The sequence below is a fragment of the Meleagris gallopavo genome, chromosome 4 (genome assembly GCF_905368555.1).
Source record: "Meleagris gallopavo chromosome 4, MGAL_WU_HG_1.1, whole genome shotgun sequence".
NCBI classification, from domain to species: Eukaryota; Metazoa; Chordata; class Aves; order Galliformes; family Phasianidae; genus Meleagris; species Meleagris gallopavo.
In genome coordinates, this window is record NC_139407.1 from 63,626,850 (window position 1) to 63,915,207 (window position 288,358).

Sequence of the window (288,358 nt, forward strand, 5' to 3'; positions counted from 1 at the left end):
CTACCTCTTCAAATCAAGGTTATGAAATACCATTAGGTATTTCATTAGGCTTTTACCATCAGGGCCCTTTGAAAAAAATGAAACTTGGCAATATAAAAGTTAATGCAGGATCAGCTCCTAAGTTGGAAAACCTTCAGATCCACTTTTAAGCTTGGGTTCTGTTCAGTGATCTGTGCTGGTTAAGAAATCCCTGTGATCCATCATCTTCAGGCCTTTTGCACAGCTGTCCCATGTGACAGCATTTTGCCTCTTCCCCTCCTCCAACACAAAACCTTTAGTCCCCTCTAGCCCCAAGTATATTTACAGAATCTGTTATTCTGCTTAGAATAAAACAGAACGAAAGCTTGCTGCTTCACAACCTGATTTTTATTATTAATCTTCATTCTACCAATTATAACAGTTCTTGCAGTTCTTAGCAATAATAACACGACTGATAAAACAATAAACTTGGTAACAATAACATCCTTGAGAATGAAATAAGATGCCTGCAATCCAAATGTAATTTTATTGATATAACAGTCTTAACTCAAAAATCACCAGATAACTGAATTCCTGACTTCTGTCCGTGTCAGTAACACTGCAACCTGCCAGCATAAGACTTCATATTGTGGGGGCTGCATTTCCTTTTTAGTTCCCTCCCAGTTGCACCAGTCCTTCTTTGCTGTGCTTCTCCTGTTGTGCAATTTCCCTTTTCTTTATAAGACAAGTTAGTGGTTGGTGACCCTGCCCATGGCAGGGATTTGAAACTAGATGATCTTTGAGATGCCTTTCCAACCCAAGCGATTCTATGATATGATTCTATGATGACGATTCTGATATTTCTGTCAGTAGGAACCAGAGATCATCCTTTGTGTTTTGGATATGCTCAGCCCCCTGTAGCCTCATGTATGTCCACAGCATTTCAGCTATTCTGATTCAACCATCTTCTGAATAAATAATAGTAATAATAAAAAACGATACAAAAAGCAGCCTCATAACCTGATTTTTATTATTGATCTTCATTCCACAAATTAAAATAGGTCAAATATCCTTAGGCCACAAAAAAAGAGGGGAGATTTTGACTGGATGTAAGGAAGAAGTTCTTTACAATAAGAGTGGTGAGGCACTGGCACAAGTTGCCCAGAGAGGTGGTGGATGCCCCATCCCTGCAGACACTCAAGGTCAGGCTGGTGGGGCTCTGAGCACCTGATGGAGCTGCAGGTGTCCCAGTTCATTGCAGGGGAGTTGGACTAAATGGCCTTTATGGGTACCTTCCAACTCAAACGATTCTAAGATTCTGTGAAACGTATCTTAAAATTTCTCTCCCTTTAATGACTCAAGTCCCTGATCATTCTCTAAAGAAATATTACATAATAAAGTACACCAAGAAACCCGAATAAAAATGTTGTTTTTACTTTAGAGCCTCAAGCAAAACACCACTGACCTACTTCAGAAGGATGTTATTTTCACACAGAACTCTTTGAAGCTCAGAACTCCAAGTAATTTCATTCGCCAGAGCCGCTAAGCACGAAGTTACGCCTTTCCGAAGCACCAGCAGGCAGGGAACGGCTCAACCCTGCGGCACTCGGCAGAAGCGGAAGCTCCCATTGCCGTTTAGCAAGACACCCGGCGCAGGGCCGAGTGAACTACCGCTCCCAGGGAGCCGCGCGGCGCCGCGCCGGGCCGTGCCCCCGTGGGCGAGTGGCTGGGCGGCGGGAGCGGGGTCCGCGGCGCAGGATGGAGAGTCCGGCGGTGACCTTCACCTTGGCTTACCTGGTGTTCGCCGTCTGCTTCGTCTTCCCGCCCGACGAGGTGCGCTCGGCCGGGCTGACGGTGCAGAGCCTGCTGGCCGCCTGGCTGGGCAGCGAGGACGCGGCCTTCGTGCAGTACCACCTGCGGCGCAGCACCGGCACGCTGCTGGCGCACTCCCTGCTGCCCCTCGGTGAGCGGCGGGCCGGGGGGTGGGCTGCCTTCCTGCCTCGGTGCGGGCAGCGGGCACGGTGCGCTGCTGTGCCCTCTCTGCCACGGTTCTTTGTGGTATACACGCGTATCTTTGTCGCCAGCACGTGGAGTTGCAAAGGAATCATGTTTTACTTAACTTGGAAGTTCAAATCAGATTCCTTCAGCAATGTATTTCAGGTAGAAAGCAGTGACAGGTATGGATATGAAGTACCGAATGTACTCTTGTCCTGACTAAGAATTGTCCAGGTGCACATCAGTGAGCACACTGGATAGGGTAACCAGGGGTCTGCATTAATTGGCGTACTTAAAATTAGAGAATCATAGAAGATTGCAAGTTGGACTCATAAGATTTCACACTCCTGGCTCCACGTGAAACCACTCCAAAATCATAGGATTATTTAGATTGGAAAGGCCACTAAGACCATCCAGTCCCACCATCCACTCAAATCAGAACATATGGCTGAGAGCAGTGTCCAAACACTCCTTGATCTCCAGCAGCTCGGGGCTGTGCCCACTGCCCTGGGCAGCCCGTTCCATGCCCACCGCTCTCTGGTACAGACCCTTTCCCTATCCCCCAACTGCCCCTACCGTGACACAGCTCTATGCCATTCCCTCAGGCCCTGTCGCTGTCACACAGAGCAGAGCTCAGCGCTGCCCCTGTGCTCCCTGTGAGGAGCTGTAGCTGTCATGAGGCCTCCCCTCAGCTCCTCTGCTCTGAGCTGAACAAACTGAGGGACTATGGCTGCTCCTCACACTTCTTATCCTCTAATGGTTAAAGCCATTGCACTTAATTGCTTCCTTTTCCCTGCAGGTTATTACCTTGGTATGTGCTTCGCTGCACCTGAGAAACACCTTTGTTTTTTCTACCTGGCCTCAAAAGAATGGAAAACTTTCTTCTTCTTTGCCGTTCTCCTTCCAGCAGTCAGCAGCACCCTGGCGTATTACTGGTCACGGAAAGGTTGGAATAACCACCCGTTGGCCCGGACACTCGCTGTTTATGCTCTGCCACAGTCAGGTTGGAGGGCAGTGGCTTCTTCCATCAATACAGAATTTAGGAGAATTGACAAATTTGCCACCGGAGCCCCAGGAGCGAGGGTGATTGTTACAGACACATGGGTGATCAAGGTAACCACCTATTGCCTACACGTCGCCCAGCAGCAGGACATTCATTTGACTGTGACAGACTCCAGACAGCACGAACTCACACCGGACTCAAACATGCCCGTGCAGTTCCTCACCATCCGTGTTGCCAGTGTTAATCCCTATGTGAAGGCATTTGATATCCGGTAAAACAAAATAACACTTTACAATTATGACACATATATGATATATGATGGCGTTCGTGAAATGTTTTTGGAGCAAATCTGAAAGCTCCATGACTCTTGCTTCTCTATCCCTGCCCGCTGCTCAGAGATGCTGTATGCACAGTTCTACCACGCAGTGCAGTGAAAAAAGGTTTAGAAAGATTCATATGCCCACAATAATAAATGCGCAGTGGTTAAACAGAAACAGAGGGACTGCCCTGTTTGGTCCTCTCTTAGGAAAAGGGTTGTGCTGGATGCAGAAAGTAGTACTGGAAAAACTTCAGTGAGAAGTAGATATTGAAAGAGAGCAATAGGAAGCAATAGAGAATAAAAAAAGAGAGAATCTTGAAGTCTTTGGTCTCAAAATTTGGTGGTGAAGAAATAGTGATATTTCTAAACTTGGCTGTTGTTCACTCATATTTTTACCCCTCCCTCTGCACAAGGCTCCTGATTTTGTCATTGCTCAAAAGAATTCTCACTGAGCTACTGCAAGTCAGCTGCCCTTAAAGCTAGGAAGTAATTCCAACCCATTTCTGATTGATGAGTTGTAATAGCAGTAATTCATAGTAAATGTGCTGTGAACAATTAGGCCTTGTTTCCAAAGAGCTTCAGCTATTTTTTTAGCAGTCTTCCTATGTAGCTGAGCAAAAATACAAGTTTTGCAGAAACCCTCAACGCTGATCAGAATGGTGCTAAAATCTGCCTTGTTCTTGTGTCATGAAAGGGAGTTTGTGCTCCTGCAGTTATACATTTGAAAAGGTATTTGAGTGTCTGTTGTTGTAAATGTCAGCAGCTTTTATTTACCAGGTAATGAAAAGCAGGCAGGCTTGTAGGTGAACAGAGGGCTCCTGGCAGGCATGAGGAAGGCATAGAGATGAGGTGTCAGAAATTGGGTGATATGCTCAGACTGAGGGGTTAAGATAAGCATTACAGGATCCTAAGTAGAGACTTCTATAGACTATGAGAGTGGTGATCAAATAAATGTTAAACAACTAATTATCTTCTTCTATAAGTGATAAAATTGCAACCCATCATACTGGGAAAAGCATGAGATCCTTGACAGTTTCTTTTAGGGAAAAGAAAACCAAACCCCAAAATTTTATGGTTAACCAGAACGGTTAACCATCAAAAAGAATTTTTAGAAGTCCTTATAAGATACTTCAAAAGAAGCAAGTATTCTGGAATGCAGTTGTACAGTGTTTAAGAAAAGTGCCATAGGACAAAATTCACTTTTTAAGAATGTAGGACCATTGTGTATTTCCAGAATCAGAAGTAGGGATGTTTCTGAAAGAAATGCTTCTGTGTTGGCAGGTCACATTTCCCTATGTGCTCAATGAGAGGTCTTTGTCTGGGTACAAAGGTCTGTTTTTACAGTCAGCAAGCTCTATTATCCTTCAGCAGTTAAAACAATGGAGACCACCAGGAATTAAAGATGTGCATTGGGTTGTGCTGTGCTGCAGGAACTCAGCTGGGGCAGAAAGACTGAGGTATTTCAGGGCGATGTTCCCAGGGCTCCTCCATAAAAGCTGCTTAATGAGGGAAACACAGAGTTGGGGAGTTCAGAGTGTTGTGTTTTGAAGGGTAACAACAGTAGTGTGTCACTGCAGGATCTGTACAAGGTCTCATGTGCCATGTGAGGTCTGTGGAACTCAGGGAGACTTCTTTTACTAGAAGCAAGCTAGTGTTGATACCTGAAATGAGAGCATAAGTCACATTTAGCAGCCATTTGCAGTCTTTGTGAAATTTCAGTTTTAATCTATAAATGTATCAGAGAATCAGAAATTAATATTGACTTTCTTCTGATTCTTACATGTATCAGAATACATATCAGAATACATATCAATACATGATACATGTCTCATCACAATAACTCTAATTTCTGTCCTTAGGGTTAATATGCTATGGTTAACTATATATATTACTATAATTAACTTATGGTATAAGGAAACAGGCATTGAAAAGGTAGACAGAAACTGTGCATGCAGATAATTCATGATATATGTATTTTTGTTCGTGCTATTGAATTGACTGACTAGACATGAAGCCTGAACTTGCTTATATGTGCAGTCTGGGATCCAGGCAGGAGGACTGCATGTTCCAAGAGATATCAGGGAAAAAATACAAACAAACAAAAAAGAAACCAGACAAAACAAGCCCAGCAGAACAGTTGTTTTTTCTGTGTACTCACTTTTCTGTGTTTAACCTCTGCGAAGTACTATCAAGGTATTTGGATAATTGAGATAACATTTTATTCCATCTTTTTCAAGGCTGAACTCCACAGAGTATGGGGAGCTCCGAGAGAAGCTACGTGCTCCCATCAGCAATGCAGCTAATGTTGTGATCCATCAAAGCCTTAGTGATTTATTTCTAGAAACTTTTACGTCTCTGGTGGAAATGAACCAGACATACTCTGTTCCAAGCACTCAGGTGAGACTTTCTATCCATGTGAAACTGTAATCATTTATTTTACAATATAGCTGAGCCTGCAATTATTGTAATTGGTAACTTCGTTTACTTTGAGTTCACCTCCCATTTCAGTAAACATGTAATAAACGTAGATCGAGCTGCTGCTTCTGTTTCTTCTCTAGAAAATGAACTGTATTGTGAACATCATATTCTTGAGACATGAGAAATAGCAGAGCAGAAGTTGTTTCTATAAAACTTTAAAACATTTGGACATAGTAATGTTGCATTTTCAGAGAGTTTATGGAGTAACAGCTGCTGTTCCTCGGCTTTAAACAGCTTGCTTTTCTAGACAGCCCTGTTTTGCTGGATCCTCTCCTGTAATAAATTAATAATTCTTAACTGGGACTCGCTTTAATTGTTAGTAAGGCCGTGGAATCCTTCCTTCAGTAATATTTTTGGGGACCTGATTAGTATTGCAGTTCTTACAAGGATCAGCTGAGGGAACTGGAATTTTTCCTTCTGGAGGAGGCTCAGGGGAGACCTTGTTGCTCTCTATAACTCCCTGAAAGGAGGTTGTAATGAGATGCGGGTCAGTCTCTTCTCCCAGGTGACAGCAATAGGATGAGAGGTAGTGGCTTCACATTGCACCAGAGGAGGTTCAGGTTGGATATGAGGAACAGTTTTTTTCTCAGGAGTAGTCAGGTGCTGGAACAGACTGCCCAGGGAGGTGGTGGAGTCACCATCCCTGGAGATGTTCAAGAAAAATTTGTATGTGGCACTGAGGACACGATTAGGGGGCATGTGGGGACGGACTGATAGTTGGACTAGATGATCTTAGAGGACTTTTCCAATCTTCATGGTTCTGTGATTCTAAGCTCATTGTCTTTGGTGAACCTGACTGGAGGAAATGAGGCAGTTCTGCCTTGAGGTTCTGTCCAACTCAGATTCCTGTTATGCTTCTGTGCAGATTGTTTTCCAAAAGCCTTTTAGAGAGCAATAACAGAAGCCATTCTTTACAGTTCATTGTTGTGGCATTTTTCTCTTTTAGGAGCTAGAACCATGCATAGGATGCATGCAGACTATTGCAAACATCAAGCTCATCAAGAACTGCCAAGAGCCAAATGAAGGGGAATGTCAGCAATGCTACTGTCGTCCAATGTGGTGCCTCACCTGCATGGGCAAATGGTTTGCCAGCCGACAGGACCAGCAGCACCCAGAGACATGGCTGTCAAGCCACGTGCCTTGTCCAACTTGCAGAGCCAAATTTTGCATTTTAGATGTTTGCATAATACGATGAATAACACTTGGGTATGTTCTAACTTTTTAAATTTGTATTTCATAGTGGTTTTGGTTAAAAGGCCCATTAGCATTGTTTCTTAGACTTTGCATTACACAGGAGTGCAAGCTCCAGAGCTCTATTTTACAGCATTGAAAACGGATGTACATCTTCTCAGTTCTTCTCAATTTTTACCTTTTGTCTTTGGTTTTTATTCATCAGACGTCAGTTTCTGAAAAATGTTGCTTGAAACTTTTAGTAAAATTTTGCTTTCTATGTCTTGGATGGTATAAAATCATCCTATCAATGTTCTCTTTTTAACCTAGGTATTTCTGACTCTTTCGTAAAGGGCTAACTGAGAAAATTACTTTGGTTAGACTTCACTGATACTTGTGTTTATTCTTTAATCCATCTGCAAAGTTCTTATTCATCTTTGCAAGTACACCAAACAAGAATACCGGTTGTTCTCCTACTGCTGATCCCCTCCATTTATAAAGGAGATTGGTTTCTGTAGACAAAGGCATTGAATTCCTGAAGATGCATAATTTCCATAGGAACCTTTTATTCCATTAATCTGCCTTCAGTTTATTTTCTGATGGACATATTTCAAACAGAAAGATTTAGAACTATACCCTGCTTACTTGCACTGCTATTGCTGTGCAGTATTAAATCTATAGAGCTGTATTGCTTAGGGTTTTAGTGTTTTCTAGGTGATGGCTTTTTTCCTATATTTCAAATATCTGAATTATCTAAATTACTTGAAAGAATGCTCAACTACTTCAAAGCCTTTACTTTTTTGTTGTTGTTGTTGTTTTATTTTTTTTTCTCCCGAAGGATTGCCTTTTCTCTGAAATAGATGTCAGGATCACAGAGATAGAAGTTGCTGTGCTAGGCACCCCAAGAATCGCCAATCATCATTTCCCTAATGAAAATTTTTCAGGCTTGCACTTTAAAGCCTGACTGTAAGCAAGAGACATTGTTTTAGGATTTGTAGGGTACCAGTGCATACTTCCAGATGCAGTGTGCATCCAAATAATTTGTAAATTCAAATCAAAGCATTTTCTATAAATTTAAGGAGCCATTCTCCTGGACCCAAATGCAGTGCTTACCATTTCATCTGTCCATCAGACACCTCAATAAACAGTTACTTGGCACACTTCTCAGTGAAAAGCTTCAAACTGCTGGAGAATGTGTGAGTTCTTACATTGCTTTGTGCACTGCAGTGGCTGAGATGCAAATGTTTGCTTACCCAGGTGGTTTTCTTTACGGGGCAGTAACTTCCAGAAACAAGTGGGCCAGTTGATGAGAAAGGTGTATTTTAATGCTTTGGTCTAGGAGAATGAAAGCCCTGATACTTCTCATAATCAGAAGGATCTTAATTGTAAATCAGAAGCACAAGTGACGTGGCAGCGCTTAACTGGCACGTCTAGATTGCCTTGAGAAGACAGATTGCTTTGAGCAGGAATTGCTGGCAACATTTTTTAACCTTTAGAAGAATCTTATAGGGCCAGGTGGTGTTTTCTGCTATGCACCTTCTCACTATACACCAGACTTTACAAAAAGTGTTTACTTATGGTAAGTTTGCATAATATGGCACAGATATAAGGGATGTGGTAATTCAAATAGTTGTAGAAGGAAATGCATAATTTTGGACTTTGTCACTGACAGTCATTCAATTTGTACATCTTTTTTTCAGTTTGGAATAAAAACATTTTAAAGATCTACTTAGACCATAAAAACCTTGAGACTTTTGGATTATAGCACATGTAATTGAAAATATTCTTATTTAAAAAAAAAAAGAGTTGATTGCCCATAATATTGCATGGAGTGAAAGCTTTAGATTCCCAATTGCTTGTGCAGTACAATTTTTCTTTAGAGAAATCTATCATCTTTGAATTGAAGTTTCTATTTCAGTGGAACTTTGCTTTTACCCATCTTATTTCTTTTGCCAACATGACAGTGAAACAAGGTAATAGTCATAAATGTATAGTACTCTTGAATCTTTTGATGATTGTGCTCTTTCCACAGAAGTGCCTCAACTTTATTAATAATTACCAAAATAAAATGATGAATTATGTTAATAATAGTGCCTGGCTTATATTCCTTAAAATAAGCATTTTTTCTAAGTTTAAATTCTCACAGTATTCTGGCATGCCCCTGAAGTTTTTAAGCTTTTAAAAGGCAGTATTACAGAATGAACTTGTTAAAAATCTCCATGATGTACTCCTCGTAGAGACAGTAGAAGGCAAAACCATGACACATTTCTGAGCACAGGTCATCTGTTATCTTATAATTCACCAAACGTTAAATTTATTCCTTCTATAAGTTTTCCTACTGTAACCTGAATGTAGAAGGCTACATAAAAGAAGGCATGAAAAAAATTAATGTCTCTGTCTCAGAGGAAAACAAAAGGAAAGAGAGTAGCACAGGATATCATGAAATCAGGGGGAGATTTGCAGAAAGGCAGCGTGTTCAGTTAATGGTATGAATTCGGGGATGTTTCTCTAGCGCAAGGGTTTCCATCCTTTTGGCTCACTCAGGCCACACTGAATGAACAGAAATTGTCTTGTGTCGTATATAAAATATATAGTCAATGAATATAAATAACAAGAGTTTTTATTTTTATATGTTTTTTATTAAAACATAATTTTAAAAGAGTAACAAAAACACAGAACTAGTGGAACATTTGACCTTGCTTTTGTGTAACACATCTATGTCTGGTTCAATGGAAGCATTTGCAATTCTTAGTTCTCAAGACACATTTCAGAGATTTCTGAACTACTTTTACTCTTCCTGTATTATAACAATGTAATGAGCAAAAAAAGGCATTTCATACTGTAGTTTTGTACTACAGCTGTTAACACCCTATTTTTAAATATTGACTGGAGACACTGCAGATGATGTGGGTCATTTTTACCTTTCCCAAAATTACACAAAAAAATTCCCATACTACACACCTACATTTCATTGGTTATTAGTAGATGATACTCTACTAGTCTGCATTGAGAAGGCCTATCGATCTGTCATTTTTTATCAATTTTATATTTACTACCCCTTCTGAAGCTATAACGCCTGGCTTATATGAGAATGTTTTACAATTATTTCTAGTTGTGAAATATATACTATTCCTAATTTTATTAATTTTATTAAATATATATTAATTCCATGATTTTGAAGTATATATAGTTTTATTTTTGTATTTTGTTTTAGATTTTATCATCAAACATTTAACTTCTTTTCACACGCAAAAAAGCAGCCACTAAATGCAAATCGACAAATTAACAAATTCTGAGAAAAGTGTATGAATGTAGGTATAATGCACATCCTCTGTAAATCCAGCTTTAGCGTGCTTGGATTATGAAATGTAAGTGATTATTACTTGTATATTCTCCCCTCAAGATCAGAACAATGGTGAAGCGCTGGCACAGGCTGTGGGTGCTCCCGTCCATGGAGGTGTTCAAGGCCAGGTTGGATGGAGCCCTGGGCAGCCTGGTCTGGTGCCACATCTGGAGGTTGGTGGCCCTGCCAGAGGCAGGGAGTTGGAGCTTGATATCCTTGGGTTCGCTTCCAACCCACGCCTTCTATGATTCTATGAAATGGACAAAACCATGATGGCTGCTCTGAAAGTAATGCCTCCTGTTTTATGATGTTGGCCCACATCCCCAGAGAGAGATGTTGGTGGCACGGCAGGAGAGGCTGAACCTTTCCCATGACGTTCCTTACACCGTAGTGCTGTGTGACAGACAGCAGCAGAGGGGTACTCTAAGAAACAGCTTTTGAAACAAAGGTGTGGAACAGAGCTTCTCATCGCTAATGGAAACTAGCTAACGGTGGTGACTGTTGAAAGACAGCGTTTTGTAACTCAGAAATGGGTTACCAACCAGCGTTCCAACCTCACCCCTTGCTTAATAACAACCCCGCGTCCCCATAGGCACCAACGCGCCCTTCCCCAGCCTGAGGGAAACACCGCCCTGGAGCGTGCTGTGCACACCGCGCATGCGCGCTGCTTCGGAGGGTGGAGCCGCGCTTGCGCACCGCGCCGAGCCTGCAGCCATGTTCCGCGGCGGCGGTGGGGGTGCTCGGCTCTGCCATGTTCGGCGCTCGACAGGGCCGTGCCGCCGGCGGGGAGCCGGGAGGCCTGCGCAGGTGGGCGCTGCTGTGGGCGGCCGGGTGTGCTGAGGTGCGAGCTTCGCTCCCTCAGGGCGTGCGTGGGTCCTGCGTCGAGTCCGTAGGGTTTCGCCCGCTCCGGGCCGGGGATGTGTGGGGAGTGCCGGGGGAAAAGGGCGCGTGGGCTGGGGGGAGCAGCGCGGCTGGGGGATCGAGAGGTTAACTGTTGTGGGTGAGCTGGGGAGGGTTTTGTCCTTTAATTGCCTTCACAAAATGCGAGCGTGTCGGAAAGTGTCCTTTTGCCTGGATTAGGAGTAAATTGCGTGGTGTAGGCAGAGCAGCAAGCTGCTGGAGTGAGCCAGGAGAGGAAACACCCAGAGTGCTGATCCAGGATTAAAGTAACGAAATCCTTTCCTCCTCTCGCTTGTTGGCTCCAGGAAGTGCAGAGACCCGGCAGGGCACGGCGTGCATAGAGCAGCATGGAAATGGCTGCGTTTTCTGATTTAGAAGGGACCTATAAGAGCCATCGAGTCCAGCTCCTGGCTCCACATCACTGCACCAAAATCCAAACTCCGTGTCTTGAGAGCTGTGTCCAAATGTTCCTTGATCTCTTGTCGGCTTGGGGCTGTCTGCACTGCCTGGGGAGCCGGTTCCACATCCCCGGTTCCATGTCCCCTGATATCCAACCCAACTTCTCCTGAGTTGACAGCACAGACTCCCCTCTCAGGCTCATTCACCATTGCAGTTCTTGCCCTGTGAGCCAGGTCTGGTGTCAGTAGATGCTGCAAAGCTAGTGTGTGTAGTCAGTAATCTTTTAAAACAGAGCTGCCAGAACTGAGTAGGAAGGCAGGTAGAACTCAGCGAACTTAATCCTTAAGCAATCCTTGGCTGTCCTTTCAGTGTATTTCAAGCACCCCATACTAGCTCTAGTGCTTACTTGTGAGGGCTCCATGTAGCATCTGATGAAGAATTTCCAATATCAAAGTGTTTTTCTGTTACTGTTTGACCTATTTCTCTTAATCACGCCATTTCCCATGTCAAAACTGACAATTCTTTAAGTTTGCCTCTTCCAAGAGTTTAGTGATGTATGCAGTATTGTGTAAATGAAGTGGTGACATAGGCCTGTCTGAATATTGGCACGTCAGCAGTTCCATAAATACTGTTGACCCTTATTGCAAAGAGAAAAGGTAGTTCTGCTTTTCCAGAAATTAAGTTTATTTTAGAATTTGGATGTCTTAACTGCAGCAGTGAAAGACACTTTTGCAGTAACTGCATTGTCTAATACATTTTTTAAGTTCCTGTTACCTGAATGAGTAGCTTGGCACAAAGTCACACATCTCTTTGCCAAATTAATCAGCATTTTGTAACTGTGAATGATGATGCTTATGTTTGGTTTTCAAAATCAGCACTGAATGTCTCCTTATGACTTGATTCCTGATGAAAATGCTTATTTTCCAGTTCTGTGCATCATCCACGGTGTTGGCATCAAGAGCAGAAATGTAGAAGCTGGAATGATTCACATTCTTTGGCATTTGACAAGTATCAATATGGCCATTTAGACCACTGGCTGGAGAGGTAAGGAATACATGAAAGGTTTGTTTAAATCAAGTAGTTCCATTTATTGTTGTCTTTGATGGAGTTGCAGTACAAGGAAACATTTGTGGTGGCTAAGCTAGTATATGTAAGAGATTGTCAGGTCTGTGTTCTGATGTAAAGTTCTCCTTGTGACTGTTTTCTTATTCCACAAAATGAAGTTAATTGTCACTGCAGAAGGTGATTTAAGCTAAAATGATTTGCTTGAATTTGAACTGAAATAAGGTAGAAGTACACTCAGGGCATTACACTTGTGGCAGAAACTATGTTTGCCCTCTGCTGAAGTTTGTTACGAGCAACAGAAGCTCATACAAATTTCTTATTTTCCAGCTCTATAACACCAGGAGATTCTAGGCCTCTTTCTAGTTGCCCCAACTGGGAAGGTGGAATTGAAGAAGGAAAAGCAATGAGGACATCTACTAAAAAAATGACAAAGTAGGTATTGAATAATTAAGTTACTGTTTTGTGATCTTCAACTACTTCACATGCATTAATGGAGATTTGAAATGCAACCAGGCTGTCTCACGTCAAGCCTGAGGAAACCTAAAGGAGAGAATAGCAATGAGAAGTTTCATCTACAAAGCTGTTCATGTAATGATTTCAAACTCTTTCTTTTTGGTTTTTTAATTGCATATTCATTACAGCTTTCCATAACAAAATAGTGAAAGGAAAAACAAAAAACAACCTTCTTGGCTTAGAAAGAGAAACAGCCATTCAAGTCTTTATATTATCATTTTTGTGGAGTTGAAATTTTTTTTTTAAATATATAATATCTGTAGGAAACTGCTGTGTGCCAATAATCATGCTTTATTTCCCTGTTGTGGCACTATCTGTAAGCTCCTTATAAGGCAGCACAAATATATATTTACTTATTACAAGTGTGAACAATTGCATAAACTTAGAAACCTCATTGGTTTTAATGGTTGGGTTGGTTAGCACAATTTTCAGCTCTGTAAACTACTGAAGTAAACATTGCTTGTACTGTCAGAGTACCTGCAGTTATGTTTTTATGTGACTTGTAAAGCTATTAAAGTGCTTCTCAACTTCATTCTAACTTTTGTTTTTAAGTTGTGTTTCAAATGATTCTGCTACCCCATCTGAAAGAGAAACAGATGAAGTGGTTCTGAGGAGAAGACAGAAACAGATCAATTTTGGAAAGAACACACTTGCTTATGACAGATATATTAAAGAAGTTCCAAAGTAAGTTGCACATTTCCAGATGAACTTCCTTTTTCCTTTCCTTGATGTGTCTGCAGGCCAGCACACAGCTGTAGTTTGCTTTCCTCAAAAAGAAGCTGGGCTTTTTTTGCATAGGAGTTATTTACTTAGGGAAACTTTATAGCTAAATGCTGCACTTGTGTATTGCTGTTCCAATAATAGCAAACATGCTTTAAATTTGGTATTCATCTGCTCCCTTTGACCTTTCTGGTGCCTGCTGCTAGGCCAATACAAAGCTAATGGATTATAAGAAAAGATACTTCAGTAAGGAATAAATTAAGCCTTGCATTTAAATATTGGTGACCAATTAGTGGTTAGTCAGTAACTAACTGAAATCAGAATTTGGATTTCATGCTTTCAGTCATTCTTGCTCAGGAGTTAACATCTGTGAATTCTGGAACTTAAAATGAAGACTTTGCAGTCAGCCCCCTCTGCTAACTGCAGATCTATTAGAATTCAGAAGCTACTCAGCAGTAACATGTGAACATTCTTGTTGTTGTTTGTTTTGGGGATTGTTTTATAGAGGTGTTGTTTTTACTTTTTGTAATGACTTGCTATTTAGAGCTGCCCAACTTTCTCTATGTTCAGCCTCTAAGAGTCTGTTGTGAATATTGCCAAGCAATGCAGGGAGCTCTGTAAGCTTCCTGTTGATCAAAAGTTGAAAGATGAAACTAGATGACTGTAATGCTATAACAGATGGAAGGTACCACGATAATAGTGGGATGGCAAAGTCTTTGGCTACAACAAATGAGAATGTGCCCAAATGCAGCAGCTGCAGACACAAAAATGAAGAAAAAGAGCTACTTACCTTTAGAGGCCTCTAGTAGATGAGGATCTCCAGCAAGAGATGCCCTCATCTCCACTGCCTACCCTTAAATGAGGTCTGGGGAGGGATGGATCCTGGCTCTGTTCCTTCTGGTCACTCAGGTACATTGCATGCACCTGAGCTCCCCTGGGTTGGCTATGCCTTCCCACCAGGTGCTCAGTCATTGATTCAAGCTGTGACTTAGCATTTGCACTACAATGAGTAAAAATCAACAGCAGGTATTGTAAATATCACAATATTTTGCAATACCATGATTGTATCTTCCATGAAGTTAAATTATAGGTGAAGAATAGGAAAGGTGAGACAGCCTTCAGGAAAATAAACGTGAATACACTATTTAAATGGTATCCAAATTTATTTTTTTTTAAATAGTTAATAAGACTATTTCTTAGCAGGGACCTGTTTATCTGACAGAATGATATGGCTAAGTGTATCAGTCTGTGAAACTGTTATGAAAATCCACTTATAGTGCTTTGTTTGATTTAAAGCATGATTCTAATATGTTCCCCCCCCCCCCACCACCCAAAGCATAAAGACAACTCCAGTATGGTGGGACTAGAAATGGTATTATTTTGTGCTGGGTGTACTTGGAGGTTGACCCCTGCCAGCAGCCAGGTACCCACACAACTCTGTGCTCACTTCTTTTCCAGTGGGATGGAGAGTGGATTGAGAAGAGTGAAATTTAATAGGTGAAGGGAATAGGGGAGACGGTGGATACAAAGGCAGTCATTTACTGCCTCTCACAAGTAGACTGATACCCTGCCATGCTCTGAACAGTGCTCACTTTGTAAGATGCCTCCCCTTCTTAAACTGTCACTATTTTTTTTTTAATAGCCAAGCATCATGTTATATAATATGGAATACTGCTTTTGTCACAATTATTTTTTCATCCCAGCTTCTTACCTGCCTTCACCTTAATGGCTGCAAGAGGGAGCTCAGCAAAGTGAGGTTAGATCAGAAAGCCTTGCAGCAACCTTCAACAGCAGTCAAAATATTAGTGTCTTACCAACAATGTTTAAACATAAATCTAAAACACAATGCTTTGACATCTTGCTAGACTGGATGACCATCCAGTCTGTATCATATTTTTGTCTGTTGTAAACAATGTTTTACAGTGTGCCTATTGCAGTTCAGGTGTTAAAAAATAGGAGAGCTATTTATTAAATTACTGAGGCTTGCTTTATCTGATGAACAGGATTTTTTTGAAGAACAAAAGTCATGTCTTGAAATATAAATGTTACTGTGTATTTACAGGAATCAGCGAATACCAGGAGTTCATCCTAGAACACCAAACAAATTTAAGAAATACAGCCGTAGATCTTGGGACCAGCAAATCAGGCTGTGGAAGATAGCACTGCATGCATGGGATCCTCCTACTGAGGAAACCTGGGATCTGCAGCCAGTGTATGTACTAGTGAATCAGTCAGCACACCTCTTATGGCACAGAACTGTTAGAGTAATACTAACTGGGAGCAAGGAGGGCAGGGGAGAAAAAAATGTCAGGCTCAGAAATGGGAAGAATCACTTGAAAATCTTCTTTCCCATTTGAATTCTATTGATCTTCAAGATGGTATTTTATTTAGTCTAAATTTATTTCCAGTAAGACGCTTTGAAGAAGTTCAATCTGTCTGCAGTAATACATTGTCTTCCCCTGCGTGTTTACACTAGTTAGTGCAATGTAAAATCATTTCTCTAGAAGGAGAGAGACTTAGGCAGAAATTTGCCTGATGTTCCTTTGATTTGCCTGATGACTTTGATAACCTTTCCATCTTTTTCTGTTGTCACTAAAGCCATTCTTCCGTAATAGTGGTAAATAAGAGAATTCAAGAATTCTAAGATTAAAGAGATTTCTGTGCTCTCTGCCTGAGTGGTAGTTGTATTCAGAATCACAGAATGGCCGGGGTTGTAAAGGACCTCAAGGATCATGAATCTCCAACCCCCCTGCCACATGCAGGGCCACCAACCTCCCCATTTAATACCAGACCAGGCTGCCCGGGGCCCCATCCAACCTGGCCTTGAACACCTCCAGGGACAAGGCATCCATAACCTCTCTGGGCAGCCTGTTCCAGCACCTCACCACTCTCTCTGTAAAGAACTTCCCCCTGACATCCAACCTAAATCTTCCTTCCCTCAAAACCATTTCCCCTTGTCCTGCTATTCAAGGTGGAATTTCTTCTTAAGCTTCTCATACTTTTGAATTTGTGTAACAAAGCTGGCTTCACTCACAACACCTGAAAGTTTTGGACTAGTAAATAAGGAAGAGATAAGCAAATATACTTTTATTAGCACTGCTCATAACTGCAGTGTAGTTTTTAGCTATGCTGTGATTGAACTGCAGTGAAAGCTGCAGGTGTTTGCACCATTTAGATGTTATTTGAGATTAACTATTAACCAGTGCGGCTTAACTGTTTTCTTTTTAGAGAGTAAGCTAGTTGAGTAGTATTTTAAATCCAGGTTTTTTCCTGTTTCTAGGAGTACAGAACCCTCAGGTAGTTCCCAAGAATGGTTCTACAGAGATCGTGATGATTCTGGCTCCACTGTATTTGATGAAAAGCAGTATAGAATTAAGTGTGAAGATCAATGCAGCCAGACAGACTATACGTCGGAGAGGTACGAGATATAACTTCTGTCATTAACTTACTGCAATAAGTAAATAACACTGCTGCTGTCAGGTTGTATTTCTTCCTTTTTTTTTTTTTGTAGGAGAAGTCTGAGGGGAACAGTTAATGCTGAGTCTGTTTGGTGTTTACATTGTAGAATGTAGTCTATTGCAGACAATTGAATGCAGGAAAAATTAGGCCTGTTACAGAACTTCATAGTTAATAGCTAAAGAAAGCAGTGTTCTTTCTGCTTCACTGTTTATTAACAGTATTGTGTTTGTCTACACGAGAGCAGGGAGAGTAGAAGTAAAGCACCTTGTGCATTTATTTGCCTACTGAGATACTTTGGGGGTTATATGAGATACTTTGGGGGTTATATGTGCTGAAAATAGTTATGCAGTTCCTTGTGTGATTGTGACTCAGTTCTGTTTTCAAAATACAGTGGAATGGTTACCAAATTTCAGCCATTTTTTTTCAGTATTCCTCTATTATGACTGAAGAATCATACCCCAAAGAAACAATCTTCCCATATGCCATTAATTTACAAAACTCTGGTAAGCATTTAAATGCAGATGAAAAACACTGTGTGTGTAAAATCCACATCTTATTTTTGTAGTCCCTGTTCTCCTGATTCTTCACCAGTATGGAAACGCAGAAAACGAAACAATTCTGACTCCTCCATGGTTTCAAAGGGCAAAAACCATTATGTGCATATGTACAATGCTCTGGAAAGGTATGAAGTGATTCTGCATGTGGTATAAAGTGATGCTGTAATTCGTATTACAAACTGACTCTGGAATATAACTGGAATTTCTCTCCACTTGCTAGTAGCTTTAATTTTCTTTAAAAATGTGTACAATTTAATAAGGACAGGAAGTAATGCCAGAAGCAATAAGTTGTGTAATTGCATATGTCACTGCAAAGCTGACAAAGCTTTATTGTCAGAGGATACAACATTGGCTACTTGGGGGCAAATCACAAAGTCATAGAATGGCTTGGGTTAGAAGAGATCAAGTTGCCCAATGCCTCTGCTGTAGGCTGGGCTGCTGGTCGGTCAAGTACGGGATCAGAGCCCCATCCAACCTGCCTTAAACACCTCCAGGAATGGAGCATCCTTAGCCTCTACTTGTTCCAGCTCCTCATCACTTGCTCAGTAAAAAACTTCTCCCTGATATCTAATAAATCTATTTTATTTTAGTTTTAAAACCATTCCCCCCTTGTCCTATCACTATCAACTGTGAAAACAGTCGCACCCCCTCCTATGCATGTGCTTCTGTCAAGTACTGGAAGACCTCAATGAGGTCTCCCCAGAGCTTTCTCTTCTTCAAGCTAAACAATCCCCAGTTCCCTCAGCCTTTCTTGCTAAGAGAAGTGCTCCAGCCCTCTGAAAGTAAAGGAAAGTGTGGCATAGCTCTAGACAAAGTTATGTCACAACCATAAGTAAAGTGAAACGATTTAACTTCTGGGGAGATTATAGACTCTTCTCCCTAGCCTCAGTAAGAATATGAATACAGGTGTTTTTTCTTTACTTAGCTCCCTTATCTTCTGAAGAATTAAGAGAAATGATATAAAGCTCCATGGTTTCCAACCTTTTCATTTTCTTTCTAGTCTTACAGAGTCAGGACATCAGCAAGCTTTTACTAAGTGCTCAGATTGGGAAAAAATTGGTGAAAATGATGAAGTAATGACAGTACAGCACAACATAGAAATGAAAAGGTAAATACCATAATGATGATCTTTGTTAAATTGCTTGCACAGTGATGATGTTGTCCTTGTTTGTTTTTTTTTAAACCTTGTTTTCCCTTCACAGTTTAGTACTGTTTTGTTTGTTTCTCTTTTCTGCAGCATGTAGCATGTTTGGTTATTTTTCTTCTTAGAATTTACCTGGCTTTTCCCAGTGTGATTCCCCATCTGCTGCTTCTACCATGAAGCTGCAAAATGCTAAGCCCTTTTCCCGTGCTCCCTTATGGAAAACAATGGCACTTTGCAGCACTGGGCCCTGTGGTTGTTACTTTCTTCTCACTTGCTGTGGCCAGGAACTGAAAACTCTCCCCTCAGAAGTGAAGCAGTTTTGCAGCTGACAGTTAAAATAACAGTTACTTCTTTTTATGCAGTGACCCCATTCCCACCAGTTGTTCTTCAGGATGGAACAGTCAGAACAACACCAGCATCTTTCTGCCTGATAGCAATACTTGCAGAGAGTCAGACTGCCAGCTGGAGAGGTATAAAACACAGCCTGCCAATCAGGCTTTTTCATGTATTAAGTTAGAAGCATGCTTGTGTTACTGCCATACTCCAAACCAAACTTCTATAGTAATGAATTTGTTATTTTTAGGGATGTCTTAGTCACTAATTCGTGTGGTGTATGGTAAAATTCTATCCTTAATGTTCTCTTATTATAGATTATTACTGTAAAACACATGTTGTATTTGCTATTAGAGTATTATTGTAATTAAGTTACTTAGTCGTTTTGAACTGAAATAGAGATTCAGAAGGAAAATGTGTGGATTTTTATTTGTAGGCTTAAACTTTGTAGCAGTTTATTCAAAGGACATCGGTCAGAGCATCCTGAAAGGGGATGGGGAAGTACTGAAGATAGAGTATTGAGGAAAAAAATTTAAATACCATGGTGAGTTGATGGTGATGACTTTTACCCATTCAGTATCCCATACAGTTCAAGAGAATCCAGTGGTTCTGTTCAAGTAGATCAGTTTGTTTTTCTGTTTGTTACTATGATCAGTATTCCATCCCATCCTCTTATATTTAATTCAATGCCATAAAAGATTTAATACACTGGGCTTGGTGAACTGAAATATTTATCTGTTCAGCCAAAAAACATAATGCATTTTATCCTGCACCTGCCTCTTAATATTTTGTGATGCAGTCACAGCTGTGCGTTTGCAACAACAGATTTCACTGAAAGTTTTCTTTTGAACTATAGATTTTTAATGCATTAATAAGATGGATTCTGTCTTGAGTTTTTTATGAGCATTGCATTTTATGTAATTTGATTGTCCTTGATCTACATGACATGGAATAGGATGTAAATGTCTTCAACAGTCACTGGCTGGAATATTCTGCATAATAAAACTACTAGGAATGTGGCGCCCAACTGGTTTTACACAACTTAAATTTTGTATTCCTTTAATAGTGTGAGGAAAAGGCAGGTGGAGCTCTAACAAAAAGATGTCTCTAATAACATTTCTTCTATTGGCTCAAGTGATTTTAAGTTCTTTAAATATAATTAAGTCTTAACATGTTATTTTTCTAAAGTGCTAATTTAATATTTGTAAATATTTAGTCTGTCTTTGTATATAGAAGTATCAAAGAAGGACTTTCTCCTGCGACAGAAAATGATTTGAAGAATATGATATAGTCTGAAATCAGCAGATCAAACCTTGGATGACTGGTGCAGTCTCCTAAGTTCTGCACTGAAAGAGGAAGAGATTTACAGTCAGCATTTGTGCAGTCAACACAAGGTGAAACATGCAGGTGAAAAAAAAAAAAAAACCATACATCCATAATGGAATTTGAGAGCCTTTCTGGTCTTCTGGGATAGTCAGTTATACTTATCAGCTTTGCAATTACATGTTTATCCTGTTGAAAGTATGCTTAGTTTTCAAAGGAAAAAAAAAATACAACACATCAGGATTGTGCTAATTAGAATTAAAAGGAATGTATTTTGTGAATTAACAAGTGTTTAGGTGAAGATGATATAAGGGGTTGGAAAAGAGGCTCAACTTCTTCATTTTGTCATTTGCAAATAATTTAGTTCAGTATGTAATACTGTTTTTACTGTAAGTTACATTCTCAAAGTGTTAATGCTGTCTTTAACTCTTTCTGGACATTATGAGTTAATCTTTTACACCAGGCTTTAAGTTCAGCCTGCAATACTCTTCTGTAACATCACAGCTTAAGAGAGTAAATATTTTGCCATTAATGACTAGATACATTGTATTTATAAAATACTGTTGTTTCTTTGTTTAGGCTTCTCCAGTTCTTTAAGGATAGACTGTCTTCTGCAAGCTCTGCCTCGACTGTAAGACCTCTGATTTTATTCAGATTTTCCTAAGATGATGATGGTTGTTCCTTAAAGCTTTTGTGAGGACGTTTCTATTACCTGTGTTGACAAATGACGTGCATCATGTTGTAAAGGCTACTTCTAGGGATGGGTATTGTATTGCTGTTGCCATTTGGAGATCATGCTGCTTAAAATGAACTAACATTTTGCTGGTAAATTGGTCCAATATTGAGTCAGAGTGAAGAATGCCACCTGCTGAATCAAGGAGTTAAACCTTGTTTTCTCTACTGGACCAGAATTGTGTATCCAGCCTGGTGAACTGCTTCAAAACAATGTAGATAATTCCAGTTTTCTCTTCAGCTTTTCATGATCATCTTTTTGACTTATTTTCCGTTCTCTGAGGTAATACATATTAAGCTAGCATCTGCCTAAGGGAGAAAGAGAGATTATCAGAATCAGCACCTTCTCTTTGAGGGGATGAAACTGTATAAACAGCCATGTGGTCTGAATACCTGGATTTCACTTTGATGTAAGTTCCAATACTGCTGAAGGGATAAGATGATGAGGTCAGTGGCTACTCTTGTTACAGGAAATGAATGAGAATCATCAGTATTTGCAGGTTTGGAGCTGCTTGGGCATGGGGTGTCCTGGCTAAACTGTGATAATGTTGACTCTCCCTTATTTTACTTTTCTATGTGCGCCAAACATTAAAGTAAGGGCTGTGACTCCAATGGAGTTTAGATTAGAACTATGTGTCAGGTAAAATATATTTTCCTTACAGACTTTGTGACTTAAGCAGTGGGATACGTACATTTGTTAGAGCTATTAATTGTCTTTCTACAGTGGTTCAGCTCTGCCATTGTTAGTTGGCTCTTCATAATGCCACTGCAGGAACTGTGGCCTTGAGATGATGCACAGTGACCTTGTGGGACTGGCAGTGTACTCCCATGGCCAGACATCCACTGTTCTGCTGAAGCAGTAAGCTGCTGCTTGGAAACTACTTCCAGTTCCTTCCAAACCATTACTTCAAGCTGTTGCTTAGCTTTCTTTCAAGTGAGTTTTGTAGAACTTCTGTGCTAGTTTGAGATTTTCAGATACAATTCTCATTTGTCCAAGGCATCAAGAAAACTTGACTGTATACAGCATTACTGCAGTGAGCTAGAGCTTGTCTTCACCAAAGCCTATCAAGTGTATAGAAATTGCTACAGTGGTTATGTATAGCAAGTTTGCTAGTTCCAAATGAAGAAAAGACTCAATATATAGGGGAATGTGTGCTGCTGCTCAGTAGTATATTAGGACTGGTGGCAGCTGCTGCTCAGTAGTAAGAATGTCCTTCTGGCTGTGTGCTTGCCCAGACATAGGAAGAATGTGAGGCCTCTGGTACCTAGAAGTCAAATTAGTCAACTTCTCACCACTGGGGGGTGAAAGGAGGCTGCCTGCAGGTTGGTGAGGCTTGTCCTCTACATTTCCTACAGCATCTGGGACTCACCCATCTGTGCTTATGCTTAAGGGTCAGTGGAGTCCAAATACAAGATAGCTCAGTCACATACCACAGCATGGCGTGTGTATACAGGGAACAAATCTGTACAGTACTGAAGTACTATTTAAGAGTGATGATGTTCCAGCATGCATGTTTCCATGTGTTTTATGATGATTGTAAACATGAGTGATTTTTTGTTTTTGGCATATTGTCTTTATGCAGAGGAATTAAAGTCTTTAACCTTTGAAATGCCTCTTAGTCTGCTTTCAGCGTTGTCATTAGTGCTTCATTATAAAAGGAATATGTGGGTTCAGTTGTCTTTCTGTTAGCTTCAGGGCTGTTTTTGAGGAGTGGGGGTTAGTTCCTGCTGGAAGGGGGAGGAAAAATGCTCTTCAGAAGGGGTTTACAGTACAATATAGGTTGTGTCCAACCCCTCAGTTCTGACATCTTGTCATGAGCTTGCATGTAGCCTAGTGGAAGGTGGGGAGCAGCTGGGGCCCCAGGTCTCACTGCCATAAGAAAGGTGTCCTTGTGGAGTGGATGAGCTGTCAGCTGGGAGTAATAGGCTGTCATGAAATGCTTTAGCTCAGCCGTCAGAGCCCTTAAGCTTTTTTCTGGGATGGATGGGATCTGCAGCAGATATACATATGCAAATCCATAGGATTTGTAATTTGTCAGCTCTTAAAAGATTCTTAAATTAGAAGCAGAATAACCAGTCTGCCTGTAGTGGTTATATTTTGGGCAGAAGTATTCCCTAATCCAGGTTCCATGCATCTGGACAAACTGCTAGCACGACAAGTGCTAGGAAGGATGCTGAGCAGGTAAGGTTTGAGGTCTACTGATATTGTCCCATGCAGTGCTGCCACTGGATGTAGAGCTGTTTTAATGCCTCTTAATTAATAAATTTTATCCATCTAAATAGAGCAGTTAAATCTATCTGTTGTTTATCTACCCAGAGCTATCTGATTCAAGGATTTATAATTCAGGTAAGCAAAGCCTGAATCTAGCATTCCATCTCCAGATTATTTGATAGCTTTTCATTAATGTTATCAGTTTTAATTAAATCCAGTTTGTACGCAAAAATAAACTTCAAGCTTTACCACTTAAGATTTCTTCTGAGAAGTGACACACATCTCCTACTGGCATGCATCCACTGGAAGGGTCAGTTTACAGATGTGTTATCTGTGCTTGTAGAAGCAGTCCTTCAGTAGTGTTCTGAAATGCCACAGGTTGTGTGCTTTGCTTCTGTTTTTTATTTTTGAACTGTTGCTTTGAGGTCACAGTGACGAGGATACCTCCTTCCCTTGAAATTCCCACTGAGCTGAGAAACTGTTTTTGTGACAGATTTTCTTTGCTGTCAAGGATAGGAATGATGCAAGGCAGGTGTAATCCTAACGCTGTGTTAAAGCAGGTAGTTCTGCTTGGTAAGCTGAATTTAACATGTCTGTAGTGCTATACTAGCTGCTGTAGGGCTTCTAGATTTATAGCTGGGCAGTTTGGATGAATTCAGGTAAATGTGCCATTAACTCAGAGCAAGGATGGGGAATATGGGTTTGATTTCTATGTGTTTTGAACCTCTACTGAAATTCAAGCATGTCCTTCTTCCAGTTCATTGTTATCTGTGGCAGTGTGTGGGAGAGTGGTAGCATAGCAGAAACATTCTTAAGCAAGCACAGCTTTTTGTTTGTTTTGTTTCTTTTACAAATACTGTATCTCTTGTGCATTAATGCTCAAGGTGAGGAAAGGGGAAAGGAATTTCCAAGATAGATCACTTCAGTTGCACTGCTTTCAAATCTTAGTGTTCTGCTGAACACAAAGTCAGCCTGTTAGTGCACAGAGGGAGGCAGACTGGAGACATTCTACAACAGAGATCTTGCAGAGAAGAAAAGTGCAGGACCTGTGTATAAAATGCGAGGGAGAAAAAAGCAGGAGGTGAGGGAAAGAGAACTCGCTGCTCCTTCACATCTTCCCTAAACATTACTGGGTTCAGTCAGGAGTGCTGGCTATACCAATGCTCCACCTGGACAGCATAATTAAACAGATACAGACACTTATAAATACATTCTTACCAGGAATGGGGTATAAAAACCTCAAAGCAATCCAGCTACCTGCTGAGATGTCAAACTACTTTATACTGCAATTGGCTGAAGATGCATGGTCTGTCCTGGTGCATCTCCCAAAAAAGCAGGCTGGCAGTGAGCGGGCTTTCATTTCCAAAGCTCTGAGTTCTGCTGGGATTTCATGCAGGTGTATGTGCCCGTTGTCTGGCCCAGCTTTGCAAAAAATCCCAAACAAACGTAATTAAGAGCTTAAACAACGTTTGCTGGGAAATAGTGTGAGTTTTTCCTGCTGTAATTTGCAACCTTGGACGGCTGAGCTGGGTGTTGGATCATCTTTAAAGTCCCTTCCAACCCAAGGATTCTGCGATGACCCGAACTACCTGCCCGTCCCCTTCTCATAAGCAGGCAGTAAATACCGTCGCCGTGCAGCTCAGATCCCCGCGCTGCTGCCATTGGTGGCCGCGGGCGCAGGGAGCGCGCGCCAAAACGGCGCTGAGCCGCGCTCCGATCTCCCGCCACGGCGGGGCGGGGCTGGGCCGAACCATGGCGCTGGGCCGCGGGGGGAGGAGAGGGGAGGAATTGCCGTCCTGGCGCCGCGCGTGTCACGGTTCCAAGCGCATCCCGAGGCGGGTTGGCCGGCCGTTTGTCCGCGCTCACGGAGCGGTTCGGGAGAAGAGGCGCCTCAGTGGCCGCGCTCTGCTCCCCTGGCTCTCCACCCCCCGTACCTGGCGTAGTGGAGCGGCCGACGGGAGGCGGGGCCGGGCGGGCTGGCGGGAGATGCGAAGAGCCGGGTGGTAAAGCGGTAGTTCCGCACAGCCTCTTGTGTGTGTCCGTCCTTCCATCCGTCTTTCCATCCGTCTTTCCATTCTCAGGACCCCGCGCTATGTCCTTCCGCCAGAGGAGCCCGCACGGCACGGCCAGGAGCAGGTAGGGCGGGCGGGGGGCTCGGGGCGCTGCCCCCGGTCCCGGCGGGGCCGCGATCCCCTCAGCCAGGGGACGCCATGTTGTGCCGCGGGGGCGGCGGGTCTCTGAGGGAGCGCGTCTCTGCCGGCAGCCCGCAGCCGCCCCCTCGCTGGTCCCAGGGAAGGAAGCGCGGCGCCGACGGGAAGCGGAGGAAGCGGAGCGACGGCGGCGCGGCGGCGTGCGGGGACACGGAGCACCGGGCCTCGGACAGCAGGGCCGACAGGTGAGGGCGTGGGGATGAGAGGAAACGGCCTCCGGTTGTGCCGGGGGAGGCTCGGGTTGGATATCGACAAACATTTTCTCTTGGGAAGAGTGGCGATGCGTTGGCACGGAGGTGGTGGAGGCGCCGTCCGTGGAGGTGTTAAAGAACGGCGGAGATGTGGCACTGAGGGCGAGGAGGGCTGGTTGGTCTGCGTGGCCTTAGGGATGTTTTCGTGAGCCATCGGGTTGCTCGTGGTTCTCTTCCGTTGGGAGAGCAGTAAGCAAATGTGGCCTGAAAAACAGGAAACAAGTATCTTTCCAGAGGTTTTCCAGATCTAATGAAAAGTCTCTGGTCTGCGGGGCACAGCTCTGAGCTCGTGCTTAAGAATAATTAGGGACAGAAACTGCTCTGGAAAACTTGATTTACAGTTTGAACGTAGGCAGCAGCTGATGATTAGGAAGGGAGGTAAGAATCATAGAATGACCTGGGTTGAAAAGGACCACAATGATCACCTAGTTTCAACCCCCCTGCTATGTGCAGGGTCGCCAGTCACTAAACCAGGCTGCCCAGAGCCACGTCCAGCCTGGCCTTTAATATCCCTTCCCAGTTTTGAATCATCTTGTGATGTTAACAGGCTACAATGAAGTTATTACATCCTCTTTGCAAATGTTAGTTAACCAGCTAAAAATGAAGTGACTTTGTTTTAGATTATGTGAACAATATTGTTATGTGTTCCAATTTTTTTCTTATACCTACTGAGTCTATAAACAGGAAATAATAAATACTGGTTAAGTCCTTTAGTGGAGAGAAATTATGTGAGTAAATGAGTAAAGATGATATTTCCCATGCTGTTCTTTGAGGGAAACCATCAAAGTTCTTGAAGTGTAGTGTAGGTTACCTGCTACAGTGATATGTTTCCACAGGATATCTTCAACAACTTCTACTAAAACAACAACAAAAAATACCAATAAATAAAAAATCAGAGAATTGTAGGGGTTGGAAGGGACCTCTAGAGATCATCAACTCCAACCCCCAGATCGGTCAACTTCAAAGTGGAATCATCAACTGCTTAGTTTTCCAGTGCTGAAATTTCAATAGAATCATACAAGATCTTCACAACCATTGTGAGTGCTATACCTGACAACATCAAACATCTACTAAGTTGCAAACAGGAAAGATGGTGGGGAAGGGGTAAAAAACAATAGAAGAGTTTTGGGTTTTTTTTCCTTTCAGTTTTACAACACCAGAAGGCCCTGGCCCCCTTTCCCGGTGTTTAGACTGGGCAACTGCAGTGGAAGAAGATGAAATGAGAACCAGCGTTAACAAAGAAATTGCAAGGTACCCATGGGTGTTTAAGATGAAGTGGGAAAAGGAGGGAAGTGGAAGTTTTCTTGTAGAATCTGTATTGACTTGTATTTTTAACTTCACTGTTCAGTCAGACTCAGATTGTGGTTCAGTCCTAGTCTACAAAGATTGGAGTTCAATCTTAGCCTCGGAGTCACAGTTCTGCTTTTCAGTCCAGCTTAACTCCATAGCGCACTGGGGGAATGTATGTCTCTAAATCTCTTCCTTTTGGAAGAAATGTATCCACGTTCCTTTCAATGCCCCTTCTCATTGTTTACGGTTTTTCAATATCTTTTTCTGTTTAATGATCCTTTTGTAGTGGACTTAGGATGAGTCCTTGGTTGGGTTTCTTTAGTTTTTAGGGGAAAACTGAATCATCTGCTCCATAGTGGAAAGTATTTACAGGGTGTAGTGCATTTCTTTAAGGCCTTGAGGTAAAACTTGCTGAGCTGTCACAGTGCAGCCATGTATGTTCTCTCAGTGTATGTTCTTATTATTGACTTGAACTCTTGCAGGTACAGAAGAAAACTCCTGGTAAATGAGTTTTCAAGAGAAAGGAAGTCTTCTTCAGGAAGGTAGGTTTCTAGCTTAGCTGAAGAAAATCTTTGCAGTAGATTTGACTTCTCAAATGTAGTGTTGCTTTTGAAAACCCTCGAGTTGAAGTAGTACATCTTAGCTCTCCACCAACATTTAAATTCATTCCCATCTCGAGCATCCATTTGAAAGCACTTCACATGTTTCTTCTAAGTCTTCTGTGTACCACTTTGTTTTTTGAGTATCACTTGTTTTCTAGTGCTCCCAAATTTATAACATTCTGTTCTCATAGTTCTGATTCAAAGGAGTCCACTGTAACAGTAGAACTGGAGACGGATGAGGTGGTTTTGATGAGAAGACAAAAACAGATAAACTATGGAAAAAACACAATTGCATATGACAGATACATTAAAGAAGTTCCTAGGTAAGGTGCTTGAGCTTCTGGAAAACTAAATGTTCAAACGTAGGTCCAGCTTGTTCTTTCTAAGCATATGAACATACTAAACTTGGTATATGAAGCACTTTGAAATAAAAGGCATTTACAAATTAATATATATATATATATTTAAATCAGTTAAGTAAAACAAGCTATCAAGTGGGTCTTGGATTTTTTTAATTTATTTTACAACTCTACATGAGCAATTCCCCTTCAAACTTTCTCATGCTGCAGAAATGAAAGTGTAAGCTCTTTTGGTTGTGCTTGTCAGCTTGAAGAAATGAAACTGCTTCTTTGCAGTCAGTTTTCTCAATGGTAAAATAAAAAGCAAAATGGATTCTGGTTGTTCTTAAGTTTGGAATATGTTTTATGTGCAGAAACTGCACAATTAAGTTTTTAGATCTAAGATTGTCTTTTTTTCCCACTTGACCCAAAGACAGAAAAACTAAAATGTTCATATGTAGATGCCAGCCTTTCAACAGAGTGCTGGAATTGGGCAGTAGTTCTTTTTATGAAATAACTTTCCTAGGTTAAAAGGTTGTAATGAGCCTGTCTACCAGGCAGTCTGTCTTAACTTTCTCAGCAGTATGATAAGTCTGTGTGGAAAGCATTAATTTTTTTTTCATGTCTAATATCTGAACAGATGCCATCGTATACCAGGAGTTCATCCCAGAACTCCAAATAAATTTAAGAAGTACAGCCGTAGGTCATGGGACCAACAAATAAAGCTGTGGAAAGTTGCATTGCATTCCTGGGATCCACCGACTGAAGAAGGATGTGATCTGCAAGAAATGTGCGTATGGAATATTCTAGATAAATAGATATTTTTTAAAGTTCTGAAAAATAAAACAGCATGGCCATTTATGAGACAAGTCAGTGATTACTGAATATTTTCATTAGTTACTTGTCCATGGATAGTGCTCTTGAGAGCTACTCAGTTCCTTCTCAGTAATATGTAATAGCTTTTAGGACGTACTTGGTGGGAATGGACTTACCCTTTGTCTTTGCAAGGGCACGTAGCCTTTGCTTCTAGAATATATTTCCACTGGATGAAATCAGAGTCAGTAGCACAGTGCTCTATAAAGGGAAAAATCACACCAGTAAGACAGGCTGGTTTTTGCAGAGCAATCTAGATTAATTATTCTGTGCTAGAAGCAGTACTGGAGAGTTCTGATTGACTGGCTGGTCTCATGAATATTGAGCTCAGACCAATACAGTGTGACAGAACATGCCTTGCAACCTGCTCACTTGCTAGATCAAGAACAGTGGTGTACAGAATCATAGAACATAGTATGTAGGCTGTTAAACCTTAACAAATCAATGGAGACCTTGTCCAGAGAAGAAATAACTTAGGAAAAGAGCGAAGAATTGTCTTCTGCATTGAGGCATTGCCTGAGTGTCAGTTATCTTTGATCATTCAATTTCAAGGCTTTTATTTATTCTTCGGCCATTTTGGCTGTATGAAGTTAACCTGCAATTCTCTTCTGTCCCAGCAGTTTGCCCCTGCTGTCCCTATACCTCCTGTAGGTCTCTTTGCTCTTACGGCATCACATTCACAAGTGCACCCGTGAACTCCTACTGAAAAATATGATTTGCTCTAAGATGTATGCTTTTTAATTATTTCACAGTAGTCCTGTTGACCTCGGTGAGATGGAGACAGAATCCATAGGAAGCAATTCTACAGAATCTCAAACGAGCTGTCAAGATAATTATGTAAGAATACCTCTCATTTGCATAAATATTTATTAATAATCTGTCCAATCCTTAGAATTATAACCCAAATGGCCTGAGCACATAAGAGATTCCATCATCTGCTATATTTATGGACTAATGCTTTCCCAGCTGTAACCAATTTGTGTCGATAGTCTGAGTCTAGAGTGACAGAGACATTTTCTTCTGCAGTTATGGAACGTTAGATATCTGTCAAAAGCATGTCACCTGTGAGTTATGATTTAGAGGCTAATGTAACTAATGTTAAAACAGAATGTAATATTCTTGGCACTAGTGGGCTTTTTGAAGGCTTTTTTTACACCCAGAAAGCACTTAGCACAGCTGAGCAGGTGCCTTTTCTAAAGATTCACTAATCTTTTTTTGTTTGTTTTGTTAAAGTTTCTCTCACAATGAATATAAATCAGTATAATGCCTTGGTGTATGCGTATGCTGATCCTTAAAACTACATTCAAGAAATCATAGAATGGGTAGAAGCCTTCCATTTAATTCTTGTCAGTCTTAAGACTAGCCTTAGGTTTTAATATGGTCTTTAAAAAAATGTTTGTAAGCTTCTGTTATAGAATGGCCTAAATGAACTGCAGAAGTTATGTGAGTTATTGCATTAATAAACCTGCGCTTAACTGCTGTTTTTTAACTGACTTTGTATTCCAGGATACCTGTTCTGGCACTCCCACCAAAGTTAGACACATCGACTATCAAGCAGAAGGTGAATTTGACTTGGACGCATGTTTGAGTGAGCCTCTTAACGATTTAAATACTGTGAGTTAAATTGTTTTGTGCAAATTGTTTTAGAAGAAGTTTGTTTTAAATTTGAGACGTTAGATTGATTCATCAGTTGAGTGTTTTCTACCTGTCAATAGTGAGAAATCTTAAGCAAAGTTAAAAACAAAGTTCTTTAAGCTGTGGTTGGTCTACCTATTGTCTGGTCCAAACTTATGTTTAAATTCAACAGTGTGACTTCTTTTTAACTTTTAATTTATGTATATGAGATTTTTTTAATTTTTTAATTTTTATTTTTTTTTTACAAAACTTTAAAATAATAGCTGAAGGCAATGCTATCCTCAAGTAATTCTAAGAGTCGGGCAAGATCTTGCTATTTTATTTTTCCCTTGTTATCCTGAATTCCAGTGTTTCACCTGCAGATCGAGAGCGGAATAGAGAAATATTTTCCATCTTATGTCATTTTGCTTTTCCTTCTGTCTCTGCTGCAAAGATCTGCCTGGATGTAATGCAGATGTTAGCAGAAGCACACTGCTGATCAGTATAAGGACACTTGTCTGTTGCAGTTACTGCAGTTTTAGCTGCCTTAGCTTTTAAAAGCAAAGAAACAAACAAAAAAAAACCAACAAACCACAGATTCTTTTCGTTCACAAAGACGTTTTTGAAACATCTGGAAAGAAAGTACTTAATGTTGGATGTCAGTATGGAAAAACACAGGTAGCAGTAATACTACTTTGAAAAACTATAACCTGAATTTGAAACTTGTAAATAGTAATGAGTTACTTGTTAATACAGACAAGAGCATAAAATGTCTAGGGAAAATAACTGATTCTTTCTAATTTGCTGTTTTTAAATGTAAAACTTGTAAATGATAACACTGTACAGACTTTCTGCTGAATGCAGTTGATGTTTCTACTGCTTTTGTATGGGGTGTTGCTGGAAAATAAATTGATATACATTTATTTATGACTCCCGAGCTTCTTTTCCCACTACGAGTGTTCTGTGGATAACACAATGCAAATACTGAAGGTCATATATCTGAGGAACAATAATAATAGGCTGTGGTATTGCAGGGCTTTTTTGCATCTTCTTTTGACTTTGAGGGAGACTTAGGAGCTATCTGCATGCAGACTGCCATGGTTCATTTGTACTGGGTAAGCCTTTTGCAGTCTCCTTCAAATCACTTGGGATTGATGGGTGTCCGTTCACTGCCTGCCAAGGTCTGTTGTTTAGAACTTCTGCTAGAATCACAGAATCATAGAATCACAAGGTTGGAAAGGACCTGCAAGATCATCTAGTCCAACTGCTCTACCATTACCACTGCTTCCATAAGCACTAAACCATATCTGGTAGCTCCTCATCCAGACGCCTCTTGAACACTGCCAGGGATGGCGACTCCACCACTTCCCTGTGCAGCCATTCCAGAGCCTGACCACTCTCTGAGAGAAAAAGTTCTCCTTATGTCTAACCTAAACCTCCTCAGGTACAACTTGCGGCCATTTCCTTGGGTCCTGGTTGTTGCCTGGGAAAAGAGGCCAAACCCCTCCTCATCCCAACCTCCCTTCAGGAAGTTGTAGAGTGCAATGAGGTCTTCCCTGAGCCTCCTTTTCTCCAGACTAAATAATCCCAGCTCCCTCAGCCGCTCCTCATAAGATTTGTGCTCCAGACCTCTCACCAGTTTCGTTGCCCTTCTCAATGTCTTTCTTGTAGTGAGGGGTCCAAAACTGAACACAATACTCGAGGTGAGGCGTCACCAGAGCTGAGTACAGTACAGGGGGATGATCACCTCCCTGCTCCTGCTGGTCATACTATTTCTAATGCAGGCCAGGGTCGCCGTTTGCCCTCTTGGCCACCTGTTGGCTCATGTTCAGCCGAGCATCAACCAACACCCCCAGGTCCCTTTCCTCTTAGTCATCCAACCACTCATCCCCAAGTCTGTAGCGCAGCATGGGGTTGTTGTGGCCGAAGTGCAGGATCCAGCACTTGGCCTTGTTGAACCTCATCCCATTTACCTCAGCCCAGCGAGCCAGCTTATCTAGATCTGTCTGAAGGGTCTCCCTTTCCTCAGGCAGATCAACACTCCCTCCCAACTTGGTGTCATCTGCAAACTTACTGAGGGTGCACTCTATCCCTTCATCTAGGTCATCAATAAAGATATTAAACAAGATGGGCCCCAGTACCAACCTCTGGGGGACACCGCTGGTAACGAGTTGCCAGCTAGAAAAGCTAGGTGAGCACTTCCAACTCCATTATCTAAGGCTTTGCCTGATTTGATCTCTAAACTGGGATTTCTGGTTGTTGGTGATACAGCACTGTCAGGTTTAATGGAGACAAATGTCTCAGCTCTCAAGTGAGTATCCCAGCTGTAAGGAGTACTACTAGCTATCTTAATTTTTCAGGCACACTTAAAGTAAACGTAGCTTTTGTCTTTTTCTGATGGGGAAACATACAAGAGGAAGCAGCGTGGGGATAAGATGGTCACTTGTCCATGTCTATCTGGAATCATTCAGTGCTGTTCCTTAAGGATTCTTTGTGCTAGCTGAAAGGCAAAGGCCTCTCAACTGGACTATGCGTATCTCAGTAACTGTTCTGTGTGTCAGATTTTTTAACTTGCATGGTAGGTCTGAAAATTTCATGTGAAGCTGCATGGGAGCACAATTTCAAATCATGACTACTAATTATTCAATATTGTTTGTTTGTTTTTTTAAATAGTTAATGCATATGATTTGCATCAGCCCCTGAAGACTTCATGTAGTTCTGCCTCTGTGCCACTTAGCAACTGGTGACACCAAAGTATTTTCACATGCATTTTTGGAGAATGTGCTACTTTTGTATGTGTTGAAGAGCAACAATGAGTAATGTGAAGCCAGTGAGAACACTTTTCATGTCTTAAATAAGCATCCAATAGTTTACACGTTTCAACGTGAAGAATAAAGGATTAATGTTAAACAAGGTGGAGTTTTTAAATAGTAAGGCAAGATTTTTGTAGAGAACCATTTCCAGCACAGCTGGAAATTAATGCTTTTTCCTGTATTCATAATCCTGAAGTGCCCAACTCTGCAAACCACAGGGTTGTGGTCGACACTTAAACGTTGTCTGTAAGCAGGAGAAACCAGGTGCTTGTGCTGCTTATTTACCTGCCACAGTGAGCTGTGATACCCAAACTGTCTAGTTTGATGTTGCCTTACTGTGTAGGCTATGGATGGAATTAAGTGATCAGTGAATTGGCTTTTCTTCATGTTACTCATAACATTGTGCTGTATCTAAACTTCCCACAGATATCGTGGCAAGACTTGACATTATTCTCAGGTTGTTCAGGTTAGTCCAGAGATGCTAACAGATACATGCAAACTGATCTCCTGGTTAATGTGGGTCATAAAGAATTACCTTAATTCTATAGCAAATAATTTTAAGCCGTGTGTGGGGAACCAGGATGAAACAGTATTGGAGTCAAGAGAAGCAATTAGACTTCTTAATGAGTACTCACTCCCCACAGTGGGATGGAGGAGAAATCAGAAAGGTGAAAGAGGGAAAATATGTGGGCTCAGATGAACTGTTTATCAAGTGACACAAAAGGTGTGTGCTAAAAGATACAGGCATGGGGAAATGTGGACAAAAGATCAGGAAGAACTGTGGTACCTATTCAGAGTAGGGAGTTATTAGGCAAGCACCTGAGACAATGGATCTTCTGTGATAATGAAATGCCTAACAAATACTTGTCCTTTGGCAAACATCTTGGGACAGTGAAGTATCTGCAAAATAACTTCTCAGTGGTTTGTCCAGAAGCTTGGATGGTTTATTTCTTCTGACTTCCTTAAAAACCAGCCTTAGGTGCAGGTATGTGCTGCTCAGCAGGCATCCTCACCCAGGCCAGGCATTTCTTGGTAAACCAGTTCAGCCTGGAGGGTTCATTTAGCAGGGCTGTGTTCTGCAGCTGGTGGTGAAACAGGCACAGATTTTGAGTATGTTGTGAAACAGCTGGGCATCCGTAGTAGTGTCTCGAACCCTGTGAACTGCTCTGCTTTGTTTTAAGCACTTAGATGGGATCCATAAATACTGCATCCTCTAGGGTAGTGCTTAGCTCCCATGTTTTCTGATTTAGGATGTTTTCTCAAAAGTACTGGTCGGGAAAATTTTTTGCAGTTGAATGAGGCCCTCTGGTGGTTAAATGTAGGAAATTTGCTCGCATGAATGTCTGCTCGATAGGATAACGTTAGAGAAGGATAACATTCATATGTTTATTTGTGCATATTGCATGCAGTGGAGTCTGCTTCATATGGAGAATGCTCTTGTGCCAAACACCAGACTTAATAAGTCAAATTCCTTAAAGAATAAAAATGGGCAGGTTGTTAGGAGGGCAGCAAAACCTGTCAGCTCTGCTTTTTATAGGTCTGTGCCTTCTGCTTTATGCTCCTCTTGCTCCCTGGCCAATAAGAGTCTTGTGTCCTCTTTCAGCATCCTTCATACCATGCCTGGCTAGCTGACAGTTGACTTAGCTCTGGCAAATGGAGAGTTCCATCTGTTTAAGACTGGGTAGTTGGTAATGAGTGCTGATCAGGCAGCAAGCAGGACACGTAAGAGCTAAGCTGTCCAGCTCTTCCTTCATTTGCACGTTAATGGGGCCTTCCTTCATTATTTTGCTATTGTCACATAAAGCTTAAAGGAAAGCATGTACCCTTTTGTTAAGTACAGATGGAAATGGAAAGCTAGTTCAAAAATTGGCGATGTTGGGACAGATGTTCTGAAAACAACTCGACAATGCAGCGATTTAAGCCTCTTTAAGGAAGCCAAGCTAAAACCAGCTTTGTTCCGTGAATCAATTTTTGAGTCAAAATACTCTTTCAAGCAACATTTTGTTCACATGTATATTTACTGAAGTTATTTTCAGGATTATCTGCTCTGTTGTGTTGCTAAGACACATAAGATCCGTGGCATAAAGGCAAGGTTATTTGTAACTTTGTTTGAAGGTAGATCCATGTGGAAGCCTGCTGGGAAATCAAGCTATTTTTTCTTTAATCAAAATTGGATTGGTAAAAGAGACTTTTTGAGAGAAATTAGAACTTAGTGGAACTTCTTCTTCTGTATGTTTTCTCAAAGTGTGAGAAGACTAGTTCATATGCTATTTGGGAATTCCTTTCCGAGTGCTTCCTGACAAATGCAGATAGTTTTGTCAAAACTTTGCATGAGCGGCAAAGAGATTGAAGTTTCTTTGGGAAGGATCAAAAGCTATCTTTGTTTCAAAGAACCCACTGTAATTAGGAAGTAGTGTATGTGGTAAGTCAGTTAGGAGAGGAAGTATTACTGCAAGGGAAAATTTATTCAGTACAGTTAAATCACAGAACACAGAATGGCCAGGGTTGGAAGGGACCTCAAGGATCATGAATCCAACCCCCCTGCCACATGCAGGTCCACCAACCTCCACATTCAATACTAGACGAGGAAAAAAGGAAATTCAATACTAGACCAGGAAAAAAGGAAATGCTAGGACCAGGAAAATCTGCAGCATCCAGGCAGTACCACAATAGAAAACATGCAAGGGATCGAGATCCAGCATCTGTCACTTCTGCCCCACACTGTATGTCTGGACTACCAATGCTGGTTTCCTCTTTGAGCTTGCCACTTACCTCCCTTGCATTGTGTTTAGACGATAGGAGAATTTCTCCAAAAAGGGCTGATTTGTACCCATACTGGAAAAATGACTTAAAGTGGAATGTTAGAACTTCCTTCGTGGGTTAAAGTGGTGTTCAGCTGTCTGCGCTGGGAGCTTTCTTTCTATTCAAGTTTCTTTGAGAAAGTTCCTGGGAGGTACTGGGAAGGCTGTAATTATTAGTAAAAACAACGTTCCCTTTTGTGTTCCATGAGAAAGGGGCTATTCCATTTCTTCTGAAAAATGCTTTGTTTTCAGAAATATGAGTGCAATATAGAGATGAAGATTTGTGTCTGCTCTTTCAAACAGCTTTCATGTGCTAGAATCAAAGTAACTTTGCGGTACTGCAGAGGGCAGTAAAAGTGCATGTTTAATTACATGCACACAAAAGAAATCTCAGAGTTACTTTACATTTGTTGTAAATGCCAGGAATCTAATTATACTTACTGATTCTGACCTTAGGAGCAACCCATAGTTCCAATAAAATCCCTTCAAGTCTGTCATCTTTCACTGTTCTTTCCATTTCCAGTTTCACTTGATCTTAAGCCCATTATTAGAGGGAATGGAGGATAATAATAACTTAACAGCAGCCAGAGGAAAAATGGACTGGGGGGAGTCCACCTGACAGATAGTACTGGCCTGCTTGTATTTAAAATCCCTAGTGCTACACAGTGGAGAGGTATCTGAAAATGCTTATTTAAATTGCTTTATAAAGACTTTTTTTTTTTCTTATAAAAAGAATAAAGGATTTTATTTTATTTTTTTTATTTCCAAAAGGTCTGAGATTTTGTAAAGGAAAACTCACTTAGGGATTTTGTCCACAGTTAATTGTTTCTGGGACCTTCCTAAGCATTCAATCTATTTTCTTCAACATATTTGTTTAGAGCATGTTTGTCTTATACTGACCAAATTGCTGGTGCTCTAAAAGCACTGCCATGTGAATTAAAAATGATACACTGTAGTAGGAGAGCTGGATGTAAAATCAAAGTAAGGAATTAGCAGCAACTGAAAAGAATATGTTGTTAAGGCTATCACATACAGTGCATAAAGGAAAAAACACTGGAAAATAGTCAAAAAGTGTCAGTCTAATCTAGAGGCTGCTCATAGCCTGAGTAGTTGAACATTTTATGCAAGGACATGGCAGATCTAAAATTAATTAATGTACAAGGAATAAAATGATGTCCTGGTAGTCACCTGCCCCTTATCTGGAAAGAAAAAGGAGGAATTTTAGCAAACCAGATTTCTCTGGAAGCAGATTGAATCCTCAGGATGCAACCAGAATTTCTGGAACTTGAAAGAAAAGGTAAGAAAATACACACTACTGACTGATCAGCAGTGGCAGAGTGATAGTTTGGTTGAGTTAATACCAACTTACCAGATTAACTAACAATTTTTCTCTGACATTTGACTGTAAAATTCCTTCCCTTCATTTTCTCTTTTTAGAGAGTACCATTCAAGCAAGCCAAACGAGCAGTAACAAGCTTTGTGCAAGACCCATATGGCATGAAGTGCACAGTGTGGTGGTAAGGCTTTACATGACTTGTAATCTATTTTTGTGACATTCTGGCCATTCTTCAGAATAAATCTGAAGAAACATTCTAACTTCTTCAGATTTTCATCCGAATAACAAACATATTTCATATATATCTATCGTTTGGGGATGAATATGTATAAATGAGTATATAAAAATGTGAATATACGCGCATACGTAAACTGAAATATTAACATTGTGCTCCCAGTATTAGTGAATTATATTCTTCTGACTAATAATCATATGTATATTAAGCAAGGCCTCTTGAGGAGAAGGCAGCTACAGCGAGGACCGTCATGTCCATGCAGATTCTGAAGTATTCTTCAGTTAGGGACCAGGCTCTTCTCGTGGTCAGAAAATACACCTGAAGAAACTACCTGTGAAAAGTTTCCTGTTGGCAAAGTCCATGTTTTTATCTCATTTAATAAATTAACTTGGGATAATGCCAAGATATTCCCTCCAAAATCTCTCAGACGAATCTTAGTTGGATTTTTGCTCTGTAGTTCTTAGAGGTGAAATGGATTTGAACAGTGTGGACTGAGGTACATTATCTCCTCCCAGCACCAATCTGTTTCACTAGATCCATAAGTGCCATTTGGGTACTTAGCTGGAATTAAGCATAAAGTTATATTTTTTTTTCACAATAGTGCAGTATTTTAAAATTTGTTTATAAAAAGTTACTAAAACTCAGTGTGCATTCCCAAGATCACAGAGACCTGAAAATGTGACAACTTTCATCAAAGAATGCAGTTCTCTTGCCTTTGTAGCCTCTCTCGGTTTGGCTGAGATGCATTCATAAGGAAAAACAAATGGATTTTGTAAAGATGCATTTTACAAAGTAAGGTGGGTATTGAAGGGGAAAAAAACACATTCTTGCTGGTAGAGCATGTCTGGCTCTTAACAGCAAAATAGAGACTCCACTTGACTGTTGTAAACCAACTAATATTGTATTAAAGCTGAGATTGGTGTTTTGCATTCAGACTTTTTGCTGAGAGCTCTGCTTTTCACAGGGTGAAGATGAAAAAGGGATGATCCCTTTAAGAGCCTGATAGGTTCAGTCAGGAAATTCATATCTCGCACACCAGGCAAAAATATGCTAGCAACTGCTGGGAAAATGACAACTGCAGTGTCTGATCGCTTGTCAAATCAATGAGGCTTTTCTCTCCTTTTGGTGAGAATTTATTTGCAGGGGTTGGTGAGCTGAGAAAATAAGATTCCTGACCTAATGGTCACCCCCATTGGTATCTCATTGTGGAAAATACTCTCTGCTGCAGTCCATTCAAGTGATTGGCAATGACAGCTTGGATGGATATTGTCAGTTGACAGGGCTTTGCACTCTTTCTGTTTTAAAAATGATGCGAAAGATCCCTTCCCCAGTGTGCAGCGCCGCAAGTTGAGTTTATGAATGAATGGCTGAATGCACGCTTCTCCCCTGTCATCTGCAACAAAAAAATATCCCAATCCCATCCCTGAAATGATATGCTAAGTAAATTCACACACATGCGTTTAACACTCTAATGGGGCCTGAAGGCAAGCTGAGCGAGTCCTTCCGAACACCGCGGCTGTATTTTTTTTTGTAGTCATTAGGAATTTCATGGAAAATGTAAAACTGCCCATTTGATATGGAAAATCTCCATGAAAAATGTGAAATTCCAGCATTTCCAGCAAGGTTTTGCTGACAGCTCATGCATGGAGAATAGCCTGAAAGACATGCATGCAATTAAGGGATCCATATAGCTGAGCTGGAGAGAACAACACAGGCAGTGGGGGATGTGGCCTTTGCTAGGGCCAGCTGGTGTCTGCTCCTGGACTCTCTGAGGGCACCAGACCATTGAGAGATGTGGGACGAAAGGAGAAAAAAGAAAACACAGAAGCTTCAGAGAAAATGAACCAAGTCTATTGGAGAAAATCCTAAAGCTCCTAGGTAACTCTTTCCCTCCCCACGCCTCCCCCTTTCTGGGTGCTGTTTGAGGCAGTACAGAGTGTGACAGGAATCACTTGGTTTTGCAGGCCTGATAGTAATGGTGCGAATATCGGGGATGCAGAGATACTGGGAAATTCAGCCAGGGAGCCAGGTGCTGGGCTGGGGAGATGAGGATGGCTTGGGAGTGAGGTGGTGCCTGAGGAGATTCTTTTGCTCTGTATCTAGGTTTGATTGTGACATTTCTGAATGGTTTTACCCTATCAGGAAAGGCCCAATTCTTGTGTTTATTTTTGAAGAGTGGTTTCTGCACATGAGCTCGAAAAACCCTCAGGTGTGTTACTGAATACGGACGATAAAACCAAAAAGAAGACCACAAAACCTCTCCTGCCCTGCTGCCCCCCCAGCATTTCCATTGCAGTAAGACACTAAGCACCACCGTGTAGCTGATTTCTTGCTTTATGCATGGAAATGTCCGCATTTATCTGAGAAACTGCAGTCCATTAACACCAGCCTGGCCCTGTAGCACTCCTGTATTTAACTAATGTCAGCAAGAAGGGGTTGAACAGCTGGAGCAAGGGGTTGCAGGTTTGCAGAAGGAGAATGAAACACTGAAGAAAAGGGAACTGCCCTGCAGTGTGCTTGTTCTGAAGGCATCCCCCTAAAGTCACATACTGCCATCATTCCTATTTGACAGTGAGCCTGAGACAGGGCGGGTAGGGAGGTGCAGAGGTGGGTGCAGGATGTTAGAGCCAGCAGGGATCTGGGCACAACGCTGCACACAGGATCGCCTGAACCCGAAGTGGTGTGGCTGCATCATCACACCGTGTGACTCCAAGTTCTGCTGCTGCTGGACCGCCTTCAGCTGGAACAGCTCTCCTCTGGCACTCCTTGCAGCCTATGGAGACTGGGATTAAGCGGTGCACCCATCGTGCAAAGCATAAAGGAATGCACAGGCATGTGAAGGAACTGGGAAAGGATAATGCCCTGACACACATTTGAGGACTATTGTACGGTTTTCTCCCGTGGCAGATAGAGCTCATACTTTTTCATGCAGTGTTTAGGAAATACCTGTTGTATGCGAGCAGTGCTTAGGAGAGAAGCTGGATGTAGATGAGGGCACAAGAAAGGGAGGACATGAAGCATCAGTTGTTGTTGTATGTGAGTCCACTGTGGGATGGGAGATGACTTCAGCAGAGGCTGGCCGTGGAAACGTGATTTCTGTGCTGCTTCTGGAACACATTTAATAAAGGTTGGTATAGCCATGCAGCCTCATAGCAAAACAGCCTCAGATAGTTGCCCTCTCACAGCTGCACCATCAAAGCAATTACATGTAGATGTTTTGTTTGGACTTTTCACCCTTCCCCCCTTTCCCAAATCCACGAGCACTCCCACGCACAGGGAATATATGAACCATGCAGCAGGAGTGTGAGGGTCCTGTCGCGTGAGCTTTGCAACGCAAAGAAAGAGGGTAAGAAGCTTTGCTTTCGCTGTACTCCGAGTCACTTTCATTGCAACCCGAACAAAACTGTTTACTCATTGACTTAACCAACTTTTTCCAGAAATGCCTGGGCATCCTGTGAGGCGGCGGCGCTTTGTTTGTAAGGTCTGTTTGCTTTACAAGGCTGCCTGCAGCACAGGGAAAATGGAAGCAAAGGGGACCCTTTGTAAGACTCTGTTAGCTAAGGCTGCAGTTCAGCCTTTATCCCTGTTCTACTTTTTTTCAGAGCCATTTACTTCCACCCCGTCTGCGTTTTAGCTGTGTTTGTGTTCTCTTTAAAAGGGTATCTTGTGTGGCCTGGGAATGACAACCAGTGACATGAGAATGTGGAGTGTGGAAGAGGAGAGCACTTTGAACATTAGGACAGAAATTACAGGACGTATCAGGTATGACAGGTAAAGATCTGTGCACGATACATGACAGCAATTTAAGGAGAAGATGCTTGCTGCTGGAGAGGGAAGTCCTTGGGGAAGAAAGCATATCCGGACTTACAGCCCCTTCACTGGTTTCCCAGTGAGTGTGTTTGCCATATGCTGCAGCTAGGAGTATAACAAGGAGTATAATGTGGCATGCCTGCTAAGTTTGTATATTGCCCAGCAAGGTGTGGCATGCACACCTTTCTTAACGTCACACTCCTCACATTTTAGAAGGTGATCGTTTTTCTGATCGTTGTGGACATGTAGGGCTGCGGTTAACCATTGGCTCCAATGGTCGGTATTGTCCAGGATTTGACTGTATTGACACATAAAGCCCTTTAGTGAGAGTAAGGTGGTGGTTTATATGAGTCAGCTGGCTGTTACCAAGGTTTGGCTGTGGATTAGTGCTTTTTTATCAGCGGAGTGTTTCATGGTGATAAACAACTCGCTCATAGTTTGTATTTTCCTCACTTTGCCTGCGGAAGATCAGCCAGCCTCAAAAGCAAAGTTCATTATTCCTAAGGAAAAATACAGCTCTGCAGTTCTATAATATTGATATCGCTTGAATACCTGATTTCTCTTCTTATGGAAAAGGCAGGATTTCAGCAGGCAGGGCCAACTAATGAGAACAGACATGCCTTCCCTCATTGTTTACACATGCCTGCCTGGAAAAGCTCCACACAGGGCTACTCTGCAGTAAAGGTTCTTTCACTCTGTAGACAAAAATAATTGTTCTCAGATAAAGTCTCTTGTATCCTGGGACAGAGCCTAGATTCTTCTGTAAAAAAAGAGGTTTTGCTGTGGCTCCAATGGCAACAGCCACAAACAGACCCGTCCAGAACCAGTTGCACCAGCCAAGCCCTCTTGCCTTGATTAGTGGGCAGAATGTGGGTGAAACGATAAGGAGTGCGTGGCAAATTGAAAATAAAAGTGATGCATTGTTCTCAAATTCAGAGACTTCACTTTCTGCTTATGTGCCGTTCGCGCTGTCGTCTTTTCAGGGGAAAAATATTCTCATTCCCTTAAAATGCTGGAGGTCACTCGACCATGGTGAATGTACTTGAATCTTAAGATTTATGATTGCAATCCTGTTATCTGCAGTGTCAGGATGATTATCCCAGCAGTCCTGTGGGATCAACATAAAAATTGTTGGACAAGAAAATTATTTGTCAGGAATTACAGCAAGGAGATGATTTGTTCTGAATTTGAAACAGACATAGTTATTTGCAGCTGCTCTGGCTGTCCCCTCCCTTTTTCCCATGCTGTCCGAACAAGATGAGATGCAGGTTCTTGTTTCTTTGCTCAGCATTTGTTGGCTGTTTATATTCTCACTTGTTGTCTTTACTTCACAGCTGTGAATGTGCAAAAACTACACCATGTGTTAAATATGACTGAAAGATATTTTATCTTCTGTGGCCAAGGATTTACTTTCTTCACCTTCAAAAGCTTACTATTGCCACAGCCCTAATCTCTTTAACAAAACAAAAGATGAGCCCAGTAACAACTATGCTACCACTTTCAGTACAATTTCTTAAAGCTCCTGTCAACTTTCTGCAGCACTTTAAATCAAATAGAAACTGGCCTTCAGTGCAGCAAAGTATGATAAACTGTGAAGCTTCTATGGCAATAGAAAGATTATTTTTATACTTCTAGAAATAATTTTATTGAAGGATTTCTTCTCTAAGCACCCTCTCCCCTCAGCTATGTCTGGACATCTTATTTAGAAAACAATTTCAGCACGTGCATAAATTTGAGCTGGTAGGTAGTTCAGTGGGCTTCAGTGCCTGAAAAAATGTATAAACACTTGAGATAACTTGTTTGATATGAGATCTGTTGCAGTAAATCCTCTGTCTGACTGTAGATGACCCAGATTGGATGTTTGGGAAGGCCACAGAACACAGCCTGTGATAGATAAGAAGCTCCAATTCTATTACATCAGGTTTTCTGCCTTCATCTGATTTCTCAGTTCTCACCTACAACCAAGTGTTCATCTTGCTGGGCTTCTGTTGTGGACTTACTGAATACGGTTTTTGAAAACAGAGCCTTAACCAGACACCCAGCTGGGTTGTCTGGGTGGTGAGATGTGAGTCGTTTCATCTACAGTTGTGCTCTGATTGTCCATATCATCTTCCATGAACAGCTAGAGGTAAGGTGTCCATGAGGTTTCTCCCAGCAGTTATCCAAAGACTTTTAGTAGGCTTTGTGACATCAATGGGAACTCATTCCTTCATCTTTTTCTGTATTGTCACAGAAATGCAGCAGAGCAGACATTGCACAACCACTTAGGACTGCGTTGTGATTAAGGTCACAGCAACTTGAAAATTGTTGTCATAAGTCATAATTCAACAATTTAAATTCTGTTATCTGCTCATGCATTCTTACTCTTTGTTGATACTTACACTCTCTCCGATTTATAACCATGTCTGTTTTACAGAGTGGGGAGGAAGAAATGAGTCAAATTTAACAGCAGAAAAAAGTTCTAGTTAATGTCAAGCATCAGTACAGGAGAAGTCCTTAAGAATGTGCCCTTACCTCTAGTAGCATCAGCTTCACCCCTCACATTCCTGGCAGGTATTGCCAGACCCCTTCCTAATCCCAAATGCATCACGGGTGCACTGGAGACCAGACACAAGTGTTCCCCAGGGGTCGGTACTGGAACCTGTCCCGTTCAATATCTTTATTGATGACCTGGATGAGGGGATTGAGTTTACCCTCAGTAAGTTTACTGATGACATCAAGCTGGGAGGAAGTGTTGATCTGCCTGGGTGTAGGAAAGCCCTACAGAGGGATCTGGACAGGATGGAGGGCTGGGCTGAGGCCGATGAGATGAAACGAGAATCTTTTTCTACTGACAAACCTCTTGCATTGAGTTTCTAAGCTTAGAGCAGACTGATTTCTGTTGCTCTCAATGAGTAGCATGTTAGTCCATGATATTTGGAGGTTTAATACAGACCAGAGTCTGTCCATCTTTGGTCCTCATGCTGGTAGACTTGGGGTAGGTCAGTTTCCACTATCCTGAACAAATGAGGAAGTGTTAAATGGTACCCGTGCCAACCATGTGTCTGAAGGAATTGCATCTGGTCTCTTAATGCAGCTTGTGTGAGTAGTTTTCAAGCCAATTTCTGCTGGAAGATAAGTGCTGCTTGTTAATGGCAAGTGCTTTGGGGGTGCTACAGTCCTGACCCCTATAAGGGAGGATGAATTTATGTACCAGAGTTTGAGCTGTTCAACTGCTGCCAAAAATGAGGACCCTGCTTTCTCCTACTCTTTCTGCTCTGCTTTTATCTCCAGCCAGCCACATGGTCCTTCCACTTACTTTGTGCTACCTCCTGTAGTTGTCAGACCCCTCTGTAAGCCAAACCAACTGCTAGTTCAGTCCACTGATTTAGCACTGTGAAAATCAATAAGAGAGCCAGAGCAAGTGTAAGAATGTAAGGGGACCAAGAAACTAAGAGGGATGCTCCGAAGATCTTCAGATAGGTGGAACTGTGCCTGAAGGCAGAAGTTCTTATGGCAAGAACGAATTTAACAGCTTGTTTATGGGGAGGGAAAAGCTTGCTTTTCTTCCTTCTGCTTCCAGCTGTGCTTTCCCTTCCTCTCCCTTTGGCCAGCTCTGGCACATGTTGAATCAATTCCTAAGAAGGCAGAAAACCACAAAAGGAACAAAAGAGAGTTTGCATCTCAAAGGGATCTACATTAGCACAGGGTCAGTGAGGGAGGGGTGCTGAGAACAGCGGAGGTAACTTCCTATTGCCTATTGGCTCTGGGTGTGCATTAGGCCACTGCACACACAGCCTGTCCCTCTGTCCCCACTCCTTATCGTGGTATCAGATGGGACTATGCTTGCTGTCTGTGCCCATCTCTGGGATGTGCCCAGCTGTGAGATGATGGGCTGCCAAGTCTTGTTTTATGGGAGAAAGGATTTAGGGATAACTGTGAATATAAGAGGATGAGTCAAACCATTGGGAGATGCAATATCACATTCCTTTGACCAAAGATGTAAGGAACTAGTTAGGAACATGAAAACAGCACGCAGCGAGTAACGTCTGTTGGATGCTAGAAAAGAAGGTAATAACAGGCACACAATCTAAGATTTCTCTGGTGTTCTGCTAGCTTCCAGCTATCTGTGGCTTCGGGGCTTCCTGAATTAGAGATCATACTTCTGTTTTTCACAGCACCTGGCATATTTTCCTCTTGCAAATTTATTTAATTGTGTCTTTGAATACATTAAAACTTTGGAGTGATAATTTGAAATCCTTGGATGAAAAGACCCACAGGAATACAAACATATCTAGCAGAAAACACCAGGATTCTCCAGTATGATGAAAATTTCCTGTAAAGAGAAGTTTCAAATCTTCTTAAGTATAGAATCATAGAATCATAGAATGGCCTGGATTGAAAAGGACTTCGAAGATTATCTAATTTCAACCTTCCCTTCCATTGGCAGGGTTGCCTACATACATTTTGAAACATAACCAAAAGTAAAAATATTCAATTAATATTGTAAATACAGTAAAAACTATGTATCTTTTGAAAAGCAATCCCTCATTTTTTCTCCTCTTCCCCTTAAATACTGAGAGCCTTATACTTACACTCCCCCTATGCATGCTAATGGCTTTTGCCCACATGAACACTAATTTTGTTTCTCTTCCTGCCTTGAATACTCACAATGATGGAAATGTAGTGCTGATGACTTAGAGTCCCTGCAGCATGTTGTAGTGCTGCTCAGAACATGTCTCACTGATGTAGCTCGAAGTGCTAGGACCAGCCAGCAGCCACCTACACTCAGACTCCCAGTACTTACCAATGCAGGAGAAAGCCAACTGATATTATCAACATCAGGAAACATTTTCACATGCTTCCCTAGCCTAGATGGGTCCCCTGGAGTAAAAACATCTCAGTGGGGCCCGCTCAGCAGGTAGGTGGCTGCCAAGGAATATTCGCGGTAGGCTTCCACTTTCCCACTTGCATTTTCCTGATGGGAAACCTTTGGTGTTTATGGAATTATACACCAGTGACTGGCACTCCCTGCAGATATTCAAGTCTCCCAGTTTTCTACTTACCTTCTCTTCTGGATGACTGACCACCTAGGTAATACCTCCCCACTCAAACAACAGATAACCTCAACACTGGACAAGCATCCAGAGCTGAAGGAGCATTTGGATACCGCTCTCAGACACAGAGTTTGGATTTCGGATGGTCGTGTGTGGAGCCAGAAGGTGGTCTGGAACAGAGTTCTTGGGGTTGGGTAAGACATATAAGACCTCAACATTATCATTGCAAGAGACGTGCTTATGGCAGTCATGAATGTTGAAGGCTCCTGGCCATATTTTCATGCTTCCAGAACTCAGCTAGCTTCAGGCCAGGATCCAAGAACTGATAGATCAGCCCTGGAGAACCTCGCTGGTGGTAAAAGAAGCTTCTACTCCCTGTTAGTTTCCTGTAGCGCAGAAGATTATTACACATCCAGCAGCGCTGTGCTGACTTTCCAACCCACCTCCTGCAAAACCCAAATTATGGAATTATAGAATCATTGAAGTTGGAAAAGATATCTAAGATCATCTAGTCCAACAATCAACCCAACGCCACCATGCCCACTAATCCATGTCCCTCAGTGCCACATCTATACGGTTCTTGAAAACCTCAAATGCCCTGAAGAATCTTCTGTAAAGACTTAAAACAGTGACAGATTGCTGCTCTTCTGCAAGAAAGGAAAGCAAAGAACTGCACCAGAGACAGCTGGGTTGGAGGGGAATGCATTCGTTTCAAGTCATAACATGGTCCCCGCAGGCCAAAGAGAAGCAGAGCTCAGCTGAGTGAGAACTCCGTGGAGTGATTTGCATTGCTCTTTTCCATATGTTCATTAAAACCAGAGCAAACCTGTCCATGGGTGCTCCTTGCTTTGGTTTAGTTTCTCACCAGATTAAAGTAAACCGATAGGAGTCTGGTTTTAATACGCTGCAGGAACGTCCATTCCTCTGCTTTGCTCCAGGGTTTGTGTTAGTTTAATGAATTGGTTTAAATTAACATCGAGTTGAATTAGTGCAACTCTTTCATGTAGATGAGGCCTGAGGCTACCAGATAAACCAGAGATGAGGTGAGAGGACCTCTGAGTTCTACACAGCCCATCAGAAACCTGTAGGAATGAATTTGTGATCTATTTTTGTCTTACCTTTTAAAAGAAACCATAAAATGGCTGGAACGGCTCTAAGCAGGAAGATGGGGCCAGGGAGCGGTGGGGAGAAATGCCAGGAGGTTGTGAGAGCAATTTCTGGAGCTCATACCTGGGAGTGCCTCACCCCGCAGCCAGCGAGCCGCACATGTGCAGCACATGAATGGGAGAAGGGAGGAAGTACAGGGGAGGCTGCAGGGCTAAATCCCCAGCCCATTTAAAGTCAGTGGCAGAGCTCCACTAAGATTGGCCCTTGGCCCTGAATTCATTTGTTCCAAGGGTTGGCTTGTGCAATTGTTAATCTGTGCTGATGAGCAATAATTGCTACAGGAAGGGAAAACTGAAGCGGAGGCAGAGGCAGCAACACAAAAGCTGTGGAATCCACCCTGACCCTGCCTGGGCTCAGCACTTCACTTAGTGGCTTCGCTGGGTGCATTGCTGGAGGGGAACATCCTTGTGCCAATGCCACATCAAAGTGCAACTTGTGGTGCAAGATCCCAGCAGACAGCAGCAGCCAGAGCTGCCTGCAAAATGAGCAGGAATAGTGCAGCTGGACAAAGGCTCAAGGCTCACCTTCTTTTTGGAGATCTTTGTAAAAACACAGAACCTGGTTGACCATACAGACAGACTTAAGAAACTTTTACAATACAGAGAAAATTGATGTGATGGTCATTTGTGGATTTTACATAGCGGTGCTTCCCCAAGAAGGTGATAATCATCAGGCCCAAATACAGATAGGGAAACTGCAGCACAGAAGAGAAATGGGTTTGCCCGATGTTGCATTGGAGTTCGGAGGCATAGTGGGGCCTATTTTCCATGCTTCAGTTCTGCCCTGTAACTTATAGGACAAATCCAGCCCTCTACTTTGGGCAATAACTAAATACTCAACTAATTCAGAAGCTTTATTTAATACCGCAATATAAATAAAAAAGTATTTTAATTTGTACCACAGATATCTTTTCCTGCTAGATGTGAATAGCATGGCTCTGGAGTGGCTAGAACATTGTTTTTTCTCTTCACCGTTAATGCCTCAATGGGACATTTGCTGTGACTCTTCCTAAGACATCTGTTTTCGGGAACCCAATCATTTGGGAAGCATTTCAGATAACATTTAAAGATAGCTGAAGGAACTGAAGACAAAGCATCCGATGTCCTGGTCCTGTTAAACAGTATCAGGATATAAGGGTTTTAAAATTCTTTTGAGCTCTCGCCAGTATTGCAATTGAAACTCTTAAAAAAAAGAAAATTAAGCAAGGCTTGTTATGAACACTCCAGGGAGGTCAATTGTCTCATTTTGCTGCTCTCAGTGGCCTATATTCTTCATTTAAAGGAGATAGAAATCTCATGTTTGTAAATGAACCAACGTCTCCTGTTGAGTTATGCCGATCATCCTCGGTGCCACATCTGTTGTTCTGGACTACGTGATGCATGCAGCTGTTAGGCAGTGATCCATGGGACAAGTTCAGTGTGGCTCTCTGGACTGCAATTCTGTGTCTGTGCCAAGGCACAGCAGTGCCTGTAGTGCTGCACTGGCTGTGAGTCCACAGACAGGTGATTCTATCTCCTTCCAACCTCTTGGACAAACTCTGTGTTCATAATTCCCATCAAATAATGCATCATTCAGCATTAAGACGTGGCTTCAAAGACAGGCATTTTGTTCATCATTTCAATGGTTTTACTGGCAAATAATGGTAGTTCACTGCCATGAGAGTCAAAGCACTGAAAACCTCTCAAAGTCTAGATTGTTTGATATAAGGCTGTGCTTCCTTTCCTGTAACATCTCCTGAGCTTGTTGTCAGCCATCCAAGAAACTGCTGTATCCACTGGTCTTCTGGCTGACCTATCCAATCTACACATTTTTCCTCTTTCTTGTGTAACACGAATTAAAACTGAAATAGAATGCAATTAAGGTATTTAAAAAAATTATGCCAAAGTCCAGAGGTTGCAGAAATGTTCTTTCCTCTGTTCCATGCTGGGTTAGGACATTTATTTTGATCATGGCATAACATATATAGTTAAATATTGGTCCCTATAGCCAAGGCATATGAAGCCTGAATTAAATAATTACAAGTAAGCATATATTATATGTTATATAGCATTTATATTACATAAATATCGTGGCGAAAATAGAGGGAGCTGTGCACAACGACCCAAGAATTCACTGTTAGTTCAGGTTATTCCTTTGCATTGCAGCACTGAATTCAATAGTCCAGTCTAGAAGAAGTGAGCCTCCTCACACTCTAACTTTACCAGTCGTCTGAGTTTCCTTGCTGATGACCCCATTCCTTCCTCCCTCTGCTCCAGCCAGACTTCACATCTGGGGCTGGGAAGATTACCAGAACCAAAGGCTCCAGAAGAGTAAGCAGTCTGTCCCTTAAAAGCTTCCCATTTTCTTCGAAAGATATCCCGTCTTCCTTTTGCAGCAAATAGTCCATTACTTTCAGTCTCTAATGGGACTTGTCATCCAGTGTTTATTTCCAAACTGGAATGAAAACATCAGCATTACTCTAATTTGCACCAATAATCTTAGAAAGCAACAAAAGTACTGGGCAGAATGCCTGCAGTTGCTTTTTCAAAATGTTTTGAGAATTCAGTTTCCTCAGATTAACTACTCTTGCTCTTTCTCATTCTCATCTCATACATTGAGACATAACTATTATATAACTAATAAAATAAACAATATATAATTAAACACTAACTCCTCGTTAAATCTACAACCTTCTGGTTTGCTCAGATCTGCTGACTAAAGCAAATGTTCTTTCGTAGTATGTACCACACAGCCAGGCAATTAATACTATACAACTCTATAGAAGCTTATATGAGTTTTGAAAGGTAACTTTTCACTTATGAATTACTTTAAATCTTTAAATATATATATGTATATACATATATATATATTTATTGAAGATAACTGCCCTGTAACCCTTCAGTCACCAGGCCTGGAATTTCTTTGCTTTCAAAGTGAGGCCAAGAAGTTTCATGGGCTCTGATTTCATAAATAGTTCTTGCCATCCCCAGCTCCATTCATTCTTTGGAATGCTGTCCTAAAGGAGGTGGAAGTCTTGACAGCCCATGTTGAGCTTAGCACTGAGGTTCCTCAGCTTCTCAGTGATGCAGATGTGCTTAGAGCTGTGCTTTCAGGAAAAGCTGAATGTTCCTATCCCAAAGCAAGCTCACAGTGGGGCTGAGGTTGTTTTGGGATCTCTGTTGCAGGCACAATATTGAGGAGCAGGGTAGGCTGGGGAGGAGTAGATAGGGTTGTGGCTTGGGTGAGTTCCCTGGACCACAGTATTACTTCTCTTCCTGCATGAATCTAGCAATGTTAAGAATTAAGCCAGAGGCGTGCTTAGCTTCCATATGTTCTGCATCATCTCATTTCCTGCTTTGTGCACCACTTTCTCACCTTAGCTAATTCACCAAAGGGTCATCTGTCTCTCTTTGTGGTCAAATATTTGAGTGGACAGCGTTGCCTTCAGTCAAATGACAGCTCTGTAATTGTTGGAAAATGCAAAGCAAAATGTCTGGAGCTATAGCTCCAGTGGTATATTGCTTTGCATTGAAGTCTGAGTGTTCATGCAGATTTTATTCCTCTATAAAATTTATGTTTTCTTACTCAGTTACAGCTGAAGGGCAAAATCAATGCCATGTCCAAACCCAAGCAGAGGAGTAGAGAGAGATCAAGGTTACAATCTGTTTTTGGACAGATACATCTCTGGATGGATGAGTATCCTCCTTGACACAGTAAATATATGATCCATTAGGGTACTAAAGAATCTCTGTTATTTAGTAATGGAATTATAAACTATTTTGCTTTACATTTCCATTCATCTTAGACCTTTTTTCTGGCATTAATAATTTCCTGTCATCTTCAACTTCTTAGGAAGTTCCCACTTCCTAAATGCACAGAAGAGACCAAGTCTTCCATTATATTTTTCAGTGTTTCGGGGTTAATTAAACTAATGGAAGAACCCAAGAATTTGCCCCTGGTAAGTCTTAGGAGGTGAAAATGTTTGCTTCCTTAGCAATATCTATGTTGCTAAATAAAACAGGAGCAGGTATTTTTTTCTGGCATGAAGGAAGGTGATACAACCTGTCTCCATGTAGACTGTATGGCAGCGTGGTCCTTTCTGGGAGCATCTGCTTGCCTTGTAGGCCTAAGACATTCTACTTTGAGGTATCCAAAGCAGTACAACAGCTGGGTTGGTGATGCCTTAGAAATTCCTGCTATCTCCTAAGTCCTGCCATCATCCTGTGGGAGGGTACTTCTGGGCACATACCACAGCCATTGTAGAGTCATAGAATCATAGAATCACAGAATGGTTTGGGTTGGAAGGAACCATTAAAGCCCATCCAGTCCCAACCTGCTGCCATGGGCTGGCTGCCCCCCAAAAGTTCAGGCTTCATGGCCCCATGCAACCTGGCCTTGAGAGCTTCCAGGGATGGGGCGCCCACAGCTCTCTGGGCAGCCTGTTCTTGAGATCAGTGGTTTTTGCATTCAGAGGTCCCTGGCAGAGCAGCACATCAGCAGCAGAGGCCCCAGTAGTTCCCCTTTGAGGACTTGAAAGGTCCTTTCCAAAAAGTCTTCTGAATTCCCCTCTTAACTGGCATCAGAGAACACTGAATCTAGGCTCTAAATTAAACAGACTCAATATATCTTCATTAAATATATCTTTATATCCTTCCACATGTTGATGTGGGCTGATGCATCAGTAATTTTCTATGCCGTGACTTTAGGTTTGGGGGTTTTTTCTATCTTTTTTTAATCACAAGTTATCACAAGTTTTTGTTAGCTCCACAGAATGACCCAGCACATGGAAACTGCTCATGTCAAGTACTGTGGCATGTCTGTGGTCAACTGGTGTTGAGAGGAATGTTTGAGGGGGGAAATTTTCTCAGGGCTGCTCCAGAAATTGCTGGAGAATGGCAGCTCTGAGGACTGGGTCTCAAGAAATCATGGTAAAGCATTCTGCTGTGTAAGGGAAGAAAAAGGGAGGGGATGGGAAAAGTCAGATAAGGTTTGTCATTTAAACCTAAACACAGAATAGCCTCACCTTATATCTTGAAATCTGCATCAATTATAATGCCTTGTTCACTTGCAAATTTCACTTTAAGATAAAAGATCGTGCCTGGTTTGTTTGCCATTCCTACCGCCAAAGACAAGCTTCACTTACTCCCCTTTTATTCTCAATGACTAAGACTGAAAGAGCTAAATTACATTTCCTCCCCCCTATGGAAACCTGATGAACCAGTGTGAACCTGCACCTGAGAACCCCCGGGAACGCTGAGGATTTGGCCACACAGATCGGACAGTTGGATGCTTAATTGCGTTCTGGGCACAAAGCCTGCCTGGATGTGCATCTTTCATTAAATGTGTGGGAGTCCAGAGCAAAAATTAGACCCCGTTTAGGTGCCAGAAGGAAGAAAGTGGTGCAAAGGCTTTGCAGTGCCCGTGTTGTGCTGCAGAGCATTGAGCTCCTCCTGCTCTGAAAAGCACCCCCTGCATGTCAGCGTGGAGCTCCTAAGCCAGATTTGCTCTGGGTGCTGGGTATTTAATTATTGGATATTAATTATTGGGTACTGCATGTAGATGCACTGTGGTGCTGGTGCATATTGTGGAGCAGGCATGAGAAAGCACGGCGTGCCTTAAATGTGGCGCTTCTGTACTTTGAGTCTCAAGACCTCTCCAGAGCTGTTTTGTAGCTGCATTTTGCAGTTGCAGAGCAGCTGGAGCACAATGAGCGGGTACAGCCAGCGTCCAATACCTCTCATGGTGTTCACTTGGGATTTGTAACTCAGGTCTGTCCTCCGGCTCTAAATCAAAACGTGAGTGAAATGCATTGAATGATCCCATTAATATAAATAGGGCTGAAGTTTAAAGCGGGGCTGTGTGAAAGGACTTTTGATACACTGGCTACTGTCGCCCACGAGTCAGCAGGTGGCACCGCCGGAACAATCGGAAACCACCAAACCTTCCCTGCGTCCCGCTTACAGCCCCAGACCTGAGCCTGGAGGGGAATGAGCATGAAACCCGCCTGTTCACAACACACAAGAATGCACAATGAGCACTTGCCAATTAGGGCCGTGGCTATTGTCTGCTAAAGGTCAAGTGTTGGCCTTGCTGAAATCTTTCAACACTGGCTCCGGCGATGGGAATTTAATATATTTTATACTGCTGAAAAGGTGCTTGTCCCTGCACAGGGCACCGCCAGCCTTTCCCCTTCCATGTGCTCTGGGAGGCTTTGAGGAGGGAGGAACTCAGAGTTCTGGGATCTGAATCTGCTACCACCTCCCTGTGGGTACTGGGGAAGAATGGAGCTGTTGGCAGGGAGGGAGGGGAGGAGGTGGTTTGGCACCGTGGGGAAGGGGAGGGTGTTTGGGACTCGGTTTGTTTCACTGTCTCCCAAGAGATTTTCTTTGTAACCCCGGTGGTACATGTTTTTACAGATTACTACTTTTAGTATCTGTCACTTGAAAAGAATAGATGGTGGAGATACAGGGGGAAAAAAAAAAAGAAAACACGTGCAAGCAGCAACACGTAACCAACAAAAAGAACTTTCCCATGAAATACCCTGGTGATACAGATGTTTCAGGGTGCCTCACAAATCTCAGATTAGGGAAAAACTGGAGACTTTCTGCCGAACTCCTGAAACCAGAGGCTGTGGATAAGAGTGTCCAAGCTTCCTCGGCTCCGAAGCCAGATGATCTATCAGCTCCAAAACCATGCCAAGTTGCTGTACCTTCCAGCAGCTGCAGCTGGCAAGGATCCCTTCCCAGACTCGGAACCAACAACAAGTAGTCCATGTTTGTCTGTACCTCTGATGCTGTAGTTGCTGCTGCACAGTGGGGCTCAGCGGTGATGCAAAGGTGTTGGCTTGCACAGACTCCTGGTCTGAGGTGAATCCCCTCCTGCAGAACTCAGGATAGGAGTCACTGATGTTGCTTCTTTTGCTCCCCACTTGGTGCCAACCTTTATTAAAGAGGTTGGGGAACTTGCTTCTGCTGCTGACTGCAGTGTCTTTAGGGACAGTGGGTTAGTGTGTCCTCATGGGGTGCACATTCAATTATCAATCTCTTGCATAAGGGCTGACCTTTGTTTCCACCAGTGGCACAGTTAGGATGAGATCAGGGTCGTCCTTCCAATATTCCTTCCATTGCTTTCATAGCCACTGACTGGGAGTAGAATTCCCTGAGAACAGCCCCATAGAGGACCTGGGGGTCCTAACGGAAGAAGGGTTGGACATTAACTAGCAGTGTGCTCTTGCATCTCAGGCCAATTGTATTCAGGGCTGAATCAAAAGAAAGGTGACAGTGAGACAGGGAGGAGGTTGTCCCCCTCTACTCTAAAGTACTGCATCCAAGCTTGAGGCCCTCAGTACAGGAGGGATGTGGAGCTGCTGGAGTGAGTACGGGGAGGGGGAATGAAGATATCAAAGGGATGGAGAACTTCTCCTATGCAGAAAGGCTGAGGGGGTTGGGCTTGTTCAGTATGGAGAAGAGAAGGCTCCAGGGAGACATCATTGTGGCCTTCCACTACCTAAAGGGAACTTATAAGCAGAAGGGGACCAACTTTTTACATGATCTAAGGAAAATGAAGAATGGCTTTAAACTAAAAGAGAGGAGATTCAGGTTAGATGTTAGGAAGAAATTTCTTACCCTCTGTAATGAGGCCCTGGCACAGGCTGTCCAGAGAGGCTGCAGGTGCCTAATCCCTCGAGGTGCTCAAGGCCATGTTGTAGGGGACCCTGGGCAGCCTGATATGGTGGGAGACGACCAGTCCATGGCAGGGCGTTGGAACTGGGTGGGCTTTCAGGTCCCTTCCAAGCTAAGCCATTCCATAGTTCTATGTTTGGGCTCACTCACTTTCTCGGGCAGCCCCAGATGTGATTCTATGAGATATTTTCCAATGGGCATTGGATGGAGTTGGGCCATGGTCGAGGTTACAGATTAATCCCAGAGTTTTAATGTGCTCAACCTGCAGCTTGAACTGTCTGCATTCTGTGTGTGTGTGTGGTCTTGAAAACTTGAAAAAAAAAAAAATAATAATATTTGCCCGTTTGTTGCTGTGGTGATGAAGGAGCATGGAACAAAAGAGAGGTATTCCGGTTGCCCCGGGCCTGTGAACAAACAGAATCAGAGAGAGTTGGTGAGAATGTGCTGTTAGCTGTAACCAGAGAAGGCGGCAGTCAGCCACTGCTGCCTGCCTGCAAAGTCTTCACAACCCCCTCTTTCGTGCTTGCCCTAGCAAAATGGCATCGTCTAAAGCTGGATGACAAAGAACACCAACAGCTGGACTTGCATTGTGCTAGACCAGACCTGGCCCATAAATTAAGCAAACTGAAATTTAGCCTCACTCTCTTCAAGGTATTCGTTTTCCTAACTTCATCGATAACCTGGTGTGAGCAGATCTGAAGCAGAATGTTATCTTGGCGCTGCCAGGACTCACGGGCAGGCTGGAGGGGGAAGACAGCGTGCTGACTCCCAGAGATAACAGGTGGAATGTAGCAGTGGCTGCTTCTGTTTGCGCTGACTTCTGGGTACAGCTCTCCAGTGCTGCTGACCCTATGCCGTCCCCCTGCACCTTCATGCTGGCCTGGACAAATGCATGCAAATGAAATCTGAGGCATTACACAACACCCAGGATCTGACATCACTGAAAAAATGTACAGAGAACCGTATCTCTATGCATGTGTGTTGATAAGGAGGCATGGCGCTGCTTCACTGGTGCAGTGCAGGCTCAGAAAGTAATTGTAACTGTTGATTCTCAATGGGTGTATGCACAATTGGCATGAAAAGTGCATTTTCTATAAATCCCCCTTCAAATATGTGGAAGTGATGGGTTTAATTTAAACCCCGGCTGGGATAAAAGAAAAGAAAAGGAAAATAGAAGAACACACATCAGTCATTGTACCTCAACCCTGTTTATATTAGATACACATTTTTTAATTCACTGCCATATAGTCAGAAATATGAGCTCAGTGCTAAGCCTATCTAGTCTGTAAGGATTCAAGAAGCTGTTAGATCCCTATGAGAAATTATTTCCCCTGCTTCAACCTGTATTTGTTTGTCTGCAGGAACCCAGAAGACAATGCAACCTTCAGCTCAAGTCCAAGCTCACAGCTGAAGGATGCCTAAGCACAGTGTTTTGGAGGCAGTGTTACAGCCCTCACCAGGTAGAATGGCGTTTTGATGAACTGAAAGGGTGGTGGGTTAAAAATATGCCCCAATTTAATGTAGTTGATATACTTTTAAATACAAAGCTTGCTGATATAAAGATCAGAGTATCTGGCTTATAGAAGTCAGAGATGGAAAAATACTTAACAAACAAAGCTCTGCAAGGACTGAATATAGACCCTCCTACCAGAGGACTGGCTCTCATCTTGCATTGTTCTTTCTTCCATTAACTTGATCTTTGATCTCAGTTCCTGTTAGAAATAACTGTAAACAGTGATGATGTTCTAGGCCATTAACCAGATGTACAAGCAAGGGAGATCCCTGCTACTAATAGACCATCTGAAAAAAAGACAAAAGAGTAATGCTTAAGAATAACAACAATATTTCCCAGAAAAGAAGGCACAGCACTTTCATTTCCTGCAGGATCCATCTGCCATGTCTGAAGCAAATCAGACTGCTGGAAATGTGGTTCACATCACCTTTCAGAATCACGGTCCAGGCATCCACAGCCACGCTAGCTTTTTATTTTAACAAGTGTTCAGCTCATCTAAATTGCTAATTTGGTACCCATCAAGTTCTTGATTGAAAAGAAAATTGAATTACAGATATTTCAGAAGTAAATTCTGTAACAGGGTGTTGTCACGGCTTTCATGCAGCCTCAATTTTGGATGGTCTTATGTGGAACCAGGAGTTAGACTCAGTGATCCTCGTTGGTCCCTTCCAACTCAGAATATTATATGATTCTATTCTGTGATCCTACGATTTATGATCCAGTCACTGTGGAGTTTGAATTCCGAAGCTTCCAGCCCCGTGCAGGAGATATGCTGAGTAATTCCTGGAGCATTGCTCGTGCTGTGGAAAAACTCCCTTCTCAGATGGAAGTAATCTGGAAATCTTTCCAAAAAAAGATCAGGTGGAGCCCAGGCTGATGGTGCTCAGATACAGCAGATGCACTGTAAAAGTGCATATCTTAGTTCATAACATCTTCCACTCATCTGACCTCTAAATAAATGAATACAGGAAATATTCTTTGGAAGTGGTGGAGTCACTGTCCCTGGAGGTGTTCAAGAACTGTGGAGATGTGGCACTGAGGGACGTGGTCAGTGGGCATGGTGGGGATGGGCTGGGGCTGGACTAGGTGATCTTATTGGCCCTTGCCACCCTTAATGATTCTGTGATTCTGGGTGAGGAAGGAACATCAGAAAAAAAAGCTCAGTTTTACTTTTAGCTATCATTGTTGAGTAATTTTGTGGAGCACGAGAGGCAATATAAATACAGGTACTATGTGTAGAACAAACAGATCAGAGATTTGTATTGTATGTATTTTGTATTGGTTATTTATAGGCTTTTGTTAAAGCATTATTTAGCCCTATTCACAATCTTGTGTATTTAAAAGATGAATGTAAAGCCTAGCACTGGAAAAATCATGCAGAGAATGCAGAGAAGTAGATCTGTTTCAAATGTACTCTCAAGTACTGCTGGAGAACTGTTATGAATAACAGACTGTGGCACTTCCTATTGTTTTATTTTGGTCCTGTTTTGGAGACTTAAGAACGATGTCATAACAGGGTAAAACTTGTCATGGACACACATTAAAGCCTGAACACAAAGAGAAGACCTTTGATAACAAATATTTGGATATTTAGAGGGGTAATTCAATAAGGAGAGAAAACGCTGAATTAAAGACATTTTTAGAGTTACATGCATGTCTCAGAAATCCTACCTCTCTTCAGACAGGCAACACTGAACTGCAATTGAATTACTACGTCCAGCTCTGCAATTTCAATCATTCATCCAATTTATAGGGGTCTTTTTGTCTTGAATTAAGCAAAATATGAGCCCAACAGGAAATTAAGCAACCAAGCAAAATCAGGAAATTCACTCAAGTGGCTTAGGCAGTGAAATGCCACTGCTATCTTCAAACTAAAACTCCAAAGAGAAAAGGTTGAACTGCAGTCAGATTTATTTTCAGAGTGGCTAATGTGCTTTTAATTTGTACAGGGTTGGTAACCAGGAGAAAAACAGACAGAGCCTTACACTGATGTTGTGAGGTTTGCTTCGCATTTCTTTTTTCACATGAGGCCTTAACATACATACATATATATATATATAAAATTAGTTTTAAAATGCACCACTTGTAAAAAATAATTAGAGCAGCTATCCTAATTACAAAGTTTGCAATACTAGTTTTAAATGAAGTACCTGCTGCCTTCAGAACATTAAAAATGATCTGAAACAGGAAACAGATTCTAAAACTGCACTTCTTCTTCCTCAGAGAACATACTTGATGATTGCTCTCTTGGGGAGAGGGAAATTCTTTCAGCTGTTTACAGTGACCTCTCTGCATTTTGGATCTGCAGATCTGTATGTGGAATATTTTAACTGATTTTTTTTGGCAAGAAAAATCTTTAGTTTACAGAAAATACATCCCCGTCTCCCTCCCTCCATCTCCAAGCTCCTAAAGCAATTTCTTGCAGTCTAATCACAGTATCTAGGAACTACAGGGATAGTCACGCTAGGCACTGTACAGCATAGGTTAAACATACAGTCCTTGCCTGAAGAAGTGCCAAAATAAAGATGAGGCAGGCAGCCAGCAGAGGACTGGGAAGATTGTGCATGATGGTCAGCTTGGTTAGCAGTGCCTTCAGCACTTCTTCGCAGGCTTCACCGAGATTCTGTCAGAGCAAAGTTGGAGGGTTTACGGGAGGAGATAAATCCCTAACCTCAGGGTTAGAGGAGTTGTTCTGAAGCCCTAAGACTGCCACAGGAAAAAGCCAAGAGATGTGCAATCGTAGCTTAATAAGGAGAGGTTCAGTGGCTGATCCTTGTTACGGGTTCTGGTGGCCCTCATTGTGTTAGATAAATTACGATTTGAAATCACACACATTTTTTTCAGTTGTGATTGTAAACATGCATTGGTGCTGATTTAGCAATGCATCGTGCTCGCTATCAATTTAAGCTAAGTCATGAGAAGCTTCAATAGCTTCAAGAAGAAACCAGGGAGCTTCTGTGATTTCCATGTTTGGGACTGGAAGGTCTCAGTTTGCTCTTCCTGAATCTAGTATCTACATAGGAATCTTCCTGCTCAGTTCCTGCTCTGTTCTTTCTGCAAGTAAGGCTCTGTGCACAGCCTTCAACACATCTGCAATAATCTCGGGTCAGCATTAGAATAATGCCTACAATCAAATCTCCTGTCCTTAGCCAATAGTATCAGAGAAGAGGGAGAAATAATAGCTCCTCAATTTCCTTTTCCCAATGTACAGACACCAATGCATGCCATCTGTGTCTGTCCATGCGTATCTGTATTCACAGTAATACATTTAAAACCAGTTGGACAACTTCATCTGAATTTGGTAAAGACATAGAGGCCTCAAACAGGATTAAGGTTGTAGAAAATTTATGGAAGTAGCCAACTGAACAGAAGACACCCTACAAGTGTTCCCACTGAAGATAAACCTACATAATCAGCTCCCACAGTATTAGACACAGAGAACACAGAAAAAAAGCTTGTGAGGCTTTACACCAATCCCAGCTGCAGAAGAAAATTCAGTCAGGACTTGCATCTTCGTCAGTCAGCCTTGAAACACATCCAAAGACACCAGGTTTCATTAAAACAGGCCTATTTATTAGCTCAAATATTATCTCCTCCCTTCTTCAGAGGCATCCTAGATGGCTCACAGCTTGAAATGAAGAACAGCTTAAGTGGGTGCTTTGAAGTGATGGGGAAACCCCTCTTTCAACAGGACTGATGGATGCATGTTGCTCCCCTGCACAGGGTTTATTGTGGGTCAGGATGAGATTTCCCTCCCAGCTGGAGGAACAGGGACATGAAGGTTCATTTGTCTTTTTTTTTCTGCCCTTTCTCTACAGCCATCGGCCTGGCTGACCTTCTGAATCATTCAGACCATCGTAAAAGCCTCAGGCAAAAGCGATCACTCTTGTATTCAGTTTGTGAAACACAGGTTAGTCTCCTGAGAATTACAATACTTCAGTTTAATTGAAACCTTTAGGTTTAATAGATGGGCCTATTTGCTAAAATATAAAGATCTGAGGTGAGCAGAGGTCACACGAGGTGATCGCATGGTGCAGTGTTTGGGGGGCCTGAGGGGCAAAAGCTGCCTTCACTTTAGTAAAAGATAGACGGAGGTGGAACAGGCTACAAAGGGCTTTGAATGGAAGACAGACAGCATGCATTTGACACAAGAAAAACAAAGACAACAGGCAGTTGGAAGGAGAAAGTTGGTGTGGCCAAAGGACATGGTCAGACAACCACTGCAGAACCATTTTGAATGGATATGAATGATAAGATTATATTAGTCAAGTAAAAACGAAGAGAAAATGAAGAGTTCTGTTTGAGTCACAATGAGCTCAATCTGTCAGTTATGTACTGGGGATGGGATTCCTGAGAGACAGGCTACAATTTCAGTTTGAGTAGAGGAGGCAGGTCTGAGAGTATGAGTAGAAACGTCCCATTTGAATTGTCATCTGCAAGGGAAATTATCTAGAAATACATGATGTAGAAGAAAACCCATATACCTGATGATTAGCATGCACAAATTCATGTGAAGAATCCAGGTTTAAAATCTTAGGTATATATCACTTTGCTCTATGCTAAATGCATATGAAAATGTATCCCTAAATCCCTAGTTGATTTGGTGCTTAAAACAGCTGCTTCTTTATTTAACCATGATAGATCTAAGAATGAAATAAAGTGAAATACTGTTTTTGCGACCACTTTGTCTTCCAGTAAGGTTTCATGTTTGGAAGGTCTCCGGTCAAAGGCATTAAGGCCTGTCACAATGCTACCTACCTCTGTACATCTTCTACCGCTCCTTGGCAGATTTTGAGATAGAAAATAAGAAAACCATATATATATATATGCAAGTATAAACAATTCTTACACTAAGCAATGGTCATCCAGCATGTTTCTGAAGAACCATGACTTTGTTACTTGCTGCCTTAGATTTCTGGATAAGTTATAACAAAAAAAGTTAAGTACCAGAACTGTGCTTACTACTGTCTTCTTCAAAATAAAACAAAACAGCAATAAAAACACCAAAAACAAATGCACTCAATAAAAATGTGGAAAAGGCTCCTACAGAAATTCTGTATGTCGAAATATGTTGCATGATATGTTGCACAGAGTGTGCTTTAACTAACAATGCTCATTAATCACATTTATGTGCTGGCAATTGGCATTCTTTATGCATCATATTGGAAATCACTAGAGTATGCAACAGATTTGTAAACCCTGCCCTGACAGAACATACTCTAATTGTATTAGAGAACACTAGCAGCTCTCAGAGATGCACCAGGATGTAACTTTTGCATTTTAGCTGTCCCTGGCTTTGCTCAAGGAGAGATGAGCTGGGGGAAAGTTTTGGGCTGAGAAAAGGTTCGATCAAGAGGTGAATAAGACATTTTGTAAAGCAAGCAAGTGTATGGTCTTGGAAGGTCTATGAAGGAAGTGTCATATATTGGTTTTGCAAAAAAGAACAAGGCATTTGGAAATTCATGTAGGAGGTACTAGAAACTTGAGTAGGCAGAAGATGCTTTGGCTGAACTCTTAGCAATTTAGAGTTCTCATGAGTTGGACAATTCCTAGGAGACTTCAGTGAAAAGCAAAACAGTGCCTATATTGGCTCAGTACTTGGAGCTTGATTTGCCCTTTCTGAAATCCTATGGCTAATTCAGACCCTGGAAAATGGAGTATATCCTGGCCAGATGGCTTAGTTTAAGAAAAGGAAGGCAACTGTGTAGCTGCAATAGCAGGTAATAGAGCTGAAAGGCTGGGTATAGGAAAAGTCAGCTGTATACAGGGGGCATAGGATGGAGTCACCCTTCCATGAAATCCAATAAAACCTGATCTGGTCATGATTAACTCAGCATTTTAAAAATCCTTTTAAGAGTTCACAAAGAACATAATGTCTAGCCAACTTGTAGTGGTATATGAGACCCCTGATTCCAATGTCCCAAGATGTCAGCTCTCTGCTTGTTTCCGATTTTGATGCTGAACACTCCTTTGCTTGTTCCAGCTTATTTATTTAGCATCCTTACTGCTTTATCTCATTTATAATGAACCCACGAACATAAGTAAGGAAAAGTTTCTTACACAGAAAACTGATCTGTTAGAGCAGTCTGAGCAAGGTTAACATGAAAACCACCAACTGATACATGCAATTAGTGGCTGAACTTCCTCTTGTGCCCAGAATCTGTACGCTCAGTTGTGAAACTGATAAACAGAGAGAATGGAGAAGTGTATTATTCATCTTTGATGAAAATCAGCCATGCTCAAACACCCCCTTTAAACATACAAGACACCTCAGAACCTCATGCTCTGACTCCTGTAACTGTTCCACATCGGATTTTGGAGTCAGACCAGTTTTTTCTTCTTCACTCCCTTGTGTGGGAATGTCATGGGCTGAGAAATGGAATCCACATTGCCTGCTTGCTCCTGAGGTCAACGGGAAAGTGACCCTGATAGAAACAGGATCAGCTAAGGATTTTATTAGATCTGGAATGTTTCTGAGAGGCCTTCATAAATTTGTATTCTGAGACAGAGGCCCCTTTTCCGTTTTACACAGTTTATGTGGAAACAGATGAATAACTAAGAGTGATTACTAAAGGAAGACAAATATCACGACTTGAGGTAAATTTACCTGAGACTTGATATCAGTATCCCAACTTTCTTCTTTGCGTTGCTTTTAAAACTCTTTGTAAGATCACTATACATAGTAAAGAAACCAACTTTTGGCTTAGTAATGCTGTGCGAAGTAAAAATTGGTTTACAAAGCACCTTTCAACCAACTTGAACCAGAGCATTGGAAGTGTTTATCTTAACTTTATGAGCAGCTCCGCACTGTAGGGTATTAGATACTTTTCATACTTCAATTCTTTAAAGCAGTATCTAGACCAAACAGTTGCTTGGCTCTTTATCTACAACTAGTTACAAAACAAAAATAAATTTTAAAAAAGAACTGAGCTGCATAGTCTCCTCCATTTCCATTCTTGATCTCAAGTGGTAATTTGCCTAGATTGGCATGAGCTTACCACCACATACATATAGCATTAAGGTCTAGTTGTTTTTGCCTGAGAGGCAAAGTCAACGGGCCACACATGCCTACCCGTTGTATTATGAGTAAGAAAGGAAAAACATTCCCCTTTGTTCCTGAATAACAGGTCCTACAAGCTAGATGGATCTAGGAGATGGGGTTTAAGAGGAACTGCTATTCCTATTTGTATACAGAAGTCTCAAAGGACCAAACTCAACCTATTATCTGTATATATGCTGAAGACTTGTATATGCTTACTTTAGCACTTAGGTGCAAAAAGTAACCACCAGACTGATATCTTGAGCAATCACACCACACATCTGTTTCCCCAGGTGAAAACTTTCTCCCAAGGGTCATTCTGATTGTCTTGTTGCACTTATTTTGGCCCATACTTTATGGTAAAGTTATTTTGTGTCACTACCGCTTTAGGTGTTTTGTTTTCTTAAATTTAGAAACGTGTCTACATTCGTGTGTCCCACTGTTGTGTTAGAAACAGATGGCGCTTCCTGGAGACACACAGTTGATTGAACAGACACTGACCACTTTAACATGTAGTAACATGTTTGTAATTAGATACTCTAAAGTGCTAAAGTGCTAAAGACAATCACTATCAGAACTTCTCGAGAGGGAAACTTAGGTATGTATTTACTAAGACCTGAACGATAACTTCGATCCTCGACAGAGCTTTACTCTTGAGTATAAAAGACTATGGTTTCATATTGAATAATGTTGATTAAAGCTCCCACCGCCCTGTTTCAGATCATCCACTCCTGTCTTCCATGCTAGCCCACTAGTTTTGTTGACCCTTGTAGCTGTATGTAAATAGCCCATGAAGTAAGTTTTGGGATGCAACCAACTGATCAGAGTAATTAGCACTCCTGTAATATCACCAGTTTAGCGCTCAACTTCCCACCTGCTTCACAATTAGAGTTGAAAGCAGCTCCACCACAAAAGGACAGAGTATCAGCCCTTGTCACAATGGAAAAACAGTTGATAAAGCTGGAGACAAGAATGGAAGGTGATTAAAAAAAATAAAAATGAGGGGACAAATTACAGTACAGCATTATAGAAGATGGGATAGAATACTGAAGAGTCTGTAAGGTAATTTAATTACTGTGTGGTTTTATCTAAGTTGAAAGTCTCCAGCTGACTGCTGGGGGAAAGCAGCTGTAGCCCCTTTCACATGCCTCCCCCATGGCCACATGATTGGCTGTAAGTAAACTGTTGCAAGCAAGCAGAGTTCAGTTTCAGAAGCAAAAGATCTGTCTGGTTTTACCTTACTTACAGCAGAAATACCACAGGAGGCTGTGGGAAAGCACAGTGCCTTAAGTAAGGGTAACTATGAAAATGGTTAAATTTGTACGTAAGGGAGAACCAATTTTACATCAAAATCTTTCACCTCAGCTGTTAAACTACAGTGGAATACTTAGATATAATAGTTGTGAAAGATGAAACTGTTATGACTTATTATTTTTTTTAAAGAAAAAATTAAATTGTTAATTCTAAGTTTGGATAAGGATTTAGCAACGAACTACTTGGAGGATAATTTGTTTTCCATGGTGAATTCTGTGTACAAAACTGATTACAGAATGGAGCCAAATCTCTGCCAAAGATACGGATAGGATCGCAAAAGCAGATGAGCTACAATTTCCCATGCACTAGAATTCACAACAAGGCCAGAAGCAAAATGAGCACAAGCAGAAAGTATTTCAAGGGCCAGGACTGAACTATGGGAGAAAGCTGTGCCTTTCTCTGCGAACCTTTAATCTCTTGAAAGATCTTTCTAAAGAGAGGTAGGTGTTGATATTCCAGAGAACTAGTACGTTAATTTAAATATTCACTTTATAATTTGTGAAAGGTATCTTGGAAAACTATCTGAAAAGATTTCAGACTAAGGTTCGCCGAAATAAAATTGCAAACACTTTCAAGAAAAGAGGATATTGAAGGAGGCAGTGAAAAAAGAAAAATAATGGACAATAAGGAGCACAACCTGGCAACGCTGTTTGAAGTGGAATTGGTTTTAATGTATTGGTCTCCTAGAGTTAAAATTCTGCAACGATGGTAAGGCTCTGGCACAGGCTGCCCAGAGAAGTGGTGAATGCCCTATATCTGGAGACACTTGAGGTCAGGCTGGAGGGGATCTGAGCACCTGATGGAGCTGCAGGTGTCCCAGTTCATTGCAGGGAAGTTGGATTAGATGGCCTTTATAGGTCCCTTCCAACTCAAACGATTCTATGACTGTGAAATAAGAATGTCACAAGCACAGTTTTGATTTGGATTCTGCAATCCTAGCTTTAGATACCTACTGCAGCATGTTCTACTTTATAAAAATCTTACAGGATAATGGGGTAAAGTCAACTGGAAAAAAAAAACACCTTTTGTGTCATAGGAAAGGTGTTGAAATGACGTGGAAAATCTGAAGGACAGGTTGCAGAAGGCTGAAATAACAGATGCTTGTTGTAGGGATGCCAAGAGCTTGTTAGTAGTCACTGTTTAATAAAAAATACCCGTAAGCCAGCAATGTTAGGCCTGTAGGCAAGAGTAAATCAGGGTTTGGTTTCTCAGAATGGTAGGGATTATGCACCCACATAAAGCAGCCTCTGCCCTGACAAGCGTACAGTGTAATTGCTGTCCAAACACATCCCACTTCCTCGCTGTGATTGACTCATAACTGCTTTTGAAAAACTCCCATAGGAATATTTCTTGCAGGATAACAAGCGGCTTGATTTTTTTATTTTATTTTATTTTTCTGGCTTCCATCTTGAGAGACAGTAGAAGATGGCCCCAGCCAGGCGGGACCCCCGGGGAGCCGCACCTGAGGCGCTCCCTGCGCGAGGCGGGGAGCAGACAGAGGGCAGTGCAGCCCTAGCAGTGCGCTGCCTGAGCGGGCGGAAAGAGCCGGCTGTGGGGAAGGCAAGAAACAAGCTGGACCCGGCGAGGGGAAACCGCGGCGGTGGGCTAGAGGAACTTTAAGCGGCACGTTCGGGCCCTACTCCGGCCCCCGGCAGCTCTCAATTTAGCTGAGAGCCGTGCCGCCGCCGCAGCAGCCTAGGCAGAAGCAGCGTCTTCCACCCATCCTGAGGTAATCCTCTCATTGCCGCCACCGCGCACGCTCAGAAAGGACGGGCCGAAGCCGCACGGCCCCGCGTCCTCCTCGTAGCCCCATCCGGGAACGCGATGACGTCATCGCCCCCGGGCGAGGAGCGCGGCCCTCTCTCTGCACAAGCGCGCCTCCGTACGCTCCCCGGGCTCGCCAATGAAAGCGGGCGGGCGCTACGCCTCCTGGGGGCTGTAGTTTGCCGCATCCCCCGACCCCACAGCTGTACGGTCCTTCGGGGCACAGGTCCGCCTTCAGCCTCTTGTGGGCGGGGCCAGCGCGCATCGCGGCCCAATAGCGGGGCGGGTGAAAGGTCGGTGGGCGGGTGCTGCAACCAATGGGAGCGTGCGGGAGCCGGGCGGGGGCGGAGCCAGCTGTGTTTTGTTCAATTGCCGTTGAGAAGCCCGGTCCATACGCGGAGGGGAGGCGGCCCGTGCGGGCTCAGGTAGCGGCCGCGGGTTCGGCGGCGGCGGCGGGGAGGCCGCGGGCCCGGGTGAGAGGGCAGCGGGTAAACGGTGGCCCTCAGTGATAGCGGTTGGGAGCTGCCGTGCGGTGGGAGCGGGGCGGGCGGTGAGGCCGAGGCCCCTTCACGGAGCTGCGGTAGCGGCTGTGTGTGTGCGGGGAGGGCACCCGGGGCTGCCCTTCCCTGCGGCGGCCTCCTGTGTGAGGACGCGTGTGCGGTGGGGCTGCGGCTGGAGCTGAGCCTGGCTCCATTTTCCGCCGCTGTTACAGGGAGAGTTGGGATGGCAGCAGCCCTGCTAAGAGGAGAAAAAAAAAAAAAACCGTACGTAATAACAATAATTTTTTTTAAAAAAAGCATCCCGAAATCTTCACGAAAATACTTCGGTGGCGTTCGGAATCTGAACAGGGATTTGGCAGGCGCTTAAAATCATCAGGTCGCAGGCCGGGTGGTTATTTAGGAGCAATCCAGGCCTTTGTGCAGGCGTGGGGCTGCTCCCCGGGGTTGCTTCCATCCCTCAGCAGCCTCGGGCAGCTCGGTTCCGAATGACGGCCTCAGCGTAACGGGCTGAAGCGTCAGACCCGCTCCTAAACGGGCTCTTTGTGCTGTGCCAGCTTTTCTTTGGGCTTTGTTCTGCTTGTTTGGCTTGCCAAACGCTCCTGCAGCCTGCACGCAGGATTCCATAAGAGCGGTTCCTGGGGATTTGAGGTGGCCCTCTGGGTTGGCATTGCGTCACTTCTCTCTTAGCAGACAGAGTCACAGAATGGCCAGGGTTGGAAGGGATCTCAAGGATCATGAATCTCCAACCCCCCCGTTACAGGCAGGGCCACCAACCTCCACATTTAATACCAGACCAGGCTGCCCAGGGCCCCATCCAATCTGGCCTTGAACGCCTCTAGGGATGGGACATTCCAGACAGCTGGAAGTTGAGTGGCTTTCTCTTTAGGTAAGGCCCACGTCCCCCATAAGTGCTCAGAAAGTTCCTGTGCTTTGTAGCAGTGCTGTTACTTAGGGGTAAGAGGCTGCTTTCAGCGCTGAGCTCCAGGCCTGAGTCAGAGCTGAGCTCTGTTCTGCTTCTCTGTGCTTACATTAAATTTAGCTCCTGAGAACACTGGTTACAGCCCTTATGGTTATGTTGCCTCCGATTCATATCCTAACTGCTAGGAAACGTTTCCATCCAGGCCATTTTTGGCAAGAAGCAGAAGGTTTCTGCATGCTGTGGTGAGCTGAAATATTTCTGGATAGGTTTTAATTGTGAATAGGCTGATTGCTTCGGGTCAGGCTTAGGGAATCTGGAGCACAATGTCTGCTAAATGGCAGAAACTTTCCAAGCAGAGCATGTGACTTGAGATTTGGTTTTATTGTAAGTGCAATGAACATGATACAAGAGCTTGTATCTTTACAATTATTGTGCTTCTGAATTGCCTGTGAGATGCACGTTCTGAGGCAGAAAATCAGTTTTTTTGGGGAGCTAAAGCATACATCCTGATCAGCTTTACATAAGGTGGTTTCCATGTGGTTAACGTGGAACTGCGAACTGAAAAATGTTTGCTACTCATTTATTTTGAATTTCTGGGAAATGCTATTAAAATGTCAGTATTTTCAATCATCCCTCATTTTAGTCAGTAACAAGGCTCTTTGGCACGTGAAGGTGCTTGCTGGCTATTAGATATAATGTGAAACTGATTTATAAGATCCTTCCCTAATGATACTCTTCCAGGCCACCTTGTGCTGTGGCCATCTGCCTGTCCTCTAGCAGCCTGTATCTACCAATGTGTAACTCACTGTTATTGTCTCTTAACTTGAAAATTAAAGTTAGTTGAGTGACTGTAAAGAAGTGTCTTAGATTGGGCGTAGTAATTTTCTGTATTTCCTCTTGAAAGCTGTTTAGTGCAGGGTACTGTGATTGGGAAGAATGAGGAGGCTGAAAGAAGAAATATCTTTATTTGCAACGTTTGTGTTTAAAATCTTTAGAAGCGCATGGCAAAAAGCTGAATTTATGAAATTACACTGGGCTGAGAGTTGGAAAGTTGAACTTTCATATTACTTCAATTTATTGCATTGATTGTTTTATTTTAAAATGGTACGTGGGGCTGATTCTTTCCTATAAGAATTCCTTGAGAGTCTGGTAACCATTATTGTGGCTCCCTTGTTTTAGTCCCAACCTCTTTTCCCTTCTCTCTCCTTTCTCCCCCTTCCTCTATTGCCTCCCCCAATCTGCATTCCTTTGTGCTAGCAGTGATGATGGCAGTTCTAGTCACCTCCTGTGGTTTGATAGATTATTCCCTTTAGAAACATGTGTACTTAAAACTTTCCAAACATGATTCCTTTTTTTCTGCTCCCACACTTTTTTGATGATGGTTTTGAGTTTTGTTTGTAGAATTTGTCCTTTCCGTTTTTGCTTTGAATTTTCTCAAACAGCAGTGAGAAATCTTGTTAAACCTTTAATGGAAAGTATTAGTACTTATATTGTTGTTTACATTTCTTTTTGCATAGTTGGGAGGTGATAATATACACAGCAATTTTGCCTTTTGGCAGCACTGAGTTTCCTTCTTCCTTGCAAGTATACAAGTTATGTTATTTTAGCAGGAAACTTTGCTTGAAATTTTTTATTTCTCTAAAGTAAATTTGGGCTATTTTTAAATTACTACATTTGTCATCTTGTTGTTCATGGGCTATGCAAGTGTAAAACCTAAAATCAAGAGAATTGTCAGCGCTCTAATATTAATCTTCTCTACTGTTTCTTTTTTTTCTCGAGTCAATCAGTTCATGCAAGTAATGTCATCAACAAGCTGGCAAGGAAGTCACAACTGTCAGTGTTTTGTAGTGGGCAGAAATAACTTGTGAAGGCCGTGTTTCTGTGAATTGCTTGCTCGGGGTGAGGCAGCAGGCAGGGCTGTTGCTAAATACGTTATCTGGGTTATGGCTCTTGGTTTCCTGACAGCAGTATTCTTTCATGCAGGCAGCTGAAGATCTCGCTTTAGAATATATAAAAAGTTTCTTTACTGCGTATGAAGAAAACTTACTGAGTTGCAAAACCAGAATAATACAGCTAGTTTTGCACTGCTTGTATTTGTGTTATGTTATTGAAACCCTGTCCATCACCTGTGTAATGCTTACTGATGTTAGTGGTAAGAGCAAGCGTTCTGATTACCTAATGTTAGCATCATTGCTCTGAATTTGACATGGCAACGTTGGCTGAGGACCTGTGAAAATGAACCTCCAGCTTAAATAGTGCAGGGAAGACTGCTTGCCATGGTATGTCACATTGCAGGCCCAGAGCTTTGGGGCACACAAAGACCCTCACCCAATGCCAGAGATGGTGATTGCTCTTCTATGTGTGTGGGTACAGATAGGGCTAAGGGTGTGAAACCGAACTGCGTTTTGCCTAGAGCTGTCATTAGAAGTGTTTGCAGAACTGTCTCAGTACAGTCAGAAACGCATGTTGTTGCAGGAAGGGCATCTGAGATGGAAGAAAGCAGCCTTTGCTGAGCTTTAAAATTGGAACCCAGCTGGTACAGGAAAGAGTTGGTGTCTGCAGCAGCAGCAGTGTCTGCACCTTTACTTTTGTGCTGATGTCTGTGATTTGGGAAGACAGGACATGAGTTCCTCTTTCCTGAAGAAAACTTGTTTCTCCTTGTCAGCCCAGGCAGTTGGCTTGCTGCTGCTACTTAGTGCATTTAAAACTTACGGGTTTATGGAACATCACAACTATAATTCAGAGATTTCTATATTAATGCCACAGTGAGTTAACTTCTTAAAACCAAACAAGAACCTTTACTGTCCTAATGGGACCTCATAGGACAGGGCTGTGGCTCCTCTTCTACTGTCACCTTCCCTTGAGCCAAGAACAGGAATAATAGGAGCTTCTGTTGGTGCTATATTAACTTTAGGTCTCTAATTTGCATCTCAAATAACATTGTGAAGAGCTTTAATGCCTTTGAGGGGTTTGGGAGGTTTTTAAAATTTGTATGTTAAGTGTGCTTTTCAGCCTAATTGGGCAACTCGTATTATTATGGCATGTTTAATTCTTTTCTGTGCAGTTTGTGTTGAGGTAAATGGTACTATGTTCTTCCTTCACCTACTCTGCACCTATACTATGTCTTGCTATCTTGTTTGTGGCTTTACATTTTGCAGTATTCCTGTTCTGCACTTCATGCAGTTACTAGTGGATACTTGGGTTCTTTATTCTACTTGTCAAAGCTTGCTCACAGGGTAAATTCTTGTCTGCTTCCTTTAACTCCCCCTACTTTCCCACTGACAGATGTATTCCTTTGAGGGTTTTGATTTGACCTCTTCTGATTTTAGAGGGGTGAAAACTTGAAGGAAGAAAAAAGTTGCATGTCATTTGGATCTGTCGAACCCTGTTGCTTTTATCAACTTCCAGACTCCAGAAATCACATGCAGAATGTGAAAAAGCCTGGTGTGTTTGGAGTCTGCTGTGGTGTAGGGTGTGAATCAAACATGGAATAGTGGAAATGTGGTTGGTCAAATGGCTCTGGAACAGAACTTTTTTTGCTAATTTTTCGCAGTCTTAATAGCAGTGGCAAATAATTACTTTTTATGTCCTGCTTGGAATGGAGCACAGTGCTGTGTAAGCATGCCCTAAGACTACTGCTGTGCTTCACAGCATCATTTGTTTCACGATATTTAGTGAGGAGGAGGAGAGAGGAGTAATGAAAACAGCATTTGGTAAGTAGCTAATCAGTGAACTGGCTAAATGTGGTATATATTTCTTCTAGTGGGAAAGAAGAGTGAGTACCTAGAACCTCATCTTTGCTTTTTTAAAATGCAGTTAGAAATAAAACCAAGTTGATGAATTTGAGGAGTGTGGGTGACTTGGGCTGAACTGAAGTGCTGTGGCTTGCTGTAAGGGCTTGGAGAGGTGAGAAAACAACAGCAGAGCTCCTGGTTAGAAGAGAATATTTCTGTCAGTGAAACCTGGGCATGAAGCTGAAGCTCGGGGCTGCTCACCTCTGTAGATGTTGTTTTCCACTTGAACCTAGCTAGATGTATGCTTGTTTGCCATGTCTTCTTTCATCAACACTGCATCCTGACCAGGCTTGTTCACTTCAGTGTTTGAATAAGAAATCACTGTGCTTTGGAGATGAGGCAGGATGCTTGTTGCACTTACTCCAGTTTTTCTTTTGCAAATCTGTTCAGAATGAGGACCTATAGGTCAGATTTGTATCTGGTGAGCCATTTATATTACCAGAACTATTACAGTGGAGGAAAAATACATAGTATTTTGTCTATTGTATGTTTCTTAGGTGTCTCATTTGTGCTTAAGCTCTTTGTTCATTTTTCCCCAGTTTAATGACTTCAAAGTTTGCACTTTCAGTGTGAACATATAACTTATTTTGGGCACAGACTTCCTTGACTGGCTGTAGCTAATGCTGTCTGCTTTGGCTCCATATCTTCAAGGTTCTGTATCTGTCAGTTTTTATTTAGGAGTATTTGGTTTGCATGCAGTGTTTTCCTATAGCCAAGCCTAAGGCTACAACTGCAGTAAAAGGTGTGTGCACGTGCTCTTGTGAGGATGCTCTGTGGCACCACAGTGAAAGCCATTATATCACTGGAATGGTGCTTCTTGGTTGTCAGAAGGCATCTGATTCTGGAATTTGTTGGTCAGGGCAGAAGGATACCAATAGCATACAACAATGCTGCTGAAATTCTTGTATTGCTGTGAGATGTAATTGGACTTGATTTATGTCTGCGTGAGCAAAGTATGAGGCAGGTATGAGTTTTCTGTTGTCATACACCAAAGGCATCTGGACAAGCAAACATTAATCTAGAAATTGTGAAGGTGTTTTCTGAAAAATGAAAAGACTGATTCTAGCTCATTCAGAATAAAAATATCTGATTGGATGATGGACAAAGACACTACAGTAACTTCAAATTGAGATAGCCTCCAGAAAGGGCTGAAAAAGATGTGGGCTGGTTGTAAGCCTCATGGCCAGCTGTGTTGTGCATCTAATGTGATTCATAAAAAGTTTGACCAGCTCTACTTTTTCTCCAATTCAGCATTTTGCTTGTCCTTGGCATTAAAACTAATTTTGAATACAGAGCTAGACATGTTCCTTTCTGCAGTGCATGCTTACTGTCCAATCCCATGGGCATGAGGGACATCCATTCTTATCCCTGTAGTAATCTTTCAAAAAAAAATTTGAACTGTTTTTTTTTTTTGTCATCTTCATGTTTTCTCATGTTTTGTCTCTCCACATCTTCCCTGTCCCTCCCCCCCAGCCCTGTGACAATTTTGGACTATATAAAGCCAGTGTATTTGTATCTTCATGGGAAGTGATGTCTTCAGCTCTAATTGTTCTTTTTATTTTTTTATAACCCCAAAGTTAGCTTGCATGGATCTTCAAGTGTGGTGCTTGAAGCCCAACTTTGTATTCTAGCTGAGACTTTCCTGTGCTGATCGGGTTGAGGCTGTTTTCCTGTGTTCTTGTTTGTGCATCTCCAAACATTTGACTTGCCTACGAGGGTTCAACCCTTGTTTCAAGGTCAGCTTGTTGCTCCAGTGCAGCCAGCAGCTTTCTGTTGAGGCCCTCACCTTGCTGTTTGCTTGGTTAATGCTGCCCAAGCACACCTTTCACGGTTGAATTGTATCTGATATCATTCAGAACAGTTTTGCAGTGTGTCAAAGTTGTGCAGTTTTGTTTTGCATTTTTCTACTTCTCTGCTATTTGTCCCATCGTTTGTTTCTGACAATTTAATCAGTGAATTGAACTGGATTCCTGCTTGGTGTATTCTCCTGTGTGCCACTGATAGCTGCTCTCTGGGTATGGTTAGCCAACAAGAACTGCTCTTGCTGTAGAGCCTTTACTTGCTTGCCAGCATCAGAAGTCATTGAATTGTGTGACCTCGATGGCTTCTCTCCTGTCCCTAAGCCCTGTGTTGGGATGCCAAAGTGAACACAACTGGGTGCTGCTCACCTCCTCATTACTTTTCAGTGTTTAAAACAGATTTGGGGCATCAATAACATGAATCTGATTCTTTTTGATGTTGAAGGGAAACTTCTGAAACTCATGTCCAGAACTTTAAGTGGTGTGTTGCTGCCTGGGCTCAAACCTGTCGCGTAACAGCCTGGTGAAATCCTAACCAAACTGACATCAGAAATCTTGAACTTTCTAGTGAAGAGTTTCTGCAAGCCCCATCTCTGTTAGAATTGTTTGACAAAGTTCTGGAAATGCTTCTCGTTGTTCTTACGGCCTCCATCCCTGTTAATTTTGATTTCCACTTTCCAGCAATTTCCTCAGTTTTGCTCTAATCATTGCACAGTGCATGATCCACACATCTAGGAGTTGATCCTCATCACCCAGATGCAGTCAAGTACAGTTTTAATGCTGTTGGCTACAATGTGTAATTTCTTGTAACCGTTTCTTTCCATTGTCTGCTCCAAGGAGACAGGCATCTATCCTTGGCAATCGTGCTGCAGTCTTAAATTCAGAAGAAGCTTAAAAAATGTGGTAATCTTTTTCTAAAAACATTTAATGCTGGTCTGTAAAATCCTAACTGAGAGCACTTCAGTGGTTACTTCTGACCTCCAGCGTGTTGCCAAATGTAAGGCAGCATCTCTTGGAATTGAGGTGTTAAACAGTGTGGGTGATGAAAAGTATATTGAAGAATCACGGGGGCTGGAAGGGACCTCAGAAGATCAAGTCCCACCCCCTGCTAAAGCAGGTTCCCTACAATAGGTTGCACAGATAGGTGTCCAGACCTAGAAATAGATCAAATGGCACTTTTCTGTCACAGTAAGACGTACATAATACTTCAGTTGCTCTTGGATTGAAAATGAGATTGAATTTTATGTACCTTGTTTGTCAAAGTCTTTATTAAATAAGACTGTATTAAATAAATTGGATTAATTGAGAAGCTTCAAAGCAGCATTTCAAATAAACTTAATTGGAAATAATATATGACTAATGATCTTGACTGCCTTAAGAACAATGTTTCCAGCAGGACTGCAGAACTAGTGAGAGAAGGCTGGGATCTTCCTTTCCCTGCTCCCCATTTCTTGCTTGAGCAGGATCAAATAATACAATCAGTTTCTAAGTTTTGAACTTGGTGAACTGTTAAACAGAACCCAACTGAAGCAAATGCTTTTTGCACCTGCAGTTGTCAGAAGCTTGTTTATCACTGAAGTTCTCTTTGGGTTCAGGTGCTGAGCCATTGACTTCCCTTGAACGCAGTGGTTTGGCGTTTCAGAACTTAAGCAGGAAACATATTATTGCTCTTTACAGACTATTGCATGTTTAACCTTTGCTAGAGTGAAGATGCCAGAATCTCAGATGTAATCTCAGAGGCTTATTTCGGAGCGTTTAGATAAAGCACGCTATTATCGGTATTGAAAGATTTCATTTGAAATCTTTCTCTTGGAGAGCTGAGAGTTTTCAAGTGAAGAGCTGAAAGGACAAGCTTGCATGTCTCTTGCTGTTGACTGATTAAAATCTTTACTGTTTTGTCCTTCAACTTGGTTACCAGGAGCTGATCTTGTCAGAGCGCAGTCATCTGTAAGCATAATTGCCCAAGTGGAGAGGACACAGGTTTCTTGTCTAAACATTCATGGTCCTGTGCTCTCTTGCACTATTTCTGTCTGCAGGTGTATGTGCTTGACCTCCTAGTCAAGAAATTTACCTGCCACCATTTGAAGCCCCAGCCTTATGTCCTGATCAGTAAAGATTTAAAACAAAAAAACTTTCTCCGTCCCAACTTTCACTTCTTGTCAGGCATTCTTGGGGCACAGGTAAAACTGCACTGTGCTGACACACAGTCAGTGATACGTGTGTGCTGGTTGGCACTTTGTGTCCATTTGCTTCCCATCCAGCAGCATGGTTTTGCATTAAGGCTATGTACCCTATACTGGGTGAGAGTAAATACGGCTTGGAGTCCTGGTGACTTCAATAATCCACTTTGGCAAATGAATCCCTCCACAGACCTTTCTTGTAGAATTAGTGACTCATTCATTAAACATCTGATGGGGTTGTGGTAGTGCACACTGAAAATGCTGAGATTTTCTTTCAAGCCAAAGATCCTTTTTCAGCATTCAAAAGCAAGGAACATCAATGGAATTTGGGGGAGTTCATTTTATACTGTTTTTTTCCTTCTCTTTTGTGGTGTAACTTCTGCTGCCATGAGATTTCCATTAGTTGTAACTGTTACGAAAACTTTTCCTAAATACCTGCTGCAGTTGTGTTCCCACCTTACTTTGTGTCTTGAGTTATTTAACAGAGCATTTCCTGATTAAGCTGTTTAGTGTGCAATTGAAGGCTGAATGCTCAGGCAAGCAAAGCAGTTGTCTTGCTACTGGAATGATTTAGTGAACTAGGAGAACCTAAGCTGCGTAACTCAAAGGAATTTATTGAAGTAGCTGAATAAGCCTGGCGAGAGGGATGCTCCTGATGACACATGGAGCAACATCTGAATTGAACCTTGAAAGTCCACACAATATCAGTGTATGTACTGCTGTCCTCTTTCTTTCCATTGCTATAGGGAACTCTAGTTATGGTCCACTCGTACTTTGAGTACTGGCGGATTGTTTCTGTGGGTTCCTGTGTGGTAGAACAGTATGCGTAGTGTAGACCTGTTCAGCAGTTTTTGACATTTGGAAACCTACAGGGCTGTGCAAAACGGAAGCTGGAAGCCATCAAACAGCAGTTTAGAAGGGTAAGGAGCACCAGCAACAACTTCAAGCTAGTATTTGGTTTTGGTATTTGTAATGCAATGTATGAGACCTCTGTTATTAAAAAATAAAAATAAAAATTGTGCTACTTGACAGCTGTGTGGCCTGTAGACTTCCTGAATTCTAATGGGAGAGGTAGCTGGATTGGTGTTAGAAAACTTGGTGTTTGAATGCTGCCTCCTGAAGTCCTGGAGGTGGTGTTTCCTGCCAGAAAAGTTGAAGTTTCTTGGGTAGGAAATTGCAGATGGTCAGCCATGATTGAGAGCAAGCTTGGGGCTGTGAAAGGGTACTTGTTCTGTCTGTTACATATGGTATCTTGTATCTGCTAAAAGCCATTCTGTGCTCCTTCAAGATAGGTGATAGAGCAGAAAGCTTGGACTACTGCATGCCAGCCTGAAGAGGACTTTATTGCGTAGTTCTACCTTTAACTTACTTTCTTTTCTGAAGCTTTTGGGTTTTATATGGAAATATCCAAGCAGTGAAGTGCTAAAATAAGGGTATGCTCACTTGTTGATTTGGTGCAATTACAAAATGATCTTCTGGAGAGTTACAATTTTTAGATAGAGATTGAAACTTTCCTAAATTGGGTGCAGCTCTGTGTGTCCTGAGGGAAATGCTGCTCTTAATATGCAGAATTAGGGCAGTAAGGCTGGGGGAGTGTACTTGGGGTTATTACAAGCACCACGATGCATGGTTATTTACAGAACACTGCTAAGCTCTCGAGTTCTAAATTTAGCAGTGTCTTTAATTCACCAGCTGTACTATTTATTGAAAAAAAATATTTGGTCTGCCGTAGGTTCCTTGTTTTTAACATCCATGCCTATACGCAGCCTAATGTTTGGGAGACTTCCCTGTGTGCAGATTATACAGCTCGTTAGATCTCTGAAATGCCACGAAGTAGCATCTGAACACAAATGCTTTTCACCTGGCTTGAAGCCTACAGCTTGAACACTTCACACTAGGGATCATAAAAACAAACATACTAGTTGGGCTTTTTGTTCTAAATGAGTCAGTCAGATGTCTGAAACTCTTCAGAATGAACCTGAAGGCAAATAGGAGGAGGCTTAATAGCTGTATTTGGGGAACGAGGTGTATGGGGGGGATTTGTATAATCCCTTAACACCAAGCCCATAGGTTTGGCAACACAACAGCACTGCTACTGGTTTCAGCCTTTCACAAGGGTAAGGGTGTGTGTTAGTGACAGTGTTCACTGCACATGTAAGTTAGGGGTCAGTGCTATGTGTTTTTCAGGCCTGACTATTTTTAAAGCTCATGTCTGTGTGACTTCTTATTTTAAGTGCAGTCACTAAGGGAAAGTGTTATTGCTTATCTTCAGTTTTTTCCCTGCCTTTTCTTTAATTGGAGTGAGGCAAATATCCCAGTAATAGAGCCAGTTTATCTTTGTACATTTTACAGCCTTAAAGTAGTATCTTGTGAGTGTTGTATAAAGTGAATCATTTGCTTTAGTTTTAGGTTGGTGGCACACATGTTTCTCCATAAGCAAATATTCCCTGTATAAATTACTTTGCAGTGAATGTGAATTTTATATTTCACTAGATATAAAAATGATAACAATCCATTGGTTTTTAAATAGAATATTTTCTAAACAGTATGTGGAGAGGGAAATTAAGTCTTCAATCTGTCAGTGATGTCACAGACTACAAGTAGAAGTAATACTCTCAAGTGACGATTGCCTGTTAGGTTTTGGTCTGAACTATTTAAATGGCCAGAGTACCTGGTCTGAGCTAGCACAGTCTTGAAATAATGAGTGTTAGCACACTTTGTTTATGACTATAGCTAAAGCATGAGGTTTGTGTGTAAAGCCTCAGTAGAACAGACTTTGTTCCTCAACTCTGTACAAGAGCATTTCTGCACTTTCTGCAATCAGGCTGAGGAGGAGGAAAAAATCAGGTTCCCACGTTGTGGGGAGGTGACTGATCATAGACCAGTGCTGATAGCTAACTCTGAACATAGTAGATATTTCTATCCTTTGGGAAAATTAATGAAATCCTTGCCTGTGATTGAAGTAGTGGTGGATTATTTTAGGAAGGAACACTAATAACAGAAGTATCTTGATAAAGGACACAGATTGTCTGTTCTCCTGTCTGACACAGATACTTCAGAAGATGCAGGATCACTTGTCTGTGATGTGAATGTTAACTTTTCCTCAAGTCTGAAAGATGGGTTGAGACTTCATACTGATGCAAGCTGGCAATAATAAAAGCTTTAACCTTTGGCATTGGGTTGAGCTCTTCACTTCAAACTTCTGTGGTGATACATTACCTATTTGGGTATGACCTAGAAAAAGTCTCATGAGCTTATTCCACCACTGCTTCCATTGTTTCAAGAAATGTATTTCATAATACCTCTTATGTTCACTCTTCCTTCTGCTTTTTGGAAGGAGATTTTCTTCCTGATTTAAAAATGAACCCAAACCACCTGGGAGATTAAGGGTAGTATTTCTTACGACAGTTAATTCCATGAAAGATTAAAATCTTCCATTTTTCTAAATTCAGATTTTATGAAAACAGGTTTAGGTTTTTGCTCTGTATGTTTTTTTTCAGCCAACCTGGGCGGATTCTGCATGTGAAGGAGAACCTCTGTGCTGAAGTATCACCTTTAAGCTCTTTCCAAGCACATCATCTGGCTGTGAATTTTGCAAACTGGAAGCCGCCAACTTCAGCCAGGATATTCTTTTTAGTTTAATTCTGGTTCTTCTGCTTGCAGCTTCCATCTCACATGGGAGGCTTTGAACAAGGTCTGTTTCTTCAATCAGAAAACGGAGTACTTCTTGTTCCCTTTGAGTTCAGAGGATTTGCCAAAACATGTTGCATTTTAAGGAATGGTCCAAAGGCTGTGTTTGACGGTTCAGTCTTAGCTCCTTTTTTGCAGGAGCTTCTGCATCTGAAGTGTAGGGGTTAGAATATAAAGGAATGTATAGGATGCTGTCTTTGTTAACAGTTTATATTTTGTCGGAGCTGTCTCAGTGACCAGATGGTGCTGGAATGGTGATGCTTTAGGGTCAAAATGTAGGGAAATTCAGGGCTCCATTGCCATTTCTCTGCATTTGAGGCATGTGGACCTTCTATTTGTTCTCTTCTATTGCTGGAGGAGATAGCAACCCAAATCCTTTTTTTTTTTTTTTTTTCTTTTCCCACTTAGAGTGGTGAAATGTAGTCCTGTTTGCATGGTAGGTGAGGTATGTTCTTCTTTGGACTTTTTTGAGCTCTTTATATTGCTTATGCTTCCTGAATCAGTGGAATATCTGAGAAACTTGATTCTAGTGTCCATCAGTTAATATAAAAGATGCCTTCCAGCATTTTTCTCGTCTCTTTTTCTTGCAGTTTTCTGCTGAAGTTGTGGCAATCATAATCCAGGCTAGAACACCTCATAATGTTGAGGCTTTCTTCTAATAAAAACTGGCTTATGAAAGAATTGTATGGAGAAAGCTGAGAGAGTCTGTAGCTCAAGAAATACCTCTCTAGTCTTTAAAACTCTCTCAAGTGCAGATGTTGGAGCTAGTTTCTCTGGCTTCATTTTAAGTTTCAGCAAGTAGGGAGGGTTTTGTTGAGCCTTGCCTTTTGTGTTGCATCTCTTCAGGGAGAAGAACTACTGTTTAAAGAGGGTTTGGTAGCTGTGAAACTGGTTATTAACCGTACTTTCTTAACCCTGTTTGGATTAGCAACTTTGTCATTCTAATACAGTATATTTTTCTACATGCAGAGAACCTTTGAAAACAGCACAACGAATTACTAGCTAAGTGAAAGGAGAGGGCTCTCACAGTGTGACACATGGGACTGTCTACTTCTGATACCTGTCTTGTGAATAGTTCTGTAGTGGCAGAAAACTTCATAATTAAAGTTTCAACTTAGGCTTGATGTGGAATTTTGGAATGTTTCAAAATAACTGCTCTGCAGATTAGTGCTAAAAAGCACTGAAAGTTCAAATAGTTCTCTTAAAATGCATGCTGTTGATAACCTTTCTGGGCTAAAAGTTGGTAATAATAGTCTTATGTTGCAAGGAATGCTTAGCCTCCCTGTGAACTTCTTAGCACTGTGGTAAATAGTGTGTTTTATAAGCAGAATGCTCTCTTTCCACTTGGAAGCTGGACTTGTGCATTGTGAGAAACTAGATATTAGATACTTTTTTTCAGATGTCATAAAGTATTAGTTTAGAAGTTAAAAAACAAAACCAACCTAAAAATACACCCCTGGTCTTCTAGTTGTGCTTGAAGCGAGGCAAAGTTGGGATGGAATGGACAAAAAAAACTTTATTGGTTTTGCATGGTGTTTCAATTTTGAAATGCTTCCTGGTTGCTGCGGGAAGTGCCAGGAGGCAAAAATCACAGCCTCTTTCATCTGAAGTCTAGTAGCAAAATCACCTAGATCTGCAGTTAGTACTGCTGGGGTGATTAGCTGCTTTGGCTTGCTGAAGCAGAGATAATATTTTAAAGGACCTACTTATCCGAATTGGAATTTTGACTCTAGCTAATCCTTTTCTTCTGCTGGAAGCTGGCTAAGTATGTCTTTGTGGGATTGTTGGTAATAAGGGCTCCGTGTAGTGAGCTGAGCAAAGAGTAGGAAATAGTATGAAGAAAGAAAGAGAACAACTTTGAATCTTCTCAGTGGGTAGTGTTAGTTCCATAGGTAGAACGAGGGAATTGCAATCTTCAGAAACATCTACATTAGTGTTATGGGCAAATAGTCTAAAATCTTGTGATCTCTTCTTTATCCGAGATGGAACTTCAGGGACAGAGGAGAAATTGTTAGAAGTGTTTCAAACAAATGTAAATTTTCCCAGCAAGAGAACTGTTGCTGGAACATTGTGTCCTGCAGGATGCAGAATAGTAGGAGTGTGTTGGAAATGAATTTGGCTGCCTTACTCTCTAGGAGCCAAGAAGAGATTTTTGAATTGGCTTTATATTCTTCATCAAGACTTTTCATCACTTTGAAAGCAGGTTGTCAAATCAGATGAGCCTCTGGCATCCTCTGCCTGGGGAGGAGGATCCATATTTTTAGTAGTCTTCCCAAAAAAGACCCCAATGACATCACTGAGAAGATGCAGAATTTGTGACATGAGCACTTCTCTCTCCACTCTTAGTTTTGGCAGAGATGTTAACAGGCATTACTATTTGTGGCTAAAATTTTTAAGAAATAAGAATTTGTATTAGTCTTAATATACAAATACTGTAGTAAAACCTCTTTCTTTAGTACTGTAGAAGTAGAACTACAAACCTATACTCAAATTTCAGGATATTTGTTGTACAACAGAAATTTAAATTTGGAAATGATGGCGAAACTGATATCCATCACAGGCATTCTCCATCAGTGAGGAATGTTAGCTCTGGCTTGCTATTGCATTTGGAGTTCCTTGGAGGTTTTTTTGTATCCCACTTATGTTATTCCTTTTCATTAGTCTGTCTTTCAGCAATAAAAATAGCTTCTTTACCCTCCACCTCCTAGTTTAAGGAGATCCTAGCAAGATTAAGCCTCTCCCAGCACAAAGACTCTAACGTCTTTTGTTATGCATGTTTATCTTGGATGCCTCAGATTTCTCACTTCGACCTAATGAGGCTTCGTAAAGGATGGTGTGCTAAGGGAAAGATGGCCTTAATCTTTTTAGGACCTCACCAAACTTGGATCTCCAAGAGCTATTGTTTTCTTCAGGTTTGGAGATCTCAGCAGCTGAGCAAGGCAAGTTCAGACAGACTGTGGAGCCTTTGTGGCAACAGAGGTGTGTATCTTTGGGATATGCTTGTGGCTTGCATAAGGCATGTGGTTGCAGCAGTAGGCAGAACTTAGTGGCACGAAGAGCCCTACTGTGAGGCTACTGGAATCATGCAAATGCAGCAGGATCCATCCTAACAAGGATGGCCAAAGGGTTCCTATGACTGAAAATCCAATTAGTTTGAAGCACCAAGCAGTGTGGGGCATTCAGCTTGATGAGAGTGAAGGGTGATTGGAAAAGAAAGTCACTTGCCTTGAAACAACTCTAAAAGGAAGGTATTAGGAAGAAGTACATAAAGAGATTAACATTTATATGGGTACCTTAAGCACATACTGCAGCAGAGGATCTTGAAGCAAATGAAGACTACCAGAAAAAGTGAAAATACCATGAGGAGTTTTCGTAGCCCATGGAACTTCCTTATAGGTGGCATTGAGAGCCAAGATCTTGTAGGACTTGAAAATTTTGTAGTATGGACATACTGGTGAAGTCTTAAAATGACAACTGCACAGAGAAGCCGGAGTGACCCTTAAAAACCTTCCATTTTCTAATGGCCAGTGTGAACTAGGAAAGATGAGAGAAGTAATTCCTTGTAGAGCATGAGTAGCTCAGCTCCTGGCAGCTAGGACTTCTGTCACTGAGTGAAGGTGCTGAGACTGCAGGGCTGATTTCAGCTGGCTGTGTGCTGCTGGATTTTAGTGCATAGGAGTATGGATTGGAAAGGAGGAGCTAGGCATGTTCAGACCTTGCTTTGGAATGGGGGGGGAAAATCTAATTCCTAATTACAGGAGAATCTGCTTGGCAGATTGTCAGAGTGGATTACTTCTGAGTGAGGCTGGTCCATGATGTGAGCTAAAGTTTGCTGAAAGAGGATGAGGGAATTCCCTTCCAAAGCATCCTTCTGGTCTGAACTAAAACCCGTTCTTCATGCTTGGTTCTGAGAAATGGAATTTGCTGATGTGGGGAACAGCAGAGCTGTTTTGATGCCTCATCTAAAATAAATAAATACTGCTGATAGCTGTGTTGGCAACGTGAGAAACACTCTTGGAATTTCCAATTTGCTTGTGGTACCAGATAGATTTGGGTGGCACGTGATTAGAGACTGCTTAAATGGTTGTAACTCAAGTATTACTTTCAACATCAGGTAAGGTTTAAATGGATGGTCGTTGTGTGGTTCCGTTTGATTCTGAAAGTGCTGTGCCTTCCCATTATCCTCTCGTATAACTGAATGTGTTGGGCAATTAACTAAAAGTTAATGCCTTTCTATTTTCTTCTTTGTGCTATGTGCACTTAATTTTCCAGTGAAGCATTTGAAGATTAGAAGACTAAGCAAAATACAAATACATCATATAGCTAAATGATTACAGATTAGAACCTTGCTTTTCCTCTTTTTTTCCCCATAATTTTATTGGATTTGTTTTCTTCTATTTCTGGGGGAAAAAAAACTCAAAAGCCTTAAGCTTAGTAGTTAAGCACTTGCTGAACTTTTCAGCTGTTTCTTAATAGTAGCCTCTTAGCTGCAGAAATCTTAATCCTCAAAATAATCTGAAAGTCTTTGTGCTGGTTAGTAGGTCCTTTGTTTTCATAATATTTCTAGGCAGTGTATGGTTGACTTATGCCATCCAATGAGTTTTTTTACTTGTGTTCTGGTTTTCTAGATCTAGTTCCAACTTTGCCAGGGCCAGAAGGGACGTAGATGTCCCTTTACATTACAATACACTTGAGCATGCTACTTCAAATAATACTTAGTTCACATTTGCCCTTAAACTTGCTCACTATTTCATGAATCACTCTTTCCGTGGCAGCTGCTTACTTTGGAAAGGGTTTCTGTAACTTTTACCAGTGAGCACATGAACTTGAACACTATTGATAGTTGACTCGGTGTGATTTCAGAATAAGAAATGGTAAATATTTCAAATCTTTGGGTGCTTTCCTGGAAGATAGGGCACACTCAGTAAAATGTCTCCATGTATTCAGATATCTGGGAGCATTATATATTGATCACAGAATCACAGAATTGTAGGGGTTGGAAGGGACCTCTAGAGATCATCGAGACCAACCCCCCTGCCAAAGCAGGTTCCCTACACCAGGTAATATTGATGTAAGCATTGCCTTGTTGCAAATAAAACTAGATAGGAGGATGGGGATGAAGGGATGGTCAGAAGTTAGGATTTTTGGCACCTCTCAGCCTAATTAGGAAACTGGCAAAATGGGTGTCTGTGAAGTGCATAGTGCATGGCCAGCATATGAAATCACAGTTGAGCTAACAAATAGATAACAGGTTTCAAAGGTAATTGTACAATTAATACCTTAAAGTTTTAAGTGGGTTTAACTTTGGTCACGGACTGAAGCGACTTTTCTGTTGCTACTACTGATTACTTAAACAGCTGATAAGGAACACTGTGGAAAGGATGGAGTATTTTACACAAACAAATTTTCGGAGGTTTTTCTGCCACTTGTTTTTACCATGAATTTTAAACTCTAGCAAATGAAAACAAAATTCTGATTTAAAAGTTGTCTGTATTCTTTCCTCAAGCCTTTTTTTTTTTTTTTTTTTAATTTGCTTGAATTTGGTAGTGCTTGTGTATTGATTTTTATTTTTAATTCTGTGAAGGGTAAATACAGTCATGGAATATATACTCAGCAATTCTCAGTTACAAAAGCAAGAGTGTGGTTAGTGCATGCAGTAGTGGATCATCAGCAGCAGTTTATAAGGATGTTTTGGTTAAGCCAGTGAGGCAGAGTGACTGAAAGAAGTTCTTGGGAGTAGTATGGAGAAAGTGTGATTGCTATGGATGCAAACTTGCTTTTGGAAACTGGAAGGCGATTTGAGAACCATGTTGAACCTAAATGACTTTGTGATAGAAGAAGGAAAATAATTACATTTTTCTCTGCAAACTGATGAGGAGTTAGGTGTAATTGAGGAAGAAGAAAATGACTTGCTGTGATATAAGCAACAAGCCAATATGGAGTGTTGGAAAGATAGTGAGGAATGAACTGTGTAGCAGTTAAAAGTTACTGATGCTAAGGGAAGAAAGCTAGAGATCCTATGATTCTATGTTTAGGAGAGGAGGCAGAGAGCAGATCTGCTCTTGATCCAAACGATTGCTCACAGAATATAAACATCTAAGCTTTTGTCAGTGATGTTTTTACATGTATGGTTATCTCCTGCTTACCAGGTTAAGATCTGATGTTTGCTGACAGACAGCAATTACATTGCCTTCAAAAAAAAAAACAAAAACAACAAAAACCACAGGAATGCATTAAAAGTAGCTGAGGGTTTGGAAAGTGGTTAGTGCACTCGAGCTACCCACTGTTCCACTCTTGTTTTAAAAAGGGTTTAGTGATGGAACAAAATGGTGTAACTGAACATACAGCAGTATAGCATGTAGCTGCATGTTTCATGGGCTGTTTTAGTACCTGGCTACATTTTCAGTGTAGCTGTTTAAATGCAGGACCTGCTCACATCTTCCTGGTCCAAACAAGTCATGTTATGACAATACTAATTATGATGTATGCAATAATGTTTCTGACTTCTTCCTTTTTCTGTCTCAGTTTTACAGAAAAGCAGACATGAAACACTGACAGCATTTGGAAATAAACTTTGGCAGTAAGATGGAAGCATAAATCTCAAGACTTTAAACCAAAACAGAAATGGCTTGTGATTGTTGAAACAAGACACCTAAGAGCCTCCAACACTTCTGTGTGAGCAGTAGAAAAGGAACAACTACAATGGTAACACTAATAACAGAAAAGCTGCAGAACCAGAGCTTGGATGATCTGACGTGTAAAACGTACAATATTAATCTGGTAAGGATATATCAAAATTGTGCAAATATGAAATACCGTGTAATCAAAGGCAACTCAAAACTACATTCAAGAGTACAGATCAGCCGGACTGCCCTGTCATGTGGATTGAGGTTCTAAGGGGGAAAGCAATGCGAATTTTGTGTGGTTGATTTAAGGAGATAATTTCTTACTGCAATTATCTTTTAACCTTCTGTTTTCACTTAAATAGTTGAAAGCCTATATACTAAACAGAAAAAGAACTATCAAGGCTTCCTAATATTCTTTTTTCTCCAACAAAACCTCAAACCTGCAACTTTCTTTGCTTTGTATGTGCTAAATATCTGACAATGCTATTTAGTTATAAATATCAGTAACCACTTGTTGGTAGCTGTCAGCATGAGGAAAAGAAGATAACCATTTAGTGAACACAGGTGAACTGAAAGTAAGATACCTGACCATTGGCTTATTGATCTATGTCAGTAGGTCCTTGCTTTATCAATGTGTCAGGTGTCTGGTGAGCTTGGAAAAGCTCTGTAATATTTAGTGTTTATTTCTGTTTATTGCCTGTGGGCAATTCGGATGTGATATTCAGACTAAGGACTCTGTAACTTCACATCTGATTTGTGAGATTAGATTCACTTTACTCCAGAGAGAGTTTAAGAAAAGGTGTCTCATGTTAGTCTCCTGTTGATCTTGGGTGCCCACCTGATACCATACTGTGCTTTATAATGCAATGCAATATAGCACTGCAGCAGTTTTGTTTCATTGACTTTAATTGCAATTCTACAGATGAAACTGAAGGGTACTAATGGAACGGGGTGGGAGGGGAAATCAATGACTAAATGTCAAAGTACTGTTAAACTCTGCTTCTGTTATTTAATTATTAAATAATGCAAGCATTGAACCTGAGACATGTTCAGTTACTTTTAGCAGTAAGACTTCTTCCTGTGTTGTAACCTGTACTTCAGGAACTGAACAGCTTCCTTATATATTTCACAAGTACAAACCTGGTCAGTCACAGACAGTGGAGCTTGTGCATAAATACCTCTAATTCTTATATATGAAGTGCTTTACTCTTCCACATTGCAAAGAAATCTCAGGTGTTTTATACACGCATGCAACCAGATAAAAAAGATATCTAGTAGTATGCACTATTCTTAATATTTTTAAAACTTGAACAGCTCCCTTCAGAGTTCTTCTAATAATTTGCATGGTTTTGAATCCCCACCTAAAATATGTGCAATTCTTGAAAGGCGTATGTAAAATGTGGGAAACTTGATATCTTAAAATAGAAATCCTTAGCTTGCATTTATTTCAGCTTACGTGTTGAAGCACTTGGGATAGGCATTTCATAGGGGAATTTGCTTTCATCATGAAGTGGCAGTCTTGTGTCACTTCTAGTTAAACTGTAGGCTTAGATATGGGTAAATGATGATCTGTAGTTAGTAGTAGTGCTGCTAAAATGTAGTGGGCAGCTTGTAATTCATAGTTTGAGCCACTTAAATGTGCAGAACTTTAGGAATTGAGACCTCCTTTTACTGGTGGTCACTGTAGTTTTTGAACCAGGGACTTATTAGAGCAGAGGAGGGTGTACTGCTATTTTTTACACTGTGTGGACTTTATGCAAGAATACTTTCACAATGTGATTCCACCACTCTCCTGTTGTTTTCTTATTCTTTTACTTATTTGTCTTTAAAGTAAAACAAGGAGAAGAATTACTGGTGTGAAAATAAAAATGACAAATGATGTCCTGTCAGTGCATAGATCTCCTTTTTTCCTCCCCTTTTGAGCCATCAAGTAATTGGTTACGTAAATGCTCTAGTCCTTGAAGGAAGATGGTTCTGAGGTCAGGGATAGGTTCTGTCTATGGACAGTGACAGCTTGAAGTGTGGAAATGATGGGGTGATGTGTAGAAATGAAGAATGAGCAAATGGGAAGAAAGGTATACAACTAGCTTGCTCCCTACCTTAAAAGGATTCAGAGAATCAGTAATGGCTTCCTGAATAAAATTTGAATCTAATAATGATCAGAGTACACTTTCACTTTCAAGGGTTATAAAATTTTAGTAAGGGAGAAGACTGATTCAGCTCCCCCCACCGTAACTCAACTGTAGCATATTTTGTAGACTTTTTGGTAAGAAGTTCATCTTAACGTTCTGTTTTCAAATTGCTGTTGTTAATAGTAGAAAAAGTTCTTAAATAGTCTTGCCTGCACTTTCCTTCACATGTGCTGGCACAAGTCTGTGGGACCATGCAGTGAATCATCTCATGAGCTGAGAGGACCACAATTAACCTCTCTTGCCCGGATTAATGTTGTCTTATCGGTTTCATGATCCTGCTCACAGTGCATCTGCATAACTTCATGTCTTGGCACAAGTAGATAAACCAACATTTCCTCTTTTCCCTGGCTGTTTTATGCTGACCCTGAAGCTAAGTCTAGACTTGAGCTTTGGGAGCCTGCTAGGATTTCTTCAAGCACTTAGCTTCTAGTGGTTTCAGAGACCTTTAAATACCCCTAGAAGACTTCAGGCTTTTTCAATCATGAACACAGGAGTGGAGAAGCTGTTCTGGAAGCTTGTCCTGTTTAAGTTCTCCTAAGCAAAGCAATGTTTGCTGGCCTGTGAGCTGGATTACAATTCCATAAAAGTACAAGTTTGAGTTGGTCAGTGTAGTCAACAGGAAAACATATTTTATAAAATACCTGCTTAATTGTGGAACCCATGTAGCAGTGTGGAATATGCTTTTTAAAAAGCTCTCTTAATTTCCTTTATTCAAGCTTTTCAATTACTTTTTTTTTCCTATGGATATTCTCTTAAGAGTCATTTTCTTAGAGTTTTGCTTTTTCTTTGTTGTTTCTGGAGGAATTACTTCATTCGTGGGTATTTTTTTTGAGCAGTTTCTAGATTTTGTGGGTAGCTGATCAGAAGTTGTTACAGTTTGAGCAGTTAGAACTCAGTGTATTTATTGTATTTTTTTTCTCCGCAATATGAAGAACATGAAAATGATTCTGTAGAGAGCTAATATCAAGAAAGAGCCATTAAGACTACTTTGACATGGGTGGAAGTGGGAGTGTGTTTTGGAGGAAGGGGGTTGTTTCATTTGAACATGTTCTTATTCTCCCTCATCCGAGTGACTTCTCAGGCTCTGGCATGGCTCTGTTCCTGTATATTTTTGTTGGAAGAAAAAGGTACTGTTACAGGTGAATTTTCATTATGAGTTAAGACTTAATGAGAGAAGAATTCTCTTCTAGTTGTATAAGATATTTTACTAGCTCATACAGAGAATAAGAACTTGCCTTTCCCAAGTATCTACCTATTTGAAATACAAAACCACATGTATCCAGCCAGCAGGGAAAAAAGAAAAGCCATACATAGGGCTATAAAAGAAAAAGGAATTGCTCTTTGAAAGCCATTTACAGAGTCACAGAATGGCCAGGGTTGGAAGGGACCTCAAGGATCATGAATCTCCAACTCCCCTGCTGCAGGCAGGGCCATCAACCTCCACATTTAATATTAGACCAGGCTGCCCAGGGCCCCATCCAAACTGGTCTTGAACACCTCCAGAGACAGGATATCCACAGCCTCTCTGGGCAGCCTGTTCCAGCACCTCACCACTCTCATAGTAAAGAACTTAACATTTACCTTATGGCTACCATTCTGTATGAAGATAACATATGTAGGATATAACACACTTCTTCATTTGTGTAACCTGTACAATGACAAATTATATTTCTTTGCTTTTGTCTAAGTATGTTGTAGTATATCATCTGCAGCTTCTCTTGCTGCTCTGTTAACCAACATAGTAATTTTCCAAGCTACTGTAACACATTTGATCAGTCTGTGCTCAATTATGTCTCACAGTCTTGTGCTGCACTTGCCTTTATGGGAGTTGAAAGAAAAATGATTGTTTTTCCTTCTGTAGAAGCAGGAAGGGATTCTTGATTAGGGTGTTAGGTTATCCCAAACTTTTATCTCAGGTGATCGTTGTAGCTCCAAGTAGAATACAAGCTCAAAATAGAATAGTTTTTTGGCTGTCTCAGCAGTGAGATGTTCTGCAAGCAGTGTTCTGAGGTCTCCCCAGATCAGAGTAGAGAGGCTGAATCTCCTCCCTGGACCTGTTGACCACTATTCTTTTGATGCAACCCAAGATGGAGTTGGCTTTCTGAGCTTCGTGGGCACATTGCAGTCTCATGTCCAGCTTCCCATCCACTAGTACCCCCCATGCCCTTTTTGGCAGAGCTGTGGTCGAGTCTTACATTCTTCCAGCTTAGTGGGGGTTGTGGTGATCCAGGTGCGAGACAACTGGGCCTGCTGCTTGAGCCTGTTTAAGTGTCTCTGAATATCATCTCATTCCTTGGGCATGTCAGTTGGTGTCATCTGCAAACTTGCCAAGGGTGTGCTTGATTCTGCTGTTGATGTCACTGATGAGGATGTTAAAGAGCACCAGAGTCAGTACTGACTCCTGATGGACACCACTTATCACTGGTCTTCATCCTGATATTCAGCCATTGACCACCCCTCACTAAGTATGGTCTCATAACCAGCTCTTTGTCCATCAAACAATCCACCCTTCAAATCCATATTTGTACACTTTGGAGTGAGGGATGTTACAGGGAACTGTGTTGAAGGCTGTACTGAAGTCCAAGTAGATGATATCAGCAGCTCTTTTCTTGTTCACTGATGTAGTTACACCAGCATAAAACTACAAGGTTGGTCATGCAGGATTTGCCCTTGGTGAAGCTGTGCTAGTTATCCTGTAACATACCCCTTTCTTCCATATGCCTTAGCATATCTGCCAGGAGGATCCGCTTCATGTTCTTCCCTGGCACTGTGGTGAGGCTAGCTTGGTCAGTAGTTCCTTGGGTTACCTTTTCTACCCTTCTTAAAAATGTGTACTATATTGCCTTTTTTCAGTCACCAGGGACTTGAGCTTTCTCCCATGACTTTTCAAATATCATTGAGAATGTCTTGGCATTGGATGAAAAGCCACTGGTAGAAAGACTTGAGGGCCAAATCTAAAATGTGACTTGATCACTTCATGTGCTGATAACAGATGAAACGCTTTTCCATGCTGTTTTCTAGCTAGTCATAATTAGAAGGTGTTTGGTAGAAATGAAAGTCTGATTTGGGGACTTATTCAAACTATGGGCGTCACACTTACATGGTGGTAGTTAAATTAGGACTTGAATAGTAAACTCTGGCTTTCCTGTGGTTTGGGAAAAGAGCCAACTAATTGGAGGAGTTCCAAATGTACTTGGGAACTGGAGAAAATGCATTGACAAGTTAATTTTAAGATTGTGAGAATTGAGAAATATGCTTTTTAGGGTAAAATACATGTTTTCTTGTTGTTTTTCTTTAAGCATTTGTTCAAAAAGCAATAGTTGGACATGCTTGAGATCTGGAGTCTATCAGGAAAAAGACCTGATTGAATAACTTGGCCTTGTTTAAAGAAAGTGTCCTTCACACAGAACTTAGCAGACTTCCCCATTGCTTTGTAAACTCTGCTTATCTTTTTCCAGTAAAATCATAAAAAATAATAAAAAGACTCTTTGTTCAGAAAGCTTCAGGTAGTTCTTCCTATGAAAGGGCTGACTGGAGGAAAGCAGTGTATGTAGGCAGTACAGGTGAGCTGATAAACTGGTTCAGGGCTTTTCTACAGTAAACCTAGTGGGACATCTGCCGTGTTCTCTATAGATAAAAAGGATCCTAACGGCAGTAAACAATTTACAGCTTTACAGGTTCTACTCAAGTTTGGACTTACAAACATCATTATAATACACTAACGGGTAAATCTTCCACATACTTTTAGTTTCAATTACAGAAATCCCAATTACATATAAGAGAGGTTCTTCACTCCCTTATTTCACTGCATCAAACTTTTACTGATAATGATGCACTTTTTCCTTTCTCTTGCATTCAGTATCAGATGTCACACTTAATGGGACTCTTTGGCTTCAATCTCCAAAGAATTGATGCTTTTTTGTGATTTTACAGGATTCTGTATAAATGATCACTTCAGAGAATGAATTGTAGCTGTAATGTGCTTATCTCACAGAACTGAGCACTGACTTCCCTAGAAGCTGCTCAGAAACAGCTCTAAGGATGGAACTGTTGGCTGTTAAGAACACTGCAGCCATTCCCTGTAGTGCAGATGATCTATGTATGTGTAGTCCAATTTTTTCAAGTCCCTTTCAAAAATGCTTTTTTTTCAACTGTTAAAGATGCAGTAGAATGGTTTCTATTTTATGGACAAGGCTTCCTAAGGTGGTTAGACTGTAACAAATGAAACAGACGTGTGCAGAGCACCCTGTGAAAGATGCATTTGGCCAAATGTTTGCAAAAACTAAATAGCAACCTAGTGATGCTCCCATGAGATTGTCCTTGAGGTTCTGATCCTTTTACATATCCAAGATCTTAACCTGTGTGTATAATCTCTTAAACAACTGTAATAATAATTATCCTTTTGCATGTGGCTTGAGATGAATTAGCTTTAAGACTTCAGTGTGGCACTTGACTCCAAATATATATTTTCCTTAGTTATAAATTGATAGTTAATAGATTGATGCTGTTATCGATTTGGGGAAAACTAGAGAGGAAGAAGTTTGGGTAACCTTATGTTTAAGATTTTTTGTCCTTCAGAGATGGATAAAACACAGCCATTGCTGTTATCTGTGTACTCTTGTGTTCTGTATGTTATCTTAGTATTATTTAGTAAATTACTGATACTAGCTTTATTAGTGTGTTGGACATAACTGACAACTGCAATTATAAAAGGCAAGCTAGTGAGAGTGGTAGCTCTTGCTCTTAAGTTTGGCTTAAATTTCTGAGAAGGACTCATCATTTGCAAAATGGATGGAGCTTCGAACTTCTGCTGCTTAAAGTATTTTCCTTTAAATAGGAAGCTATAAATGCATCTATAGATGCAAGGAAAAGGTGATGCAAATAGCTTCTCTCATATGCTGACTTTGATATGAAATAAGGTTAATAATCTGATTGCACTCTGTCCTTTCCAGCAGTTCTTCCATTCCCTACCTCCAAAACAAAGTCACCAAGGGAATACTACCATAGCTTAGTATCTATGTCACCTGAGGAATTCAAGGATTGAAGTGGATCAGCAATATTCAGTTGTGTTGCTATAAAGCAAGAAACAAAAGCTTTGTAGGCCAATGGTGTTTGTTTAAAAAATGTCTGGTAAGGAAGCCTGTACAGTACAGATGTCTTTTGCCTATATACTAAAATGAGTTTAAAAGAGCAACACTTCTTATATAAAGTAAGCTTCCTCTCCATGCTGAGATGTTGATGTAGAGGAATAAAGAATGGTCCTTGGGATCTGCTGGGCCTGAAGCCACTTTATTTGCAAGTACCTTCTTTGCAGCTTGCTGTTCAGCATCCTGTATGCCTGAGAAACCTGTACTCTAACAATGCCATGTAGTGATATTTCTTCCAGGTGAAATTCACTAAAGAAATGGAAACTGCCTTACATATAGGTATGCCTGTATTACTGTGCAGGTGCTGCAGATAAAGCTTAATCTTAAATTCTGAAGGCCTTTACACACAAACTTTAAGTAGGGGTTTTACATTGTTTCAGACTAATAAGCTATTGACAATGAACTGTATTAATTCAAAAACTATGCAAAAGATGAGTTTTAGACATGATTTACTTTTTAATGACTCTTATGCCTTAAGAAATAAGGAAACATTTTGCTGTGCTGGTATTTAAGAACATGTGAAATAATAAAGCCTGTCTTGGACATGAAGTTTCTAGTGGAGACCTTGAAGATTTGTATGCTTAATTTATCTAAAGCTATTCCTCATTCATTTAAGGTGAAGTATTTTGCTATTTAGCCTTAAGATTGAGCATGGAAATGTGGTTGTCACACTGTAAATCAGTTGCCACTGAAATGAGAATTGAACCAAAGCTTTTTCAGTGAATGATCGTTCTTAATTCTGTAGTTTACTCATATGGGCTAACGTTGCAACAGTTTGATACTTAACAATGTATCAGAAAATATTGCCAATAGTTAAACTTCAGAGTTTTCATTCTGAAAGATTTGCTGTTCAGGAATTTCTTCAAGATACCCAGCAAAACCCATTCCTTTTAAGGAGGTTGTTAGGGGCGCATAGAGGGAAACTGAAAACTGCATGTGTTTTCCTTGGGGTGTATGCTGGTCCTTTCACACAGTTAAAACTGTTTTTCTGATTGATTTCAGTACTCATCTGAGAAGTTGAACAAAAGTGGCAGCTTGTTCTCTTTCGAAATCAACGGTAAGTTCTTCAGAAGCCTTAGCTGTGTTTTTTACTGAGGTAATTGGTATAGCAAGCAGCCTTTCTTTTGTAAATAAGGTGAGGGGGATGGAGCATGCAGTTGCAGAGCCTGCTGGTTTAAGCTGGTCTATGAACAATACTGGGAATAGCTGGTTGTTAGTTTTGTACGTGTGATCTGCTTTGCATAGTAAAAGCCCTGGTAACACTTCTTATGTTATCTGCTACGGTGTACAGAAGCTCAGCAATGCTGGTTTTCATACTGCCCATCTCCTCTGCTACAGGAAATCTCTAACCTCTTTACACACCTTCTTGCAGGCTTTGCCACACAGAATGTACAGTGCGATGCAAACCATAAGTCATGTCCAGAGCTTTGAGTGCATTAGCTCCCCCTCCCTAATCAATATTTCCTTAATCCTGTTAAGAGTAAACTTTATCACCAAAACTCAAAAGCACGCTAACTGATACAGAAGTGTCATGCTGCTTTATTAAGGGATGGATTTGTGTGTTCTGTTGTTTTAAAGCATGGGCAGTTCTTGCTCAGTGCGACTCCCTTTAAAGCATGGTGCATGGTTTGTATGAGGTTCCAAAGGGAAAGAATACTTTATCTCAGTATTTTTTGATAGCATGTGAAAAGCACATGTGCAACTTCTGACTTTTTTTTTCCTACAGTGAACTTTAAACCATCTTCCATCCTAGGAGTAGGCTTCCTAAGGATTTTTTTTTTTTTTAAATCAAGCGAGACGAAGCTGAAAATTTGTCCTACAATAGATGCAAGGAGTTTCGAACAGTATCTGGATCCCATTGTGCTGGCTATTTTACTTGCATTGAATTATGGATGGTCTCTGCCTTGAAGAGCTTACGTGCTTAAGGCAAAGCACAGTATGTGGTTGTACCCATTTGAAAGAATGGAGGAGGAAGGACAGAGGAATTCTAATAAAACATGTTGTCTGAATAGGCCAGCTGTCTGCACAGTTAAATGATTTTGAGACAATAGGGTGTTCTTTAAATAAGATCCAAATAAGCAGGATAATCCATGACATAGTTTGGGCATGGAACATGTACAAGTATTTGGATTTGTAATTTTTAAAGCTACTCTGCAAAACTTTTATCTGTTGATTTAAAAAAAAAAAAAAAAAAAAAAAAAAACACTTTTTGGACAATTAACTGTAAGAAAACAGGTATTCAATACTTAGGCTATATTCTAGACTCTTTAAAGAGGTCTATATGAAAAAAAACAAAACCCTTGATAGTTTAAATAATTCTTTAAGTCCAGGATAAGTGAAGCTTCCTTGGCTAATTGGTTTAAATTAGCAAATTTTCTAACCAAGCATGAAGCACTGCTAACTGGCCAACAGTTTTACTGCTTTTCAATTTGCAAATCCAAAGTCTGCTGTAGTTCTTCTTACACTTCATTGTATAATGTGGAGGAACAGCTGTAAAATGTGCAGAATGTTCTCAAAGAAATGCTTTACAAAAGAGTGAGAGGCTTCACTGGCAGACTTCTTTTAACCCAGCATTGCCACTTCAGATGAGAAGTTGTGCACTATGCGTTATATCTGTATTCACAGTAAAACTTGCAGGAGGTTCTGAAGGCATCCTCACTATTTTAATGCACTGAATTAAGATTTTTTTTTTCTGACACTTTGAATATGAGCAAAAAAAAAAAGGAAACACAGTACAGTCTAAAATAACTTTATACTGTTTCCAATTTAAATTAAAGCTATTCACAGCATGGAATGTGAACACCCATCTCTTGGAAACGTTCCTATAGTAAGGTTTCTTAATGGAGAAATATTACAGCCAAATGAGAGGCAGCTGTCTATGAACAGATTATCCTGCTCTTTTTAAATAAAAATAACATAGAAATCCTTGGTAGGGTTTCACAAGGGTTGTTAATCCACTTTTGTACTTTTGATTCACTATTGCAGGTTTTAGTTTCTGTTGTATGGTGTCTGCACTAGAAAAGCAGATAACGGATCTGTTACTGTTGCTCACAGAGAAGAAATAGAGCTCTTATCCTTGAATACACAGCAAAAAGACTTAAGTAGGTACTCACATGTGTACTGGAATGCCTGGAGTTGTCCCTGAAATACTTGGTCTTCATGGTTTTGGAGCTGTATAACTTGTAATTATATTTTTAAATGTTGATGAGGAGCTGGGTATTTGTGGCTCTCTTCTAAGCCTGAGTTGAGTAGTGGCTTTACATTAAACCAGAAATAAAGCAAGTAACCTTTTCCTTCCCATCTATCACCTCTTTCCTTTTTTTTTTTTTTTCTAGAAGACAGTCCTTGGAAAGCTCTAAATGGGGGTTGTCCAATCCAGACTGATGCCAGGAATTCTGCCTACCCTTTCCCAGTGTGCCCCTTCAGCACCGGCCCTGCCACCAATGGCACTTTGCAGTGGCAGCAGGAACCCTCCAGCACGTCCATGGTGTCAGGATGGATCAGTGAGTTAAACCTCAACGAAAACTCAGGTCAGCCCTTGGCACCACCCACAAAACGCCACTGCAGGTCCCTTTCGGAGCCAGACGAGCTGGCTCGCTGTCGCTCACCCTGGAAACCTGGCAACTCAAAGGTTTGGACTCCCGTGTCAAAGAGACGATGCAACAGCGGTGGCAGCGCAACCTTGCAACGCTGCAACAGTCATGGAAGTGCGACCTTGCAGAGAAGCACAAGCATCAGCCTGCCACAAAACATACTGTCCCTCAATAACGTCTTCACCGTCACCAGCTTCAACACATCACCAGTACCCAGACCTTCCTCTGCCAGCAGCGGGTTTGTGGACAGCAGCGAGGGAAGCACGAGCTCCAGTACACGCTGGAATTCCGGAGGGCCCTGTGACTTTAACCCAAGGCGTCGCCTCTCCCTCTCCCAGGAGCACATCACTGAGACCGGGAATCTTTTGCCTTCAGCCAACAGCACTCCCACCTCCACACCCGAGCTCAGCCGACGTCAGGGCTTGTTGAGGTGCCGCTCTCAGCCTTGTGTTCTGAATGAAAAGAAAAGCCGGCTAAAGCGCAGACGGGAGGAGGATGTACGATGGAACAGGCCGTCTTTAGACTTTTTTAAAATGACACGGGTGAGATCTTACTTTCCTCAGTTAGTGTGTGTGAAGGGAACAGTTGCAGACGGGTTATTTCTTGATAAATCAAACTAATTTGTAGCTGTCTTTAATACTGATCTGTACTAACTTCCCCAGTTCAGTGGAGTTCTTATTACGGGAAAAATACCAGTAAAATATTGAACTACATGCTGTGGAATATTCACTGAGCTAGCAGGTTTGCCTCCACTTCACTTAGCTGAAAGTCTGTACGACAGCATTGGTCCTTCTACCCTTGTGAGACAGTTTACTTATTAGCTTAGAGGATGTTCTCTTTTAGAAATATGACTTGATAAAGCTGTAGGGCAGGTAGTCAGGTGGCAAGCCACAGAGAATGACTTACTCATTGGCAAGTTTGGTAATGAGCTGTGTTCTTTGTACGACTAGACAATGTTCCAGGTTTTGTTTAAGATGCACATTTCTTACTTAAAGAAACAAATAAGACCCAATTAGCTGTGTTAATCACTGCTGAGATTGGGTTGCTGTATTCCGGAAATACTAGTGAATTTACTTTTCAATTGCATGTGTGGCCTAAAACAGATTTCTTCACTTAAGCTGAGTATAAAATTTAGAAGTTGCTCTTCTCAAGGCTAGATTAGTTGCTTGCATTCTTCAAGCTCTAGAGATCCTTTCATTTGTCCATATGTTATACTTAAGGAAGAATCAGCTGGAAAGGACCTGATAGAGCTCATGTCTATAGGAAGGGCTTTTTAAATATTTAGGTTTGCTACTGAATTGAAGAGTGTATATAAGACTAATGTTCAGGCATTCCTGATCGCTTTTTACTTTGCCTTATTTTGAAAGCTGTCTCATCTTAAGCTTGAGTAGTTTAAGCAGTTTCATTCTACGGTGTCATAGTTTGCTGGAGTAATTTTTTACTGTTTCAGTATAATCTTTCCACACTGTGTATTAAATGAAGGGAAGAAAGAATAGTTGGGAAATGTGTAGTCTTTTAAATGAGCTGAACTTCAATGAAGACATCTGTTTTAAAACTAGGAAAGGGCTGAAAATGCTTGAAGTAAACTTTGAATCAAGTTTTCAATCAATGATATGTTCTAGAATGGTGGTTTATTAGCCTATTACATTGATAAGTGTAACATTTCTTCATAACCTGTGTTCTCCTTGTGCCCCAAGTCCTAGCAAATGTATATACTTTGGAACTTACATTGTGGTCCTAAACATGTATCTCTAAGCTTAAAAAAAAAAAAAAAAAAAAAAAAAAAAAAAAAAAACCAGAAAGCTTTGAGGTGACCAAATAGCAGCTTTTTCAGGGGAGCTACAGGAAAGAAGGGGATAGGCTTTTTATCAGGGTCTGTGGTGATAGGACGAGGGAAATGGTTTCAAGCTTAAAAGGGGGTAGATTTAGGTTGGATATAAGGAAAATGTCTTTTACATTGAGGGTGGTGAGGCACTGGCACAATTGCCCAGAGATGTGGATGCCCCATCCTCAGAGACAGTTGTGGTGAAGCTGTATGGGGCCCTGGGCAACCTGACCTTGCTGTGCATGTCCCTGTTCACTGCAGAGGAGTTGGACTAGGTGGCCTTTAAAGGCCCCTTCCAACTCTGAGGATTATGTGATTCTACGAAATATCCTTCGTAAATCAAAAATTTTCAAATAGTGCTTTAAAAACAGATCAGTGAATATTTTTCCCATGCTATGATAGAGTTGATGTTGCAGGGAAAAAGACTCCTGCTTAATGTAGCAGTGCTATTCTGAAGTCGCATCGGTGTGAAGAGTGGAGTTTTGGTCCACAGCTGTTTCTCCCAGTGCACTCTGAGTTCCGAGAGGTTGGCATTGAAGCACCTGCCAAAATTACTAAGGTTTTAGTTCTCTCAAATAGTATTTATCAAAACAAAAGGATTTATTTGCTTTAACTGGCAGAGACTGTTAATGATGTTTCAGTCCCTACTGACTTGCAAAACGTAAGTGATAGAAAATCAGTCCAAATACAGTTCATAGATTATTGATGCATGTTTGTTCACCCATCAGAAGTTTCTAGACCTGTTTGTGCTTTTCTTTCTACTGTTGCCTCTTTAACATTCAGTTCTCTGCTTTTAAATAAAAGAAGAAAAATATCAGGCAACTCTTACATTAGAAACAGCTTCTCTTTGTGTTCCTGGATAATTTCTTTCAAACACCTCTGCACTTCACTATCTCCTCTGTTTTTGTTTCTTAGAAAAGACTGTGCTATCTTAATTTCTCCTAGGGGAAAAAACCCTTGGTAAAATGAGTAATTCATGTGCGCAGAAGTAGATTAAAATATGAGCAGACAGGCTCCTGAATGGTGTTGTGCAGGTCTTGGTGCCAACTTCTGGAATAATCTTCTGGATTTAAAGCTGAAAATAAAAACTTGTGCAATTTCAGGCTTGCTAGAACATGAAGACAGCTGTAAAAACAAGTGGAAAGGACTGTAGTAAATGATAACAAAATGTGATAGCTGTTTTCAGTCCCTGAGGACTCTAAATGACTTCGCATTCATTCAGTCTCTTGCCATAGCAGTCATATGATTGTAGAAGTTCTACATTGAATCTATTCCTGTTAAGCATTTGTTCACAATAGTCTACATGAGGAACTGGCTCCTTTTGGTCCTTTGTCTCTCCAGCAGGAATCCTGGTATTCCCAGATGTCTGGAAAAGGTAAAGAGGAGCTACTTTGGAATCTCACTTTTGTGCTGCTAATAGCTTCTTGCATGCAGAATAAGTTAGGATGGTACTTGGATTGGTTTCCAGCTGCAGCTGGAAAGTAGAAACGTTTCTTTACTGAGAAGGAGATCTTCCATTCCCAGGAAACTGTTAAGCTCTTAAATGTTCAGCTTCATGTAGATGTGCATCAGTTGATCCTTTTAGCAATAACAGAAAGAGGTGTGACAAATAAAGAACAGTCAAGATTTTTTTTCTGTGTATAAACAAGTTTTCTTGTGATAGTGATGTTTTATTCTGTTTTAGATCAAACAACACACTGTAATTTGAAGCCTTTCTGGTGTTCAGCATTCCTGTAAACCTTTTTTCCCAATTCATAGGCATGAAGTTGCCAAAAAAAAAAAAAGTTTGTATACTGCTTAAAACCTTTCTAATGTGTTGTCTGAAGTGGTCTTCAGTTTGTGTTAATTGTTACTTGGATAGAAACAGCTGCTTTGCATTAAGGACTAGTTTCAGCAATTCAGTTAGGTGGCATTTGATTCATTAACACTGGATACTAATTAAATAGTAAAGGTTTAAGTTGCAATGTGTTTATGTATGATAAAATGTTGCTGTTTTGATTTTGTTAGTTTTCTGGTAATATCTTCAGGCTCAAATTGGAGCTACTTCTTTTAAGTAACTGTGTTGAAATAACAGCTACTGGCAAACGTGAGTGAATATGGTTTTAAAATTCACTAAGGTCTAAAGTTATTTTGAAGCAAGCTTCATTCTTAAAAGATTTCAGACACTTAGGCCACTCCTTATATGCATGAGTTAATCCAGGCCCTGCGAGCTAGGAGTACAAAGATGCTTATACTCTTGCTGTTAAGAAATTGTATGTGCTTTTATTTTTTTTTTTAGTAGCAGTTGGGAATGTTTGTTCTGCTTGAAGACTGTTTTTAGATAAATTGCTTCTATACCCTTTCACTGCCCTTCTACAGCTCCTTGTACAGGGAGCAGTATTGCTTTGGAAGGGCTTGGGGAAGATTAGAATAGATGGAACTTAATGTTTTTCTTGGAGTATATGATTTTGAATCTGCAAAATTCTTGGATAATTTTTTTATTCTTGAAGGTTGAATTGTATCTATTTTATGTTTATTCACGTCTGTGTTCGCACTATAGTGATGTAGTGGCCTTGTGTACCTACAAGGAGGACTCATAGAAGGTAGAGAAGTCATAAAGATGTGTTCACTTTAGCAACAAAGCGCCAAGACTAGTATCACTTGAAGGCCAGAATTATGAGGCTGAGCAGAAAGACTGGTTCATAGTGATTTCTGTACCAACTTAAAACTGTATAGATAGTATGGGCAAATGGTTGGGATGGATAACTTTCCTTGAAGAGGAGTAATGAGGAGATAATATTTATTTTAAAAAAGGACAAAATGTATCAGTAGTGCTGTGACTGAATGTAGACCATAGGAGGTAACCACTACTTTTTCTGCAGCATGTTTCTTAATTCATAATATTTCTTGTGGAACAATTTCATCTACCTACTTGAGTTGAACTTTTTTGGGGCTGTTTTAAAGAAGTCATTGTGAATAAGCACAAGAGTGAAGTGTGGTACTAAATATTTTACTTGTAATTCTGGTTTAGATACTTCTGGAAGTTACTGAGTATTTCCTGTTAGTTTTGTTTTCCGTTGCTCTTTAAGGCCATCCTAATGATCAGTAAATGAACAGGTAGATAAATTATCCATGTTCTGACCCTTCGCTGAATTAAAAAAAGCAAAAGTAAAATCTGAAGCTTTCACTTTAATTCTTTTAATTTTTGTTGTCTAGAAAGTTTTCAGGTATGCACTGTTGCCATGTTTACGATGGACTTGTTCAATTCACTTTGTCATAGGATAACCTGTGTTCTCAAGGTGCACAAGTGGCTACAAGTAGAATTCGAGTGTACACATGGAAAATACAGTATCTTATTCATGAATAGTCTGTTGTAGTAACAGCTGGTAGGTCATCCACTAAATCAAGCCTGTATCAGCTCAAGTAGGTTAAGTATTGGCTTAACCTAAGTTCATTCAGATTGTGTTTGTAAAATAGCAAGCATGCTGCTTTAAATAGTTTGAATTGCTTACAGAAAGCTCATCTCTTTTAGCCTCCTGTCAAAATGGGAACAAAAATCATCTGGGGTGGGTGTAGTTTCTACTTGTAGATACAGTTAAGTCAGCAGAGGCTATTCTCTGCTGCATCCATGCAGCATGATTTAGGAAGATGTGTCATACGTGTGCAACCCTTGTCGAAGCTCTTGCAGTATTCTTGTAAGAACGCGTAATGCAGCACTCATGCTCAGAATATAGGTCTCATTCTTCCTGCTGGCAGCACTCTGCAGTTTGGTGATAGGATGGTATACACCACTGCTGGTCATACGAAATGGGTGCACTGTATGGAATGCATCTTTTGACTTAGACAACTTTACTTTTGCAAAATGTTTTATGGAAAATATCATACAGATGAGCTTTGCGTTGTAATGGGTTGGACTGGGGCTGATTGGGGTCAATAGAATGGTATTGACTGTAAAGTATGTGGTGTTAGTCAATTTGTTAGTGGTTTCCATTTGTGTAAAATTAAAGACCTGAAAACAGCTGTGGATGTTCATTGTGGATGAAACAATTGAGCTAGGGATGCAATTGTTTGTCACTTGAAAACTTAGTACTTTAACTTCACATTTGAGAGAAGAAAACAGCTATCGTTTTCCAAAAGGCATGAAGGAATCTAAGCTCAGAGGTCAGTAGTCCTATTTAGAGGAAAGAAATGAGGTGTTAAAATTGTCCAGCTAAGTAAATTAGGTTAAATCCACATTGTGTAATTCTATGCATAAGCTTAATTTATAACTGAAAAGAAATGTTCAGCAGTGGACCTATAGGAAAATGTGATTTTATTGTTTGAATGTACAGTATTCTTTTAAGTGCAAGGTACCAAATTTGCTTTTGAAATGCTGAAGTGTTTGTCTTTAAGGGCAACCTGATGTCTTGGAGGACTAATGTCTGAATGGGAATAGATGCAATAAAGTACTTGTGGGTTTTCTAAGTTTCAGTAGAATAGAAATAAGACTACTGCTATGCCTGCAGGGTTTTGAATAATGAAATGCAAGCCAACCTCAATCTATTAGAGATTGGTGAGCTATTTTATTTATTGCTTGGAAGCTAGAGAATTACTAAAATGGAGAAGACCTCTTTGGAGAGGAACAGGGATGTGAAAGGTTGGAACTGTTCTTCCAGGCTGCTACTCTCCTGTGTTAATTAAAACAAACAAACAAAAAAAGCCTTCTTGAAGCAATATCAGTGATGGTCACAGCCCAATCTCACTGGGAAAACAGTAGAGATTCTTGAAATCTTTGCATCTGTCTCTGGATAACAGATGTCTGGTAAACTTCAAATATTTTGAGTTGGATTCTAGGTTGCTTTGGCTCCTTTGAAGTTGAGCAATATGCATCTATTTTGATTATCCCTTCCTTGCTCTCAAATGGAAAGTAACTCACAGTAGTTAAGTTGAAGTCTGTGTGGGTGCGTATTTATGTTTGGCTTACTATCAATCTGTAGAAACCAGATGTGGGAATTATGGGTGAGGAAAGATGTCTTAAATCATCATGTATAATCTCCTGTTGATGCATAGTAACTTCTTGCTGTATCTTTTCCTGGTATTCTGTCCACTCTAGCATTTTAAATGCCTCCAGGGATGTGATTTCCATAGCAAATAAAGACTATTTTGTGGGAAGCAAATGCAGTTTTACTTAAGCTCTGAAATATATCTGGTGCATTTTAAATAATGGCATGTATTTTTGGATCTCTTGCCTATGTCATGATAACAAATAATCTTTTATGAAAGTAATATTAAGTTGCCTGGGCCTCTGGCTAACAAAAACATGAGAACTCCTTTTGTGTCTATTTGAAAGCAACTTCTGCAGGAGGCGGGAGAGCAGACACTAAATATGGCATCTAGGGAGTAGGAGTCAATGTCCATTTATTCTTTTCTGTTCTGTGATAATGTCAGGTATGAATATGCTCTAATGTGAGCCATAGATTTTGCAATAAGAAATAATGGTCAAAGACTCAGAGTCCTTGGAGTCTTCTGAGGACATGGGTAATATTCAGGTAGACTTTGTTTCCAGTCAAAAACTGAGACTATTTATTTCACTAGTAGCTGCTTCTTAATAATTTAAAGCTGTTCAAAGTACTCGAGGAAAATAGGTTGATCATCACTTTACACAAAATATTTATTTTGAACATTTTCAGTCTTTTTAAGTTTTGTTTACTCTTCTTTGTGAAGTGTTATACAGATGGTGCTTTGTGTTGAAGTTATGTAAAAAGCACAAAAAAAAAAATACAAAACACCAAACGTAAGAAAACACAACAAACCAACCACCCAAATCTGCTGTCTTCAAACCTTAAAGCTAAAAAATTATTCCTTAACCTGCATTGCATCAGGAAAATAAAGCCTGTGTTTCTGTTATTTGCACTGAGGATGTGTGTAGCTAAGAAGTGGGCTTAAACTCCACAAAGGCTTTTTAAAAATAAAAGTAATTTTGTTCTGTCAAATTAGTGGAGGGGTAGGGTTGGGGCTGGAGGACCAGGCGTGTGTGATTCGGGCAGTGGATTTTCTTGAACAAAATTCTCTACGAGTGGAACTAGCTGTAACTTGACACAGAAAAGCCAGTGTTTGTTTCTGACCTGGGAAAAGCAGTTCATTACTTCTTGCAAGTGTGGTGCTGCTTCTCTGGGTGTGATATGCTGGATCTGTGAGCCATGGAATTCATTCCTGAGCTTGAATTTACGTAGCTTGAATATACTTGTTAACATTCTTCTAAACTTCTTTAGTAGTGATGTGTGACATCTAGGGCATGTCTCTTGCTGTGTTTATTGCTTGAGCAGGAACTATGGTTTAAGCAATGGTACTTAAGGGAGGTACTGAACTGCTCTTAAAAGCCACAAATACATACTCTCTAGCTGAGGAGCTCACTTAAATTTAAAGAGTGCTTATTTATATTGTTAGAAAACTGTTCCACTGGGCTTTGTTACTATCTGACAATCCTTGCTGAGGGGTAACTTTGGATTTTGTCATTTTGGGCATAGTTGTATGGCTTTCTTTCATCCTTCTAAACCAAAATAAATGAACTACATATTGTGTGTAAGTACTGTAGGAAAAGTCTCTAAGTGTTTTCCATTTCAAGAGTAACTTTGTTAACACATTAATGAAACAGCCTATCTGTAATTATATGTAGTTCTTATGACTTGGGTATTTAAGTTCTCTGTAAGCAAGTTATTTTATAAGCAAGCTATTAGGAATAACACAAGATTTCCCAGTCCCCTTCCAGATGGCTTTTAAATGAAGTGCTTAAAAACAATGGAGTTTCTTTTATTTGGATATATGCATAGTAACTAACATGACAATCTAATTGATTTAACTTCGTGTTACATCTAAGCACTGTACCAGGTGAAATCCAAATTAGTCATGTACCAAAAGCACCAAAACTTATGTAGCAGCACTGTGTCTTTAATCCTTTGTGCTGTGACCCACTGGGAGCTTTTCTGCAGCTGTAGAACAGTAGGCTTCAGTGTGATTTTTAGTTCTTCACTGTGCTGCGATGAATTGTTGTGGAAGTGAGAAAGGAGTCTAGGTTCCTGAAATGAGGCAAGCTATATTGCATCATTCCTTTCAGAGGGAAGGAAAACACTGTATAAACCATTCTAAAACATGGCCATAAGAATAAGTGAAGTTATGAAATTCATTGTCAAGATGAGCTATAAGGCTTAATAAGAACACCTTTTAGCATCTTACAGAGCTACCAAACTGACTTGCCTAGTGAACTCCTCATGTCAAACTTGAGGACTTCATCCAAGTGCACGTGGGTAATGCAGCTCAGCTCAAAATGGGGGAAGGATGCTGTGGAAGTGACTGCAAGGCTTTGTCCAATAGAAATAACTTTCCTTTTGAACAGTTTTTGTGAACCCTTCTTTATGCTTGCAATAAATGTAGCAGACTATGTAAGATGGAAGGGTTTCTTGTCAGAGCAGTGCTAGTGGAAGCATGCAGTTATTACAAAAGCATGATAGAGGGGACCTTTTTAAGGGGTAGACTGAGATGTTGAGATTGGATCCTCACTGCTTGACAGTGTGTCAAGTCCAGCAAATTGCACTAGGAAGCACACCTGGATTTTGAGATTTTCGGCATTTCTTCTTTACCCTCAAAGTGACTACTTCCACAAAGTAAAAACTTCCCAGTATGTCTTCATAAATTTCTGTAACTTTCTGATAGTTACATGAAAGCACATCCTTTTTCAAGAACAAAAGGTAGTGAAACTGTAGTTCTTGTCAGCTTTCCTTTCCAGTGCTCTTTGAGCTTGAGCTGTAGTTAAGATTGAGTAATTTTCTACCCCTGCAATTCATATTGTGAACTTTTTTGGAAAAAGTCAAGTTCTGTAGAGTAAAGTTGTTTTTCCATTTTCTGAAACACAGCTCCTCCCTTATCATTAGCATTAGTTGTGTTGATCAGTGTTGTTGCTTAAATGAAGGTGCCAATTGTAAAACACTTCGTTCTTTTCACATCCACTGTTGTGTAATGCTTAGTTTAGGTTCTCCAAACCTTCCAGTTCTTATGTTGGTATTTCAGTGGTATTCTTAAGCAAATGCCATTGTGAAAGTTGATTTGCTCACAGCTGAAAAGCAGCTTCCATGTGAAACCTTTTGCTGCATGTTCAGCTTCATTCTGCTGGTGGATGACCAGCCATGGAGGTTTTGGATGCTATATAAAATGCTTACTAGTGCTTCACTGAATTCATAAAAACTCTTCTGGATGCTTTTTTGTGCATCTTAGTTGCTGTATTTCTAATAGCAATGGTCTTAGTGGAACAGCAATTTCTTTTTCAGAGTCTTTCTTAAGCAGGCATTGGTGATGATACATCATCTTCTCTGAAGGTGTGCTTCCTTCTGATCGCTTTATATGTTGGTGTTAGCCATTCATCCAGTCTGCACTGAAATGAGGTGTTTGGTTTTGTTTTGTTTTTTTTAGTTATAGAAAGCAATTTATTTGTTTTTCTCCTTCCTCACTCCCTTCCCTTTGCTACCCCTGTGGTTTGAGTTTTGTTTGATGACAACTCAAAGGAAGGGAAGCTGAATTCCTTTTCCTTGTTTTCCTTTTGAAAATACAATAGTGATTACAATGTCTGCATAAAACAGACGCTATATTTTTCTAATTACATTTTGTCTCAAAACAAGTGAATCATCTTTGGACAGCCAGCTCTCAGAAGAAGATAGTCCTGAAGACCTGTCCTTATGAGGAGGCAATAATGGGTTTGTGACATTGATAAAGAGTAAAAAGTAAGTAGTGTCTCACTCCTGCTAAGCTTCACAAAGTGATAGGGATCTTGTCTTTTTACAGAATGGCTTAGGGCAGCTTCTTACCACTTGATATACAATCTGATCTAACATGAAGTCTTAAATGCCGCCTTTTATATATTGATACAAAAGCAATGGGAATTGTTTTTTTCACCTTGAAAGAATAACTTGCAGTTATTCTCAACAGTGGAGATAAAAGTTTAATAATGGCAAAAAATTGCCATTATTATAGGTTAGGAAATGATAAACTTGTCTAACTGACTTTCGTGCATATAGCACAAGTTTCATATTTCATTTAGAAGAGCAGGAAGAATGTCTTTTATATTAAGGATCATCTTAAAGCTAAAGTAGAGTTAGGGTCACCTAATTATTTTTGAAATAATTAGCTTTTGCTTAATTTAAAAGCATTGCAAAGAATTGCATCAGCAAGCTGGAGGTCTTCAGTTGGCAGCATTGGCCTTATTTTGTGTAGTCTGCAGCACACAATTGGTGCCTGTGCTCTCTGTTTAAATAGGAGAGTCTTGCTCTCAGCACTTAGACATAAATGGTCTGTACTGTTCTGAGGCATCTCATGCTGTTCATGTAGAGCTGTATAAAATGAGAAAAACTCCTTGGTGTTCTTGTTTTTTGCTACTGATGATATTTTGGCATTGAAGCTATTGATTTCAGTATTTTTCCAAGGAATAGACCTCCTTAGAAGGATGGCCATTCAGAATGCACAGTATTAATTTCTGTGTTTTAGAGCAGGAAGCATCTCCAAAGAGAACCCATAGGGTGCATCCAAGTCTTGCTGTGTAGTTGCAGACTTGTGGGAGGAAGCGTTGGTATCAATGGCAACCTCTGGGCAGAACCAGAAGATGCTGTCCTGATACCTTCAGAGATAATGCAGGTGTTAAATTGGCTGCTTTTCCCTGCCATGAACTAGAACAAAATATGTAAGTGTGGGGATGCAGCCCTTCCAAGGCTTCATTTTGGAAGCATCGTAGCTTGGATAATCCGGATTGTTTCTTATTCTCTTTCATTATGAGAACTTAAAGCTGTAATTGCTGACTAACCAAGTCCTTAATTTAGTTAAAAATACTTTTTTAGGTTGAGAAAGATTAGATTTTCACGTTTTTCAGTCTTGCACTTTAAATGAGTAGTTTTAAGTTCCCTGCACTGAAGCAGAACTGATAACTGTTCTCCAGATCAGAGTTGTACAGGTCATAAAGTTTGTTACAAGTGCTGGTATAGTTTTCTGACCATAGCAGAGCATTTTGTTCATTTTCTTTCCAGTTCTTCTGCCTAGTCATTTTTAAATAGTGGATGTACTTGAACTTTTTTGAACACTTTTGGGCAAGGGGCTTTGAGCAAACACAGCCTGGGACACATGAGGGTTTTTTTTTTATGATGTAGAATGAATGTGTTGAGTTAAATAGTTCAGACAGCATACCACTCCTCAGGTTCTGTTTCTCAAACATTACTGTTGGGGAAGTCCCTCTTTGCCTTGTGCTTTGTGTTACATAGAGCTTTGCTGCTCTGCCTTGCTTTGCTGCTTTCTCTGAGGATTTTAAGGCACTGTGGTTTACTGTCAAAATGCTTAGATTCTCACAACATAAAACTGTGCCTCCGAGTTTTGAGTATGGCTAAATGCCCCTCCATCATATTTCCATCCAGAAGGATCTTCTTTAGGTGGAACTGTTATGTGCTATGTCATCTGCCTTGGAAGTTCCTTGCACACCTGTGAAATAACTTCACTTCAGACTCTTGTTATCTTAAGCAGTGATGAAGCAGTTGTCAGTCATGCTAAGCGAAATCAACAGACTGTCTAATCTATTCCAACTAATAGTGGCAATTTGAGGTACTCCTTTGACGTCACAGCACCACACTGTAACTTGAGAGAGTAGCAGGAATTGTGACTTATGCAGGGAATGGATTCAATCTAGTGTTACAGTGCATTGTCTGTAGAACATAATGAGTGACAGGTTGGATGCATAGAATTTCAATCCTGTGTTTATTAAAAAGAAACCTTTTTTGCTTTGATATCTTATGGAAAGTATTGTGAATACTACTACTTGCCTTCTTCAGCTTTTTTGCTCACTTCTTTTTTTTTCTGTTGCAAAGTCTTTCCCTTATTACAGAACAGATCCCATATCATGCATTCCATGGGGATCATTTGATGTGTATTCATTCAGAGTAAGGCTCCAGTGCAATTCAGTGATGAAAATAGTTTGTAACACGTCTTAATAGTGTTATCTTTTGTGCAGCAGGAATAACCATCCTTGAAGTTCGTGCTTGGAAACTAAAACTGAGAACAGAGAAGGAAATAAAGAGGAATGGTGGGGTGTTGAAATGCTCTTTTGACAAAGTCATATTTGTAGTCTCCAATCTGTCAGAACAAACCCTGTTGGAACTGTTTGCAAGCTATGAGTGCTATTAATTCCTTCTGTGTTAAAGTGGGAGTTGATGTATAAAAGGAGCTAATGTTGTTTTGTGACTTGTACCTGCCCTGTTTTTTGTTGTTTTTGCTCCTTCTGAGCAGTGTGTATGTAGGTTGCTCTGAAAGTAATTCCTTCTATTTATTTCTATGGAAGTTACAACAGACACAGAGTGCAATGACATTATTTGATAGAGCATGTTCTCAGCTACGTTACACTGTTTTTCAGCATAGTCATCACAATTATCTGATCAGCATGTATGAGCTGGTCAAGATGCTCTTCATTTCATGCTGTGACAGCTGTGCGTGGTCATCTGCAATGTAGCTTGTCTTTCACTGCTGTCTTACTGCTGAAACACACCATCCATTGCCTCACTGTGCTCATGTCTGCTGTTTTGGTCTCAGTAAATGTTCTGCAAGCGTGGATAAATGTCAATGGTGCAATTTTTTCCTCAATGAAGGAATTCTGTTACATACCTTTGCTTCATTCTCGCTTCCATGTTTTTTCTAGTTTTAGTGTGCACTTGTTGTTCTTTAGGAAGCTAATTTGTCAGCAGAACATACAAGTTCCTTGCTATTTAAGTTATTCTTCTCTTGTTCTTTTCCAGGCACTTGAAGGTTAGCTTCTGAGAACTTTTGGACAGGTTCCTTTTTAAGTTTCCACTTACTTTTTTTCCTCAACAGAAGACTTGCCTAGGGGTGCTAGTCTGCAACGAAGGCCATTCAAATATTGGTTCCTTTTTATTTTACTGTATTTAAAATGCAGCTCTCAGAATATTTTATTCTGTAATAGACCACTTTCAGCCTTCACTGGCTAATTTGTGTTCAAAACGTTTTTGTGATCAATTTAAATGTATTTTGAAATTTGTGATAAGGTTGTTCTTGTGTAACTCTCTCTCCCCCCACCACAGTTTCTGTTCTGCAACTTCCTGGGTTAGACTTGCATACTGTAGCAACTCCAAAAAACGTAAGAGCTGCTGTATAGCCAAACTTACTCAAATTATGCTGAAAATAATTTCAGTTTTTTAGGCTTCAGTGCACTGCAGCAGGCACATATAAAGCGGAAGCTGATGCCTTCTATTTTTCTTTAAGAGCAGCATGAGTGCCAGCTAATGGTGGGCTTTAACTGATGTTGGATTTCATTGTTTGTTCCCAGTGTGGTTGGCTCTTAAAAAACAGATGAGAGAAATCCCTTAAACTTATTCATGTTGTTATAGCACTTCCATTCCACTTGCTCTTACGTGAACATGTTCTCTAGAGTTCCAATTGATCCCTTAACTGTTGCATATTTAGAAGAAGAGTTATGTTGCCCCTTTGTCCCCTAGAGTAAGTAAATGGGCTCTTCTGAAGCAGTCTTCCCATGAGCCTCTTCTACTTCAAATTCTGAACTCGAAACACTGCTGTTTTCTTCTGCCTTGGTCTGCTTTTGCTTTGTTCTGTCTCCTTTTAAGGCTGGATTGTGTTGCAGACTGTAGTCACTTGTATTTTGTCCTGCTCTGACCCTTCCATCTGATGAATTCCTCATAATGCAGTTTGATAGCGTGACCTTGTGCTTTTCTATAAATGTGCCCATGAGATCATTTCAATCCAGTTCTTGAATATTCCAGCCTTCCCTAATGTGGCTGATGCCGCTCAGCTCAGGATCTGTGCTAACGTGATGTACTCTTTTGGGCAATCTCTTGCCTTTTAACCAGTCTTCAGATAGATCATATATGTGTTCACTCTCATTGTTGTGAGTTATTTATTATCAGGCCTCACTTCTTTATGAAGCTCTTAGTCTTGCTGCAGAGAGAGAGAGAGAAAAGAGTGTGTGTGTGTGTGTGTGTGTGTGTGTAAAAAAAGATCTGTTTTTAGAATGAGAGGGAATGGCCTCAAGTTGTTCCTGAGGAACTTCAGGTTGGATATTAGGAAAAATTTCTTCTCAGCAAGAGTGGGAAATGCATTGGAACAGGCTGCCCATGGAGGTGGTGGAGTCACCATCCTTGCAGGTGTTCAAGAATCGTGGAGAGGTGACACTGAGGGACATGGTTAGAGGATATGGTGAGAATAGGTTGATGATTGGACTAGATGATCACAGCAGCCTTTTCTGTAGGGGTTATTGAGGTAGATGGTTTAAGAGTTGAGCTGGTAAATATGCCAATGCTTCTGTCCATTGGAAAGATGCTAAGGAGAATGTTTAAACAATCACTAGGCTCTGAACTTTTCTGTCTTTTGTACAGTGAGCAATTAAGGTTCAATGGTCAGTTTATCTTCCGTAGACGAGTTATTAGTTGCTGTTTAATATTTTTATTACAGGTTTTATCTTGAGCTTTTCTGCCAAGCACTAAGTCAGTGTGGTTATGAAGAATTACCCATTTCCTTTTGGGGTAAGACATTTCCAAGACTAGTCACACATTTCTGTGCTTCCCGGACCGAAGTCTGGTTGTTTAGCTGCTTTGCATATCTAGTTCATGGAAAAGTGTATTAATATGCTTTAATTATGTCTATAAGGGTAAAAAGTATGCGCAGAGTTGCAGGTCATTGCTGTGCTAAGCATTGTATGCTATCATATGGGCTCAGAGGGGCTGAAGGTGTGCCAGGAAAGTGGCTTTTCTCAGGAACCTGTTTTCTGGTCTAGCTTTGGTGCTTTGGACAGCAGAAATAGGCATGTACAGAAAACTGAGCAAATGCTCATAATTCAGCTACTGTCTAGAGACATTTTAAAACTTTTTCACGTCCCCACCCAAGAAACTTCCTGTGAGATCAGTTCACACAGAGAGAAACTGAGGTGCTCCTATGTTTTAACTGTTCCTACCACTAAAGAGCACACCATAGATTCCGTTGTTGCTTTGTCACGTGAACACATTTGCTATGCTGTGTGTCTGACTTTCAGGAAAATACTTTGATCAGGCATCACCTATCTAGCTTAAATATGCAATTAAACAGCTCAAGTAAAAAATTTGCATTAACTAGCAAAAAAAAAGATGGTACTTTAGAGTTTAGGTCTGTTGTCATAGCGAAGTGATGGAGAACAAAATGGAGCTCCTGGAAAGCAGTTAACTCTGAAGTGTAGCAGAAGGTAATCTGCTATGATGAAATATATTTTCTAGGCAGAAAAAGTCAACAAGATGAGTAGTTGGTGGCATGTTTCCTTCTGTATTCAGCTTAGTTTTGCTAGGTCAAAAGATGCATCTTGCTGGCAGTGACTTTTGACAAATTTTAGCAACTAATGACTAGTACTTGGACTGAGTTTTTGAAAAGCTTATTTTTTAGCCCAAGCTTTTTGGAGTGTCATCTGCAGCACCTGTTAGGAAACATAAGCCTGAGGTTGCTTTGCATTAGGTTTTTCAGAGTTGCAGTACTGTATGACACTGCATCCACCTAAACTTGATAAAAATTGTAGCAGTTTCAAGATAATTAGAAAAAGCTGAGTTGATGTCTTCAAAATGGTCTTTTTGCTATTCTGTACATTAGTGAAGAAACAGAAGTATTAAGCTGCTTTGGGAAGACAGCAAAAACTGCTTCAGTTCTTCAGATGGAACAGTTCTGATTTCTGGAGCTCCATGCGAAGCAGCCAGCATTGGGGTTAATGTTGTAAGCTTGCAGACTTTAAGTGTCTGAATTGCGAAGTGCTCAAATTATGTGTAGAAACTGTTAAGTAGATCTGAACTAAGAACTGATTTCAGTGATATTTTGATTAAACGTAACTAAAACGTTTTGGAGCTGATGTTCTTGTCAGTTCACTTGAATCATTTTTAATTTAAAAAAAAAATTCTCACATCCTCTCTCTTTATAATGTTGAGAAGCAAAACTTGAGAAGCAGGGGAAGGATACTTTCTGCAACTTCTTGGACAGATGTTTTTCTCTGCCCTCACACCATAGCTTCTACGTGCTTGAATGCTGGTGAACTCAATTGCAGAGTATCCTGAGTTGGAAGAGACCCACAGGGATCATGGAGTTCAGTGTTTAAGCTTGTGTTAAGTTGTGTTATGATTAATTAGTGCAGGGTACACAGGACAACTTGATAAAGGATAACTCTAGACTGTTAAATGTCTCTCTTGTAAGAGGGCAACACCCTCTAGTTTTAGTTTAAAAACATCATTAACATTCTTTCACATGAATGATTTTGCAGTATTGCCAAAGGAAACTTGGTCTTTAAAATTGTTTTTCCGAAATTGTACTGTCAGTTTGACAGCCACTATTTTAAGTGGATAGGCTGCAGCAAGGCCATGTATGTGTACAAGTAAGTCAAGGCTTGCCTCTATAGCAGTTACCTTGTGAAAAAGGCTGTGGATTTTGAAGCATGACTACTGTAGAATAACTGTGAATGCAATACTCAGCTCCTGGTACCTTTTTTCAATTTGACCATTTTAATCAGCTCTTCTGAAAGTGCAAATTCTCAGTAATTTCCATTTTCCTGTAAAACTTATGAAGGGAAGGGGCATGTCTTAGAATCCTATGGGTTTCAAAAAAAAGGGGGTATTCCTGGTTACAGCTGCTAATGTCTGAATGTGAAGCACCCCTATCACAAAGATGAATCTATTCTTTATTTTCTTAATGCTGTGAGATAAAGTGTTGAGTAAATTCTTGAGACCTATTGAAAACATTTCTTTTTTGTTGTACACAAAAACTACTGTCTGTCTTGATTGGAAATAATAAGGTGTTGAGGGCTTTAAACACATTCTCTTGTGTTGGCTCTTTTGCGCAAGTATACATCATTTAGGATGACTTTAAGTCTTTATGATTAGAGTATAAAAGTCTAGAAAAACTTGGAATTGTTAATTGTCTCTGCAAGGTGTTGGTTTTGAATAACTTGGCTAATACCCTTTCACTTCTCAAAATACATTCTATAACTATTGACCTCTCAAATTTATTTATAATAAGACTTTGTAGGAACAAACTGTTCTTAACAGAGCAGTGTCATAATTGGATGTTAGTATTTCTAGACTTTTAAGCTTGGGAAGTCTAAATTGTCTAAGACATGGAAGGGAACAATGTTAGAAAATTTGGAAGGATGAGCTAAAGAAGCTATTCATCTTTATTTGACTCTGTCATGTGTAACTTGGAAGGTAGAGAAAGTGCCATCTCTGAAACCTGCCTGCCCCTAGCCATAAGGGAGAGGAAGCAGCGCCTTCAAGTTGACATCAGTTGCTTTATCAGCTGAGAGGATTTGTTTTTAGTTTATTTTTGTAAGGGCATGATGCTTCTTGCATGGGATTTGGGGTAGTAGAACAAGAACCAGCTGTATATGTTGGCATAAATGGCAGTAGGGAGAGGTAGGTCTCTTACAGTAGGTACTCAGGTTCCCAGTGATATTGGGGCACAGCTCACTGTTCTCTCAGCTGAATGCTGGAGTGCTTCTCTAGTGGGAGGACAATGTTAGCAAGCGTAGTGGTGATCACAGAATCACAGAATTGTAGGGGTTGGAAGGGACCTCTAGAGATCATCGAGACCAACCCCCTGCCAAAGCAGGTTCCCTACACCAGGTCGCACAGGTAGGCGTCCAGGCGAGACTTGAATATCTCCAGAGAAGGAGACTCCACAACCTCCCTGGGCAGCCTGTTCCAGTGCTCCGTCACCCTCACCGTGAAGAAGTTCTTACGCACATTCGTGCAAAACTTCCTGTGCTGCAGCTTATGTCCGTTTCCCCTCGTCCTGTCTCCACGTACCATTGAAAAGAGACTGGCCTCACCACTATGGCCGCCACACCTCAGATATTTATAAACCTGGATCAGGTCCCCTCTCAGTCGTCTTTTCTCAAGGCTAAACAGACCCAGTTCACTTAGCCTTTCTTCATAGGGGAGATGCTCCAGGCCCTTCACCATCTTTGTGGCCCTCCGCTGGACTCTTTCCAAGAGATCCCTGTCTTTTTTGTGCTGGGGAGCCCAGAATGGTGATGGCTTGGACTAGATGGTCTTCGTGATCTTCTCCAACCTTAATGATTCTATGAGGTGATACCTGCTCTGGGTTGTGCTTGGAATTCTCTTCTTTGCCTTCTTCAATCTTGTCCTTACCCAGAAGAGTGTAAGCAAGCAAGAGGTTCTGGTAATACACTCAATTGCTGTTGTAGCTTCCAGTTGTTTAAAGGAATTGTCTTGCCTTATGCTAAAGGGCCATAGCTCAAAAAATGCATATGTGATTGCTTAACCATGGAATACACTTATGTTCTATAAACACAATATGCCTTTAAGATAGAGTTTAAGCCTACAAATGTACTTTCCTTCTGGGAAATGCTTTTGCAGGTTGCAAGTATTCTTCATTTTTGATAATGTACAAAGCTGCCTTTTTGTTGGTTTTTAGTTATATTTGAACTATCTCATCTTTCAGTTCTGTTTCACATTCATCAGTACGCACCAAGGCAGTTTGACAGTAAGTAACAGGAGGACTTTGCCATCTTTGCAGTAGTTGAACAAGAATATTGTGTTGTCAGCTGTGGTTTAGTTGGAGGAAAAATCTGAATTGGGTAATGCTGGACAAATAAATGTTTAGTTAGTGTTAAACTTGTCCTTTTTTAAATGATGTATGTTGTAAGGATGTTTAGATGTAATTAGTAAGTTAAAAATAAGTGGTAGGAAGTAGTGTTATGATTTATAAGTGGTATGAAAGATCTTAAGATCTTATAAAGCATATGACAGGTGCCTTGTGGCTTAACTGTCATGTCCTATTTTGTAGTGTTTCAAGGTTACTTGTAACTGCTGTGTTGTCTGCTTGGAGTGGCAGAGATCAGCTGTGCTTGAAGTGTAGTTGACACTGAGCCTCGCTGGTAGTTCTTCATTACTGCACAATGATAAAAATCAATCCAGAGACAGATTCCTGGTGTTATATGTGTTTCTAAAATCTTTTTCTTCCCTCTTCTTCCTTTCAGTTTTTAGTTAGAGTTGACTCTTGTAAGGAAGCTTGCCAAAGCAGGTTGTTTTTCTTTTCTTGAGAAGGTACTTAACTATACTCTTGTTATAGGTACTAACCTGAATCCAAAATATGGGCTCCAAGATCTTGAAGTGATTTGTGTACTGCTATAAATGTTCAGGGTATGGTGCTCATGCGTTAAACATTTAAAAAATAAATACTGCTTGAATAGGCTAGCTCCTCTAACTTGTGCATGCATTACTATAGAACCAGAAGTCTCTTAAAGTTTAAATTTTCAAGGCTTTTGAAAATTTCATGACACAGTGCAAAAACATTGTTGGCTTAAGCCTTGCAAAGCTCATGTAGTTGACATAGGAGGATACGTTTTCAGGCCATGCAAGCCAGCAGTTGGATTGGTAAATTGATCTTAAGCTTGTTAAATTTAATACTTAGTACGTGTGGGGTGTATTAGGTCAAGTGAGTAGGAATGGATTAGTGAGATTTAAAATGATACAGAAATAATCAACTTTGCAGTGGACTGTTTAACTTCCAGTTTCACCTCAAATAGATAACTGAAGAGCATATATGCTTTCTGTTGAAAAATATGAAAAGCAGAATATAGTATTAAAATAACTGAATTCCCTCTTCCTTATCTCCTAGAGAGAGGACGTACCTCCTGTCCTTCAATTCCTTCACTATATGAAGAAGTGAGGATTTTCCTTCCTGTCTGTTAGTAAGCCCAAACTATTTTTAACAGCAGAAAGCATAGACCCTAGATAATCAAGGATCAATTAATGATACTAAGTGGACTAAACTGGAAAACGTAGCCAATTCCCATTCTTTGAGGAGTTATTAAAGTCTTCTTTGAATTCCAAAGTGATTCATTTCTGCCTTCTCTCTGGAGGGATGAAATGGTGTTCTCAATCCACATTTGCTTATGTCTTTATTGTGATGTTCGAGCTCTACAGGAGGAGTCCTCACCCTAGAAATATGGCCAGCAGGAAGATTTCAGTTTTACAGACAGAACTGACCTCTTTCAGTGAAGAGGATACCTGGACAGGAAACAGTGATTTGGTTATGTCTGGTCCAGAAACAGTCTGATTCAACATCAAATTTAACTATAAGGTAGATTTAGATCTAGTAAGTGTTATACTCTCCTCTGTTCGGGGAGGGGGATATATCTCTATGTAAATACTTGCAATACCTGAAGTTTGCATCCACTTGTTAAATCTTTACAAAGACCTTGAATTCTGCATACAGCTTGTCTGAAGTATAATACAGACTTGTTCAAAGAGTCTGCAAATGCTTTTGGAATGGATGTAAACAAGCATATTCTTGAAAATCAATTGTAGGACAAGAGAAACTATTGGAAACTCTCAAGATGGTTTGCATGGATACTGTTTTCCTAGTACAAGCATTTTGTCAGGGTGAAAATTGCAAATTAGGAGCTAACACTGAACAAATTAATGTAACTGACCTTTTAGGCTAGATTTGAAACTAGCTAGGATGAACACATTGAGGGACAGTGGTTTGTGGCTGCTTAAATTCATATGTAATGCTCTCTAACACATACAGATGTGTTATGTGACTTCTGTACCTTTTCTCCGTGCTCTGCTATTGAAGCCTCGACATAGAAGCATGTTGCTGAATGGTGATCACTGTCAAGTCTAGAGTAATATTGTTCAAAAGATAAGTGAGATAACAAGCTCAATTTAGTTTTTTTAACCAACAGCCACAAAACAACAAAAACCACCAGAAAAACCTTCTTCTTTATGCAACTTAATCACATATTTGGATAAAGATAACAGAAGGAGAGAGACCGCTATGTGGATTAGGACATAAAATGGAACTTGTATAGGCTTTTCTGACTTGACACTGTTTATTTCTCTGCCCTTGGGCCGTGTCTCAAGTAAGTACGGACTTGAGAGCTAATCACAAAGTCCTTTCTTTCTGATAACTGGGTTTTAAGGGTGGATGATTTTTCTTTCCATTGGCCATCTGGCTTGTAAGGGTGGGGTGGACAGGCAGTTTTCAACAAGTTCTTTTGTTATCTTCTTAACCACTTGCTTTCTGCAACTCTGTAATTCATGAGTCCCTACAGTCATATCTTACTGAAGTGCTATCTAATAGAGTATAACCTCTGTAGGAGGAGTAAGGTAAATCCTGCCTTCCAAGTCTGTAAAAGTGCATGATTATATAAGAGGTGGATATCCAGTGCACACGAGTGTCCTTGCCCATGTGAAACTTGGATGCTCTGGTACAATGCTTGCAGCAAGCTGCATTTTGAAGACTTCCAGACCCTCTGATTACGTTCCTGGTACATCACCAGTGTTAATTTGTTCTTGTGTCGTAACATTTACAGGTTATGCAACTGCCTTAGGGAATTCAACTGCAAGTTGCGAGCTCAGTTTTTATTCTGAAACATACTTGGCAATGCCTCCTAAATTTACTGCGACAGTTACTGGATAAGTTGGCTTTTGTCCATGTGTTTTATATGGCCGCTGAAAGTACTGCTGACCTTGATTCTTTTCTTTGAACAAGTTTTATTGAACTTCTCTCAGTTGAAGCAGGCTGCCCTTTGAAATGTGTCCTGTCCAAACAGCTCATGTGGAGCTCTTCCCCTGGAGGGGGACAGATCCCGCTGGGAGAGGGTAGGCACTGAGCACTGCTGGGATGTGGTGGGTGCTGCTGTGGATTGCAGAGTTGCCTCTCGGACCTCACCACCCTGACACTGTCCTACATACCCACATAGCCCTCCCATCTGCCAGGCAGTTTGTGTGTGTTGGAAGTGCTGTGCTCCATTTCATCCATTGAAATAAAGTAGTAGAGTGGAAGGAGGCATCCCCAAGTGCAACTAGTTGGTACTGTTAGGTTATTCCTCCCTTCACACTTCGGAATTTTCCCATCGTAACAGTGCCAAATGAATGTTATTTTAATAATATTGACTGCTTCAAAGTCCTCAGAGCTCTTTGTTAAAGTACCTGTGTATTTGTCATTATGCATTTCTAGAACTTAATTTTGACCTATGTGCTACATGCTGGGGCTTAGTTTTGCTTTTTCTATATCTCTTCCACCTGCTAGGAGTGCCTGACTCATGATGCAAACCTAGTAAACCAGCTTTTGTAGCCTTTACTGCCCTTTGCAAAGGGTGAGAACTACATGAGCTTGCATTTCAGGTGAGTTTGCTGCCTTATTCCAGAGTAAAAAAAAAAAAATTCTTAACCTGGTATCATGGTATCATAGTAAAACTTTCAGATATTAGTTACTATTTTAGCTAAAAAGCAAACTTATGTGGGACAGGAAAATAAGATGAATGTATTGCTGTTATCAGATGTTTCTGAGAACTCAGTACGCAAGGATCCACAGCCTTGCTCAGCATTCAGGGAGCCAGCAATCCTTCTGCTCAGTCCCTTCAGTTGTGCTGCAGAAGCCATTGCTGTTGTGTGCTGTGCCTGAATGTAAATGTGGGTTTGAAGAGTTAATTTGAGGTCTGGGGCAGCCTTTGACTGGGTGGCAGCTGCAGCTCAAACACCTCATCTTGCAGAGGCAAGGTGCTGGCAGCAGCTGCTTGCACTTCATGTTTCCCTCTCTAACAGGGGCCTGGCTGAATGTTCCTGTGATAAAGTATCTGTGGGTTTAATGAGAGTGAAACTTGGCAACTACTGCCCAGAAAAGCAGTGCCAGGAGTAGGAGTGTTTTTCAGATGGTTTAATGTGGTTAATGATCAGTTTTTTTTTTTTCCTGGTAGTAACCTCCTTTGTGGGAGAAGCGATGCCCCTTGCATTATTAAAGAAAAAAAAATAAAAAATCTGCTGTTTTGTAACTTAGTATACACTGTTGCATCAGTTCAAGACTGTCTTTAGTCAGCAGCTTTCGCTTCCAAAAACGTGATGAGAAGGATCACTGCACAGTAAATGTTCAGCACAGTCATTCCTTGTGCTTTGGTGTAGGCTCTGTGGATTCTTTTAAATGGGTGAGGAGGAGGGAACTGGGTAAAAGCATGTTCCTGCCTAAACAAGGGAGAAAACTAGAAAAACAGATGGTGCTAAAAATAGTTTATTGCAGGGGTCTAAATATGGCTTCCCTTATAAATAATGCAGCTATAAATCCCACTAGATATCAATAAGTATTGAATTAACTCCAAACTGTGGAGTGTTACAGAGCCCTTTGGCAGCTTTCCAAGCGTGGTGTTGCCCTTCATTCATAGGATCAACATTTAATTTCTTAACAGGGGAAAACCTGAGAATTCATCCTCTTTGAATGGAAACACAGAAAACATAGATGCAGGGAGCTTGAATGAGTAGCTACAGCCAAAGGCATCCCATTGCAATGGAAGGGGAGCTGTGCTTGCTGAGTTCCTGCTAGGTCACAGCCAGGATGAATCTCCTCCTTTCTTTTCCGAAACGCATGAACAATCAAAGGCTCCTTTTTTATCTATTGTTGCCATGGAGGGCATCCATTTAAAGTTCAAATTCCAGCAGGCTTGGGAAGAAGGAAAGGAGATAGGAGTAGGCTGGGCTGAGAGACGATAGTCAAGCATCAAGTGAGCTGAAGACAAGCCAGCACTTTGTGCTGTGACAGGACAGCCTGGGCTGGGGGTACTTGTGTTGAATGGATGCTGGGAGGTTTGGGGAGCTGTGAATGAAATGCTGCAGAGGTAGCAGGCACGAGGAGCATCTGGCATTTTGCTTTCTTTGCATCAGCAGAGTGGGTCACAATGCAAAATTAGGCCTGAAATGGCCCTTAACGAAGTGAGCCCTTGTGCTGGAGGTTCCCTGTGCTAACAGTGAGCGAGTATAAGCCTTGGGGTTAGTGAAGGAAAGGAAATCTCATTAGGGATAAAGGTTTTCTCCCACTCTTTTGTAAGTGGCACCCTGTAACAAATGTCTTAAAAATAAGCTGGCTGTTCCCAGAGCTGTTCTATGCTGTTGCTGTTTATCGGACCTGCAGCTAGCTTTATGTGTTTACAGTGCTCCACTGTAAATCATGTGTGAATAAGAGGATGCAGGTCAATATCTGCTGCAGATTTACTTTTCCTTTCTGGCAAGTTCCCGTATGTGCAAGTAAGGGTTCATTGTTGAAAGAGCTAATGAGGACCAGACCAGCTGCATTTGACATCATGAGCAAAGGGGCCATCTTATTAACTCACAGGCGAGGTTTTGGCCAGCTGTAGATACTTTCTTTTTTAATTATTACTTAGCTTGTCATAAAATTGGATTATGCTAGAACTATTGGTAGTGGTGTTTGGAATACAATACAATATTGAGTTCAGTGTTGTATATAGGATATTCACAGTTAGAGTGCCTGAGCTGCATGAGAGGGTGTAAAGAGGTAAGAGCACTTTTCTCAGTTTTTGCCATCTGGGTTGTGGCAGGGGATTAGGTTTTTTTTTCTCCTGCTCTAAATTGCAAGAAAATGGTGGCAAGCAGAAGAGCTCAGTGGTGTTTCATCACTGATATGGAACATTTTTCCATCTTGGGGAGCTGGGGTGTTTAAAAAAAAAAAAAAAAAAAAAAAAAAAAAAGAAAAGGAAAGGAAAAAATCTCAATGTAACTTAATTTGAAAACTCTGAGTTTAACTCGAGATAATTCTAGGAGAGGGGATCGATCCTCTTAATATCCAGGGTTGGTTTTTTGTGATAACGTGATGCATCTCTGTAAAGCAGAGTGAAACAACAGCTTTCATTCTGAAACTGGGCTTTGGTGTTTCAAATACTGAATGCTGTCGGTTGTGAAACGTGATCGTAAGATGGATGTGCTTCCCTTGCTCTTGACAGTCACTTTCTGACATGGTGTACCATCTCCTGAAAGAGGTCTGAAACTCATTGTTGGACCTGAGGTTTTTCTCAGACGTTTCTTAAAAACACTTTGGAAAGTCTTAAGTTTAACTGTCACTTTGTCTTTTGTTACTCTCTCATTAAAAAGATCAGTTCCTGCTGTGGGTGTATAGTGGGATATAGGTGTGACCAACAGATGTCTCAAGCATGTGAAAACAAAGTGATTTATCTCCATTAATTAATGACGCCAATTTGTTCTTCTATTGGATTTTTAGGATAGGAAATCCTTACTTGTTAACATTCTCTTTTTCAAGTATATGCAACTGAAGAGATGGTTTAATGGTGGTTAAAAGCAACCTCTTGTGGACTACAGTTGGATGTTGTCTAAGTGACCAGAGAGATGACTGATTGGTGTTAGCTGCAGATAACCACATAGCTGATCTTTCCATATCCTTGGAGCTATACATTTCTTTATGTGCTGCTGATGATATATGCTTCTGCAGTCAAACAAGTAAGAGGTTGAGCTCAGTTTTAGTGTAACCACGATGCTTTAGGATTTTGAATGGTGATTCTCCTGCATTAGTTGCTTTCCTACTCTTGAATTTGTACTGTGTACTTTAAAACAAACTTTGTTGCTTACTTTTGTTGTACAGCTGAAGGATGAAGGAATGCAGTGTTTTCTGACTTAACATTTTTTTAAAAAACAAAAATATCAATTGCTGAGCATCCAGTGCTGAAGTGCTGTGGTTTCCAGTGTGGGATGTGATCCAGTGAATGTCCAAGTTGTATGTACTCTTTACCAAACTGAGGTTTTAACACAAGTAGACTCAGTATTAAAAATCTATAGCAGACTTGCCTCTTAATATCAAGAGCAGCTCTTGAGTCATGCAGTTTCAGAAATGTTCAAAGTGTTCAAAATCAGCTGCTACACAGGGAAATTACGGTATGTGTTAGGAATTGAAGATGAGCTGTGCTAATTGTGTAACCTCCAAACAAATGCATTGTGTTCAACTTAACTCATCTCTGGAAATAATTAGTGGCAAGAGTCTACCTACAATTTGAATCAATGTTCCTGTGAGAATTTAGTGTTAAATTGTGGATTTGCCTTGAGTAAAAGATTCCTAATAGCACTTGTAATAGTACTTATATTTTGTCTGCATGTGTCTGTATCCTTGTGTGCACTTGCATAACAAGATCTTAAAGCTTTGTTTAGGACAAGTACTTCTGTAGTGGAAAACTGATGGGAAGAAGGGGGGAACTGTTCCCAAGCTGAGATTGTGTTTCCCTTTCCCTCTCTCCCCTCCCTGGCAGAAGTGAGCTTTATGGCCCAATTATAGAATCCCTTAAAATGCTGGTTATGATGGAGTGCCAGCATAACCCAATAATATAGGTGAGGCTGACATCTGTCAGTAACTAATGAGGGCAGCCTTAAAATTAGGGCTTGAAGTTTACTTCTCTAATTTCTTAAAATTTGACCCATCGTATCAACTTAAATATTTGACTTGAGCATGAAAAATGAATGTACCAGAACTTGGAGAGGAGGTGCATGGGTGTACTCAGAATTAGTGCGTGTGATTCAATTGTGAGAGTAATTGTTTGCAGCTCACAGCAAAGTCTTGAAGGAATGAGAGCTTGGCTGGAGTGCTTAGGATGGAAGGTCTCTGTAAAAATAGATGACACATAAAGGGCAGGAAATGAAGCCAATATGGTCATGTTTTGAAGCTGGGAGGGTCAAATCCTGTTCTGTGTTACACTGTGGTATTATCAGTCAGCTTAAACCTGGTTACTTGAGAATACTTTGGCATGGTAAAAGTAACTTCACTGTGTGATTGAGTAGTTGTGCTTCCATAAAACAACTTCTGATCTTCTCATTGGAACGTATTTAGTTACAATTCCCGATGTTCAGTGAAACTCCTGGTTGTTATTGGTTGTTTTTTTTTTTTAGGCAATTTTCTGTTTCAGAGCTGATGCCATGAAGTCTTAATTCCTCTGTCAGAGGACTAATTTGGAAAGCTTTGGCTGCCAAGGGCAGCCTTTTATTTTTTGGATCCTGAATGAAAACATAATGCAAGCAGTCGTATTCTTTAAGCAGCATTCTTGTTCAAAACATTATCTCTAGTACAACAGTGAGATGTGTAGATGCATGTCTATATAAGCAGGCGTGTTTCCTTATACTGCAGAAAACTAAATGCATCTCTGTGAAATCTGTGTAAGAATTAGACATTACTGATGATAATATGAAAGAATCTCTTTGTAGAGACTTGGTTTTAATAACAAAGATGGTGATATGCACTATAAATTTTCTGTATTTCTTTTGTGAAAGGTAAAGGTTTGAATCAGAAAAGGTGAAAAAGCCTTGGCAAAACATGCATCACTTCTGATGGAGAGAGCACATGGTTGCACAGTTTCCCTCTGTGCCACTCTACCACAAAACCAGATGTTCATCCTCATATGAATACAAACACTGCAGCTGTTTGTTCCTCACCCCATCCCTCATTAAAGCATTTTGATGTGAATTGACCAAACTGAGGCCTGTGCAGCTTGAACACAGTTGAGGCCCAATCCCATAATGCCTGTCTCTTCTGTTCCACCCCTATTAGAAATGCACTTAGGGTCATGCAAGGAGCAGGAAAATAACTAGGTAAAGAAGCGTAAGGTGGGCCTTTCCCTTAATGCAGAGCTTTTGCTTTGATGCTGTGAGAGACCCCAGAGTGCAGCTCTGCTCTGCAAGAAGAGCTAGAACCCTGTTCTGGCCACTTCAATTGCCCTTTGACCTTATTCCTTTGAGGAAACGTCTGTTCTAAAGCACTGGTGTGTTTCAGATGAACACTGCTGCTGTATCTAGTAGCTGTCGTGTTTGGCTTGATCTTCTTTCTCCCCAGCCAAAGTCTTGTGCTGCTTTGTTCAATTGAACAAAGTAAACATCGTCATGTTCCACTTTGCTTGACACCAAATTGACTATCGGCCAGTTTAGAACAGTTAAACCTACTGTGTGAGCCTCTTCTATGCTAGTTAATGGAATAATTTGTAGCATCTGTAGGTATTTATTCTTGCTGGTCTGGTACTAAAAAAGTTTCAACCCTTCTTAATTACAAGCAGGTGAAATAGGTATGCCTGTTTGTAGAACATAATTCCACATTCCCATAATAAAAGACTGTATGATTTATACTTACTAAAAGAGTAGAGGTAAGAGGTTGCAGTTCACAAATCCACAGACTTGGAAAACATAAGATGCCAACATCTTAATCAAAATTCCATACAGTAAACTTTAAAAAATGCAGTTTAATGTTGCCCTAGGTTTTATATGAGAGGAACATTGCCATATATGTTCACCTCCTACATGTTAGTATTGCTATTGAATTATATTCTTGACGGTGTTTAAGTATTGCATTAACTCAGATTCTAATTTGCCTTTAAAAAAAAAGCTAAAAAATGTTGATCAATGATGACTGCTCTTGGACTTGTTGTAACTGCAAACCTCTTGTGCCTGAGTTCCCTGTAAGCGTCTGTTAGATCTCTGCTAAACTGTCCTTATCTGACCCAAAACTTAATATAAAAAACATGATGTAAAATGGCAGCAGTGCTTTGTATGCTTAAATCCAATACAGAGAAACACCTTTAGGCTGACATACTCAAACTATTCTTTAATCTGTTGAAAGTAAATTGAGCACTTTTCCTCCCTGACTCTTTGTCCATTTGGTAGACCTTTAACTATTCCAGTGGTTTGGGTGAGATATTTCATGTGATAAGTAGCCTTGTGTCCTTGTAGATGCAAGTGTAATTAGACAGACTTGGCATTTCAGAGAAGTATTTCTATTTCATTGGAACAGAATATTTTTCCAACTAATGGCGCTAAATAAAAAGGCCAAATTAAATCCCAAGTTCTTACAGCTCATAAACAAAATTTACAGGGATACCATGGCACAATTTAGAATAAGCATAAAAATCTAGGCCAATAAATAGATCAGCTTTCATGGTAGACTATACCAGAAAGCAGTGTGTAAATCTAGAACAGTCTGGCTAGTGGAAGATGAAAGCCTGTTACTTCACAATGCTGTTTAGCATCTGATGTGAAATGAGTTGATGTCAGTTTACTTCTCTTCCTGGGCACCTACATCTAAAAAATTAAAATTAGCTTTGAAGATACAGCAGAGACAAAGTACTGAATAACTTTCATTTTCAAATTGTAGCCACGTTGCTGTGTGTCAGCTTGTATTAATTCTTAACTAGGTCCCTTGCTTTTGAATACAGAAACCTGCAGCAATTTTTTTTTTTTATGTAAAGAATGGTTATTTTAGTTGTTGGATAGCATGGCAAAATAATAGAGGTGGTTTGCTCTCTTCCCTGTTCACATCCAGTATTGTTTTTCCTATTCCTATGTATAGACAGTGAAATAGGCATTGTGATCTTGAGTATTCCAAATATTCAAAATGGAATATACAAATACACATCAGATTTCAAGTCCTTAAGTCCACATCTTAACTTCCTGAATCTCTTGAATGCAATGAATTTGTAACGTACTTGGGTTTCGTTATTGCTGGGGCTGACCTGTCACCTTTTTGGGGATAGGCTGATGTCTGAGGTGCTAACACACAAAGCTATACATGGTGCTTCTGAGCTAAAACTGATTTGCCAGCAGTCAGGGCATTTGCTTTTGAGCCAATCTGATGCAGCTGTAAGAGCTGCAAGTTGAGGAAATTGAGCAAGGATGAGCGTAGCCCTCAAAGTGTGAAGCCAATCTAGCTTCATCTTCATCAGCTGGCAAGATGTGGAGAAGCAGCAGAAAAAGCTGTGTTGCTGTGCTTAGGCTGTCTCTGCTGTGCCCTACAGTTGGATCAGTTGCTGATATTCCAGGAAATTCCGGAATTGACTCAGCATGAGAACTTATGTCACTCAGATCTTTCTTCTCCCTATTGGAGACCTCAACAAGAAACCCCTCTGTGCCAGTATCTCTCAGAGCAGCATCTCTTGCATTATGCAGCCATGGGCAGAAGTCTCAGGATGGGGCAGAAAGCAAACCAGGTCACTAGTCTGATTAGTCTGACAAATTGCCTTTCTCCCTGGTCTGGGGCTTCAGGGGCCTGCCATTCCTGAGAAGCAGTGGCGTGGACTCAGGGCTTCTGGTGGCTCCAGGCCCAGCCTTGTGCCCACTGCTGCAGCTGTACCTCGGGAGCAGCTGCATCCTCCACTCCATGTAAACTGGGGGGAAATTGGTAGAATTGGGACATGGGAAGAAGCATGAGAACGGCTGCTCCAGTTATGCACTGGGTTTCAGTGCACATAAATGATGTGGTTTTCTTTTGACTACTGTAGCAAATGCTCTAGTTTTGTTACTAAAACAAAACCAACCTTTCTATTGCTCTTTATATATTTGGAAGGTGATATATTATCAGTTTCTGAACTTGAGGTTTAGTGAACTACAGGCATTAGCTTCCTTTCAAGCTACTCTGGGCTATCTGCTTGCTTTGTATGGCAAGGGTCTAGAGAGATTTCTTTTATTTCCTTCCCCACCATTGTTTTCAGTACAAAGTTTTTTTCCTTAATATTCAGACATTTTATCGCCTCACTTCTTTTAGAACTCCGAGTTTCTTTTTTTTCCTTTTTTCCCCATTACACAAAAGAGTACTTTTAGCTGATTGAGTTCTATCCATTGCCAACTGCAGACTCTTTTGTCTTGTTGTCCAGCATCCTTTATGGAATGAGGACCATTGAGCGAGTACTTGTTGGCTCCCTGCTGAGCACAATTGTGCGTGCAAGGTGTGGTACTGTACCCGTGGAACATGGAAAGCTGCAGTTTGGAGGGCCTGAATGCATTGCAATTTTTACCTTTTTGCTTTGTGAAAGAAGTGGGATTGTGCTGTGAGATAATAAATCCACCTATTTTTAGTTTGGTGCAGTTGCGACAAGTGGGCGAACAAAGAACCAGTTGAATGCACTTGCTGTTGTGTTGAAACCAGCTAAAAGTTCCTATTCAAGTAGTTTCAGCACAGCACAGCTAACAGGCAATTTTCCATTTATGTATACAAACCTTCTAGAAAGACAGCTGTGCGGTTGGATTAATTTCTAGCAGTAAATTGAATAAAAGAAAATTGAAGGGGGTCTCGGGAATTCCTTTCTAAACAGTGAAAGCAGATCTTTCAAAGCTTTCTCTTATTTAATCCCTTGCCTTCCCAATGTCTACTGTAAGATTTAAAGGGCTGCAAATAGTGTCCCCTATGTGGAGGTATACAACAGGAAATGTGCTCTTCTTTTTGAAGCAAAGGGATGCTATTAAAATATCCTCTAACACTTTCTACTTCAAAATATGCTGATTTGCTTTTAAGTAAATGAGAAATTCACACCTCTTAGTCATAAAAAGGAGCTCAAATGTTTGTGTTTGTGTAAGCTGCAAGTGAGCTATGTAAAAATGTGTTCTGAAAACAGGAATGTGTTTTATACCCAAACTGTTTTTACAGGGGAGAGGAACTTGGTAGTAGAAAGCTTTTTGATTATGCAAGGTTATCAATTTTGTTGAAGCTAGTTACGCGTGAAATAGGATGTGGGTTTTAACCAAGGCTAACAAAGATTTCAGTGAACTCCTTCTGATAAAATGGTGGTCACAGGCTTCTATTCTAAAGGTTAATCTTCAAATACTATTCTGGAATTATAAATTAGCTCCTAAACGAAGTCTTGATTCTGTCCAAGCAAACTGTGATAACAGATACAGTTTGGGCAGAGAATGGTTTGAGGACAGCTCTAAGGAGAAGGATTTGGGAGTGTCAGTTGGTGAAAGATTCAGCATGAGCCAGCAATGTGTGTTTGCAGCCCAGAAGGCCAACTGTATCTTGGATTGCATCAAGAGAAATGTGACCAGCGGGTTGAGGGAGGTTGATTCTGCCTCTTTCCTCTCATGAGACCCCACTTGGAGTATTGCACCAGTTCCGGGCCCCTAACACAAGGACATTGAGCTGTTGGAGTGGGTCCGGAGGAGGGCAGTGAAGATGATCAGAGGGCTGGAGCACCTCCCTTACAAGGACAGACTGAGGGAGTTGGGCTCTTGAGTCTGGAAAAGAGAAGGTTCTGGAGGGACCATATAGTTGCTTTCCAGTACCTGAAGGGGCCTACAGGAAAGCAGGGGAGAGACTTTTATAAGGGCATGTAGTGACAGGGCAAGGGGAAATGGCTTTTAAACTGCAAGTGGGTAGATTTATGCCTGATGTTAGGGAGAAATGCTTTACTGCGAGGGTGTTGAGACACCGGAACAGGTTGCCCAGAGAGGCTGTGGATGGGTCCTCCCTGGAGGCATTCAAGGCCAGGCTGGATGGGGCTGTGAGCAACCTGGTGTAGTGGGAGGTGTCCCTGCCTATAGCAGGGGCATTGGAGCTATTTGTACTTAAAGTTCCCTTGCAACCCAAACTGTTCTATGATTGTATCCTTGTGACCTTAAACTTATGACTTGCTAATTAATGATCTACTTTATATTATATGAAAGCAGTTTTGAGCAAAAGCACCATATAAGCATAAGAAATCTCTGGTAGGTAATGAAGGGTGTAGCACTGAAGTGTTATTTTCTTGGTTTTCCTTCAAATAATTTTTCTGTGTATACTAGATGTAAGAATATCCAAGTAGGAACTTAAAGAGTGGCAGTGGGCTTACTGCAAGATGTTCTATATAGCACTGACCTCATGGGTCAGCTTTACCACTGGGTGGCTTCACTCTCCCCACTTCATCCGGTTTTGTACAGACAAGATGAGCTCATGCTTAGATTTCCTCTGAACTTGTGAAGTTTTGCTTAAAAGCCACTAAACAGATATGGTAAACTGCTCGCGTGGCTGCTAGCATGCAGTGGTGGAGTAGGAAGACTTGTCCAGTGCTCTGGGAAAGCATCTGGAACATGATGTACTATGAATGCTGCAGTGTTTGTATTTCATGCGAATGTATCGACTAATATGAAATGCTTAAGAAATGACAAATCGAGGGGGAAAATTGAAAATGGGTGTGAAAGTTTTTTGTTCCTTGTGGATCTACTTGTAATAAGCTGTGGCCGTGTATATGTGAGGCTGCAGTCAGATTCAAGAGCAGCCACCACAGTGTTATTCTCTGGATTCTTGCCACTGTAAAGAGAAACCTTGACTGTTATACCCTTTTGGCTGACTGTGTGTTTATAAGAGACAGAGTTTAGAAGTTTCATGTTTATCAAAATCAAACTTCTGTTGTCTATATGGCCCTGTTGTTAGATGCTGCTTTTGGGTTTTAGTCAAGGATCCCTTACAGCTGCATGAGGAACTTAGGCATTTTTCCCTTTATTTAGGATACTGAGGATTTCTTTTTTGTTTAAATGAAGGTTAGTACCCCTCTCCTTTTAATATACTTCTCATTTAAATAGCTCTGAAGTTCCTGAGCTCTTGTTCAAATGGTACCAAAAGTAAGACAAACTAAACTGACTCTGGAGAAAGATACTTATAGCAGAAGCTTGGCTGCTTGCTGCTTTGAGGTTACCCAAATGTGCCAGTTGTCTTGCTGCAAACTCCTGTGGGACTGGAAGGCTTATTATCTACGAGCTTGGGAACTTGGAGAAATTAGTTGTTGACTAGGCTGCAGTGCAGCTGTCTAACCTAAATGCTGATTTACTAACTGCTGTGCTCTGGGTTTGCCAGAAGGTGAATATATCAGGCTAGATGCTTGTAGTTCCCTATTAAGTTAGATTTTTAGACCTTTCTGCATACAAAAGGAGTCTACTAGATTTTTGTCACTAGCTGGAATCTACATTGTGCACAGATTTTTTGCCTATCAGGTTGAGTAGTAAACAAATGCCCTTCTTCCTTTTTCCTCATGTCCCACATTGTTTCTAGCTGTACTTTAGATGTGTGCTTCTCTAAACTTGAGTACATATTCTCACCTCATTGAAATACTTACGAGAATCAATTCTGCTCCTCCTGTACATTCATCATTAATATATTCATGTATTTTTTTCAATTACAGACTTTAAAAAATTCCAAAAGTCTTTGCTCCCTTGATTATGAAGACGATGATGATGACACACAAATGAAGACAATTGTGTCATCCCCATGTGACTCAAATGATCTTATGAACATCATCACCCCTGGTTCCAGTCCAATGAAAGAACAGCTGGATGAAGTAAGGCATCACGGGTCATGCCAAGGTAGCTTCAAAACAAGGGATTATAAGAAAGCAGCTGCAGTGTGTGAAAGTGATGAGGACACAAGTGATTGTGAGAGCACTGAAGAGGGCATCTTTCCTCTAGACTGTGGGGACTTGGACCTAGAGCAGATTGAAAACAACTGAGTCTCAAAGTTGTGTGCTAGAATCAGAGTTGTTCTAAATTAAAATGATAGAGGATTACCTTTGCCATGCATAATCCATGTCCCTGAATCTCTGTATTGCCTATCTTGGGCCTGTGTTAGAAGAAATGTTTCAGGTGGGGGAAAAATGTGAACCATTGTTACCTGTTTAGTCTATTGATCAGTATGTGGATGACAATGACAACAACAACAAAAAAGTAGGAGGTTAAATGTTATTTTGAACATTAAGGAATAATTTTGATTAAAAAATTTCCTAACAGATATTTTGCATTTTTATGGCTTTTACAGTTCTGGAGAAAAAGCATCTCTATTTTGAAATGAATTTTCAGAAGGGCATTCTATAAAACTAAATCTGTCTACAGTGATTCTGGTGCGGGTATATGTTGCTTTTGTTAAAGAGCTTAATGTGAAAAGTGAATTGCATAATGAAATTGGTAATAAACCTTCAGATAGAACTCTTAAATACCTGGTTGACAACTGGTCCAAAATACTTAACTGCCATCTCTGACAGTGTCTGGATTAAAAAAAAAACAAACAAAAAACACAACTTCATAACATGTACAAATGTTCTTTTCATACATTCAGGACTTTTTGATCAAAATATGGTAGTGACCTTAAAGGTTAACATTTTCCATGATTTTACTACTTGAATTGTTTTCTAGCCTGAAGCAATGCTAATTTAGGTGGGATAAAACTGCAAGTAGCTGCCCACCTACTTGGTCATTATGTTTTCTGTGGTTCAAAAGAATGTACAACAAGAGCACTTGAACTTTTAGACAGGGACTTTGTAATGATCAGTTCCCCAGGAGGTGATCCCTTCAGCAATACTAGAAGGAAAATAGTCCTTGAATTAAATAAAATGACATTTTGCTTTGCACTTGTGTCTGTTTATGAATTTTGCTGGAGGAAAATACAGAGTCTGGGTCATGTTCTGTAATATGGTGTTTATGTGCAGAGTTGGGTGGAGGGCAGACTTCTGGTCATCCAAAAAGAAAGTCACATTAGTTTGAGGAGCTGGGGAATAATTCCTGCTAGATCCCAGAAGTGTCTCAGTGATTACATACACCATAATAATCTTAATATAATAGTCTATTCACTGCAGACTGTTGCAACACATTTTGTTAGTTCAGCTGGAATAGGGATTTGCCTGATCAAGAGGGAAAATAATCTCAAAATAGAGATTTTAAATTGGATAGAACTGGAGAGGCTTAAATATGGCATTTCATTGTATCGCATTAGTCTGCTTAAATGAGCCAACTCCTATGATAGCCTGTGCTAAAAAATCAAAATTCCAAGTCACCTAATGGAATGTGATTGAAGTGAGAAATTAATATCTTGAGGCATATGACAAAAACCAGAACAAGGTGTGACTCGGCTGCAGCCTTGTGGTCAGGGTCAGCCTTTGGGCATAAAAAGAACTGGCTTTTAATTACTGAAGTAGCTTACATGGCTTACTGTCTATACAAAACTTTAAGTTTGGGATAGCCAATAAAAAGCTGAAGTGTTCTTCATGCTTTTATGACTCTTCCTGCAGATGTAACTAATGGCAGCAGTGGTCTGCAATATACAATACCAATATACGTGCATATGGAGGTATGAGATCACTGAAAAGACTTGTTTGGCTCTTGATGTGTTTATATTGTGCTCATTGTAGCAGCAGAAAATCATCCTCCTTTTCCTAGATGAGTACATAAAGGAGCTGCTTGTGGAGCAGAGTTCTTTCAGAAGCTCTGTTAAATGTGCATCTCACTCTGCAGGTTATTTGGATCCAGAGGAGGGCCACGAAGATGATCAAAGGGCTGGAGCACTTTTCCTATGAAAATAGATTGAGGAAGTTGGGCTTATTCAGCCTGAAGAAGGGAAGGCTCTGGGGAGACTCGATTGCAGCCTTCCAGTTCTTGAGGGGAGCTTTAAAAACTGGAGAGGGGGTTTTTTACATTATCGTGTAGTGACAGGAGAAGGGGGAATGGATTTAAACAAAAAGAGCGGAGATTTAGGTTAGAAGTTAAGAAGTTTTTACTCAGAGGGTGGTGAGGCCCTGGCACAGGCTGCCCAAAGAGGCTGTAGATGTCCTGTCTCTGGAGGTGCTCAAGATCAAGTTGGATGGGGCCCTGGGCTGCATGTTTTAGTGGCTGGCAACCTTGCCCACGGTGGGGTGTTGGAACTGGATGATCTTAAAGGCCCTCCAACCCTGGTCATTCTATGATGTTTGCTCCTATGTAGCAGAGAGCTTGCAGGTAGTGTCACATACATGCATAAGCTATTGGAAATAATTTTCTGCGACTGAAAGTCACTGTTTTTGCACTGAAAAATAAGTTCCAAGAAATATCATGTGGATTCTAGTCATTTTTCCTTGACTAGTGGATAATAAATAGGAATTGCTCTGTAGCAGGCAATCAGTCATCATGGATAATGGGACAACAAAGCTGCCTCCTGGACTTTAATTACTAGTCGTAGAACCACGTTTCTCTCTGTGTATTTTTTTTAACTGAGCAACAGAGGTAAGTAAAATTGAATCAACTTTAATGCGGGATTGTAGCAAAGACCAGTATACTACTGGGATCACTTAAAGGCCAATTTGCCTATTTGAAAGCACTCTGATTAGAAGTGTAATGGCATAGAATGAGAAAGCTAATGTGGCAATCCATTTGGTTCTTCCTCTCCCAAGGAAAACAAGCTTCTGGAAGAAGTGAAAGAAGAAAATACCTCAGAGGACACAAATAAAAGGAGGTAAGATATGCTTTGTCAAGAAAAAAACACTTTAGAAGGAACTACAACTATTAATAAGCAATAGGCAAAAGACAAGAATAGAGCAGGTAATATTCCAGCTCTGAAGTATGGGCTGGCTGTGATTTTAAATTTACGTCTCAAGTCTCAAAGGGTTCTGCAGTTTCCTTCTGTAAGGGCATTGTTTTGACTCAACACAAAGTCACATTCCTTCCCACATATTTGGGGTAGGAAGAGGTTTCCCAAGTTATGGTACAGATGTTTGCTTATGGTAACTCAGGATTCCAGCCCCATGGCAGCTAGCTGTTAAAACTCTAAATAGCCCTTTCATAGACACAGACAGACAGGAGTGGTTTTAGATACTGAAGAGCAAGCTTCATGAAAGTAGGAAGTAGTAATTATCTAGTTCTGAGTCTTATTAGTTGGTGACAGGAAAATGAGTGGTTGAACAGCTGTGCAGTGACACAGTGAATGAAGAAATTGGCTGAAAGGAATCTGTGCACTCTGTCTACAGACCCTCATGTAATCCCACATGAGAACCAAGAGTAAAAGGAATTACTGGTGTGAGATTATTTCAGCTGGGGCAGGCTTTGGCCTTGCATCATGCACAAGATATTGAGATGCGCTTAAAAGAAATTCATAGGTGATGAATTTGACACTTCTGTTACACTCGATTATAAAATAAAATCTCTGCTGGCTGTTTTGGGCAAGTTTGCAAAAAGAGAAAACATACTTTCTGAGGGTGAATTGTATTTGGTAGAGGCTGTGCTGGGCTGGGAGTGGTTTCCTTCCGTCTTGCAGCCAATGTCAGAACAGAAGGTTGTGCTGCATGGCACTGTGGGAGTTGTTCTAGGTCACTTATCTCCCATTTTTATTAGCAACCAGGCTAACAAAGTAGTATGCATGTTAAATTTGCAGTCAACAGGATGTTGGACAGATGTGAACGATAAGATAGCATTAGAATTTAAAATAGTGTTGGCAACTTGTAGAAATGGTTGCAACAGGGAGGAGGTTGGGGGGAAGACAAGATCCTTTTCAGCAAGGCACTAAATTTAGACAGAGTTAAGCTCAGCGTTGGGCCACGTAGTTAACAGTGCTGCTGATAAGGAAGCTGGGAGTTGGTCCTGTTAGTAGAAGAAAAATGAGCTTCAGGCTAAGGTTCACAAACAATTTATTTCACAAGGCTCATGAGCTGCAGGTGCTCCTGGGAAGCACAGGATTAAGTACACAACTTGAGATACTGCACTGTGCAGAGTCCAGGAGAGAATGATGTGAGTGATGTATTGAGACATGGGAAAATGCACTTGAGGGAGCACAGAAAGAATGGAGTTTGAAATCTTTTGGTAGACTGGGCTTAAATGGCACCTAGTATAAAAAATGAAGGTAGGGAATTAAGGAGCAGATGTATGGAGAGAGATGTCTGCTCTTCCACAAATGCAGATCTGTAAAGAGCATCTGTCAGGAGTGATGGCTATGTTTTCCTTGCCTCAAAGTGAGATGATTGAGCTGGCTGGCTTCCCACAGCTTTTTGCTATCATTTCTTCCTTTGGAGCTGTACAACTTGTATTTCTAAGCACGGCTAAAAGCTGAAGGTAAATAACTACAGGAGGAAGAGGAGCTGAGAGTAATGTGGTGAGGAAAGTACTCTGGAGCAGAGATGGGAGCTTCCAGTGCATGGTCAAACTATAATACATAGATCCTATTCAGAGCTGCCCCTTGCCAGAAAATCTACCCCTATCTTGTCAGCTTGGCCTAAATGATCTTTATGAAACCACTGCCTATATCTGGACCTGACTGTGTCCATTCTGGCAGAGTGCTGCCACCACCTGCAATGAATCTAAAGATACTGATCAGCTGTTGGTGTAAAGGTAGCCCCAGTAGTACATCTGAAAAGGCACAGATTTGACAAGAAATCCTTGGTGCAGATTGGCAGATCTCCTAACTTTTACTCAGTCTTGATGATCCTTCCAATTCAGGACATTCTATGGTTTTCATTGTGCATTTTGTATATTATAAAACATTATGTTTTTTAAAGTACCTAAATACAGTTATATCTGCAGCTCAGATTGCCTGGGGCACTTCTCCCTCGTCCTTGGATGAGACAAAACTGACTGGGCAGGTGGCACATGTTGCATGTTTTCAGCCTGCAAAGGACCTGCTCTGGAAGCTGTGGGCGTTTACACCACCAATGCTCGTGCCTCATTTAATCATAATAAACAGATCTGCTTCAGAGAGCCAGACAGCCTGGGACCTGCAAGGATAACCAGGTGCTTATCCTTGCCCCTTTGGTAGAGCTTATACCTTGTTTAACACACACAAAATACGGTTTCAGAGGAGCCACCACCATATGCTTAGCAGTCCATTCTGGTGGTGCGTTTTCCAAGTGAGTTTTGCCATCAGTTGTTTTGCAGTTTGTGTGTAATTAACATCATCCAAACTGCTGCTCCCACCACCATCTGGTCAGCATAGCAATTACCAGTATGCTAAGAGCTGCTGTTTACTAGGGGAAATGAGGATCCTACTGAAAGTAACTTAGAGATCTGCACTGGGACTGATTTGAGCTGGAGGAATACCACGTGAACTCTGTGGAGATGAGTTGAAAGCCTCCTTAAAACAGCATTTTGCTTTTTAAGCTATTTAAACAAAGCCCAAGCTATATGATTAAATGTTTCACGACGTCTCCATTTGGACAAAGAAACTCAGCACCCTGATTCGGGTAAGTCCATCTGATGGGAGCAATGATGGGAATTTGAAGTCAGGGTTATTCTGTTGGGCCCTGAACACCTGTGTCCCATACGCTACAGCAGATGTGGCTGAGCTCTTCCTTGCAGTAGTGTGGAGGGAGAAAGTAATCCCAGAACAGCGATGGGCTGAGGCGTCATTTGTCTGTTCTATCTGCCTTCTTTTGTCTTTCCTCTTGACCTTGATTCAACTTGCTACTGCTGTATGTCAGGTGGGGTTTCTGAGACACAGTCTAAATGGATTTCCCAAAGTGTCAGAACTCTGACTCGTGGCTAACAGCTATGGCAAGGCCCATTTTTGCTTTTCTGCAGCTCTCGAGACTGCAGTCTCCACGACGACCCCATTTTGCTGCATGACCTTGCTTCATCCTCCCAGTGGTTCTTTCCATTCACTAAACAAGACGTGTTCCTGTGGAAGACAGAGTACATGGTTATGTAAATGGATAATCTTGAATAGTGCATGAGAGCGAGCTGTAATTCTGCAGGCAGCTTTACATCTGCTATTTGCTAATTCAGACTTCACAATTTTCATTTTCTTTTAGCATACATTTTTAAAAACATTGTGATACAACTCCTCCCTTGGAAAAAAATATGAAAACATACAAATTTGATCATCAGCACTGTTGGGATCTGGAGACGCACAACAGAGTCATTCCCTCTGTAAGCTAACAGCATTTGTACTTCATTTACTGTCTGGTAACATGGGCCCACCAGAGGGGAAATAGGATGCATGCTTTGCATATGTCTTTATAGGTTTTTTTACTTGCCAAGATAGCAATGGCCATGCCTCTGTAAATGGGTTTTACTCCGTTTTTTATTTATTTTTTTTTAATCTGGCTATTTCAAAATCTGCTTCCCCATACTTTTGTCAAGACCATTCTGTCCCCTGTGCACATATGCTGTTGAGTTATATCCACCAGCTCTTCTTATTTTGGACAATCCTATCCAGATCTGGTTCATCTGAAGAGTTGGGCAAATGTTCTTAGACCACTGTCATCTGGGGCAGGGCTCTTTTTGATTCCAAATGTTATATTAGAGTCTGTCTTGGACGAATGAGAAAATGGGGACAGAAACAAGAGGGGAAAACATAGAAATCAATGGAAATAAAGATAAATTTGAATAGGAAAAAGGAAATGCAATACATACCATCATTTAAACCAGAAATTTTATGGCACAGTGTCAGAACTGGAGCAAATGCAAGCTGTCCCACTCTGCATACGTTTTTGTTTGAAACATATACGTATCTGTGATTCTGTGATATTCCTTCTAAAGGAGAGCATTTCTATCAGTTTACCTTAGGGCTAGTGGGAACTGCTGTGAATCTTTGTATCCTATTTGCCAAGAAGAGTTTCCTAAAACTTGAGAAAATAATGTAATTTTGATCTATAAGCAGGAAAGGACTGGAGATGTAAGACTTATTTGTGTATGCATAAAGCTACTTAGGTCTTGAATTCCTTCAGGCTCCTGCCTTCCTTGCACAGTGAGAGCTATTAAAATGGTGGCGATGACCCTGGCACCCCTCAGACAGGAAAGGAGCTGCTCTTCACATTTTTTTTCTTGGCTAATTTATCTAATGCTGTGTTTTCACGAACTACAGCATCCAGACCTAAGCCTCTTCCAAAGTCAGTTGCCATCGTAGCATCAAACTCATTTTTACAGATTCAGATTAACTCCTCTCACTCGAAGAGTTCTTCCCTAGCACATCTGATATAATTTTTCCACCCAGTCTCTTGTAGAGTTGACATCACATAACTGGAGCCAGAAGTACAGCTCTCCAGCAAAGAAGGCACTAGGGCTAGGGAAAAACTTGAATATGCAAGTGGAGCAAGCCTGGGGACAAAAGGTTTCTTAATCCATTTTGTAACTGGCCAGCTGTTGAGCTGCCCTGCTCTCCCCATGGATGCTTATGCAAGCAGGGGGGCTGCAGCAGGGCAGCTGGGCCTCCAGCCAAGCAGTGAGTGAGCTGTGCTTTGTAACTGGGGCTGGCTCATTAGCTGGGATGCTTGATGAGCTGCTGCATATAGCCACGTCGTTGAGGCAGCATTTACCTTTGTCAGATGAAACTTTTGACCCAGTCTTCATCTCTTCACTGCAACAAGGATGGGTTTGTCCAAAACTGGGCAGAGCTGTATAACAGCACTGCTGGGGCAGGGGCAGGTGGCTGGGCTGAACTTAGGTCATGGGCTGTGAGCAGGATGAAGTGTCCCAGGTGAGTCCCTCAGGGCCATCAAGGCAGTGTGTTCAACTTGAAGGCTTTTCAGAGTCATGGAATCATTAAGGTTGGAAACAGCAATAGATCTCCTAGTCTAAATATCAACCCATGCCTCTGACTGCTCTAGACCATGTTGTTCAGTGTGACGTCCACTCTTTTCTTGAATGCCTTCAGGGATGGTGACTCCACCACCTCTTTGAGTAGCCTGTTCCAATACCTCACCACAAGTGAGTAAAATACCTTTTAGAGCTACCTGGAAGCCAGTCCCAGAGCAGGTGAGCTTAGAATACTTCCCCAGCTTCCTACATCCCATAAAATTTTTCAAGATGCCCCATAGACTATTCACGTAAGTGCATCTATTTTCTCCACACCTATTCCCAGAGCTTCCTCAACTGTGCAGAGAAAGAGGTAGAGCAGCAGCAGGAATGACCATGATAAAACGAGGGGCCAGGAGGGAGCATGATGTGGGAAGATGGGTAAGAGCAGCACCTGCAGCTTTCCGATAGCACTGCTCATCCCTTGGCTGTGCCTGTGTGCCCTGGAGCTGCTGCAGGCTCACTGGCTCCCTGCCAGACACTGCTGGGGCATCCGTTGAGTTTCTTATCCTCTCCAGACAGCTGCTGGTGTCCTTTGGCACTTTGGAGCCAATGGCAAAAACTGCCCTTCCTTGGGGTAGATGTGGGAGGAGTATGACTGGCAGCGCATCCAGTTGAAGACCGTTCCTGAAGCTGTTCCTGGGGCTGGGGTGTTGAAATCCTATAAACTTTGAACTGTAAGCACATGTATTAACTGTGAAGCTCAGGTCTTCATTTGTGCAGTTTGGAGAGATGGAAGGAAATGAGAAAAGATGCGTGGGTTCATGGTTGGTATGTTGTGGTGGTGAGATGTTTGTTGGGGAGGGAATGGTCTTGGATGGGCAGATTGGTGAATAGATCTTCAGTGGCAAAAGAAAACAGCAGATCATGGATAAAAATAAATGAAAGAGAACTGTCCTTCAAGATGTTGCACCAGATTTGAGCTGTGTACAACCTGTGAAGGAATTTACCACATTTGGCAGCAGCAGTACTGGTGGGATATGATGGCACTTGCAGGTGTGCAGTGTATTCCCCCATCTTCTTCCCATCTTAAACACTTGAGTTAACTGAATGCATCTTTCACATCTTAGTCCTCTCCCATCTACACTCTGGAGATACTGTTGGGGAGCGACTGCAGAGTGAGCTGCTCTTAACTTGTCATGTGTTTGGACACTCATCCTCCACTTGTCTCTCTGTCACTGGAAAGCTGGTGCTTCTGATAATAAGACTTGCAAAGAGCTGTCTAATTTTAATACCTTCTAAATGTTTAACTGATTCCTGTGGAGAAGGTCCAGGCTAGTAAGAAAATACCATATGCCTCCCTAGGATGTCTTCACCGTCTAGTAGAAGTTATTCACAGGTTTTGGTAAAAATATCTAGAATTACAGTTAGTTCTCTCTTTTTTTTTTTTTTTCCCCCTCACTTTTGATAGTAAAATGGGAGGTCTCATTAAAGAAGAAATCTAGTATTTTCCTAATGAAGTGACCAGATGAAGAAAATTAATGATGACCATAGTATGTCCCAGCCTTGACCCTCCATGCAGCAGTCTGTGCTTTCCAGTCTGGGAGTAATCCAGCCTCCTGGCCATCATTTTCTTACACAGGGGATAGAAATATCCATTTTTCCAATGACAGGACTGCCAGGATGCTCCTGGGCTGTGGATGGCAAGAGAAGACCTTCTCCAAGATGACGTGTTTCCTGTTGATTCCTGTCTGGGTACTATGCAATGCACACAGTTTACACAGCTTATGTTTTGCTCTGGGGCTCAATTTCCACCCCAGGGTCAGTATTGAGTCCCCTGCTCCATCTAACCATTAGAGCTGCACCTTGAAGTCACTAACCGAGCCTACAACAGAGCTGGCCATGGATTTCAGTTGAAGCCTTTTAACGGCCCCACTGTGCTGCATTGTTTTTGTGGGTGTCTGCACCTTTCAAGCAAGCTCCAATTAGAAGAGGGGGGAGAAGAGAGGAAGAGAGAGAGAAATAAACAGAGGCAAAACGATTCAGCTCTCAGCAAATCCACAGCCTGTTTATGGGACAGATGGAGTCACGCAGCAAATGGCTTTGCTGCAGCATGGCCCCTGAGCAGGTGGGTATTTTGGAAGTGATGAGCAGTTTACCCCCTTAGTTAGCAGCCATGCAGGCTCACAGCAGACATATGTCAATAACAGCTCTGGTTGGTTCCTGCTGTCACAGCAATCGGAACTTGCTTACTCCTGCCCACCTGCTCTCTAAAGAAATTGCTGGAATCAAAACAAACAAACAAGAAGTTACTGACACTTGTTGCGTTAGAAGGACAAATGAGGGCTCAGAGACACATGGGTATTATTTCACTTAAGTACTAATTGCTGAATGCCTTTCGTTAAGAGACCATCGTGGTCGTCCCAGCAGTGTTTTGAACTTATATGCAGATGGGCAGATGGCCTTTGCTGTAATACAGGCAGATGCATCTAACGTTACAGATGGATTATTATGTTGATTTGTCACTGAAAGAAAAACTTATTTCACAATAGGGCATTCGTTTGAGCATGGTTCTTTCTCAAGCTTCTATTTCACCTCTGTATTGCTGGTTTTCACTCCATGAAAAAAAGTTCTCAATCAGCAACTAGCATTTCCCCTTCTGTGCTACAAAAAGAGAAAGAAAAAAACTTAAAGAGCCTGCCTAAGAGTAAGGTGGTCCTTTTGGGAACCTGAAAGATGTATTTTAACTTCAGACCTGGAGGCAGGCCTGGAACAGGCTCCCAAGGGCAGTGGTCACAGCACCAAGCATATTGGAGTTCAAAAAGTGTTTGGACAGTGCTCTCTGCCATAAGGTTTGGATTTTGAATGGTCCTGTGTGGAGCCAGGATTTGGACTCAATTCATCCTTGTGGATCCCTTCCAACTCAGGATATTCTGATTCTTTGGAAAGTGATGTTTACTCTTTATCTCTCTGAGCCAATCTGGTTCCTGGAGCATCTCCCATGTGAGCAAAGGCTGAGTAACCTGGGTCTGTTCAGCCTGGGGAAAAGAAGACCAAGAGGGGATCTGATCTGATAAACGTTTATAAATATCTAAAGGGAGGTAGAACTTCTTTATGGTAAGAGTGACTGGAACAGGTTGCCCAGACAGGTTGTGGAGTCTCCATCTATGGAAACATTCAAGACCTGGCTGGAAGCCTACCTGTGCAACCTACTGTGGAGAACCTGCTTTAGAAGGGGGGTTGGACTTGATGATCTCTTGAGGTCCCTTCTAACCCCTGAGATTCTGTGATTCTGTGAAACTGAACTGTGGTTTTTCCTAGGTCAAGTCCTCAAGCATCACTGGGTTAGAAAGGAGATTCGAGACAGACACAGGAAAGGGAACCAGTTTGAAGCTAAAGGTAAGCTGCCCTAAAGATGTTGTTTGGGCAACAAGCAGCAGCGTGGCTGTGGGACTGATAGACAGGGGTCAAAATGCAGGTATTGCTATCATGAACGTGGTACTTTCACAACAAATACTAAGATGATAAGTTTTTAAAGATTGCTTGGTATCTTGTCTTGCTATTTGAAAGGCCAGCTCATGACTGTGCATTGTGGATGCATAGGCAATGTGAAGGCTGTCCTATATCCAAGAGGAACAAGACAAGGAAGCAGGTGGATGGTTGAATGGTGGCCAACCATTGTCTCCCTGTACTGATGCCAAAACTTGCTTCTGGCTACTGTTGTGGTGATCTTCCTGGGTCGTATGTTTTGCCTCTGTCTTGTCAAAGCTGCTTCCTTTCCCCAGGACATTCCTTCTTGGGACACTGGAGCAGAGTGAGGAGAGCCAAGGGACAGCCTGTAGCACCACTACTACATTGTAGCTGTGTCAAGAATAGCTCTGTTTCAAAAAAAAAAGAGAAGAAAAGGAAGGGAAAGAACTCGCTAAAAAAAATTTGCAACTTATGCTTGATGTTAATATCTTGGTATTTAATTTTTATCCATCAGAGAAATAGATCTCCTGCTGCTTATCTCCCCTGCCTTTTTAAGTCAGTGTTGTCATCCCGAGCACAGCTCTACCACAAGTTTGGCCAAAAAGAGAAAAGCAAACAGAAGATGAACATGGAGATAAGAAATCTGAAACTACATGCGGCAGCAGCAGAAAGTCCCAAAATTAAGAGCAGAAATTTTCCCTGAGATATGTGCCACAGCCACAGCTGAGATATGTGCCACAACCATTGTGTCACACTCCAGTAACAGTCTGTCCTGAGATCACACCTTTTCTCTCACGTTGTATGAGGTGTGATTTAACACACCCCCTGCTTCAGGACAATCTGACAAGTTAAAAATCAATGATGCTTCTCCAAACAGAGGAGGATGTTGTGTGTCAAATGCTGAAAATGGACCTCAAGTGATGGCTTAGGTTTGCCAGCTGTTACCTGAACAGTTATGCCATTCACCTGTGCTTGATGCAGGACTTCAGATGTGTCTGTTCAATCACTAGCAGTCTGAGTGTCTGGTTCACAGCTTGTTTGAGTGATGCAGTCTCGATGCTTGATGCCCACTAGTACCTACATATTAATGCTGTTTTGTAGGGATGGGAGCTTTTGGGAGCCTCAAAACATGAGCCTGCATGTAAGGGAGATCTCTGATAAAGAAGCGGAATACTTATCTATGGCTGCAGAACAAACAATCAGAGAAGCCAGCAGAATTTAAGATAGCAATACACTAAATACTGGGAAAAAATCGTTGCATAACATGAAGTAGCATTATGCAACACAGGGAATGGGATATAGCACTTAAAGCAGAAAATGACCTTTTGGTTTTAGTTTCTGTATGAAATCAACTTTCATTATGCAACAGTTGACCTGTCCATAAAATAGGGTAGTTGATATTTATCCATGTCTCTGGCATGTGAGTCATTAATTAATATTGACAAGGCAGTTGGAGGTCTTGGGATGAATGACTTTGCAGGTACAGAGATATCCATTGGAGTTTCCTCACTGCCAGACATAACGCAACAGCCAGTGCGGCCACATGTCTGCATACGACCACATGTGGTCATAATCAGCTTTCTCAAATGAACAGCATGGTTTTGAATAGGAAAGACACACAATCCATGGATAGTTAATTAACCTTACACTGAATTGCCTTATGCCTAGGAGATATGTTCATGCTATGGATGTGTTTGTCATATTCAAACAAGGAAATGATGTCTGTATTGGCCATGAGATATCATGGTAGATGACTACTGTGGATCTTCTTGGCCTCAGTTTCAGTGAATCTGTGCATCCTTTCACAGCTTAGAAATGTGTTTGCTTAAGTACACCAGCTATACCCAACAACACCATCGTCAGAGGGCCCTCCAGCTGTCTGATGCTGACAGTGTGATGTTGCCCAAGCTCTGTTGGACTCTTCACAAAGGAGTAATGCTGTAGGCAGGGGAAGCTGTTTGGAGCAAGGTTTGGTAGGAGAGCTCTGCCTTCAGCATCTGCCCTTGTGACTGTCATGACCTGATTTTTTCAAAGAGCTCAGCACTCTGCTTCTAAGTTCTGGGGGGAAAATGGGCCATTTATTTGCTGTGCCTAAATGAGATTTGAACTAATCCTTGAAAATCTGGCCCAAATATTTCTTCTGTCATTGAAAGGAAGGAAAAATCCCAACTCTTTGAGGAAGCTCTGGTGTCTTTGTTATCTGAGACACAGCCTTTGAGAATTCTCACATCTATATTTTGCTGAGAAGCAGTGAGAGCATCATTCCATATGGCTCAGGAAAACAAGGCAGTCAAAGCAAAGATGGAGGGAATTTTAAGACTGCAGTGATAAGATCTTCTGCAGAGTTTATAGTGACCTCGCTGCTTTGCATTGTGACTTAGCTGTCTGCTTTTTGAAAAACATAGAGTGATACAAATCAGGATTTGTGAGGGAAACAAACAGCCCACCCATTCAAGAGAAAAAAAAGGCATGAAACCTGGATCTTGCTGACAGCTTGTTGATGTTTCTGTGCTCTTTCTGTAGGAAGGAGACCCCCAGCTCTCTGTGAAGGACAGGCATGAGCTGGCATCGAGTCAGAACGTCCTTGTGAAGGTGGGAGAGAACTGGAGTGTGGGGGTTCTTCTGCCTTTGAAACCACCTTTGTGTGAGTAAGAATTGCAGCTGTCCTGAAGAGGTACGTTGGTGCTTAGCAGAGATGAGAGCATGCAGTTTGCAGCTAAACTAGGAGATGAGTAGGTGTCTGAATCGTTTTCTGCATATATCCAGGTCAGAATGGGAAAAGGAGATTTTCTCCTCTGATGCCTGTAAGGTCCAGAGGCAGCATCTACAAAGCACAGGTTATGTTCATATTCAGTAGGGTCCCATCTGGCCTGGCTGAGGTCTGCCTTTTTCACATCAACTATAGCCTCCATCCTACTTTTCTCCTTGCAGAATCCCAATTTCCAAGCTGTTGGGCTGACTGCACAAAGGGAGACGCTGGCTCAGCGTGTTAAGACCACACTGAACATTTATAGCATAGAATGAAAAAGTAAAGGTGAAATGTGCAGCCCAGGGCTCTGGGTTCTTTCTTGTGAGCTCCTGGGAATGGAATTTTTGCCCATTGGACTTGAGCTGCTCTAAAAAGCACAGAACAAAAGCTGATCTTAAAAGTGATCCGCAAAGGAATAAATGGCAGGCACCTCTTTGTTATTCATGTATGGCACTCAAAGAGCACTTGAAATGGTTGGGATTTTCAGCGGACATTTTCTTTATTTATTTATTTTTATTCTTCTTGGGTTTTGGGGGGGGTTGGTGTTTGTGACCCAGGAGCAGAAATATATTATGGCTGGCTGGGAAACCCATGCAATTGGTGACATCAGGAGACACATGTGAGTGAAACAGGCCTAAAAGGGAAAAGCCAGGCGTCTGGGACTGCGATATTCTCCAAGAGGCAGCCTGGCCTTTGTCTTTTACTTAATTTTATTCCTGCCTGCCCTGTGCTCCATGCCACATGATTTATGCACTGAATCATGCTCAGCAGCCGTATTCACAAGCTGGCACAAATTTATTTTTGTCTGCTGGCCAATTACACCAACTGCCTCAACTGTTGTTTATTTTCTTCTGTTGCATCCTCTTGAGTTACCATTAACAGTGTCGCTTTTGAGTAAAGATGGGCTTTTTGGCAACAGGGCCTGTCGGCCTGCCAAACTAATGGACCATGTATGTTATCTAACAAGTCAAAAGGGCTCCAATTTCAAGACAGCCTGCAGTTGTTGTGGCCACCTGCAGTGCACTGACAGGGGTGTAGGCCACTGACCGTGTGGGACGTGTCACCCTGGCTCAAGCATGTCCTTTGGTACAGATTGCCTTTAGGAGAGGATGTGTATGGGCTTTGCTATGGAGAACAACAGCCGTTCTGTGGCTGATAGCTTAACACTGGGATGAAGAGCACTCCACATGTGGCTGATCTGGATGGAGGCTGCTGCAGTCGCCAGAGCAGGACCCAAGCATGGATGATCCTGAGAAACCTACATAGCGACAGCCCCTGGACTCCCCTGGCTGAGAAGAGATTAATTTAAACAGCCTGAAAAGTAGCAAAGGGAAAAGTCGTCTTTCATGAGATGGAACTGTGACTGTCACTTTCTGAGGGACAACCCTGTACCAGGTGTGCAAGCTAGCATGTGGTCCTAGCCTTAGCAAGATCCTTTGAATATGCAGGCCCCGATTCCTTCTCCTCCAGTTCCTTATCTTAGCTTGTAAAACATCCTGCATATGGCCAACAAGGCTATTTGTGTCTCGCTTACATGCAAATGTGGAGCCATCTCTTTACAAATCACCACTGACTTGCAAAATCCTCCAGCCCTCTGCTGCCTTACTGTCTTTGTGGTCACATGCGCCCTATTTGCTGCAAATAGGATGGTGGTTTACTGCAAACCTTGGAGAAATGTCAGTCCATCAGCAGAGATAGCAGGGTACTGGAGGACTACAGCCTGCGTGGGTCACAGCTACAGCTGAAATGGCACCAGGCATAGATCAGGTGCCCACACTAGGGGTTTCAGACCACAGCCTGCATTTGTAGGGCAACTGGGAGGAAAATGTTGTCTTGTTGGTCAAATGAGCAACATTGATGCTCACAAATATTCTCCATATTGTTTCATGAGGAAGGCTTGTATGTTCACATTTACACCTTGGAAGATCATTTCCAGGGCATGGCAATGAGCACATTTTAGCTGGACATTTTGAACAGAAGGGTGCTGGGTTGGGGAGCATCCTTTAGAGCCAGATGGGGATCCTAGTGGCCAGGTGGGCTCAGAGGCTCTGTACTGAACTGTAGGGACAGTGCTGCCTAAAGGACTGCATTGTGCCGGGCCTGAAGGCTTGTAGGAGAAAATGGAGACACACCATGGCTGAATGTTTTGGTCAACATGTAGTCTCTCCCTCTTGCCAGACTCAGAATCTGTACCAGAGCTCCTAAAGAACAGAGCTCATGTGCTGATCCTCTCTGAGCTGCACTCTGCAATCAGAGCTCTTGGAGTAGATCCAGAGGAGTGCCACAAAGATGATCAGAGAGCTGAACTGCCTCTCCTATGAAGAAAGGATGAGGGAGCTGGGCTTGTTCAGTCCAGAGAAGAGAAGGCTCTGGGGAGACCTCACTGCAGTCTTCTAGAACTTAAAAGACGCTTACAAGTAGGAGGACAAGCAGGAAGTGAGGCTACTCACTGTAGCAGCAGAAAATCGTCCTCCTTTTCCCAGATGAGTAAATAAAGGAGCTGCTCATGGAGCAGAGTTCTTTCAGAAGCTCTGCTAAATCTGCATCTTGCTCTGCAGGTTATTTGGATCCAGAGGAGGGCCACAGAGATGATCAAAGGGCTGGAGTACTTCTCTTATGAAGATAGATTGAGGAAGTTGGTCTTATTTAGCCTGGAGAACAAAAGGTTCCAGGGAGACATCACTGTGGCCTTCCAGTTCTTGAGGGGAGCTTTAAAAGCGGGAAGGAAACTGACTTTTTACTGATAGTCTGATAGTGACAGAAGAAGGGGGGATGGCTTTAAACTAAAAGAGGGGAAATTTAGGTCAGAAGTTAGGAAGAAATTCTTTACTCAGAGGGTGATGAGGCCCTGTCACAGGCTGCTTAGAGAACTGAAGGTGCTCCATCCCTGGAGATGCACAAGGCCAGGTCGGATGGGGCTTTGGGCAGCCTGAGCTGGTGGGGGCATCCAGACCACGGAAGGGGTGTTGGGACTGAATGGGCTTGAAGGTCCCTTCCAACCTAAGCTGTTCTAGGATTGTGTCTAAAGCTGATCCTACTTCTAGAGATCCAAACCCAGCACCCTACACACTTGCTTATATTGCAGGAACAAGGGCTCTACCAGCACCTCAGCAAGTGGAAAGGGGAGAGTCTTCCTATGACTCTTCAGCAGCATGTTTGATGTTTGCAGGCCAAAAGTGTTCACATGTGAACATGGCGAGCGGCTCAGCAGCTGAGAGGTGTCAGCGTCTCGCTCTCTTTGAACCACTTATGCAAGAAACCCCTCACATGGTTACTGCCTGGCTGTCAGCTTGTCACCACACCGTGCTAGGCCACTGTGCTGCAGAACAGCAGTACCGTGCTTCTAGACGTGCTGCTGATACCACAACATCCTTGACCAGGCTGGTGCATGCCCTGCATCCTCTGAGGTGGTTTCAGGGTGTGTTTGTCTTCAGACAAAAACCAATGCTCTGCATGCCTCCAGAGAGGGTCTGCTGTCTGCTAAGTGAGAGGCAGGATGTGCAAGCAAAGTCAGGCCTGGTGTCACCAAACCCAGACTCATTTCCTCCTCCTGGTGCTCAAGGCTGTCTGGAACAGAGGTTGGACCTGAGAGTCATTTGTAGCCCTCAGCAAGCTTCTCATAAACAGGAAAGAGCGCTGTGGGGAGGATGACAAGACAGCAATCAGTTCTGCTTTGTCTTTTGTTCTTCCCCTCCTCTTTTGTCTTAAGATTAACAATGCCTTGTTTGATTTGTTGCACGGACAGCTGCCAGATGGAAGTAAAACTGTCCTTCAAGAGGGTGGCAGTCCTTAATGGAACAGTCATGGCTTCATCCTGCCTGCAGCTGTGGAAATGCCACCTATTGGGCCTGCTCCTGGCCTGCAGCCGCTGTGCTTGAGGAAGTCTGCATGCTGGAGGGGAGGTCCTAGAAATGCTAGTAAGTGACAAGGACCTTGGGCTCTTCGCCTGGGTCGTGTTCTCTTCCTCAGACTTTACAGCTCACAAGAGGGAGGGAGCCTTCCTTACTAGGGCATCAGACAGTGTGCAGGGTGTTATCTCAGCCCTGTGACAGCTCATTGTTTGGTCTCCTTCTGTAATGTCGCTGCAATCAAGGGGAGAGAAAACTTTTGCTTTCTGATTGTTCTCTCTATTTTTTTGTTTGGTTGGTTGGTTGGTTTTGGTGTTTTTGGTGTTTTGTTTTTTTTTTTTTTGCTGCAGCCCCCTGTGCCTGCTGGTATCTTCCCCAAGTGCCTGAAGATGATTGGGAAATAGTCCCTTCTTGAGTCCCATTATTGAGGCTTGTCCTGCTGTGGAGGGTGATTGGTCTCCATGGCAGGAAGCTGCTCTCTCAAAGCAGATCTCTTCAAAATTAAAGAGAAGAGTTAGTTCTCTTCTGCGTAGTCCATTCCTTACGCTTTGCAAATTTTCCATTGAAAATAGGGATGGCTGAGCTGGTGTGATGCACTTCATCCTGTGTAAGGGAGGCATGGCCTAGTGATAAGGACACCCAGCTGGACCAAGAAGTAGGAGCCAGGTCTCTGTTGTATTCCCAGATTACTAAGACTCATTTTTCTCCACTTCTTTCTAGCTCCATGAGTCTGCCTTTTGTGACTGCCTGTTGGGTCAACCTCAGCAAGACAAGCCTGGACCCAATAACAACAGTGTCCCCCTGGTTAAGTCACCTTCCTGCAACATGGGGAGTTAAATCCTTTCCAGATGGCGGAGGAACTTCTATTTCTCATATCATGGGTGAGCTGCTGCTAGTGAGCAGTACTGTGCAATGCAGCTTCTAGTGGCTATTTTCAGGTACTTTAATGCCTCAGCTGACTTTTTGTAACTTATCTTTGACATGGGGATGCACCAGCAGAGTTTCCTGATTCCTCCTTGGCAGCTAAAATAGCAACAAAAACAGCATGGAAGTCTCCATCCTTCCACACCTCCCCCTGACCCCAACAGAGGTGTGTGAGGATTTAGATTTGTTACATGCCTACAAGGCACTCAGCTCAGCTCAACAGGCTCATCACAAAGTTATTATAGCCTGTGTGCTCCTCAGTGGATATGAAGTGGTTAATGACTGACTTGTAAAACTGCTCTGTGCATGGGTGAACTGTGTAGGTGTTTTCAGAAACAGCTGTGCCAGTTTCCCCTGTCAGGATGGGCTTGGGGGCTGGCCAACTTTCCTGTCACTCTCTCTTTGTGTGATTGAGTTTTGGTTTTTGAAATCCGTCAGGTAGAACTGAAAGTCAAAAATTGAAAACTTGAAAAGCTGAGAGTTTTTAGTATTATTTCAGAGCTTGATTTGTTTTGCAGGATTCATCATTGTGAATACCATTGTTCTAGAACTCTGTCAGATGATGAAATCAACCTACTACTGCTAAGAAGCACCAATTTGTAACATAAACACTGATTATGTCAGGAGTAGAAGCCCAAATCCATTTAGATGATGCTCATCAAAGATCTCTGTGGTCAAGATCTATGGTCTATATACAGTGTCTGGAAAGCTGGGCTTGAGTATGTGTAGGAACTACTAAATAGGCCATTTTGACACCCTAGTTTTCGATGTCCTACATCATAACTCCTACAATGCATTTAGTAGCTTGTGTGAAAGTCTCTCTAGAAAGTACTGTCTTCATTCTGCTGAAAATGCATTTGTACATTGAAGCCTCTGGCAGGTGCCCAGGAGATTTGCAAGAAACATGTAAATGTGGCACTGAGGGACGTGGTTAGTGGGCATGGTGGGGATGGATTGATGGTTGGACTAGATTACCTTAGTGGTCTTCTCCAACCTAAATGATTCAGTTATTCTTTACAGCCACGTATGGTCAAGACCTGGAGAAATCTCTTCTAGGTCAGAGAAGTGGACTGCTATTACCTCAGTGGACTCATTTCCTGAGGACAGTAACAGGTGAGATAGATTTTGTGCACCACATCCAACACAGCACATGCAATACGGTTTGCTGTCTGCTGTTCTCAATACCCAGACTTTGTTTTACAAGCTATTGAATCTGTCACGTCCCCCTGATGCTGATATTTTAGGAGAAACTAGAGGCTTCTAGAATCATTTGTTCCCATACAAAACTGGAAATGAGTTTCCACCCACTGTTACTATTTATAAGCAAGTAGTAACAGCATTAAACTAGAATCCCTGCTGTTCCTGATGCTACTCAAAGAATACATGATTGTTACTGTCCCATTACAGGTTCAGTGGGTGTGAATGGTGCAGCTCATTTTGAACCATTTCTTGTTTATTCTTATCACACTTGAATACCTGTGAGTCAGAGGTCTCTGGCTTTTTTCCTCCTCTCAGTCTACATTTACAGTCCAAAATGGTGGGGTTTCTGGTAGATCTTGTCACTTCTATGTAATTTGGCATTTCAGAATGAAATACCTAAATGAACTTAGGCTGCTAATTGCCCTGTCCTCTGTGCTTGTTACGGGTGACATCTGGGCACATTGGTATGAGTTGTGAACAGTCATGCTTTTGGCAAAGAACCTAAGCCAGAACTAGAGGAAATGAAATCTACAGATAGAAGAGTGTATTTCTGATGCCACTGCAACCAGGGACCCATCCATCCCTTAGCTTTTTTTTTAAGATGAATTGTTGATTCAACTACTTGGCAGTTGGGTGCCATTTTAAACCTTTTGCTATCTTCTTATTGAGAAAATTGACTAGGGCTGTCTAAAATTTTCAATTTCCTTTTTATTTTCTTTGCCCTGCACTGGTTATTCCTATCATTCTCTTTTTCAAAGTGATTGAGCTAGAATTTTCAGACGATTCCTCACAATGGCTCTAGTTCTTTTCCTTTCTACGCATGGCTACTGTGGTTTCTCCCAGATAGATTAATTCGTGCTTATTGACCCTTCATTTTACCAGTCGTTTCATTGCCTGGTCACTCAGCATAATGTCACAGTTACTCATATTCAGACTCAGATCTGAAAATCCAGGATAACTTACAGCAGCTGGTCACTTGATCATTTCATTGCTCATCCCTTTTCCAGATCACTGTGATGGTAGTAAACAGAAGAAATTCAGTATAAATTCTCAGGAGCTTTCTTCTCCCAGAAGCTTATTATATGTGTTATATATGTACACACAAAAATTGTACACATAGAAACATATGCATGTGTATGTACCTGCATTATTATATGTATGTGTGCATATATATAATTATTTATACCAATTTATAACTTCCTGTATTTCATTCTAATGAGTTTATGATACATCATGACAATAATTTCTTTAAGAACCTTTACTGGGAGAGAGAATTCAGCTGTCTGTGTTTTTCAAAAACTGGGTGCAGTGAATCAATAAAACAGCTCTGGCGCTCATGTCTGACAATCTAGAAATATCTGATGGATTTGTGAGGTATGGCTTGTCTTTATAAAAGCTATGTTGACTTCCACTGACCAATTGATCGATTGAACTATCTACTTCACACGGATACAATCCCACACTGAAAGCACTACTGTTGCAACAGCAGGCCAGACCAACTCTACTGTTGTCTGGCTGAGTCTTGAAAACACCCAAGGGTGGAGTTTTTACCTCCCCTCCAGATACGGGTCGCAGAGCTGCACCATACACCTCCAGAAAAAAAAAAGTGTGTCCTGATGGCCAATCTGAGCTTCCTAAGTGCAATCTGGCAACCTCTTTTTCTACCCTTTATTACTGTTCCTCTCTTGACTTTTCACCACTGCCAACAAGAATTTGATTCCATTATTTATCGCTCTTCTTCAAGTAGTTTGATTTTTGGAGACTCTCCATCCTTGACAATATTGACAACTGGAGCAAACTGCTCTGAAGTTGAGTCCTCTATTCTGAGCAGAGCTTAGAGTAGGGGTTTACAGAAACCCTTTCCAGCCTGAATTATTCCATAATTTTACAGTCAGGCTGGACTCCAGTTTCTCCTCAAGGGAAGTCCAAGGTGATGTGTTAGGAGGTATCATCTACTATATCTTGGCGCTCCAGATATAGTTTGAAAATTTCCAAGACATGTATTCTTGAGTATCCTTGGCATCATGGAGCAAAGTGAGCAAAACAGCACAGGAAGCGCTTTTCAAGCATTTCCTCCATGCATTCAGTTGATATGCCAGTCTTAAGAAAGAGGTTGTAAACTGATATTCTGCCACTGTCTCGAGTTGTTAGTCCATTTTTTTGGATTCAGTGCTTGGTAGAATAAAATGGTGATTGGAAAACAAAGCTCGTGTCAGCCCTTACCAGCAGAGCATTCTTTTGAAGGTAAAGAGCTGGAAGGCAGCATGGTAGTAATAATGAATCCTATCAGAGCCAGCAGCAAAACACTTAAATGCTGAAATAATTCAGCATCTGCTGAGAGCAAGAACTATCCATATAAAAGACACTAATCTGTCATAGACTTTAAAGCTAGAAAGGATTATGATGATCTTTCACTCTAACCTACATAATTCAGACCATAAGATATCATTTCACATCTAGCTCTTATCTTCCAAGTGAGCTTGAAAAAGGCATCCACTCTTGACTGAAGTACTGACAGTGATGAAGATTCCACCCTATCTTTGGGAGATGATGGTAAGATTAGTTATCCTGACAGTTATGAAAAATACAGTCTATTTCAGTGCTTTGTTTCAGCTTTCATCTACTGGCATTTGTGATGCTTTTTACTGAATTATGTGCTTTTCTACTATCAGGAAGTTTGGCTTCCAAGAGCAATTTTGACCAGCTTTCTTACCTTTTTCAGTGTGTGGTCAAAGCCTCAGAAGGACCCAGAAGAACTATTTCTGGCTGGGTTGTAGACATTTCAGATAACCTTGACCTTAGCTTGTTTCTGCTAATGGTGATCCTCTGTAGAACTGAGATAATGATACTTCCCTCCCTCTCACAGGTGTTGGCTGGGAAAAAAAGACCATTAACATTTCTCACATGCTATAGTGGGAGGAAAATATTGGGTCACACGGAGATCAGAGGCTGGATATTGCATTCCAAGATGTGGTTTAGTGCAGCAATCTTATCTACTGGAAACTGAAGTCCTCTCAAATTGCTGCAAGATATGAGCTGCAGTTTCATATGTGGATAGTGGTGCTCTGAATCAAAAGACAATATCTGAAAACATTTGTCTACAGTGGTAGTTGGATATCTGTGAAAGAGAGAAGATATTTGGGGACAGTAAGGGATAATTGCTTTCTTTGTAGAGGACTCCGGGATAAGGTAACGTAGACCAAGTGAAGAGTATTTCTCATAGCAAAACACTTACCAAGATGTAAAAACAGAAGCTCATCTATTCGATTCAGTTCATCTGTCTACTCTAAATGGAGCGTTTATTTGTAATGGAGCCAGTGGTCTCAGTTATCAGCCATACCTTTTACAGTCAAAGCCTAGACCAAAATAGCTCCCAAGTCCTTCTGATTTTCTATTTTTGTCAGTGATCTGCTTAAATGCTGAGGACACACAGACCAATCTAATTGGCTAAGCATCAGTGCTAGAGGAGTGGATCACCTCCCTATATTTAAAATGAACATATATATGATGTCCTTGAGGTGGGAGAGCAGGGGTACCTCATGCTGCCAACTGCTGAGTCATGGCTGAAAACCAAGGAAGATGAACCACTCAGCACAATGCTGGTGTCTCCCATACTGTTGCTCTGTGGTGCTCAAGATGTGAAGCGCTACGTTGGGATGAGCTGAGACAGAAGATGATCTGCCTGTTTTGCCTCCTGTGCTAGGGTCAGCCTTTTTTCATCCCTGGTGACCAAGTCTGGATGGAGCTTTGCTGATGATGGGGAATGACTCAGTGGTATGAGACTCCCCTCAGTCACGTGTCAGGGAGTAGGTCTTTGCTTATAGATCAAATAAGACCTTCAACTGAAATTCAAAGGAGGTTTTTCCTGTGGTTCACTGTTTTCTGTTATACATCAGTGATATAGATGGCTTTATTTTCTAAAGTCCAAAATGCATGTGATGCTGAGCTGATATTTAGGCTAAAAATCAATAGCTCATTTTCATACACAGGGACTGAAAGACTAATTCATTTGGCTCTCTTCTTTCCCCCTGACACGTTATCATAAACAGAGATGCCTCCAAGTCTGTATGACAAAAATCATTTATCCTCTATGGTAAAAACAAATACTGAAACAGAAATCTGAGCCTAGTTCTAGATTATTCTGGGTCAAGTGCTTTGGTCAAGTGCCTTATATAGTTGCTTTGTAGTATTTGCTGGTTCACAAAGAGTAATTCAGCATTAACATGTTAAGTCAATAAATTTCCTCTCTTCTGTGTCTGTTTTTACATAGCAGCTGAAACTGATGAATCCTGCGATGGAATCATCAGTGGGAATGAACAGTACAAGATGCATGTCTGGGAGCTTTTGGGATGAGTTGTGCTAAGTGACGCTGGGTGCTATCAGTCATGTCTTTGTTTGGAGACCGCATGCAGTCCATACAGAATTACTTATGGAAAAACAAAGTCACAGGGCCTGATGCTGGTAGTTTGGCCACAGCTTCCAGCCCAGGCCACGACTGGCCATGGCAAAAACAACAAATTCTTTCATGTTGTTATGTATTTAATTACATAAACACTGGGGAACTCAAGTCTCAGCCCAGATCTCTCTTGAGTAATAATTACAAAGACTGCTTTGGCAAGATCATATGTAGCTAGAATTGGCTGTTGGTGTTTTCTCCCTTTCCCTTTTTTAAATAGATGTTTCCAAAGAGAAAGCCTTTGTAAATGAAATTACTATTTCCTTTCACAAGGTTTTGAGGAAAAAAATGAAAGGTTCCGGCATTTTCCCACTCACCCACCCATCTTGGATTTCATTCAGATATGCTGTGCTCATGACAATATTTTGGCTTTGACAAATGGGAAACTTTTGGATGTCATTGTGGAATATAGGTGTGTTGTGTCGCTTCCTTTTTATGAGGACATATCCTATGATTTTTTGCTTTGTTCTCTTTTGGGATATTTTTTGTATCAGATTAACAATATACTGCAGAGTATTTTAATTTTTTACAGGCACTTTGGTGTTTTTTACAGGCACTATACAAAAATATTGTTTCTCAGGCTTCTAAAAGCTCTGCTTCTGAAACATGACAAAAAAAGTATATCAAAATGGATAATAACCCTCGATCCTTGCCATGTAGAAACCCAAGCTCATCTGCAAACTAAGCACCAAGCGCTTATTTTACAGCATGACCTTTCCTGGTGCTTCCCGACTCATCATTCCAATGGCATTAGTGCAGTTGGAATGGAAATTTTGGTTTCATTTGATTATATGATACTGGGAAAACTCTTGTGGCATCACTAGTTTGAATTTAACAGTACAAGCTTGGTCAATGGGCTGCTTCATTGCTTTCTATCTGTCATGTAGTTGAGGAGCTCTGAGCAACTGTGTCCTCCTCTCCTGTCTCAAGAAGGGAAAAGCATTTGCTTTCTCTCAGGAAAAAAAAAAGAAAAAAAGTGTTTGTGAAGTTAGGTCTCTTTGAGAACAACTTTGTTTTTAACTCAGCCCTTATTTGTACTGGAGGAATTACATTGTCTTGTGTTATGCAATAATTAGACAGCATGCAAATCCCAGCTCTTCCTGGGAATGTTGGATTTGCCCCATTAGCAACTTCCATGCATTTTTTCTGGCCTTTTCCATGCAGTGATGGCTGGGTGCCCCGGCAGACTTTGAAGTCATGGGATGTTCTGGAGGGATGTGTGGTCACCAGGGGAACAGAAATAAGTCTGGGCTGTGGATCGAATTCAGGTTGCCTGGTGTGACTGGGAAAAGCACGGTGTGCAAAATGATTTAATTTAAATTTAGAAGCAGTGTTGTGGCTGGAAAGGGCTGATGAGAACTTGGCACTCACCTCCTCAACTCACCCTGTCTCCTTCCACAGAAGGATTGTTGGCCTCCAAACAGAGCACTGCTGGTGTATAGCCTAAGCAAGCACCCTTTAAACTACATTTTTGCTTTTGTAAACTGTTTTGGTAAGTCATTTCTTAGCATCCAGAGCAGTCTTTATGTACCAGTGCTCTAGAGGAATGGAGGAGACTCTGTTCCACTGAGTGGATGATGAACCTGTGTGAGCTGCCATGGCTGAGCTGTTATCATCTGCATTTGTGTCTTCACACTCCAGGTAACAGATGAAACCAGTTGGGTTGATCTACCTTCTGCTAAACCAGTACCTTCAGTGCTACAAAGGCACTCTGTGATACACAGGAACCAGTCCCATCTTCGCCTTCTCCTTGGTCTCTGCCAGCCCTCTCCATGGACAGGGTAGGTGAGATCTGGGCTTATTCTCACTGTCCTCATCTTGGCATCACTTCCAGGCTTGTCCCTCTCACATCAAACCCTACCATTCACCTGCAGGAATGTGCTGCCTTCAATTGGCTCTAGTGCAACCTTAGGACACATACCTGCTGCAGGGGAAGTGAGAAATGGATGTCATTGTCGACAAGAGCTGAAGACTGTCATCTCCTAACAGCTCTTTCCAGTGCTGATATGTTTGCTTTATTTTGGGCAGCAGACTTGATGACCTTTTGATTTTGCATTAAAAGCTGCTTTTTTTTTTTTTTTTTTTTTTCCCCTCCAGTTTAATAGGGGAAAAATGATGTATCTTTTAAAAAGCTGACTATTTCATGAAGCAACAACCTGGCATTTTTTGCCTCTGCCAGTTTGTGTCCACCAGGTTTGACATTTGCTTTCTACCCTCTGTAATCAATTGCAGTGCATTGCACCCTGAAGAGAGGACTGTCATTTGACATCAGTGCTGCTTAGCTTGGGTCGTCAGGTTTGGTAACAGAGATGGACTTTGAACAACCATAGTCCTGCTGACATCTTTGGAGGGAAGGGAGAGGGCCTTGTTTCTCCTTTCTGGCCTAAAATGAAAGCAAAATAGTGCCCTTTTCCCTAATTTCCTCCTTGCACAAATACTTTTGCCTAGGTTGCCTGGGGCAAAGACCTCTGTCAAATTTTCTGGTCACAGGCACATTTAGATGAGGGTATGTGAACTAGCATCTTTGCTCATCTCTTCCTTTCCTGCCCTCAGTGACCTCAGCTCAAATCTCCAAGCCTACAACATGCAACCATGAGTTGTGTGGCTCATTAATCCTTTTGGCCATGGAGCTCAGAGGTGAAAAGTGAGGCTGGAGCCTGAGGAGCAACCTCTCCTCATGAGGAGTAAACTCTCCTCATGAGGTGGTACCTACCAACAACAGGTGGACAAAGCCTAGGAGCATCAACTTAGGAGCTGTATCATGGTGTAGTGCTTAGACATGGCGAAGAACAGCATTGAAAGCTGTCACCAGGAAAGAAAGAAAGGAGAAAGCAAGGGTGGCATCTTCCCAAAATGGAGTGTGTTGCAACTGCCTACAGATCTGGCTTACAGAGTGATGGGGTATGTGTGTGGGAGGAGAAACACACTACCAGAAATACTAAAATAATTGACTGGCTGGCAGGCTAAAACTTAGCAGAGGCTGTGATTATACTTGTCACTATCTGTTAACCTTCAAAACAGGTGCTGAGCATTTGAAGTGCCAACGTGGTGATCAGGCTGCAATCTGTATATGTGTAGACAGTAGTAACAGAAACATAGGCAGGGGGAAGGGGCTGGGGGCATGCCAAGTGGGCACATGGGCTGAAAGGGTATGGCCCTGGGCAGTCAGCATGGAAATGCAAGTAGACTTGGCTGGCTGGGAAAAAGCAGACAACCTCCCAGAGGGGCTGGGATGGAGCAGGAAGCATCTTTGGCTGATGGCAAATAGTGCTGCAAGGAGGACCATGGGGAAGGGGCTCGACTTTGCTAGGCTGATTTGGCTGCTGAAGCTTCCAGACTAGCTTTATAAAAGTTCTCAGTTTACTGCAATTCAGCTGGAGGAACCTTGATTCATGCCAAGATCCTCAATTTTGACTGGCTTTTGGCACTTTCTGTCTAGCTCAGTGTACTTTTCTTTTCTTTTCTTTTCTTTTCTTTTCTTTTCTTTTCTTTTCTTTTCTTTTCTTTTCTTTTCTTTTCTTTTCTTTTCTTTTCTTTTCTTTTCTTTTCTTTTCTTTTCTTTTCTTTTCTTTTCTTTTCTTTTCTTTTCTTTTCTTTTCTTTTCTTTAATATATTTCAGCTTTCTAGCTTCTTTTGAAAGTCATAGAAGTGCTAAACTTACAGTTTTAATAATTTTATTTGGGAAAAATGTCTGTAAGAGCACAATAGAAAAGGGAATAGAAAAAATAATTTATAAAAACTTTCATTTTTCTTACAGAGAGTATTTACATTACCAAACATTGTAATGACAAGCATCTTGGGATCTTGCAAGACTGTGTTGTTAAATAAGTCAACAAGTGGTGTAATGCTTGGCATGTGGGGAAGGTGAGTGAGTGACGTTCAAGCAGGAGGATTGGGCAGGGCTCTGAGGAATACCCAAGGAATGTGAAATAAAAGGCTTTGAATAAAAAATGTCAGGAGTGAAGATCTGAAGATTGTGAGGGTCTTAACTGACAACGAGCATGGCTGCAAAGCAAAAAGACTGTCAACACATTTAAAAATCTCCTTGCCTTGTCTAACCATAAGTAATTTGTACTAAAATCCAAGCACAAACTGGGATGGAAATGTGCTTAGACTATGAATGCAAACTAGATAATATTGAGTCTGAGTTCCACCAGGGATTCCTCCTAATTCAGCCAACATCTCAGGTTCTCCAATTGCTTTTTAAAATTACTGTACACCTGCATTATACCCTTGTTCCAAATGAGAACAGCTGAGAAACATATATCATCCAGAAGTGTTTGACGGACCTCCAACAGAAATAGCTGATTGCTGAGAAACTGGCAGGTTTTCTTTGATTGCAGATGAAACTCCAGGGCCAGTACTTTGTTTCTCCTCATGGTGTTTATTTAACAGGCACTGGTTTGGGTGTGAAATTGGCAGCCTGGAAAATCTTTCTATCATCAGAGGTGGTGCTGCAGGGTATTGCCTCCATTTGGGGTCTGTTTTTAGTACATTCTGGAATACTGCAAAGCATGTGCGACAACCAAGTACCTATAAATAGTCACTCGGCAGTATATCTTTGAGCATCTAAGATCTCATGAAAATGTACTTTTATACCTTTGTTTCTCAAGCTGTGCATGTGCTTCCTACTCTGTTTGTGAAGTGGGGGAGTTTCCGCCAAAGGTTAAGGCTTAGACTGAGCAAACCTACTGATCATTTCTTAGTTCCATGCTGAAAGATAAAGATGGCTATAATGTGGATTTTGGGGGAAAACAGTCATGCTCCATATCCCCTGCTAACCTGGCTCAGATGCAATGCTATTTCCTGTCTGGAGCTAGAAAAGCGCATGCAGCATTTGAGGGAATGCTCTCATTTTCCTTCCTTTTTAAAAAGAGTCAAGAGACACATCTTAGAAGTGGGGAGGTCAGATTTCACTGATGGTGTTGACTATGTTTCCAGTGACTGCAGCAGGAATTTGGATACCTCTCTACATTCCCATGTCCTGATCTGTGAGTTCAACCCCACCCAACCCGACAGGGACAGTTTTAAAGCAGAACTGGTGGTGTGGAGATTGGAAGTGTGTGCTGAATATTTCAGAAAGTTTAGGGCAAAATGGGAATTTGTCTCTTCACCTCAAGGAATTCAACGCCCTTTATTTCAGCAAAGAAATTACAGATTAAAAAAAAAGGAGGAAAAGAAAAGGATATTTCAGTGATTTACAGCGCCCAGGCTTCATGGCTGTTCCTGACTTGGGTAAAGATTAGATGAGGTTGGCTACTTCTTTTCTACTTTTTCACAGATGCTTTATTTTTTCATTTTGGAGGTTAATTACCTAAGCGTGCATAAAAGTAGAGGGGAGAAGAGTATCTCATATCAACTATGGGTTTCTGCAGCTCCTCTGGACTACTCTGTTTCAAGGCTTTGTCCCACTACTGTAGCACAATACTGATAAAAAACTATTACTGCATCACCAAAGCCAACCACAAATTTACAGATTAGAGCTGGTAATCTTCAATGGACCTCCTCCATCCTTCAAAATTTGATAAGAAATGCTTTTTCAAGGAGCATAATACTGATTTTTGTGTCACTTCTTCCTAGCCCCCAAATATTTATTTTCTGAGTTATTAAAATCAGCCTCCAGAAGAGCTTCCTAATCTGCTCTTTTAACACTCCTGCTGGAAGGTATTTGGATGTACTGATATTAAAGCATTATTCCAGTTGTGACTGTTTTACATTGGTTGATTATGACTAGAGAAAAAATACTCCTTCTTTCCTTGTGGTATGGATACAACCTGTGGTTTTCTCCCTGACAGAGAATGAATATATGTTATGAACACTTCTGATTTCTTCATTATTTTTGACTCTCCTGATATTGTTGATGGGCTAATAGTATAGGGATGCTCTTGTTCTTAATGCAAACAACTTCTTTTTAGTCTTCAGTCCTTCCTTATAGCTTGCTTGTACTTGATACAGCTTCTTGAGACTTGCTGTCTTGAAACACTTTGTGTTTTTAACTTACTTGCATGGAAATCATACAAACCAATCTCCACCTTCATTACCATTAACCTTTACTTCTTGGTTAGAAAATTGTCATCCACAATTTGTAGCAATTTCAGAAGGAGATCACTGATATGTCATTCAGAGTAAAGTTTCCACAACATTCTCATGTACGTGGTAGGTAAATGGTTTTGAATCTGCCCTACCTGATTTCGAGGGTAGTTTAACAGTTTGGGGTGGGTGGCTATTATAAACTCCCTTTGCACATTACCCATTTGGACATGATCCATAAGCATTTGCTTTTGAGCTGTCTCTGCTACAGAAGAAACTAATGCATATTTGGACAGGAAATGACAGTGCAGGTCGTTTTTGCACACCTGATCCCCTGCTGAAAGCTTACGGTCACTGCTTCTACTCCATGCAGGAATGTAGACGTTTTCTCTGGGTTTCATTAGCACAGATAGATCAAAAATAGCAAACTGACTTTTGACTGAGTTTTGAGAGGTATTTCACATATGTTATCACATACCATATGTTGATTTTAAGCTGTTCTTCACAAGTAATAGTTTGGAACCTGAACTCTGAATTTCTCTGTCCTTGAAATACTATTTTATTCTTTTACCAACTCCAAGTTTAGTAACTATATGATACCTTATTTTTTCAGCATTTTCTATTAAATGTTGTGCATGAGAAAAATAAAACTCCACTGCCTTTTAAGTGCCACTCTGAGCTATGCTCTTGCAGATCTCACAGAAAATACACAGTAAAGAAGGAATCAATAACAAGAATTTCAGAGGCTAATTCATGGTTATGTGACTTTTGTAATCATCAGCACCAAGAAAAAACTCCCTCATTAATCAGAAAAATTGTGTGAAGAAATTTAAGTGGTCCAGACCAGATCTTTTTATGATGTGCTTTTAGACATTCATAAGCCAAGGCTCTTATCATCTTTTTGAACGTATTAATCCAACAGCCCTCATGCGTATAGAATTTCCAGCATTTCAGTGTCAATTTTTATCATTTGGAATTGCTGGTCTAGGAGGGACTGCATAGGATGATGCAGGAGGCACCACGGGGACATTGCTGTCCACAAGATGATATCTCCCATGTCCCATGCTCAGTGCAAGGACTAATGTGACTGAAAGGCAGCTACCAACTTCTGATGGAGCCTGAAGAAATTCATTTGGGGGTTCCCAAGATTCACTAAATAATCAGATACTGAAATACAATCCTAGGCTACTTATTTTGTCAGCTAAGAAACTGAAGACTGGTGCAGGCCAAGTACCTACATGCACAGTGTTTCAAAGAATCAATCATATCTTCAGATGTGGAGCCCGCTAGTTAGTTTAATTACCATCCTTTTTTTTTTTCCTATCAGTAGCTAAATGGATCCAGTGACAATGAATCTTATTTCATTTTTAATAGATGAAAGAGAAGCAGGCTTCAAAACAGATAATGAATTTCTTCTAACTCGTCTGGAGACCGAAGAGCCATAATTCTGATTGATCAGTTATGGTCTGCTTTGGAGAGGCACCAGATGTGATCCAGATTTTAAATAGATGCTGCTACTGTCAACATTCATTCGCTCCCTCCTGGTGTAACAAAGTGAAGTCCATCTGTCTGGAGCTGTGTACTTTTTTTTAGTGGTAATAACAGTTAACATCAACAATACGCTTTGTCTCATTAGTATCAAATAATCCCTACTACCAAGGCCCTGGTTTCTGGTCCCCATATTATCTGCCATGGAAAAAAATAAAGACCACAGCAGGAGCTAAGAAGGTCAGTGCATTCTCAGGGTAATCAGCTGTAGTAAATTCAATTCTGACAAGAGAAGGCTTGCAAACGTCTAGGGAATTAAGGGATCATCTATAATTTCATATGTTGAGTGGGAAAGTGTCCTTCCAAACATTTATTAATTACAGATGAGGATGCGTATGGTGGTCGTCCTTGGAGACATTTCATCTGAAAGCAAGAAAAACAGGCTTAACTCTTTGCTGCTGCTCCCAAAGAAGAAAAATACTAGCATTAGCATTTGGCTTTGCAATAGTTTCCACTGGTATTCCTTCTCTCCCAGTTTTTATTGCTCTGTCTTAGCCACTGATGACAGTCACTCAATCTGAAACTCCTTGCACAAAAGGTTTCCACTGTAATCAATAGGGAGGAATTCCCCTACTTTTAATCTGGCTCTGTGCCACCTCTCCATGGTTTGCAGTCCTTAAGAAGTAGCAAAGAAAGAACAATAGACTAAATAATTTTGCATTTAGAACTGAATCTTTCACTTGAAGATCTTGAAGCACTTTAGAAACCTTAATTACTACCCTTTGAGGTCTGTGCTGTCCTTTCTGTTTTACAGTTGAAGAAATTAAAGCGCAAGAAGGTTTGAAGCCAACTTCATCCAAGTTGGGCAGTTGAAGGTAAGCTCTTACATCCATGTCTTTCTCCCTTAAGAGGAAATCTTTGACACTTTCAAACTCACTTTTGCACCAAGTTTTTGAAAACTTAAGCTTTTAGCTTACCTAAGAGCTTGGCAAAAGTCACCTGGATTGCTGATGTGATCATTCAATTGCCTTTAAAAAAGTCAAAGTTAAAGCCTTTTTATTTCCCTTTGTGAAACCAAGGCTGAGGAGAGGAAATGAACACTAAATCCATCATGGATAAATACTCAGGGAGAAAAAGATATATGTAATTAAAAGAATAAACCTGCCATGAGAACATGTTGATCTCATTTTACCATGTATTAGCATGGACTGGAAATTCAGAAATTTATCACTACAATACGACTGAAATCTGGAGAGAAATGGGGATGGATTCTGAGGACAAATACTATTGCTTGAGTTGAGATGGAGTGGGAGCAGAGATGAGGAGGGCAGAGGGAATAGAAGCAGCACCAGCACCTCTGGACTGGATTTGGTGATCTGTATGTCTATTCCTGTGTTGTATTCACAGAATTGCAAATCAGTTCCCTGACCACTCTGGGAACACACAAATGTTGAGACAAAATGGCCTTCTTCACTGCAGGGGCCCCTGGTATTTCTTGTTTAGGCTTTAGGTCATTTGGTTTGAAAAATGCTATTGCTGCCATAAGAAGAAAATGAATACCTGGTGATATCAAATACTGCTCTCCTTTTTAAACTTGCAGTGCCTCATATGCCAGATTGCAGCTATTGTATGAAGAATTTTCAGTTCCTTTTTGTGTCTGGCAGCTGATTGAAAGTTCATATTATTTATGGCAGAAAACAGCAGTGTACTTTTGAGCTTGAGGAAGCTGGGAAAGTGCAGCGGGTGTCAATCAATTAAGCTATTCAACTTATTTATGAAACAAGACAAAACAATGTCTAGGATATGAATTCCCGTCTCAATAGGATCCTCCCTGATATAAAATGTCAGTGCTGAAAAAGGGTCAACTCGTGACCCCTGAATATTCTTTTAAACTATTTGCAAATCAATACCTCTTCTCTGGGTTTGTTCAGGGACCATCATTCCCTTTTATTATAAGTCACGGGGCACAGACTGCTTATCAGTGAGCATGGAGACAGATCGCTGCACTAAAGGAACAGCTGGCTTTGGAGACCAGCCCTGACTCTCATTTATAGGGGAGGCTCAGTTCACACTACTCCAGCAGTGTTTCAAAGTTATTATAATCTTGCTTTTTACTGACACTTGGGCTCCTTTATATGTGCTGAAAGAATTCCTTCAGCATGTGAGCAGCTGGGATTATCTCCCTTTTGCTATATCAGTCATGAGTGTCATCTCCCATTTTTTTCTTCCACTTGCTCTGTGTCAAGAGGTCCTTCTGCATACAAGGGTATCTGGATTTGGATTTTGTGATCATCTTCCCCTCCTAACTGCACTGCTGACAATAACCTGTTGGGTACAGGTAGGGCTTGAGCAGATGGCCTGATCCTCAGCTGAGCATCTGGCTTGTTAAGCTGTCTAAAAAGGCATCATCTTTACAAATCCCACTCCTAATCTCATTGCCCACTGTGTGACCTGTGGGGATTTCAGGTCAGTGCCAAAGAGGGGAGGAGGAGGAACACACTAGCAGCTGGGCATCCAAAGAGCCAGAGCAGGAGATGGAGGTGCCCCCAGTGCAGTGCATCTCAGCCAGGTGCTGAGGGTGGGCCTAGCTTCATGGCAGGGATGCAGGGATGGACTTTGCTCCTGGCTGAGCTAAAGAGCCTACCCTGAGCTCCCCTGCAGGGAGGATGTCCCCAGAAAGAACTTTGGAATCACTGGTTCAGACTTTTGGATAAATGTGTCTGAGGGACCTGTCATTGTGTCTCCTTGTGGCATCTTAACACATGGCATCATCCAGTGCATTTGAGCAGTGCTTGGGCATGCTCACATCATGACTGGTCAACTGGGAATACAACACCAGAAGAAATGTCCAGCTGTCTGCTGATTTATAGAAGAAAAAAAAAATAATAAAGAGAGCTTTTTGCAAAAGGAAGATGAAGAAAGCAACAGTTTGCAAAGCAGTGAGTCATTCATATCAGTGATCTTGTCTACTGGCAATGTGGTGTTCCTCAGGGGAAACTGGTAGACTCATGTTTTGGCGAGGCCAGGAATGTGGTACATCCATGAAACACCTGTAAGAAATGGAACTCTTCCTCTTGTTTTCCCTTGCAAGAACTTTGAGGGAGATATTTGGTAGTAGTAATAACGTGGGAAAAAAGTGAAGAATTTCCAATAAATTTAAAATTTGCACAGTGCAGAGACCTGGAAATAGTATTGAATTGAGGCCCAATCCTTCCAGCTAGTGACTGGTTTTAAGGTAAATCTGAATTTCACAGATATATAAGAGAGTAACCTAGCCCAAATATAAAAAAAATTGGAGGAGGCTTGGATGGGGATTTTTTAGAACAAAAGAAATGCATTTGGCTGTTAGAGCTCTTTGGTATTATTCTTCACAAAAATCAGAGGAAATCTTTAAAATAAATCATGACAACTGTATTAAATTCTTTAAGGTAACTAATTATAGAGATAGTCCCCTATTTTACAAGTCTCAAATGCTTTCTTTAATATAAATTTTTAAAAAGTCAAGATAGCAACCTTTCTTTTTATTTCAACCCACTTCAGTACATGAAACAGTGAGTAGTTCTGATTTCAATTCAGAGTTTGTGCTGTTGGAAAAAAAACATATCAGTGAAACATCCTTCACATCTCTAAAAGAAAATTGGACAGTGCTCCATCTGTGCACTTGTTTACACTCACAAATTCTGATGCTGGTCTTTGCTGATGTCTGCTAAGGTAAGAATATGAAACATGAAATAGAAGCCCCAAAAAAGCATCTTGTTGCTTTTTTTAAAGTTTACCTCTAATTAGAATATCTTGGGAAAACTGCTCTTCCCGTGGGTCTAAGCTGTGCAAGAATTTCTGTATCAATACAAAAAGATCAAAAGGAAAATGCACCCTTAGGCGTAAGCTGGACTGTAAAACATACTTCATTTACTGTAGAGAGACACCCTCCCATCTTCAAAGCAGTGGGTTAAATTTTCAGTTCAGACCACCATCAAGTCAGGTTATTGGGGACATTCTTAACTTTAAGTGTATGTGGAGTGTGGTACATTGTCATTCAAGAGACTGTTTGCTGATGCAGCTTAACTTTGACACGCATGGTGCTATGAAAATAATGTTTACCCCTAAAATGGTTAGGATTAAAATAAACACAGAATAGCTCACTTGCTAACAATTTCCAATTAATATGAAGTTAAAGAAAATTAAGAAATACGTAATTTCTAATTATAGGCATGAAAACAATGTATGTAATATGGCATTAACTGGAAAACTTTAGGAACATTATGAACAATGGAATATGTGCATTGAAAATATAAATCTCCAGTCAACCCAGCATTTGTTATTAATAGATCTTTTGCTGCTCAGTATTTCTTAGAAATAGATTTGGAGTTGGAAGTTCATCATCATGTAGCTATATAAAAAAAAAAAAAAAGCTGATGAATCGCAGTTGCTTCCCTCTAAATAAAGAGCAGCTAACCAGGAACCATCTGTTGGTGTATGATTACCAACTTTCTTTTTGTCTTTCAAAACAGCTTGAAAAATCAAGGGCACTGCGAGTAAAGCAGAGAGCACGCACACACGGTGGCCAGCCCAAGAAGATCGGGTCAGATCCTCAGATTAGTGCTTTTCTCTCTTGATGCACTAACTTCAGACTGACGGTTTTCATCTGGCGTGTATTTCAAACCCATGCTAAACTCTAAAGGGGTCATTCTGCAGCAAACGTGGCTAATATTAGTACAGTTGAGACTTGCAAAATAAGACTTCTAAAAGGGGAAAATCCTTCAGTCCTCTCTCAGTTTGTGAAATCAACAGGATAATATTAATTCATTTTTTTCCCCCTGCTAGTGAATAGTAAAAAGCCTGGGATACCCTGGGAAAACATATTCTTAATGGTTTTCTTAAGGCTGAATGCCCTACTAGCAGTAGGAAAGACAAAGCAGTGAGATCTAAGGCCTCTGAGTCTCTAGAAAATGGCATAGGTTTTTATGCTGGAAAAATGAGGGATTTATCCCTTTTCTTGGTCAGATGAGCCCTGGGTCAATGTACATTTTCTCTTTTTGTTTCTATTCCAGTGACCATCTATTTCGGGGTGCTTTATTTCCCCAAACCCCATCTGACTGGTACATCTCACCGCATCTGGCTCTTTGTTGCTGAAAGCACTTTGCACAGCCACGTACCCACAGCTCATACAAATCCCAGCACCCCATACATCCCTTTGTGAAGAAATGGAGAGATGGCAATGGATTTGCGAGTGAAAACCAGCTCACAGCATAGACAAAATTCTGTTATATTTTTACAGCCCCCAACTCCCACCCATGCTTCCATCTCCAACTGTCCCTCATCTCCTCCAGCTGCTCTCATACCCTGAACATCCTTACCCTGGGCTCCCTTACTGCATTCCCCCTTGTCCCTCGAACCACACTTTCCACCAGTGGCTAAGAGCAGGTGGAAAGGCAGGTGATAATATCCACAGTTATGTGCTGGTGGCAGCTGATGTGTTGTTCCCCAAAAAGTAATTAAATAATAAATATATCCAACCCCAAAATGTGTGTACAAATCCACAAAGAGATATATTCCCTTTGTATGGCCACCAAAACAAGAAGTCTCTATGGATAGCCATTAATAAGCCCCAGGTGCATAAAATTAGGCAGATCTGAAGTTGGCAGGATTGGAGCCTTGATGTTTCCAGAGGAGGCTCACAATGTGAAGCCAGAGAGCAATAGCTGCCCTATAACTACGCAAGTGAAGCAGTTGTTTACGTGTACATCTTGTCAGTTTGATGTGCTGGTTTCTGACTCTTGTCAAGTGTAAATGGGAATACTCCCACTGAAGTTTCTATTTTTTTTTTAACCTAATATACTGATGCACATGTTAGATTTGCACCAGCCTGTAAGCAAATACAACAATGTATAAGCAACTCTAATAAGCAGCATCCCATTGCATGCCTGGAAAGTCTTTAAGACTCATTAAGCAGTCAGCAAAACAGACATATTTGTCAACCATTAAATTGAAAATACTAAGAGGGGACCTGTGCACGGCTGTGATTTGTGAGGGAGTGCATTAGCAAAAGAACAGCCACAGTCTGCTTAGCAGTTGGGTATGAGTTAAAGCAGGAACTGGAGTGAGAGGAACTATTCTAAACAAATCAGCTCTATTAATACTCTGAAAGTACATTTAAAAGCAGCAGCACATACAGGCATCTCTGACTCCTCCAGAAGGAAGTTGCCATTTGTAGCAGAGCTGCTGTTGCTTTAATTTGACACTCAATATGTGTTTTCCCCACAGTATTAGATATCTTGGGCTCTATCCAGGACACATTTGGGAATGAACTGAACCCTGTAGTCCCCACGCAACGATGAAATTTACTATTTAGATTGATGTGTATCTTTGGTGACTCAAATAAACATGAAGAACATTAATTAGGGCTGCTTACTGCATTTAGTTTGCATTCACACAGCCTGATATGAAGCTGCTGTGTCCTGCTGGTTCAGCTGGGGTCACAGGGAGTGAGACAGGCCTGGAAAACAAAGCAGCCTCACTCACCTGCTGCCTAGGCTGATTGCAGGTAGCTCCAGGATGGCTTCAGGAAACTCCTTGGAATCTACACGAATTTAAATTACTAAGGCTTAAACAAAAAAATCCTCTCCAGGATTAAAGATTGGATGGAACCTTGGGCAGTTTGATCCAGTGGGTGGCAGCTCTGCCCACAGTAGGTGTTGGAGTGAGATGATCTTTAAGGTCCCTTCCAACCCACACTGTTCTGTGATTAAGTTTGGGATCATTTAGAGACGTGTCAGCAGGAGAATACTTCTGTGATATTATAATCAATGTTTTTTGTGCACCAGACATATGGGTAAATGAGTGCTAAAAATGCATCTTCATAATAATTAAAAATCAGAATTTTATCTAGGAAGTTTGGAAAAGTGAACTGTGAGGCTTCTTGACTTCTGCTTTCAGCCCTGTTTGTGGCCTCTAATGAAGGAAATGTTCCTTTCCATAGCTGTTTTGATTTAGACTGGATATCAGAAAAAAACTTTTACAATAAAGGTAGTGAAGCAGTGGAACAGTTTGCCCAGAGAAGTGGTGGATGCCCCGTCCCTGGAGACACTCCAGGTTAGGCTGGAGGGGCTCTGAGAACCTGACGGAGCTGTAGGTGTCCCTGTTCATTGCAGGGGAGTTGAACTGGATGGCCTTTATGGGTTTCTTTCAACTCAAGTAGTTCTATGGTTCTATGCTGGCTTCCAGGTACACTGGAATGAAACACTCTGGCCTGCTTGTTCCAAAATCACAATAGCTTTCTATTTCTACAGTTTCATAATGCTAAGATCTTGTAATCCCAGAGAAGAAGGATTTTGGGGAAGCAAATTCTGGGATTTAGGTAATGTACACAAAAAAATGCTCAGCCAGAGGAGACAGCCTTTATCAATGCAATTGCAAGAATGCTGTAAATTATCTGGTATCTGATCTCAATAAGAAAAGCTACCTGGTGAGATCAAGTAAGGTTTTAGCAGATTCACTCTTATTTTCACCTGGACACAGAAAGTCATTGATGTCATACCTGTATTTGGATAGTGATTAGCTTTTCTCCATCTTACCTGGATGGGAGTTGACATCAACTCTTTGTCTGATTTGTTTTGGGCAGGGTGACAGGAACTGGGACTGGACTCTCCCATCATTCCACAGATATTTCTGCCCATTGTGGTACAGAAGAACATAGGGATTTTCTTGCAGGAGGTGCAGTGCTGTGTATCATGGAAGGAACAGGTAAGGCTCTGACCACCTCTTGTTATCTTCATATGTTCTCTTCATCTTCAAATGTGCGTGAATCCTTTTTGTCAGGAACTGGTGGGACAGACTAAACACTCCTTGTGCTTCTGTTCAGGTCATCCTTACCGCGCAATTGCTTTTGTTTTTTCTATCAGATGTTTTTGCCAAAGGAGCTTTAATTTTACCAGGGCCTCATTAATTCACTGCAAACCTTCTAGAGGTGGTTTTGGGAGGTGCCAGTTCCTGTGTTCAGCAGGAAGTGGGGAGAACAGATGGCTTCCTTTTAAACTTTTAAAACTTGCCACAGTGGCTCTGCAAATGCAAATGCTCATCTCTGCTGAGGAATAAGACTAAATAAGGCTCTAACTGACTCTAAGGTGTCCAACAGACTTCGAAACTGAGGGCAGATTGCCATGACTTCCCCTCACTAAGAGGGGGCTCAGATGTTTCTGTAGTGCCCCATTCTCTTCCCTGTAGGTGCTAGTAGAAATGGAGAATGGGAAAGAATGAGTCCACAATTTCCCACCCATTGCTGTCACAGCATGTCAGATGTGGGATGTGGATAAGAGGTTTTCATCTGTCATATCCCTGGTATGGCCTCCTCTTCCAAGGAGAAGAGCCCTACCTGTGGGTGATGTCGGTGCTACGTTACTGACAAAGACTTGTGTTGTCCCCATTTGAGCAAGTTTCCACATCCTGGAAGGTTTGTTTGACATGGATGGAAAGAAGGAGCTGCATTCATGGGTACCAAGTGCTTCAGCCAGGCTACAAAGCCCATGGTGGAAGAGGCACCTCTACCCTCTGCAGATAGCCAGAGGGTAGGATAAGGATATAGAAGAGTCCCAGAAGAATTATTTAAAAAAAGAGAATGAGGTCACATTACTGAGGATGAGATCAAGGAATAAAATAAGCATGTAGGGCAGAAAGGTTGCTGTGCTAAATGAATTACAACCACTGAGGAGTGTTAGGAAACAAGGAGAAAGGTGCTATAAATACAGTAAAGACAGCAGTGGGCATAAACCCATTACCTAATGAGGAACAGGAGAGGTACAGATGACCTAGAGAAGACCGACATATTTAATGACTTTTGGCCTTAGTTTTTTTTTTTTTTCCAACAAAAAAAAAAGGAAAAAAGTTTCCTTGTGATTCTTTTGTGTTTTGTAAGACACAAGACTAAAGAAGAAAACAACAAGCAAGGGAGAACATACTTAAACATACTCTGTTGAATATATTCCACAGAGTACAAAGAAAGACAGGGTGCAGGGGTGCAGATAATATCTGTCTTCAGAGAACAGAGAAGGATGTAACTGGGGTTATGTAGAGCAATTATCCTCAGCACCCTATGGCAAAGGCATTGAAATAAAGAAAAAAAAAATATATATATATATATGCATCTGTACCTACCTATAGATCAATATGGTGATAACCCAGCTGTATTTACCATGGAGTAACTATTGGCATTATGCATCCCACTTTACATCAGAGAACAATGAGATTTTGCCGCCATAGTCTGTAAACAGCTTGAGTCCTGGGCTACACTGTGCTATGTGTCTGCAACCAGGACCATCATTAGATCCTTAGATGGCCTCAACTGTATTCAGAGATGAGCAGCACTGGATGCAACCACGTGAAGGACCCTGTTGTGGGATGCTTCTAATCTGCTGCAAGCTGGGCGAGGGAGCAGCAGAGGACAGCTAAGTTGGATTTGTCTTGTTTTCAAGCACGGTAATTTTTCAAAATACAGAAAAAGTAAAGGAATGCTGAAAGCCACAGCTGACGGTGAGTGGCACATTGTAGTCAATATGAAGTGAGAAGGAATAAAGGAGAGAGGTAGCTCTGATAATAAAGGAGATAATAAAGAGAAAGGACGAGTGCTTTAGAATTCCCACTTGCAATGCTAGTCCTTTCTGCATTTGTGCTACTAATCCTACCATCAGCCTTCTATTGGATCTTAAAAATGTTCAAAACATTCTCAGATTTTATTCCAGAGACATGGTGCTTTTCAAGGATTATGCAACTGGAGACACCCCAGAAAGACAAAATTCTGCTCATTTAATCCTATGTAGAATTGAAGTGCTCATGACACACTGTGCACATGACAGCATATACGAGTTTCACGTGTTGTAAAAGCTTTGGTGTACTGATCACAACCTGATGTATTCAGCTTACAGGCTGGTGTTACTTTACTATTTATGTGGTATAAGAAAGCGAAAAGAGAGAGGCAAGCCTCCAAGGGCAGTGACCCTTTCTTTATTTAAACCTGAACAGAAGGAGGGTCTTCTCTTCCAAGAACTCATTTTTTCTTCTTGCCACACAATAAGGGCTGCAAAAGAATGAGTCCTTGGATCTAACAAGGCTGATCATCAAGGAGAGCTTTCTGAATCTCAGGGCTGTGAAAAAGATTTAGTGCTTTGCTGAGCCAACCTTTGGAAGTAGAAGTTATGAAAGTCCAGTTTAAAGGCTGATTTTAAAACTAATTCCACAGAGATGCTTTCTGTTCTTCCCAAACCAGCAATGCACAAACCACTCTATGCATTCATCTCCTGAGGAGCCAAATAATGACCAATATTTCCCATATGATTGCAGCAGATGCCTTCAGTGGTCAGTGGTGGGTCTAATGTTTATGTTTAACATTGAACAGAGGAGATATACAATGGCACTAAATTATGGTCATTATAACACTAGGGTTAAAATGAATGTTGCTGTAGAGAGGTCCTGCTGGGAATTATTCTCTTAGGAGGGTGCTAAGTAGAACAGTTTGCCAGAAAGGGCAGCATTAAGAAATATAAATAACTGCATACAGGAGGACAGGATGTGCTTTCATAGGAAAAAGCAGTGAAAAGATAGGACATACAATTTGCATGAGAATAAGTTCCATTAGGCTTAGTGATTGTATTTACTGGTTTTAATTTTTAAAGTTTACAATTTTTAAAGTTCACCTTCTGCCAATATCCTGATTCCTATTGATCCCTCTGGAAGAAACAAAATGATATTGGTTGACGTTAGGCTATAGCAGTGTTTGTACAATCAATGAATATACAGATGGTATAGTATATCCAGGAGCTTGGCTGATGTAATTATTATATTGGAGTAGGAAGAGAAAGACACTCACCCTATCCTGGGCTCACAAAATAGACTCCAGTGGAGCAGATCTCCAGAAGAGATCCTTCCCCACTGGCAGTCAGCTCTTAAATGGGTCTAGGAGAGTGGAGCCAGGCTCCACCCCTTCCTGCAGCACAGGTGAATTGCGTTCACCTGTGTTCCCAGGTGGCTGACTCATTGTTCGCCTCAGGTGATCAATCAGAGGTTCAGGCCGTGATTTAGCAGCCCCATACAAGTGTTTGTATTCTTGTCTGTCCCATGAAAGTGGACACCACAATAGGATGCCAAGCATGTTGCAAGCTGCACCAGAATGATGTAGCACTGGTGCTAACACTGTAGGAAGATGCCCAGTAGATTGGGCCCTCTTTGATGTGGGCCATGCTAAATGGTGGCCCACTGTCATAGGATTGATGAACCCCAAATACTCTTCTCTTCTTTGTATTTTTCTTCTGTCTAGCTATACCTCACCACTCAGAGAGTTGGTGTAGTCATCATCCCTGGAGATTTTCAAGAAAAGGATAGATATCAAACCGAGTGACATGGTTTAGTGGGCATGGTGATGATGATTTGATGGTTGGACTAAATGGTCTTAATGGTCTTCTCCAACCTTAATGATTCTATGATTCTGTACTTCATGTCTCATCTTCCCACTTCCATGTGGTGTCTCTAACTTCACTCCATGAAGAGAAAGGATGAAGCTGATCCCATGTAGGAGCAATCTTCACTCTGATGCTTGGTGTCCACTGACCCCAAAAGCCAAGGGCAGGAACCTGGTTTCACATCCTTCTAGGCCCTCTTAACAGCACAGCTCCTCCCATTGCTACTTGCATAGAGATTAAGCAAAGCAGGGGGTCTATAGGAGCTGTCAGCACTGTATATACATAGACACTAATGATGTCAGATGGGCATTGGGAAGCAGTTTTGGTAAAGGCTGGAATAACACACACCTCCTAAGAGAGGTCAGCAGTACATGGGGCTTGACCTCACATTCCTTGTGCATCCCCAACCCCCACTGAAGTCAATCAGACCTATTCTGTGGCACCATTAACTTAGAAGATTTATGTGCTTTGGACAGTGGGAGGAGAACTTGATTTCATTTCCAGCATAGTTTTTGCTTTCCTACCCACACTCATGTTAATGCCAACAGACGTGAACTCAGCTCAAGTAGCCAGGGAAACAGTGGAACCCTGACTGTTCCCAAGCAGATGTGAACCACTGGCTTATTATTTAACTAAGTTGTTGACAACTAATGGTCTAATTGGGGGAGCAATTGATTTTGGATGACATTTTAAAACTGCAAACTTGGCTTAACAATTCATAGCTCCACTGATGGTTTATTGCTTTGGCAGAATTAAATGGATTGATTGGTCATAAACTTCCATTGGTTTCTTGTTACCATGAACCATGTTTAATGCTTTTTATTGATCTCTCATTTTCTGAAAATATAAGTGTTCTTCAAAACAGAAAGCTCTACAGCCTGGATGTTATAAAGAAAGGTGTTCTGTAGTGCACACATGCAATTACAATTACAAGAAATGCTGGTTCTCATTACTCTGAACCTATGTTTGAATAATGCTATTTTAGATTATACTAAATTTATGCAGTTTATTGAGCTGAGTACTCTTCACTCCCCTTGCAGCAGGAACAACAGGCATTTAGCACTGAATGAGCATGAGCTTGCACTTTTAATCCAGGAGTTATTTGGAGGGAGTTGAATCTGCCTGAAAGACATGAAACAAGGGTGTGAGCGTGAGAACTGACTGTCATGTGAGAGGTGCAGAAAGGCATCCCAGCACAGCCTGTGGTGTAAATCCTCATTTCCTCAACCCAGACAGATGCAAAGGCAACCTGTCTTCGCATTGACTTAAGTGCATTTCCAACTAAGCCCTTTATTTTAGAAAAGGTAGGATTTTTGGCAACAGGAAGACGAACTAAAAGAAAAGTCTTCTCTGTGACTAAAGAAAGTCATCCAGCTTTGCTTCATGAGCTCTTCTCTTCTGCAGAATAAGGACAATAAAACCTGGCTGCTTCAACACGTTGTGAGGATTAATGGATTAAGCAGGTTTGATCCTGCATAAATTGAAGGTGGTTGTTTGTCAGATGTGTTGAACATGGCAACTTGATGTGTTAGTAAATATCCAGTAATTAATTCTTAATTATCATTCTGAAATCATTTTAAGGATCTCCCAGGGTTCACCGCACAATCCCTGAGGCTGGGCAGATAAAGAGGAGCAGAACACATGCAACCCATCCATTCTGTTATGTGAAAACAGTTGACACTACAAACCTTTGGTTGTGTGAAATCATTTTCACCACTTCGCATCTGTTGTAAAGTCTCTAGCAAAGGACCTTGCAGTGTTTCCTATTTCAGAGCATCTCCTGGACAATGGCTGGGTCCTTCCTTAGTGGCTCCCAAAACAACTACAAAATAGTCATCTGCCCAGAGCAACCCAGTGGGATATAGGCACGGAAGAAGGGAAGGTCACCCACCACAAGGCAGCAAGGCTGCATGTCAAACACACAGCATGAGACTTTACATCTTGAAACCCAAACACACAATGTGAGGAGAAATGAAGCAGATTAGGAATGAAATGGGCTGGATTTGAGGTTGAATATTAGGAGAAACTTCTCTGGAAGAGTAGTAATACATTGGAAGAGGCTGCCCAGGGAGGTGGTGGAGTCATCGTCCCTGGAGGTGTTCAAGATCTGGCACTGAGGGACATGGTTAGTGGGGAAATATTGGTGGTAAGTAGATGCTTGGACTAGATGATTTTGGAGGTTGTTTCCAACCTTAATGATTTTATGATTCTATGAACTAACTCAGCCAGCATGATCTTCTGTCATAGAGAATGCATTGGAAAGAATACTGTGAAAAATGTGCCTCTGCATAACATTTTTCCTAGCAAATCCTGTTCCAATAGTGACTCCAGAATGCTGATTTCCTGGGAGTTTTATCTCAACTCACAATCAGCTCCAGAACCTGCTACATAGCCCAAAATCAGAGCACCTACCAAAGTTATCCAGAGGCACACCAGATGTTCACTCCAACACAGAACTGTATCAAACAGAGCATGGCAGGCCAACAATTATTGGTATAACTTGTACAGCTGTCCCAAGTTTCTGTATATTTTCATTTTAAAGTACCTGGCATCATTGAGGCAGGATGTTTTGGCTGAACAATTATACAATTCAAGTGCAAAAGCAAGAGGGCCTGCTAAAGTGAGGACTTTGATTTGAAGTTTATTAGAAAAAGAGCCAAGTCCATAGGATCTGGGGATGCACTCCTGAAAAATTGGTTTAGTGCGCAGAGCACATGAGAAGAAACAATAAAATTAATGAGGCTTTACAGAGATCTCAGCAAATCCTATATTATCTTGTTTTAGAAGGCATTTTTCTGGGGAAAAGAGAGAACATTTACACAGTGCTGTGCCTTTCTAGTTTGGATAATCCTAGCCACCCTTGTGTTCAGAAAAAAAAATATAGGAGAACCAGTTAAAAGGAAGGCAAAAAGGACAGAGAAGAATGGAACAACTTACATGCATAAGCTGCGACCCTGCAGCTTAGAAGTGAGATGGCTGAAGGTAGTACAGTAAAGACATAGAAAATCTTGAACAGTAAAGGAAAGGTGAATACAACCCAAAAACTCAAGGGCACTCAGCCAAACTGTCAGGTTTTAAAATAAATTATACCAAAGCACTAATTTTTCACCCAGTGGAATTGTTGAAATCTTTGCTAGGGATGATATGGAGGCCGAAATTATAAATTAGTTCAAAAAGGCACTTTCAAGGATGAAGAGACCATGAGCCATTATTAAATGTAATGTTCTTCATCTGTGCAAATCCCTGGATGACTGCTGGCTGGGAGGGTACATCATAGAAGTTCTTTGCCCTACATGTGCTTTATGTTGTTCCCATAAGGCACTGATACCGGTGAGCACAGAGCTAAGTGAGGCATTGCCCTGGCTTACGGTGGTCTCCTTTAGTCTTGTTCCATATTTTTGCCCAGAATTTTCTGTACAGAGATAGAAATGAGTAACTATATGTAATTTAATCTAAAAATATCGCAGTACTTCCTGAAACAAAATTTTAACTACTTTAGACCAACTTCTTCTATACCCAGACATTTAGGATTGATTTCACATCTTTAGCAGAATCTGTGCTCCCGTATCTCATTGGCAGTGCCCTTCCTTGCCTCCTAAAAAGAGGTGCAAAACTAAGATCCCTTTACAGTTCTTTCCCTTGATAGAACTGAATGTTATTGTAACAATGTCTCTGAGCTATCACCTGTTGTTACCAGGAGGATTTTCACACGCACTGCTCCATTCTGCTGCTGTCTCCTTGGGATTTTAAGCCATGAAGACCAACTCAAAACAATACCTCTTTTTCTGGAGATTTGAAAGCTTTAATGAATGGAACAAATTCTTGTCTTGTGCAACTGATGGAGCTCCATTGCCTGCAGGAAAGTTATAGCACTTTATAAACTGTTTCCAGGTACCTACATTCATGACTCTTTGCATTCACCTCAAGCATTTCCTGGAGTTCCTGTGTGCAAATGTAGGCAACATCTGTTGCAAAAGTGCTTTTAAACAGCTTTGGTTTAACATGTTTACCAATGGAAACCTGCTTTTGAATGGTGGAGGCAGGTAACCTTTTCTTCTTCTGCCGATTATCTTAAATGAGATGAGAGATGGCTTTTCTTCTGCTGTTTCATTCATTTGTTCTCTGACCCTTTGAAGTTATACTTCTTTATGTTTTCCAGAGCTGCGTTCTCCTGGAGCTGGTTCTGATATCCAAGGCACTTGCAAAGTTTTTCTTTTTCCTTCCCTTTACTGACGAATTCTAGATAGACTGTTGAAACCAAGGCTCTTTGAAGCAAAGGATTTAGCAAGGTTCAAATAGGAATTGGACATTTTAAATTGATAGTAAGTGCACAGGGAACTATAATTCTAAAGCTAACAAAACTGGAGATTTGGAAATATTATCAAAACTCATTCTTTAGGTTTTAAGTCTTTAAGTATAAAGATTTAGGATGAAATTGTCCTGGCAGGGAGATTATCCCACAGCTGCATGGATTTCTGATGCTGGCTTATATGTTAAAAAATGTCTTGCATGCATGGATGCGCATTAGGACTGATCCAGGATGTCCCTGTTGGCTACTGCCTGATTCACTATTTTAAGTCTCTCTCTAGGAGCTAGTGGAAAATCACTGTGGGACTTTCTTCTAATCTGAGACAGACCTCTCTTTTTAAAGAAATGCTTCAAGATTTTGTAGATGGGATTTAATCTTTTTTACATCTTTCAAGGTTACTAAATCTCTGGTAGAACAGACACCAGACAATTTATTACAGCATGGTCTCAGTAAAAATCTTTCCTACCTGGAGTCATAATAGAACTTGTTTATCTTTTGTAAAAGCCAGTACAAGCTGATCAGAGGTAGTTAAAACTGAGATCCAAGAACTAGATAGTGTTGATCTGTATAGGATAAGGGGCAATGTGAGTGAAAGATCAAGCACTATTTTTTTCATGTTAGGATGCCTCCTTTTTATCCAGCTCTTCCTTAACGATGCTCACCCTTTCTTTCTCACACTTCAAAAAAACGATGATTAACAAGGGATACTGCAGAATCTCCATCACTGCATGTTTTATAGAACAGAGATGGAAGTCTTTTAAGATACAATTTTTACACATTCTAATAAAAATTTCAGTAAAGTAAGAGGTGACATGGTAAAGGCAGTAGGTGTGGATAACGTGTATTTCTGATATTTTCTTGAATTAACTGTGTAATCCTAAGCGAGGTCAGTGCAATCTGTGTGCCTCACCTCCCTAGCCATCAGGTGAGTGACCTTGCTGAAGTTTCAGCCTTCCTAGCTCTGTATGGAGGTATTTACTGTGTACAGGACTCACTGCCAAGGCTTCTGGCACATGCTAAAAAGGTTGGTTGGGACTTTCATCTCAGTAATAGATTCTCTGCTTCTTTGCTAAAGCCCTGAAACTGCTGCCAACAACTCAGAAACCATCCCAGCAAAGCAAAGATTTGCTGGAAAGGGAGGAAAAGGGAAAAAAAAAAAAGGGGGGAAAAAATATATATATTTTTAAAAAGCTTTGGTTTAGCATAAAATGTGTTGTCTCTGGAGGATTTCTCTCCAAAATCCCATTCCACTGTACTGTACCTACTTTTCTGGTGTAGGAGCATTAAGTGTTTCGTTCACGTTTGTAAAAATCTTCCCAATAACTGGATTTCACAACGAGCTTCTGTCAGTGTTCTCTCTACTTTTCCTCTACCAGCAGCAGATGTTGCAGTAAGTTTTGTTAGACTGCAGTCGCATGCCATGGTCCTAAACTGGTAAAATGTTATTATTAGATTGCAGTTGCATGATTAGTAACAGATTCTAAGCCAGCAAAATGTCTCTTTGGGATGCCCTCTGGCAGTGTTCACCATTGAACACTCTGTTAGCTCCATCCCACATTGGGGCTGCACTGGAGAGAAGCAGCTCCACGTTGTACAGATGCAGCAGAGGGCTTTTGAGGTTTTCATGGAATGGAAAAATGTGCCTAAAAACAAGAGGTTTCCAACAGACTGTGGGTGTCCTAGGGTGAAACACCTTGGGCAGACCATGAGCTCCATCCTAAACACTGAATCTTTTTTTTGCTGAGACTCATCTGCTGTGGCAAACAGGAATGAGCATATTCTGATGGAAAGGATTTCACTGATAAATTCCTGATGTATAATCACAACTTCTGTTCTACTTTTTTAAAAAGCTGGGGAGATTTTTTTTAGTGCAGCTAAAAAATCATATTTACATGGCCACCATCATCAAGTCGTTTGCGTTTTGAGCTATGTAAAGGACTCATTCATCTTTGACTTGAAAATTTCCTTGCTTCTATTCACTGAATTTTGCCCAGGCAGAGATTCTGGTGCCATGGGACTTGTCTTGTAATTCCTTAATGTGCTTATGTGCTACCAGGTCATATCCTACTCCTTATTGTTCTTTACCTGTATAACAATTAACATATTTTTGCCACAGGAGCTTTTCATGTAAGTCTTGCCAGTCCTCTCTCCCCTGCATGAACAGCTTCCTGCTGCACACTGCTAGAAACTTTCCTGCTCAAGGCTGATGTAAGGAAAACACACCACATGTTCATGCCCAAGGCCACTGCTCCAGCACTCATGTGGCTGTATCACCATTCAGATATAATTTATTACGAAAAACAAACATCTAAGACCTAGCTTGTTTGCAAAGAAAGTCTTGAAGTATAAATGCTCCAAATTTACTCTCATTAAATTTGATCTGTTTCTTCATTGTTGGGGATAGACTTGGTCTTGGAGGCTTGGTGCCTATCATCTCTGTATGGTCAATGCTGTCAGATGCCTGGTCAGGTCTCTGCTGCCTCCCCTGCCCTGTGTTCATTCTGAGCCTCATTTTAGAATCTCCAACTACTTGCTTTTATCTGAAACATGAACCCTCATCAGGCTTCTCAGAATAATTTCCATGGGAAATATTTGTCTCACAATGGAGTCCTTTCCCATAGTTTTGGGAGCAGAGGGGCAATTTTTTTTCTCATAAATGGGACTATGCACCATTGTGCATACTGTAAACCTCTGTCAGAGGCCTGAAGGAGGACTGGTTGCCTCCAGCTAACAATACCAGTGGGCTAATTGGTAGAAATAATTATCCCAAACACTGGAAAAACTCAATTAAAAGCAAAATACATTAAAATATTGTTCCCAGATACCTTATCTTCATTATAAGAGACCACCCATGTGGGTCCAGTCCTCCCACTGTTACATAGAGGTATTATTATTATTAAAAATAGCGAATTTCAGTCAGGATATGGAGGAAGGCAAATAGAAGCTTTGGGAGAGACACAAATCACGCTGTCATTCTGCACTGAAGAGACAGTGCTTGAGGAGTAACAAGCCATTAGTGAAAGCCAAGTGCCTGGACTACTTCTTTTTTTTTTTTCTTTTTTTTTTTAAATAATGTGTGGTCCAAAGCCATTGTATTAAATGCAAATGGGGAGGGAAATTATATTCCATATACTCTACCCTGCATTGTAGTCTGGCAGACAGCTGGTTGTGGAACACAGCCTGAACCACCTCTCTGGCGGCACATGCCATCTTCACTGAGGTCAGTATTATTTCTTGTCCTGACAAAGATTCTCTGCTCAAAAGACTTTAATTTTTTTTGTCTGCTTCAAGCAACAGCGGGGGGTATGAGCGGGGCATTTTTCTCAAGTGATGAAGCCCGTTCCCACGGCTTTGGAAAGAAAGATGGAGGGAACAGAGGAGTCGGATATGTGGAGAGAGCCGTGCTTTGGCAGGAAGTTTTGGGTGATGGCACAGAATTTAAGTTTAAAGCAGATACACTGTTCAAGAGCCAAGAGGCAACTTTCTCTGCAACAAATCTGCAATCAGCAATTTGCTCTGAGATGCAGCAGAGGGATTATTTCTGTAATGTTCCATGCAATGTGCAAGGAAAGAGGCACAATGCAATCCCAACTCATCCTCCTTTTGCTGGTCCAGCAGCATCCCTGACTCTGACAACTCTGTAACTACCCTTAGGAAAGCTGTTTGGGAGCATGGAGTGTGAGCTCACTGTTGCTGCTTGGTCATGCTGTTGTGCCTGGAGGCCCTGGCTGAGGTCAGAGCTCCCACTGGGCGCACTTATCTGCAGAGCTGCAGCCAGATGAAATCCAGCCCAAACAGCTAACTAGCTTGGACAGTACTAGCATGGGAGAAAGGCAATGTTCACTCTTTCTAGAGGGGGCATTTGTAGCACAGAGGTTTTCCCAGGAAAAACTCCCCCTCCCTTCCCATTCCCATTCCCATTCCTGTTCCCCTTCTTTCCCCTCTCTTGAGAAACAAGTAGAAATTTAAGAATAAAACATTAATTCCTCATGCCTAAATTTTTGCTGGATCCACAGTTTGGATTGCCACCTTTGCAGATAGAATACCTATACTCATGTAATTGCCTTACACTGTGACCAGCGATGATATATTGTTGCTTCAGTATGGAACAGAGTTGTTGAAAGATGTTTTACAGCTTAGAAACAGGGAAATTCTTCTCCTTTTCCTCCCCACATATATGCCACAATGTGAGCAAATATGACAAAGTGCAACTATATGGCACAAGCTGAAACTGAAATCTGTCTGGTGTACTCCCTTGGGACTGAATCTGACAAGGCCTTACTATTTCAGGAGCACTAAAATGAAACAGTAATATACTACTGAGCTTCATCCAAGATCATTTTTATTATACAAACCATTTTCATCTCCTGCCTATGCCTCTTCCCATCCAAATATGGTCAGAATAAACAAAACAAACCCACAGACTTTGCTGCTCTGCTCAAAGAATACAGCAGCTATCCAGTGCATTCATGGAGAAAGCAAGGTATCTCATCTCTGTATAGGAACTTTTATCTATAGTTCTCAGCCTGCTTCATAAAGGAGAGAAGAGCACTTTTACTCACGTGGAAGTAAGATGATCAAAAAGTAAACTCAAATTCTTTGAATATTGACTCCAGGAAGGAAGGATGTAGCTCAAAGGAGAATGCGAAGGTATGTATTCATATATGTAAAGAGATGGGATCTTTAACAGACACAGCCTGGCTTCTCACTGAGTGCAAGACACTGCAACTTCACTTTCCTAGCTACTCCCTGTTCACCCAGAGACTTGGTTTCAGTACGATGGTAGGCATGCCAGTGGGGTTCAAGCACATCTCCATCCCTGTTGAACTCAGTGGGAAGCTTTCCCAGCAGACCAGTCATTAGCTGTAGAACAACCCCTAGCTTGCCCTGGAGACCACCACCGAAACTTCCAAATTTAGGGGAGCTTCTTGTTCCTTCTTGACCCTTTTGTAGGACAGCTTTCCTGAGATCCAAGTGGTTGGAGCCAGCTGAGATGGTGACTTTACAGTGAAAGGACAAATATGCTCACGAGTTCTCACAGTGGCTGATGAGTCTCATAAATAAATAGGACACAACTAGCAGCAATATTATGTAGACATGCATTGTAGTCATTTTAGTTGGATGAGCTCATTCAGAACCATGAAACAAAGTTTTATAATTGCCTTGAGGCCATTGTGGGTGCCTTTTAGAGTAAATGATATTAATGATGTTATTCAAAAATATTAATGCCATCATATCACAGAGTCCCTCATGGCTCCAAAGAGCACATCTGTTAATGAACTTACTTATGATTAAAACATGCTGAGCAAAACAATAGATAATTGAGCAATGGAAAAAAAGAAAAGTACAGAGGAAGATTTTATCTTCTATGAAAGCAGATTTATACAATTTAGTCTGTGACTAAAATTGACTCTGAGGTGCATAGGATCATGTTTGCAATCAGAAAATGTCATCGCCTCTTGGACAGGACACAGGAATAGGACACTGCGGGCTTCTTGCCATCTAAATTAACTGCTGCACGACTGGCATAGAAGAGCTTCTGCATTATCTATGCCATCCCATCAACACTGACAAGCCCATGGAGGGCTACTGAAGCTAAAGGTCTGAGACAAAGCATGCAAAATTTCAAATGTCTTAGACAACATCCACAGTGAGAAATCCAGGGGGTGGTATACTGAAGGCAAATCAGGGTGTTGTAGGACATTTGTGAGGCAGGATAAGCACTGGTGTGCCTCCATGCAGGAAAGCAGGGTTAGAGCTCTTCAGAGCCCATCTGGGGAACTGGTCCCAAGGAGCTCAGGGCCATGACTCTGGGTCCTGAGGGACCTGCTGCAGGTTGCCATTAAGTGTTTGAGATTAGAAAAGGAATCTTGCAGGCAAAATCTTTACCAGTGTCCCCATGATGGGAAGGATACCTGTTTCCACCTGAGCTGTTGGATCACAGAACTTGAAGAGACCTGGGTTTTGTTTGGATTTGAGTCCATTATGTTGTTCTACACTTATGGTGTTATGTATGTAAAGGGTGTAGCTGTGGCCTTGTAATGGACCCCCCCAGTCTGATCAGATGAGGCTGTTGGGTGGCCTGAGTTTATGCAACCTGCTTTTCTAGGCAAGAATTTTTCTGGGATCTTTCAGCTCTGTTTGTGAGTAACAGTCTGGCAAGATCTCCACTTCAACTAGCTGCCTGAATAAGCAATTGAAGATTTCACTGAAAACTTCTGAAATCTTCAGACCTGTCCTAACCTGCAGCTTCTCAAGTGGTTTCTATTATTTCAAGAGCCATGTGGCTGTACTGAAAGTTTTATTTCACTTCCTCAGGCTTAATTCCCAAAAGTCAGCAGAGGCACCTTGATCAAAGTGTAGCTCTGGCCTCTGGGAACCTACTGCTGGGATGTGCAGCCCTCTGCCTTGCCCAGCCCCAGGGCCAGGGGTGGGATGTCTGTGTCTGGGGGTGTCCGTCTCTGCAGTGGGAACAGTGTTTCTTGGGAATAGAGCAGGAATGCCCGTCCCCACACTTCTTGCTGGCTCTGTCTGTGCCATCAGCCCTCAACTGGGCATGTGTTTCAGCCCTACTTTGGCACCATGGTGGCACCAATGGAGCAGTTGATGTGATCTCATCCTGGACACGATCTTTTTCCTCCTGCTGGAAAAAGAACGCCTAGGCTATTTGGGAGAGGAAGCTCACAGTGTCTTGCAAGTTTATATCAAACAATTGTTGTACAAAAGGAGCTGGAAAAACAATTTTTTTAAGCACCACTGTACCATTTCCTTTTTTTTTTTTTTTTTTAAACAAAAGCTCAAAATATTTCAGCTATAAAAATGAAGACAGTGTATTAACTCTTTACATTGCTTACAAACACACACACACACACGCACACACACACAAAAAAAACAAAAACAAAAACAAAAAAAAAAAAACATGGAGGTTTAATCCCAGTACACTGTATCCATAATCCTTCTTGTTTGATACTCAAAGTTGTGATTCAAAATAAGCTCTAATGAAAATTATGCAGCAGCCAAGGCAGGAAATAAAATACTTGCCCTACCCTTTCTATCTTGTTCCCCATGATTACAGCCTATTGAGTGTACCATAAGGAAACACATAATAGAATGAGATCAAATAATAAATGGAAGCAATACATCAACCCTATACTCCTGTTACCCAAAACAACTTTCACCTCCAATTTCAGTCCATAAGGCCAGGAACAAAACAGCACGTATTATTCATAAGGTAAAGGAAAAGATCTCAGTTGGTTTTGCCACTGATCACATAACAGAGAATTTCCTAAAGGAAAGCCAGAGCTGAGAAGGCACTTGGGTTCCAGTCGTATATCACAGTGCTGATTTTTATTTAGTCATTATTTCAAAAATAAGTATTTTATAGACCTCTGATATATACATAAAAAATTAACTGGGGGCTGTGAAAAGCTCTGAATTGGATGTGAGTTTTCTTATCTGTGGGGAGAATTAGGTCTACCAATTCTCTCAGAATTGGATAGAAATGAAACATGCTTGAAGGTTCTCACGCTGACAAAGCTTTGATGAACCGAGCTTGCAGAAGTTTATGCTCTATACGGTTCCTCATGTACAAGAAGTGCTTTAAGCTGCTACAGAAAATCTGGGTCTAACTCAAAATTGTATAATAAAACACCAACTGTGAGGTTCTATTTTGTTACTGCTTAATTTACTGTAGTATATGTTACCGTAGGGCATATTGGTAAAAAAAACTTTGAGGTGAATCGAATGATTTAAAGAGTTACTTTATATTCTGTTGCTGTTACATCTTACAACAAACCCTTATGAAAAACATGATCAAAAAAAAAAAAAAAAAAAAAAGTCTGTCTCTATGAAATTATTCTTTTATTTGTAAAAACTGCTGTATTGTAGTACAACTTCAGTGTTCATGACTGCTTATCCCTCATTAGATTTTGCACTGTGAAGGTTGATGTGATGCACAGGGTGAAACAACACTTCATCTGTAAAAGGTTGAGCAAAAACTAAATAGCCTTAAATTACACTCGTGGCAGAATAAATGTTTTGAGTTTTTTTGCAATCACAGTTTTGTTAAGCAGCAGAATTTCTTTTGTTGAACTTGTAAACTTTCCAGTGCAGGCTTGCTTTTGTTGACAATATGGGGTTTTTTGTTTGTTTGTTTTGTTTTTTTTTTCCCCCCAGCATTTTCAAGATAAGACCTATTTTGATGATCAGAAGAACCTGGCACTTACTTATAAGAAAATGAGGATCAAATGTTAACTTAAGCATTACTTATTGTTCTGTCATGGTAGACATTTGCAGGGGTTTTGCAGAGGATAAAATGAAGAGGATAAAATGCTGATGAAACATAATGTTAATAAGAATGATGTAAATACATAAGCTGATAATTGTCTGGACAGTTGCATGGAGTTAAGAGGTTCAAGCAATTATCTATGCTTATTGACAGGTCCATAAACATCTGCTTCCACTCCTGGCTGGGCTTTACCAGCCAGATGAAAAATTTCTGAGAAACCAAGAAACAAGAGGCTGCTGAAAGCCGTGAAAATAGGATTCAGCATGGACCAACCAAGGAAGACTTCACTGAGCCCTGACTTAGGGCTGAGGTCACCCTGTGAGATTGCAAGGTGAAGGCCGTATATATAAAGAAAAAGTTTCTTATGACAGAGTGGTGAGGCACTGCCACATGTTGCCCAGAGAGATGGTGCCACATCTCTGGAGACACTCAAGGTCAGGCTGGACGGAACTCTGAGCACCTGATGGAGCTTTAGGTGCCCCTGGTCACTGCTGAGGAGTTGGACAAAGTGGCTGTTCAGGGTCCCTTCCAAGTCAAACGATTCCATGACCTAGTTGACTTAATTTCCAGTTGTGTCTTTGCTCTGAAACTTCATAAGCCAACCCTCCTGCTGTCACTGTCCTTCAGAAAAAGCCACCTTGGTGTAGCTTCTCATTGGCTAAGGGGCTGTGGGTGCAACTGCTGAGGCATGCAGTGATAGTTAGTCCTCTGCTGTGGGTGTTGTAGGGGGTGAGTTAAGTGCTCACAGGCCATCCACAAGTGGAGAAGATAATGTTAAAGTGTGGGGGGGAAAAAAAAAAACAACACAAAAGGAGGCAGGCAAGAAATAAATGAAAAAAATCCAGTAGAAAATGGATTTTGTGGTGTATTTAACCATGACTGAGGGGGTGGGTACCTCTGAAATGAAAAAAAATGCTTGCCTGTAGGGTTTGTTTATTGTTTTGTTTGTTTGTTTTGTTTTTTAAAGTTTGCTTTAAAAAGAGCAGGAAATATCAAGAAAAAATTCAGGTTTCTCATCAGCTGGTAACTCAGAAAGCCCAAACTGAGAGAATCTCTGCTATTTCTCACCAAGAAACATGTGGCTCTCAGATTTGGTGCAGGGACCCCCTTGCAAAACCCGTTCGGGTGAGCTACAATTTATGCCGATCTCTGAAGCTATGCAAGCAGATGGATTTTTATGGAAGAAGAATGTCCTGAATGAAAGCAGGATTAGCTTTGTGGAAAATCACCTGTGCTAAATACAAGTTTGGGTCAGTGACTGATTTAGTGGTAGTGGATGGAAGAAGCCAAACATCTGTTTCCCTCGATCTGTTTTAAATGTTTCCCTCATCCTTTCATCACACCAAGCTTACAAGTATTTCAAGATCAAAGCATTCAGCTTCCTGAGCATTTCCTATATTTAGCAAATACCTGAATGAAATGATGACCTTTCACCATAAGAGATGAGCTGGCAACTGAACTAAGCCTCCTACATGTGTGCATAGCTTTCTTCCAGACACCCAGCCTGGTCACAAGAGCCATGGTTACACATCCTTGTAGTCTAAAAGCCCTTCTGTTAATCAGTTATGGACAGCACAAGGATGTCCTTTACTAAAGATACCACTGATCTGGGATGTGTAGGATTACAGGAGGGCAAGGCTTGGCTTTCCAGCCCATGCAAACTGCCAAGATTTTGACATTTTTTGACTTGAATCCTTTAGCATTTAAAGCACACTGGTTTAAATCTTCTACCTTTATTATTTCCAAGAATCTCAATTAATTTGCACATATCTGATGGATACATGCTGTAGAATACATATTCACAGTATTCTGTGTATTTACTGTGTATTTTAGTAATCGCAGATTGCAGAAAGAAATAGTGTTAGAAAGTAGAGCATCATCAGGCTGCCCAGGAGGGTTGTGGAGTCTCCTTCTCTGGAGATATTCAAGCCTCGCCTGGACGCCTACCTGTGCGACCTGGTGTAGGGAACCTGCTTTGGCAGGGGGGTTGGTTTTTTTTTAGTTTCATTGGAGAATTTCCCACCGGTTCTATAATGAAGCCATTCAAAATAGACTAAACAGGCAAAGTATTTAAATTACAGTATTCCAAATGGCAGACACTTCAGAGACAGGCAATGGTACATGCCATGTGTTTTTTGACACATCTCAGTTCTTTGGTACATTATGTATTAAAAAACATTTCTCTTCTTTCTACACTTTTTTGAAGAGGGTGTGGACCTTAATGGTTCTTTTTGGTCTTTTATGATCCTTTTTGCTATCCAAATGCACCAGGATGAAGGCTATTACAATTGTCCAACCTGTATAATTGGCCTCTTGTTAATTAATGTCAATATATATCACTTATTAGTTAATAGTTGTGTCATTTTTTTAAATTCTATTTTCTATTGATTAGTCTATGTTTATAATTTTTTTAAACAAAAATTGGAAGCTGTCTGTACTCATGTGCAGCTTCTAGGAGTGCAGAGATTGAAAAGGCAGAAATGACAGAAATGGATACATCTTGGTTTTTAGAGTGTTTTCCCTGTCTCATCTACGTTGACATTGTTGTCATTCTAATTGCATAATACTGCAATTGTTTGAATTGCAATTCTCTGTTGCTGATGGAACAACAGTTCTCCCATCAGGATATATGAAAGTGTATACAGTTTGGGGCAGGGAAAGGAATTTAATATATTTTTGTGCAGAACTCATCTATTCTAAAAAAAATTAGCCAATTTCTATGTGGAAACAGATTTGGCCTCCTTTAAAAACTGGCTGACTTCCCTGGAAAATGTATCCATTTCGGCCAACACTGCTCTAAACTAACAGAACTTTCTTTGCGAACATTTTGAACCCAAAGAAGCAGTACAGAAAACTTTTCAGGATGAGTTTGTTTGCTGTTTTATCCTTCTTCACTTGTCATCCAGCTATGAATTTGGCTTGGATTCATGGTAACTAGCTTCAGTCTTTTCAGAAGAGCAAAACAACTAAAGCCATAAGCTATTGAAAACCTGGGTTTTCATCTGGATTTTCTCCTTATCTGGAGCATGTTGTTGACCACACCATAGAGGTCCCTGGTGCCATGCTGTGATATTCATTCTGTGTGCCAGAAAAGGGAAGACCAACCCTAACACCTAAAAAACAACTTAGATACTTTTCCTACATCACAGTCAGAAAATTATCATGAGCAAACTACCCAGGCACACTGAAAATGGAGAAAAAATGTATCATTTTGCTTCCCCATTACTGGGAAGCTGAGTGAGTACATTCCTGGGCACCATACTAAAGCTTTCCTGTGGAGCGTGGCCTATGCCAAGGATGGGTACATGGCTATAGATACGTGGAGTGTTTTTTCTTTGCCTCTATGAATGCTGAGGGATAAATTCAGGTTTGCACAGTGCCCTCAGGATTTATACACTGAGATCAGGTAGGAACAGCAGTAAGGATGAGGGCACTACTTCCCTTTGAGAAAGGCTGTTGTGTTAGTAGCGACTGGGGAATGCCTAATAGCCTGATGTTTGTTTCATTTTTAAAATAATGAACTGTCATTCCTTCTTACCTCTCTACTATCTCAGTCCCATCCAAGCTCTCTCTAAGCACTTGGCTTTCATTATCTGGCATCTATTTTTCACACCCTGACCAGCATGCATTTGGGTGCTGCCTTTAGAGCAAAGTGGGGTCCCTTTGCAGTACAAAGCTGCAGGGTGCTTTAACCCCAGTGCTCTGTCCCTGTCACCTGAGCCACCACAGCCCTCCCCTAGTATCATCCACTGCTCCAGGTGCACCACCTGCTATCAAAATGGACACAACAAGGCCCTCTGGGTCCCAGACAAAGCTGAAGTCTTCAGCTTTCTTCCTCTTTGGGCTGATGCTAAAAGCAGTGAGGTTAAAATGATTTGCTGGAGGTCACATAGAAAGTGAATGGGAGAGCAGTTATTACCATTTCCCTTCAGCTTTAATGCACAGAGTTCAAGACCCACTCACTAGCTGCTTAAAGATGTGAAGAAAATGGTCTTCAAGGATTTCAAGGTGGGTTTTAATATATGATCATATCTTTCCCTTTTGAAAATACATATTAAAAACCTACAGTGTTATTTCTTTTCTCACCAATGTCTGTGTAATGGGAGGAAGAATATTGTCATTTGGATTGCTAATGTGCTATTCCAGGTTGTCATAGCAATAATATATGATTATTCTGTTCAATTTTTATTCAGGAATTGCATTCAGTCTTCATATTTAAGCTGAAATCGAGGATTTTCTCAAGCGATTGGTGTCACGGTTTAGACAAGATACTTAAGTGGAAAGGAGTGGACAATTCAGGTACTTTTCCATCTTTCTGATAATCTATATCTCTTCTTTAGTTTTCTTTCCTCAATAGAGACATCCTGAAGCTGGTTCAGCTAATCAATATATTTATGCAACAGTCAGGAGCTGCCATATGGTGACATTCTCCTCTGAGCCTGTTCCTGACTCCTGGCTGGGTCTATTCCTGGATTTACTGAGAAACCTCTGAGAATAACAGCTGGGTGTAAAATGATAGCCCGAGGGTGCTGTCCAACATACACTTCAGATTTCGGATTATTTATATATTTAGGCAGAGAGCGATAAAGTGAAACTCGCTCTCCTTATGGTTCCTGATTACAGAAAGCAGGTTTCTGTACAAACGCTCTATGATTGAGGGATTGCAACAGTGTCCCAGTGGAAAGTAAACTGGGTATGGGCACATCTATAGAATGAACCAACTGAAACACAAACCATGCACTGAAGGCAAGGCTTGTCTTTGGTACTGTTTGCTATTATAAATACTGGGGCTGTTGGAAAGCCCTGAAGTCTTTGATGGTGGATTGACATTTTGACTTATCCAAGGTGAACTCCTGAAGAAGGTGGAAGTGAGCTCTCTGGTCTCTCTCATTGTGGAGTTATGTGTTGGGTCCATAGTCATTTCTGCATGTGCATAGAGTTGCAAAGTACAAATGAAGCCACTCTATGTTTGGTTGAACCTGGAAATCACTTATTTCAAGACCTTCTTACAGCTGCTTGTATCATTTCCCTATAACGTATATTCTCTAGAACTATGTCCAAAGGCAGTTTAGATCTCTATTAGCACAGATTTTTCCCTCTCAATCTGTGTTATATCTACATTTCATGGGAAATGAATTGGAAACTGGTTCACTTTCACTACAACTCAGCGTATGGTGTTTGATCCCACCCCAAATGCATTTTCACAGCATGTACAGACCCAGTGCCAGAGGTACATCTGAACCAACAGTCCCAAATGTTTGTCTTTAGTCTGGAAAGGGTTGTCTGAGTGAGAGGAGTTGCCTGCAACTTAATCTGCAAAAGGCTTCAAGTAAACCAACTTACTCTGTTTTGGAAAACTATAAAAAAAACTTTAAAATTTAAGCTTGTATTTTCTTAATTGGATGGGTAGTATGGAGTGTAAATTATATCCTTTCATGGTAAGGAAGAGAAAGCAGAGTAGTTTAGACTAGATGATTGGTTACCACAAACAGCTTGGTGTTTGGTGGTTGAACTGCTCGTACCTTTTCTGTGAGGATGCAAACTTCTATGGGTTCCTTGGGTAGGACAAGGCAGTGCTGGTGGGGCTGCACGTACAATACATGTTCAGCTGGAACAGATGGCATGACTTGATATGCTTTGTTTTAATTACATGCCAATCCCATATCAGTCCAGGGCCTTTTCACACTTGTAAATGTTTTCAAGTCTGAAGTTGTAGGCATCACCCTTAAATGATCCACATTTCTAGAGGCAATTGTTCCCATAAAAGAATGAGTTATATTTCATATCTGCAGGAGAAAATGGCCCTATGGAGAGTAGAATATTTTTCTATATGGACTATTTGTATGCAGAAAAGTATTACCCTAAGATTAATTCATCCAAGGATTACCAGATACAATTTCCAATTGACTTTAGAAGTAAGATGGATTTTCCAGGCAGACAGAGGCCACAGGATGTTTTTACTTGAGTAGTTATTACTAACAGATAGATGTTCAAGAGCTGATTAGAAACTAATATTTGATGCATCAAATATTAAAATATAAATATAAATATGTATAAATATGATATATAAAAATATATAATATAAAATAAAATATCAAAAAATAAGACCTCAGTGTAGTTTTGTACTCTACCATTTGTGGAAATAAATGCCTGAAGTACTATAATATCTACTGCCATTTTCCTTTCCTGCTGCAACAGGCAAAAAGAGAGAGGGGAGCCAGTTTTAAACAAGAGTTCATGCAGACCTTTGAAGATTTATGCTGGAAAGTGTTTTGACATTTATAAGGCATGTTTAATCACCTCAGGTGGTGTATACTAGATACTTTACCGCTGACACTGAGAAATTACAGGAAATATTTGAATGTGGTCATGGTATAGTGGGAGGTGTTAGTATCTCTCGAGATTGCACAGTCTAGTCAGTAGTTCATGGACATATTATGGTATTATTCATAGAACAGACATGGGCTTTGAGCTGGGTATCATATTTTAGCTCTCTCTTCATTGCCTTCTGGAATCCAGTTTCTGCCTTAACTTGGAATTTGTCTCCTATTCTTTGCAAAGAACACAGCTGTCAGGAACTGCAGATCAGAACGAGGCTGAGTACCTGGATGAATGGGTAATCGCTGTTCCTAGAAAATGTTATACCCCATACTTGTTCACCTATACAACACAGAAGCAATGCTTCCTACACATGAAAACAAGCAAGCAGAATAAACCCAGCAGCTTGTAGTTGGTTCAGATCCCACGAATTGAATCAGTCATAAGGTCAACACTATTCCTAAATTTTAGGAAAGGATTGAGCCCAGCCCCTCTTTGTCTTCCCTCTATTCACTGAATGATCTCTCTTCAAAGTGATTTCTGAACAGGAATTTCTTGCTACTCTGTTCTTCAGTGATACAATGGCCAATACCCAGAAACAATTCAAAATGAAACAAATTCATTTCAGATTTTAGGTAACGTGTTATAATCCCAGAAGACTCTAAACACAGAATTGTGGAGTCACATCTTGATCTGCCAGCATCTGCATGTACTTGGAGAGAAATAAGCAACTTCTCTTTGGGGAGAGGGTGTCTGAGAGGACCAAAGACCATTGTCCACTCAAAAGCCTGGTCAGAAGCAAAAGGAGATGAGACTGGAGAAAGAACTACTTACAGTGCATCTGGGGCTGGGTTTAATGGCATCAAGCTGAGCTGAAATGGGTTCCTGGGCCACAGGCAGAAGTATGAAGGGTCCAGGAGAGCCTGGGTAAGACATAAATATCCACTGTTATTTTAGGGCCTAGATGTTCTCTCTCATTTCCTTCACATTTCTTAAATTATCTTCACAGGACCAAAGGATAGGGAGCAGCCACTTGGCAAGGGAAGAAGGAATGTGCATTCAGAGGTGTCAGCTTGTTAAAGACTTCTCTGAGCTTAGCAGCACTTGCAAACCAAGGAGTAGAAATGATTGAATTGAGATGGTGTCCTAGGAGATCCCCACTGTGCGTAGCAGTTTATGGGCGACATCTAGCCTCCAAGAAAGCAACCTGTACATTTTGTAATTGATCTAAAAAAGAGTAAAATTATGGCTCTACGTTATGTTAGGAAAAAGATATTGTGATTCCTTTAGAAAACCGCAACTTATTTTGATAAGGACCTTCATTGTTGCTGGTTGTTTCTTCAGAACAAGAAAAACAGTTACATGGCTGAGAGTCGTGGCTATAGTCCAAACATAACTTCATCCTGTATACATGCCCATATAAACACTAGCACCTTGCTAATGTGTAAGTTAGGAAAAAAATTGCCATAGGGTCTCTATGATAAATGGAGTTAAAGACAAATCTATGACAGAGATCTTTGTGACCTAAAGTACCATCTAGAGGGAGAAATCTTTGCTTTGTTTGGAGCATAGCTTTGTACAGGGATGTGCATTCTGATGTGTATGTATTTCCTACACCTAAGCCAAGATCAGATGAATCCGGACTAGAGAGCTGGTTCTTGTCTTTGGTGTGTGTAACTATCTTCTTCCCCATGCAGTCAACTCTTAGGAGGGAAGGTTTTATTGATGGTTTTATTAATGTCCAAATATTTTGACCATCATTCTACTCTAGCTAAAGGGCCAGCATGTAGCAACAATGCTTTTAAATTAGTCTGCTCCCTTAGAATGGGTCCTTCATGTCCTTCAGTGTGACTTTAGTGTGTCTGTGACAGCTCATTCCCTTCCTAGAACACTCACTGTGGCAGCCACTGGTTGTGACAATAGTCTTGGAAATATTAACTGGATGTATTAGAAGAAATTAAGTGACACAAGCATTTTAATAGCTGGTTTAACTTCCCATTAGTTCATGCTAGTTTTTAATGAACCAGAGGTGATCTTAGAGCCAAGAGTATCAACACAGCATTAATTTCTTTTCTGTTTGCTCATTCACATCACATTTCCAAGAAAACTCTTAGGTCCCAACTATTTTATTGCCTGCAAGGCTTTAATTCTGGGATGTATAGAAGCCCTCCAGGCCATGGGACAACCAGCTGTCCTAATGTGACTGCATTAGTAACCCTGGTAGGAGAACACTAATCAGGGGGAAATGCTAGCTTTAGGTGGGAGACACAAGCCAGAGCCCTACAGCTGGTATAAGTATAGATGTTCAGCCTAGACAAAAATACAGAAGTGTCTTGGTGCTGCCTCTGGGTATAGGACCCTTATGAGGAATCCTGTCTGGAACGCCACACCCATGCTCAGTGGCTAAATCTGTCACTGCTCATCAGCTATAGCAGAAAAAACAATTTCCTTGCCCTCAACACACCACTCCTATGTGAAAATCATGGTGTCTGTGCCCCATTTTGAAACACAAGTGAGCCACTAAGAGACATATACTGCCCTTTTTGCAATAATGAGGTGAAAATATTCTTCCTCCCAAAAGGTGTGTTTTGTTTTCTGCCAGTTGATGGAGTGAAGCAGATTTCCCAGTTGGCAGCAAAAAGGGATGTTGTAATTTCCGAAGTGTTTGGGCAGTTTGGAGGGCTTGGCAGAATGTGGAAACTCTTTTTCAAGAGCTGGAGGCCAGAAACTTGCTTGGCTGCATAAAAGTCTCCCCCTGCATCCTCATGTGCTCCCCCAGATCTGACCTGGTGCCCAGGGATGTTGAGGAGCTCTGGCCCTTGTCTTCATGGGGAAAACAACAGCCAGAAGTGGAAAAACACCTGCATGAAGCCCAGCCAGACAGAGCTGCCAGTCTGAAGGAGTCCAGTTAGAAATTAAAAGACCTTGTCCTGCCAGTAATATTTCTTTTTGGTCAGATACTTCATATGAACTGCATTGCTTCTAATAATTTTCATCAGTATGTTGTCCAAGTACTTTGCTATCCACTTACTTCAGTGAAAAATCTACAGTAGGCCCACTGATTTTCGACAGCACATTGTCTGGGTACTTACTTTGAAATGCATTTCTGTGAATGAAATCTCAGCAGAACGCTGATTCTAGCATCCTTGAATACTGGCACTGCTAATAACTAATGTCTGAATTTTGTCCCAGTCTAGACCTGGCATGTCAGCTTTGCCTTGAACTAAAGCACTCATCCAAGCACTTTTTGTTCTTGCAATTTTGGATTTCTCAAACTAGACTTCTTAGCTCAAAACCTTCTCTTTCTTTTTTCCTTCATGCTTTCTTTTTTTTTTTTTTCCCCTTCTTTTTCAGAGCTTCATGGCACTTATTTCTCATTTGTGGATATGTAATTTACAGATGAGAAGCAAAGGCTGTCTCAGCAAAACTTAGTAGACTTGATTTTTAAACTTTTTGATCTAGTGTCTTCAATATTGTTCAAGAAAGATAATGAAACAAATCAATTCAGATAGCCAAAGACTTCCTACTACATTTACAAGCAAACATGTTCCCATTGTTATGACTGATACTAGTAATGGCTGTATTACTCTGTTATTGGTTGTTCGAAATCCGTACTGTTTTTATAGAGAGGGTTACTGACAGTCAGGTAAACTGTGAACCTGAAAGTGATGTGGTAGACCAATCTTCATATGCAATAGAGCTGCGTGATTCTCTACTTGCTGATAGTTTCTTAGGCTATGTCTGGGCATTAGCAGTTGGAAAACGCATAGCTTTTCTTGTTACATCTCTGGTCAGAGTTGCATCTTGTACTATAGCCAATACCATATTTTAAGATCTGCAGTATATCTAACAGCCTTTAAGCTCTTATATGAAAAACCTAGAAAAAAAATCATCATCTTATTTTGAGAGATCAGATCTCCACTTGGATCAGCATAATTTGTTTGAAGTCAACTATTCAAGTCAACAAAGCTCCACAGATTTCTGTCAAATATTCTGCCAGCTTTAAGCAAATGTAACTATTTTATGCTGGTCTTCCCAGTGTGGAAGCTATTGAAAATCTTTCTGATCCCTCAGTTCAGCATGATATTTCTGTTCTCTTGTGCATAGTGTGCTAAAGACTTTCTGCTGTCTGAGCAAATGTGAATGATCTGGTGCTCATGTATGAACCTTGGGGAGATTCAGACTAGATTACAACTTGCAAATGTAGAAAAATGAATCACTGGATAGCACAGCCTTTATTTGGCAATTAATCAGAAGACAGCGTCCCTTAAGGACAGAATTAAGCCAGACTATGTACATACTTGTATGTGCACTTTTCTTTCTCTTTATAATTATGTGCAGTTATTTTGCTCATATAAACCATATATGCAACTAATTTTATCCTTCTGTGAGTTTGATTTGCTCTCTGAGCAGACAGGTAGACTCAGACTGTAGAGGGCTGGAACATCTACAGCTTCCTTTCCTTGATGATTTGCTAGGTGGTCTGGGGTCTATAAACCGGAGACTGTTTTTGGTACCCAAGGAAAAGAGGTCATCTATAAGCTGTAAGTGAAGCAGAACTTTTCCAGGAAAGAGTACTATGTCTCCAGCCAATCCAGAGGAAATGATATAAATGAATGGGTTACAACATCTACACACACCTTCACATGGAGAGAGTACCAACTTTTAAAATGTCCTTTTGGCTTGTGGAGAATAGCCAGACAATTTGAAACCAAAAAGGAAATATGAGTTTTAAACTTTGAAAAAAAAAAAAAACGTCAAGAGAAACAGCCATTTCTCCATCCCGTATTGTCTTCAGACGAAGGTTGGTGGCCTTTCTTAAAAAAAAAAGATGTACTTTGGTATTGCACAAATGAAAATCAGATCACTGGGAGAAATGTCCTGTCCTGTGATTAAAGAAAAAAAAATAAAAAAGAAAAAGGTTATACAGATTGACTCAAAGTCTTTTTTACCTTAATAGATTATAAGCAAAATTGTACACTGTGCTATTTCAGGCTGAGTCGTTTGAGTTCCAAGTCTGAACAGTTTGGGCTAGTGAGTTTTCCCAAATTCCATCATCTTTGACATTGACAAAAACCTTGAAGGAATCTAAGTGCCCGTCCACCTCTTCAGATAGAAGTAGATGTCTATGAAAGGTTGATTTGGTTTCTGGCTTGCCAGAGCACACCAAATTCCGTGGAAATAGAAACCCTGCACCTACCCATCATATGCATTCCAAGTATCCTGGCTCCCCACATCTCCAGATGTAATCACTGATTGATATCCAGTGTAAACCGCTAATCAAGCAGCTACTAATCAAATGTAATTTGGGTAACCTGCTCATCAAGCTCTGGATTTCTAACAAGAGATGTGAGAGGCTACAGAGCAGCCTTCATGAGGACTGTGAGGACAGTCTTATAAGAAGACTATCCTGATCCACTCCAAAGAGTATTTTCTGTATTATCAGTGAAGACTTTGAATAACTTGCTTATTTTAGACTGTTTACTCGAGTCAAAGGTGACCTCTCACTGCTTTACAGGCATCTTCTGGCTGACCATGTAGCCCGGGATGGCCAGCAAAACAGCATGTGCTTCTCCTGGCTTAGCAACAAGTAAAACAGATGGGAGATTGTAGAAGGTGAGGAAACACCAGAGATCAGAGTTGGGCTGGTGGAGCTGGAGGTATCCCAGGGGCATGCAGACAGCAGGGAGAAGAGGTGGAACATGATAAGGGACGTGGTAGAGCTGCTGGTTCTGCTGTGGGATGGTTGCAAAGGACAGGGCAGACATAGTCATAATATCAGCTGTGCAATGAGATCAGGCAGTGATTGCAGTGCAATGCTTCAAATGAGGGCAGCTAATATTTAGCACCTTCCCTTGCTGAGGCTCTCATTGCTGATCCTTGGATATCTGTTCAGGTCAGCTTGTGCATTGAGAGATTTAATATCAAACGCAGTGTGAAATTCAATCTCTCCTGTTAGACGAGCCCTGACAATGGAGCTGCCATGTGCTTGGTGGGTCATGTCAGCATTAATTTACTGCCCTGGGGTGCTGTGGAAATGTCTCAAGACTGTCACACTCCCACACTGCTGAGCTCTTGGCTTACACACAGTGACCAGGCAGAAGGTAATCACAGAGACGGGGCCTTTTAGAGGGGAAGAAAGCATTCAAAAGCAGACACAAACACCTTCCAGTATTATTAGACCTGTTTGAATGTATGTGGAATGAAACGCTACTGACAACACAGAAAGCCACCAAAAATCAGACATGGTGAAAGAGAAATGCATGGGACACTCAAGGAAAAGAGGAGGGAGGGAAGAAGTATTATCTTTAATTTATAATCAGGGAGACTGAAAGTTTTAGAAATGTCAGATGAGCCCCCTCCCACAAGTGTCAAATCCACTTAGACTGAAACAGAGGAGGTTAACTTATTCTGCCTCTTTTAAAGCACACAAAAAACTTTAATGTATTTTGATGGAAACAATAATTTTAACAGAGGAAACAATCAGTAGTTGCTTTCAGTGAGCCCTTCTTATGCCCTAACCCAGGAGTTACTTGTGCTTTTTTGATTTAAACTGTTCTTCCCACAGCTCACAGCACTTGTGAGGTTAATTCTGCTATTTTAGTTCCATTTCCCGCTGAACATTTTCTATCATATATTTCAAACAGTGCAAGCAAAGAGACCCTGTGTTGCTTGTAGCAAATGAAGATAAAGAAATTAGTATTAAAATAACCAAACACTATAATTAAAGATGGAATGCAGATTCTGTATGGTGCATTTTGGTGGCAGGCTTCATAGAGTTAATTTCTCTTACACTGTGTAAGCTCAAAGACCTAAGGGGATTTTCCTATCCCCACACTGCCCCTTTCTTTGATTTGAAGATGTCTCATTTTGAGCTCAGTTCTTTGACACTACATGAAAGTCTATGTACTCTCCTATCACTCTTCTATTAGTGGTCTACATGGGAAATCAGACTTAAATGGGCTGAAGACTGAGAAATTCTTTCTTTCTAAATAGTACAAAGGCCAAATACTCATTAAAATAATGTATGTGCAGAAAAGAAGCCAGTGAAATAATGTAATAAGGGTGATGAGCCACCTGTAAGCTTCTTGAGTCGTCTAAAGTAGATAGTCCTTGTGATAGGTGTTCCAGACGGGTAGTCCATCTTCCATTCTCTTCTGTCAATCAAGATCATGAGATCTAGCTCAAAGGCAGTCTGGTTGGCACATAGCTGGGGTGCTCTCTTGACCCTACTCCCACGAATTGGCTGCAGAATGTGTGGGTAACCTGCTGGACACAGATGTTGCTCTCCAGAGCAATTCCCCAAACCCAGTGCTACAGGATGTCTCCAGCCATGAAGATTTGTCTCAGAGGAACAGCAGTACTCTGTAGCTGCCTGATGGTAACTACACTACAATGTCATTATGGCCCTACCTGATGTCCTCCTAAAATTTTCAGTATCGTGACTTTCTGACTTTCCCAAGATTGCAGGGGAAACCTGTGGCCCTAAGGGTTCCATTCTGGAGTGGAGTCTTATGTTAGTCTCCAGTTTACTTGAAATCTCATAAAAAATCATGCAGCTCACTGATGGGTCCTGGCATGAGCTTATACTGGTACAGCCATAGGTTGGAAATTGTCTCACTGTCTTTATCCACATTTAAACATTTGCCTTCAACCTAAGCTAGTCATACATAGTCCTGCTATATAAGGGCAGATACCCCCAGATGACAAATCACCCTAACCTAAAAGAAACATTTTAGCTGCTGCCTGTCTTTCCCATGCGCTGCAGGTAGATTGGATAACTGGTTCAGGCTAGAAAGCTAAGGATGACTGAACTAAATCCTAGCTTAAGCCACAGATTCTTAGTCTTCCCAGCAAAGCTGCTTTGGCTAGATGAGAACAGCACACATGTGCACTGAATACCTGTGACTGCTCTCTGGGTAGCTCTGAGATGTGCTTCTAGTTTCTCTGAGATGAAGCAACCTTTAGATGAGAAGGCTATATCCAAGGCTGCTATACCAGCTTTCCATTTCTGCCACAAACAGGGCTGTACAGTGTTGAGAGACTGTACTTTTAGTTATGAGATACCATAATTCATGTTTTCTGGGCTGTGTTACTGGGGAAGAGGTTTATGGCAGAGGTGATGTGTGTCTCGCCCTCTTTTTGCACCTGGTGCTGTCAGGCCTTGGAATGGTCTGATGCTTGTTATCAGAGTGTTCCCTGGCCTCGCAAATTACTGGGTAAAATTCTGTAGCTCATGAAGGAAGTAATACTAAACAATCATAAAGTCTATACTGCCTATTATAGATATTTTTCCTCCTTATATAAGCTTTACATCTGTTTGGTCCTTCTAACTTTATGTAATTTGGACCTTCTGAAACCATGCTTTTCAAGTTATTGCTATGCAAAACCTAGGAGTCACTTCTAATGAGAGTTTACTTGAAGGATCAAGGTCCAGTGAGAACAAGCTCTTGCATGCAGGATCAAGAAAGTTATAGAAAAACTAATGTGGGCCATAAGGCTGTGAGGGATCATTGTGTCCTATACTCCTGTACTGTGTATAAAGAAACTTTCCCATGTGAGTGCCTTCAGCCCTCTAGTTTTCCACTGGCCTTGAATAGCATTCCTGCCTCTACCCTCACCCCCTATTTTGTTGTTTGCACCATTCAAATCCCAGTGCCCTGATGTGGCACTTTTGCATGTAGTTCACAGCTGAACAGGAGATGAAGTCGTAACCCAGTGCACGGAGAGCTGACCCACAGCCATCTCTGCAACTCTCCAAACACCTTCTCCCTCTTCCCTTCCCCTCCCATTATGTTGTGCATGGGAAAGTGTTGTCATGGAGAGCATTCATGAACAGGAAGGAAGCAAGGAATGCAGGCCAGGAGCCATTGCAGCCACCTGCTTGGACAGTCACATAAAAGGGCAACCGACCAACACCCCAACACACTACCCAAACTGAGCACATCTGCAATCCAAGATTGCCCACTCTTTGGGACTAAAGACAGAGAACATTGCACTTTATCTGACCCTGGAGCTGGGAACAATGTCAGCCATAGGGTAGTGCCATGCCAATAGTGTGCTGGATGTGCTCTGCATTGCATTACAACTGAGGCATGCCATTCTTCCCACATACATCGCTGTACCCACCCAATTAAGAGGCCTTGGCAGCCTGCCCTGCAGCTTCAACATTTGCATCTTTATCCTGAATTAAACTCCAGACCAAACTCTTCTAGTATTCCTTTTCATTATTTCTATTTGGAAGAGGAGTGCCCTAATGGTTTAACACCCTGGAAAGACTCCTAAGCAAGTGTTGGCACAACAAAAGTGATGTGGGCTTGTTGCTCCTGGTTTAACCCACATTGCACAGGTTAAGACCAGCAATGAAAATACTCTGACAGAAACATTAACTCATGATAACAACTTCAGTACTATGCCAGGCACTCTGAAGGAGTACTTTTCTGGCTGTGCTCATGCACTGATGTTCAGGCCATGGATTTCATAGTGCAAAACCAGATTTTCAGAAGAGAATGGTCACTTGCAAGGAGAGGGATGAAAGGCTGCTTGTGGGGGAGTGTAACAGAAAGGGAGTGGAGGATTTTGAGTCCTCCTGGGGAGACAGTGAAGGGGATACTGTCACTTCTGAGGAAGGACAGGACAGACTTGAACTCCTAAGGCTCTTTCATGTACTGGTCACATTTGCCATTAACCATGCAGATACTTTGCCTTTATGGTTGATTATTTCAAAGTTGTCATTACTGACTTTATACGGGGCGTGTAACCTAAGTCTGGGACCCACCTCAACATCCTTTCTGTTTGGGGGATGCTTGGATAGAGCTCAGCAATTTAATGTGTGAGAATATCAGAAAAATGGCCAGTGTGACCAGGATGTTGTACCCCATGCCTTTATGGACATCACATTGATGAACACTGGATCTGCATTACAAAATAAAAGTGGTAAGGAAATGAGAAATGCAAAACAGAAATCCCTCAGGAAATACTGACTACTGTGCATGTTCAAAATACAAGAGAAAGATGTCTCTTAACGAATTCAGTGTATGCATTTATTTTAAATAAGACTAAATAAACTGAAAAAGTTCATTCTTTGTGTTAGGCTATTTTAACTGGAGGGGCTTGTTCTTATGTTGAGGATAGACTTTTCTACAAGGTCTTCTCCTGAGGTGGGTTGAATGGTGATACCCACTACAATAACTGATACTCACCGTGGTCTAGGGTTCCAGAAAGACATGACTGAGGTGTGACATGACCTTTTCTCCATATATTCTGAAAGAAAATATATTTAGAACTGAACTAAGGCATTGAGGAGGACTCATGTGCTACCTGAGAGGCTGGTGAATGCCATATGAGCAAAGGGTGAAGGGCACTGCATGTCAAATGAGAGCATCATGAATTTGTGAGAGCCTGTTTGTATGAGCTGGGTGTGTTTGAGTTACAAGATGCAATATTTGGCTCTGGATCTAAAGGTAATTGTTTATTGCATGTTTTATGACTGTTTACAAAAGTGGTTTGAAGAAAATAATGGCATAAATAAGATGATGTCTTTCCCCAGGTCTTTAATCCATTAACTTGTAGCTAGACTAGAAAATTTAGTCATTGTTATTTATATTAGAGAAGCAACTAAGGATACAGAGATCCAGTTTGCATTAGAAAAACTGCTGTGTAAGGGTTTGAGTGTGGGACAGGTGTTGTCTTGATTTCAAATACAAAAATGTTCAGGACAGGTTGGTTAAACCTCTGATTAGAGCTTCCTACAGGCCCTATAAGATCAGGCCTCCACGCCTGGCTATATTGCAAGTGTCTTGTGTACCTATAGTCACTCTAACCTAAAGGTTAAGGTTTTGAAGGTATTTACACACACACACAGAAAAAAAATAATAAAAAAGGAGACAGTTATAGTCTGTGTATTTAAAGGATTGTCCTTTTTTGGAAATCTAGATCCCATGGCAGATTTGAATGCCATAATGTAGTACCTAATTTCTTCTGTAAACTACTATGAAAAGGCACTCAGGAATTCAACTGGGTCAGCCTGTGCCTCCATTCCTTGTTAGTTCAGGTAGTACAGCACTGCCTTGTACGGGAAAACTTCAGCACTTCCCAACTATGGGGATCTGCAGTCTTCAGTTAGTTATTCTACTTTGCTTTGAGAGATTAAACTTCAGTCCATAATGACTGAAGAATGTTGTTTGATTGATATTCAATGGTCAACTATCTGTTTAATAACCCTTAATAACCCTTGCTAGTGAAGCTCCATTCATTTTACTGAAAATATATTTGTGTTCAAAGAGCAAGAGAGAGATGCAGAAATTCTAGACACTGCTCACAGCTGTTCTGCATACTTCCTGCACAGTCTGGGAGAGAATCTGCCAGTCTTGGGGTAAATTGCTTCACCATTTCATAATAATCCTTCTATCCTCCTATTCTTTGTGTTGTCTATTGTGTTTGTCAACTCTCTGAGGTGGGAAACATCTTTGTGATGTGCCTTGGCTGGCATCAAAAGGCCACTGTCAGGTGAGGAACTTCTGGGGAGTGAGCTCAAAGACATCATAACCAGAATCAGAATCTTTGGCAAGCAGAGAAATGATGGTAGCCAAAGCCTGAGTGAGTAGGAAGACTAAACTCCGCATGCTGAGATGTGCTGCCTTAAGGAAATAATGGGAGATTGGGAGCTTGCCTTGCCAGTGCTCACACTCTACCTGTTCACAGCAGATTGTATACCATGCTCTAGGGCTGGCAGGCCGGGGCGTATCTACTTAAGAACAAATTCTGATGGAGACTGGATGCCACTTCTACGCCTCAGGCTGCTGTAAGCTAGTCTCCTTTGGTAGTAATTCTCATAGGATCCATATCCAAGGTAGAGTTCTAACCGTCCTGAAATGTAGGATCTATTGCAAAATCTGCAACAGGCAACAGTACTGGCAACTTAGGAGTTGCCTCTGGGCCTGGCATGTGCTTAAACTACTCATGAGCTATCTGAGCTCGTCAGCTTGATTTCCATCCTTGTCTGACTCATCTTTTATTTCAAAGATTGTTTGCATTTTTATGCCTCTAAGACTAGGTCCCGTGGGAATCCTTCCCAAACACTCTACGTTGACCTCCTGTACTTCCAGTATATAACCCTCAAAAGAGGTCATTTGATCCTCCACCACAAATACATGAATCAACACCTTATGCTTTTTTGGGACTTTTGTTTTAATTTCTCTCCCCTAAAAGATTTGTAGAAAGCTTTGCTTTTGACAATACAGTTCAAGTCATGGTTCAAGTCTAATCAACTTCAGGATCAGACAGTTTACTTTTAGGTGTCAGAGGACTAGATGAGTTCTGTATTGGAGGAGACTACAAATTACACCAAACCTAGCATCTCTGAAGACTTCATTTGACCACAAAAGACTCTCAAGACACATTTACTTTGCTTATGGGACTACATGAGGGTCACAGCAAAAAATGATTTGCCTAGAGAACTGCAAGTTCTTTCCTATGCACATGGAGCAAGTTGAGATCAGTAACAAGTAAATAACTTCTGGTTTCTCTTGGTATTGGAAGATTCCTTCAGGCTGTCTGGCAAACATCAAGAGATATATCAAATATCATATTAGTGTGTTATAGTAGGACTGGAGAGATCAGAGGAGCATTTTGATAAAGCTTAACAACTCTCGAGTTAAATCATCATGCAGTTAGCTATAGATGTTAGCTTAGCCCCAGCCATTTAACTAGCTCAATACTATCTAAAAGGCATCTCATCTTATCTAGTAGTCTAGAGAGATGGATGCCTCAGAGAAGGATGACAGGATGGGGTGTAATTTCTTCTGAAGGCATTGGTATAGCCTGCTTCTAGCTACAAGAGGAGGCCCAGGAGCTCACTTAGAATTTATGTTTATTTCTACTTGGCTGAAATTATTTCAGTCCCACTTTAACTATAGGAGGGCAGGCTATGAAAGCCCTGTGTATCTTTCAGAAAGTGCTTGTGGATCCAAAAATGCATGCATAGAAATTCTTAACCAGTATCCAACAAAGCCTAAGTAATTTCAGACTTATCTGAGGTTTCAAAGTAAGCCATATGTCTTGTTTGCACTCACACTAGTAATTAAGCCGAGTTCTTCAGTAAGAACCTGTAATGGCACAGGCAGTTGGTGGAAAAGTCAATGAATGTCACTTGCAGTCTTCAGTCATCACACTTTCCAGATGTGTATTCCAAGATGCTATCTCCTATAGTTATAGATCAGGACACAGAGTTCGCAAAGCCAATAGAAGCATAACTAACATACAGGTACTAGAGGCCTTTGTGTTTTTATGTAGTCCACTGGCTTCCTGTGAGATTTGTCTGGACATGTACCTCATACTACCTAGTTAATTGTCAAAGAATGTAAGTGCCCCCAGAATAATTTGATGAAATTATTCTTCCACTAAAATGAGACGGACGTGCTGACCAAGGTCAGAGTACTCCTTGTTCATCTACACCACAAGACAAGTATCTTAATCCCTGATGTATATAGAAGAATGATAGGCAGGTAAATTAACAAAAGCTTTTCAAAAATATTTAGAAAACGCTCCAGGATGATGAAATATGAGTTGCTGGGGAGGACTGGAGACAAATGTCCATGTTGGTCCTTTCTGCTGCTTTCCTGCTCCGAGAGCTGTGGGGCACATACCTCTGCCTCACAGCAAGGAGGAACTAGAGGCTCAAGGAGGACTCAGGAAGCAGCTCCAGCTTTTCATATGTTTCAGTGTTCTGTTGATCTAGTGGAAACAGATGGCTATTCTGGGCTGCTCACTGGGAAATGAAAGGATGTCAGAGCAACACCTCCAGCTCCTTGGTGAAAACTGGGATGTCTCATGCTCCCGTATGATGTGGTTTGGACTTTACCAGAAATGTTGCAGATCCTGGACTCAAAGAACAGAGAACTTTAGATGTTAGGGCAAGAAAACATGAGTCTTGCTGATTTGCAATTTTGCTCCATCCTGGGTGTTATCCTGAGAAACTGAAATTCCTCGGTCCTGCAGGGCTTGTGGTGAGGTGAATGGCAAAGCCTCAATCACTTCAAGAGAAACAAAATTGGGCTTTTATTCAGGTAGGTGTTATTTTTTTCCCTTCCCAGAAATGCTGTGGAGCCATATCCTCTATTGTAATCAGTGTTTTTTATACTTGTCAATCACAATTTCCCTGCACTGGCTCTGGTAGACAAACCAGCACGCTCACACAGATCCACAGAGTCCTAAAAAAAAAAAATTTTTTATAAAAAGCGTACTTTCTCTGAAATCCCTTTGGCCAGACTTCTTTTATTTAATAGGAAAGTTGTGATACAGTGCAACAATACATCATGCATGCCAGAACAAGAAGAATGCCACTTTTGTGTAGGTAGGGAAATAGTTGTGATGTACAAAAGAGATACTGTTTTTTTCCATCACTTTGGCCAAACTTTACACTTAGCTTCTCATGTCGGGAGAGGGTGTGACAGCAGATAGGATGTAGCCTTTGAAACTCCATCTCCGCAGAGAAAAGACAGATGGAATCCAGCTGGCGGATATCACACACGTTTTCTGTTCTTCCTGATAGCACAGATCTGATAAACACGGAAGAATAACAGGGCTTTATAGAATGCAGATGAACAGAGGAGCCTATCTGTATGTAAAAAAGAAGGGCCTCAGTTGGCTGAATACTTATTTCTGCTAAATGAAAGTTAACTCCCACGATCTCATAAAGCGAGATTCTACCTGCTCAAGGCACAGATTTGATTATATACTATACAAATGTATTGACCTCCCATGGCTGTTGTTACTCTGATCTCATTTAACATTGTGTCATGTCACACTCATATTACCAGCAAGGAGAAGGAATGGGGGCGGAGGATGTGCGCGGTGAGCTCACCTGCTTGTGTGAGTCTTTGCCTCTGAGAGCATGATTCGTAGCCTGTGATCATCCAAAGTCTGTGCTCTGGTTTTTAAAATAAAATCTTAGAAACCTGGGAATAATGTACTAAGATAAGTGTTGTCTAGTAATGGGAACCAGGAAATGGTAACTGCACATACCTGAGACAGAGAATGACTCATTCCACGACCTCCTTTGGCTTTACCATGTCCTCCTGTAACCTCACCTTTCCTGCTTCAGGCAGAGTTGCAAGGCTTTGTTATCTAGAGGATTTTGTGATGTGATTTTGTTCTCCCCAGCAAAACTACAGCAATTAATAAGAGGCCTAATTAAGAATCTGTTGTCACATGGGCTATTACTGTTGATTTCTTTGGTGCAGATAGTGGGTCAGATTATTTTTGAAAATATATTTTCAAATATATTTTTGATTAACATGGTGAATTCTGATCTACTTTCACCAAGTGAAAGCAGTGTTGCCAGAACAGAGTGAACTTGTGATAGAAGGAAGCATCTTCTTTGTGCAAATTTCCTCCATATCTGAAAGAGCTGACACTAACATGAGTTTCACAAACAGGTAAATATTCAGTGTATATGTATAATAAATTCACCCCCATGATGGCACTCAAATATCTTTCTATTTTCCTTGTATAAGTTACAGCGAAGCATTCCCCTCCCTCCCTGCTGTTCCCATATGATGAACAAATTGGTGCCACCCAAAGAAGTCCCAATGGAAGAAGTTTCTGTCAGCATCAGCAGAAGTTTAAATTACACCTTAGATGGCAACTCTATGCTTAGCCCTCTGCTTGCATTGAAATCTATTTATAATTTGTGAGGTCATGGCCATAAGCTTTCCTCCTCACAGGGAGCAGTGAAATCAAGTTTCAAAAAATGTTTGCAGTCCTGAAAGATGCTCTGAAGTGCACGAGATCAGAGTTTGCTACAGAAATGTGGATTACTGGATTATTGTCTCCAGTAATGCCTACTTCTTCCGCAGTAGAGCACATAGCTATCTTCTCTTAATCCTAAATTTTTACCTTTGGCCTTCATACTGGAATTCTGGGTTTGTACAACTGTAGCTCCAGTGTCTGTAGAGAAGACTTTGTATGTCCAGTGTGAAGCATGGAAGTTGTCTTATCTTACTGAAGTCAAAGTTCTGCTTGAAGTATAAGACATATCTTGCTGAATCTAAGCCAAAAGTCCCCAGTGCCTTTGCCTCCTCTTGCACACTAGAAATGCCTCCTTATTTCCAGTTCTGGTTTTTCCGTGTAGGACAGCAGCACCTACTGTATTTTCCATTTGATATCTGAAAAACGCTAATCAAGAGAGATCTACTTCCCCCCTGAAGAAAAAATAGGTTTCTGCAGATGAGAGTTTTCATCTATCTGATAGCATGATAACCACAGAAACAGAAATGGGATTAGAAATACATTTTTAGTGGAATTTTTTTCTAGTATCCTTTCAATTTTCTTTTGTATTTCTTCCATCAGTATAATGACCTTCCTGACATTATTTTCCTATTTTCAGCCAATAAAATTCATGTTGGTTACAACACTTCTAGTGAATACAATAAACGAAGGGCTTTGGGAACACTCTAGGGCTGTGGATAGTTTCATTGTTTTCACATTAATGTTTCAAGGTACTCTGTTTATCTTCCCTTTTGACTCTCACTTTTTCCCAAATTTGATTTGAAATTTCTGAGAAAGAAAAGAGAAAAAAAAAAAAAAGGCTGAATCAGTAATGTCTCTTAATGTATAGAAGGATTTCTCAGCAATGTATGTTCTGCAGAGGGTCTTCTGTTTTGGTGTTTGAAATAGATGTTGTATATCACTTGGAATACGTGAATTCTAAATATCCTTTCTATATAAGTACACAATATAGAAAAAGAAAAGCCTGACCTAAGCCTGTAAGAAGTAAACTTGGTATTTAAGAACAATTACTGAATGGTGAGTGTAGTAGAAATGCTGAGTCGCATCTTGAAACAGTGATTGAGCACCTGGTGGGAAGTCAGGGCCAACCCAGGGGAGCTCAGCTGCATGCAGTGTGCCTGAGTGGCTGGAATGGGTGGATCCAGGATCCAGCCCTTCCCAGACCTCATTTAAAGGTTGGCAGTGGAGGCAAGAGGATTTTACTGGTAATCTCTTCTTACTTGAGGTCTTCCAAGTGCATGCAGTTTTTTCCTTTGTTTCTGTGTATGTGGCTATTGCATTTGAGCATATCCTCACTTGTTGCAGCCTAGGACTGTCCTACTCAGCTATCGTTGCTGTGCTTTCCATCACGTTACAGCACTACAGTGACAACTTTTGTAACTGTCATGTACTGTGCAGAAGCTCCTGTGTAGTGAAGTACTGGCCTATCTGTTCCTATATCTGATTTGGAATGTTTACTAGTTCACGTTTCATGAAGTACCAAGTTAAAACATTGAAGTTTTCAAACTAAAATCACAAGAGTAATACCATAGTGCTGCAGCCAAAGGTTGTGCTGTTTCCTCAATGAAACACTGTTGTCACTCACTTCTTGCACTCACAGCTGTAACATAGGGTAGATGTCTTCTAAGAAACTTGCCCAGCAGTCTGAATCTTGATCCAGACTCATAATTGCCACACATGCATCCCTTGCCACAACCTGCAAACAGTAAAGAGATCAGAAAGTGCAGCAAGATGAAAATAAAACGCATTAACATTCTGAATAGCCTAAAAGAGATCTTATCTTGTTCTTATACAGCACATAAAACTCACCCTTCACGTCACCTTGAACCTTGATGATTGTTAACACTGAGAATAACAGGCTCTACCACAAGCAATTGAGAAGCAAAATCAAGGAGATGAGTGAACACAAGGAAAACTCATCTCCCAAGCATTTTGTCTTGTTCCTTCACAGAATCATAAAACAGCTTAGGCTGAAAGGAACCTTAAAGATGATTGAGCTCCAGCCCTCATCATCAAGTTCCAACCCACTCTCTAAACTGTGTCCTTCTGTTGCTGGCACGAAGCTGCTACAAAATCCTTTATTTTTGAGAGGATGATATTGGGTTGACTTATGTACTCAGTAGCTGGAATCAATCCACTGGGGGAAATGAGTTAGCTGGTGGAGGCTGAAAGCAGTTGAGTTCATGGGGTGAGATCCTGGCTAGAAATATATTGCTATAAAGACTAATGATAACTGATGTTTCTGCTAAATATGGTGGAGAAAATATAAGCCTGATGAAAGTAGAGCTGCACAGATAAGTGTAAAGTAAAAGCATTAGCATCCTTTGTGGCTACACTGTTCTCCCTGCGGTTGATGATTCTCTATCTGCAGAAGGCTGGTGTTCAGGGCTTTCCATGCAGTTTGGTGGAACAGAGTAAGAAAAAGGAGAGATGATGACTACTCAGTGCAAGCAGTCAGCCTCTGCAGGAAATGCTGCTGAAGCTGGTTACATGAAAGATAAAATGTCAACGTCAAGGTTGGGGCCTATAATCTACTCCAGCAGGACTTTACCAGAGTTTCCTGTCTGCTAATGTTTTTCTCTGAAGGTTTGATGACATCTTGCCTTTTTAAAAAAAAAAACAAACGTGTCAATCAGTTTTGACTAATCTCTCACCATTGTGCTCTGCATTCACACCTTCTATGCATTAGTGGTCTATTAGTCCACACAGACTGGTGGCCTCTGGATGACAAGGAAAGCAGAAGATCCTGAAAGCTATAGATCAGAATCCATTTCTGAACAGAGCAAAAGATCTTAAACTCCATGGACACAAACCACAGACTATCACCTCAACCTAAGTAACATTCCTGTTGGAAAATGTGTTCCTTTAATGCTCTAGACGCTTACACACATGCTCTATAAAAAAAGATATGACTTATGATTCAGTTTCTACATTTTTTCACCTTCACAGGTCTTCCTGTGCATTTTCCCAACTGTGCGTTTCACATCATTCCAGTGCCACCAATCTGGTCACCACCACACCCACAAGAAAATGCCTAGCCATGTAATGCTCAAGGTTTGTTGTCAAATCTGGGCTTCAGTAAATAGTAAAAGGATGAGAATTGTGGTCCTGAGACTTTCTTCTTATCCAACATAGTTCATAGCATATTCTAAGCCACAGAATGGGAAGTCTCACTACAACACCGGCTTTGAACACTGGGATTGGAGTCCCACAAAATCAGTGTCCTGTAGTATGTATTCTGCTGGGATTCCCACTTAATGTCAGGTAGCAATACCAAACTGAAGCAAATTTCAAATGATATCACTCTAAATCAACATGATCTGCCCACAGCAGAGGGTTGGGACTAAAGTAATCTTTAAAGTTTTCGAAGCAAAGCCACTCTGTGACTCTCTAATTCTAAACATGAGTGAGGACACTGTTTGGCATCAGAGCTGTCAGTCCTGTTGCTTTGACACCACACTGTAAGAGGAGCGAAGAATATTGCTTGCTTGTGTCCTCCATTCAACTCCTCTCTGTTTTCTTTAAAGGTTTCCAATTATTGTATTGTGAAAGGAGAGGGGAAACACTGTAGTCAGACACAAGGTGAAAGAAAAACATGCCCGGGATTCAGCAGCAAGTAACTTGTCAACCCGACCACTTCTTCCAGACACATGAAAAAAGGAGAGGAAGAAAACATGGATAGTGAGGGTCCTTTAATCTATCAGAAAAGAAACATCACAGGAACCAAATTGAATCCAGACCCATTCATATGAAAAATAAGTTAGCAGCTAAGATGATTAACCACTGGAACAAAGTACAGAAGGAAGTTGTAAAATTATTCCCTATGTCCTGGTGTCAAATCCAGACTGTATACTATCCTGTAATGTATGCTTTGATCAAAGAAATTCTTGGACTTGACACTGAAGAGGTCAGACCAGATAAGGTGATCATTCCTCTGACCTCAAAACTCTACAAATATGTACATTCAGAGAGAAAGACCAGACTGTGGTTGCGGTCTGGCACAGGGACACCAGAAATTTCGGTTCAAGGCCTGGCTCTGTTACAGATTTCCAGAATAACCACAAGCAAGTTGTGTAGTTTATCTGTGCCTCTGTTTCCCATCTGTAAAGTCTGGAGGATAATCCCCTTTCTGTTTGGTTCGTTAGCTATTTGAGGTATGGAAAGCAACTTATTAGGTGTGGGTGCAGACCTTGTCTAATGTCTGTAAAGAAAAGTTTGCAAGATCATTGCAAAGCACATATATCCATAAGGAAACCCTGAAGATAGAGAAGGAAAGCATATTGGTAGGGAGGCAAGGAAATGCTTAGCTTTCATCAGTAGCCTCCAGAGTGCAATTAAAAGACAACACAAAAGAGTGTGGGGACGGTCACTCAGCCAAAGAATTATGATTTCATCTCAGGATGCTTCTGGATACAAATAGCATCCAAGGCTGCCTCGTGAGGGAGTCTCTTACTTCCTCCAGTGGCATTTGCAACATTGCACTCATTTATATTCTCAACAACAATAATCAAATGACCAGTGTCTGTCCCTATCCACGCACAATGAAGACTTGTGCTTTCTTTGCTTAGCTAAAAAACTTTGTGAGCTTCTGCCAAGAAGTGAAAGATCATCTTGAATGGCTGGAACAAATTCAAGCCATGTTCCAGAGAGCTGGAAAGCTCACAGCCTTGTCCACTGCCCAGCTGCTCCTCCCTTCCTTACATCTTCACTGTGGGATCTGTTGGTCTGTACCCTGCTGCTGAATAGCTGAATGCTCCACCTGGTAGCTGGACACACTTCTGGATTTGCTCTTTGCCTCTTGCCAGGGCTGAAATGTGAGTAGACTTTCACGACACATAGGAAGTGGCTTTTAGGAAATACGCTGAGCAGGAGCTGGGCTCCTACCCAGTTTGGGACAAAAGCACTGCATCCCAGCTGGAACCGCATGGCAACATCTCAATGATTCCTTATGTGATCTTCTGTTAGTTATGTCCGCTCCAGAGAGAATGGGAGCTTATGCTTCCATCTGCTGCTAAGATTGCAAGTATGAACAAAATGCTCTTTGCTCCAGAGGTCTCTGGTTCAATTCCTGATGGCAGCCACATGGACTTGTATATATAACAACACATATATAAAAATATATATGTCATAACATATGTAACCACAGCACTTAACAAGGGAAAGTTACAAATGAAAAAAATAGCCACCGACACAGGTTTTCCAGGGCTACTCTAAGGAAAATATAGGGGCCATTCTTCCCAGATCCTCAGAACTCCTAACAAACTTCACCAAACTACAAGGAGGACCAGCGTTAGAATAAGGTACAGAAAGATACACAAAGTGTTGGAGAAGGAAAAGACAGCTGTTGGGATGAATGGGGAACCATATCAGAAATACAGTAAGACACAGCCCCAAAGAGCTAAGAGATGCATTCATGTTATCCTGCCAATCCCCCCTTGGCACAATGTCTCTGTATGTGATCCTCTTAGTCTATCACTGGTTCTCTGTGATATGCGTCTATCTGGTTTCTCATGGCCGCAATAAACCCTTCTACTGTGTTAATCTCATTTAACAGTTCCACTGAGTTGAAAAGAACCGGAGTAAAATTGCTGTGCAATTTCTGCTGGCATTATTATGGCTGTGTCACTTGTCAGCTTTCGTAAACAAGATAAATATAGTTAAACTTAAGGCATCAGATATGAAAAAATTTGGCATGTTTTAGCAGCCTATCAGAAATACTTTTTGACAGGTACCACATAAAAAAGGAAACAAGAGCATGCCAGAGAGGATAATAAATGCAAGATTTTCTTTTGCAAAATGTTTTTGCTCAAGGAAGCTGCAGGAACTTGATGTTCTCTACCCAAGCTTTTTAGCACCATTATCTAATTCTGCTGTCACACACAGCAGCCTGTACCTGGACTGACTCCCCAGAAGCAGTGAATTCCAGTATCAGCCTCTGTATCTCACAGAGCCTCTCATCTCCAAGTGCATCAGAGGCAAGGCTGTTGGAATCCAGCTACCTGGAGGCTGGAGGATGAAAGGCAGCACAGCAGGAGGCATGCAAAGCTGGGAGGGAGGGGGGATGGTTCCTGATAGGGCACAGGGAAAGCCCCTATGCGTAACTGACTCCTAACTTGTTTGCACTGCAAGAGGACATCCCATGTGAAGGGCCCGTGTGATCATCGCCCACTATTCCCCACACAAGTTGTTGCATTGTGCCTGCAGCTACACTGTGCTCCAAAGAAGACAAGAATCTCCCTTCTAACACCTGCATGAAAAGACCAAACCCAGCAACTCTCCCCACACCCAGGAAGTACCCATGCTCCCTTATCACCCCCCGGAGCAAGTCCCTGGAGAGCTGAGATGGGAGAAGTTGAGATTGCAGCCACATATCTGTGCTGGCCATGGAGGATGAATGGGCATGCCGCAGACAAAAGGCATAGAGAATTGGATGCCTTTTATTATATGGGACAGGTTTTGGGGTAAACAGTGGTCTCTTCTTGCTGTGGTGTCTTGCTCTCCAAGGAAACATTCAAGGTCAGGCTGGATGGGGCTTTGAGAGCATCCTCAGCTGTAGGTGGCCCTGTTCTTTGCTGGGGAATAGTATTAGGTGGCTTTTAAAAGTCCCTTCCAACTCAGACAATTCTATGATTCTCAGAAAGCGTGGAGGTCAGATGAATATCAAAAGAACGTAAGTTATGTGCACAGAGACCAGAGCCCATGGCTTCAGGGAGAGTAGGTGCTTCTGAACCTGAGGTCAAGCTGGAAGGAGACTCAGAGTTCATGGGAGAGTCTGCATTAGCTTATAGCCGGAGAGGAAAAAAACTGGTCTAAACATAACCAGATTACAAAAGCCACTGCCAGAGGTCAAGCCACTGAAGCTCAGAAGATAAAGAGGCTGGTTTCTGCCATTGTCTGAATGCTACGCAGCCAATCAAGAACTCCAGTAACCATTTGCAGTTCTCTCTCGTGCAACTGCAGATATAATGGGATGGGTTTTTAGCATTAAGAGTGTCAGGGAAATTTATGATGTCAACCTATATTTTTTCAGTACCTAATGAAATACTGGACATCAAAGACTTGCCAGAGATTCTTGTAGGGAGTGGTACTGAGGTTTGAGGGTGACAGATTGGGCAGACAGATCAGGATTGCATGATCAGATAAAGAGCTCTGTGCTCTTTGTGTTATGATATTTTGCTTTTGAGGAAATAAAATTTCCATCTCTCCTCACTCTTGGAAAGGGAATGTTTTAGAATCTCTTCACCTATTGCAATGAAGGGTCTAATGAAAAAATATTTTCCTGTATTAGATTGCGGTAAAGTAACTGATAAAATTGTCCTCAAAAAATGCAATTTCTCTCAATGAAAGAAAGGTTCCCACAAGAGCTGTGTGTAAATACAGTTTGATACTGAATTTAAGCCTTATTCTAGACCCCCACTGAAGGAAGGCCGCCTTCAGTTGATCCACATATAAATATGTATCTGCAAGATAGGAAGATGTAGGCAGTCAAGGGTGATGCCAGTTCCAGACTTCCTTCTGGGCTGTAGACTAGGAAGCTCATGTACCTTAAGCACTGCAGGTCTTACCATATTGGTTTCAGTCAAACTTTGGGAGTGGAAACATCTTCAGTCATAAATGAGTCTGGACACATACAATTCTGGCACCCCAAGTCTTCTAATGCCCAGGAGCAATTATGGAAAGTAAATGAAAGAGAAGCCTCTAGATGAAATGATCTCACTGCTATTCTTACAGCTTTGGCTGTAGCAGAATCCCTACTGATTCTCTTACCAGATCTTCTGGCTGGGGTTTTAATGGGGGATAGACATGCAGAGATAGTATTTTCCTACTGATTACTTAAAATTCTCTTACACTAATTTCACGAAATAGTCTTGAAAAAAATATGTTACTAACCTAGAGCAGGAAGATAGCTATAACTTGTTGTATACCAGCCAGCTGCTATCAATCAGAACATTAATTTTTAAGTTTATGTACTTTCTTAACAGCTTTCTTTCAGTTAGTTATGAATTTCTGTTGATAGTAGATAATATCTTTCTCCATAGAAAATTTAATCTGGAAATGCTGGTGATTAAATGGCCACAATTTGTCTATGATTATATAGAGAGTTCTAGATCTTTAAGGACTTGAAAATTAAACTAACTGTGTGTCTTAGAAGGATAAGAAAAGTCCATCTCATTCATCCACTTAGTGATGTACCAAACACCTTGTCATTAAAGGAACAAGGGAAGAACTGGTTACAAGTCTCCTAAGAGAACTTTACTAACTTTCTTATTCACCACCTCAGCTCTTAGCAGTGATCTTATTAACATGCCCGCTACTGCTGTTCAGAGTTGTCCTCAGGCCATTGAACTGGAGCCATGAAGAGCAAACTGGATGTAAACCAGTTCTGCTTTCCTCAGCCCCTGACTTCCTGTGTGGATTACAGCCAGGCTGGATCTAAGCTGGCTCTGGTGGGATACTTTCAACCATAACAAACCAATTGTAAAGAAAAGAAAGAGCCACAGTGTGAGCTGGGAGATATTATACATCAAGAATACATGACGAAATACAAATAGAGCCTGGTGGATGCAGAAATACCTTTGCTGCCATTTCACTTGAGCCCCCAGCTATAAGCTGTGTCTCCTTTTGTTTCTTGTCTAATGGTGTAGGAGCCTGGTAACCATTTTGTGGTTATCAGAAGAGCTTCTGAGCTGCATAGGATCCAGCTCCTTCTGGTTTTTACCACCTGCAGCAAGTGGACGTGAACCCACAACATCCTTAACTGCATTCCAATCCAACCAAAACACAGGCGCTAATCATACGGTTACAAAGTCCTTCAGCTGCCTCAGATGGAAAGATTTATGTCCTCAAAGACTTGGCGAGCCCATTATTGCTCATTGTGTTTGCCTACAAGTTGCAAATGTTCTTTCCATTAAATTTTTAATGCAGCTGTGACTTGCCTCACTAAGCCCCAGGAAAACTGTAAAGGCACTGACTGTTACTATGAACTTATAATCTCTTGGCAAAAGCAGTGTGTGCAAGCACTGCGTGACAGTTCACACCACCCTACTCTGACTTCTATGTAAGAACCACATTTTTCTTTAAAGCAAGTGCATAGTTTTAATTTGCTTCAGTTGGAGGCCCGAGCCAGAGAAAAGAGTAAAATCGTCCAGTGAAGGCATAAGAGTTCAGTGAACATGTTTGAATCATGCATCATGGGTCTAGACATGGTTTACTGCTACTTATAAAATTCATTGCTCTTCTTATCTAGGGTTTCTCTTTTGCTCATTTTTTCTGAGTACTCATCATCTCACTATCAGTAGTCTTGAGGGGAAGTTTAATATTTCTTTTCCTTAGATTTTAACCCAAATCAGATTATATTTTTATGATACTGAATCTGTTAACTGAAGATACTTTTTTCATTCTGATTGTTTCTATTTAGGTAACATACCTCAAATTGTCTCTTCTCTTTAGCTTTCAGACCTCCTGTACGGGCATATCCAATGTGCCAAGCCTGATGCCAAACATCAGCAAACCACACGCATGGAGGCTGCCATCCAACCACAGGGAAAATTGTCAAATATTGTCAGGAGGTTGTCTGTCTACCACCATCAGCACAGTGTGTAGAAGCCTGCACAAACCACCAGAGTTTGCCTCTTGCAGAAGATCCTGCATTCCTCTGAATCATGACTGTTTTCCCAAAGGCATCAGAAATGCTGAACACTGCCTAAGAAAAGGTGAAAACAGAGAGATGATATTGCCTCTAACTTTCAACCAGCAATTGGAAATAAAATCGGATGAGGTTTGCAGCTGGTAATCTGGGGACCATGGAGAAAAATCAGTGTGACCAATAAAAATGAAAACACTGTTCCTTTGTTTATCAAACAAATTAATAAGGGTTTTATGTATCAAAGACTATGTACTATGAAATAAACTCCAATGTTAAGTGAATTTATATAGCTTGCCTATGTTTTCATAGAGGCACACCCTTCATTCTTTATTACCTTTTACAAATGATTAGCTTAGCAGAAAAAAATCCATTTAAATTATTTTCAGATATAGACTTTTTTTTACGCCCCAAAAATGAGCTTTCTCCCTGACAACTGTGTACTTTCTAAGAGGAAAAAAATCACTTTAGTGTTAAAAATCAACCTATTGGAAGTTTGGTTATAGTTAATGCTAGTATTTTCAAACCTGTGTAGCTAAAACTAGACCTATAGAAGGAAAAATGAAAGAAAACCTAATTTGAAGATACAACAATTTATCTCAAATTTATGTATGCATTAAGAAGAGCCTATTGTGAGTACAAGGCATATTTCTTCTCTTCTCTAAAGGTGATATTTCAAAGTACTGAGCACCACCAGTGTTCATCCCAGTTAAATAAACTGAAACTGTAGGTATTCAAGACCTGTGAAACTAATTCACTTCTGCATAACTACTTAACTTTGAAAATTGTTACAGATGAAAGGGGTGAGATATTTAGCAGAGAGAAAAAAAAATCCTGGGAGTAAAAATATCCCAAGGCTTTGCAATAGCTTGGCAAAGGTATTTGCCATATGTGGTAGTATAGCAGAAATGCTGAGTCACAGCTTGAACCAGTGACTGAGCACCTGGTGGGAAGGCAGGGCCAACCCAGGGGAGCTCAGATGCATGCAAAGCACCTGAGTGACTGGAAGGGAAGAAGCCAGGATCCATCTCCACCCCTTCCCAGACCTCATTTAAGGGTTGGCAGTGGAGGCAAGGATATCTTACCGGAGATCCCTCTCTACCTGAGGCCTTCCAAAGGTGAGAAATTTATTTTCTTTGTTTCTATGCTCACAGGTGTTGCATTTGAGTAAGCCTTTACTTGCTGTAGCCTGAGTACTTATATGTTGTCCCTAAAATCAGATAGTGGATTTACTATGACAATAAGTTGATAACAAGTATGACTGTAAGGGTAGCAACAGAAAGGTGGGAAAAAACAAAGCAGTTGCACTGTGAGAAGATCACAGAATCGTAGGGGTTGGAAGGGACCTCCAGAGATCGTCGAGTCCAACCCCCCTGCCAAAGCAGGTTCCCTACACCAGGTCGCACAAGTAGGCTTAAGGAACATGGATATACGGCCCTGAACAACATGATTTAATGGTATGGTGGTAATGGTTTGATGGTTGGAGTAGATGATCGTTGGAGTAGTGGTCTTTTCAATTCAATCTTGGAAAGTTTTATTCCTCGATTTACTCCACCTTACAGCCTCACACAAAATCCAATCAGCAAGACTAAGGGAGAGTAATTTCCAGATTAATTATGTGTTTGCTAGTCAGTGTGCTGATCTGTCATAATACAAAAGCATGGGCTGCTGTATGGTCTGTGCATTAGAGAAGAAGTATGAAGAGGCTGTGGTCAACAGCTCTTTCAGATAACTGTTGCATACAGCACTGAAGTATGTTATGTGAAGGGCTGGAGCAAGGTGCTTTTGCTTTTAAGGATACTCGGAGGGTGGTGACACACTAGAACAGGTTGTACAGAGGTTGTGGATGCCCCATCCCTGAAGGCATTCAAGGCCATGCTGGATGTGGCTCTCGGCAGCCTGGTCTGGTGGTTGGCGACCCTGCCCATGGCAGGGCATTTGAAACCAGATGATCTTCAAGGTCCTTTTCAACCTAGGCTATTCTATGATACACTTTTTTTTTTTTTTTTCCCCCCCCCCCAAAGTCTGTGGATGCTATTGATGACTGTATATCAAGTGGAATTTTTCTTTACTCAGATTCCCATATTAAATGTCTGTCTTTGGTGCTTTTTGCAGATCCCAGTTCTTAAAGGACAGTATTTAGCATTTCTTGTTAAAGGTAAACTTGCACAACTGCTTCAGGATTTGAACAGTGTCTGTAATGATGACCAGAACAAGGTGACTTATAAATGACATACGCTTTGTGTCACTGAAACATAATGGAGCACTTTGCACCTCGTTCCGTCTAGTAGAATTAACCATGACCGTTGACTGTTCCATGGATTAGTTTAAACCATCCACTCATTCAATCTCACCTTTGTGACTGTGGTCTCAGTAGAGTTTACATGCATTATATAGAAAAGCATCATTGCTTTCACTGTGAAAATAACTAAATAACTTTCTACAATTACTACATAGCACAGGTTATCACCTCTCCTTCCGAGCCTAAAGATTTCTAAATCTATGTGAATTCACTGACTAAACAACGTTCCTGTGCAAGTCCATAACAGCAAAGTCACGTACCCAAATGCAAATTTAGTGACTAGAAGCAATGAATGTATTGTCTGAAAACAGCACTGTCATATAAAGATATGAAGTAGAGAGTATTTATTCACAGAACAACTTCTGTGAAATTTTCTTACAGATACTTTACAATTTACTTAAATTTTCATCAGTAGAAACGTCCCTGTTGGTATAATTACATCAATGATATGCCTATATCTCTTGACATATTTGCATCATTTAATAACCTTAGCATTAATTTGTTTTGAAATATTGTTTCCAGCTGTCTCTAGAGTGATTACCTCAAATGACATGAGCAGTGTTAATGCCTGGAAATATGTCATTTTAGCTTGTAGAAGTTTCTGTTCAAAGATTGTGTTGAAGTTGAATACGTTCACAGCTCTAATCTATGGTAAAAGTGCATGGCTTGTTTCCCTCTTTTATTTTTTTTAATCTAACATTATACTCTTTAGAACTCTCTGTAGTGTGATCTGGTTGTTCTTATAATTGTCTTGAACCATCCATTAATACATTTCTGGATGGATTAAGATCATTGTTGCCTCTATGATTTTTTTTTTTTTTTTTTCCTCTCTGATATGTATTCTTCTCCTCCATCCCTCATAAGCGGGACAAACCCTGCACATATCACTGGAATTATGTGCAAAAGCAATAAAGACCTCTGAGTTTGTCTTTGAGGCTTTTTGAACTTTATACAGAAATCTCTGTTGTGAGAGTTGTATATAAGCCACATAGTTTTGATACTTGTAGATATCTCCCAGAAGAAACTGTGACTGTTTTATCTTGTAAAATGCTCAGAAACTGCAGGAGTTCCCAAGATTCAGAGTAAAAATGTTTAGATGTCCTGTAAAAGACCAGAAATGCCTTTTATATATATCTTTATACACGATCATCGCAAACCAAACAGAGAAATCCTAAGAACAGCCTTTCCTTTAGTACTTTATTACTTTCTCCTCCAAATGCAGATGAAATCAGAGTGTGAAATTATGACCGTGACCAGAGCTGGCTTGAGTCTTCAGCTTGTGCTAAATCAGGTTATGCTTGGTAAAGGCTTTCTCCCATCCAACGAGACTGATGTACAAAAAGCCACATCAGTCATTGTGGAAGAGCACAATCACACACCCGGTTGTGGCACTAGAAAGTGACAGAATCTCCTGAATACTAGAAAGTCTTTCTCCACAGTGGGCAAAAAGATTTTCCCCCTACCGACCCAAGAATGAATTGCTGAATCAGATTCTGCAATAGATTTTAACACTTTGTTCCATGTGTGGATACGTATGGATATACAAGCACTGCTTCTAATGAATACATTGCCTGAGAGTCATGGCTTTGCGTAACATCTGTAGATCATAGGGGGTATCTTCAAAGCATTTGAAAATGTGAGCACAGATTTGCTGAGGGAATGATGCCCGTTAACATCACTTAAGATTCCTGTGCTTACAAATGTGAAATCAGAAGTATGTACTTGAGTAAGTTGTCATTAGCAATCATTGTTTTGCCTGCTTTAGTTGACGAAAGCAGAATTTTAAACAAGTTTTATGTTGTGCCTTATCCTGGATTTCTCCATAAATGAAGCCATAACAGTGTTACGGCTCCTGCTGGGAAAATACTAAAAATGTTTATGTCCTTATTTTTGTGTATAAATACTAATATCAACAACACAAAATCCACTTATGGACCAATTCAGCAGTCCGAGCTCTTTTTCTTTCTGGTTGTCACTTTGATAATGCAATACAATCACATGGGCTTGCAGCCCTGTCTGCTTGCTGTGCCATCATTTATAACACATTATCAGAGTGACAGCTGGCAGGAACAAGAGGCTGAGTGCCAGATACGCACAGTACATTTAGTGAAAAATATTCCCCTTTTACAATGCAGATAGACTGATTAAGAAGTGAGGGAATTCCTCTGTCTTCCCCCACATGGCTGCAATGATTCATTGGAAACTAATCCAAGTGCTGGCAAAACTCCATGCTCTACCTTCCCTCCTCTATTCAGATTATATCCCATGGGACAATTTTCCCTGACAAGGACTGAAAACAGCAGTCTATGAGCAGTGAGCAACATCTCCATTTTCTTTAATTGGGCAGGACAAAAAGGAAGCTCAAGGATTCATTTAATGCAGTGCAAGAGTATACCCTGAAGACCATCTTGTTTGCACTCCACTCGCTTTGTATTTGGCCAGTCTCCTTTCACTGTGGCCCTGTTTGAATTCAGGCCCAAACAATGTGCTTTTAGAGCTTCCCAGTCACCATAAATCCCTGCTGCTTTCATCACTGGGGGTCTTTCTTAGGCAGCATCTCAAGACAGCCCAGCAACCCTTCCTGATCCAGCCTGAGCTGCTGATCAATATTATCAAAAGAATACTCCTTTGAACTGTAGGAAGTAATCTGGTGTATTAAGTCCTCCTTTTAGTGTCTCTAAAAAATACTGTGACCTTCCTTAAAATCTTTCAAAAGACAACACAGGACTCGTGTCTCCCAGCACAGGGTGCTACTTGGGAAACTACAATGAATTAGAGGAAGAACACATTAGAGGAGAAGACATTATGAAGAAGGGATAGGGTTAACTGCCTGCTATTCCATTATTGAGCCAGCTGACTGTACAGGACTCCACAATGTTCTCAGGGATGTGGGGAGCGGTGTGCGTTCCCTGGCAAAGGCTCAAGATCTAGATTAAAATCTCCCAGAGTTAATTTAGGAAAACAATAATATTTAAAGTTCGAAGGGGTTTTTTTTTAGGCTACATCTAGCCATGCTACACATGATCCTAAGGCCTCTTTCTTGTCCACACAGACCATTCCTTCAGTGTTCTTGAGAATACTTAGCCCCACATTTTCAAGTGAGGGAGCCTAACAGGAAAAACATAAATTAATATTTTTGCTTTCAAATCAACATTCTGCTTTTCAGTACAGTCATTGCAGAGTGAGGGATGGCAGGACAACTTGAAAGGCACAGTGGGGCCAGAATATTTGTAAAGACTGTTGCTTGAATCTCTACCACCCTTTTCCAAACCATCGCAGTGGATGGTGTTAGGCGCTCGTTGCTAAATGTCTGTGGCTCGTAGTCAGACTGACAGCCTGTGCTGGACCTGCTATGAAGAACAGCCCTACACACCCTACATACCCAGCCTTGCCCCTGAGGAAAAGCCTTCCTGGTGCAACACGACCACAGAGCCATGAGATAACCAGCCTGTTTTCCTCAGGTGCTGTGTTTGTGGTCAGGACTCTAACACAGCCCTAAGCCCTGAGTCATCCTTCTCATTTGCACCTCTGCTTTTCCACCCGATGTTCAATAAACACTTGATGGTTTCCTCCTTCTTCTTCTGCCATTCCTTGGTGTGTTCCGGTGTCAAAAATAGGAATTTCCTTGAATAAAAGTTACTTGTGGCCTTATTTATGTTTTTTTGTGTTACTTTGTTCCTGATCTTCAGAGATTTTCCTGTAAGGAGGAGGGAGAGGTAAGGGGATAAGACAATTTGGGAAGACAGAAGGGAGGGCTATCAGGAATCTCAATTTCAATGTTTGTACCTCCTCATTTGAACAAGGAGTGCAGTGTGTGAAAGATAAGAAGCCACCCTTCCTAACGCAGTACAATGCAGCTTTGTTGAAATGTCACCAGTGCTGCCGGCCTGGTGTTTTTCTCACCGCAGCTCTGACATGTACACTGTGGCTAGTTGACACCATGATAGGCACATATCAAGGGGAAAAAAAACTAGCATTTTTATTCACTGTGACAGAGAGATGTTAAAGTCCCCTTTTTCCCGAACACTGTTTATTTTCTGCTGCTTTCCTGTGTATTGCAATCTTGATTTTGGAGTGTGCCCTCCATGCTGAATGACACTGATTGTGGGTAACTGCTGACTTCTAAAGCACCTCTGAGGATCCCATCTGACAGTGTTTATCTTTAGGCACCTAATACCTGCTGCTGAATTCCGTTCTCAAAAACAGTTTTCAATGGCATAGATGTCAGATCTACACAAAGGTTTGTCATACCAGCATCGGTTCTGGGACACAGTAATTTTGTTTTTCAATCAGTAAAGTTCATTCTCTGGAGTTTAGCAAATTTGTACTAAAAATGTTCACTGCAGCTACTTCTCCTTCTTAAAATAGAGCTTGTCTGCCAGCACTGTAACTGCATGCAAAGTTGGGTGTGCACTAGTTTCTCTATTTGCACAATGTTCATGTGTATATCCGGCCTTAAAAACACTTAAGTGTCCCAATCATCCCTGTAAGTGAGACTGCAGAGGTACTTTAAGAATTCACTTAAAGAACTTTGTCAGTAAAAACAAGAAAAAGAAGGCATGAGGTTTTTGCCACTTTAATCTTTCCTTTGAAAAGTGGGTTTTTACAAGAATATGGCCCTGGTAGGATAGCTTAAACTGCCTCTCTGAGCTGTAAAAAAGGCATTTGGGTGATGCCATCACTCTTAAGCCTCCCCTTTTTTAGCAGCTACCAAAGCATATTTGCATTTTGGCTTGGCAGTAAAAGTATCAAAGTGATCTGAAATGCTTTTTCCTTCTCTCTCCAATTAAATGAGCACAATTAAAATGACCTCACTGCTCAAGAAGGACATTGATGAATTTGCTCTGAGCACTGTGACCAATAGATGTTGATCAAAAATCATGATGATACATTTTATCTGCAGAATGCAAAATGTGTCATAGACTTTTGAACCTTCTAAAATGTAAAAATTGTTTCAGTGCATCAAGCTGCTTGAATGTATAAGAAAAAATAGTATAATTGTTAAAAATATTCTTCCATGGTATTCTTACTTTTGAAATGAGTGTCAGTTTGAAAGTCCATTGATGTGACTGTATTTTAGGCCCAGATTGCTAATATTGTAGCAGATTATAATCAGCATTTTATTTAAAAACAAAACAAAAAAAACAAAAAAAAAACCACATAAATTCTTATCTCATTATGTTAACAGCAACTAGCTCACATTTTGTGAGCTTTACTGGGTTGTTTCCAATGCAAATTTACCAGATCCTTCTGGTGAACATGGCTATGTAAATCATAGACTCATAGAATCATGGAATCATTTGAGTTGGAAGGGACCCTTCAGGATCATCCAGTCCAACTCCTGCAATTAACAGAGAATCAGAAGTAGCTCCAATAAAGTCCATTAAAAGTACATCGGTGAAATATTGAAGGTTTTTCATTTCAACCAAGTTTGTAAAAAAGAACAAAGAAAAGAAGCATTCATTGCTTTGGGCTTTGTCAGAAACCTTAATTTCAAAGAAATGTGGCTGAAATAGTTTCCAAAGTTAATTAATTAATTAATTGATTGATTAAATTGTTTATTGGGCTAATGAGAATTGAAAATGAAAAGAGCTAGAGACACGGAGAAAACCAATGAGATTTTGTGTAGGAAATGACCTGAAATGAAAATCGTTGCTGAGCATTTGAGTCTGCATATATGACCACATTTCTATCCGGTGAAACCTGAGCAGTACTACAGACCACCGTGGTGATGTGCTTGGACAGCATTCCATACTGCCTGAGTGGTGATGCTTAGAGAACTGTTAGAAGAAAGTGATCAGAGAGCAGAGAAAAAACTAACAGAAGCTATTCAGAAAAGCATGAAAGGGTACAATTAGGAGTAATGAGCTTAAAAGAAAACAAATGCAGGTCGAGGACTTGAACGCAGACCCCAAACAAAAGAGCCAGAGAAATTCTGTGACATCTTCTGTGCCAATACTCATCTCCTTCATTGCTCAGCTTCTCCTTGCCATAGCAGAAAGGGCTGCGGTTGGGAAGTGGGTCGAAAAGTAGCAGTTCAGAGCAGGATTCACAAAGGGATTTCTGTGTCTAGTTCATACTGAAATCAGGGGAAGTTGAAATCCAAAAGTAACTTCAAATTTGGGGCCTTGGCCCCTGGCCAGATTTATTTAGGTCAGTGTTGATCTGTTGGCTTCGAACTTGTTACCACTCTGAACAATTGCTATTGTTGTATATTTTTTCCTTACTGTGTCAGTATTTATTCTAGCCTATAGCCCTTTGAAAGTGCTCTGACAGACATGGGATTTTTTTCATTGTCTTCTCTAGTCCTAACTTGCTTTTCTTTCCAGTCTTTGAACCAGAACTGCAAGGATATGTTCACTCATTATTACTTTTGTTAAGAAAGATGTGATCATCAGTTCACTATGTAAACCTTGAACAGATGTGTTAAAGATTAGTTTCTTCAATAATATCACTCCTAGCTTGGCTATTAGTGTTCACAGATTTTTCAGCTGTTCATTTTTTTTAATTTTTTTATTTTTGGCTGAAATTACAGTCTCCCATTTTTTATTGTTATTATTACTATCATTATTATATTAAGTTGTAACATCAATCCTTAAATACTGAGTAGGTGCTAACTTAAGAGCAGTTAGAAGTAACCATCTGTCAATTGGTCACCAAAGAAGAGAAAAAATGACTCTGGAAAAAGGACGTATTTACAGCGTGAATAGGTAATTGCACTCTCATTGTCATGACACATTCTCTACCATTTGGCATTTGCTGTAGTGGAAATTCCTCCCAGCCTTTGTGTTCCTGAGCTTTGAGATTTTAGCAGCAGGCCTTTGGCCCCCACTCCCTGCCAAGGCTGTGACTTTCATATTCCTTTTCCTGTGGATTACAAAACAGGATATTATTGTTAAAACAAACAGAAATTGCTGTTTGCTGCTACTAATCTTGAACCATGGGGGAATGAAAGCTCTGTAATTCTGTCTTCATTAAGCAGTTCAGGCTGAGCGTGGCTTCTGTTCAGCTACTGTCAGGTGGAGATCAAACGCTTTTCATTGCCAATCACCAAAGGTCTCAGTAAATAACTGCAATTTTCTGCTCCTCCTTTCAAATTTTAGTGACTAAGAGATGAACTCAAGCTTCAAACTTTTTACCAGTATGTTTGATGGTAAAGAGAGGATCATTTATAAACTGAAGGCAGTTTATGATACAGACTGAACTTCAGATATTTTTCTGTTCTGCACATTGCCACAGGCTATTTCTGCACTGGGCAGAAGGGTTGCTGTATGCTGTTTTCTTGCTTTTTTCCTGTGGGTGATGTAGAAGGTGTTAAAAGACATGCTTTTGCCCCTTCTGCAACTGTCAACTAGGAATATCCTATCTGCTTGATTTAAAATAAGAAAAACATGATGCCACAAACCAGAACTCATGTGTTGATCATAAAACTAAGGCACAAGAGTCTAGGGTAATGCCCCTGCAAGAGATGCAGATCTGAGAAGTCATCTATTTTTTATCATGTTATTTAGCCTCTTTCCCATCAGTATCCCCCCTCCATCATGAAAGGATTTTTTTCTCCACAGGTCCTTCACAAGATTGGGAAGTGTGAGCTATACTTCTGACAGATTGAAATGGGAATATATTCAGTTACTCCTGCTGCAGATCTTGCAGGAAGAGTCTGGCTGAGCAAGGAATAGATATTGGGACTTCTATTTCATAGCTGCAATATTCAGCTCCAAACTTAATTCACCTTTTTACTCTCTTCTTTTGGGTTATAAGTGTGATATGCTAGATCTGACCAGGGAAGATTCATGTTGGAAATTAGGAAAAAATTCTCTGAAAGAGTGATGAGGCATTGGCACAGGCTGTCCAGGGAGGTGGCAGAGTCACTGTCTCTTCAGGTGCTCAAGAAATATGGAGATGTGGCACTGAGGGACATGGGTTAGTGGGCATGGTGGGGATGGGTTGGGGTTGGACTAAATGATTTTAGAGGTCTTTTCCAACCTTAATGACTCTGTGATTCTGTGATTCTATTACAAGTGTGAAGAGCACTCAGCATAGGTTTCTCCCATGTACCAAAGCGGCCTTTTAGCTTCAGTGAGGCCACAATTGCAAGTTGCCATTCCACTTTGTCAGAGACTGTGCTCTTAAGGACAGCAAGGATCAGTTCCCAGACAGCAACATGGACTGTGTTTGAGGCTTGTCAACTGCTAGCTGCTCATTTCCAAACATGAATTAGCTCCATCTTCCATTTACATCCAATGCACACACACAGCTTGTTTTCACTCAGAAGCTGTACTCCAGGGCTCCATTCAGTTTCACCAGGAAGGTCATTGGAGCCAGTTGAGATCCCATGGAGCATTCTAGGAAGGCACAGTTCTCCTACAGGTCCTGACCTAGGCATGTGTCCATCTCAGGGTGTCTTAGGTTGTATTCAGTCTGAACAGAGAAGAACATACACTTGCATTCCTCCATGAGGACTTAGAAAGCAAACCAGGCTTGGAAAAAGCAAACAAACCAAGATTCAAGTACAGTGAACTCTTGGGTGTGCACTTTTGGGAGAGGCACTGAGGGTGTGAGTAATGATCCAGCGGGTGCTTGAGGGCTTTTGGGAATAGGGTCAGCCTTCTGATAAACATATCAGTGGTTCCCAAGCACAGACAATAGATGCATGCTGGTGGATGTTTAAATAGCAGATATGTTTAAAAGTTGGATCATTTGATGGGTTTAGTAATGACCAGGACAGCTTTGCTCTCAAACTATGGTGGCTTGTGTGGTGGCTCTGTCAGTCTTTGAATGCTTTGTTAAATATATTAATCTATATGCCTCTCTGGACACTGAGTAAAAGCAGTAATAGAAAATGAGGAAACTTTTCTTATATTTTGTTATCATCTCCAATAAGGCCTGAAAGATACCTTTCTAACTTCTGAGGAATCAACCCTTATGTTATTTCTTCTCTATGGACAAACAGAGGAACTCAGGACTGTTCATTAATCATCTTTTATATAAAACACTGATATCAACACACTCTCACAAAACCAGAAAAAAATTAAGGAAATATAGGCTCTAAAACCATACAGAAATCAAGCATTGCTTGGCAGCAAACTTTACTTGCGAAAAATAGAGAGATCACAGCTGAAAAACAGATGCAAGTCTAAGACAATATAAACATTAAGAGTCATACTACGTGTCATGTCACTGAGATCTTGTCTGAGAACTGAAGTTACTGGGAAAAAAAAGCAATTTGTATAGAATAAGCAGTATTTTATCTCACTGGCCAATAGTTAGAAATTTGGTACGATGCTTATATTTTCCTGTGCTTTAAGATCACAGTTATGTTTTAGCCAAAAACGTTTGAGACCACTGTTAGAATTTTTCATAGGCTTAACATACCATCTACATTGTTAAAATGTCATTCTAAGCCCATTTTCTGACTTTACCCTACAAAAGGATTAACTTGTCTTTAGAATGTTAAAAATGCTAAAACTACTTGATATTAGATAAGAAGGTTTAGCTCAGGCTCAAGGAAAGTTGGGGAATTTATTAAGAAAGCATGTATACTTTGTCTTTTCCTTGGTTGGCATGAGTCAACCTCTATATGGAAAGGCTCATGCTGACGCAGGGTAGTTAGAGTGCAGGTCATTTGCAGTCCACTTGCCAGGTATGTGATATTAGAAGCAGATGAAAACTGATTCAAATATCAGAATAGAGAGCCCTAATACAAATTTAAATCCCATTGCCCAGTGTAGTTAGAAGCAAAGTGAATGTGATCCATGCATCACACTCATACATGGATGATGTGAAATTATCATTTATTCTCTGTGTGCTCAAGACTGATTCTGCCTGATAGTTGCTACGTGGCCCCAGGAGATGCTTAGGTCAATTAATATTTCAGCTTTAGCTGTTTCAGGACAAGCAGTAAGCCTGAAAGGCCTAGGTTTGATACTCAGAATGCCCAGTTCACATAATACCTTGGTTATTTGATACCAACATGTGTTGTTTTATTGGTTCTCCTTCACCCTTAAATGCCATTGTCTTGCAATTTTTTTTTTTCCTTTGAGATAAAAAGGAAAAAAAGAGACTGGCTGTAGTCATGATGTGCTTTTCATCCCAGAGGACAGTCTGATCCCAACCAGTGGACCAGGAGACGTGTGCATCCAGCCTGTCCCTTGCTTTGCAGAGGAGATAGGAAATGGTTGCATGGGATGCAATGTCCCCGTGTACAACCAAGCATTCAGTGAGGCATCCAGTCCTTTTGGTCCCATGTGCAGTCAGCTATTCAGAATCACCATGCACATTAAAGATGAGGTAATGCTGGATGCACAACCACCTGTGTGTAGAGGTGGCCCAACCGAAGTGGCTCCCCTTGAGCAGCATTACATTGCAGGAGCAGAATTGTAACAGAGATGGAGGAATACCAGGTAAAGTATTATTATTATGATCACTGAAACAAGGAGAGCAAAAAAAGTGAAGAAAAGAATTTACTGTGTTCTCAAGGGTGATGATACATAAGCTGACCTAGCAGCATCCATCTGTAGGCTGCAAATCTATCCTAATGTCTACAGATAATGAGAATGAAGGGAAAAGAAATAGAGGAGAGTCATGGTGGGGCAGTCTGCACTATGGATGGTTTGAGACAGAGATTTAGGCATTTGTTGCCTGCTAGAAACACACAGACAATCAGAAGCTTTCCCAAAGGAAGCTTCATTTGAAAATTACAGGCTATTAGTTTGCTTAACAACAAAGAGAAAATCCACAGGAAAGGTAAAACCAGAGCACAGCTCTCCTGGCTCATCTCTGAAGCCCTCTGTCTCAAAAGATGCTGATATTCAAAGCACATTCATCTCCTAACTATGTTCAAGTTTAGCAGTAATCCAAGAAAGCAAGCAAGCCTGGTACTGCTTCACCTGACATCAGATCTCCTTTTACTATTGTCCTAACAGAACATGGAGATGTCTGTGCACACTGTAGCATACAAATTATTTCTGTAGAAGAAGTTCTATCTTTTCTGTAGAAAAGGCTCTGTTTTATCACTCTGTAACAGAGTTTTAGTATGACAGAGTTAAACTCACCCTATATTTACCCGGAATTATCAAAGGGAGATGAGTTACAATTTCTCACCATAAATACTGGGTAGAATCAGTTTGTCTCTATTGTCTCTATTAGACATCTTGAGCCTTTTTTCTTAGTGGGGAAAGCAGTAAACAAATTTGCAAATGCAGTAATTGACTCACCTCCCATAGAGCAGATGGGAAGCACGTCATACTGGGGTACCCTAAGATGCTCTCCACCTCTGAATATAAGGGGGATTATATGTGCTTGTCCTATATAGTTCCCAACCTGGCACAAATGATGTAAGGGATTTGTGACAGAGCCTGGCTATCTAGGAGCATAACATCACCTCTCCAGATACTTCTTCTTTGTCCTCTCATTTCACCTGAAGGAGTTGGACTCTGCTGGTACAAGGAGACTATAACTCACAGGTGGACAACACTTGGGAACTTGCATACTTTCCAGTTTCTTCGTTGAAACCAGGCGCAAACTGGCTCTTACTAAGGAAATAATTGCTGTCAAAAGCCAAGGGCAATCTCTCAGTTGACGTCTGTGGGCTTTCCACATGTAGTTTGCACATCCCACACAAGCAAGAGGTGAGGTGTAACCAGGTAATTACTCTTTAAACCCAAAGCCCTAGCTGTGCCCAGGAGCAATCAGTCTTATGTGTTATTTACCGCTTCCTCCTTGACTGCCCTTTCATTTCAAGCTTGCTTTGCAACAGCCTGATTGATTCACTCAATTTATGTCATTCTCTCAACGTAGGTCCTGGATTAAAAATAAACCCTCTAAATTACATCCACATACTTACTGACCATTGTGCTACACGGCACCTCCTGCTTGTTTCCTCCTTCTCTCAGTGTTCTTTAGCTGGAAAAGTCAGATAACTTCCTTCACTGTAACAGAAATGGTGAAATTGCCTATTAACTGGACATTGGTCAAAAGCTCCAACATGGCAAGAATGAATAAGGAGATGAAAGCAACACTGCAAAACACTGAGCATTCTCCCACCCTGAAAGAGTTATTGAAACATTACATAAAGAGGAGGGTAGGCCAAGCATAAGATTAATTGCAGTAATGACTGTGAAAATCGTACTGGAAACACTCCTACAGGCAGACTTCAGTCTCAAAAAATGGCATTATCTCCATTTGGCACCAGTGTGCATGTCCAAGCGATAATTCTCTGCAAGGCTCACGTCAACAGAGAGAGCACAGTTGCTGCAAAAGGGCAAAGAACCCTTAAAAACCAGAAGGAGTTTCTCAGAAGGGAACTGCATGAGTCAAAAACAAGCCAATGGTATGTATGGAAAGGAAACAACAAAAGGGCCTCTTTAAAGGGAACAGGCTTTAAGGAACGAAAGAGCTTTAAGAAATGGAAAACTAAGGGTTAAATTAGCAGTTCCACCAGAGCTTGTTCTGAGAAAATAGAATCCTGTGAATGACTCATCTTGCCCATCCTATGGCATTTCTCACACACCCATCTAGATAACCAGATTCTCCAAAGCACTTGGAGCCCATTTCCAAGTGCTAAACTAGCTAAGGTCTCAAAAAATCTCAGTCTCCAGCATTTAATCTTGGAGGCTGGATACCTGACATCAAGCTGAGCTTTCTGCCTTTTTGGTGAGACTTTTGCTCAGTGCCAGGAGGAGAGAGAGCTCAGAAACACTGGGGGTGGCAGAAGCCAATGTTATAAAGGAAGACAGTAATCAGTAGAAAATAGTTTTTAAAAGACAGCAGCAACCTTTTCCTTAGAAACACATTGTTGGCTTGTTTATACTCAGGAGAAATCACAGTCAAGGAAATAAAATCTTCTGGTTTGGGGCCTAGGACTCCAAATGCAATAGAACTAGGATGGTGATAGTGAAAGGCATTGGTGCAGGAGCTCAGAGCTGCGGGGAGTTGAGCTGCGGGTGGCAGCCGCCCTCCATCAGCCTGCTTGGCTCCTCTGGGAAAAGCCCTGCAGCTCTCTTCTCTTGCACCTTTCTTTTCTTCCAGCTTTCTTCATGTCAGATTTCTCCCCGATAGACAGGTGTGACCCCACTCTGGGGGCGGGCAGAAGGAAGGAGCTCAGCACACAAAATTTCCTCCTTTTTAACTCAGAAAGAGCCTGCTGAGTCTCTTTGGTGCATAAATCGAACTCCTGGTTATGGTGGTTTTACCTTGCATTAATACCCACGAATGGGTGGTTCAGTTAGTGCCAGGCAATGTTCAAATGGTGTAGTATTAATCTTCTCTTTTATCAACACATACACACATTGCAGGTCTAGAACACAGCCCAGCCTGGGAAAAAGGGTTGTGCACATGTCCCAGGGATTTCTGGCAGCTGCAGAAGCTCCTTGGAGACGAGGAGCACCATTTAGTCCAGAAATAGTTTTGCTGGACTCTCAGCATTACTGGACTAACTGTCCCTCAGCAAATTTACACCATAACTTTTAAAAGAGAACAAAGCATATCCTAAGCTTGGAAGAAAGATGTTTTCTCCATACTCAGAACAAGGCAGTTTGATAAACCTCAAGGGAAGTTTTCTGTAGCTAATGTAAAACATAAGCAAATCTATGCCTGTTAACAAAGGACAAAAAAGCTACACAAAAAGACACAGCTATTTATATTCAGTAAAATTCTATAAATAATTTTTATCTCTGTTGATACCTGATTATTTTTTCTCCTGTTAAAAGGGTCACAATTCAAAGCTAAGTCAATGAGAAATGCCAATAGAATAACTGCTCTGTTAATGTAAAAGCAGAATGGTTAACTATGTTACTGGATATTTTTAAGCATCCAGATTTCATTAAAGAAACATTCAAAGGCAAAATAAAGCATCAGTCATCAAATGTTTGTGGATAAATGTACCAGCTTATTGCACTGAGCAATGAAATGGTTTTGGGGGGGTGGGAATTTGCAAGTGAGTAATGGCTTCTTTAACACTAATGTGGCTTAATTCTGAATTAAATCCTTGTCCTGCAGACAGAGGCTGTCACAGAGATCAGTATTACTTCATCTCCTATTTTTTTTTCATTTAATGTCATTACAGTAAGCTCAGTACTCCAGAAACATTTGCTGTTACCCAGAATCTATGTATTAACAATAACTACTTTATTCTCCTCTGAAAGAATGGCCAGTATGCCCAGTACATTAAAATATAAATTAGGGAAATTTCAAAGTATCCCACTGGAACTAACAAAAGAACTGTACAGTTAAATCAGCTCAGAACTGAAGATTTGTCTTTAGAAATGGCTGAACTCAGAGAGAAAGCATGTTAAATTCTAGTGGCCATTTTGAGATATTTAAAAGCTGTATTTTGCTCTGGAGAGTAAAAAAGAAAAACAGCTGTTTCTACCTTAAAATGTAGAACTAATGAAAGTCATAATATTGTTGGCCATGATAACCAAAGTACTTTAAATACAAGAAGGCCAGCTAAAGTTCATAGAATCATAGAATGGTTTGTGTTGAAGGGGATCTTAAAGCTCACCCAGCCCCAACCACTGCCATGGGCTGGGTGCCCCCCACCAGATCAAGCTGCCCAGGGCCCATCCAACTTGGCCTTGAGCACCTCCAGGGATGGAAGCGTGGATTGACAAAAGGAGCTGAAGGAAAACTTTAAAAGAGGTTGGCACAATCTGTTTCAGCTGACCTTCCTCAGAACAGTCCAGATTTGGAGAAGACAATCTCCAGAAGGTCCCTTTCAACCTCAGCTATACTTATTTGGATATATCAGTGCAATCATCAGACTCTGTATGTGGGCATTGTTAGCTCAGGGCATCTTCCTGAGCTTCACTGAAAGCACAGAAGGGAGAAGAAATGATTTAAGAAGTGAGCTGGCCTGTTGTCACTTTGCTTGCTGAAAATTCTGAATGTGGGTTTTCTATCCCATCCCAGTGTTTTTATTTCCCCTCTATTTTCATTCTACTATTACAGAAGAAGGAGGGAAATAAAAAGTACAAGGGGAAAAAGTAAACTGTAAGAATAAGAGAGTTTTCAGGTATTGCTGAAAAATGCTGCTGGCTTAAATCTCTCTCAGTCTTAATGATATCCTGGTTTTCAAAGAAAAATTGGGCTTTTTATTCTCCCATGAAAATTTAGCTCAGCTTATCTTAAATATTTCTAAGAAATAGCTATATTATCACCATCAAGAGCTAATACTCACTAACCCAAGGACTTCTTTGAATACCCTGTCTTGTAATCAAGGGCTTTCTAGATAAGGCCCACGTGGCATCATCCATAACGTAATTGCTGAGAGTATCCATCCACTCAAAGACACCTCTTTCCCATTCTCTTTTCCCAAGTAAAATGGTCACAAGTCCACACTCATGGTATGGTGTGGATAGCCTAGTATACTTTCAGCACAATATTTTGGCCTTTCAGCAGAAAACTTGAGCACATTGTCCTCTGTTTGCTGTTGCCAATGCCAAAAGTGTGGTTGGAATCCACCTTACTTTCTCCAAGAGGAATTAAAAATTGCCTTGTGAGAGGTTATAATCTGCTGCCAAGTGAGAGAGTCAGGATTAACCAGAGTAACCTGATTGATCTCTGTGTGAGGTTTTGCTGAATGAAGCTCTGGTTGTTTTCCACTGCAGCAAGCTGCAAAGCAAGGTAATTTGTGGGGTGCTCTCAGGGACAAGTTTGTCTAAGAGCCATTCTGCTCAGGACACCGTGCTCCCAAATCAAAGGCATGATGGGATGCTGAAAGAAAAATCTCATGGAGAATGCATCAGTCAAACAAATAGTAAAGATACATAAAAAGATAAATTTTCCAGGTGCTGATCCTAGCCAAAACACAAGATCAGGAGCAATGTATGCCTAGTTGTGTGAATGCAAAACTCAGTCACAGCCTCAGTGCTGTTGGAAGTACTGTTGGATCTTCTATTGCTCCCCAAAATCCTATTTTAGCAGTAGATGTTCTGTACACATGAAAACTTCCCTACTTCTATGGAATTAGATATTTGCCTTCAGTACTGGTTGTGAACTATTGTATAGCGTGTCTGTGTTTTGATTATCATGAAAATTATACCCTGGGGTCATCAGCACTGTGGTTCTATGAATGTTTCACTAAAGAGGTGAATGAAATCATCTCTGGCAGTCTGGTTTGTACAGTGGCTGCTTAGACAGTACATAAACAGGATCCTTTTTATTTACGTCAGTTGCATAAAACCAAAATTCATTTAAAGGATTTGCACGTTTGCAGGCCTAATCATGTTAGCACAGCACATTTGCAAATTTGCTCACTGTCAGTTGCTGGAATCTGGAAATCTGTCTGATTGCTGCAAAAGGCATCACTGAGTGCCAAAAGGAGGGAGCAGGTAGGGGTGCAGTTGAGACTGCGAGAAGGCGGATGAGCCCATCCATGCCAGCAGTGGAAACACCAGCTGAAAAGCAACTGGCTGCAACTGATCCATTGTTCTGGTTAAGCAAATAATACCAGCTTCCTGAAACTCTGAAAGCTGTACATGTAAACTGATGCTTCACGCACCCCAGCTTTTATTGCTTAATTGTTTGTACGTACGTGTTCAGACACACAGATTGTTTAAATCAAGAAACAGTAATGAGAGGTGTATTTTCAGAAGTGCTGAGCTTTCACTGAATTGCAGCCTAGGACTAAAAATTTTCCAAGGATCTTGAGAGAGGTGGTGGAGTCACCTTCTCTGGAGGTGTTCAAGAGCCACGGAGATGTGGTACTGAGGGACATGGTTAGTGGGCATGGTGGGGGTGGGTTGGTGTTTGGACCAGATGACTCTGGAGGTCTTTCCAACCTTAATGACTCTGTGATTCTATGATGTCTCCTGTTATGAAATTACAGGCAGAGCTTCAAAATGAAAGTACATTTACTGAAGTCCACTGAAACATAGGTATATCTTCACTAAGTACTAGCTGAGTTTCTCACCTAATATTATCCTAAATGTCCTCCACAACAGATTCTTCTCACCTGATCTAGCAAAGCTTTCCTCCTTGCCACCTGATTTACATGGAGGTTTGAGTTAGCATCCCTTGGCTCCACTTCTTTCACTCCACTAACCTTACACAACCTGCACAAGTAATGTAATATTTGAAAGCCAATGATACAACTAAATTTCTATCTACACCCAGGGATAACTTACACATTCACCCACAATTTCTTAAGAAACGATCACAGCCCTGCTCACTTTATTTGAGCACAGTGGCTCGTCAGACTGCGTATGTGGGCAGAGAAGGAGGGAGGAACAGCCTCAAGTGTGCGGTCTCACGCTGTGCTGGATCACACCTGAGCCAAGGCAGAGAGCAATCACAAAGCCAGCCCTGCAGTGGGGATGTGCTTCCACACGCAGTTCTGAAGGAAAGGTTTTGCTCGTTGGGGATTTCATTCTTTAAGTGCTAAATAAAGACTAGCTTAAAACAACATGTTCAATAAGAACGTTTTAATAAGCCCCTTTGCTGTAGGTTATTACATTCACCCTCCTTTGTATGCTTTTGTATGGATTTTAGCTTTCACTGGGGGCAGTGTCTGGAATACATTTCTTCTTTTAAGGAAAGACTGTGTTGAGTAAGAGAAGGATAGACTACACAGTTTTGTGTAACTGTGGTTTTTGCATTCTATATCACAGTTAATTCATTGTTTAATGTGAGGCTTTAATTCAGTTGTCTTCATCAGCGAGCTACTTTGTGTCCATATGGCTAATAAGTGTTATTCTGCATTCAAACTAATGGGAAAATAGAAAGTATTTTAACAGTGCAGCTGATCTAACAAAAAACACATCTGAGGTGGATTAACATTTCAAAGGAACTATTTACTCAAGTGAGCTGTCTTCATTATGATCTAAAGTTGGGAGGGGGGAGGATTGAAGAAGAAACCTTGAGTAACATTTTCATTATGACAGCTTAGAAACTGTTAGTAAAATAGGACCAACTGAATGATAAAAACTCCTTGTACTTGAGCCTGGAGATAATTCAAGCTATTTTACTATGTGTCAATGAGAACAAATGAAAACTGATAGACACGAAGGATAACACGGCACTGTAAATACTCTGACAAAGAAATAATATTGCTTGCTTTAAGAATGGACTGTTAAAAAAAAAAAAAAAAAAAAAAAAAAAAAAAAAAGAATTACCAGAAAGCATAAAGAACAGGCTAAACTGTATCAGTGTGTTTTTATGGGAGACATATGGCTCATTCTCACTTCTCAAAAATGTGTGGCTCTGGTACTAGGCAATTGTTTTTCTACAGAAATACTAGCACAACTTTCTCTTTAATTGAGCTGAAAAACATGTCAACCTTATAGACAGGACAGTATTTTGTTGTTGTTGTTGTTTTGTTTTCTCTTGGCTTTTTTTTTTCTTAAAAAAAAATCCTTCAATATTTCATTTTTTAGAAAAACTTGTTCCATTTACAGCTGTTCCTTCACTCGCTACATCTGATGGGGAAGGGAAGCAAACACCTGCTTACATAGTCAAAGCCAGCATTGCTTCTCCCAAGCCAGCTGGCCAGGATGCCATGCTGGGTATGTACTCCTTCCTCTCCAGAGATCAAATGCATCAAGTTCACTGTGAGAGAGGTCTCTGCCAGCCCAGGATCCAGGGCCCAGCTTTCTACAATTCCACAGCTGTGGAATCTGGCTGCAGAATAGCCTTCCAGCTGAAGAATTCATCAATTTTGCTCAAAGGAAAGGAAAGATAACTCACAGTGTTGAAACCCAGGGTATCCAGGATTAAGGTGGCCTTACAGACTGAACAATGTATGTTGGACTCTCATGCTAACAAAGGATCTCAGGGTTTAGACTTGTCAGTATAACCTGGTTATTTTGATTGCTGAAACTTTTACTCCCTTCTGCAGTGTGTACATGACAGGTCTATGTAGATGTAGGATGCCTACAATAGCACTGTCCCTTCCAACTGGCTACACTTAAAGAGCTAGCACTCCATTGTCAGATCTTGCACATTCACTTTTGCCCCCCTCTTGTCTATGGTGCTCCTGATGCACATACCTGGGTGGTCTTTGAGGGGTACCACATTGTAAAGTCAACAACAATCCATGGTCATACGGCTAACATAGTGTTGCAAGCAGCACCGGTTGGTCTTGAGCTATTCAGTGGGCAGTTTGACAAACATCTGTCAGGAACTGAACGTGTTTCAAAGTTCTCCATGAGTGGCACTATTGATTGGAAAAGCCTATTTGTATTACAGGAGCAGAGAAACGAAAGGCAGCCACTGCAGATATGGGTGGATACACTCCCTTCATGGATTCAGAGGTTACAACATAAGAATTATCTTTCCTCTTGGTTAAAGGGTATAGATTGTCCCCCTAAGACAGGTAAGTCCAACCGACAGCCCTCTGACCACACATGACCCAGCACAGCTAGTACTGTGGCCCAGCCCAGCCTCAGACACACAGCCATCACTCAGCAGCCACCAAACACTGGTGTGCAGTTGGCACTGTCAGGGCTGAAACCAGGACATGGGGAGGGTGCAGTGCAATGCTAAATCAAGTTATGGCAAATCATTTTAGACATTTTGATACACTGGCTAAACATGGTCCTGAAAACAGCAAACAATATGCAGCTGTGCTTTCCGTTTTCATAAATGAACTTGAGAATATGTTTCAAGATTGCTGAAAAAATAACTTTTTTTTTCTTTGGGGGGGGGTATATTTGTGACTTCATTTTATAAATACATCACTTGCAAATTTTCAAATGGAATGTATAGAGCTGCAATCAGATAATGAATTCAAAAATTGAATCACGGCTCTTTACCAGATTTTTACAAGCCCTCTCTTAACCAGTGAAAGATATCCCTAACTTCACAATCACATCTTATTCATGTCATGGCTTTTTGGCAGCATGTACATTTGAACATGAATGTGAACAACTATTTTCAGGGACAAAGCACAGGAAGAGTAAAATGTCATCAAAAATCTCTAACAAGCACCTTGAGAGCTCAGTAAGAATTGCAACCACTTCAATCAAACCAGCCTGATCCATTAGTTTCACAAAAAACAGTTCAAATATCCCACTAGTTATATGATTTGTTGCTCATTTTTCATGTTTTAATAAAAAATATTTTAAAAAATAAGTTCTGTTACTTATATACATTTACTATGTTATATATTTCATATGCAGTCAAAAGGTTGGACACCCATGCTTTAAGACTTGTTGCTGCTGTACTGATACTGAAGACCAGAGAGTAGTTGCAGTGTGAAGGAAGGCACATTCTTTGTAATTATGTTAATTACAGACCTCTTAAATGGACACTGGACAGAAATACACAACTTGCCTTTGTACTTTTGGAGGGAGATGCTTGAGATAGCGATATGATCTCTACCAAAACCAGCATATGGACTGTGTCCCTTCCAATGTAATGGTAAAGGTACACTTGTCTGTCCAGAGGTGATAAATTTCATAGGATAATGTCCATCTTCTAGATCTGTGTGTGGATCCCCACTAGTGGCCCTCTGATGACTATCCGACATCCTGTCAGCTGGTATTCAAGATGCATGCCCACATCTGCTGCAATAGGGAGGCCTTAATTTAGTGGGCAGCCATCCAGCTCTTCAACTTATACGTCAGTTTATTGGAAAGGTGCTGAGGGCATGCAGTTGCAGTCTCAGGAAGATGGAAGGTCTAGGGCCCAGCACAGTGGAAATATGTCTGACACTCCCGATTGCAACAGCTGTGGGCATGCATCTCTGAACACATATCAAGATCAGTATAGCCACTAATACATATTTTCTTATATTTAGAAGAATTTTACGAATCAAAAAGTTTTGACAGATCAGAATTAAAAATGAAGATGAGTTTGTCAAAAGATAACGGTTTCTTTAAGTTATGAGAAATCTGGAATTCAGTTGTTGGAGTGAACTAAAGTTGCAGGCATTGAAATGTAACTCCTGATCCCACATATAAAATGTAACTGTTAAGATTACAGACTTAGCTTCAAACCCTCTGGTTTTCTGTAGACTTGGCTGTCTCTTAAATATGAACAAAACAAAAATGCATATATATATTTAAATGTATTTTTAAATGACAAAGTGCACTGAATATCTGGCAATAACCCATGGAACACCTCTAAACTCAGGTCATTTTCTATCTGGTTGTCCTTCTTCTATGCTCCTCCCAAATTGGGCCAGGCACTATGGACCAGGCACTGCTGTTGTGCTACGTGGTCAAAATCTGGTGTGCTGAGATCCTTTTCCGCAACTATATCCATGTAGCCTGTCACAGAGATAATGAGAAGACCAACAGCAAAGAAGGAAGGTAGAATATATTCAATTATTTTTCAATTTCTCTATAGGTTTTAACTGTTTTCAAAATGTTATTTATTTATCACTATTATTTATTATATGAGCTCCCTCTTGTGTCCCATTTTGCACCTGTGTAATACTATTGTTTGGCAGCAGGCCTTTTGTTCTTAGGTGAAAAACCTCTAATGCTTTCAATAAGTAACTCATTCTTATCAGTTCTCTTTTTCTTTTCAAGACAAATTTATTGCCTTAAAACCAAAATAAAATTAAAAAAATATACACCAAACAACTGAAAAGTTAAACAAATAACAGGAAAAACATAATTCTGGCATTTAGTTCCATTCTCTGGTTTTTATAAGGTCCTGTTCCAGATGAAGGCAATCAGTGACAAATGGTAATCAATGACAAAGATTGTGTTGTGTTCAGGGAAGGCTTGATGTGAAAAGCAGTTTCACCTATGATCCAAAAATCCCACACAGGGTATTTACGTAGCTGAATTATACAGAGCCAAGTTACACCATTAACCTTGCAACTGTCGACATGTGAGCACAAGTGCCTATCCAGCAGGGCTGAGACCTTTTGGATCATATTGCTCACCCATACTCCCAAGAGCAAATTTTTAAATGCTGGGAAAAAGCAGAAACCTTGGCATTGGCTGAAGTTTACATATACCTATTGGTCTTTGGAATGACTACTTTACCCTCAAAATGACTCATACAGTCACTGTCTTTGATCTGATTGCATTTGTTATTATCATTATTAATGATAATAATAGTGCTGCAGTCATGCCTCAAGGTTTCAGCTGAGATCAAGGCTCTGTTTTGATAGGCATTGAACTCGCTGAGGAGACAAATCTTGCCCTTAGGAGCTTACACCTGAGCTGAAGAAGACAAATGCAGGCAGGAGGAAGTATCTTTAATTCTCTCTTGAAGACAGAGAGGTTAAATGAATTGCTTGAGGCAGAGGGAGCACAGGGTCTGTGCCCAAAGCCCTTGGGAGACAGGGGGCCAAATTGGGGCACATCTCTCCTTGCCATCTTAAGTACCTTGAGTGGTGCCTACACAGAGGGACTGCAAGCAGCAAGTAGCACAGTACTTGATCCCAGCAAAGCTGGAAGGATTGCAAGAGGAAAGTGTCCACCACTGTATGAAGGTAGGGGTGCGTACCCACTCAGATGGCAGCTCCACCATACGCTCTGCTGCACACAAAGCCACCAAACCTTTCCCCATTCAGGGATTTGAGAGATACCCAGCTCTCAGGCAAGAGCCTGAAGAAATGAGCCTACACTGATCTCTGCATTGCTTTGGCTGCTGGCCCTCAAATCAAACTGGGGGGTATCTCTGTTAGCTCAAAGCAGTTGTATGACTCCAGCTGGACACTGGCAGCAGAGGTGAAACTGTACTCAGTTATTATCAGTGTTCTTGGCCAGATCTTTCTGGGGGGGGAGGAAGCCTGAAATTAGACCCCTCTTGCTACATTTTGGCACCCACATACATGACCTGTTTTTGCAGGAGTGCTGACAGCCGTTGGTATGGTAACTGTGATTACTGGAAATTTCCAGGGGCTTGGCTTTTGGAAAGCTGGCCATGTATCTGGATGCTAACATTCAGGTTTGGAAGCCTAAATTTAGACACCTATTTATTTAATAAATTATTTATTTTAACTTCCAATCATGGCTATTTATTTATGAAATATTGATCATGAGTTTAGACACGGGTAGGAGACAAGATGTAAACATGGGGCTCTCCAACAGCATCCAACAGCTATAAGGAGCCAAGGGTAAAATATGCCACAAAGACCCATTTAATTTAGCAGTGAGAGAAAAAAAGGTGCAAATACAAAAGCTAGTAAGAGTACACTCAAAAATAACTGTATATCTGAAAGTATTTTAAATATCCACCAATACCCCCTAAAGATAGTGATTTTCTGATAGGAGTTTAAGGGCACCTCAGTTGGGGACAGGGTGATGCACTGAGTTTAAGAATGTTTTTCTGCATGGCTGTATAACCCTTTTTGGGAGACTGTTTTTTTTCCTGCTATTCCTTATGGCAACAAGTTCCACAGTTTAATATGTACCGTATGCACAGTAGATAGTTGGAATACTGAGCATAAACACTAAGCTTCTGAACTTACAAGAGCATTTGGAATATGAGTGTTCATTAAGTGATATACTATGGGGTTGTTTCTGATATTTATTTCCTTTCAACATTAAATATACTGACAAAATTCTGCAAATTCAGTTAATTTAAACATACACTTATTTTCTGGATTAATTAAATTCATTCTAATGCACACACCAATTAAACTTCAGCCTACATTTCCATTCCAGTATCCAAGTCAGAATTTGTTCTGAGTGTTTTTATTTTAACTAGTTTACTTGCATTAATTTAATTTTCTTCATGTATGACCTGTCTCTGATGACATCTTTTAAAGGGATAATGTTTACGAAGAAAGCCAAACTGAAATTGCACACATGCTCATGGATGCAATAAGCAAATCTTATACACACACAGAGTAGAGTCATTAAGGTTGGAAAAGACCTCCAAGATCATCAAGTGCAACCATCAACCCATCCCCACCAGGCCCACCCAGTGCCTCTCAGTGCCACATCTCCATGTTTCTTGAACACTTCCAGTGACAGTGACTCCACCACTTCTCTGGGCATTCATAAAGATGTGTGAGTACACCTATATGAAAAATATACACGTAACTTAATGTGGGTGGGTGGAAATATATGGGAAAAGAAACTGCTTTGATAAAACGCTAAGAAAAGTACTTTTCCTTATCACAATAAAACCACATCCAGACTATTTAAGCTATCCTTGAAAGAGGGGAATGCCAATAAACTCTGATGATTTGAGGCCTTTATCTTCCCCCAGAGATATCTCTGCACTGTTTGGAGTGCTGCAGTCTCTCCTGTGGAACTCTGGGATAAAAAGTAGTGGTATATTATAGGGACTTTTTGACAGTTGCTCACTAACAGCAAATCCAAGCCAAGCATTTGCTCTGATTGTCATTCTTGATCCGTCACAGACCAGAGTTTGAGGACTGTGAGCAGTGGGAATTTCCATTTGTTTCTCAGACATTTCAGGAGCACAAACAGTACCTGAACTATCCTCAGTAACCAAACAAGTACCAAACAAATTTGCTAACTTATTGGACATCAAATCAAAGAAATGGCCTGGTTTTATCCAAGTCATAGCTTCCAGCACTTTCTAAAATTAACGAGAAATTTAAATGGCATTCCAGCCTGGAACTGGCTGACAGGAGCCTACCAAGACTCAGGAATTAATCCAGAGGAAATGGATACTTCTGAGAGTGCCTTTATTTTCTTCCAAGATACCCAGGAACAAATACGTACTCTGGTCTGCTTCATTCCAAAAGGCCAGAGAATACTGCCCAAAACCCATGAAACTGAGAGTAGGGATTAGCCCACATCTGCTTGCTGTTGTGCACAAAGTGGACTTTCATCTTGGTTGAGATTTTTTTTTTCAAAATGATTTATCTTATGCAAGTGATGGTTCTCGTGGCAAAGAATGCAGCTCTGTTATTTACATTGGTATTGTGAAGGAATAATTACGTTGCTATGCGGTGCAGTAAAGGAGTGTGAAGTTTTGCATTCCATTATCATAGATATGGGCTTATGCTCTGCAAATTAGAAAACACTACAGTTAATGAATAGTCTCAAACATTTCTGTTCATGTCACCAATTATCAAAGTAAAAAGTCCTCCTGAAGTTCAGCATCTTTGGAAAATATCATTAGCCATCACTCTGCCAGGCAGGAGGGGAGTCACGATAGCTCAACAGTGGAAGAAATTGACCTTATGAGAGATGAGCAGAGAGATGGTTGGCCCAGAAATGGATGTCTGTCTCTGTCACCAGAGCCTCTGTAGACCTTTTCTCCCTATATAACTGAGTTCTCATTTGGAAAATGCTTCAAAATTTCAGGGTGGTGTTCTGAATACTTTGTTTCTTTTTTCTTCCAGTTTTAATGACTAAATCCATTACAATTAGCACATGAAATTATGCATTGAAAAATTCATTTTCTTTTCAGTTCAATATTCCTTTTTAGAAAGATTGTTTCAATTATAGCTTCACTAAAATAATATTTTTCTGGTCTGTCCATACATTACCTGACAAAATGCCCTTTACATTCTTTACTCAAATTAAAAGAAATGAGATAAAACTATATTTAAATTATTCAGAAGGAAGTAAAGATAAGAGGACAGTATTTATGACTCTAGTAAACATTAAGCTGTATGTAAATTTCATTGCAGAAATCCAGTAAGAAAAATATCCTCAAATATTTATATATATGGAAATAAACAGTGGAGAAATGTAGCATGTTGCCTTTTTTCTGTGACCTTTTCCTGTTTACTACCTATTCCCTCGCCTTCTACTGCTCTGCTTTGACTCCAAAAGATGCAAATCAGAAGCCTTGTTTTCTTATTTAAACAGACTATGTGCAGCCAAGACCTCTGGTGCTGTTAGAGAATGATCATGTGAAAGGGTCAGCCTGTATTTGCACTGCTCAGGAACTGCTGTAGCTCTTGGACCTCAGAGAACTGCAGTATCATGTTTGCTTCCCTCACTTTGCGATGAGGGATAAAGTTACGCTGGTACTTCACTTGATACACTCTTGTCCTGCTCCAGGCTCACTGTGGGAATGGGGCTGGGAGCTGCGGCTGTATTATCTCATCTCCATGGCTCACAAGTCAAATAGCCCATGGAGGAGTGCATGCATGTGTGTGAGGGCACAGGGAGGGGCAGCTGTTCACTGGGAACATGCCCTGAGCCTTCTTTTCCTGAGATGCCACTTCGCTATTCTTCCTTGCATCCACGCAAGTAAAGGTTGGGCAATCAGCATGATAGTTTTCTCACACTGGTGTGTATCTTTAAAACAAAATCTCTATTTAAGACTCTTAACTGACTATATTTTACTAAAGTTCTTAGAGTCCTTTCTTCAGGTCTACCACTGCTTATTGCAGTTGTATGTTTTAAACCATTCATCTGAACTGCAATGTTTAATGTGAAGAAAGTGAAAGATGGAAGGCAACGAAAGTAAAACTATCTCTTTGTTGAGAGCTGTTTGTTTCAGTCATGGTTTTCACAGACTGAAAGCTGAGGTTAGAACAATGCAAAACAGAAATTAGTTTCATGTTTTTTTTTTTTTTTTTTAATAAAGAGCACACTTAAGATTGTGAATGTTTTCTCATTTTAGATGAGGACTGACTCACCCTGTACAAGGCACGAGGTGTTGCATCAGCTGAAAGTCTCTGGCCTTCCATCACATAGACAGGATTTTTCTCTTTCCTATGCCCAAGGTCAGGCCAGGTAGCTGAAATAAAGCAGCCTGGCTCACAGTCCAGAGTGTTCAAAAGTGTCTGATAGACCATATATATATGTGCTACTAACTACTGTCATTATGGAGAGAAAAGAGATGTACTTTATGGCTGTGTCCAATTCTACCTATTGTAAAGACAATCTATCTGTTATGGACCTGCAGAAAAGATTCAGTTATCTTTCCCATTGCTTGGGCAGCTATAAACAGTAAATAGTTTATTACTTTGATCTAGTCACCTCATGTATTAACAAAAAACATTTTTGCCACTTGAAAGCCAGTATTTAATGTTGTCCTTTTTCCATTTAGAAATTTCTTTCTGTTCCCCTGCTGCTGAAAATGCATAGTTACAATACCACACCATGCAACAAAGGCATGAAACAGCACAAATACAATGGAGAAAAAGAAGCACAGTACAACTTCTCATTTAAACATCCTTGCTAAGTTTCTATGGCTTGAAACCCAGCAATGAAAGCAGACTCACATGCAAAGGAAGGTCTGCCTATTACTTATAGGATGGAGGTCCAAAAAGCTAAATCCCTCAAGGCATGTAAAAACATTCTTATCAAAGGAGCTGTTCATAGGCACTAACACAGTGCAAGGACAACTTGGGTTTTTCCATGATTAATGATAAGTTTGGAGGAATGCAAGGCACACTATGCTTGGGGATTAGCTGTTTATCAAACAAAATATATTGGGAGCTGGGCCAGCTGGAGCTGCTGAGCTACACACATTCATTTGTTAGGCGCTCCTTTCCTCTCTCATTTCATAAGAAAGGGGTGTGTGTAAGTGAACCCCAGCAAAGTCCCTTGAAGAATAACTGTGCACAGAAAGCATGTTTTGACTTGAATGTAGTCTCTTCTGTCTTTCAAAGCACTGGAGGTCAAGCTTTCATTAAGACATAATGTCCCCCCTTATTTTTTCCACCAGCATACACTAGCTTCGTAGACTGAGGTGGTACACTGTAACTGATATGCTCTCATTAAGGCCATTTACATTGCTATTATTGCTTATTTCCTCTGCTATCCAGCTTCCTAAAGGTTATGCAAATCAGAGATGTGGGATAATTTGTGTCAACAGTGGCTGTTTTATTAGAAAGCCTGTCTTTTAAAAGGTAGTCTATGTACAAATCATGTGTGAAGTCCCAGGCAGCTCAGACAGCAGTGCCAGAGTCCCTCTGTGTATTAAAACTTTGGGATCAGACTTCTGGCTGTAACTAAGGGCACTGATTTCAGTACGACTGTGCTAGCTTGGGCAGCAATTAAACCTGGACCAACTATAGGCAGATGAATATGTGATGATAAATAGCTTTTCATTAAGCAAAGATTTCAGATGAGTTCTGAGTAAATGTCATTTAATTCCCAGCACTCAGGCACAAATAAAGATCTTACCATTAAAGTCTTCATTTCAGGGAGTAACACCATAGCCCTAAAATCCATTTCTGGAGCTGTGAAAAACAACTCCTTACTGTAGTTCAAAGAGGGAGGCTATTTTCTTACTTTGATAGGCTAAAACTTACAGGCTCCTTGTCTAAGTATGGGGTTTCCTTCCAGGGCTGTTTACACCAACAATCCAGTAAATATCTCTAGGGAAACAGACAGCAGGTCAGGCTAAATGCCAGGAAGGATGTATAAATCACTAGACTCAACCACAGCAAATTGTAAGTAAAACTACTCAAGAGGAATGTTTGGTAGATGGGTTTGTCTCCATGACCTTTTTAACTGCTATGCAATCAGTTAGTGGTCCGTCTGCTGAAACTACTGACAGCAGTGACACCTGTGATGGTGGTTTTGTGGTCACGGCACCTGTCTGCTAGAAATTGGGTCAAGGCTGATGAGTCAGTTCTCAATACCTGCCAAGCAGCTGTCAGCTGGTGGGAGTTGTCACCACTTCTCAGCTTAGCTGTGTGTACTAACTGCTGACTTTGAGATATATGGGTTATGAGCTTCGACTTCCTGGACTTTCCCTGTCCTGAGTCCTCCTTTATGTTCATCAGTAGAAAAGCAAAAGTAGTGACTATTTCTGCTGGTCTGTTTTTGTGTGTGAGGGTATGTGAATGATTCTTGACTTGAATTTCGTGGTGAAAAAAACTTGCTCCTGTGCAGAAAGCTAGGCACACTCTCTGCACTGCCTTAGACTAGTGCAAGCTCTTAATAATCCTTTGGGAGTAGATAATGGTATCTTATCACAACAAAGAAACCAGGGACCCTGATCAGACACTCGCATCTCTGGCAAAGCAACATTTTTTGCTCTGTGTTTGGAGACTTCAATAAAACTCCCAAATAGACTCAAAGAATGAGATCTTTGGCCATCTAAAAACCAGGTGTTTTGTCTACCTCCCCTAAAACCAATGGAGAAATAAAAACATCTCCAGAGGGCAGTTCATCCAGAGGTGTTTAAAACAGGCAGAACTTCCACAGTTCTCTCTCACTTTCCTTTCACTAAAGAAAGCCTGGGAGATCTACTTGAGATGGACAGTTCATTTTTAGTTGGTTAAAGTTAAGCGAATCCAGTCAGTGTGGCCAGTGTATGATCATATTCAGGAAATAAATAACAGTAAGAAGAAGAGGTGACAGAAGAGCTTCCCACACCAGAAAAGCAATTGACACTAGAAGAATAATCTTTCTCATTATTTCCCAGACCATTATTTCAATTTTCCCAAGACACTAAAACCTGTTGTCTTACAGCAGGCAAGAAAATGTGACACCATCATTGCAATACTGAAGATGCAATATTCATAATACAGAGGAGAAAATGAAGGCAAAGAAGGTAAATCATTTGTCTACAGCTACAAAATATATCAGTATTAGAACCAAGCTAATTATTTAGGGGTTGCTGGTTCCCATGGCTCTTTCAGGCCAAGCTAATACCTTATTAATGCCTATCCCTGCTGTATTTAATATGATAAATCTTCATTTAAGCAGCTGCAACTCCTATAACATTTAATTACTTCACTGCGCAGCTTTAAGATGTGAGTGAGCTTGAAATAAAATAAATAGGGGGGGTTGACTTTTAGATTTAAATGATTTTCTCTGTGGTTTGCTTGGTAAAAGGCTTCTCTCCTAAGGTAGGGCAGATGTGACTACACACTGAAGCATAAGAGAAACTGTAAGATGGAAGGCAAAAGTTTGAAAGCATTACCACCTACTCTGAGGCCAAATTTGCAGTTATGTTGGCTGCACACAAACCGTACTTAAATCAGAAGGATCAGAAGATGACTAGAAATAGATATTCACAAGCTTGGTGAGGGGGAAAGGGTCTGGGCTATATATATCTTTCTTTACTAAAAAATAAAATAAAATTAAGCATTCTTGTTTTGGTCAATCTTAGAATAATAGAATCGTTAAGATTGGAAAAGATCTCTAACATCATCTAGTCCAACGCTGACCTATCCCCATCATACCCACTAACCCATGTCCCTCAGTGCCACATCTCCATGGCTCTTGAACAGTTCTGGGGACAGTGACTCCACCACCTCCCTGGGGAGCCTGTTCCAATGTCTCACCACTCTTTCTGAGATGAATTTTTTCCTAATATCCAACCAGAAACTCCCCTGGAAAGGCTGAAATGGTGGTTGGGGCAGGAGGGGAGAAGCACACAAAGAGCAGCAGGAAGGGATCGATTTCAATGAGGAAATCAACACGACTGCAGTGGTCAGGCTACTGAGGAGCCATATTAGGCCCATGCTACTGTGGAACTGATGACAGGACACAGCCCAGCCCTCTACCCCTCACCCCTGCAGCCTTTCTAATGCCTTCAATTGTATGACAGTGTCAATATACCGCTAGATGAAAGGAGCATAAATACGTATGAACAGAAACAATGGAAAACCAATGTTATTTCAGTTCACTGAAGTGTTTTAATCAGCTCCCTCAGCTATGGCTGCACTCAAGAAGATTTAAACTTTGGATGCGTTTCAGAGATACTGAGAGTGATTCAGTGATGAAGAGTTTCACATGTTACAAGGGTAACCATTTCAGGCCCAAAAGCTGTTCCATACATCAGAGTGTATTCTCTCTGTTCCAACTAGCAGCTATGTCTGGAAAGGAAGAGACAATTGTTTATGTGACTGAGCAGATCAGGATTTGCTTTTCATCCATCCTGAGTAAATTTTGTAAGTGAATCTGAATGGATGCAAGGCTTGGCATGCCATGGGTTTTGAAATCCTCAGCTTCTTGAGTTGTCTGATTATAAGATACTCAGCTATTATTTGTAAAAGAATATATTTCTTCACCGAAGATAAGAATTTGAAACTGTAGACACATACGGCCCAGAAACAGAAAGCAATCAAAGAAATCAAACATCTATTTATTTACTAACTTAGCCCAGCATGACTTTAAGGATAATTTCAAGACTTTGGAAGCTGACTTAAGACTTCTGAATGCTTGGTATTTACCACTAAGTTACATGAAGGAACACTGGTGGGGGCAGTCCTATGTCAAGACGATTTTATATATCTGTGGGTTCTGTTTCAGTCAGGATCATGGGTTTCCAGACTCACATTTATTTTCACAGGGAAAGCCAACAGAGCTTACTGCTTTCAGGTTTTATAAACTCAAAGGCTCACATGAAGCCAGTCCTCCAGCTTTCCAATGTAGAAAGAAAACTTTGTGTAACAAAATCCATGAGCAGATAGAAAAGCCTCTATGTTGCAAAGAGCTGTAAAACCCAAAGACCTGTAAAACCACTGATTAAAATCTCCCCCAGCATCAAAAACTGAACATGAAAGTGAAGAAGATAAATTTACAATGAAAATGTCCAATTTGATTATTTTCACAAATGTAAAGACACCCAGGAACCTGCTTTTGATTAGATATTAATCAGGAATATTTTTGGCCTGCAGTCACCTTGTACAATGTAGATTTATAGAGTTTACTCATTTCTACATCACTAACCCTAAATGAATGCTGCAGACTTCATCTGTTCCTCCATAGTTGTAGATCCTGATGTACCATTTCCACACACACACAAAAAAAAGAGCCTTTTTTTTCATGGCTCTGCACAATGATGTTGTTCTTCAGATGAGCAATAACTCATTCATATGAGCCATGACTTGGTTGCTGGCTTTATAAATGTTGTCTATCCTTTGATGTAAATTTCTTCTTCTCCCTACACTGCACACAGACAAACACATTGGCCTCTCTTTCCCAGTTTATGTTGCTACCTCTGTGGCCAGCCCATCACTCCTATTTTTTATGAAACTTTGGGGTGCAGCCACAAAAATTTTCAAATATGCCAGCCTGGTTTCACCCTACAGATCCTACTTTTAAACAGTATTAATTGTGGTTGATACTAGCAGTGCCTTTTCCCAGTGGAGACTAAGTGCTTTGGATCCAAAAAGAACTGAGTACTCCCTGTGTGATCTCACTGCAGTAGGATGTCCTCAGCTGAGTTCATTCTTTCTCACTTACACCAATGAAACTCTCAGGATCTACCAGGGAGAACTGAGAGCAATTCAAAAGCAGAAATATGAGCTAAGCACATCACAGAATTCAGTTAGTAAATGCAAAAAAAAAAAAAGGTAAATATAGCAAATGGCACATGTAGCAAATAGCAACTGAAACCCAATGCAAACTTTTTTCCTCAGGCCTTCAGTACCGCAGTCACTCACTTTAGTCCATTTACAGTAATTATTTCTATAGGAGTAGGTACAAAATTTGACTTATACGAACATCACAGTAGGCAACAAAGAATACATATTGCTGTCACAAGTCCCTAGGACTGGATGGGCTTCATCCTAGAGTGCTGAGGGAGCTGGCGGGGGTGATTGCTGAAGCACTCTCAGCATCTACCAGCACTCCTGGTTATCTGGAGAGGTCCCAGAGGATTGGAGGTTTTCTGATGTGACTCCCATCTACAAGAAAGGCCATAAGGAGGATCCAGGGAACTACAGGCCTGTCAGCGTGACCTCAGTACCAGGGAAAGTCATGGAGCAAATCATCTTGGATGAGATCACACATCATGTGTGTGGCATCCAGGTGATGAGGCCCAGCCAGCATGGGTTCGTGAAAGGCAGGTTGAGTTGACCAACCTCATCTACTTCTACAACTGGGTGACCAGACTGGTAGACAAGGGAGAGGCTGTTGATGTAGTCTACCTAGACTTCAGCAAAGCCTTTGACATGGTCTCTCACAGTATTCTTCTGGGGAATGGAGGTGGTGGAGTTGCCATCCCTGGCTATGTTCGAGAGGTATCTGGATGAGGAACTATGAGATATGGTTTAGTAGCTTGTGGTAGCAATGGTAATGGGAGTACGGTTGAACTAGATGATCTTACAGGTTGTTTCCAACCTTGTAATTCTATGATTCTATGATTCATGTGCTGATTGCTGTCGCAATGACATCTGAACAAGCAAGCGACCTTTGAGAGGAATATTCACTAGACAGAGGTAACAAGGAGTAGGCCATAAATTTATTTGTAATGTCTCCACGCTTTCTAATAGGTGAAGAAGCTGGCAGGCTGAAACGACATTCTTAATAAAGATCATCTCCTACTTATGGCTGGTTCAAGGACTGCATGAAAGGATATGCATAAAATAAATGCACCCAGTGTAGGCTTGTAGAACTAAGACAATCAGGTTACTTTAGAGTAAATTTAGAGAATTATCCTATCTCCTGGCCCCTCTGGCACCAAAATTTGCTCCCCTCTCCCTTCACCTGCCAGCTGAGCTCATACCTACCTGCCTCGGGTTTTATTAACATTGTTTGCATGGAGACATTCAGTTGATATTTAAATTGACAGCTCAATTATCTTTTCAAATTTAGTGATATGACAAGCCAGGGGGTTTATCCCATTATAATATTTCTAAGTGACAAAATTATTTTATCTCTCCTTGACAGTATTATTGACCTGTAATCAGCAGATGAATGGTAGAAACAGAGGTCATCTCAAAAGTAAAAAGCCAGTTAGAAAACTGTTTTGCCAATTATGTCAGTCATCTTGACTTAATCTTGCAGCAGAACAAGGAAAGATTTGTTGCTATGAACATTGGCCCAACAAACCCTACATGGAAAGCTTTCCACTTGGTTGGAGGGGGTTGTCTCATACATGTGACTTCTTGCAGTGAGGTCAGTGGGCCCCAGGGGTTGATGGAGGATGAAAAATAGTGAAGGGTCAAGGTTTGTAAAGCAAATCAATTTTCTTAAAGGGAAGATTCTTCTTGGAATCAAAAACCCTGTGGCTATGTTATAGGTCAATTTTCACAAGGTTACAGCTGCTACCGAGCATATGGGCTAGACAGCTTTTTTGGATGTTAAATCTCTCAATTGAGTTGGTCAATGTTTTTCTTTGTAAGCATGTTTCCTTAAAAAATACTGAGCATTTTTTTTAATAAATCATAAATGATTATTACACATGCTTCATTTTCAAAGCTGTCTCTTTGACACAGGAACATATAAGCCATCTGTGCATTCCTTAATGATTTTAGCAACATTTGTTTGCAGCGTGTCTGCTTAGTTGGGCTTTTAAGCTTCATTAAGAATAAAACATCATGTATATCAGAAGAAAAAATATGTTTAAAATCAGTAATGCTAAGTTTTCTGCCAACAATTTGAAGTGGTTTTAAATAATGACCCTCCAGATCTTAGGTCTTTGAATGTAGTACAAAAACCTTAGCAGAATAAGCTGTTACATATTATTTGGTATTAAACAAAAGCTTTTATTGCTCTGACCAGGCCCAAGATATGAATGAAATAAAAATTTTGCTTTGATTTCCTGTAATTCAACCAATTCTTTTCGGTATTTAACCAGCTTGCACACAAAGCTGGACAATCCATCAGTTTGCTATCTGGATGAGGTAAGTCATGGCATGATCTTTTACATAGGACTGAATGTCACTCTTGCAAACAGCCTCCTCAAGGTCAAGGCAACAGGGAAGCCATCTCCCTTGACGTCTACATATAGCAACCAATGGAGGTAAATCTACCTGAATCATTAAGGCTGCTGCTGTCACAAGGTCCAAGCAAAGGAGATGCAGGTCCCTGACAGATGGAGCAAGCCACGCACAGGCACAGTAGCAGCAGGGAGGAGCCTGAAGGCACAAAATCACATCAGGCAGCAAAACTACAGCTCTGGCTTCTGCCGTTATTGTTCCTTTGTCTATTTATTTCCATTAATGTATGCTGGCTATGAGGCTCGGGCCCAGAGTGCAGAAGAGACGAAATGAAAAAGAGCAGGCCCCATTTTTCAACTGCAAGGTAGGTGAACAGGAGAGCAGATGGTTTATGTACCAGTCACTGATGTGACTTGCCCAGAAATCAGCAAACTTATAGGAACAGCAAGGAGAAATTCTGTGAGTGGAATAAATGCTGGAAGAGAAAGATTTATGCTGTTAGCCAAACTAAACTATTCACTTCTAAACATACATTAAGGCCAGATTTTTTATGTGGGAACTGGTGGTGCTTTGCAAAAACAGCATTACTTATTATAACTATTGCTATTTTCCAAACTATCAAGTATTTGTTTTGAAGAAACACTGTTGAACAGAATGAGCCCCCAAAAGCCAGTCATACAAAATAAAGGGAATTGAGAAATCAGTGGGAGCAAAACCAAAGATTTGGGGACATTTAGAATGTTATCCTTGAATTTTGCAATTAGCTTTAACTTGATTCTTAGAAAAAGAAAAAAAAAACAACAAAACTGTTTCTAAGAACCACTCTAAGAAACATGATTCTCAACAGGGATTTGGAAGCATGTCTGTACTTTTAAAGTTGATGTTTTTATGTTGAATATAATGGCAAGGACTTCATATTACCAGATGTCCTGTCAAAACGAGAGAAGAAATCCACACAACTTTGTGGAAGTGCCTCAGAGTTAAATGTTTATTGGACAGGCACAGAAATCTGTAAAGCACTACATAACCTGATGTCATAACAAGAAACATATTTTCAAAGTAATTCCTCCAGAAATAATAATATTAGGCATGTATTTGATAATTTTTTCCCCATTTTTTTCTCTGTATAATCTTTTTTAGAACAGCAATACTGAACACACAGAAATATAAACACTTCATTTGAGCAGACTTCTAACATGTTTAAACATGTCTACTTGCTATACTTTCTTAGACACTGCTATGTACATTATTAAAAATTCTTTCGACAGCAACATTTGTTCTAACAAAGTGGACTGACGTTATGAATATTCATTGAAGTTATGAGGGACTGCAGTAAACTGAGCTGAAGGCTCCTAGCTATCTCTGTTCTGAGTAAATTACTCAGGCAAATTTTCAACTTGATGGACAGCTAGAGGATGGGGCATATCCAAAGGGCCTTTGGGACACACTCATGTCATTACATTTTGCCATGTGTGCGTCTGAGTGCTTCCTCTTCGGTAGTGTTCAATAATGAAATACTTGAATGCGGGCTAAGAATCTGCAGTTAAATCAGAGATGGATTTGACCCTCAAATTCTACCTCAAAGAAACTGCTCAATGTCAACTGGCATGACACAAAATCTCAAAGTTCCCATTTCAGTGACCCCAAGTTACTCAAAACTGGTTAGATTCAATAAAACGGTTGCCTTCTCTGCCAGTACTTCAGAAAGTGTAACCTGAATTTCACGTCCATTGCATTACCCCCAAACAAAGCAGGTTTTCTGAGTAACTGCATTTTCCTTCTCTAATGGTGGGACACATAGATTGTTAGATTTGGACAAGGCTTCTTGTCAATCTGACCGGCCAGTGCGAAGAAATTAATCTTGGAACAGTCATAAATAAAATGCACAGGGTTTCCCTTACCAAAGAGGATATCAATATAATTTTTCTGCAGAAATGATGTCTGGATCAAAAAAGCTGTTCAGACAGAAGGTTGTTTGCTTTCTGTCTAGGTTACCATGTTATTGCCAAGAAGACATGGATATAGACTCATGCTTTATACATAGCTAAATTAGGAAAATAATAACTTGAAGAACAGGTGACTACCTCTGGTCTTATTTATGCCCTCTAGAAACTTGAGTTCAGATCAAAGCTAGCAAGAAGAAATGTGTTACTTTTCTATTACGTAATCCATAACCATCATATAATCTGGAATAATTAACAGATTAGGATCAACTAAAACCTGAGCCTCAGCTAGACATAAAGGCAGAGTGTAAGAAAATTGCACAGTCTGGGAAACTCAGAAAAAATCTGAGCTGAATGTTCTACTCCTTTGAATTTCATTTATTTCTGGATACTAAGATAATGGAGCAATCAGACGTTAGATTGGGAGATAAAGTTTACCAGTTTGTGGTAATACATGACAATTCTGGCTTGGACTAATGGAGCTTTATTTGTGTTGTTGTTTTCGGTTTTGTTTTTTTTTTTCAAAATGATTTTTACCACACTCACTAAATCTAGCTTTTTCTTAGAAAAATTTAGGTCAGTCTTCCAGTAAAAAAAAATCAGCAACAGCTGAAAATGGAATAGCCAATACATATTAAACAAAAGAAGACAATGAATAAATTATCGTGAGGTATTTCCTTCTATGTGAAATTAGGTAATAGGGATCAGGACTTCCCTGATCAGCATTAGAAAGGAAAAAAAGAAAAAAATGAATTTGAGCAGAAAGAAAATTCACACTGTCCTTCTGTCATACAGTGGAAAGTCTGAGCAGCATGAATGAGTTTACAAACAGCTGTCAGAGGTATTCTCAACTCCTTGCACTTCTCTGCAAGAAAAAAAAAATTGCCATGCTCAGTATAATACCAGCAAGTTCTGTATCAAGGCTATTTTAGGGATGGATGTTGTCCCCTGCAAGCCACAGGCTTGTCACCATGAGAGTCCCTGCAGGACTTGCCCTTGCACCAGGGGTGCAGTAACAGGTGTGGGCAGCTGTGGGTCCTTAGGGAAGAAGGTGAGAACTAGGAGAATGTAAGGACTTTCTGCATTCATCTCAGTATCTTGGCCAGCAGCCATGCAGATGACATCAAGATGACTGGGTGCCTGCCATGGGGACAACATGGGTCCTGGTGGCATGATGGAAGCCAATTTCACCTAGTGCTGGTTGCTTGCCCCTTTCACTCCCTAAGCCAGCCAGTTCTGAACAGATTTCTCCTCTTACACTGCCTGTGAGACCAGGGATTGGAAGTAACTGAGTTATGTATTTCCTCTCTCTTTTTGTTCTAACAGTCTAAGACATACATTATTTTCTTCAATGAGAGGAAACAGTGTACTCATCAAATTATAAAGTCAAGCTTTTAAACACAAACATCATTCTAATCTGAACAAGGTGCTTTCTTCTGAAGATGGACCAAGAATAACAGAAACACTTTTGAACTGCAGCAATTCTTTCATAATCACCTCTTGCTGCTTGAATCAGAACATATTTTCCAAAGTTGGGCTTATAGGATGCATTTTGTAAGAGCAACTCACGTTTGTTCCACCAAGCCCCAGCAAATTCCCTCCTGCAATGATGGAAGCCATGAGATCACCAAGAGCAAGCTTGCTGCCTCTGAGGTGAAATGAGGTAGGAAAGAACTTCCTTGGTGCTCACATAGCCATGGGAGAAGGAACAGATGGAAGATGGAAGACATACTGTCTCTTCCCACAGCAACTTCTGTCATTTGCAAAAATACATTACTGGAAGAATTTGACTGAGTTTCATCTAGGTGTTTGGACTGTTGGCAAGATGAGAGTCCTGCACTGTAACAGTCTACACTAACCTGGCCAGAGAACCATCTCTGATCAGCATTTCAGCCAGGTCTAAATGTATCATAGTGAAAGCCAGTCATTGCTCTTGTTCAATTATTTTACCTTGCAGGTGCTGTGACATTTTTAAAAAATATATATTGATTCTGATGGCCAAATGTGTGATGAGTTGTGTCAGATTGTGCTGGGCACTTGGTAATTTTGGTATGTGTGTGTGTTTGTAGGGGAGAGGAGCTGCTGCAAATGTTCTTCGAAAGTAACGTTAGCAACAGGCCAAAAAATACGGCATTGTATCTGAACAATTTGATCCCTGAGATGCAGAACAGCCAACTTTAAAGCACTGCAGAGAGTGATCAGGCACAGAGAATTCTGCACTGATTTCCTTCAGTTTGGCTCTCTACTATAGCTTGTTTCAGAGAGAGCTGGAGTGCAAAAGGTCACTGTTTTTAAGACACTCTACATTTCCATGACTGCAGGAATATGACAATCAGACCACATTTCCTTTGGGTTTAGAAAATATCCCCAGATAGTGAATAGGCAATCAACTTGCCTTTTAGTGTGTTGAAGAAGGCTTGTTTTTCCTTCTTGAATAGAGTTGTGACCTGTCATTAGTTCCTTCCCCTGAAACACATCACATTGCTGACAGTAAAATGATGTTTTTATTCTAAGAATTCTACAGGGGAAAAAAGGGAGCAGCCGTTTTCTCAAGGAAATAACCTAACAAGACCACAGTGATTACAACAATTGACTGGAACATATCAGAAAAATAACTGCTATGATTACTCCAAAGCAAAAATTCCAAGAAAGGAAATTTCAATGGCCTCTTTTAGAATCAGTTTAAAAAGACAGATATTTTAAGGTGTTTTCCTTCAGTCAACGAAAGTAATCTTCATGTATGGTTGATGAAGAAAGTTATTTTTACTTTTCCAAATAAATATGTGGAATATTCACATTGATGATCCATACACAGTTTGTAAAGATCCAGAAAGTTTTATTGCAAAAATAGCATCACATCATGTACAATATATACAGTGCATCATAGCATAGTATAACATGACATTAGACCCCAACCACCTGAAGGCCAAAATTCAGCTCCTGATTCATGAAAATCCAAATGATACCCATCCAGTTCCATTGACACTAACTTATAGGAAGAGAAAAATGCTTCCTTTGAGCAAATCCAAAACGAAAACTATGCAAGGCTTGTTCTAAATACATAAACCAAACCTTCATAGCCCAATTTTGAAATATTTAAGGGCCACACTCAGAAAGTTACTTTGACCAAGAACTAAGAATGAGCCAGAAAGTTTCCAAAGGGGGAAAACTGAAGTAGCTCAGTGAAAATCTTTTGAGATAGAGTGATTTGTGCTAGCTGAAGTTCTGGATCACTGTCTACAGTGTATTACAAGACAAGTTAGCAGAGCACCTAGGCAAAATGTTCTAATTGTTCAGGTAACTTTCTGTGCAAGCCCTGATTTTGATTTTTTTCCCCACTTCCGGTATAAATTGAGATATTTACATCTATTTTTTTAATATAGGAAATATCAGATCACTCATTATACTCACCTCTCACTGGTTTGAAGCCACAATAACAAATACACAGAAAGGCCTGGTTTTGCCATGAAAATCTATGAAGAAGATAGCTCTGAAATAAAGCATTTTATCATGTTTGGAAAGAATTTTAACCTTATAGAAATAAACATAAATAGATTTCAATATGAAAGGTTGTTTTAAAAAGAAATTTAAGTTTTACTTGCAATATACCAGCAATAAATTTTTGAGAAGCTTTTGATTGCTTTCAGATTTTTCTTGATGTGTTTTAAGTCAGGAAAGTTCAACACAAACTTGGAGATTGTTTCAGTTGTCTCTGTTTTACTTGAAGATTTTCACCTGGTCACTGTCTGCCAGATCACATTTTTCACAGGTTTTGCTCAATGCAGAATGCGTATGTATGTACTGTAGGTAGTGCATTATAAGACAAAATATTAGGATTTTCTTTTACACAAAGCCAGTGTTTTCAGTTGAATAACAAAATTAATTCAACAACATTCCCATCTGTTCTCTGTAAGATCCATCTGCAACTCTCTAATAGCTTTCAAGTAGAGGTGGATGCTCAGAGAGACTCAAAACAACATCACATCTAGAGATTTAGCTTTCAGAATGTGGGTCTCAACAGTAAATATGATCACTCAACTATTTCTTAGGAATCTTTTTTCCAAATTGAAATAATACAACATATTGCCCAGGGGAATAGCCCAGGAAACTAATGCTCAAGCTGCACTGCACCAGAGTGAGACCTCAGGCAATGATAGTACATTACTTTCCTTGCTCCTTTTTTCATATTCTCTAACTTTTGGGTTATGCCAATGCTAATTAATGCTAATTAAAAGTTACATAAATATATGGAACTTGAGGCCCTCTAAGATGTCTGAAAAGAGTTGGGCTCGGTGATCCTTATGGGTCCCCAGTCAACTGAGGATATTTTATGATTCTATGAAAAGATCCTGTCTGGGATTCCCTGCTGCGATGGCAAAGATGGTTCTTCAGAAACCCTCTGGAGGGAAGAGAACAAGAACTGTGGCTATCTCTCCAAGAGGCATGAAGAAGTATTCAGCTACAGAAAGTGTGTGAGGTTCCAGTGGCAGTCTCTGCCCTAAGGCTGCTCCCATAAACACAGGTAGGGCACCAACCTCTGGCAGGGTATGCTGTTCAAGGGAAGCAGCCCACACCTTCACCAATGACACTGCAGTTGGTATTATGCCCACAGAATCAACATCTGAGCTTCTAATTTTCTAAGGATTCGTTTTATTATCTTCTCCTTGACCCAAAGTCAGCCCTCTCTTTTACAGAATCACAGGCTTGTCTGTGAAGCCAGCTCCTGATGGGCACAGCTGTTGCAACTGCTGAAGGTTCCTCTATTCCCCCACTTTGCTGCGCACAGCATTGCTCTGTTTTCTTCTTATTTTGATAGAAGGGACATTTCAGCTCTGCAAGTGAGAATATGGAGGTCAGTAGAGCCTTCATTTACCACTGCTGCTCTTCTTACTTCTTAATGCTCTTTCTCCATTACAGATCAGCTTTTGCAGAGAAATTGACATGTTACGACCACTGTCTTTTTATGTCACATCTTTACATCTCCCAGGAATGTAGCTCACAGGCAAGATGAACCAATATAACTGAATGGCACAGGTGAGATACTTTAATAATGCTATTAAAAACTGTCTCTACACTGATTATGGAGAAAAATCTGCTGCCCTCTAGTAGCAACTATTGATTCAATGGCTATGGAAGCCCAAGGCGCAGAGGGTAAAAGCTTCTTTATTCAAAAGGAAATTATGCTTTAAAACTGGCTTTATTCCATTGCTGCTGATAGACCAGTTCTCTCTCCTTGCCTCTCTTTATAGATAATCTCTGCTATTCACAACAGGTCTTTATAAGCTTCTTTCTACAACAGAGCTCTGTTTCTGCCCCTCATCACCCCTGTGAATGACAATCAGAGAGAAAACCCGAAGCTTTTCTATGGATTTACAGGTTTCTCAAAGCAAATCACTGGATGCCAAAGGAGCTGCCAGGCTGCTGCAACTCTCAAGTGGTTCTAATCAGTGAACAAAGGCGTTGGAGGCAGCACCAATGGGGAACCTTTAGTCAAAAATATTGACCAGCAAATTACACTGTAGACAGTGCTTTGGCACTTAGCTGTCTAAAGGTGACTCAGACGATTCGTTTAGCTCAGTGAGCTGGTTTCTAATTACACCAGATGCCTGACTTGTCAGTGGGCCCAGTATTTTCTGAGCTGGTGCTCTTCACATGTGTCATTCATTACCTCACCCTGCACCAAGAGCCATCTCTGCAAGGAGAGTGGTTGGCAGTGCCATTAGCTTGGATAATTTCCTCTGATAGTGGTTTACAACAAAGATCTCAAAACAATCCCCTTTTATCCTTCCAAAAAAAAAGGGGGGGGGAGGGGGGAGAAGGGGAGGGAGAGGAGGGAAGAAGTCTGCACAAAAAACAGCAGAACCCCCAACCACCACATGCTAATTTCAATAAATGCCCTGGAATGAAATGATGGCAAGCTGCTGTCAGAGGTTTACAAGTTGAACATAGTATACCCTTCCTTGGTTTTTCTGGACTTTTGCTTTGGTGCCAGACTAACAGCTGTAGCAGCTGCAGTTGCATTTTACCACTCTGTACAGGCACCTGCTGTGACCAAGGAAGTGAAAACCCACAGAGATGCAATTTTCTTTTAATTACATTAGCCTGGTTTTGGCAGCCAGCCATACAACACAGTATCAGTGGGGATGTGGACTCTATTCACAATTAGAGCCTGTCTGTGGGTCACTTCTGACACAGGGCAGGGGGGAACGAGCAGGATCTGTATTGGTGCTGATTCCTGTTTAGGAGAAATAATCAAGATTGACATGCTTTTTATTACATGCTGGTAACGTGTTGAACTCTTAGATGAGTTTTATATGCTTTTCAGTCTGTCTGGGTCACAGCAGCTATATACTTCCTATGTACATGAACATCTAGAGTCAAATCATTGGCCTAAGGAGTACCTTAAAATCACCTATGCTTTTTAATGTCTACTTCGACCCTAATGCTGCTGCCCCAGACATGCAGTGTAGTTTGGGGGATGGTGTAAGTGAGGTTGCTCCCAAACAGCCACTTACCAATAAGCTCTGCAGATGAAAGCACTGTATTTTGGTGGCTGAGGCACACAGATGTGGGCCCATGTATTGTCAGTTCCCTCCATTTGTTCTTATAGAGACAGCCAGCTCCACTTTCTGGGTGCTACGCAGAAGGAGATGGGCTCTGGGTGTTTTCCACAAGAAGAAGCTGTTCTATGCTTTGCTTCTAATATGCTCTGTGGCTAAAATTACTTTTTTTGTTGCAGACACATTCAAGTCCAAGTCTCTAGGATGGTAACAGCTTACATTTATCTCCCTTTTCTAACTTGAAGAATACATTGAGGAATCTTTCATGACCCTACAACCCTGCTCAAGCAATGCTTGTTCCCTATCTGTTTAGCCACAGGCTTGTCACTACCTGAATTAAGGTCTGTTTTCACCTTGGGCACGTTCTTACTGTTTTTAACCTTCTGGACTCCATAGAATCATAAAATCATTATGGTTGGAAAAGTGCGCTAAGATCATCTGGTCCAGTCATCAGCCCATCCCCACCATGCCCACTAACTGTGTTCCTCAGTGCCACATCCTCACATTTCTTGAACGCCTCCAGGGACAGTGACTTCCACCATCTCCCTGTGCTGCCTGTTCCAATACCTCAACATCACAGGAGATGAATGTGATGCAAAGCAGGACTTTGTATCTCACATCTTGCCTGTATACATCTGGAAGGATGTCTCAGAAACTGGCAAAAACCTCACACTTGTAAAACTCACTGTGCTCACCTTGGCATGGGGATGTAAGTGGGGAAGAAAGATCCTCTGCACCTCTCTCTGTCCTAAGAAAATCTCTGCAGGAACCAGGAAAGGTATTCTTTCATGTATCATCCAGGATTGGTCCCTGGGGGATCTACAAGTGTAATGAGCAATGCTTCTGGTAAACAAAAACTGCCAGAAAAATGCCTTCCTGGGGCCTTATTGATTTAGTTCCTAGGGTGATGGCCACGAGACAGATGGATCTCAGCACATTCTTTCTTCAGAGACCTGACAAGTCCCTTCATCCTGCAGGAGGCAAGACAGAACTGTGAACTCACACGCTGCAAACCAAGTACCATCAATCTGTCTGCCCCTGTACTACCAGAAAACAGCTGGCACTGAAAATAGAGCTGATGACACACTGTGAGATATTTCCTCCATAGCAAGGCTGTATTCATAGAATCATAGAATGGTTTGGGCTGGAAGGGACCTTTAAGATCACCTAGTTCAAACCCCCCTGCTGTAGGCAGAGACACTTCCCACTAGACCAGGTTGCTCAAAGCCCCATCCAGCCTGGCGTTGAGTACTTCCAGAGAGGGGGCATCCACACTTCTCTGGGCAACCTGGTACAAATGGCTACAACTCAGAGGATAGACAGGCTCTTTAACAAGGTCTGTTGTGATAGGACAAGGGAAAATGGTTTCAAACTAAGAAGGGAGATTTAGATTAGATATAAAGGAGAAGTTAGAAGTTTAGGTGAATAGTTGGACTGAATTATCTTAGAGGTCTTTTCCAATTTTTGTGACTCCATGATTCTGTGATTCTAAATTTTTACAGCAAGGGTGGTGAGGCACTGGCACAGGTTGCCCAGAGAGGTGGTTTCTGGAGACACTCAAGGTCAGGCTGGATGGGACTCTGAGCATCTGATGGACTAGATGGTCTCTATGGATCCCTTCCAACTCAAACAATTCCATGATTCTGTGGTTGTTCTCAGGGAAAAAATCTTCCAAAAATCCTTAAGAGAAAAAATAACTGAATATACAGTTACATACACAATTCATTTACATCTGAATGTCCAGTATTACCCTGGCATTGTCTTATCTACATACAGCTGCACATGAAAGGAGCATTACAGTTATGTCAAAACAAAGCAACCCATTACAGTTCCCTAAGAACCCAGACCACGTGCCACTCTGTTCTCATTACCACCCCTTGCTTGTCTAAAAGTAACAAGCCGCTTTCCCAGACAGCTCCTATTGATCAGCTCCTGTTGGCAATGCTAATTCCTTCCATGTGCAGTCAGGCATAGCCACGAGCCTCGAGCACAAAGAGGTGGGGCTGCTCTTTGCCTTGCACAACTGGAGGATTTCCTGCTGTTTTCCCAGTCATCCACAGACCAGGTCTATCTACTCCACATCAACCCAGGACATCCTATTCATTTCAAGACCAGTTGCCACAAGACTCTCTGCAGGTGGCTTCCCAGGCGGGGCCTGACTAACTTCTAGCTTTGTTTTTCTTCATGTCAGAAGATATTTTGAAATAAAAGGAGCTTTCAATGGGTATGGAAGATAATAGGAACACTCTAAAATCATTGGCAACAGCCCTGACCATGGGCATTTATTGTTGTTGTTATTGTTTTTGTTGCTGTAGTACCTCCTGAGTATCCACCAGTGTCAAAGTTCACCACACTTCGTACTCTATAAATATACAAAGGGAAAGAAAAGACACTGAGGGCTGATCACATAAAAAGACTAAATAAATAATCAGTGGAGGAAGTAAAGACTCTTCAGGAATGAGCGAAGGATGGACAATTTCACAGCCTTCAAAGGGCTTCAGTTTTCTCTAAACACAGCTCTCACTGAAGTGGATGGAAAAATTCTTCTAGGCTTCCAAAGGAATGACGTTATGTCACTGCTGTGCAGTATTGCAAAGAGTTGATTAATCATAGGTCAGAAATATTGCATGGGGAAGGATATGAACTCAGATCTACTTAGTTTCAAAACAAGACCCGAAGCACGGAACTAAGAAGTGTTATCAGTTTCTTAGTGAAAGTTATTTCTCATCCTAGAGGTGTGATATGCAACTGTTTGTATTTTCCTTTTTCCTTGTCTTCCCTTTCTTTTTGGGGAGATAGATAGGAAAACAAAACAAAACCCCAAGATACAAAACCCTATTATTATAACACTCGCTAGTTTGGCTATTTGGAAGGCATTTCCAAATGCAAGAAACATTGTTCAGACAGTTTGGGGCTGTAGGAAAATATTTCTTTTTCTTTCTTCTTACAAGTTGAGGCATTTCCGAAGATAGTCTATTTCTGAAATGCTATTAAACACTGGTGTTTTCCAGGGAGAGGCAAAAGGTACTTCTCTGGAGGATTCATGGTACAGAGAGCACTGGAGTGAGTGGCTGTAACATTTATCACTGCAGGGTAAACATAAAGTTCAAATTTATGTTTAACAGTCCTGTGGCCATTAAACTCACTCCACATTTTGTTGGCAGCTGCCAAAATAGCTCTTTGCGTCCAACTGAAGCATGAGGAGCTGAAAATCCCCCTGCTTTAGTGTTAGAGAGCATATTTCTTCCCCTCCACTCCATCCACTGCCCAGAGCTGTTGCACTCACTGCAGCTCCGTCTTTCTGGGATTTATACCCAGGATCCCTGCAACGGTGAAACCACAATTTTGGTTTATTGTTTACTAACCATAACAGCTCAAATCTGCCTTTTGCTGCCCTGGGACTGTATCAAGAACAGTGAGTGGGGCCTCTGTAACATTTTGGTACAAAATATGCCAGCTAGCACATGTATTTTCTGTTGCAAATCCAGATTACAGAGCAAAGCTGCTGCTCAATAGGCATTAAAAAAACACAAGACTTCCCAAGTGCCAGAGAGTGGAGGTGAAGCTAACCCTTCTGAGCTCTCTCTCACTGTGAACTCTACTAGAAACTGTCACCTAGGCAGAAATAAAACAGACTTCGTGTTTGTTTTAGAAGGGAAATGAGTGCAGCCAACTCTTCAAAATGATATTAAGCTGTTCCCGCAGTTTCCTATGAACCAGACATGCAGTACAGGTGGTAAAAAAGCCACTAACTTTTGTAACGCTGAGAGATTCTAGCTGAAGGGCCTTTAGTACCTTGTGGAAGAAAGGCATGCTTATGCAGAGGCTATGCTGCAAATGGGAAAAAGAGACAAGAAATAAAATTAACAGAAGAGCTGTACTGGATTTTGCCTCTAGGGAATGGATATTTAGACTTACAGAGGACTGCAGTATCAAATGTTTAATCATAGAGACATCTGCAAAGCAAGAAGAATTTGGACCACAGCTCTAAGTTGCAATCCAAAGCCTTAACCAAAGACAGCTTCTCACTTCTGCCCTTCTATGACTTCTCTCTGGTGAACCCTCCACCAGATATGCATAGGGCGAATTTTAGTTTCAATCAGTCTTTGGGACCCATTGTTTGGTTCTAGTTATTGATAAAGTATGTGGTCCCTACCAAGGCTGCTTTGGACATGGTGGGGGAAGCCACACCAGCTGTGTGGCGAGGATACACTATAGAAATCTAAACAATCCTTTGGGAAGAGTTAAGGGAATGTTAATATTTTTCCTTAGACAAGGTTTACATGGTTTATCTCAAAGGATCCACAGAGATTCAATGATTTTGAGAGAATACCAAGTATCTGATCTGAACTCTTGCACATTTACACACCACTGCCCCTGGCATCGAGTGCAGAAATGTCTTTGACACTGAGGACAGACAGAGACAAGCAATCTCTTATCTGCAGACTTTGGCCAATGATCATTGCTGAAAGCTTGTGACAGTGTGAAAAGAGCAGAATATAACAAGCCTGGGGGGACCCATGACACAGACTACTGCTAAGGAAGCTTAGGTTGAGTTGGGCAGATCCTTCCATGCAACCTGGAGGATGGCCATGCAGCATGACAGCAATGCATTTTCTTCCATATTTTAGCTGCTGTTGCTTTTGCAAGAGCATTTTCCTGATTGCTGATAGTTATGGGACTCTGGCTTTAATTTTTGTCGTTGTTATTTATCATTGCCCATTATTGTGTTTATAATTCTGTGTGCAGACATAAAAGATCTCTTAGTGTCCTGCATGGAGAACTAGACCTTAAATTCTTCCTTTCCCTTCCTCTTTCCCTTTCCCTTTCCTTTTCCCTTTCCTTTTGCCTTTCCTTTTCCCTTTCCGTTTCCGTTTCCCTTTCCCTTTTCCTTTCCTTTTCCCTTCCCTTCCCCTTATTTTAATTTAATTTAATTTAATTTTATTTTATTTTATTTTATTTTATTTTATATATAATTTAATTTTAGAACAGGGACAGTGATGTGTAACGACAGCCTGCCCATCCAGAGCGGGATGTGCAGTTCCTCCTCATGCCACCAAGTGTCAGTGATGCTCTTAGAAATAGCCTCCGCTGCAAGCATCGGAAATGCTTCTTAGGGAAATGGACCTTTAACTTTTGCATTTCTGCTTTCTGTAGTGCATCTGAGGAAGGTTTTTGACACGAGATGAAGAGATTCACTGAACAGCCCAGTCGTTCTGTGCCAAAGCCATTTCTGAGAAAGCCTCGGCCTCTGTTTTGTTTGCAGTGATTCTCCAAGTTACAGCAGTGCAAATATTCAGCTTGTAGGGAGAGAAGGCAAACACTGAGGGACATTTTAAACAGATTCATCTTTGTGGAGACAACTGTGAAGGTCTAAGGTGTCACATCCCACGTATAAGGGGAGGGAAGGGGTGACTAGATTTGTGGCCTGGAAAATCACTGAATATAATCTGTGCTGCATCACAAATGCACAGCTGTAGCCTGCAATGGTGTAATCCAGCAGCAGTGACAGCAAGATCAGGCAGAAAAATTGGGGGAGCCTGGGGCCGCAGGTAGGGTTGTACTGCCTACATGTGCAGCTTGGGAATGGAAGGCAGCATGGGATGTCATTAATTTCGGAGAGCTGACTGTATGATGACGAAAGTGTAATACTGTGTAAATCCCAGAAAGATAGAGCTGCAGAGAGTGCAACAGCTCTGGGGAATGGATGGAGTGTAAGAGAAGAATACAGAGTGAGGAGATGTTAATTCTACCTCAGACAGGGTTGCCTTGAACTCAGGGAGAAAATATCCTTAAGTGGCAAAATGCCTGGGTATGTACATCCTGTAAATCAGTGTTGACATAGCTCCACTCGAGGCTGGGGGTCTTGCTTCTCACCTATAGCCAAAATCTCCTTATTCCCTTAGCTCTGGGAAAGAGCAAACAGCCATCAATTGTAGGGCAAAATTACACCTGACCATGCTGCCCACTACAATGGGAGAAGGATGGAGGAGCCTGCTGAGCCCTGCCCCAGAAGGATGGCTTGGGACTAGACAACAACATCCAAATTCCAATTATTTATGGTTTTTCCAATCTCTTTTTCCTATCTAGGTACTTCTATGGGGGATTATAAGAAAAGATTATAGCTTTTCCATCCTTTTATAGAACCAAAAAGAGATTGCTACAAATTCTTATTTTGATCTTCCTCATGCCATGCTAATCTTGAGCCAAGCAAGCTCAAGTACAGAGGACTCAATGCATTTGATATGTGGATGTCACAATCTCCCTTTTGCTTCAAATTCAGAGCAGATAGGTTGAAATACATTAAAAAATAACGGAAAAAAAGGAAAATTGCAAAGTACACATTTTAGTTTAGTGGTGGAATCGGTCTGGTAAGATAAGTCTGGCTGCACTAACTTTATGTCTCAGTTTACCCAAGCTGAGCACCCAGCAATTCTACGTGGCTCAAGTTCCATTATACTTGAAAGTCTGGAGAATATTGACATGATTTTTCACCACACTTGATGTCAGCAGGATTAATCGTTTCTCAAAGACATCTTCTGAGGGGCTTTGCTCATCACTGCACTAGCATTTCTCACACTCCAATTTGGGTGAAAAGTTCGTCTCTTTCCCGAAGCCTCCCGGGAACTTGTGAGTGCTTCTCATTGACGCCACGCGATGGCACCAAAGCCCGAGGAAAGTGGGGCTGTAGGTGGGGCTGGGGAGGGAGAGCATCACCTCGGGGCTCTGGGATCCTGACCCTTGGCCCGGCACCCTTCGAGCACCCGAGGAGATGGGGAGCGAGCTGAACACCCCAGCAATGGGATGTTGGCAGGGCAATTCAAGCGATGTCCATCGGCTCTTCTCCAGGACTCGGCTTGTTCCGGATCATATTGAATTAATTCCCGTAGCATCTCTGAAGTTGGCAGTGAAATTTCTCACCTGTCAGAAAGTTTCCATTTTTCTGCACTCTTCCCTCTGCACTCCATTAGCCCTTGGTGTGAAGGACTGCATTTGCACATTTCAGGAGCCACTTACCTTTCCAGGTATTTAATTATTCAGTTTAGATCCGAAACATTTAGAAATGAGACATTCTTCACCACTCAGCCATTAGCTGTGGGCATGGAACAAGAGATGCCATCAGCTGGTTTTGTACCCATGGTGCAATCTTAGAGGGGGTGACAAAAGGAGCAATTGGGCTTTGAGCATCGTGAGACATAGATCTAACCATCTCTACAGCCCAGACAACAGGTTAGTTATATGGGGATTCTTCCTCTGCAGCTTGAGTGGTTGCAGTAGGCTGTCAGTTATCCCATTGCCCTTGGTGATCATAGAATATTAAGGCTGTAAAAGACCTTTAAGTTGATCTAGTCCTACCATCTGCCTACCACCAATATTGCCCACTAACCATGTTCTTCAGTGCCACATCTCCATAGTTCTTGAACACCTCCAGGGACAATGACTCCACCACCTCCCTGGGCAGCCTGTGCCAATGCCTGACCACTCTTTTAGAGAAGTTTTTCCTAATATCCAACCTGAATCTTCCCTGGTGCCACTTGAGACCATTCCCTCTCATCCTATCATTCCCTCTTTTCTCTCCTCTAAGTTTTCTGCAACATATTGAGCCAGAGAAGTCTATTTTCAATACCATCTCCCAGTGTCTCAGATACAAAGGGCAATTTTCTTGGCTTAATGCTGCTCCTAAGATCTCCCTCACTTCTGCTGTTATAACTTTATCAGCTCAAATGAATTTGTTGTATTTTTGTTTCCTGTAATTAAGGCTTATGCACTTAATAATGTTCTTACTGCACAGTTCTGTGTGTGACATGCACAATCTTTGTTATGTAGGCAATGCTGAGGTTGCAAAAGCACCTATACTGTACTGTTATATGCACATGTTTATACACACCTGCTATTCACCCTTGAGCATGCATACATGCTTAAACACCTACACATACACTCCCATGTGTGCAGAAATGTATAATACACAGGGGCTCAGCAGCTGCATCTTTGTGCTGCCACTGCTCAAATTATCTGAAGACTTTGCCAGAGCCCCTAAGCAAACACAAGGGAGTGCTTTTCTACTCATGTGCCTTCAATGCTGAAAGCTCCCTGTGCCCAGCTGCCAGATTTTCCAGGATCAGGGATTTATTCTCTGCCACTTGTGAATGTGTCTAACAGAGACAGTGGCCAGCTAAACTGCTGCTCCCAGAGCTTAGCCCATGCTGTTATGAAACTGGCAGTGCTCAAGCTATGGGACTTTGCCTCAGCTTAAACCTTCAAATCCTAGGACCTGTCCTTCTTTGTGGTCATGGCCTGCAGGGTGGGCAATGGGAGGGGGATCTGATTGAAACTGCAGCCCTTGAAATCACTTGGTTTATCAATTCCAGTCTCCTGTAAAATCGAAGGATCAAAAACTCCTTCAAACCAGAGTGCAAAAGCCTTTGGACAAAAATGAATAATAGCAAACCAATTCCTTTTAGCTCTCCCTGTGCATGAGGGTGTTTTAGCAGGGAATCTGTGCTATGGCTAGGCATCCCTGACCTGAGAGCTGTGACTGTGTTTCTGTGGATCTGGGCTCTGATCACAGAAGCTACTTTTTAAGGTCCGAACATGAGCTCAGACCACTCAGTTCATCCTTGCAGAGGCACAAAGGGGTGATAAAACAGGATTTCTGAAGCATCTTGACAGTTCTTGAGATCCTTGGGATTTTTCTGTTGCTTTCTTCCTCAATAAATATATCGTATAGTTGTGTAGTAGTTGTTCCATAAAACTTTTGTCCATTGGGTGTCCCCTTGGCAATGATAATTTTATGAGCCAGCCCCTGCTGGACTTTGCAGAATGCAGCCCAGGTCCTGTGAAAATCAACCACAACTAATGGACTCTGCAATTCTCCAGAATGAATTGGTGGCTTCCAAGTAAGCACAACTGGGGAAATCTTTGTAGGAGGAAAGACAAACCTCATCTCTTATCTGTCGAAAACTGTAGGCCTGCAAGGAGTTAATGCAGTCTTGTTCTTTCTGAGAAGTAGTCACGACTGACATACGGAGTCTGCCGAGGTCAGGACCTTAGAAAATAAAATATCTACCATTTAAACTCAGGCAAACAGCAGACTCCTGCCTATACCAACAAGCACAACCTTGACAGCCACTCCTTGAGTGTTTATAATGTCTATATCAGGAGCCAGATATAACATGGTAATGGATGGCTTTCTTCTCAGGACTTGGGAGACACTGGGCACTACAAACTGAAATCCAGTGTTCACATCAAACTCATTTCCTTGACTTCCTGAAAGCATTGTGGTGCCAGTTCTGGTGTTCAGGGTAACCTGAGTCCTTCTGGAAATCCAGCATAACCCTCCTGCACAAGAGCTAAGGATTCTTCACAACAGGAACCCTACAGAACTTGTTCAACAAGAGAGGTATTCTGCATTGTTTTGGATTTTTTTGAGTGTATGTGAACAATGTTATGCCTTGTGATAATGTTATAACAACACCATCCAGGGAAAGCTCTTAGAGAAATAGACTTTTCTGTCGGTCATCAGTGCATGTTTGCTACCACTGTAAGTTGACAGTGCTGAAGCAGTATTTCGTCTGGAAAGCAAGAGTGATCAGTAGTAAACTTCTCTGAGCGTGCCGTCGGATACTCTCCACAGAGTATTTCTAATTTTTTATAGTGTCATTTATGATTAAAAATACCCAAGCAATCATCTCAAACAAGCCAGCCAGGTTCAGTTTTACCTGAGAGCTGTCAGAGGTTGATCTATAAGATCCCATTGGAGGAACAATACTAGTGAAATGTAATACAAAGCTAACACAAATTAAACATCTTAGACACAGATGGAAACTGTGAAATCTTTAAATCTCAAAGAAGTCCTTCAACTTGAATTTTTTTCCAAATCGATTATGTGATTATTGGATAAATAAACTATGTGATTGTTCAGCACATAAACACCCTTTGTTAAATGTGTCCGTCAATAGACAATTCATATAAATGATACTAACTATCATCAAAGGAGTAATAACGCCTTTATTGATGAATAAATCTCTAAAAGACAGATCAAATGGAGGTTAACTAGCCATGCATGACATTAGCAGGAATTAGTCTGAAAAGAGCCTTGCGGGCGTGTTAGCTGCTGCTGTATATGGGGTGGGAAACAGTGTGGGCCACACTTCATGGAAGTACCTGCAAGGTCAAAAGCCTAACCCCTGCCAAGACCGTGCTGGTTTCCTTACCAATGTCTGGCAACATTATTTCTGTTTTGTATTTCTCCATTGTTTTGTGTGAAGGCTTTTTTTCAAGGAGCCGCTTTTAGCAATTCTAAAGGGTGGTATAACACGGAGGCTGAAGCCCCAAGGCTGTACCCAAAGTTCATATAAGGTGTCAGATATGGATATAAATTACTTCTCTACTGCTTTAAAAACCCAGGGTTCTGACAGGACTGAGCTCCACAGACAAGAGCTCAGAAAAAAATCTCAAGCAGCAACTGATATGAAGTAAAAATTGATAGAACTAGGGGGGAAAAAAGCAAAAAAAGAGTCTTGAATCAAGTGATAGAACAGTAAGTGGATGGGAAGGACAATAATCAAGTGCCAGAAAATGACACTCTACTGTTATCTTAACTTATATGACTCTTGGTCTGTACTCCAGAAGTGTTTTCCCGTTGCAGTTCTATTTGGTTGAGCAGCTATAGCATGATAGTGGGAAGCTTTCTGCCATTGCAGAAACTGCAGCAAAGCCTTCCTGATGCCTGCACCCAGAAACACATCACTGAGTGGTGGTGGACCAGCAGAAAGACACCACCACCCAACTGCTGCCACTCACCCACGCACAGCAGTGTTGGACATGCAGACAAACACCACGACCTGACTGCAGCCACCTACCATGTACTTATCCATGTGCCTTTTGCTTTTTTTTCCATTTTTCCCCTAATTCAGCTTACTTGCTCCTTCCCACTGCAGGGCAGCCTGGCATCCCAGTGCTCTGGGATGGAAGGCATTCAACTGTGATGCTCCATTTTAAGCAAACACTGCAGGCTCCTCTAATAGTCATTTGTGTGAGGGTAGCGGCTAGCTTTTACCTTTTCCATGGAGATATATTACAACCAATGATAAGAAATGAGCTCTTTTTCCCACATAAGATGAAATCAATGCACATTAGAATAGTTAGGTTGGAATTACATAGCATATTAATGACCAGCTTGGAAACTGCTTGTGATGAAAGCTGGCTGGATAAATCGTTTTTCTATTAACAGAGTTCCCAAATAGGACATCAGGGTGGCTTCTGGGAGGAATTCAATCACAGCATTTGGAATGTCTGTAGGTAGGATTCTGTGGCTGAGGCAGTACTCCAGGGTCATGTAGGATCCCAGGTTTCTAGTCAATGGAAAGGAAAGTCCATTTTATGCTGTGCATGTGTCAGCTCTCACTGTATCGCTCTGTTGAATATGGAGGCACACCGGCACCATCAATTCAGATCTTGCTGTTCATACTGTTGTGTTTAGGCCAGCGGAGTCTCACCCTTGATGCCAGGAGAATTTTGTTACAGCTTTCCCTGGTGCTTAAGTGCTCTCCCATATCTTACATGGACTTTCTGGTTAGACTTTTGCTCTCTGGAACTTGTATTCATTGCTCTTCGCATACCCATGGCACTTTGGCATCTTTCAGTAGATACCACAGAGCAAGAGACTATCAGAGAATGATGACACAGGAACATAACACTGAAGTTAGGCAAGTGAAGGTGGAATGAGCTGTATTGGAAAGAAATGTGAGCAGTGAAATTCAAATATCTAGGTACTTCAGAAAAACTTCCTTGAAGATCTAAGCAATCATGAGAGATAACAGTTTAATAGCTCTGAAGACTCATAAACTGTAAATATGCACAGCAGGCAAAATTATCCCCACCTTTCTTCAGCGCTGCAAACTTGTGAGTGGGATTATGCAGTAATATTTATGGGACCACAGAATTGTTAAGGAAAAGATCTGTAAGACCATCAAATCCAACTGCAAATCCATCCCCACCATGCCCACTAACCATGGCCCTTATTGACATATCTCCATGCTTTTTTAGTAACTCCAGGGAGGACACCTCCCTGGGCAGCCTGTTCCAGTGCATTACCACTCCTTCTGAGAATAAATTTTTCCTAATGCCCAACACATCTGTACCTGAGCTAGGGACACAGGGCTCTCCTTGCTGTCTATGAGGCATTTCTGAAGCACAGCTCATCTGAGCAGTTTGAGATATTTGTTCTCACAAGTTTCAACAACACATAGCTGATAATGTTATCATTAAGAATATTTTAATTAATATTGCTTATAATAGCAGGTTCTGGAGAAGAGGTCTACAAAAAGCATTTATCAGTGTAATATCTTACATGAACAAATACATTGGAGTTCAGTCTGGAAAACATCCCTCACACTTCAGGATCTCACTCAGAACCAAATCCAAAGCATGATTTCTGGTATCTAAGCACCAAAATGCACTTCTCTAGAAATTAAGCAGTAGTTACATATTGGGATTTTGGACTCTGTTCAGATACCAGCTTTTATGATGCTACTTACCCTAAAGCAAGCGATAATGATTTTATGTAAATTATCCTCTTACCAGCTGGTAAACAATGCAATATGAAAGCACACGATGCCATGCTTTTCCTGATCCTGACTGATCCCTGTTTGAGGCCCTATTAACACAGACAACATTTTGTTTTCCCACAGGAGCTGCTTGGAGGACAATTAGTTAAATCCACTGCTCTAATCGTGTGGATTTGTTTTGGAGCAAGGCAGTCTCATAATACAAAATGCCTATTTCAGTTTGAACAAGCAGATTTATTAAACCTTTTACGTGCACACTGTGTAGCTTCCATACACAAAATTAAAATCCATCTGGAGTCAGGAGAAAATACATGCAAACTAAATACTACAAGAGCAATAATATTACTAGCTCTCAAGTCGAGCTTGCAGTCAGTGCAGTATTTTATTGTTATTCATAAGAAAACAAAATAATAATAATACTTTCTGCTCATGGCTGGGTCCTGATATACTTCCATAGCAAAGGCCATCTTTTTCTAACAACTCTAGTGCATGCTTTGCTTTTCATGGTGGGCAATGCTAACACCATGTAAGGTTACGTAAAACGGGGGCTGAGGAGTCAGGGCTGATCTTATAGCCAAGTCAGCACTGGGCTGAGGCTTCCTGGCATCTCCAGTAGTGCTGATGGCCATTTCCCAACTCACTTCCACCACTCCACCATTTTGCCCTTCACAAGTACTTACAGAATGCGTTACCCTGAAACAGAAGTATAATAAAATTGTCCATGTAATTATGTCCCAGGATGACTTCATTTAGCCTGATTAATTACACAGGTGTAGTATCTAATCCCCAAATTTAGAACAGTGGCTGTGTTCTAATTATATCCTCTGATAGCTTAATTCTCTTTTTATAGCCCAGCTAAAAATAGTTTGTCACGTTTTTGCATTACTCTCCTTCCAAAGGGAAATCTGGCACTTATTGTTAGATTCTACAGACAATCCTAATTGCTCCACCAAAGCTCCTGAGCCCTGCTGGGAGAATCTATTCCACCAGGCAAGGTACCACTCAGCAATTCAGGGGCAGATTTGTCCAATCCTTCCACTGCACACAGGAAAGATGCTCCTGGGAAGAAGAGATCTGAACATCAATGAGCATTTGGTGTGCTGGTTGTTTCTGTTTCCCTCTTGGAGATGGTGAAATGATGTTGTCAGCCTGAGTGACCTGACCTGGATCACAGAAAGAATCAGTGTTGGGAATAGAAGAGAAAACTATCTGGTGTCCAATTATTATCTTCACCTCCTAAATGAGAAAACTGAGGTAGAGCGGGATGAAGGCACCAGTAGCCTTATTTTTTCATGTACTTTCTCCTGTTCTTCATCCACAGTCTTCAACACGTTTCATCTTCATAAACACACTTCTCTTTCATAAACATACTTCTCCAGTAACTACACCACTATAAAAGAACAGTATATACAGGGATAGACTTTGTAACATCTATATAAAGGCTTCTGATATACTCTACATAAAGAAGACATCCTAAAGATGCTACATAACACCGTAGGGATATAACCACAACTGTACTGAATGTTGGGGAAGAATAATCATACCCAGAGGGGTTAAACTGCTGTCAGAAGTTAATAAGCCACATTGAAGGTCTTCGGTGGGAGATCAGACTCAAAAGCAAAGCTAGGGCATTTGCAAACAGCAAACACCATTTATAGAGATTACATTTTAGCTGTATGGCCATTATCTTAACACAGTCCAGCAAGAAAGAAGTCGATTCAACCAGGCACAACTGAAAACTGCAGAATCATCAGGTCTGGGTTGTGCCGAGTTGCTCTGCTGAAAAAACTGTGCCTCGATGGGCTCTGCTTACCACACTGCTTGCCCTTCCAGTGTCAGAGACTATTCCTCCTACTGTTTTCTCTTGGGATCTGCCTGAAAAATATCTCCAAGATCGCTTTAAGATACTGAGTGCTACCTGCAAGATAGATCTAAAAACCTGCCTCAGTGCTTCTGAAAAATTAAAAAAAAACACCGTGTGTTTCCAATGTGGCTCTGGGGAGATTCCTGGAGACTGACTGTATTAACATAACCTTGGTTTCCATGGGGCTTTTTGATCCTAGGTATACCTTCTTTGCATCACATTGGTAGCACTGCAGACCTGACTCACTTTACGTTCATTGTACTATTCATTTTCTAGAAATCAGGCATGAAATGCAGATGGAGACTTGCCCCCGAAGTCTGCTGAGGAACAAGTTACAAAAACATTTAGTTGAGTCCATTATTATCATCTTAATACTGCTCTGGGAAAAGGATAGTTAAAGAAGATGAGACAAGAAAGAATAGAAATTCAGTTCAGTGTCTTTATTTCCCTCATAATGTGTCATGTACCATTCCCCTTGTTATTTACTTGAATATATAATCAACTTACCGTGTTAGTGGCTAATTGCTTTATTTCAGTTCTGCTTTATTCTGTCTCATTAGGCCTATTTACGGTTCTTATCTTTTTTTGTAATAAATAAAAAAGAAAGATAATAATAACATCAGAAACATTTTCAATGCTTTCTATCAGACTCCTTCTGCAATAAAACTGCTGCACCCACATTTCATTTTACCTCTCACATTTGTTTCCTGCAGCACTGTACTTAGAGCTGATGTCTGTGTTGTGTTCTGATGCAAATGACAATGTGTGATTTAGAAACAGCACAACTGGGAAATAAGTGAAAAGCAAAATACCTGGCTGAAGGTGGATATGGAGTTGATACCCATTGAAGATACAGTCTGAAATTCTCATTCCCTTAACCAATAGTGACCTCCAGAGGGATAAGATTTAAGGTACAACTAATGAACACATTCTGAGTTCAAAATTACAAGCTATGAGGATAAAAAAATCCATGAATGAAAGAATTCCTGCATGTGACTGCAAACTGATGGTCAAATCCTCAGCTAGTTTATACTCACCCATTTCTACCTTTCATGGAGATTTCCTTCCCAAGATTGATACTGTACCATCACATTCAGCACCCCATCCCCAAATCCAGTGATCCATGATTCAAAGTATCAAAGTGTTCAAATTACAGCGTCTCTACTGTTTTTCCACATCTTTTCAGGCTCAAGATTTTACACTTAGCATCAGTTGGTATTAGGAAACATCATCTTATTTGGGCAACCTCGTTCTCCTCAACTGCCAGCTGCTTTGAGCTAAACAATCAATGCTGTCCTTCTCAACTTTTCCTTTCCAATTAATTAATTTAAATTGACCATTAAGTCAGCAGAGTTTTTGATTGATATTTTCATTAACAGCCCTCTCATGCAGACCTGTCCAACACCTAAGAAATGTATGATAATGTCCAATCTGCATGAAGGGGTCTGAGCATCTCCCTTCACCTCTCAGAGCTAGTGAGTTATTACTCGAATTGTGCTTGCTGTTTCATTGAGTGTAATTTGAATACAGATTAGCTGCCCCAGTGTTCCAGAGCTTTGGCATTATCATTACTGGGGACAGTAATTTGACTGATGAACACACGGGTTATCACAAGGTCATCACCTTCACAGTATTGGAATGGTCCATCGTCCCAATTTTGGAGGGAAGGAGGCTAAAGCTTTCAATAGCAAAATTAAGTCCTGTAAATTAACTTGTCCGATAACTTATTGAATAAATCCTTTACTAATTAAAGAACCGATAGGCCTTTTTGTTCTCAGATCTTCAAAGGCTTTATTAAAATCAATGAAGTAATATCAATTTAACAGTTTTTTTTTTTTTTTTTTTTTTTTTGGTAACAAGAATTAAGATCCAATTAGACACAAATGTTCTGTATATGCAAAATGATTTGAAATGCTAAATGGCAACAGGAAAAATACTAGATTTGCTCTGTAAAAGCAATTATGTCTTCTGAAAAGACATGTTCCTTCTGCATTAGCAGTCAGAAAATTAAAAAGTAATTGAAAAATTACTTTAAATATAAAAAAAAAGAGAGAGAGAGAGAGATCTGTCACAATGAGACAACATTCCTTTCTGTCATTTTCTCCACTGTAGAAAGAGCATTGAAAAACGTGCAGAAGAAAGTACATAACCTGAACTAAAACACACAAGCTGATGCATAAGTGAAAAACATAGAAGCATAAGTGGGACAAACATACTGATTTGCTACTCTTTCTTCTAAAAAACTTTCAGCTGAATGAGTTTTGTTTACGAACAAAATGAATGTGAGGGCCTCAAAGCAGTCATAGCTGATCTCCATCCAAACCATCCCCTGGAAAAGTTGGTATTATTTGTTAAGCAGTACTTTAGATATATAATACAGTTTAATGGAAAAGATACAGCTACATGAAAATGGCATTACAATGTTCAGTTTCATGAGGTTTGGCTCTAGATAAATGTTCTGTGCATAGCAACTCTCATAAAAACTTTTTTGTATTTTTTTTAAGGGTGAAGTTGCATTTAAGGCTTTTGGACAAAATCAGGAAAATAAAGCATTTTAAGTTGTTAAAAAAAAGTGAAAATGTCATTTCAGTGTTTTTGGAGAAATGTGTTCTTTTAAAGCTAAAGTGAAACACTATGAAGTTAACTTTTGGGGTATGATAACAAAAATGAAACAGACAGAAATGCTAAAGATCTGTGATGATAATGCATGAAGTCAGTCATTCAGAAATCTGTGAATAAGCACAAATCTTTCAAGGAATTCCTTTACAATGATGAAGACAGGAATATTCTTTTGAAGGAGGTGATACCTGAACATGGCCATATTTTAGTGAGAACAAGACAACGCAAATGAAAACATGCAAAAATAAAGTATACTGGTTCTATTTGCTAAAGAAAATACATGGAAAATTAATTTCCTATGTGACCTTTAATATGATTACAACGTGTACAGCGAGAAAAAAATCAACATTTTAAAATTATTTTTGCACTAAGAATGTGAAATCTCATTAGTACCATAAGTATAGTATTTATTGATTGATAAAGGATGAGCAATTGTTAGGGAAAGGGGAGTAAAATTGAGAAAGGTCACATAAACACATAGCTTTCAAAACCCGTAACACAATTTGTTTTTGGAAGTCTAGTCATAGTATTTTGTATTTTCAGAAATTATCAAATTGAAAATCTTATGATGCTCAAAAAATTTCAAAGATGTCCTTGTACAAAAATCTCAAAAAATTGTTAATTTGCTTACAATATTTCAAAATTCAAGGCATTCCCAGCATTTTTTTTTTCCCAGGATAAAATGCTTTTACTGAAAACTTGATATGCATAAACATATTCTGAACCCTATATATTTCCATCTAGACAGACTATTAGTTGTACTATACGTCATACAGTGCGCAAGGTCTAAGATAAGGTGCTAGGAGAGGTGCTGCTTTCTGTGGCAACATATAAGTTTGAGGTATCTGTCTCTAGAATCTCATCTGAGATTGTATTAGCAATTAGTCCTTGGAAGTAAAAGATATGGAGGAGAGAAACGAAGAAAGAAATGCCTCTGCCTCTGATTAAGGCTTGGACAGGGAGTGTCCTGGTGTCAGTGGCAGAGGGATTTGAAAGTGGATTCCTGATAAAAACACTTCATTAATATTGCTCTGAGAATGCTAACTGTAAGGACAGAACCATGTATTAGCTTCACTACATTTCCAGCAGAATTCATTGATGTTTTTGTCACATCTCACTTTTAAAGCGATCCTAAATGTATCCCAATTAATCTTTCACACCACTTCATCTTGCATTCTCGCTATGTAGTATTTTTGACCTTCACAGCAGTTTGCCGGCATTAACTAATTAATTCTCACAATATCCCTCTGAGGAAAGTGAGTAAGCCCCATTATCCCTCTTCTAAACCAAGCCAAAGAGGTCTTGTGAAACAGCTCTGCCTGAGGCCATCATGTTTTCTTGTTTTTGTTGGTCTCCCAGCACCAAGGCAGAGTAATTAGATCTTGACTTTGCCTGGCTTCTAGTCTTGGGCTTGGATCTCTATCACACCTTTGTTGACATTGGCAAGCTACTGTAGCCTAGAAGATAAAGAGCTAAAATTCATTAACATCTTCCATGCCAGTCTTACAGTATTTTTTTAAAGGAATAGTAATTCCTATTTCCAGCCACAGAAGAAGACAGTGAGAAGATCTAAAAAATATTTTCTTTGAGGATGAATTGAGACTATGTAAATCAATTAGTCATCAAAACAATTTGACACTTGGAAAATTGAATCTTCAATTAGATGTTATCTTCTCAATATCCTTTATATCCTCGCTGGATAGAGATAACACCTTTGTTATCTTTCTGAGAATCCACCTGCCCTACTTTAGCAGAAATGATCAACTGATAGTTATAAAACCCTTGATGTTTGTCCTTGGTTGAAAGAGTCCCACAGAGACATGAACACATTAGCAGCCATGGGATGAAACATCAGTTACTACAGCCTCAATTGTGGGATTTTATAGCCTGGTTAAAGTGAGTGATTCCAATCTTTCTCAGCACTTGTGATTTAAAGATATCCTTACCTTGGAAGCTGTGTCTGAACCCTGTTACTGGCAGGAAGGGGACAAAATTAAGGAAGGTTTCCTTTGTTTAAGAACATTCCCAGTACCTTGTATTCGCTCCTTCTCTCATCTAGAGAAGGAAGTTCTATGTATGTAAAGAAAAATGTAGCTGCTGCACCCACTGAGGTCTGGCTTTGTTTTTTTTATCATCAGGGACATGGACTGAGTGAGCCCACCTGACAGATCTATTCAGTGTTCATCTGTGGGCTGAGGAGGTGAGGACAAGCACTAGAGAAGGGGAAGATTGGAGGCCTCATCTCTGTCCACGTGCTAGAGCCCAGACCTGCCTTCTAGGGTATATTTGAGGTCTTATCCGAGAAGAAATACACTATTGTGAATTAATGGGTAGTCAAAACATTCATTTTTCATTTGGCTTCCAGTCTTTATCAAAATTCCTGTAGTCACTACTATCTCTTGTCTAGGTCTGGCATTTTTTCCCCCGTTTATACTGTGTGCACTTCTAAACACCACATTATCTAGATTAAAAAAAGGAGCAATGTCAAATTAACCTCCAGACCTGCCTGTTCACTAATCCACAGCGCAGCTGCTACTCCTCACTTGTACCTTGTTGAAGATCCTTGTGTCATTTCTTGGCATTTTTCATCTATTCAAAAGTTGCTGAGTACATAAAGCCCACATTGGCACCATTCCTAGTTATCAAATAAAATGCACTCATTTACTCCAGCTGCTGATTTGACCCTCACATTCTTGGTTTAGCTCCCGCTCCACGTGTTCCCTGTAGAAGAATGTTTTGGAGCTTTTTTTTGCTTCTTAGAAACCCACTTGGTTCAGCCTCTGAAACATGAGGAACAACCTGTAAGATAAGAAGATCCTTGACTCCAGCAGTGACCTCCTCACTCACTTTGAGAGGGAAACAACCAGCTCTCACATCGAACATGATCTCTGTAAGAAGCTGTTATTTGAGGAGAAAATGAAGAATCACGTCCTTGACACCAATTACTCCAGCAAACTATCAGTGTATCTGGGATAACTTCAAGGCCTACCACGTATATGGACAAATGCATGAAAAAATTTTGGTCCTAGCCTAAAGAATTTACCTGTGCGAGTCAATACAGAGGTCGCCTAGGGTGCAGAGAGTCCTAGTATAAAGGAAAGGAGTTCAAATATTCACTGCAATAATAAAACTGGATAGCAGAAAAAAATGTTCCTCTATGTCACACTAGAAGTCAAATTTGCTCTAATCATAATCTTACTCAAGTCAGTTTGCTTTTTTTGTGGTGCAAAGTACAGTTGTTTATTTTATATTAAATTTAGATCTCAGCTGTGGAGCAGTGATGTAGAGTATAATCTCTGAAAACTCAGTTGCATTTAAAAACAAAGATTATGGCTTCTTTAACCTTCAGAAACTATATTCTATTATAAAGCCATGTTAGTTACCTGCTGTAAATATACTAAAAATCAACACCAGATAAATACAAGATGCATCAAAAGATTTAAGGCACCTGTTGTGTATTTAGAAGAATTATATCTTGTTTATGGTACAGTATAAAATGCACAACTGATTTATATAACAGCTAGTCTATTGCAGGGGAAATCTCATTTCAATCATAAATGGCAGAAGTTGATTTAAGAATTCATTCTTTAATGGGTCTGCAATGTTCAAATTTAAACTCATTCAATTCATCAACAAAATATTCAATATGGGGCACAGGAAACTCATTTAGGCAAACAGCGACTTTTAATATAAATTTTCCAGGAGATTTCTTCATTGATTCAGCAGTTTAGTGCAAAATGATTTGTGCGATACATTCTCAAGGATCAATGCAGGCCAAGTCAATGGCTAATATAAAACAATCATCCCACCGACTACAGAGAACGTGTCAATGAACTTTGACTTCACATTGAACTACTCTGTGGAAAGCAGAAGAAAGTCTGATCAAAATTAATCATGACTTCTCTCCCTTATCTTTACCCATTCTCCATTATGATTGTTTATTTGTATTGCAACATAACTTGGAAACCTCGTTCAGGACCAGAGCCCTATAGCACTAGGTTCTGCAGAAACACATGATGATTATCACCCTTGCCCTTAAAAATTGATCTCAGTCTCCTCATTTCTCATAGTGTGTACCACCATCTCATGGGAATGTGTGAATTACAAGAGTCTGAGCTGCTACGGAATGAACCACAGAACTTCTACGAGACTTGTGAGACTCAAATCTCCTCTGGACAAGGCAAAAAAATGGCGACTGTAATATAGCAGTGACCTCAGCAAGGTGCATCTTCATTCTTTGTGTAGTTAGGGGTCTCTCCTTGAGGGGTCTTAGAGGTCATTTTGCAGGACCAAATGCCTAAGAACATGTACAGGCAAAAGAAGCAGGGACGGGTGCCCTGGGGAGAATACAGGGATGCCATCTGGACATGGGACTGGAAGTCAAGGCACTGATGGAACTAAGCTTGGTGACGGATGTGGAAAAAGTAAAAAATAAAAAAATAATTAAAACAAAACAAGAAGGAATTCTGTAAGTACATTGGTCAGAAGAGGCAAAGGAGAAAGAGAGAAATGAATACCTGGGAAACTGCAGGTCAGTGAGCCTCATCTCTGAGTCTAGGAAGATCATGGACCAGATCCTTCTGGAAGAGGTGTTAAGGCACATGTGAGACAAGTGAGTGACCTGAGACACCCAGCATGGCTTCACCAAAGGCAGCTTGCACCCAACCAATCTGATGGCCTTCTAAAATGGTGTGATAGCATCAGTGGAAAAGGAAGGGCAACTGATGTCATCTACTGAGACTTGTGCAAGGACTTTGATGTGGTCCTCCACCACGTCCTTGTCTCTAAATTGAAGAAACATGGATTTGAAGGCTGGACTATTCAGTAGAAAAAGAATTGGTTGGGTGGATGCAGCCAGAGGGCTTTGGTCAATGGATTTATGTGTCAGTGGAGGCCAGTCATGAGTGGTGCTCCTCAGGGGTCTGTCCTGAGACCAGTGCTCTTCAAGATCTTTATCAATAACATAGTGGGATCAAGCGTACCCTCAGCAACTTTGCTGATGACACCAAGATGAGTGGTGCAGTTGATGCAATAGAAGGAAGGGATGCCATTCAGAGGGACCTGGACAGGCTTGGAAAGTAGGCCAATGCAAACCTAATGAGGTTCAACAAGGCCAAGTGCAAGCCCTGCAGAAAAGGACATGGAGGTCCTGGTGAATGCAAAGCTGGACATGAGCCAGCAGTGTGCGCTTGCAGCCCACAAGACCAACTGTTCCCTGGGCTGCATTAAGAGAGGAGTGTCCAGCAGGGCAAGGGAGGTGACTATCCCCTTCTGCTCTGTGCTTGTGAGGCCCCAGCTGGAGTATTGCATCTCCTTCAGGCACCGTTAGATTTAGTAACTGCAGTAAGCTCTGTTAGTCACCTCTGTAGGCACATCACAAAACTTGTCTAATGTCTTCTGCTACGTACCCAGGTTAACTACATACCACACAGCTTTCCCAAAACACAGTTGAATTAAACTAACACTATTAGCTGCAGAAATTTTCAGTTTTTGACTGTCCCTGCTTAGGCCAGTGACAGGGAACTCATCTGATTCAAAGTCTGAAAGATCCTTCTAAGATCACACAGTATGTTTACAAATTCATAAAGACTTTCCCATTGTAACCTTTAGGAAAGTTTACTCTGTAAATCACATCAGCAAGAATCTCAAACCAAAGACTTCACTCAGTTTTAACTAGAATTAGGTACATTGGACTTTACCACAAGTTGTCTGGAATTTGCAGTCTTCACAGTGAATTCAATGGAGTTTTATGACATTTTCTTACCCAGGGAAAGTTTCTTGATTGGCTTTTTTTT

General features: G+C 41.0%; 4 protein-coding genes and 1 long non-coding RNA gene across 9 annotated transcripts; all 5 read left to right on the top strand.

The window, feature by feature from the left end:
- The first annotated feature begins 1,590 nt into the window (after positions 1 to 1,590).
- Positions 1,591 to 9,011, top strand: TMEM129 (transmembrane protein 129, E3 ubiquitin ligase). The gene is made up of 4 exons (XM_085223636.1): positions 1,591 to 1,921; positions 2,753 to 3,227; positions 5,513 to 5,672; positions 6,700 to 9,011. The coding sequence occupies exons 1-4, from the start codon at positions 1,717 to 1,719 to the stop codon at positions 6,946 to 6,948; spliced, it is 1,089 nt and encodes a 362-aa protein (XP_085079762.1). The 5' UTR covers positions 1,591 to 1,716; the 3' UTR covers positions 6,949 to 9,011.
- A 1,908-nt stretch (positions 9,012 to 10,919) lies between these two features.
- LOC100546401 (uncharacterized) lies at positions 10,920 to 23,021 on the top strand. Of its 3 annotated transcripts, none has more exons than XM_010710627.4 (12): positions 10,920 to 11,073; positions 12,493 to 12,609; positions 12,958 to 13,062; positions 13,696 to 13,827; positions 15,926 to 16,075; positions 17,144 to 17,281; positions 17,888 to 18,004; positions 18,880 to 18,987; positions 19,386 to 19,493; positions 19,793 to 19,900; positions 20,573 to 20,763; positions 21,259 to 23,021. In XM_010710627.4, exons 1-10 carry the CDS (start codon positions 11,018 to 11,020, stop codon positions 19,890 to 19,892), a joined length of 1,131 nt encoding a protein of 376 aa, XP_010708929.2. In that variant the 5' UTR covers positions 10,920 to 11,017; the 3' UTR covers positions 19,893 to 19,900; positions 20,573 to 20,763; positions 21,259 to 23,021. The 3 variants fall into 3 exon arrangements, with proteins under 3 accessions (XP_010708929.2, XP_085079763.1, XP_085079764.1); XM_085223637.1 differs by having other exon boundaries at positions 20,573 to 20,750; XM_085223638.1 differs by having other exon boundaries at positions 20,590 to 20,763.
- Positions 23,022 to 25,405: 2,384 nt separating this feature from the next.
- On the top strand, positions 25,406 to 31,724 carry SLBP (stem-loop histone mRNA binding protein). The gene is made up of 8 exons (XM_085223639.1): positions 25,406 to 25,759; positions 25,887 to 26,018; positions 27,231 to 27,335; positions 27,857 to 27,916; positions 28,168 to 28,299; positions 28,955 to 29,104; positions 29,940 to 30,024; positions 30,694 to 31,724. Exons 1-8 carry the CDS (start codon positions 25,716 to 25,718, stop codon positions 30,808 to 30,810), a joined length of 825 nt encoding a protein of 274 aa, XP_085079765.1. The 5' UTR covers positions 25,406 to 25,715; the 3' UTR covers positions 30,811 to 31,724.
- Positions 31,725 to 67,613: 35,889 nt separating this feature from the next.
- Positions 67,614 to 133,498, top strand: FAM53A (family with sequence similarity 53 member A). 3 transcript variants are annotated; one of them, XM_085223642.1, is made up of 5 exons: positions 67,614 to 67,715; positions 86,698 to 86,952; positions 95,140 to 95,194; positions 97,473 to 98,272; positions 132,281 to 133,498. In XM_085223642.1, the coding sequence occupies exons 2-5, from the start codon at positions 86,875 to 86,877 to the stop codon at positions 132,602 to 132,604; spliced, it is 1,257 nt and encodes a 418-aa protein (XP_085079768.1). In that variant the 5' UTR covers positions 67,614 to 67,715; positions 86,698 to 86,874; the 3' UTR covers positions 132,605 to 133,498. The 3 variants fall into 3 exon arrangements, with proteins under 3 accessions (XP_085079768.1, XP_085079766.1, XP_085079769.1); XM_085223640.1 differs by having other exon boundaries at positions 67,622 to 67,763; XM_085223643.1 differs by having other exon boundaries at positions 67,622 to 67,763; positions 97,476 to 98,272.
- A 1,580-nt stretch (positions 133,499 to 135,078) lies between these two features.
- LOC104910907 (uncharacterized) lies at positions 135,079 to 220,579 on the top strand. Its single transcript, XR_014883244.1, has 14 exons — positions 135,079 to 135,351; positions 143,658 to 143,735; positions 146,331 to 146,481; positions 147,649 to 147,951; positions 150,302 to 150,473; positions 151,125 to 151,285; positions 158,626 to 158,765; positions 160,742 to 160,848; positions 164,389 to 164,609; positions 165,317 to 165,377; positions 172,124 to 172,245; positions 188,699 to 188,876; positions 192,739 to 192,844; positions 220,103 to 220,579. It is a non-coding gene; the product is annotated as an uncharacterized LOC104910907 (long non-coding RNA).
- Positions 220,580 to 288,358: the final 67,779 nt, after the last annotated feature.

What these genes read in the sequence shown, in the direction of transcription:
- TMEM129 (XM_085223636.1), top strand. Translation starts at nt 1,717, where the DNA reads ATGGAGAGTCCGGCGGTGACCTTCACCTTGGCTTACCTGGTGTTCGCC. An exon ending in GCACTCCCTGCTGCCCCTCG is followed by an intron (nt 1,922 to 2,752) that starts GTGAGCGGCGGG and finishes TTTTCCCTGCAG; the next exon opens with GTTATTACCTTGGTATGTGC. An exon ending in ACTCTGTTCCAAGCACTCAG is followed by an intron (nt 5,673 to 6,699) that starts GTGAGACTTTCT and finishes TTTCTCTTTTAG; the next exon opens with GAGCTAGAACCATGCATAGG.
- LOC100546401 (XM_010710627.4), top strand. Translation starts at nt 11,018, where the DNA reads ATGTTCGGCGCTCGACAGGGCCGTGCCGCCGGCGGGGAGCCGGGAGGC. An exon ending in TTAGACCACTGGCTGGAGAG is followed by an intron (nt 12,610 to 12,957) that starts GTAAGGAATACA and finishes CTTATTTTCCAG; the next exon opens with CTCTATAACACCAGGAGATT. An exon ending in ACCTGGGATCTGCAGCCAGT is followed by an intron (nt 16,076 to 17,143) that starts GTATGTACTAGT and finishes TCCTGTTTCTAG; the next exon opens with GAGTACAGAACCCTCAGGTA.
- SLBP (XM_085223639.1), top strand. Translation starts at nt 25,716, where the DNA reads ATGTCCTTCCGCCAGAGGAGCCCGCACGGCACGGCCAGGAGCAG. An exon ending in GGATGTGATCTGCAAGAAAT is followed by an intron (nt 29,105 to 29,939) that starts GTGCGTATGGAA and finishes ATTATTTCACAG; the next exon opens with TAGTCCTGTTGACCTCGGTG. An exon ending in CGAGCTGTCAAGATAATTAT is followed by an intron (nt 30,025 to 30,693) that starts GTAAGAATACCT and finishes TTTGTATTCCAG; the next exon opens with GATACCTGTTCTGGCACTCC.
- FAM53A (XM_085223642.1), top strand. Translation starts at nt 86,875, where the DNA reads ATGGTAACACTAATAACAGAAAAGCTGCAGAACCAGAGCTTGGATGAT. An exon ending in GTTCTCTTTCGAAATCAACG is followed by an intron (nt 95,195 to 97,472) that starts GTAAGTTCTTCA and finishes TTTTTTTTCTAG; the next exon opens with AAGACAGTCCTTGGAAAGCT. An exon ending in ACTTTTTTAAAATGACACGG is followed by an intron (nt 98,273 to 132,280) that starts GTGAGATCTTAC and finishes TTTCAATTACAG; the next exon opens with ACTTTAAAAAATTCCAAAAG.